Raw genomic sequence first — 269,435 nt, 5'->3', positions numbered from 1 at the left:
GAATATCTCCTTAGGGGTACAGAGGAACATTTCCAGCAACCATCACTCCTGTATCCTAATGCTACATTGTGTCAGATGTGTTGAAAGGTTAATTGGTGATTAGAAAACCCTTGTGCAATTATGTTAGCACATGAATAACCCCAAACATTTGAATGGTAGTGTAACTAAAAAGGCATTTTCTTGAATAAATACAGTGGAGGCAAGAAATATATTCATTTCAGACTCCTGAAAGCAGCAGAATGGGTGATATGCTGCTTTTCAGGACACAACACAATGAACACACATTTTTATCCCTATGTGACGTCTGCAGTGCCATTAAAAACACTAAGAAGGGTGTTGATGTCTGTGCAGACAGCATCACCAGTCTGACCATTCACTTCTGCACCCTGCTCTCCGCCATTAGCCGAATTATTGAGTCCCATAAAAGACAATGTCTATTTATGTGTCTGTCTTTCACCCTTTTACAGTGCGCCTCTCACAGCCTATCTAGTCTGGGGCTTATTGAGATGTATAGGATGACACAGCTGTTATCACACTAAAGCTGCCACTGCATCAGCCGGACTGCCATTGATCCGAGTTTGGGATTTTCAGAAGAGCACATAAATTACAAACTCCACACACCACACAGACACATGATGCCACCATATTATGTGGTCTGAAATCCATATCTGTGCTCCAGCATGAATGTGTGTATATCTGGGAGGTGTGCGACACTCATCTCAGTTTGCCCTCAGAGGTAAACTCTGTAATCCCCACAGGAGTGAACAGAAAGATCCTACAACATGCATTTGCTGGATTTGAACTCTGTTGTATGTGCAAGCCCGACATGGGGTTTAGCGATGGAAAATAGAGTAATTCTGCCTTCTCCCTTCTTCAACCTCAAACCAGAGAGCGGCAAACACAACAGATTAGAGACGGCCCGGCCCAACCAGGCTTATCTTGTTAGCTGGTGATATTTGAGTCAATTACATCTGTCAGGATGCATGACAGGAGTTGAACAGCTGTAAAGGTTCAGTTAGAGGCTGGTTATGTAAGCCTTGCATCAAAGCGGACATGACTAAAGCAGTCTGCCGTCTTTAGATTAATCATAAAGGATATTTAGTGCTCATTGCAACTTGGATCGTATTTATGTATGTTTTATTTAAATAGCTGTCAATCCCACTGGCAATAATAATTTACTCAGCGAGCTAAAGAGGAGTATGAACATCACCTCTACTCATCATCACACAAAAACATCAGGCAGTCTCAGAGTGTCACACATGAGTGCAAAGATGAACGAAATCAGCTTCACAGGAAAAAAGGAGAGCTGTAATCTATGACAAAGATCCATTTTAGGGGGGAAGTATGTTCTCATGTTAAATTTAATGTTCATTATCCTAAACATGAAGTCATGAGTCATTTAAGCTTTTCAAACAGAAATGGTTTTATATAAGCAAGTATTACCATTTTCTCAAATGGCAAATGTACAAATTCTTCACATGAGGCTCAAGCTTTACACAGTAGGAAGCTCCATAAACGACTTACATTGTGTTTTCCACTAGGCAGAAGAGAACGTTTGACTTCATTGCACCAGTTCTTCAATGTAACAGTCAAGTATTGATTAAACAATAAAAACAAACAAAAACAAAAAACAAAAACAAAGCAAGACTGTGTTTTATAGACATTCAAAAATAGCAACAAAAAAAAATCTTATTACTAAAAAAAAAAAACTAAATATGAGATCGTAGTCTTGAAATTATTGAGAAAAATTCTGCACTAGCATTTTTTCTATCTTGGCTGTCAAGTTAACTGCACATTCCTTTCACCCACATTTCTTGTTCTATTAGACTAATTCACTGCAAGTTTCACCGCACTACACGCACTACATGCGTTCCAAAACAACTGGGATCAGTTTTATCCTCAAACCAAACCAGCCTGTTATGTACAGTCACAGTTGTAGCTGTATTATCTGCTGTAAATATACTTGTTGTGAAGCAGTTTAGCCTGTAGACGTCTGGGGTTTTACTAAAATACAAGTCCCAATCTTTAGATGGGATAAGCCATCATCCTAATGACCACCTGCAAAAAGCCTCATCTTCAGTCCTTATCTGTGACATCGTTCAATACTTTGATTGTTCGCGACAGTGAAAGTGTTAATAATGTGCAAACCAACTAACATGAAGTACAGCAACAAGTAGAACAACAAGAAAGTAGTTTCCTCATCCTGTTTAAACTTCTATGGCTGCAGGTGCCTGGGTTTTGCCAAAGTGACCTATACCTAATGGAATGAGTGTGTGTTTTGGCATTTGCAATGCATATATGTATAATGGTCCTACAACTATTATCTTAGAGACATTGTTAGTTATACATGTGAGGTTGGCCTGGTTTGTAAAGGAGTGCAGGTTAAACAGGTGCAGCAATAGAACTGGATGGATTGAACAGTAATTTCTACAACTGTAGAAAATGTTGGGGGCAAATTAGAGTCTTTTGAGCTTATGAATAGCCTCTGATGACTCCTTTTTTTGAATAACCTATGCATGCTGATCGAAGCTTAGCGTATTGTCCAGTGTGAGTCCAAGGTATTTCAAACTTTAAACTATGTTAACTGTTTCTTTATTCATGAGAATGGAGTCCTGGGGGTGAAAGTGTCCCTATGACTGTTTTCTGAAGATAGTTCAACTTACATGGTTAAGGGTGCAATGGTGTTACAAAGGTCCAGAGCAGAATGGTAATCTGTGAGAACAAGAATGGCAGGGTTATCAGTGTATTTTAGATAAGTGAGTAAGCGGTGGTGCAGTCATTGTTTTACAGCACACAACCCCGCAGAGCAGAGCTGGCGGGGAGTAGAGTCGATGTCATTGTGCCTACCTGAACTGCATGCTGCCTGTCACTGAGGAAACTGTGCGGTAGATGGTTCAGATGGGAGTTGGGAGCAGTTGAATTGGTGTACCTCCCTCTGGATGGTGTTGAAAGCAGAGCTGAGGCCCACAAAGACGACCCTGGCAACGATGCCTGGAGCCTACAGGTGCCGGAGGAGGAAAAGCAGCGGGCAGGTCGCAGCGTCCTCTGTGCCCCTCTTGGGGCTGTCGGCAAATTGGGGGTGGTTCAGTTGTTGGTTGACAATTGGCAGGATGACGTGTAGCAGGAGCTTCTCCAGGCACTTCATTATCGTGGCTATGAGGACAATGGGGCAGTAATGATTGAATTCTGTGAGCTGGGGCTTTTTGCACACCGGGAATATTGTGCATAATGCGGGGGACTATGGAGACAATACAGATATTACACATGCTGTGGCGAAAACTGTGAAGATCCCATAAACAGAAACTATCTTCCCTGAGAAAAATGCATCTCTAGCCATGCTGCACATCATTCTCAGCAAATTCGCCAATCCTCAGCGAGGAAACAAGCACATTGTGGGAAACACGTATACATCAAAGCTTCATGACAAATTCACGGAGGAAAAGGGAATTAATCATCCTCCAGCCTGTTTGTGTGGTGATGGACTCACACTACTCACAGATCACACAGCCTCCCATGTTGGCCCACCATCCATCATCACTATTGCACCACTGCTCAGTGTAGGAGCACATGGGCAGCAGTGGTAAACACACTCGTAAACAGAGGTGCTTGCTCATTTGGTTTGGTGGAAATCCAATGTGGATTTCGAGGCTGATGTATTTTGCACTGGCGCTGCTCATTGAGACACTGAATCATATCAGGTTCATTATTTCCTGTAGATGACACCACTGGGCCAGCATCTCATTTTCTAATACAAGGACTGCAGGATTTTTTTTTCTGTTTTGTTTTCTCTGGCCAGACAGTCCTTGAACTTCTTGCGGTGATGTTGAGTCTGCTCCTGTGCATGTGTGTGTGTGTGTGTGTGTGTTTATGTGTGTGTACCAGTGTGCTTTTATTTGCCTTTTCCAAGTGCTTCTTGCTGCTGTCGAACAGTGTGGCAAACTCTGATGTGTGCATCTCGGTGTCAGATATGAGGCCCTATTGCTGACTTATTAATGCTTCTCTGACACTGCTAGAGGTGTGAGAGAAAGCAAGAACGTACACATAAATAATTGAAGGTTGCAACACCATACACTCGTACAGATAAAATGATATAAAAGCAACGACTAAAACTCTACAAAATCCAGGAAAAAAATATGTTTCTTTGCATTGAATACATTTATGTTTTGAAGCTTACATCAGCTAAAATATAAATAGAAAGTTAAATAGTTGGATTATCGCAGCATTAAAACTGGAAACAGGAGAAAACAGCCTGTCTCAAGGTAATAAAATGTATCTGCCAGCACCTCCTGGAGTCCAGAGGGCTGTACTATGAAGCGAGATTAGCGGGTTGGCGAGGTATGTTGAGCCCAAATTCAGAATTTTCAGTATGATGAACATGGCTCTCTTACAACCTGCTCGATCACCATGGCAACTTGTGCTGTAACCGATTCTCAGCTGAGGGAAATTGTATTTGTGAACCTGTTGAGCCTTATGGTACGAATGTCCCTGAATGAAACCATGCAGTTACAATATCACACACTGTATGAATCACGTTGCCATGGAAACCCAACATGTGTTAAGCTGGTGATGCAGAATTCGCATAAACATGTTTCTACACTCAACAAAAATATAAACGCAACACTTTTATTTTTGCTCCCATTTTTTATGAGATGAACTCAAAGATCTAAAACTTTTTCCACATACACAATATCACCATTTCTCTCAAATATTGTTCACAAATCTGTCTAAATCTGTGATAGTGAGCACTTCTCCTTTGCTGAGATAATCCACCCCACCTCACAGGTGTGCCATATCAAGATGCTGATTAGACACCATGATTAGTGCACAGACGTGCCTTAGACTGCCCTCAGAAAATGTTTAAGAGCATATGGAGTGTTTATCAGCATGTGTGGAGGGTTTATAAAGCCTTAAAATATATATAAATAAGAAAATAAAATATGGTCGCTACTTCACCTATCGAGAAAGATTTCTAGATTCCACTAGATTTCTGCCAGCACCATTCATTACTACAGCTTCCTTCATTACTCCAACTTTCATACATTTTACTGTTGGCATTGCTGATTTCACTTAAATTTAATGTATGTTCATAAAAGATGGATTAGTTATTGCAACAAAATCCCCCACTGGCACACAGATTTCATAGCTGAAAGAGCACGGCCTTTTCTGCCAAAACTAAATGTATAATAATTTGCTATTCACAGTTGATGCCTTTATAAAAGTATCTCAGACTGAACTTGGCTGATGTGTATGCAGTCATAAACATTTTTCTCTCTGTGGATGTATGTGTGTGTATTAGCCTCACATCAGCATAAAGTGGAATTTGTACATGTGCACAGTTCTAGACGGATGAACTACTTTGCCAGCATGACACTATTGGTTGTGTGGGTTTTTCTGTTTAACAAAGCAATTCCTTCAAAAATAGACTTTGAAAAAAGATGCAGCAGGCTCCTGGCATTTACACAGACGTGTTTCCTTAGTTACCAGTTTGCTATTGTCTCAAGTAATCCACCATAAAAAATACAATAAATTATATATTGGGAGATTATAATAATCAGGCTTTGTTGACACTGTGTCAGAGAGATGTTGATTGAGTTCAAAGTTTTGAGGTTGTAGTTTGGGCTTCGGTTTTATTCTCCTGCACAATGGAAGGATTTTTTTTCTAGAATCTAATCAAATGAGCAGAAAGGTTAGAATGAGCTTTATAGTGAACTTTACATTTCAGAGTTAACAATATATGGTGAGACAAGTTGACTCTGAGTAAAGCATAAACTCCTTTAACTGGAATTGCTCGAGAAAAACATCCTTATAGACCTGTCACACTTTTCAGTCAGTTGAAAAGTGACTATTTCAGTCTGAAAGAAGTCTTTGTAAGTATAGGTCTCATTTTGGCATGTGGAAATTTTTTAAAAATTTCGTTCTTGTGCTTTTTTGTTTGTTTGTTTATATATTGGTGTTCTGAGTGATCCTACAAATGATGATTTCAAGCCAGTGTCTCTATTGTTATCTGCTCGATACTTTCATTACTGATTTGGCCAGTCATGCCAGTAAATTTGGAATGGTTTTTATGACCCCTAGAAGATGAGTACTTGTGAGTTTGGTTGCCATCTCACGTTTATCTAGCATCCAACATCAGGTCAAAGCATCCACAGTGCGACAGCTAATTTCATTTCACCCAGGCAGATTGTGTTTTAGTGAGCAAGCTCATGCAGTCAGCGCGTCCTCAGAGGGATTATTTAGTTGCAACTGCTTTCAAAGTGTCTCAAAAACAAAAATAACAGAAGCGATAAGAGTAACATCCACCTGAATACGACAGAATCATCATAATTCGATACATCACAAACTCAATTTTCTTTACTTTTGTCACTCCAAGCAAATCTATTTTTATTTGCTCCATTTGTTCTCATGCGAGAGTTGAAGTTTACTTTTTTAAAATATGTCTCTTCAGGAAAATGTCTTCCACAGCTGCTGTTTATGCAGTCAGCCGCATTCCTCAGCCGTTTCTCACTGCTCTTATCTGTTGCATCACTCTCGAGCTGTCACTGCAGGCACGCATAGCCCAGCATGTAACATACGGCGAGATGATTATTAATTACCATGCCTCCTGCTTAGCAAACCACTCTACTGCTCATAGAAACACACAAAAGCGCATCCACATACAGTCACAGAAAAAATAATTAGACCACCCTTGTTTTCTTCAATTTCTTGTTCATTTTAATGTCTGGTACCACTAAAGGTATATTGCCTGAAGAACAGAATGAACACAACCAAAAATGCAGCTGATTACATAACACTTCATGTCTTATTTGACATGCTTAAGCTTCATTGTATTCTCAGAGTATATAAGAGGCTATTTCATGTCATAAGCAGCACTGCACATGCAAAGTCCTAGAGTGGTTTTCTGCTAACATTCAAGCATCTCAGAAGTTGTCAGCTCTCACAGAATGCTGAAAACAAAAGAATTATGCGAAGTCACAAAGGCAGCCATCTTGGCACTGCTGGAAACAGGTATGAGTGAGCGACAGGTAGCAAAAAAAACTGAAAATCTCCAAGCCAGTCGTTCATTGCACCAAGACAAAACAAGCCAAACATGGTACTACCAAATTGCTGGCTGGTCGCAGCAGGAAACATCTTTCTACCCCACAAGATGACCGTCACTCATCCGCTCCTGTGTCAGGAATCATCATCACACCTCCATTGACCTTAAAATGAGTGGGCAGTGTCGAGAAATGTGACTTGTTCGGCAAGGACAGTTGGAAACTGACTTCTTGAAGGTGGTCTGAAGTCACACAGGGCACAGAAGAAGCCCTTCATCAAGGAAAGGCAGAGGAAAGCTCGGTTACTCTTTGCTGGGATCACAAGGACTGGAGTGTTGATGATTGGGCTAAGGCTCTCTTCAGTGATGAATCCATTTTCAGTTGATGCTCACTATAGCCAACTTACTGGTTAGGAGGAAGCCTGGAGAAGCTACAAACCAGAGTGTTTTGCAGTAAAGCATGGGGGTGGATCTGTGACGATCTGGGTTGTTTCAGTATGGGTGGAACAGGGCAAATGCACTTTTGTGAAGGGTGAATGAACCAGGTTATGTATAGGGCTGTTCTTAAAAACAGCCTTCTTCCATCAGCTGGAAAACTCTCTCCTGCCTCCAATGACTGGATTTTCCAACAAGACAATGCCCTTTGCCACACAGCACGGTCAGTTAAAGCCTGGATGGAGAACCAGAACACTGGAACCATGCTTTGGCCTGCTCAATCACCACATCTAAATCCGGTTGAAAACCTGTGGAAAATCATCAAACACAAAATGGAGAACCACAAGTCCAAAACCAAAACAAATCTGTTTGAATTTGTGCAACAGGAATGGGCTGCTGTGACAGCAGAACATTGTCAGAAGCTGGTGGAGAGCATGGCAAGACGCATGGCTGCAGTCATCAAAAACAATGGTTATGCGATCAAGTACTAACTCCTGTGTGCGTCATGTGACTAAAACAGACAGAAAACATGGTATGCCTAAAAGCACAGTTTTTGGCAGTACAATGCCATAGCTATTGATGGAAGAACATAAGTGATTTTGGTTATTAAGAAAACCATGGAAAATGTTTAGATATCAGCTCTTAAATTGAACTCTTGTGAGCTATTTTTGTTGTTTTCATTATATTTGTCCAAACAAATGTACCCTTAGTTGTACCAGTGAGGCTGGCAGAGGTGTTGCAAAGTTTAATCCCGACATACAGTTGCTGCAACAGACAAGCTAGTTTCTGATCTTGGTTGTCAATAAAGCAGATCAGGGGATAAACCTGTCTTCTCCATAAAGACATCACTCTGCTGTTGCCCAGGGGAGAGCCTGTGCATCCGTGACCAGAATAAGCAACATGCAGATACAGTCAGTGAATGACCCGCAGCCACGTTATTGCAAATATCTTCCAGTGACCCTGATTTTCACATCCGTCCCACTTCACGCATCAATGGGAGAACAAAAGCTCTTCTGTTCCGAGATTCATTACAACATCTTCGAACAGCAGTGCACACAGAAAAGGTTAAGACAGGCAAATATTCACAAGAATACTTTAAAAAGTTGAATAACTGATTTTTCAGTGGAGTCAATAAAGTCGACTGCTTGTATTTTGCAGGAAATCGAGCATGTAAACGCCATAATATCAACTCTGCTGTTCTCCTTCATCCGTACATAAGAGAAGACGAGCGGAGATGAGATGACACGCGGTGACATGGAGAAACAACTGTGAAATGAAAAGAGGAAGACGGGTGCATGAATTTTATTTGACTTTTTAAGGAACTGTCCATTGAATGGAATGGAAAGAGCTCTCTGCAACTGAATCCATCAACTGCACAGGGGCGTTTTTTTTTCATACCGTTTTAACCAACAGGAGTGAAGCTATGAGAGAAAGCAGAGAGAAGGAGGGAGAGAGTGTAGATCCGAGCATATAGATTACTATTCTGTGTCACTCTCATCTCTCCATGACCAAATCTATTTCCTCAAAGGAGCCTGGAAAAGCTTTTAGCTGGTGCTTGAAAATGTACAGCACAAAAGACACAGTCATGCTGTGATCGAAGGTCATGCTATAAAGTGTCATGTGGAGAGCCGAGTCTTTGTAAGGCGCTCTCAACCCACTGCTCCACCACCGAGACCTTTCCACCTTTCAGCCCTTTTTCTCTCCCATAAGGCTGCAATTGCTCGGCAGCCACACTGATAGTATTGCATCAGTGACACGGGCTGCAACTCTACCTTGAACTTGTCTATGCTTCAAGTGGTTTAGGTGAAAAAAAACAAACCTGTGTCGGGCCATCAAAGCAATGACAAAATGTTTCAGTTTACCTGAAATGTTTGAAGTGCTTTTAAGTGCTGAAAAAGTCACAAGAAGTAGCCACTTCTATCTGTAAAGATATAGAGATAAATACAATGCAAAAAAGGTGTTTTTGGGCAACTAGTAAGTAGTTCTTGTGTTTTCAGTCCATTCTTCTGTTTAAAATCAAATAAATTTACTCCTGTGTTTACGAAACTTACACATGAGAACATTAGCACATTACATTTTTAAAAGCCTTTGGTATCTATGCAATAACTCCTTTAAAATTCATTGGTTTGCTGACATTTTTGTTTCCAACTTAGATCATAGACCGTGGATCGAAAAGTGGAATAATTTCACCAAATACACCTACTTTATTCCAGCAGACTTTCGCTGCATATGCAAAACCACCACAGACATCTGATTCAAATAGCTATTGTAAAGTAACAAAAGCTTAACCGAGGTAGTTTTCCTCATTAATGGGAACAACCGGAGCAGCAAGTGTTATTCTCAGGTACTCCAAACAGCCTTTTCAGCAATTTTTCTTTGACAACCCTATAGAGCTAAAAGAAAAACATATAACCTTGTATGCATGCAAGCTTAAGCACACAGACACACAATCTTCCAGGAAAAGGTGGAACTCATGGGAAATCACAGCAGGAGGAGAGAGGAGGTAAAGTCATTCAGACTGATTCAAAGCAAAGCAATCAGCCAAGTGTAGACATATGGACTGATCTGTATTGCACACAGACAGGCTAACAGGGCACTCTCAAGGTCTCATTATGGAAACAGAGCAGAAGAGCAGAACAGGAAGATCACAGCAGATAAAGTGCTGCTGTTTGAAATGTTGGTTCATTTGAAATGGTGTCAGCACGGTTCAGTTCAGTAAGGGCATTCAATTAATTTTAAGCGAGGTCAGTTTGATTTAATTTGTTTACTCATTTGAATTCCGTTGGAATCCAGTGGATTAAAAGTTTTACTTAGCGGTCAAGTTCTCAAATCCCTGAACATCTGAATCTGCAGTGGTATTACAGTACTCAGACACTTTCAGCACAGATATCTGAACATTTTCAGTCAGAAAAACATGTGCAGTTGATGACAGAACTTCAGCAAAGTTCAGTAAAATCCTTATTTATACTTATATTTCGTGAAATGAACATTTTCTTCATGTTTGAGCCTATCATCCATGCAATTCGAGATATTTTTCAGATGTCTTCTTAAGTACAGACTTTTAAAAATCCCTTCTATGTGTATTCATGCTGATGTAAGAATCTGGGAAGCGATAATATCACATCTCAGTTCGTGCACTCCCATTCTTGTTCTGTGTAATGTGCATGTGCATGCCGGATATATACCGCTGTTTTTATTCTAGGTTGAGACTAGCAATTACAAATACATTCCTGCACCACCTTACCAGTATGTAAAAGCCTGCGCCTCTGCTGTGAGTGATATTTGTTTACTTGGTTCACAGCATCTGCAATTTAAAGTCTGCCACCAGCGATGAAATGACAGTCTTCTCTGGTATTTAAGGTATCGCTGATGTAGACTGGCCCTGTAGGCTTGTTGGAGGATTTGTTTGGAGACATTTTGTTCAATTGTGTTTGTGTTAACAGATTTGTTTTTTTATTATTTTTAAACTGAGGGGAAAATATCCATCTCAAAAAATGTCCATATTAGTATAGACAAGACCTGAGTGTCTCTGAGTCGCCATGCACAATAACTGTAAATTAAATGCAGTCATCATTAATGCTCCTGCGGCATTAAGAAATCTACTGTATTACTCTGTGACCACTGGTTGACATCAGTTATGGAACATGTCACCTTCAGAGGACATGTAATTTGGTACCGTATTTTGCCTGCTTCCATCAAATCCATCGTGCTCTGCAGAGGCTTTTTCCCCTTCATGTGCCACAGTCGCTCTGTCAGATCACAGTGTCTTTGCACATTGACAGCAGAAGGGCTGGTGTCACGACAACATGCAGCAGAAGGTCGTGTAATTGTTTGCTTGTTGCTGGACAACACGGACATGTATTCTCCTCTTGTCCGCTCTGTTCATCAGAGGAAAGTTATGTAAAGACGTTGCAAATGGGCAAACTTTCAGGAAGGAATTAATAATAACATTGCTGATAACATTCCTGAGGTACACTTTGTTCATTTATAATGATCTGTGGTCATTAACTGTGTAATTTACTCACCTCTTTTCTCTCTGAATTCAGTGCAGGTTATGTATCCTGATAACCATGAATGATGACTCTCAGATTTTTAATCAAGTGCTACGATGACTTTGACATTTTAACTCTTGAGTAAAGTGTCTCCACAGATATCAGTCAATCCTAACTTCACACCTATTAGATAGATTTCCATGAAATTTGGTGCAGATATTCATATTAGCTTCAGAGTAAGTTGAATTTACCTTGGTGATGCCTTAACTTTTTATTCTTAGCACCACCATTACATCAAACTTTTTATTTGACCAAAACTTTTATTTAGACCTGAAAAAAATCCCCTCAACTAGCTACACTCAGTCAGTCAACTGCATCTGACGGAATCAGTGACATGAATAAAGTTCTTCATCCAGCTCCCTCTGTCCAGCATTGCAGTGAAAAGTTCTTTGCATTCCACATCAGTGTCTTCTTCTAGCACTTTCCTTAATGTTACACTAGGCCTGCCAGCCCTTCTGATAGTATCAGGTTTCCATAACAGTACTCGACCAGCTCCTTCATTGTGTCTCACCACATGTCCATCCAGGGCTAGTCTATGGTGCCTAATGATGGTTGCTAAACGTACACACGTGGACAAAATTGTTGGTACCCCTCAGTTAAAGAAGGAAAAACCCACAATTCTCACTGAAATCACTTGAAACTCACAAAAGTAACAATAAATAAAAATTTATTGAAAATTAAATAATCAAAATCAGCCATCACTTTTGAATTGTTGATTAACATAATTATTTAAAAAAACAAACTAATGAAATAGGGCTGGACAAAAATGATGGTACCCATAACTTAATATTTTGTTGCACAACCTTTTGAGGCAATCACTGCAATTAAACGATTTCTGTATTTGTCAATGAGCGTTCTGCAGCTGTCAACAGGTATTTTGGCCCACTCCTCATGAGCAAACAGCTCCAGTTGTCTCAGGTTTGATGGGTGTCTTCTCCAAATGGCATGTTTCAGCTCCTTCCACATATGTTCAATGGGATTCAGATCTGGGCTCATAGAAGGCCACTTTAGAATAGTCCAACGCTTTTCTCTCAGCCATTCTTGGGTGTTTTTGGCTGTGTGTTTTGGATCGTTGTCCTGTTGGAAGACCCATGACCTGCGACTGAGACCAAGCTTTCTGACACTAGGCAGCACATTTCTCTCCAGAATGCCTTGATAGTCTTCAGATTTCATCGTACCTTGCACACTTTCAAGACACCCTGTGCCAGATGCAGCAAAGCAGCCCCAAAACATTACTGAGCCTCCTCCATGTTTCACCGTAGGGACAGTGTTCTTTTCTTCGTATGCTTGGTTTTTGAGTCTATGAACATAGAGTTGATGTGCCTTACCAAAAAGCTCCAGTTTGGTCTCATCTGTCCAAAGGACATTCTCCCAGAAGCTTTGTGGCTTGTCAACATGCATTTTTGCAAATTCCAGTCTGGCTTTTTTATGAGTTTTTTTCAGCAGTGGTGTCCTCCTTGGTCGTCTCCCATGAAGTCCACTTTGGCTCAAACAACGACGAATGGTGCGATCTGACACTGATGTACCTTGGCCTTGGAGTTCACCTTTAATTTCTTTGGAGGTTGCTCTGGGCTCTTTGGATACAATTCCAACGATCCGTCTCTTCAATTTGTCATCAATTTTCCTCTTGCGGCCACGTCCAGGGAGGTTGGCTACTGTCCCGTGGGTCTTGAACTTCTGAATAATATGAGCCACTGTTGTCACAGGAACTTCAAGCTGTTTAGAGATGGTCTTATAGCCTTTACCTTTAAGATGTTTGTCTATAATTTTTTTTCGGATGTCCTGGGACAATTCTCTCCTTCGCTTTCTGTTGTCCATGTTCAGTGTGGTACACACCTTTTCACTAAACAGCAGGGTGACTACTTGTCTCCCTTTAAATAGGCAGACTGACTGATTATGAGTTTGGAAACACCTGTGATGTCAATTAAATGACACACCTGAGTTAATCATGTCACTCTGGTCAAATAGTTTTCAATCTTTTATAGAGGTACCATCATTTTTGTCCAGGCCTGTTTCATTAGTTTGTTTTTTTAAATAATTATGTTAATCAACAATTCAAAAGTAATGGCTGTTTTTGATTATTTAATTTTCAATAAATTTTTATTTATTGTTACTTTTGTGAGTTTCAAGTGATTTCAGTGAGAATTGTGGGTTTTTCCTTCTTTAACTGAGGGGTACCAACAATTTTGTCCACGTGTGCAGATGTGAGCCATATAGCGATTTGTTGGTAAGGTGCGATTTCCAGGAGATACTTTGTACCATCCGTAGGATTCTGGTATAAGTCCCATCAATTCTTTTTGAGAGAAACTTCATTAGTGATCAGGAGTCGGATCCATAGAGCAAGATGGATTCCTCTGACGCTTTGAATACTTTGGTTGCCGTTTGAATTGGAGATATCCACATTTTTGACAGAGTGCAATGCTCCCCAAGATGTACCAATTTTTGTTTCTAGGTCGTGCTGTGTTGGTGTAGCCTCTAAGATATAGGAAATCATCAACTTTTTTAATTTCTGTCCCATCTAGTGCATGTAATGTCTCCTCAGATGTTGGGTTAGGGTGCATGAACACACTGGACTCTTCGTTCAGGAAAAGTCCAATCTGTCGTCTTTCTCACTTTACCCGATGCAGAGAGTCTTCTGCTTTGCTGAGAGTGTTTTCCAGGAGGGTGATGTCATCTGCGAATGCAAGTTCTGGGAGGACTTCTTCGGGATGTCTTCTACTTTGACGACGTTTTAGGGTCAGACCATCGGAGAGCGGGATTGCATTCCTCAGTGCATAGTCTAAGCAGATGATGAATAGGAAAGGTGCTAGAGGGTCTCCTTGGAGTACTCCGGTGTCTATGGAGAAGAAATCTGGAGTCAGACTCAAAGACTCCTGAGCTATACTCAAAATTAATTTGCAAACTGTTGCATGCTAACACACTTGTTGTTGAACACAGTAGATATTATACCTTTAAAACATTAGCTGATCGCATTTAACTCAGAATTTAATTCAAAGTTCCTGATCACAGCCTGACAGAAATTACTTCATTTTCATTCAGGAGGTAACGTCCCAGATATCACATCTTATTCGCCGGCCAGGCGAGCTTCACTACTGAAAGATTATACAATAAATTCAGAGCAGTGGCAAAGAAATCAGGAGCTGATTAATATATTTATCATTTTCTTTAACTCATCCCTCAAAAAACATGTTTTCTGATATGAGGTGCTTCAGGGTTGTTTACAATAACATCAGCCCGAGTAACACATGATGACCTCATCAGTCCCACCAGCACCTCTGTCAGTAAATCAAACAGCACGCTTTATCGAACAAATGAGAACATGGCATGTGTTGTTGGAGTCGGCCCATTCATTTCCCCTTGCAGAGGAAAGAAACAGCAGATAAAACTGTCAAGGCACAGACGGACCAAACCATTTAGCTGCTTCATCTGTGCCGCAGCAACACGATCACACAGTCCTGATTGAGATTCTGATGACCTGTCTCTTCTAATCCAACATAGTTCCATAACGCTCTGCTAATGCAATATTTGTTAACTGTGGGCGCCTGTGACTTGGTCAATTTACCTCACTTTTGGCTTGTTTGTCAATGTAAAGTTTCCCTGGCTCGTCTCTGAAGAAAATGACAGCTGTGTCATAATCAGATCAGCAGCATTATCATTCAGTATGTGTGGCTGTAAATAATTGTGGTAACATTTAGCGAAAGGTCTCCACGCTTAGCTCAATTAAGGAAAATGTTGATTGTTGAGTAGAAATCTAATGATGACAAAATGGTGTAATAGCTGAAAGAAGGCTCTTGGAAAGAGATATTTATGCACCATATAGGGTTTAGGAGAGTGAGTGAATGCTTCTCAATCTTAAATTCAGAGGCTTATATTTTGCAGCTCGGCTTGGTTGACCATATTATCTTGGCGGAGCGGGGGATTTTACTTCTGCAAAGCTCTCTAAAGGGCCAAATGAAATAGACAGCAAGCATTCACAGAATTATGAAAAGGTTTCTCATGTTTTGGCCCTTTGTACAGCACTAGCTTACATATCTCAACCAACAACACAGGAGTGAGGCTGGATACCGAGCTTAAAGTATTGAAAATAATGTACTGCGGGGATTACACTGTTGAAGACATTGCTTTCAAGTGGAAAATATACACAGTGAGCTTGGAAGGGTCTTAAAACCTTAGTCAAGTTATGTTGGCACACACTATATTAAGAAGAAAGAAAGAAAGAAAGAAAGAAAGAAAGAAAGAAAGAAAGAAAGAAAGAAAGAAAGAAAGAAAGAAAGAAAGAAAGAAAGAAAGAAAGAAAGAAAGAAAGAAAGAAAGAAAGAAAGAAAGAAAGAAAGAAAGAAAGAAAGAAAGAACTCAGGCCATACAGGCAGCATTGATTTCTGAATATTTGAATGCTCACACAAGTCTTCTTCATGTTCAGTTTTGTAAAAAATATTTACTCCCTCGAAAGTTTTCCCCTTTTTGGCTTTTCAACATTTATTCATAGTTGATATATTTGTCTTTTTTGACAAGAATGCACGATAATGTAAAACAAGTAATTACCCAAACAGATTACAGTGCGTAGTTGGACTACAGTAAAATCCATTCTTAAGAAGTCAAAGGAATATGACACATGTACAGTGATCACACAGGAAAGAGATTACTGAGGGAGGCCACCAAGACACCTGTGTATCTCAGTAGCTGAGATATAAGAGACCATGCATACAACTGTTACCAGTCAAAGGTTTATGGAAGAATGGCAGAGAGTGTTCAACAAAGCTCATTTTAAATCTGGACCAAAGTTCACCAGAAGGCATGTGTGACATTCTAAAGTCAAGTGAGAGAAAATTCTTCAGTCTGAGAAGATATTTTTACTTCAGTAACTTTTCTACAGAGTTATGTTAAGTGTTCTTTTGTCTTCATAGTGTAGTTATATCCAGAAGCACTGATTCACTGACCGGCCCTTCCAGATGCAGGTGTCGTTTATACTGCAATCACATGAGACACATTCAGATGATCTCCAGCTCATAACTGTGTGACTTCTAACATCAATTGTCATTTTAAAAGGGGCGAATAATTATGCAATTATTTATTTTACATTTTATATTTTTAATTCATTGATAGGATTTTGTAGAAATCAGTTGCCACTTTGACATGAAAGGGAATTTTTGTCAATTTTCCAGTCCAAAACTTAAATTGACCTTGACTCAGTGTTGAAAAGCAAATAAACAGGGGAATTTCCCACAATGTGGGTACTTTTCATTGGCATTCGACCATATGTAACAGATTCATCATTACTCTACATATTTATGAGCTCATGTTTGCTATATTGTACATTCTTTTTTTTTCTTTTGTAAGTGAGAAACAGTCAGAGATGAAGTAGTAGATGTAAATTTGTTTTCAGTGCGAATGCTGTGTGTTGTGATGCAGATTCTTTCTCAATATATCTCACCCTGCCATCCATCTAAATGATTAATACACTGATGGATGCCCAGAGAGCGAGGAGGTGACGGCTACTACGTCCTAATAAGACAACATGTGAAAATTACCACCTACATGCAGGCAGACATAAAGGGAAAAACTGAGGTACAATTTATGCAAACAAACGTAAACAGAAATCACCTTTCACTCTAAGTTCATTAACATGAAGAGAACCTATAGATGGTGATGCAACGAGCCATTGCTTCTGCATTTTCTGTTCTGCTCAATTTCATCGACTGTTTCATTACTCTGCATCCCCAATTGTTTTTCTACCTCGGTCTCTATGCCTCTCTCTTTACTATTCCTCTCTGTCTCTCTGGATTTGGAGTGTGTAGGATGTGTACGCAGCTCTAACCTGTCAGTCTACTGTGTTGGCAAAGACCTGAAAATTGAATAGGTGGTATTCGATAGGGTGATTAGAAGGAGTGTGCGTGCCACAGTGTTTCTTATTTGTGCTGGATAACTTCTTTCCTTCCAAACCAACCGTATGTGCTTCATATGTTGTATGTACACTGTTGAAGGCTCAAGGGGAAGTATAAGTACGTACTCACAAATCCCTTTGTTATGTTGGCAAATAACATGCCACCAGAATAAGCAGCTTACCAGGAAGAGTTGACTCAACATGCAGTAAGTATACTGACAGTCAATAGAAACTTTGAGGTAGAAATGTATGCAGAATTCTACTTGTAGGGGGATTGTAATTATTCATTGTGGATTTACTGATGATCTAGTGCCCTGGTAGTTGAGATAATGATGAGTTGTCATTTTGTCATGATTCATTGCACATGGGTTGGCCACTTTGCAAAAGTGAACCAAATACACACCAAGCAATACTCAGTGAGTATCTGCACAATTTGAGAATGGGTTTTGAAGGCCTATATAAAGGCCCAAAAAAGGCCACCATTGTTAGTCCAGTGAACAGCATCATGCCGCGTCTATCACATGAACAACGTCTCTGGGCACTGGGTATGGTGGAGGCCGGTTTGAGCTACAGTGATGTAGCCAGGCGTATGGGCTGTTCCCAACCCACAATCAGAAGCCTGGTCCAAAGCATGCGCCGACGGATTGCTGCCTGCATCGAAGCAAATGGAGGCCATACTCGGTATTGACTGTTGTGACTTTGTGTTTGGCAGGTGACGTTTTCTTTTGTGAAATTCTTTATTTTGAAATCATTCTTGAAACTTTAGATTTTTGTTTCTGTATGCCAATATGCTAAACAAATGATTCTTATGAAGAAAATCCAGTTTCGGGCTTCAAAATAAAAATTATGTTGAAAAATATGGTCTCAAAGTTTTTAATGACTGTCAGTGTACAAATTTAAACCTACAGTGTGCTTTCGTCAAGACAATTTTTTTTTTGTTAGTTTTTTTAATCTACTGAGGGACACTGAAACCTGACGGCATCTGTTCCTCTTTGTCTATGAATCAGCTCCACTAACATCTGATTGGTTGTAATCAGTAGCACTATACTACACATGGAGGCATGAATCATTTTTCCATCTTGGCACTGATGTAATGAGATTGTACCTGTTTCTGATAGCTGCAAGCTACAGTGCTGACAGTGAAAATCAAGCATGCTCCCGTTCAAGAAAGACTCCTTCTGTCAGTCCAGCGAGGGGGATAAATCAAAAGCGTTTCTAAATTTAGTTCTGACATAGAATTAGCGAGACGTTTTGTAGTAGAAAGCAATGGGCTGGTGGTTACTAAGCAACTGGTGCTAGGCAACCTTGTTGGTAAGCATTGATTGTGCTTTAGGGGAAGTTGGGGGCTGATTGAGGGTGGAGTGTCTTCAAAGCTGAAAAAAAAAAACATCTCTTGTTGCTTTGAATAATCTGGGTGTTTGCAGATGCTTTCCAGGGAAAATTGGGTAGATGTGAAGGGCTTGGATTTCATGTTGAGCTCCAAATAGCTGTTTTCCTTGAAGTTGTGATAGAACATAGTGTCTCTGAATGAAATCAGCTCTCCAAACAGACACAAGAGTAATGACTGACTTGCCATGTTCAACTGAATAAGAGTCTTTGATAATGGAATTCGTCATCATATGCTGTGGAACTGATAATGTCATCAATTACCAGCCCATTTCTTAAGTGGAGATGGACTCTATTGCATACTAATGAGAGCGTGTGTTCTGCAGCATATGCATTGTGTGCTTGTCTGAATAAGTCTATATTTGAACAATCCCTCAAGAAGCCAGTTGGAAATGAAACCTCTGATTTGTGTGAGTTGTGAAGATGATTGATAAAAAAAAAAAAGACAGTGAGTGAGTGAGTGAGCTCTGTCTTCTCTCAGATGAGAGTTTGCATCCTCCTTATATCAGACGAGGTTTCTTCATGCTTGCTTATATAGATCTGGATGTAACATCACTGCAAGTGTGTGAAAGATAGATGAGAAAATCCACAGTCCAAGCAAAGGCACATAGACAAGAGCCGTCCACTCTGAAATGTCGCCACAGCGAGTAAGGAATGGTTCAAGAACATTATTGCTACATTCATGAATAATACAGAGCATTAGCAAGCAGACACGACAGGCCAATTTTATTCCTATTAAAAATTCACATTTCTGTGAGAAGGTCATATATATGTTGAGACGTAATGCTATTTGAGACTGACACCATGGCTAGCTGAGGCTGTACAACAGGGACTGTAGATTCAGTGGAATTCATTTTCAGACAGCCGAAATTGTATCACAATACAAGCACAAGTGCACACACGAGTAGATGGACACACTGCATTATACTCCACCCAGGGCAAAGTACTTTGAACATTTGGCTTCAGAGCACACATACACTAAAAAAAACACCCGGAAAGCAAACATCTAACCATTAGCCTGATGTTGCCGTTCAGCAGACGCATCTCGATGTTTACAGTGGGTTTGTATCTTTACTTTTTCCTTTTTAGGACGCATTCTGTTGGTATGACCTCCAAATGGATGGCTGCTGCCAGCACAAGAGGCCAACAGCACACCACCTGGATGCCATCTGTTATTCTTAAAGTGGCTAAATGTGAATAGGCGCACATCCCTGGTGTTTGTAAAGCTTTGGATGTCAGCTTTGATCAATATTGTTCTTCATTCATCAGTAAGAGGCAAAGAAAGAGAGAGACAAAGACAGAAAGAGAGAGACAAAGACAGAAAGAGAGAGATGATGTACGGCGGCTGTGCATCTGACAAGATTTCTAATGGTCTATTTTAGAAGGTAATTGGAAAATAAAAAGGATATGGTCAGAACTACAATGTGAAAAAAAAAAACTGTGAATGGAGGCATTTGTTTTATCAGAAACCTTTGAGTTGCTGCACAATATGTGAGTGCAGTATTTCCGTGTTAGATTTGTGTGCTACTTTGTCCAAGAAGAGTCATTACAGTGAGATTAGCCTCTCATCTCTTGTGAAATGGGCTGTTTCCAGTATGGTAGCCAACACACACTGGTGATTTAGGAGGTTAAGGATCTGGCTGTTAGCAACACAAAGGTCAAAAGGCATTTTTTCTTTGAGATGAGTGCATGAGACAACACATAAGCATGCACTGCAATGCTAGTGTGGTTTTCCTCTATAGATGACTGGGCCAGTTTTTCCAACAGTTTGAAACTGAAATCCCTATCCATATAGCTATCTATCCATAAATAAGGGACAGATTACAATGAAATTTAGTACAGTCATGGTCCTCCCACTATGACTCTGTGACTGACTGATCCCTCTAAAATTATAAGAGTCACATTTTTGGGTTTTCATGACATATCTTGACAAGCACTGCATGAAATACACATATTCATTGTGAAACCTAACCTGTACTGGTGTCAACCTCTGGTGCTGAAAAACTGATTCAAGTGCCAAAAATTGCAGTTCCTTAAATGACCACTTGAGACTGTCAAAAGTGAGTCAGTCCCCTTTAGACCCCAATATTAAAATCACCAATTCTGCAACAGAAAAAAAAAACATGGTTATAGTCTTGTACAAAAAACAGATTTGGTCTCTTTGGCTTTTTTAAAAAATAATTACAGCTGTGCAGTGGGTCATTTAATATATGACAAACCAGTTCAAATTGAGTTAAGACTCAAAGTCATGCATATTTAGGGGAATGGTAACTTTAAGTGACAAGTCAGTGCTATTAAAGGGCAGTCCTTACACCTCTTGCCCATTTCTGGATTAGTCAAAAATAGGAAGGAGTCCAAAACTTCCAAGATAGCGACAGGGAAAGCAGCGACCTAAGCTTCAAATCTGCTGTTCAGAAAATATCTGGGTGATGTGACGGAGGGCTAATATATGGTACTGCACAGTCGCCTGCCCCTCATAATGCTGAAATAAGATGGTGAACATAGCGAACACTGTGTACATGTTAAAAATCAACATGTTAGGATTGTTCTGCCAGGCACAATATGCTAGCATTTACAATCACAGAGCCTTAAGATAACCTAATCTTATTAAAACTACCAACACAAACATTACTTGATCAAAGCTGGAAAAATCAATACAGTCATTTGATAAATGGACTGCCATTGTTGCACAACTTATGACGCATCAATAAGTAATTAGAAAGCCTGAATCCCTCTTTTTAAAAGTACATTCAAGGAAAAGTCAGCCATTTCAATCTCTCTGTAACTAAAATGTTCATCATTGTAAAGGCTTGTTTTGTCACAACAAAAACTCCTTCCTTGCTCCCCTTCACATGAGCAATAACAGCATCTGCTGTTGTTGCATTCCTTTTCTGTAACTTAAGATTTGAATGATACATTTTGTGAATGCTTTGTGACAGTTGGGTTGGCATCACCAATTAGAAAACAGATAAATAGATAAATTAACTGATCAGCCAGAACATTAAAACCACTGACAGGTGAAGTGAATAACATAACTTTTCTGACTCTTCCACTTGGTGGTTTATCATGTGTGCATTAAGTATTACACAAAAGCAAATATTAAAAAGAAATGCAAATAAAGACAGCACAAAAGCCTAAATCTACAACTAGAAATTTAGCTCGGTGGTTTGTGTTTTCACCGTGATCTATGTTAAAAAAAAGAACAATTGCTGTTTATTCGGTTAGAAAAGATTAAACTGGCTACATCTTACGCCGATAAAAGATGCTTTCCGAAACATCATTCATAATTCATACCTCCGCAAAAATTGCCTCACCCAGGAGGTACAGGTAAACCTTTTTCCGCGCAGTCCCAACATAAACAAAACTAACTTTGAACCGCACAGATTTGCCAACATCAAAGCCATTCTTTCTCATCGCACTGAAATGATGACAATACACCTACTTACCATCCCTCAGTGATGCATGTGATTTATTTCTGCTGTTTCCCATTCAGAGCTGTGCGATTGCAATTCAAAAAGCCACTGTTTGTGTTTGTGAAAAAAAAAAAAGAGATTCCAAAGCTTAACAGAATGCTATCCATCCTCATTAGAGTGATGGGAAGCTCACTCATTTTCTTGCCGCTACACGCTGCTTTTTTCGTTCTGCCTGTTAAAACAGCTCCCACTGCACAGCTCGCAACACGATCCACTGAAATACGTCTTACAAATACAATGAAGAAATCAAACTAATGGTCCATGTTTTTTTTTTACCCTTTTGACTAAAGCAGGAATTATGCTATTAAAAACATCTAGGAAAAATTAACACTTCAAGAATTAAGCAGCTGATGATACCAACAAAAGCATTCGTCAATCAAGAAAAGACAACCAACAAATATCTCACCTCACACACACACACACACACACACACACACACACACACACACACACACACTATCTACCATTATACATAGACAAATCTGTTGTTGTATGTATAGAGAGAGATCAACAGTACATACCAGTAGGTCATTACGTCATATAACAGTACTATAGCATATTTCTTTCTCACAAATGTGCCTCAACATACACAGCACCATTCTACTTTAAATAAACTGATATAAAGTGAATGTAAGTCTGTGTGATCATATGTCTTCCTAATGTAAAGGTAAATTTGAGTTTTGCCCTTCAGATGACCTTCATTCTTCATGGGAATGTTCCTGACAGGATGGTGCCGTCACTAGTATGCTACAGTTGTAATCTATCAAATCCTCTCATAGTATACCTGTGTATTAAATTCGAGCTTTACTCTTATCCTCCGATCGGATTAATGACCACAAGTCTACAAAGGGGATATCATGTCACGGAGCAACCTGGACCGTGGACGTACTCCACAATGTTATGTCTTCTTTGGACGGTAGATTGTTACCTGTAATGTATTACTCATTATTTAAAGAATGCAGATGATTAATAGTCTCATCAGAAATGATCCTATTTTGATGGCTAATATCTTCATTAATATTCTGTAATGAGTTTTACTTTCATGCCAGCAGTCACTGTGTCATTGAGGGTGTCACATTTTTCAAAAGGTTTCTTTCTCATTTTGGAATGGGGCTCTCGCTCTGACCCCCTTGTATCATATTTAATTATCTTTCTCCTCTCAATCTAGCAACACTCACAGACAATGGTAAGATGAATGCATGCTCACTACACACTGAGGTTTACTGCATTGTATGACCGTCTGCAGCATCCCTCTCGAGGTTCGTAAGAGTAAAGCAAACTTAATTGGAGCCGGAACTTTTGTCTAAAACATGCAAGTGAGTAAACAAGGCGGTGTATCATTAACCTTCATTCTCCTGAGAATTTAGTCAAAGGGCTTAAACATAAACATGATCCACTGGATAATTACGTGCAAGAAGCAGTCACTGCTTTTACCATGCTTGACGATGATTAATATCTCCTGTTTCTAATGTACTGTATTGTGTTGATGATACATCGATTGTGCTCACATCTTTTCTCCTCTGACAGATTTTGTCTTGACATCATCAGTGACTGCAGCATGGGAGCTAAATCGGTTGTACCTGCCTTTTATGCTTTGTGCAGTTATCGTATCTTTATTGCCTCCGTGACCTGATATTTCTACCTGAAATTAATCACTGTCAAGACAAAAGCGGTTTACCAAACACCCAAGGTCAGAAGTCTCTAATCTCTTCTTAAATCTTTTAGCTCCCATGTGGGGTACCGGGAAAATGTTGCAGGTTCGGATATATTGTTCAAAATTTGGTGAGCTGCAGAAAATGTGGATGTAAATGGAAATTATGAGTCCACAAGTCGGTGTCACAGGAAAAGGAGGCTGGACCGCACATCCCAAAGAAGCTTAATCATGTCAAGTTAATTAGTTAGCAAGCTAATCTTACCCAAATGGAAACAATGGCTTCTTATAATGATACTGATATCTGAAGACCCTCAGCACCGCCCTCCAGGTTCCTGAGGGAGACACAGTTGGTGACATCCAATTTTTCATGTCTACTGCAATAGTAGCTTAAAAATTCAGACCCTGTTCGTCCATATATAGTCTTCTCTGTCCCGCACTTCATTAACCATTGATAATCCTGGTCAATGATGATTTTTGTAGTTGACTCTGAATTAGCTTTAGTCAGAGTCTTTTTACAAAAATATACATTTTTAATTAAATTGCAGTTGTCAGAGTGTGGTCTTTGCTACTAAAAAACGACAGACATCTTAGTCCAGTTTTTACTAACTTTAATCCTATATTCAGGGTGCATTTAAAACGTGTTTGTCATCCTTTACTGTGTTCTTCTTTGTTGTATCAGACGAAAAGGCAGCATTTAAAACTGAACATGAACTCTGATTTATGCTTGACTGTCCATGTCAAATGCAGTCACACAACAGACCGAGTCTCCCCAGTAAATCCGGCTGTTGCTTCCAGAATTGCTGTTTGAACAGAACCGTTTGCTCTTTGTCCTTGCTTCCTCTTCAGCTTCTGACCGCTCTGAATTGTTTGAAGAAAGGATTGAATCACCTTGTCACTAACGCCTCTGTTCTTTGTCTGGCTTTAGTTTTAGATAAGCAGCTGAAATGTCAACATTACCGCGGTAATATTTTAATTTAGTCGGCATCTGAATAAAGATTTAGTTGGCAGACAGCCCCAATTAATGCGAGTCTCATTCCAGCTAATATCAACAGGAATTATGGCTGTAACACAACGTTACCTCAGCTTATCTTACTTTCAAATAAAAAATCAGCGCTGGCTTGTGTGTGTTCATAAGTCTTTTGCCTTATTTCTTCTGTGTTAGCAAACAAATTTCAGACTTAACATTTGAAATCGAGACTTCGTTTGTTGGGTCGAGCAGATGAATCAGTTTTCTAAAGAGCAGAATTCTCACTCCTTTACCAGGGACATGTGGTTGCTGAATGATAATTTGCATTAAAAACTGTTGTTGATTTGGCCATTCCTTCATTTTTCACATTTAGTTTGTATTTGCTGACTCCAACTATGTTCATTACACTGTTGCGGCTCCTTCAAATAACATTTAAACTTGGTTAGATATCTGCCCGAAAAAGTCTTTTTAGGAATATGATGTAACTTTTTGAAATGGGCTGCGGAGATTTTTTATTTTTAAAAAGGTGGTGGTTCGTTGTTTTTGTTGTTGCCGTAATGGTTATCCTTTTTGCATGTGGGGATCAGGGAATGTTACTTTGACCAGTGCTGGCTCAGCTCTTGACTCTGCACCGTAGGGACTGCTGCTTTCTGCTTCACCAGTGACTCATCAGTCAAAAAATGAGAGTGACACGTGCCTTTTGCAGGATTTGGGATGCAGGGGGAGGGTTGAGTCAAGGAAGTGAGCTGGAGGAGAAAAAAAAAAGAGAGAGATATAAATCCCTGAAAAGCCTAGAAAATGAAAAAAAAAAAAGGAAGAAGAGACAAGGGGAGGAAGAGGAGGAGGTAAACAAGAGAGGGAAAGACATAAAAAATGAGGAGGTTAACAAGGGATAACTTAATGTCAAGGAAAGGTCGAAGGGAAAATGGAAAGGGGAAAGGAGATGGGGATGAAAACAAAGAGAAGTGAAGCTAGAAAAAAACCGAAGCAAAAAAAATTTATTTGAGAATAAGGGCAGCTTGGAACGTCAGCTTTGACAACACACACGGTAGTCCTCCTGGCATACAGTCTGTCTGATTGACAGGTTGGTATCTTCAGTGCTACAGAATTTGAAAATTGTAACATTTCCGGTGTGCAAGATGATTCTTCCTGTCTGGCCAGCTGGTTTACTACAAGTAGGGTCATATTTCTGAAATGCAGAGTGATCTGATTAACTTACGTAAAAAGGCAGGAAGGAAAATCAAAGTAAGAAATGAAAAGAGAAAGCAAAGGAAAATGAAGAATGAACGGCTGGTTGTCCTGTCCTACTACAGACTTCACATTTTTCTTTCCACACATAAAATTACTCTTTTGACTTCTTAAGCAAATCATTAATCCGCAAAAGTGTGTCTCCAATTAAACTTAACTGCCCATTTCTAAAGTGATAGGAGTTAATTCAGTTTGAAATGAGCAACCAGCAGGAAGCTGTGAATCCACCTCAAGACAACACTTCTGTGTATTATGGACTGTCCCCTCAGCAGGCCGAAGGCTGGTTTGTCAGACTTGGTTTTCACATTCAGTATATTTTATCTTTCCCTCTCATTATACCTGACTCTGACACACTCTGGTTCCCCTGTTTCCTTCTCACACACACAGCAAGACCACCACACAGTGAACCGCACAGGCAATTCAACGGATTCAATGTTAACAGCAGACTCATCCTGCAGCCTGAGCTCATCGCTCAAGTGCCAAAATTCATTTCCATTGATTTTCACAGTGCCACACTCAAAACGTTCTCTACTTTGTGAGGGAAGGAAGCAGAAATGTATGCACAACCAGCATAAGACAACCTGTCTTTTTGGATTTTTTGAAAATACACCAAAGGAAATGTAAGAGAAAGGAATGGAATACACAGGACAGAACTTTACATTTCCGGTGGATTGGATTGCAAATGAACACAATCTGTGACTGTGAAAACTTCCCCACATTGGCCAGTAGATCAGAGTTAATCAGCTACCAATCTGTGACCTTGTGACATTTGTTTTCTACAGACCTTAATCTTAAACTGTCTTTAAACTCTCTGTTGGTGTTTGTGAAGAAGCTTAAGGATCCTGTGGAAGGTTTGGTAAATGAGGCTTCAACACTCACTCTTTATATGCGCTCAGACCACCTATGCTTCACCTGCCAGTTTCTTACACTTGACTCTCTTCTTTTCCTCTATTAAGTCCTTCAGTCATGTAGAACCAACTGAGTGCCTGCTTCACACTCGCCAACTGCGTATCACGCGCAAGTGAGAAGCTAAGCTGATTCCCATAGTGGGTCATCAGCTGTCTTCTTTAAAGGCTGTGCTGATTGCTCCCGCTGATCCTAATGCAAATACCATTTGCTATCAACTTTAACCCTTAATCATGCCACCAGCGATAAAGACTGTCCTCTAGGTCTTTGAGCCACGAGGGTCTTACAGCACATGTCTGACATGCTAGTGTCTTATAAGTCCATTTCTGACTCCTTTTCCATTAATCTGATGGCATCTGAACGCGTCAGCTTCATGCCTGAATGAGCTCCCTGGTCATCTGCTCACGTGGCAATCCCAGATCCAGCCTAGCAACATTTACCAACCGCTTTCAACACGGCACAAGTCTGAACTGCATGCAGTCACATTAGATTACAAAGTATTGATTGTCCAATCTTCCACATACAGAAAATATGACACACCGTGGCTCTGTCCATCATTGTTGTGGGTATGTACGACTGGAACTGTGAACATTAACGTAAATATTGTGGATTGAAAATGCTATGAAGTGGTCAATATCCATGAACCATAGGGATTTAATAACACAGTTAGCTCATTGATTAAGATGGCTTTTAAATTAATGTGAAGGTGCCTGACTTGGCTGCTTTTATTACTTTTTAGAGGCCTTACACAAGTAATTAATGCATAATTTCATTACTGCGGCACAAAAACAAATATCTTGCACTTTCACTGCTGTGATTTTGTGTGTATGGAATTTGCTCTCAGGTCTCAGCACCTCTTGAATTAATACTTTCACCGACCAACTCATTAATTTGCAGTCTTTTTGCAACATAAACTAAAGTTGACATTTTGCACTTTCCTTCTCCTCACTTACGCTTTGCAGAAATACCCAAACCAGCGTGAATACTCTTTGATTGTGGATAGCGGTGTTCGGCTTCAAATCATCACATACTGGTACATTTCTCCGTTCCTGGCTGATTTTCTTTTTCAGGCTGTTGGCTAGTTCTAATCCTGTCTCTTTGCTGTAGCAGTAAACAAGCAATGCATTATGCTTATGGGATGCTGCTTATACCTCTGTTTCCCATTTGAACGTGAATAAAAGTAGCCATCAGTCAGGAGACATCAGACAAAACAGAGATCAGAAGTAGCAAGAGGGAAAGAAAAAGAAACCCTTTCACAATGTTATTTTTTTCCCCCTTTCTCTCTCTCTATCTCGAGGGATTTCATTCACTGCTTAGTTTGAGATTATTATCAAGCACTACTCATGGTTTATACATGGAAGTTACAGTGTTCCAGTTCTATTGTGCACTTACAGGTGTTTGTACATGGTGTGCATGTGTGTGCGTGTTATTAGGACGTGTCAACATGTTGTCTTACTTGAATGACAGTGTCTGTTACACACCTGATCACCTTCTCACTGTTTTCCTTGTCGGCTAGGATTCAGATGACACCAATGCCAGGGGAGTGTCTGGTAAGCTTCTGGCTGGTCATCTCATCAGTAACTGAAACTCTGATAGTAATGAGTTATTCCCTCAGTTGCTTAGAGTTTGATCCGTACCAGTGTCAGTTCACTTGTAATCCAACGCGCTGTGAATCTATGGTGTAGACTGACTTCATTTTGGTTACCTGGAAATATCCAGCACCAGACTGACCACACATCTACAGTAGACACATTTAACGAGGACTTGTTATGCCAGGAAGCAGGTCTCTGGCAGTGTCCAAAGTTGATGCATCATAAGCCTTGCTCCAGATATACTTTGTTTTCATGGATGGCATCATTACGGAGCGCTCGTTGCCATTTACAACACCACATAAACACTGCCTTAGTCCAGACATCAAAGTAAGTGAGAGGAGGCCCCATTGTGCCTCCATAGGCCCTGTTCAGATACAGAGACAAGCTGCCAAATAAAACATTTAAAAATCTAGGTCACTGGCACACATGAATATCTTATGCAGCTCTTTTATGCAGGAGAGTGACACAGTGATTTGAAGAGGGGGAGAGATGTTACACGCCTCTGCATAGCACAGCCTGATTTCCCATTTCTGCTACGTATTCACAAGGCAGAGATATCTCCTTCCTCTCATTTAAACAGTATTTGTATGAGCATAATGTTTGCCGACATCAATATACATCGAATATTATGCCCGAGGGACATTACATCAGATGTCCATCACAGCCAGATGCTCTAAATATATCCTTGTTAAAAACTCATCCATGATCTTGATGGAAAAAGAAGATTTAAATTGGTACTGCAGCTTTAATCAATTAGTCATCCAGTCAGGAAACAGTTGCTAACAACCCTTAGGGCAGATTTAAAATGGTAATGTTGTTTACCTGGCAATCAATCATTTGTGAGTGGAGCCAGGGCCAATCTGTTAAGGTTGATCCTTTCTGCTAACCTCTGAGACTCGCTCAACGCCATCATTCACTGCTGGGGATGAACAGTGCGGATCAGGCTTTAGTAGATGATTACGTTTCCCTCCAACTGAGCCCTTGTGTTTGGTTGGAGCACACATAGGGTGCCCTCTCCATCGTGTGTGTTAAAAATCTTTTCACCCAAATACAAGGCATTAAATTGCTTTTGTTTGAAAGCAGTGAATGCAACCTTTGCAGTCAGTAGATTTAAATGGAAGATCTGGGCCGCACATGTAAAATGAGAATCAAAGCAGTAACTCAGTAAATTCCAAAGGGTCTTGTGTTAGGTCATGTATTTCAGTGTATCCCTCTGTGTATGGTTTTGGAAACAGAAATAAATCTAATCTCCATAAAAGTCCATTTCAACTCCAAGCACACTTGGAAAGCACTGTTGTTTTAGGCTAGACACAACGAAGCATAAATTTAGTAGAAAGCTAGTTGGCTCCTGATCATCTTCGCTACAAAACAGTAAATGAACCACACTTTTATTGTTGCTTGCTACCTTTGTAGACACTCACTTTCCCTTCACTCACATAAAGGCAATGCACTGATCTAAAATTTCACTGCATTGCTAATGGAGATTCCGGCATATGTATTACGGAGAGTCAGAAACAAAAATCATGAACCCTCTGGCACTTGACCTCTCCCCTCTCAACCATCCTACACATCTATGTATACAGTGTGTCATATTCATCATCCAATGAGATTTACTCACTGATCTAAAATAGAAATGTCATTCCAGTTCCTCCTATAGTAAAAAAAAAAAAGAACATTGTATTTTATTGCCTCATAAAACCACAGTGATAGGCTTAGTTGGCATTTTACAGCTACCGTCTTAATAAAGTGTGGGAGGACGGGGCTGGCCTTAAAGATAATGTAGTCCACCTTTTCTTTGATCTTGCAGGGTGGGGGACAGAAGTGGGCTGAACACCACCACTCCAACTCAGCTTTATGGTAATGTGATTACCACCTTAAAGGCACATCGCAACATGTTTTTATTTATTTGTGTATGCAAACACGGCAGACTGTGGGCGTGAGCATCAGCGCAGAACTATGCCGCTCGTTTAACAGACGTATGCAGTCTTTTCATCCCGCGTGATAAACCTCGCACCAAAGTTACAAGTTATTACACTTCCTGTACTAGTCATCACTGTCTTCTGCATATGAAGTCATTCGGCATGCCCTTTTGTCTTTTGCACTCCCTCTGCTGTGTTTTCAATGTCTCTGCATGCATCAATGTCAGCCGCCCTCCCTACTGGCTTGTGATTTATGAATCCTGTGCTGGTCTGTCATTACTGCCTCCAGAAGGGAGCATTGATGGACCAATATGTCGAGTCTGTCACCAGGAGAATCGCCTCATGTCCACAAACATCATGAATATTCTTTTGACAACCTGTGGCCCGCAGATTCTCCGATTTAGATGATGCAAGATGATACATTAAGATGGCACAACAGATTCTGGGTGACTTAATTTTGCTGGTAGATGTTTTTTTATTTTGCAGAGAGCCATGTTTTATAGGAAATATCTCTGTCATAGCCCTTCTTTCATTCTCAATTTATCTTTAGGTCCACATAGCGCACTGCTCGGCTTGCATCATACACCCTTCTGTTTGCTGTTCAATCACTCAGAAAGCAAGGCAAACCTGGTGGGAATTTGTGTTCCATAAACATAGGTACTTTTTTTTTTTTACACTTCTTTTGCCGGTGTGTCTCGATCTCAGCCATCATCCCCAGAGCAGCGGGCATTAGGACAAAAGGGCAACATGTGCTCTAAAAATACAACGAGCTCTATCAGTCTCTGGTGCTTCTTCAATAACACGGACCCAGGGTGTTATACAGTGTAATTATCACAGGGCTCCAGGGCAGAGATCTAGACTGTAACCAGCACAGGTCATGTTTTGATAGGTACATTATATCTATCTGTCTGTCTGTCTGTTTGTCTAGCTATCTATCTTTTTATGTACATAATACTTATTTTCTATATGAAATTGCCTCTCTGAAGTCAGTACACTCTTTTCGGAGAGCTTTATTTTGTTTACTTACTCACAGACTTCCCAGTCCAAAGAAGAAAAACTCTCCTTTTCTCTCTTTGTATTTGTGTACCTCTGTGTATACTTATGTCCACTCATCTTCCAGACTTGCTTATCCTCACATGAACTGAAACTTTCCAGTAGAAAAGCGACGATTTCTGAGAGCAGCATCTGCACACACCCTTTGTTCCTCTCTTTTGTGTGTGTGAGCAACTCGTAGTAAGTCCCAAGGATATGCACGAAAAGATTGACTGTATGCACACCACTGGCGCTCACCTTCACAAACTATTTCGTTGCGAGGAAAGCCTCAGTCCACCTGAGATCTTCTCATAAATGGAGGTCTGTCTTTTTTTAAATATTGATTGGGAAAATGTTGCTGCCTTTATGTTGCTTATTATTTTACCAGGCAACCTGAGGCTACCTGGCTGGCGGTAACCAAACCCACACTTGCCCAGGAGAACCCAGCACCACCAGCACGGATAAAATATTCAACAGCTCACCAAACCCTGGCACGAACTGGAAAAGAGAGAGATAGCCGTAGGTCTGATGTCATCTCATGGCCTCACATTCACATGCATGCACGCACATTGCAAAAAGCGTTGCAAACACACACACACACACACACACACACACACACACTCGTCTGTCACCACTTCGACATAAACAAACTTGGTCAGTATTTAATGTCCTCTTCTCTCCCAGGCTGGTATCAGCTGTCACTCAGAGATAATGTCTCAGATGTTTCCATACCTCTCCTTTTCTTCATGCATTCAGCACACTGAGGCAGATACAATGGCTCAGGAGATGGAACCAATGATATCCCGGCTGCCCTATTCAAGCCTCTGTCCTCCTCTCAAAGACTCGATTATGTGTAACCCTACGCCCAGATAAACACCACAACCTGGGCCCCATTCTCGGCTGCCTCAGACAACCTAGAAAACTGAACTGCTATTCATCTGCAGGCTTATGTGTGCCTCTCAACCCAACCACCAACCAGTGGTGGCACTGGGGGAGATGGTGTAATTGATCTGTCAAAACTCTCATACCACAGGGCTGTATTTGAGATGTTCCGTCTCCGTCGCTCTCAGCAGCGCGGCCCTTGATCAGGGATCAGGCCTGCTATTATATGTAACAGTGGAGATAGCATTGCTCAAAATGCTCCGTTGTGTCCTTGACAGCCAAAGCAAGTGGACTTCTTCGAAAGCAATGTTTTTGAAGAGGGATTTTCTGCTTGTAGACACGGTCAATGCCTCTTTTATTTCCCAGCAGCAGTGAGCGAGGAGGGACCGGCAAGACAAAGGCACTAATCAAAATGTTTATCGTTTGATCAAAGGCAAGCCATATACAGCTTATTCGAGTAGTCCATTTTCACGTATTTGTAATATATAGTGCACTATCCAGACATTACAACTTACATAAAAGTGTTGTGTTTATCTAGAAAAACAGTTTGAGTGCTGAGTAATGACTGGTGATGGCACAGCATGAAATATGTGAATACAGATGTATGCAATTTAGAATCTACACATGAAGCAATGGAGAGAAGAAAGGCATCATTCAAATGCAGCACTCAATAAAATAAATACAAGTATTCATTACATAATCACAAAATCAGTCCTCATTTTACTTTTTTCTTACTTTCACAGAAAGCCAGTGTCCACAAGGATATTTTTTAGCCAAATACACAACATTACCTCTGCAGTTTCATACCATGACAAGCCTGTTTTCCTATTTTAGTTATTTCATCTTACACCGAGGCCAACACATTTATCATTTCTGAAATTTTTTTCCCCTTTCAGAAAGGATCATCTGAAGAAATTCTCAGTGAACTGATGGGATCAGCAGAATATCCACATGAAGCTGATTGGCAGCAGTCCTGCACACCTCCGGAACACCGGCACACTCTGAGGCTGTTAAAGCTAATGTAGATCTATAGATGGTGGAGATAAACAAAAGCTGATATTAGGTGCAGCTAATTGATTCCTTATCGGTCTTTTTATTTTATCAGATGGCACTGGCATTTGAACTTCTTCATCTCTTCCCATCTCAGTTCAACCGCCGGGCTCATCTCACACTGTTTGGCTTCAATCTTTTGGCCCAAGATACAAGTTTCCTGGGAATCATAGTTAATATTCAAATCACTTCATTTCTATGTGAGTTTTTTTCATCCTCACAGGACCTCTCACTTGCCCGTTCAGCTTTCTGAACAGATAAAAGCCCTGGGAATGTTTATGGCATAAAATGATTTCAGAGTTGAGGTGCTGAATAGAATTGGCGGTGACGTCAGTGATAGCTATCGTGCTATTTCTCCTTTTTCACGCAATTTCTCCACTTTGACTAGTCTCTGTTGTGGTTTCATCTTCTTTTTCTTCCATTTAAACACTAATGTAAACACAATACCAAAGTAAAATAAGATAAAACATTTAGATATTTCTTATAATGAACAATTTTGCTCTGCCCTCCATAACCTAAAGCAATTACCTCACATTTTCAAAAAGGTTTGGCCAAATGTGGGTATTCAGTATGGGAGAGAGAGAGAAAAAACAGGCAGATTGCTGAATAAGTAGACATAAAAGTAGCTCTAAACTGAGGCTCAGTTATTATTTGCCTGTTTAGATTCCTCGCAGTGCAAATAGAGGAAAATACACTCAAAACATGCATGAGTGGAAAGAGCAAAGAAGACAGGGAAATAGAATTCAAAATTGGCCAATATTAAATTAACAGATTTACTGAAGTAGTATTTCATTCTTAAGCTTTCTTTTTTTGCTTTTTTTTTTCTTCAGTTTCATTTCATGGATGCACTTCCTTTTTTTTTTTTTTCAACATTTAATTCTAAGTCATAGTCGTATTTTGACCACTGACGCTTTTATGGTTTAATGTAACTTTTGAACACTATTTTCAACATGTTCCTGCCTCTGCGAGCAGATTGTCCACGATCGCCTGCACCGAGCCAGGAGTTGGTTGGAATGTTGTAGAAACGCATGAACCTAGAACCTGATAATTAAAGTACAAACAATAACAACAACAAAAAATCACATCAGCTACTTTCTCCAGGGTATAAATATCTGTTTTTAATTCACTGAAATTATAATATCAGAACTAACACACTTAACTTCCCTAATATTTCATCATCTGGGCACACTGTCTTCAAAATACTGAAAGGATTCATATAAAAGTAAACACAACAAGTCAGTTGATTAGATAGTTAAATTATATTTCACTGAACTCTGTGTTGTGTTTTGATGCTTCTAAGAGTCAAATGCAAATTTAACAGCGTTTAACTTAACCTGCTCTGTTTCAGAAGCCGATGTTTCTTTGTGCATCGAGTGAGCATATGATTTTGTTACTAACAATATTTTTCTTACTTATGCTACGTGTCTACTAGATGCGTTTTCCTGCATGTAAACGCGCCGCATCTGAAAATCGCCTGCTTGGTGGGTGTGTACTTTATCCTGCGTGCCTCCGATTGGACAAACGCGTTGACTCGGGACCTGTCTGCTCTTGGATTTCAAGCCGGACAAACGTTGCAGCAAACTTTCTCTTTTATTACGAAAGTAGCTCAGCGAAAAGTATTTCTGAAAGCATTTGAGGTGAGAAACAACCTGTGCAGCTGCTGAATCTGTCCTCGTTTAGTGTAAGCATCTGACGAATGTTTCGAGATGCGTTGGACCCTCGCACACCGCATTAAATTTGCATAAAGTAAAAATTTAGTCTACTTTATGCAAATGCACTGCGACCTGCTCCGAAGAGACACACCAGATTGCAACTCGAAACGCACCGCAACTGGACCAGCATGCAATGCAGAGCGTTTCACATAGGCAATGAATGGGATGCGGGAAATTGCCGGATCCAGTGCGCATGTACTTTTATTGAACCGTTTGGGGTTTTTCTGGTTGATTCTTTTTCCCAATTTTTCATCACAGAGGAGATGAAAGTGTATAAAAAGTGTTTCATAGAGTAGAATAAGATAATATGAGAGGCCATACATGATTTCAACAAAAGCTAAAGCTACACTGAACAAAAAGACAATCAATCTTTCAAAACAGTCCGTTTATGAACAGCATGTTAAAATACTCACGTACATCCCAGAAGCAGAATTGCAATGCATAGGCGCATGCAGCTGAGCCTCCCATCGCCTAGGTGATGCTGTTTATTTTCAACCCACTTACTGGCATCAAAAATAATTAAACACAGGGCAGGTTCAATGAGCTCTTCCCATCTGCCTGTGGAGAGCAATGACACGTTTAATATCCTGCTCATCCTAGTATAGCAGATGTACAGCTCCGCCACACGTACCAGCTGCCACGGAGAGCGGGGCACTCAGCCAATCAGAGGAGGAGATCTATTTTACAGAAACACCAGTGTAAATAAAACATTGTAAAAACTTGCTCCCCAAATGAATAACCTGCTTTCTAAAAGACGACAAAAAGCAGCAAAAAGTAAACCGTCACGAGACGTCAGACGCCAGTGAAAGTGTAGCCTTCATTCAGGGTGATGAAGTGATTTAATATCCAGTGTCTGGGTCGCTCCATTCGCTGGTGCCAGGAACAATTACCTTCATCAATAAATGATAAATGCCAGAACAGAAGAGAGGTTATTTCTCCACCGAGGAGTTGGATCCGAGTGCTGATTTATGCCGGACTTTCGCTCGTGTGCTCACAGTGACAGGTGGGAAGGCAGAGATTGAGACATTGGAGAGATGGAAAAAGTATTCACTTGGAATAACAATCACTAAGAAATGGTGATCACTCACAGTAGCATTAGAATGTTGATGAATCCAAGTGAAATCAAATTCTACTTAGCTACCTTAAACTTATAAGGCGCTTTTCCACTAGCACTTACTTGGCTCGACTCGACTCAGTTTAGGCCGTTTTCCATTAGAATTGAGCATCACATCATTGTGGGTGGAGTCATAAAACAGTCGCCGTTCTTGAACATGGTCTCGAATAATGCAGCGGTGGAGTCGAGGCCACTCTCCCTCCTGCTGCTCGTCAGTCGATGCTCGTAAATGGCGTCCATTTGGCTAAATCACTTTCAACATCTTCGATTTGACCCACTCTGGCCGTTGTGGTCCTTGATGGACTGATAGTCACTTTTGAGCTTTTTCAACTTCTCCCGACACTGCTTCACTGTTCTACTGTATCCGTGGGCGGTCCTCCGCTCGGTGACCTCCAGCTCCCTCTGTATTCTTTGGTCAGCCACCAAAGACAGAATAGTCTTGACCTCTTCATTTGCCCACAGTACAGGTCTCATGTGTCGTCGCTCCCTTTCCAATTAGTGGCCTTCACTCTGCAGACGTCACATTATCTGCTCGACTCAGCTCACTTGGGAACCTGGCCGAGAAGGTACTAAAATAGTACCTGATATCAGGTACTATGTACCAATGGAAAACCTCACAAACCGAGTATGGTTGAGCCGAGTAGGTCCTAGTGGAAAAGCATCATTAGGTGTCAACATGTTGATATAATTAGCTCATTAAAAGTTTTGAATTTTCTGGGTGGTTGAGTCATGTTTGAACTACTAGTATTCAGACTTACAGTAAAACATGATAATTTGCAGTAATGCAAGAGAGGAACATTAGCACTTGCAGCACTGCAGATGATTTCAGTCTTTGGAACCAATAGTTAGACGAATGTCGTTGGACTGTATCACATACAGATTGTACCTGCTCAGTGACTGGATTCATTTCTACTCCTCCTGAGGCCGACAAGACTGTACAATAATTGTTTCAGCCCTGCTTGGTTGTATGGGAGGTGCAGTTTGGCACTGTGATGGCTGGGAGCTCACTTCAGCAATTAGTGTGTGCAGTCAATGCGGCAGCGGCAGCAGTGAGGTACAAGTATACCCTGTCACTGAATATAGATGTGCGAGGGACCACAGCAAGCACAAAATAGCATCGTTATGATCAACACTGCTACAGTCTATATATTTATATACCTCTCCACACTTGAGTGCACGACTAAATGGTGGTGCTTTGGTTCAGCAGTAACTCGGGTAATTACTTTAACGCGGAGTTAGATAGAAGAAAAGAGCAGCAATCACAGCAGCAGCTTCAGGGCTGCGTGGTGATTCAAATTCATGAGCTTGATAATAGAGCAAAACATCTGCAGATTCCAATGAAATATGCTACCACGTTTTTCATGCCCTCAACATCGGCCGACATCATCCACACACTGCAGGAGGATACTAACGCACCTAAACGCCAACAGGTTTACCCTACAGAGTTGTAACAGAGAAAATGCAATAACTTTGACAAAAAGGGCTACAATTTGTATCACACACACACACGGGATGCACCTTGCTGCCGCTTGTTTCCACCAACCCCATCGTTCTGTGGGAGCAGCCGCCGACAACCTATATAGAGTTATTTGTCATTTCAATCCATAACATGTCCCAGTACATCTCATCTCGCACCGTCTGCCGGTTAATGAGAACTGTCAGCTCTGCGTTCGCTCAGTGCACATATCTTATTCTCGTTCATATACAACTTACACTGCATGCACACAGACAAGAGCCACACGACTGCACACCGACACACACACAGAAAAATATCAACTTCTTTGTCCTGACTAACTTTTCAGACCTGTAAGTCACACAACCCAGGAGTCTGTCGCTGCTTTATCACCTCGGTGTGTATTGTCATGGCTGAATTTCTGCTACACTGACACTGGAAAATTAAACTTGACGTACTTTAATATTTGATAAAGCTTGCTTACTACTCTGCTGGTTGACTTGTGCTCTAGCTGGAAGCAAGTAGTTTGATGAAAAACGTACTTTTCTTCTTCTCGAGCTGTAAATCAACCTAAGGACTGTCATTTGCTTTTATTGACCAAGACCATTTTCCTTCTGTTTCATTAATTTTAAATGAGGCTTTATTCACTTTAGAGTATGCTTTGGGACCCATGTTTTATATTGTTTCCAACACCTTCATATTCCAACACATTTCAGTACATATTAGTCACTTTTAAAGTCAGCTAGAGACACTTGCAGCACTGTATTTCCCAAACTACTTTTGTTTCACATCCAGCGTACCTGTGTGAGATATTGGATGGTCATTTTGTGCCATTGCCTAAGCCTGCAGATCGATTGAGAGGACAGTTGAGCTTTACAGGTATTGGATGCGAGGTGAATGACCCTCACTCAAAAGTGCCTGCCATGCAGCTTTCCCCTGCAGTTCCATTTTCAAAACCATTCACATAACACACTTGTCAACTCAATGTCTCCCTCATCACACATATGCTAGTATGGTGCAATATTTTTTCGCGTTTCCCCCCCCCTCTCACTGAGGGTGTTAAGTTTTCCAGCCCATGATGAACCACATCACCGCCCCACAGGAGCAAATCATCACTGACAACTGTATGCGGTTTGTGGTAATCAGAGAGCATACGGTCAGTGGAGGCAAAATTAGCGCATATCCAAACACATAAACAAGCTAATATTCAGTGATGTAACACTAATTATTGCCTTGGACTGAAAAATTGAAACTTTGAAAGCTGTTTTGGTCCGGGTATCGGACCATATGTGCTGTCCAAGCAATTAGGCAGCAGTGTTGGCCTTTTATCAATATAAAGCTGCCTTGAGCTGACATTGAGGATATGCCAGTGCTGAGACTCACTCATAAATCTGAATATCTATTTAATGGGACATTGAACTTTGGTGAATTTGAGAGTTACTGTTGTTCACTATGCTGGCAGGCTGAATATAGTGCTGTGAATAAAGACAAAGATGCACCCACACACAGTCATGTTCCCATTATTTCACCCTAATCATATCTACTGCTTGCCTGAACTCAATCCTTCCCTTAACTAAACCTAAAATTTTAGACTAAAATTCAATCATTTAGGTTGGGAGGATTTGTTGTTGGTGGCTCAGTGGTTAGCACCATCGCCTTGCTAGAAGATCATCGGTTCGCATCCAAGTCTGGGCCTGGGATCTTTCTGCATGGAGTGTACATGTTCTCCCTGTGCATGCATCGGTTTTCTCCAGGTACTACGAGTTGCCAGGTTAATTGGTGATTCTAAATTGTCCGTAGGTGTGAATGTGAGTGTGCTGGTTTGTCTCTCTATGTATAGCCCTGTGATAGACTGGTGAGCTGTCTTGGGTGTCCCCTGCCTTCGCCCTAAGTCAGCTGGAATAGGCTCCATTCCCCCTGTACCCCGAATGAAGATTAAGTGGTGTATAGATAATGGATGGCTGGATTTGCTATTTGTCCCAAAAAGGGGTAACAGTTCCCAGTATGTGACTGTAAACAGATTTATGTCCCCACAACATGAGTAATACTATTACACACACAGCACTCTTGAGCTTCTCATTATATTTTCTATTAAGCAAAGGAAACAAAGACAGCCCGTTGATAGAGTTCGCTAAAAATCGTGCTGGAAAATAACTCGCTGCATTTGCTCAAGTGCTGCACTCAAGTACAAATTTCAGGTTCTTGTGCTTTACTTGTGGCTCCATTATACCACTTCATACTTCACCTCACTACATTTCAGGAGAACATTTTACACTTTCTTTACTCCGCTACATTCAGCTGTAGCAGCAGTGTCTGGTTGGTGCCTCCTGTTACATTTCAGATACGAGTTATTAGCACTCCAGCCTCAGAGTGATTTCCCCACAGACTTCGAGGGAGTTTCATTTAAATAATTGTTTTAAGACCAAATATATTACATTATTCAGTATTTCACAGAGGAAAGAGAAGATCAGAGAAAAGTCCAATTATCCCTCCACCCATAGCATTTATCTTTCGATACACAGTCCAGTTAGTTCTCATTTACTGCAGAATTTGTACTTTCACTTTTGATACTTTAAAGCATTTATAATTGATAGCTTTATTAAAACAATGCATCAAATGTGAAAACAATAAGAAACATTTTAAGAAGCTTTATAGCTTATTGTCTGAGCTAGTCGTGACTTTGCTGTTTTTTGTTCACTCTGATTGTTCTCATAGCAGTGTTTTAAGCCAAAGCATGCAGCTATACTCACTTTTTAAAAAAAAAATAAACAAAAAACTGCTGTACACTACCTGCTCAGCACCAAACAGCAGAAAGACACAGTCAGCAGCTATCTGATGAATGTAGTGGAACATTTAGGAGCTGAAGAGACAGAATTTATTTTCCCCCTGCTAATAATCAACCTAAAATGCACACTTTCAATTCGGGTGATTATGGAGATTAGTGTATGGATGGATTTCTCATGTGGTTTTCATTACATGCATCTAATTTCATGCAACAAACCTTTACCACCACCACCACCACCACCACCACCACCACCACTACACACACACACACACACACACACACACACACACACACCCCACACTCTTAGTTATTTTTCATTCTGCATTCTTTCTAAATAACTAGCTTTAAATAAAACAATGACATATTCAGAAGAAGATGATGCAGTTGATCCAGTGCTGATCATGATTTAATTTCCCCATGGTCTAAGTCAGAGTCCTCAGAGACTGCTTTCAAAGACAACCACACTGAGCTGTTTACACGTCACTGAAATGGGTTTCATTAGCAGACGTAATGCTGCTGGAAAGACTACTTGTCATTCCCGTGGTGCCGGACTGATATCTGTCACAGTGCTCTGTGAATATTCGCAAGCAATGGTATGGACCTTTAAGACAAGTTTTACAGCCAGCAGTCCTGGCAGTGAAAGAAAATATCTCACTCCATCTTCATCCCCAGTGCTTGATTATTATCAAAGGGACAATTAAGTATTGTGTGGCATGTAGGACACGCAAGTTTAAAGTTCAGAAGGTTCACAACTTCTTTTTTTTTTGTAACTGTGTGCATAGAGATTGAAGATAGAAGGTCGAGTTTTCACAATAACACAATAGTTTAACCACAATAGTCTCAAAAAAAAAGGAAAAAGCAGCTTCATTATGTGCAAGTATGCACTGCTGCAGCTTAACATATGAGGACTTATTTTCCAATTTGCTCCATTTTACAAAGACACACATGAAATGCATTTCATTAATTCGTCATTCTGTGTGGGTGTTCTGTGCAGGCTTTGGCCTCACACAATAAATAGGAGAGTGAAGGGGGACAAATTCAATTTCACCTCTCTTTTACCTATACACTTACAGAGAAACGAGGACGCACATAACAAAAGAGGTCTGCTGAATTAAATAAAAAGAACATGAAAAAAACACGTCCCATTTTATTAGCTTTCCATGCAACTGCAATACATGGGGAGACGTGGCCACGCACACGACGAAAAACACAGACGAGTGCATGATTCAGGTAAAGAACCAATGAGCAGATGAATGATACTGGGATGAAGAATACATATACCTGGGTTTGAAGAATAACAACAAAACCAATTTTGGGGTTTATCCTCAGTGAAACTTTGACGGACGAAGACAGATCATGTCGCCCCTAGTTTTTGACTTGCATTGTGTGGCCCAGCAAGCCTGATGATCATGTTTGGATGTGATGCAGGTATTGCCAGATTGTCTTCCCTAGAAGAAGAAAAGAATCAGTCGGTTTACATTCAAGTGGCTACACTGGACCCGCAATAGGATGTCTGGTGACATTAGCAATATATACATGTACTGACAAAGAGATCGGGGTAGATGGTTGGTTAACAAAACATCAGAGTTAACACAAAACCACTGTACATGTCATGTTTCCTAAAGAGAGTCGTTGTGGGTTTTTATTTACCATGAACAGGATCATTCTTTGACATTAGCCACACAGTCTGTACATATAACCCTGATGACAATTGTCCCCTGATCCACAATGTCTCCCAAACCTTAATCAAGTGATTATTAGAACCCCCAAACCAAGACGAAGACTCAACCTTCCAACCTTCTTGTTTGCCCAAACCAAATCTATTTATACTACACTACTGGCACAGAATCTTCTTCAAAACATTTGGTAATTATTGAAATTAACTTTTGTTGCTCCTTTCTCAACAATATGAGTTAACATTACTTGCTGTTATTCGTTTTATGTGCTGTTTAAACAAGAAATTAGAAGCAGACAGTTGCTACAGAGATGTACAATAAATTAAGACCAGTGTGTACATTTTGACATAATTATGAAAATGGGGTTCAAATAGGCAAGTTCTGTACTAAAATCTTCTGGGAGAACAAAGGAAAAGCAGACAGGCAATTTGCACTGAGGATCTATTTTGATCAATGTCTGTGAATATCATTTTAAAGTCAGTTAATTCAAAAGCTAAGAATGTTGAAAGAAAGTCCTCTGGGAACTTTAATCATGACCACCTGACAGTGACAGTACAAATAGAAGCTGTTGTTGATGGTAAGACAAAACCAGCCCGACGCCTTACCTGAACCAGAGTGATTCATTTCGAGCAATGTAGCTGTAGGACATTCTTTGTGAAGTTTACTAAGCAAACAGGATCGATTTAGGACTTACTGAATTTGTTCATGAATCATATTTTGCAGCAAGGAAATGAATGCACAGAGACCCAAGGACATCACTGGAAATATTATGAGGAGATTATTATATGGGGCTTAGCATACTGTAGTTTGCTTGTCTGAGGTTCATGGTCCACACACAATCATTCACAATGTGTCAGATTGCCAGATTATAATTACATCTGCTGAATATACTACTTCCCTTCAGCACCCTGAGGAATATCTGGTGCTTTATCACTGGGAAACACACACTGCAGTAACAAGAAATGCTTACAAAAAGACTGTTGAAATGCTGGTTGGTCAGGAAGAGTGGAACACTTACTATTTGTCTGTTCCTCTGGGTGTGCACTAACTATGCTATTTACTGTTTGAAAAAGTAACGTTGCCCAGATGCTGAGGCCTGCAGAGCATCTTTGTCATTTATCCAATGTTAGATTGAGTCTCTGTGAGGCTGTATTCTACAGAATGAATGGGGTATAATGACAACATCCTTAAACAGCAACTATCATCTATAAATGGACTAATGGAGATTCTCAACATTTTGATAACTGTGGCAGAACTGGCGCATCATTCACATCAAGTGCTGTAATTTTTCCCCCTGGTATTTTCTCTGTCATTACTAAAGCCCCTCTCCACTATCGTGATGTATTTCTGCAGAGAGAGTCAGTTTCTCCTTGCACTCAGATCTGTATTCCTAAATGGTCTTTTCACTTTAATATTCACCAAACATTTTGAATATACCATGAGACTTGTGCTGCAGCTCGACTGCTCTAATTGCAGAGATATAATGTTCTTCATAAGATTTATGAGCTATTAATCTGTTCATTCGGAATGATTCATGAGTCTCAGAGTTGGGAGACATATGATTAGAGTTAATCATTTGTCATGGCTGCCGGAGACATAAGGCTCTGAGCTACTGATATTTCATCCAAACTGCAGTGATGGTGGATCCCATCCACAACATTCTCATTTTTACATCTTGAACATGTGAAATCATGAAAAGTGGCACCTGTGAAACTAATACATGCTTGTTGTACTACTTTTACTTTATATTTTGCCCCTACTAGCACACACAACCCTCACACTCACTCACTGAAAAGCGCATTATAGTGCACATTGTTCAGTGGAATGAAATAACATGGGATGCAAGGAGGGAAGTCTGCAAGCTGTCCGAGTGCAGGATCCAAAAGCATGTCACACAAGGTTTGCAAAAATCAAGCTTTGCCTACAGAAGGTCCAGTAAGGACAAGGTTGTGCAAAACCAGACAAGCAAACAAGCACAAAGGAAACTTTCAGAGACAGAACCCAGAATAACAGGCAAGGTCCAAGAAACACACAGAGAAAAAAGAACACAGAGACACGTGAAGCTCACAGACAACGTGGCAAATGAGTAGTGGTGACAAAAAGTACAGCCATGGCCATAAGTTTGGACACAAGTACCATGACGCTTGTGAATCTTAGAAAATACCACAAAATTGTCACTTACAATACAGTACACAACTCCTGAGAACTATATTAAGTCTCATATTTAAAAAAAACATCAAAAGAGTTTGGTGTCATTTTGTTATTCTTACCAAATTCGGTTGTGAAAGTACTGCATTTTTTGGTTCTTTTCTTCTAATATTATGTTTTGGGAACAAAGTTGTTCCAATTGTTGGAATTTATTGATAATATTATATCCCTTGTTGATTTGTTGACTAATTAAACTGGTGCTGTCAAAAAATATTAGTTATGTTCTGTAATAGACATCAAAACAGACAAAGTAAGTCATGCTGTGTCCAAACTTATGGCCATGGCTGTATATATATATATCATACAGGGGATGATAAGCACAGTGGAAACGGGCAAGGAGAGGGGCAGAGAAGCTCAGGTGAGGCAGCAGGTGAGCAAACAGGGCAGGAAGGAGTGGCGAGGCATGAGTGAATCATGGGAGCACAAAACCCAGACAGACCAAGACAAAAATCCAAAATAGAGCAAGCTCTGGCAAAAGAGGGAAAGCCTTTGAGCTACTTTACACAGACACTCAAGTCTGTTGTTGAACTCGCATGCAGTCTACACTATCAGTCAAAAGTCTGGACACACCTTCTCATTTAATGTTTTTTCTTTGAATTGTAGATTCTCACTGAAGGCATCAAAAGTATGAATGAACACACATGGGACAAGAAAAGTACTCAGAGAATGCAGTACTCTGCCAAGGCTGCTCATTCCTTGTATCACTTTCGAAGGCTGAAATCTTTTTTAAAAAATTTGTAGAACCAGACTATAAGCTGCATCACTGCCAATCTATAATCACTTAGTCCTTGTGACATTTCTGACCTTCCCTGACAATTTCATCCAAATGGATTCGTTTTTGAGTCATGTTGCTAACAAACAGACAAACAGACAAACCAACGCCAATCGTCACCTAACTCCACCGAGGCTCCACCTCCTTGGTGGAGTAATTATGCCGTGTGAAAAAAAAAGTGTAAAATCAGGCAAAAGCTGTTGTATATTTTCAGATTCTTCAAATTGGCCACTCTTTGCTTTGATTACTGCTTTGCACACTCTTAGCAGACCCACTGCAGCGCCCCCCCCCCCCCCCCCCCCATTCTTGTCTCTGCCACTCTACTATGCTATTTAAGAAAGCAACAAAAAGCCAAAAAAAATAACTTTAAAAAAATTATATACATACATTGCTCAGATAAGTTAGGATAGCATAAGTTAAGCTAAGACAAGACAAATTAAAATAAAATACCCAGTTGGTTATCGTTAAGGAACTACAGAGGTCATGGTTAGAAGAAACGGTAGCTGTCTGTAGGAAATTTCAAGCCAACAGCAGTTTTCCACATCAAAGCTCAGCATTTCGTTGACCATCTGACCTCTTCCCTTTGAGAAATGTGTGAATCTATATCAGCATCTATCTACACCCTCTTTTGCTCCCAACAGACAAGTGTCACAAATCGCAATCCTCCCGATGCCGGAGGGATTTGTCTCAGGAATTTATCCATACACTATGTTGTTTTTATGCATTTGCTGAAATGATGGACCCTGCTGTTTTTCCTGGGAGGGCGGTCATCTCTGCTACAGGCCTGCAGTCAGACCGCTCATTATAATGTAACTTGCTGCTGCTGTTGTCCATATAGTATTTGTTGTTGTTGTGTGTTTTTTTTTAAAAACACCTCCATCCTCGACCAGCCAGACCTTTGAGCAAGGAGTCTATAAGTCATTATCAGTTGTCACTCCTCGCTGTACTGCATCTGGTATTTCCTTGAGAAGAATGATGAGATCAGAATCTAGAAACCACAAATCAATGCATAGTCGACAATCACGTGATAATCAATGCAACATAACTTGGCTGACTGAACGAGACAGTCTACTTAAGTCTCTCTAACAAAGGCAATCCATTTAACTGGACAACACTCTGCCCAAGACTCTGGAGAATGGGCAAAATAAAAACAAACTGATCTATTTCTTTAAATTTGTAAGATGAGGACTTGGCATTGATGGAGGACTATACCCTCTGTGCACACATATAATTTTAGACTATGGCCTAGGTTACCATCACAGTATTTGGTTTTCATGCTTCAAGAAGAAACCAGGGCCCCAAAGCATCTCTGCAAACTGAAACAAATCTTGTTGTTCCGATTGGGTGAGTTAAGTGATTTAAAATCTACTGCATTAAAGGGGTAAATTTAGCTCGCACTATTCAGTCTAAAAGTGAGCCTCTTATGCTGCAAATAAAGCAAAAATGTCATTTTATACTGCAGTACATTCCCAGTGTGATAGAGTGCAGGTGCCGAGGATGATTTAAAAAAAAAAAAAGGATACTGTTTTGGTTGAGATCTCCGCTGAGGGTTGATATGGCTGAACAACTTCTATCTGCTTTGACCTGAGCTGACCAAAGTGTGAACCTCTGCTGCTTTCATTCCTTCTTCTGTCAGCCAGTAAGAGCTTCTATCACATTCTACTAAACCCCTTTATCTTACAGTGTAATCCTCTGACACACAGGGGCTTACACACACATACACTGACTGCTCTACTTTATACTGTATTTTTGACTAAAGCACCATCTGGCCGAGTTCGAATTTTTGGTCTTTTTTCAGTCATCACGGCCAACTGCATGAATTACTTTTCTGTGTGGTCCTGACCTGTACGAATGCACGCTTGTTAATGGTGCTTCACTCAAGCATTTCCGACAATGTTGACAATAGGTCGCACCATTTGTGACTTCGTAGTGTTTTTGCCACATTTGGCCTCACATTTAGCATGTGCTTACACTTACAGCTTCTGTGTTTATTCAGCTGGAGTAAGTGCATCTGGTGTTCGCTGTGTTAAAGATCATCACCAGGCATTTAGCTGTTTGTTCACAGATGATATAACACATTCTATACCGGTATGGATCACAGCGACTCAAATGTCAAATGCACAGTTTAGGTATGTTGCACAGCTAGGAGCCATCAGATGACAAAATTAAAGAACAAATTTACTTGCACATTCTGTATTTGCTCTTCCCTGCTGTTAGGCTTTATGCAGGAAAAAAAAAGCCAGACAGCAGAAATAAACAATTCAGCAGCATCCGACATAATTCCACTTGCTGAGATAAGGACTGCTCATTTAGTTCACAAAAGAACACACAATACAATCAATATTCGAGCTCCTGATTTACTTCCTTTACTTCTGATGAGGGGGGAATAAAAGCCAGTTGGGTTTCATTTTATTAGGATTTCTCAATGCTTCCGCCGGCTCAAAATCAGGAGATTTGAATGCATCAAATAGTCTGCCATGTTTGAATAGTATGAAAAGTAATCTATCCAAATCCAATGTTTGGTTTGTGGTTAATACTGGAGCTTAGGCGAGGGTTTGGAGAGGAGAGGAGAGGATTTTAAAGAAAGTATTCACATCTGAAACTCACCGTCAGTAGGCCTGCATCCTATCCGGTGGACAAAAGTGTCTGCTTCACTTATAATTGATCCAAAGGTTACAATTGTAGTTGATAGTTCAAACTAAGATGAGCTTTCACACCGTAACAAGACCGTCCACACCGCTGTTCAAAGCTGCCTTCTCTCATCACCCCCAAAACGCTACCGCAAATGAACTTTCAACAGTTGTTCTTGCCTCACCAAAACAGAGAATTTTTAACTGAATAAATCTGTCAGAGCATTGTTGGATCAAACACACAAGCTGAAAGAACCATAAATAATTTTCAGAAACACTCCTTCGCATCCCATCAGTGTTCATATCGCTGCAGCGTTTCCTTCTGGCAGTTTGCTAACTAACACTGACTGTGCAAGGTTGGTGTGAGTGCTGGTTCTCTGGTGGTTACAACGGGTTACCTTTGTGTAGACTGAATAGAACATCTGTGATCTAATAATATCCCTTCTACCATGCATATTTTATGTGTTTTTACAGCTATTTCTCAAATCTGCTTTGGTGAGTCATTTAGTCGTACATTTGGATGTCACTACATACCTTGGCAAATCAGGTTCCATTTCCTGCTCAAATTACTGCTCATGTTTAATTCACGGTCGATACATACATTCTAATTTGACCCTACTCAATTATTAAACTAAAGGATGATAAATGATGAGAGAAACATTAGTTCTCCGACTTAATCATATCAAAGAGTTGAATGCAGAATGTAAACTGTACATTTAGCCACAATAATACCTGTGACATATTGCTCCCACTCCAGTATATGTGCCAAGACAGTGATAAATGAATTAAAGAATATCAGTTATACTCTTTGACAATTCAGTGCAGCGAGAGAAGCTGAATTATCAGCCCATCCTTTCTGCCATAGCTGACAAACAGTAAATAATATTGTCATGCTTGCAACCATCATCTTTGACAATGGATGTGCAAAATAGCTCATGAACCAAGTTTGTTTGATGTAAAACTAAACCTATTGTTCTTTGTACCATTCTGCATCCATTAAGTCACTAAAAACTTCAGAGCAATATAGTAACTCAGTAGAGAGGCCTCCTGAACGCTTAAACACAAGTTGGATTTCTCCTCCAACCTGCTGCATTAGGATCATGCTGAGAACTTGGTGCTCACAGATTAGATTACATGCAACTCTGCATACAAATAAGTCATTCTGTGTCTTTTGTTTGCTCTGAAGGCAGCAGAGTTAGTTCCTCTGTGAGCAGAAACTTTGCCCTGTAGACCCAGAGTAACCTCTTCGGTTTAGCCCTTCCTTTCAGTGGTCGACATCAAAATGATGCGTAGGATGCCAATAACAGGTGTCAACAACTAGTGAGTGTCAAGGAGGGTAGAGGCTCTAATCGTGGCATCAGCTGAGTGTTTTTCACGTATGTAGACCGTGGATGGGGCGAAGGGACCGCCTGCAGTAAATGCATGACGTTAGCTGTAGGATCCAAATTCAGGGTTGTCAAATGAAGAAGAGATTTTTGCCAATCTCCCAGGAGCACAGACAGACAGCAAAAAGCCCCGAGGTTGTTAGCTGTCTTTGCTGACTGTGCTGGCGGGCAGATTAGGTCTCCAGCTTCCTGACCAACGAACCGAGCCAGGGAAAAATGAATAGCTAATTGCTGAAGAATTACACGAGAAAGTGGTTCACTCTACCGATATTACATCAGCAACACTGGATATTGGAGCCCACATCAACAACATTTCAGCCAAATTCCCATCTCACCTCTGCATAGTTCAGGTTTTAAAAGTGTTTCAGAGCTGGTAGAAAATGCACCAATTCAGACTCCTGACAATCGAGCTGATATCCAGCAGCATTAATGACTCTCAGCTTTGGGAAAGAGTGGAAATGGTATGAACACAGCAGGTACCTCAAACCAGAAAGAGCTCAGCAGGTTGTGCATTTCCAGCTGCTCCAACAACCCTTGAGACTCATGTATGACACCAAGATGCTCTAAGTATCGCTCATGGAAATTGACAAGAGCGATCAGACCGTGTCACATTAAAGCCATCCTTGAATAGGCTGCCATCGTACTCAGTGAAAGTCTGAGGTGGTGAAACAAAACTGAGACCTGCCAGCAAACAGCCTTATGTAATTTGTAAAAGCCACATGCTGAAATGCTACAGCAACGGCTGGCTTCCACCAGGAAATGCTTAATTATCTTGGCATGTCTTTGTGTGTGCTGTACAAAAATATCCTAATGACATGCGCAGATGATAAAAGACGTGTAGTGTGATCAGAGTAATCATACAGAAGGATGTATTTCTTTAGGTATTATTTAATGGCAGTGGATTAATGATACAAGTACAAATGTAATTACCCTGTCAGACCTTAATGAAGGAAATACAAAGACTCGGGTGTATTCACTGACAGACTTAATTTGTTTTACAGTCATTAATACAATGCCTTAGAAACACAGTATTTTATTCCACAGATTATTGTATCGTATTGAAGATGCTTGTTCAGTAAATGATGAAGCAATCTTATTTTCCTCTGTTATTGCATTAAGGCACTGCAACTCCCAACTGATGTGGACTCACAGGGAAGCAAAATGGAACAAGCTTCGCCATTAGCAGTCTCCTGCGGTGCATTTCATGTTCCTTTGGTTGCCTATGATGCTTAATCCTGTTTTAATTTGAAACCACTTCTTTAAAAGTCTTGTGCTGATCTCATGTGCATGTAGCAGCGTTTGCCTTACGGTAAGTCATCACTTTCGGTGAAGCAATAACGCCGCTGCTCCTGCTGCTGACGTAATGGAATAGTCCCTTACCTCAACTTTTTTCCACTTGCTCACCCACATTTATGTGTTGATGCTCACCGATTTATAGTCATTTCCTGAATGGGATTTTCTGCCAGTATCCATGGAGCAGATGACAACAACAACAACGATAATAATATGCCATTGAACAGACAGAAGCCATCTGGTAGCCCGTTGCTAAATGGCATTTGATGAACAGTTGGTCCAGGCTGGAAGTGGGCCCATTCGCTAATATGGGCTCATACAGTGAACATGTGGACAGCCAGTGTAACATGTACCTGCAGTCGATCTCTGTGTAAAGTCATAATCGTTGCTACTCTGGCCATGAATCTCAATCAGAGGACTCAGGCACTATTGCACACTTTAACTAGTGCAGTATGTATAAAGGTGGCTAGATAATGGCATAATGAATCACAGAGAAGTGGTAACGATGATGAAAATTATGATGACAGTAAAGACAATGATGAAGATGATGAGGATGGGGACGACAGCACACGTTTATAGAATGAATCACACGCTAGCCCATTAAATATGGTTCTCACTTGAGACATGCTTTTGAATGATTGGATCTAATTTGTTTTTGGAGGTGAAAACAAATCAGCGTAGCCTCTGAAAAGAGTAGACAAAAATGGGTCGCAGTCACAAGGGAAATCACTGACCTGACCATTGCTCACATCCAGTGTGCACAAAAACGACGGTGAGCTGCTTCACTTGTTGATGTGTGCGTGGTCTTGTTTGTGCTAAATGGGTTGTTGCAGCATCAAAAGCAGCATATGGAGAGGGACGGGCGGAGTTGCAAGAAACATGGAGTGGCCGCAAGCGGAGGTAAAATGGATAAGTTAGGGAAAGAGGGAGCCAAATTCTATTTACCACTTTTAAGCAAAAGGCCGAATTGTTCTCTCTAATTTCCGATTGTATATATTCTGCCTCAGCATTTACTACTTCTCTTTCTTCTATGGAAATGACTTGTTGGAAGTTACAGTGCAGAGCAGCTTAGATCTATCAAGGGACATTCTGATAGTTGTGTGCCTTGTAGGTATAATTTGGGTATCATGGTGAGTTTGTTCCAGTCTGGGTGAAATGATGATGACATTTTGGGGGACAGAAACATGCAGTGTCTTCCCTTCTGATCCAAACGCTGCTGGTCATTTACAATACAGGTATATTAAAAATATTCAGCTCTACAGCCATTATGGCAGACACTGATAAAAGAACATGACTAATTTAGGTTGCTTCAATTACTACCGCACAACTGAATTAAGTTGATCCAAATCAACGAGTAATATTAGTAATCCTGGTTTAAGTTTGAAGTACTCGACTCATCTGATAACTCTCAAATGAGTAGTGCAGAAATTTAATTTAAAGAAAAGTTTACTTGAAGTTTCCAGTTTTTGCATCTTAAATATTTACTTTGTCGGGACATAAAATGGAAAGGATGACTTTGTTATTAAGATGAATATTGTTTTCTTTTCTTCACTCTGAAATCCTACTTGAGGAAATCAGTGGTTGAGTTGCATCTGAAAAATCAGGAGGAATAGTGGACTTAGGAACTAGTCAGCTGACTTTTTGAAATTAGAATACCAGTTTAGAGGGACAAGGTCCAGTTTCAAGTTGATAGAATGCACAAAGGTAAACTGCCTTCAACACAGCAGAAAGATAAGAGAGCTTTCTTCAAAACTGTACCTAACTTAAACTAAAGGCCAAATTCACTTTATACTGTGGATGTCTTATGCTGTATTTAAGTACAGAGGTGTTTTTTGTGGCAAAAGGTGAATAAGTGCCACAGTCACCATCTTAGGATATTGTGTTAGTATGCTAAAAAATCCCAAAAAAACACAGAACACAAAGTAGATGGCAATGTCACTGGCTTTGAAGGTACTGGGTGACTCTATGGCTATATGAATGCCTGTGAGTGAGAATAGCTATGGTTTTCACTGCATCAAGTTTTCGTGCAGAGTCACAGTTCACATCAAGTTCACCCTCTCCTCATCAAATTAATTTACCTCTATCACTCTCTGCACAGTTTGCCAGCTGTGTTGCTCTCATTCATCTCACTTTCTTTAGAAATGGCTATTATGGGTATTTTGTCTTTTTTTTTTTTGTAGGTTTCAGTCGCAACTATAAGTATGACTATAGGTGTAACGAAACGAAACCAAAACAGGGCCACAAACACAATTCCGAGTGAATTCATAATGACACATTTTTCCCCCTCTGTTCCTCCATAGCTGCACTGAGCTGAGAACGCAGAAGTGAAATCTAATGATCAAATCTGTAGGGACACAACAGACAGGTTATAAAAAGCAGGTCAATTCTGATATAAAATTCTCCTCCATGCGCTGTATACTAATCAGAGTTATGCGTTATGATAATCAGATGTAGAATGGTTTATATCTAATTCTTTGTGACAACGGTAACAGATTCCCTGGTGTTTGAGCGAAGTCTTTACACCAGAGGAAGTGTCGTCAGTAGCAGGATGATCCCTTTGTCTTTTAGGAAGTGCTATTGTAACACATCTAGGTAAATTTACTAATCCAAAATCTCATGAGCTGTTTGATCTTTGGGTGAACACCTATCTCTCTATTGTGATTTATGCTGCTGGAGTGTGATGATGAGAGCGGATGCAGGCAGGGTAAGATTGATGGGGTTTTATGTTTCACACGCAGTCATGGTACATATTGTAGAAAGTCACACAGCTGGCTAGAAGGCAATGGAGGAGTAAGTGGCCACTGAAAGCACAATGAAATCAGGAACTGAATTAATAAATGAAATTTTAGAATTCCGCTGAGAAGTCTGGAAAAAAACCTGACATGTGCCTGAGAGGGTAAAGTATGCAGGAAAAAAAAGACTTCTGCTTTTGAGATTCGTCAGTTCATTTCAAGTGGATTCAGTCATTTTCCCATTTAACTCAAAATTAAATCCTATGCACAGGCACACACACTCTTACAAAAATATGAACATGTATGAATTTAAAATCAATTACAAGGGGGTTTTATGTTAAATATATAATTTTGCATCAACTGTAGAATGCAAGCACAATTCAAGCAATCACACTGTGATGTACTTCCTAAATACTCATCAAGGCAGACAGCTGATCTAATTGCATATCGTTGTAAATGCGTATCATGGCTACTTATTGATTAATCTTTCTTGCACCGACAGTTGCTTAATTAATTCACCACACTGCTACACTCATCCTTCAGAGCCCTATTACTGAGACCTGAAAGCTGAGGATAAATATGAAACGCAGATCACCGGAACCTTCTGAAACAGCTTATTGATGGAATATAAAGTTTCAGATAATAAGCTTTGAGCATATTGACCCTTTACTAGGACTCTGACTGCCACTTGACCTCTGAGGCAAAGTGCCTTCTACAAGATGAACAGAGGCTGGCAACCCACATACACTTGAGCAAAAATACATGCTGCAGTGTTGGCCTCGCTCTGTGGAGAACACTCCACTGTCATTGTATCCATCCATGTTTCTCTACAATATTTCTGACCTACTGTAACATCAGGGTCTGAGTGAGCAAGCACGGGCTGCCAGATCGCTTTGTGGGAACACATCACTGCCATTATTTTCTACTTAACTGTATCCTCATTTTCCATTCCTACTGCAGAGTACAGTACATGTTGAAGTTGGGGCTAAAAGAGTTTATGAGTAGGTAGCTGGAGTTATATAAACATCTTCACCAGGGATCTGGTTTTCTGTCTGCTTCTTATTTGCACAAATGATGAGAATAGTACATACCAGCTTTATATTCATGCAGTGAATACCACAGCAAAATGATGGCAGGGGATAACTTAAAGGTTCATTCCCCACCTGGTATACATACCATAACTGATGCTCATGCTAACTTCGTCCTTCAATTCTAGAGATACTCAAGCACAACAGCATATATTGGGGAGAGTCTGCTACAGCTTTCCACATAAACGCGAAATTTTTCTCTGTCCCATAACACTTCACCTGATAATCCGCAACTGCATTTAGCTTTCTGAGTTTCTAAGGAAACTCCCTCTTTAAAAGCATTGGGAATTCCGGTGCCGCTGGCAGGAATGGATGTGCCTCTTTGAGCTCCCTGTGGTAAACTCCAGCAGCTTCTATATTCTGCATCCCACAAGAATAATGCGATTTGCAGAGACTCTTTACCAACTGATGCATGTAAAATTGGATATAAATTACATGTATCATCTGTCCTTGATGACAATAAGGAACACAATTCAAGACCCTTACCCACACTGATAATACTGAGTAAAACCTCACAGTCTTTACCATTCCAGAAATGAAAAGTTAATGAATTAAGATTGATTTCAACTGACCAACATGGGTTAAATGCTCCATTGATCCCTTCACCATTCCTGGGACATAGGCAGAGACTTTGGACTAAGAATCCACTCATACTCAATACCCCCACTATATTAGAAGAGGCCAACTCTGGACTAAAGGGAACCTTACTATATATCATAATACCTTTGCTAATTTTCAATAGTAGCATCAAAACTACAATCTTCCAACAAATAATTTTTAAACTCATTCAAATGTGACCTCATAAACAACTATCTTGATCATTAAAAGAACATTTACTACCTGAAATAAGGAGTGGATTGATACTGTATCTGCAGTGTTGCAGAATCTCTTTGATTAAGCACAAACTTCAATTTCCACCAAACACAGCCTAATTTCTTTAAGTATATGACAAAGGACATACATATGCTCCCTTCATGTTACACAAATTCAACAATAATATGAGAATCAGTTTTATTGTTGTGATTATTTATTGTTATTATATTGACATCTCACCTGAGTACTAGAAAAGTACAAAGTACTCGATGATTTGTACCAAATTTCTTTGCACTCAATTTCCTCTGCAAGAGTCTCTGCTGTTGTTTTGAGGCTCCCCTCGAGCTGAAGACAACTTCCTGTGGCCATTAAATACATTTTTACAATGCTCATGTGTTTATCATTGCTGCTGAGGCCTGGATTACTTTTTGTTTGCACTAATGTACACAACCTTTCTGGTCGCAAATGAAAGCAGTTTATTGATGCTTTGCCATTAATGAAATATGATGGCTGACATTTAACACTATGGATTTATTGGGATTCCCTGACTTCATTGTTATATGAGTGTGCACCTTTCAATGCATACACCTGCTCTGGAATTATTTTTTAATTACGTTTTTCTTTCATCTTATAATAATTGCATTGACTTGGTGAGGGGAGCTGACACTGGGCTGAGAATTGTTCTCTCTTTACTGTTACTATCCAATTTTGATCTCGTTCTCACATGCAGTTTTTTTTTTGAGGATATGTTATTTTAAATCAGTAAGCTGCATTAGAATTTTTAATTGTTAACCAAAATGTGTCCCCTTTTGTGAGCTGTGAATATCTTCCGAGAAAGACTGTCTGAAAACATGTCGCCTCATTCCTTAATTTCCAATCTCTCAATATTCTTTTTTTTATTTTCATTGTGGTCACTCTGAACAGTTGTATATTTGCGTCTTGATGTGGACAGCATGTCATAAGAACTAGTTATTTTCTGATACTATACTCTAAGGCTGAACTGATTCTCATCGTAAGTAAGGTAAGATTTTTGTTTGGTTTCTCAGTGCTCTTCCCTCAAAGAAGGAAAAAAAAATCACAGGCCATTTTCTCCTTGCTATATTCCCAATCTCAGACCTCTTCCCTACAATCATTCTTTTTGGGCCAATTCTCCTCTTGTGGCTGACAGTATTGGGCCAGCTGAGTGGTGTGAGACCTGGGACAGGCTGCATTGTGACAGATAGGACTCCCACTTTTCTAATATTCAACTGCGGGCGACACCTGCTCAGGCTATGCTTAATGGAAAACCTGTGTTTTGTCAGCAAACTGACCCCTCACGTGTCTGAAAAAGAATGAATACTCCAACACTACGCTTTGAAATTACACCCAGATGACATCAGTTGCCTGGATGCAAGACACCCTAGGGCCACGGTTGCCATACCCTTCTGACTCACTCCTGGTGTTCACACATCAGTGTAAAAAACATAAAAACCAGAAACAGATCAGTGTCCAGGAGGGTTGAATATTCACTCAGGCCTCATTGACCATGATGAAAGCTGTAGCGTACACAGTGCATAAATTATGTAATACTTTCTGTTCCATATTTCAAATAGTACTGAAGATGGCTGGCAATTGCAGGACGGGGCTTGCACAAATTTGAGTAAGTTCTCAGTGGTGAATAAGGCTTTTCTGATCTGATCAAAAGAGAAAACATATTTAATATATTATGTTTTAGATGCCCTGAACAAAAATGTGAACATGCATATAAATGGTGTTTTTCTGACTTAAAGAAAGAGTTAAAAATATCATGTGCATGCTCATTCAAAAGGGTTAAATTTAACCATGGGTGCACAAAAACGTACTGAGATATTCATCTGGTGACAAATTTTCAAAGAGTTAGTCCACAGCCAGGTCAGTTGTGCCTTGAAAGGACATTGATCAGATAATGTGACTAGTACAAAGACAATCCTTTGAACAGGGACTATAAAGGTGCCTTACAACGCAGAATTTTTCAAATGACACAATGCCACAACTGACGAAAACAGGCTGCTGGCACGCTAGATGTCGGTATGTCAGTTAGGGTTGTAGCCAGTCTCAAATGTATTAGATAGCTAAAAAATTGGATCTGTCATATGACAATCCGGAACATGCTGCTCTGGATAGATTTGTCCGACAACGTGATGCTGTCCCCAAAATGTCTGTCAACTTTGCCAAGTGTGACAACACTCCAAAAGCCAGCAATCTCATTAACTGAAAGCATAGCATATGTGTGACTTGTTACTGACTTGTGATTTCTGGTCCGTGGCCCCACTCTCGACCTGCCAATATTCAATTTCCAATATAGTGCATGCTTGATCGTTTCATGACCTCAGTTCTGTTGTGGAGATGTGATGTGTTGGAATTACAAATGCTGATTCGTCCGTGTTACAAAAGATGGAACGAATTTAGTTAAATATTGCACACTGCATTTATATGTTTGTTCAACATAATTTCTTAAGCTGTCAAGGGTTGATTTAATGAATCCCTTTTCATTCACAATTTAAATGGCCACATTTTTGTTCCAGTGGGCTCCGTTTTAAGTGTTTCTCTCACAGAAGCTTTTGATGAGGTGCAACCCTGGAGCATGATTTAAAAGAGTTCTCAATCAATGTTGCATTGGCTCATCTGGACCCCAAACACATCCACACATCAAGCTTTTAGCATTCCTTTTCTGAACTGCAGGATCATATTGAGCACAGACCACACAGAGACTACATTAGAGGGTCTTGTTAAAGAATAAAATATCCACTCTTCAAAGTGAATCAGGTATTGTGATCTCTGCTGAACCAATCTGGAGCCGATTCTCATTTGTGATTTTTCTCGAATCATTGTCTGTAGCAACACTTGTCTGACTAAACTGGCCTAAAGGAGAAAGAGTAAAGAAACACAGACGATTTTGTTCTTGCATAGGCCTTCTAAACTGATACATCTTAATGTATCAGTACATGTGTTTTGTATTCAGCTTTGTAGCATAAGAGTCTGCAATCCCGCTTTGGCAGAACAGTGGTCTGTGTTTTCAGGTAACAGCAGCACTACTTCCACCTGTCCTGATCTGGAAGTCACAAAAAACCTGCATCAGCTATGCTTTAAATGGTACATGCTGACTTCAAGCATACTCATCCTGGCATCCAGAACCCCCCAGACAGTGGATTATTTTCAGCACTTCCCTCTTGTAGTGCACCTTTGCAATAAGAGTGATGTTTGGGTGCTGATTTTTTGCTTGCTTCATTCTCCAATGGGATCATAGAACTACAGTTGTACTATGTAACTTTTATTCTTATTTGAAGGTTTTTATTTCTTTATCTTTTTAATGGAAACAGGACTATCATTCAGGGGTCATATAAAAATAAACTTTTCAAAAAATGTACATTCTTCAGTTACTTTAAACACTAACCTGTTTGTCAGATTATACAGTACGGTTTACAAAATTAAAAGTATGAGCATATTTTTGTAAGTTTTCCTTTGACTGATTATTCAAAAAGGCTGCACATCTAGATCTTGAATCCCACCATGGTAACTGTTCATGTATTATCTGGCGGAAAGGTGCAGACTTTCAGAGCATGAGAAAGGAGAGAAACAAGAGAAGGACATCAGTCTAATTTAGTGTCATTTTATGATAAGAAACTCATTTTTCAATGCACCGTAGTGTTTCATAAAGCTCCTGCGACCAGAGTGTGTGAAATGTTAGGACACTGATAAACAATGGTCTGCCATTCAGATTAAATTCAAAAGATCGGTCACAATGGGATCCACAGATTAAGCCCTTAAAGGACCAGCATTGCTTGATGTTGTACAATACTGCTGATGAGCCATGGGGAAGAAAGTGATGTATTTTTACAGGCATAAAAAAGGGGAATTTACTTACAGAAAAGTAAAAAAAAAGTAAAGTTTGGAACCTATATTAAAAACAACAAGTAAGTAAGCGAACATTTTACCATTAAATGTCTATGTTAAAGCTGAGATCAACTTCAAAGCTGTTTTGCTGGCTTGTCACTCTAATTGCCACTTTATCTAAATGGATCTCCTGACAGACTTGGAAAATGTCAGTTACCCCCACATTTAATTAGTTTTAACAAGAATACTGAGGGGAATCAAGTTTAATTAACTCAGACGAATTATTCCAATGACTAGAGCTAATTTATAGTTCACATAGCGATATTATTTAGCTGTTGTTGTGTTGTTTACTGTATGTGCCGGCCTGTTATGAAATGTGTTTATTGCAGTTGGTATGAAGCCGACTGAAGTTGACATTTGTGCATTATGCTGTAAATTCCTGTGGATTATTTTATGATAATGTGCAAAGACCACACACGACACTGGTAATGTATAATTACACAGCGTAATCATCTACTTATTTATGCTGGGGTGTAGCAAAAAAGACAAGTGAGTAGCCCTGATCACCCGGCGTCTCACCAGTTAAAACTGAGACGCCTTCTGGATATCTAATCTGATGTCATGCGGAGTGGTGCTTTGGAATGAAGTCATTTCTTAGTGTGTTAGTGTCCTTATGACTCATCAACAGCGTGGAGCATCTTGCTCACAATCTCACACACTGAAATTTGACCTCACTGGTCTCTGCACGCACTGAGTTCATCTTCAGTTCTTCTGCAATAGTCTGGAGAGACTACACTGTGTGATTATCATAATTGTCCTGACCTCATCATGCACCGCCCGCAGCAGCAGAACAAAGATTTCAAACATTACTCCAAGTGTGTGTGTTTTGTGCTGTGCATATGAATCCACACGTGGCACAGCCTTAGGTGCTCGTTCTGCAGTGGCGTCACTCTGTTTGCCTCAGGTGTCTTTCTGTAGGCCAGAATGGGCTGCATGTGTGTGTGTTGTCTCCTGAGAGCGACAACAGCAGGGACAGTACCAGGGCAGAGGAGCGTGGTGCTATAGAGTGTGATGTAAGTGCATAGTGCTGTCCAGGACCTGAAGCACTGTATTATAAAAGGCCATGCGTGTGTCTTCAAAGGTCTTTTCCTACATTTTGGCAAAGATTTACTGATTAGTAATATACAGTATATAGAATGCTATTTTTTTTACCTTAAAAGTATGAATAAATGAAACTGTGATTTTTTAAAGGTAATTCTGTGAAGTGCATTAATGTCAAAAATCCCACATCAATTGCAAAATCAAGTCCATATGCAGTATAGATAATATAGAGTAGGTTAAACACAAAATAGTCAATACAGCTCATGGCATTTCCTTTTATAGGCAGTTAGTCAACACCAAAAACAACAGTTTGTGCAATTATACCTGCGCAGCTGTGAAAATGTTGCCAGATCCAACTGAGAGTCAACAGTCTAATCTGCAGTTCTGTGAAACGAGTGTCAAATTTCTATTTCTTTCTTCATTTCAGACTTGAGGCAGACATAGAGCTTGACGGTGTTAAAGATTTGCCCCGCTATAGTTCTTTTTAAATTGTGTACAGATCAGGAATTTTGATGACTGATGTTTGGATTTAAATTCTTTTGTCGTTTCTGAAATTTTATTGGTTTTGTGCTTTTTTTAAAATTATAACTGTTTCATATTTTCAAAGACTTATTGCTAAAGTTGTCAAGCTCCCCTGTCCGTGGATGTCAGCGGAACATTACTTCTTTCAATCTCCTATCTGGTCTGTGTGTGAGAGTCCTCTTTCCTCTGTTGTGACTCCTGTCCATGTCCTCATGTCATTCCAGCTGCCTCTTGAGTTACCACTTGACTATCCTCAGCAATAATGAACACATAAAACCGGAGAGAAAATGAAGCATGAAAGCCGAACATTTAATCTGCATGAAATACACCTGGGAAACTGGGTAAGAACAGCAGTGGTTGAGTCAGACTTTAAACCCTGTGAGGGAATTAACACATGTATATTTAAATTCTCAAGTCTAAACCCACTGTCATCTCATTATGATACTTAAAATACCATTGACCTAATTTGAATGGACACACTTCTGGGAAACATTGAAGTTTTAAGCCCTTAATCTTTCCTAAATCCCCTTCATTATAATGGTGTATGTATATACAGTTTGCACTGCTTTATCTGTGATGATAAAGCACTATGGTATGATGTCTTTGAGCGTAAACGCCTTTCTCTGTCCCCCTTTGGCTGTGATTAGTTTACTCTCCTTTAGACCTTCAGACAAAAACTTCATTAGACTTTAATTTTTGACCAGGGCTCTGTTAGGTACAGCCAAGGATGGTGCTGCTGCCTCGGGGGGATTACAGACAGTATAAAGTCCTAGCACAGTGAACTGAGCCCAGAAGAACCCAGAGGGACCGGGTGCAATCCTCCCCAGTATAAATGATAATGGTGAAATCTCCAGGGGAAGGGATGGAATTTCAACATGATCAACCACCTAAGTCTATGGGCCAGTGAAACCGACACCAAAGCATGAGGCACAGGTCCAGTCAGATGGAAAAACATGTCTTTCACCTTGAGAGTTGACGAGATGGGACAGAGTAAAACTTTCCTTTCTAATAATGCTGCTGCAGTATAACTCGGCTGCAGTACACAGACTCTCTGCTCAGCACAGACATTTTCTATTCCTGTAACGCATACAGTACATGAGCTTTTTATGAATTACATATTTCAAGATCTATTACAAAAGCACCAGAGGGAGGAAAGTGTAGACCTGATAAAAAAATAAATAAATTCTCTCACTTACTAAATTTCTGCTGAAGTAAAACTTTGTTGAGTCAAATCCTCCGCTTTAACTTAAGTTATAATTGGATTTGCACTTGTCTGCTGGCCAGAACTTTGACTCATTTGGCTTGCTTGCTGTCCAAGCATTCAGTTGTGTCGTGAGCATCCCAAGGAGTGTTGATGAGCTTGTGTATGGGTAGTATGATGGCATCTCACACTGAGAAAGTTCACGGTAGGGCTGGGCGATAAATCGAATGAATTCGATTAATTCGCATTTTTAAAACCTGACGATTTTAAAATTTGCCAAATCATAAAATCGAGGCGAGCTTAAATATATAACAATACAGATACTTCTTCTGCCTTGCACTGGCGTTTGCTTCCGCCTCTCATCTCCTTCCGCCAAAACCCCGTCATAGCGGACAACAGCAGACGCAGAGTTGGTCACAAGAAAAGGGCCTCATGTTGCGTCGATTATATGGAAATGGTTCGGCCTTTGACAAGACTGACACAGAGCAAACTACAGTCATGTGCAAGGTTTGCAAAAGTACTGTGAAAACGAAGAGTAGCAGCACAACTAACCTCTTTCAGCACCTCCGGCAGAGGCATCCTAAAGAATGGGAAAAGTGCTCACAGCTACAGGAGTGCGGCATGGCTAGCACTAGCCATAGCAAACAGACAGCAAAGAAACAGCAAAAATCGATTAAAATCGTAATCGTCCAAGATGACAAAAAAAAAAAAATTTTTAAAAATCGAGATTTTATTTTTTGGCCGTATCGCCCAGCCCTAGTTCAGGGTTTGAACTATCTGGTCAGCTGGGGGATTTCTTTACGTGGTTTGCCTCTTCTCCCTGTGTCTACAAGGATTTTCGAAAGGTGCTCCAGCTTTCCATGAATGTTAGGTTAGTTGTTGATTCTAAATTAGATGCAGGAGCGTGAATAACTATCTTTCTTTTATGGTTGCCTTGGAATAGACTGGCGACCTCACCAAGGTGTAACCCACTTGTCACCCAATATCATCTGGGAGACCATGCAGTATGAAGGTATTTCAGGTGCAAAATGTTTGAGTAACATCGAATTTGTAGTTGTGTACATTGAATTTGTATGTGTATCAGCAAATCTGATTTCCCACACTCGATGAGTTGTGTACTTGTAAAATAATTTCTTGTATGTGTCGATTTTTTTTCTTCCTACAAATACAACACAAAAATACACATTCACAAAATCGTAATTGCAGGTGCACAAATCATATTCACAGGTGCACAAATCCTTCTCTACAAGTCACATATTTCAACACTGACACACTCACATTTTGCACCTATTGTTGCAGCACACTAAGTGCAAAACATACTTGTGTACCTGTATTGTACGAAGTGAAGTTGAAGTGAGAATTTGAATATGTGCAAATCTGAATGTGAACTTGTGCAATAAGTATGTGAAATAATTTACCACGAAAATAGCAGTGTCTTCTAACACACGAACACAAATTGCTACTTACAACCACTCGAATCCTGCCCACGAGTCACACATTCTGTTTTCTACAGGTGCAAATCAGAAATCGTACTTCCGGTCCCGCTGAGATATTTGGTGCAAAACTACAAAACGAGCCGATCTGTGTATAAATTCTATGCTCTGAGATTGACAGACTTTTCGGCCAGTCAGAGAGATGCTTTGCCCGCCTAGCCAATCAGAGGTTACTGTTCCATCCGAGGTCGCTTTACCGACTTCCGGGTGTGGAATTTCACGATGGAGAGGGTGTAGGCTTTGATTTCAATATACCAAGAGGAATGGATAAGTTATTTGAGTCATTTGGAAATGCGCATTATAGAGAATAGAGCAGACCAGCCATCCAAAACAAGAACTCCCTACACAATTTAATATTACGAAATGGATATAATCTAGCACAGTGCTTAAACCCAGTATATGTCTGAAATGACCGGAAAAATTCCTGGCAGCAGAGGCAAATGTAAATGTGTGATATTTTCTTTATCAATGAGTGTTCACTTGATATGAAACAGAACATTGCCAAGGGACACCAAAGGAATTTCTCTGGTAAGTCATGAATATTTCATTTTGGTTAGCCATTTAGATTGAATATCTAATTAAATCTCCCCGTCCCTGGGGGAATATACACAATGATTCTGCAATTAATTTGATACTTAAAGGCAATGAGCTGATAATCTAAGAACACACCCACTGAAAGCGCTTATGATCAACACTCATCCTTGTATATTTACATTGAGAGACCCGTGAAGATTCTATGTTTGAAAGAAAAAAGCTACAGTAGACGCCTTGATGAAACATTCATGTGACGGCAGTGATGAATAAAACATACAGGAGCGATCCACCGGTCAAGCAAGCAGTAAATGTGAGTATTGCTATGTGTCACTGGATGTAAATATTGTTAAGCCAGTGACTTTTTGCTGCTTCTCTCAGACTAGTATAGATGTCTGAACTGGTGGCAGGGAGAAGAAACACAGCAGCTCTTGTTGTCTGTGGGAGAAACTAACCTGTACTGTTATTCTTTGTGACAAGGCTCAGACTGCATCCATTCACCACAGCACTACAATTTCAGTAAATGATATATATTTACACTATAGAGTATATACAGTATATATACAGTACAGACAATGGTAATGAAATAGAGGCTTAAAGGAAGAAGATGGACAGACAGTGATAGATGATATGCTCAGGATTAGAAAAACAAATTACGACTTTATGTCTTGAACACATCAGAGTTGTGCAACAACATAAATATTGAAATAAGTGGGCACCAGGCACAGTAATGTTTTTTTTTTTAAACAAACTGAAAAATAATGTACTGAGACATGACAAAATGCCTTCCTTTATTTACTTATTAAGTAGTTTATGAGTAATGACTGCTGCCATTTCAAAGCGCTTCACTATAGGAAGCTAACACTTAATAAGACATCTTCAAGGTTCAGTTTACATCTAAAGAAGCCCTCTTTGTTTTTATTTTTGAGGGCATACTGTGTCTGTACACAAAATGTTACACTATATGTGCACGTGCTGTATGGGTTCCACCCTTATTGACGCTGAAATACTGCACTATTTATGTGCATCCAGCTGGTTTATTTTGTGTGCGCTTTGACAGATAGCCTTTACTGTCTCAGAGGGAGATTTGTTTTCACAGGTCTTTCCACAGAAAAGAAACAGATAACCATGCTACAGCATGATAACAGTATCTCCCCAACTCCAACTTGTGCACATAAATGGAAATGACTGGCACAATCCAGTGTGCATTTCTTACTATGTGTCTCTGTGATGTTCTGATGTTTGTGGGATTTGACCACACACTTCAACAAACACACATTTGTCCTACATATATATTACCTATATATTTGGAACATGGTGGGTGTAATTTTGCCTGCGGTTTGGAAATTTGCTAGTGAATATTCAGACAGATGACACCCTTGACCCCCATGGTGAGGGAATCTGGTGGCTTTATTATACTGTGGGGGACACTGTGCTGGTATGACTTGGGTTAAACTGTCTCATTGATGCAAAGGGTCACTGCAGATCAATGCAAAGTAGTTCTGGATGATCCCCTTTGTCCTCTGATAACCATTTTTGATCTAACTGGAGTGGTCTCTTCCAGGAGGACAATGCCTTCATCTATAAGGTATGACGAGTCACTGAATGGTTTGAGGAGTATGAAAATGATGCACGTCACATGCTATTACCTTCGCAGTCACCAGAGATTATGGACTGTGAGTATGACAGCACTGTCCGCCACCATCAGCAAAACACAAAATGAGGGAACATCTATCAAAAGAATGGTGATCCATCCCTCTAGTGATCCAGAGATTTGGACAATCAATGCAAAGGTGCAATGAAGATTTTTCTGGTAACATGTAGCAGTTCAACACCTTGCTAAAACATTTTCTGACTTTGTCACTCATCCACAGATAAATGTCTATATCTACAAACAACTTACTTAATATGTATTTCACTTCACTCATTACTAACTTTATCTCAGGACATATGCACCAGAGCAAGTTTTCTTCTGAGTGAGAGATAGAGAGAAAAGACAAATCTATATCTTATAATATCTTGATGACTGTGCTGCTCGATATCTGTATGAAATGACAGTATGATAACAGCTTGGGCTACTATGTTAACCAGCAGTCATTAACAAAATACTGGGCTTCAGTTGAAACTCTTCATTTTATTATCACTACATCATCTGACAAAATGAAGAAAAATACCAGTAAGTGACAGCAGCTGTGCTGTTAGATCAGCCATATTGGCATTTTAAAATGAGCAATGACAGATAAACTTGGAGGAATACAGGGTCTGTTAAACAACCCTGAAGCATATTAGAAATATCCAGCAGGCACTGAAATGGCAACAGAGGCCTGAGTGAGCTGGACATCAACTGGAACTCCATGCAGTCGCATACTGCAGGAGAGGAGATAAGAGTCGGCAGTCATGCTCGCAGCTTTGTAGGGTTGTTTACTTAGCCTCAGCTTTGAGCTAAATGCTAACATCAGCAAGCTAACATGTTTATCATCTATACTGGCTACCAAGGTTAATGTCACTTGTTGCACTGTTAATTAGTTTAGTCACTTTAATTGCAATGAAGACACGTTTGAGAATCATACTGCTTACAAAAAAAAGTATCATGATACCCAGTACCATCACAATGATCACTATGACCTTAAGAGTGGCATTTTTTTTGAACAGTTGTGTCTCAAACTACAAGAAGAGTGCCACTCTACACTCTGATGACATCCACAAGTCTCTTATAGCATAATTTCAGAGCATTCGGCCTCTTTGTTCATGAACCGTGACTAATGCTCAATATTCATGTGAGAAGGAGAACGGAGTGATCAATGTGGCTCAAGGCTTTGAAGGGAGCAAAGCAGCAGTCTCTCGTCTCTGTCTCTCTCTCTGTCTCTCTCTCTCTCTCTCTGTTTCCCCTTTCAGCCCTCCTCCATTTATCACGCCTTTATAAGTAAAGACCACAAGAGTGCATGAATATTCTCTCTCACACACACAAGCGCAGCATGATGCAATGTATTTCAGTGTTGTGTTTCTATGGATTTGAGGGATGTGTCTAACTTTGAGTAACTGTGTTTAGCAAGAGACTGTTTCACATGGAGCCATAACACTCTGGAAAGGTATGGGATATGACCTACATGCAATTATGGTTAACTCAGTGTAGAGAAGATTGCATTAATTATAAGCCAGGGTGTACACTGATTTGTAAGCAGGAAAATTGTAGGAACATACCGTATGCCCCCTTTATTTTCTATCACACATCTGCGTCTCTCATTCCCATGCTGCATATTAGATTTGTGGTCTTGTTTGCTAAAATGAGGGCACTCTGTCCCCGATTGTGGCCAATTGCAGGATCTCCAATGAATCCTCATATTTTCAGGTGAACCACTGACACTCATACCTACTCTGTGAGGATTACCTCTGATCCTTTACTAAAAGTGCTGCTGGAGGTGAATGCTCCGTGATTGTTGCGTCATTTTCCTGGGAATGGTGCTGGAAAGAGAGACTCGGTTTGCTGCAAGAGTAGTCACAATAATGTTATCCATAAGCTCCCTAAAACGCACCAAAAAGATGAAAAAACAGCAACTTACATCTCAAGCAGCCTCAGATTTCCAAATAATCCCTCAGCTGGTGAAGGATTTTAACAACGTATAGTTTAACACAGGAGAATGTGTTCAAATGAAGCAATTGTATAAAATGCAAAACAGTGTATGAACAAATATAGATTATACTTTTGCAATTGAAAAGGGGTTCCAATGTGTTATGGCCTCTTTATACGGGCATTAAAAAGTCTTTGCCTGTCATTACAGTGTTGTGAGAATGGTATAAAAATTCACAAATAGAGTACTAAATCACAAACCAGACATTCAATAGGGATTGCCTTCACTACAAAAGTCCATCAAAAAGTTAGGAGGGAGGGTATCACTGTCTTAAAATAGGCTTTGGTGGGAAAATATGTGTGGGGATAAAAAAACAGCAAAAATAGCTCATTCATCGAGTTGGATCACATGGTGAAGGAGGGGGAAATGTTATAACCTGCTTTGAGAAAGAAGAACCAGAGGAGACTCCTGTGAGGATAAAATCCAAGCATTAACTTTTAAAACTGGGTATCATGAGAATCATGGGTCTCCAGAGTTACAGGGACTGGTAGGACTGGTGTTGATGCAGCCCATGAATAAGAAATTAGGCCTGAATGTCCACTGGGAAGCTTGGTGCTATCCCACAGAGTTAAGCGGGTCTGAGCCCTAGTGAGGTTTGTCTCATTCATCATTAACTGCAGCTTAGGGTGAATGACGGCAGGGAGACCAGAGACATGAAGGGAAGTGGGAAAGGGAAGGTGACAGATGAAGGAAGAACTGGAGGAGGAATATTGAGAGGTTTGTGGAAATCAGATCTGACTGAGAGAGAATGAGGATGTGGAGGATAAAAAAGAAAAACATCAAGGAATGAACAAAGACTTAAAAGGAAATCATGAATTAAAAAAGATGGGAAGCCAAAGGATGAACGAGGAGATGTCAGAGACATCTACAAACACAGAATCTCATCCACAGTAACATCCCCTTTAGTGAATGATGACACAATGACATAGCTAGATCCTGTCTTTACTGAGTAGGAGAACAAGGTCATGAAGAGGTCAAGTGTCACATCTTTATCCAGGTCAACAGGGTCAAGAGGTACTCTAGGTAAAGCAGAAAAACCTCATGTGGTGACACAGAACCTGTGATAAGGGACTACAAGCAGACAATGAGTTGTTTAAAAGCCCTTGAAAATATGAACATTAGTACTATTCTTTAACATTTCGTGTCCATTACTTCATGTGCAACAATAGCCAAAGTTCGGAGACCAATGTCTGAGGTATTATGAGTGCTCAGCCTCACCAGAAAGGATAAAGATTGTTCTTGAATTATTTTTCAAAATAGTCTCACTTGAACTTGGTCCATTGATGTTCAAGCTTTGCTATCCCTTCGTGAAAGAAGGTCACATCTTGAACTTCCAAATAGCATGGACGACTTAATCATCACTTTGAAAATGGCCAGACAGCGCAGTTGAGTAAGGTGCATGGGGCAACAGCTCAAAGTTACATTGGCTGCTTCTATCACCTGTGCTGTGTAGCTCAAAGCTTTAATCTCTTTTTCTGTATGATGACTTTAAACATTTGAGTTTTTGTGGACATTGATATCAGACTTTATAATGTACTTATGGCCCAAAACGGGATTTACGTCCCCTTTTTTCCCATTTGAGGCCAGTGAGTAAGAATTTTCTGAAGTACCCTCGTATTTATTGAGAGTTGAACACTCAAAACTTCATCTTATTGCTTTTACAGTACTTTGTGTCTTGTATTTGACCAACGGTAAGCTAAAACCAAGCAACCCACTATAGTTACTGGATATGGGTTCGAAAGTTGCAAGATCCAGACCGGTGCACAGACGTATACAAACATGTTTTTGTCCCTTTGAGTCAAGCCCAGTGCAAACCAGTAAAAAGAGCACAGACAAAATAAAATAAGCAGAACACAGTGCTTCAGTGGCTCACGTTAAATCACAGTAAGATGCTAATTCAGGGTTTTACATGGCTTTGAGGGGTCAGAAGTTCAGACAGCTGGCTTAATCAACTATTTAAACAAGACTTTTAATTCCTTAATGTATTTTTTTCTCACTCAAAATCTTGAATCGTGAACTGTGGATTACACTGTTTGGAAACAAATATTTCTTAATACCATTTGAGTAGTCTGTCAGTCTGTATTTAAGTGAAGGGTTCATCTGAAATGGAATAACAAGCTGTCAGCAGCCACCTGCTGTGGACTAACATGCTTGGTCAGTCTGTGTTCAGCTGTAGCTTGTGAAGCTCAAACATTGTCTCCTCTTCTCTCACTGTCTCTGTCCATGTCTTTTCTCCGTCTCTCTGTTTCAACACACATATTTGAAATTAGTTTTTAAATATGATGATGATATGCGGCTATATTAGGGCAAAATATGTTGGGGAGATGACATTAATAGATGGCACCATGAATGTTGATCGACATACATGAGCACAGGCTGAGTCCAATTCTCCATAAACTCGGCAGAAGAAAAATATTCCAATAAGAATCAAAGCACACTGCCAAAAATCACACAAGAGTTTCAAAAGAAGAAGAAGAAGTGAAAAATGACTTGACCAAGTGTGTCACCAGAGTTGAATCCAATAAAACACCTTTGGGGTATTTTACAGAGTAAGGTGGAGCCTGACCATTTTACATTGCAAAAAGGACTAATTCTTTCATTAAAAATAAAGGTGAATATACAGATTATCTACAGTGAAAAGATTTGAATTTCAGTAATGAAAGACGCACTCACTTTTATTGCTTTGAGTTTCAACTATGAGGTCTGGATTTTTTAATATAGTCAATGTAAATTGTTAGTTTTTAATTTGACAAAAGAGCAAATACCCTACTGTTCAAACTAAAAGTAACAATTTCTGTAAGGTGGCAGAATTTTAAATCATTTCTCTTTATGCTGTATGAATAAGAACCAGCACTTGAACCAATAGCAAAGTTGCAGAGAAAAATGATTTACACTATATGTAAATGTCCAACAGGGGATTTCTAATATGTGGTCCCACTGTACAACATGAGGATTGTTTGTGCAGGTGTTCATACTTCAGGAGAATGCATTCAGTTTCAACATTTCCTCCACTTCAAAGGAGAGATGCATCCAAATGCGTGTTTGTGTGTGTCCTTATGTGCCTCACTGTGGTAGAAGAACATTGATGCATTGTTTGAGAGTGCCTTGCCTTTGATGTTGCAGTGTAGGAGTGTGTCTACTCTGCAGTTAAAGGAAAATCAACTGATTATTAATCAACGTAGAACGTTCTAATGATTTGGACCGAGACTCTAATCACACTGTCCTCATTGACTTTGATCATTTTTTTCCCCACTGCAGTCAGAGCACCGTAGAAACTCAGTGGAGCAGACATGTTTAAGAGGAACTGATGAAAACCAGATCAGATGTTTCCTTCACTCTCAGTCCTGTCTAAACTAGCGGAGGTAGTGGGCTTTGTTGGTAATGATTTTTTGTTTTATCAAATAAGGAAGTGGATCAGGTGCATTTTGTAATTATTTGTGACAGGGTGATAATGCACGAACAAACACATACAAACAAAGACACAGGCACATAGACAGACACACAAACCCACACGTGTGCACACATGCACGCACACTAATGTCTCCAACAGGTCAAGACACAGCTGTTTCATGGTCTGTGGTCCATTTGAGTTTCCAAAATACATATCCCACAAATAGATTACCATCAGTGTCAGTGATTCTGAGCATTTCGTGCAAAATATCTAAATTTTTGGAGAAGGAGGCAGAGTCAAATAAGTATCCAGAGCGCCTGTCATTATCATCATCATCAGTTTCCATCCAAGTAGTCAGTATGTAAGGCTGGGTGACACATCTTAATCAGTGGCATAATGAATGGATCATAAGCCCTTGTGAATTTCAGCCTTGGACTGACAGAAGTGATCAATGACTACATATCACACCATCTCGTTAGGCTCGGTCTGGCTTGCCAAAAAAGAAGGCATCTTCCTGTAGCATCCAATGCAGGTAATGCTATTGGTCTGGCCATCATTACCATTTCCTTCCCCATTGGCAATGCTCATGAGGAACACTGCTGTCAAACTTCTGAAGTAACCAAAATAAAGCAAGAGAAACATTGTAGATAAACATACCATATGTCAGGTGCAAGAGACAACAAGGTCTCTGCATGCTCAATTTTGTATTGTAACATCTCTGAATTTATTGTTAATGCAATACTTTGGCTACGCTGCAGTATTTTTACTAAAAATAGGGGTCTCTAGAAGTACACGTAGGAGAATTATCCCTTGTGTCCCTCCATCACACAACTAATGTGGTGAAGCACTGAATCAGCAAACAGCATAAATTCAAGGATGCTTGGTCACAATGTTGAATCTTTTTTGATGCCTGTCTGAGTTATGGTAATAAGGCTTCAGAAGAGCTTCTTGAATGCACTGCTCTGCTCTCTCTTTTCAGATTTTGGACCAGAAGTGCATTTTCAGCAAGAAAACAATGACAGCCCGGCAAACCAAACCATATGCCACAGAGTAAATGAGATTACATCTCATTATAAATGGATTCATCTGCTTTGAATACAGTCCAGTTCTCCCCGCCTTGGGACTTTCAATTACCAAATTACTGAGGGCCACTGAGCGAACAGTACCACCGACATATGAGGGGCTTTTTAAACTCTGATTCACATGTTCCATTTTCTTTATTTGCACTCTTTTTTTGTGTGTGCATGGGATAATGGATTATCAAAAAGGGTACTGCGACTGCAAATTATCCCTCTGCTTCTGTTCCATTTCATTAAATGCTTTATCTAGAGTTGTAATATTCATTTCACTGGTCAATTGGATATTTAATGCATTTATATGAAGTTTTGAATTATACAATGGGTCTAATCAATTCTAGAACAGATGTTAGCTGAGGTTGCCTGTCAGTCAGAAAAAGAAATGAATGAACTGAATCTCTGATAAGCTCATAGCTAATTGCTCACATGCTGATAAATAATAAAAATGGCAATTTTGCATTAAGTTGAAAGGATTAACAGATGCCACAGAGTGATGCAAATTCCATCTGGATAGCACAGAGGAGCAAAATATAGAAATCTTAATTTCCAATTGTGAATGTTTTGAATTCAGGTCATTAATATGTCAAGGCTGACCCAAGTAAAATATACAACTGCACTCTCCCCTTCTATCCAGTTGCTGGTATTTAGAAGCTTGGTTTCATCCTCTTGGTTTGACCCAAAGTCACCTCAACAGACACCTTCAAATGATGCTTTTCTCAGTGCTGGACTGTGAACAAGGCTTTTTGTTGGTGCAATCAGGGTGAAGCCGGACAAAGAAGACAAACAAGTGGAGAGAAAATCACTGCTTAAAATTGAGGGAGGACTGACACACCACAAAGAGGATGAGAGGAAACAGGATGAGAGGAAATAAGACAGTGATGAGGATGACAAGAAGGAAGAAAAACTTTGAGAAGAGGAAGGACAGGTTCAGGGATAACGTAACTTTCTTCTCCAAGCCTATTTTATTGCAGTACTTACATAGTGATTTACACCAGCAGGATGCTGTTAACTCCTGTTCATGAAGAGAATGTCAGTAAAAAAAATCTAAAGACTCTCTGTGTAAAACTGGATTTTCGAGTTCAGCTGATAAGCTAATATGAGGCCTCTGCAATGTGATTTAGACTAATTAAATGGACCAAAGTCTTTTAGTGTAAAACTTCCTTTTCCCTTTTTGTGTCTCAGTGTCTGCTTGCTCAGCTATGGACAGTAATGGAAAGAAGGAATTTTATACGAATTAAACTTTGGAAGTTACCCATTTGAATTAATGAAATTGGACTGCTGAAGCCCTGCATTCGGTTTTGTAAAACTTTGGAATGCAATTTTATCCAGAATAAGGTTCATTATTCATAAGGCGGATTTTATTCCCCATCTTACATAGAAATGACTTTATGAAAGGATCTCTTTGTGGACAGAATCAACAGGAGAAACAATAAAAACAACAAAAATGAACTCAGGTGAGTTTACGCGAGTACTGCTTCAAGACAGACTGAAAATCAAAATGTGAACACATCCTCTAGGCAGAAAAAATAGAGGGTCAAAGACTTGAGGTATGCAAGTGAATGTGAGTGCTTCATATTAGGAAATTGGTGTACACCCTCCAGCCATTTAGTCTCTTGGGAAACTCTTGCTTAACAATACCAATTTCTCCTTTTTAGTTCAGCTAATGAATTAATGAAAATCACCACCAGTCATGTTTATTCTTCTTGCCCCTGAAACTAATTTAGATGCATCCTGCTTTTTATCTATCCACTGCAGCCACTTTTCAGTTTTTGCTAGGTGATTATCTATACCAAGATTGATGCATTCTGTTCACATAGCGCCTCTTTATTGCCGATAATCAAAATAAGTCATATGAGAGCAGGGCAGCCTGAGCTTGTACACTAGCTGAGCCAGAGGTAGTTTACTCTGTTCTCTTAATTAGACCCCTCTAAATCCCCAACGCTCCTGTCGGCAAAGTTTGACAGAACCTGCTCTAATTGCGAACATGCAGAGATGTGATAAAGTATGTTTGCTGTAGGATAAGGGGATTAGGATGCACTCCATGCACAGATCAGAACCTTGGGGATGTGCAGTAGGAATGGCAAGAAATATGTATGAGGAAGTCACCACAGAGAGAGATGCGTGCACAGGTGCGTTAAGTAATGCAGCATCAATAGGATATTGAACAAGGTGTCTCTGATGAGATTGGTGAAATCTTCCTATTGCCTTGAACACTGAATTCATGAACAGATTTCCAGAATAACAGATTTGCAGAAACTCATTTAAAACAGATAGTTTCTTGCCTTCCTCCGATGCCTCCTCATGCCCTTGAATGATGGCCCCAACCTCAGATTAATCACAGTATCAGGTCCAAAGGGTTTAAGTAGTTTAACACCATGTTTGAGGTTACTGCAACTTTCTGTAAGTAGAGCAATTCATAAATTTCCCAAAGCTATTCCATATTACCATGGCCAGAGGAGAAAGCCACATTAAAAGTAAGCCAGTATTCATTTTCCCTCAGGCATGAAGGAGGGCTACAAATAGCAGCAATCCCCAATGAACTGCAGTGACCTAGACACACCTGAGACAGCCCTCAGCCAATCAGCAGACAGGACACATGTCACACATGGCCATAGATGGCTAGACACAAAGAAAAATGGGCCACATGCCACAGTGCAGCAATCCTGTTCATTCATATCTATCTATCTATATATCTGAGCAATGCTTTCACTTTGTCAAGAAAATGTCAAGATAGGTACAGTGAGTTCATATCATCAGAGAGGCTATGGAGGAATTTGATTGATGGATTTTGACATTGACATTGTCCTCTCCATTAAAGTGTAAAAATTACTCCGAATCCTTAGACTAAAATAGAATCCGTCTCCTAGGCCAGCATTTCCACTTGAATTCCTCATATTGGCTGTAATGTGTTCATCAGTCCACAGATCACTCATGGCAGGGTTATGTTCCGCCATATTAGCTATGTATAGAAAATAACGAGTAATGCATATGCAGAGGGAGAAAAGCAATCTCAAAGCACTGCATGAAAAAAAGAAACTGTACTGTGTGCATTAGTACAACCACACAAGCACACTTGAATAATTCATTTACGTCCACTTGATACACACGTTCTCATATATAAGCACGTACGAAAGTCTTTGCACATGTAAACAGTGTTTTATGTACGTCCACATTATTCATAACGCTCATGCGCTGCATGCAGTAAGTTCAGACACAAACATAGTTACTGCATGAGCCTTGGCCTGTTCCCCGTCTTCCCATCTCAAAGTGACAGTGTGATCAGTGCCAAGTCTCTCACCTACCATCACTTCAGACCATTACTCTGTCTGCTTGTGTCCTTAACAGTCATCAGTATCTCTCCTCTACTACCAAAGGACAGCCAGGACTCCCTGAGTTACATCTGATCTTGTCAAAGTCTCTCCCCGAATTGCCAAACCAAGTGAGTAGCTAAAGCCACAGTGGCAGTAGATCGTCTTACACCCGAGCCCTTTTTATCAAAACTCTTCCGTGTGCTCAATTTGTTGCATGTCTTGTGTCATCTTTCAATATGAGACATTGGTTGTGGGCAAGCTATTTCCATTTCTTTCCTTTGTGTCTTCCAGGAAAGACATGAAGATGGGAAATGGAAGGGAGAATGTCAGACGTAAAGGTGTGATAACAGCATGTGTTGACCCTCAGGTCTAGGAAGGGGTGACTGGAAACATTAGAAAACGCACAGTGAACGTGAAGTACACAAAACTGGAAAAATTACTTTTTTTATCAGCCAGTCATCTCCTTGTCAAATGTGCCCTCCCCTGGTTTGAAGAGATAAGGCAGATGGGTTGTTCAACGTGTAAAAGACATCGCCAATATGTCTCACTTATTGAAGAATGAACTGTGGTCTTCTGAATAATATTGATAAGGGTAAAGCCTTTCCACTGCATAAATTATCAGTATTCTCTAATATGGTCTTCTGTTTTACATTTTTCCTGCAGGATTTGCGTTCTGTTCTCCTTCCCTTGATGACTTTGTTACTAAAAGACCAGGAGGCAGCAACTGTTCCACCAGACAGACCTGCCCTGATTAGTGCTGTGCACCCTTATTAACCTTCAGTGATTACTTCTCATCATTACCATTAGGATGCAGTGGAGTTCCAAGTACTTAAGTAATCATCCAAGAAGATTCTCAACTCCTAAAACAAATGAAAAAGCAGACAACTACCCTTGAAAAGCGATTGGTTTAATTAGGCAAAATAGCAAGTTGCTGTTTTGCGTTTCATAAGACTTAACGACTATCTGGAATGTCAAAAATGTCAGAACCAAAGGCATATATCCTGCTTTTTTGATGGATTTTCTCTGCTGATATGTGGTATGTTTGAATGTTGCGTAACTAGATGTACAGTAGCCACTGGGATGAGCGGTGAACACTCTATTAATCTCACTTACAGACATTAGAGATGAGTCACAAAGACTGGGAAAGGAGACAAATGAAGACACAATTTTCTTTTCACCTTGGTCCCACCAGAAGTTTTGTGTTGCAGAAATGAATAAGTCCTATCCTGGTGTGCCCACTTGTGTGATTTTTTGCTGAAAATGATGGCAACAGTCTAAATATCGTGACTGTTTTGAAACTTTACAGATAAACTGGCCAATACAGAGGTATTTTAGAAAGAGTGGTTCCAGAAAGTTAGAGTTGAACACTAGCACGATTTTTTTTTCCAAATGTAAAATAATGATTGCTCATACATTTTTACTCACTGCCAAAAATGTTTGCTTCTTTTGCGTCAGCAGAATAAGCAAACTAGCGGAAGAAAGAGACAAGACAAGAGTTCTAGAGAGAGGACGAGAACAGGCTACTTAGACCAAGAAACTTGCGCATTAAAATAGCTGTCACAAATTCAATAACTCTCAATGTGAGTTGTATGTATATACAGTAGTATGCATTATAAAAGGCTTGACAGATTAACAGTACATCATAAAGCAGATTTTATTTGGCATACAACATAATTTACTTATCCTGAAGCATTAATTTATATTTAGATCTAAAGGCTACTGGGATCTGTTTAAGAGGTAGCTTATCATAAACATTTGCTGTGTTGAGAGATTTAACATATTGGATGTATTTTTCATTTACAACAAGAAATGTCCATACTGAATTGTATGGTAATCCATCAAATAGTTGTACACACGTGGACAAAATTGTTGGTACCCCTCAGTTAAAGAAGGAAAAACCCACAATTCTCACTGAAATCACTTGAAACTCACAAAAGTAACAATAAATAAAAATTTATTGAAAATTAAATAATCAAAATCAGCCATCACTTTTGAATTGTTGATTAACATAATTATTTAAAAAAACAAACTAATGAAATAGGGCTGGACAAAAATGATGGTACCCATAACTTAATATTTTGTTGCACAACCTTTTGAGGCAATCACTGCAATTAAACGATTTCTGTATTTGTCAATGAGCGTTCTGCAGCTGTCAACAGGTATTTTGGCCCACTCCTCATGAGCAAACAGCTCCAGTTGTCTCAGGTTTGATGGGTGTCTTCTCCAAATGGCATGTTTCAGCTCCTTCCACATATGTTCAATGGGATTCAGATCTGGGCTCATAGAAGGCCACTTTAGAATAGTCCAACGCTTTTCTCTCAGCCATTCTTGGGTGTTTTTGGCTGTGTGTTTTGGATCGTTGTCCTGTTGGAAGACCCATGACCTGCGACTGAGACCAAGCTTTCTGACACTAGGCAGCACATTTCTCTCCAAAATGCCTTGATAGTCTTCAGATTTCATTGTACCTTGCACACTTTCAAGACACCCTGTGCCAGATGCAGCAAAGCAGCCCCAAAACATTACTGAGCCTCCTCCATGTTTCACCGTAGGGACAGTGTTCTTTTCTTCGTATGCTTGGTTTTTGAGTCTATGAACATAGAGTTGATGTGCCTTACCAAAAAGCTCCAGTTTGGTCTCATCTGTCCAAAGGACATTCTCCCAGAAGCTTTGTGGCTTGTCAACATGCATTTTTGCAAATTCCAGTCTCGCTTTTTTATGAGTTTTTTTCAGCAGTGGTGTCCTCCTTGGTCGTCTCCCATGAAGTCCACTTTGGCTCAAACAACGACGAATGGTGCAATCTGACACTGATGTACCTTGGCCTTGGAGTTCACCTTTAATTTCTTTGGAGGTTGCTCTGGGCTCTTTGGATACAATTCGAACGATCCGTCTCTTCAATTTGTCATCAATTTTCCTCTTGCGGCCACGTCCAGGGAGGTTGGCTACTGTCCCGTGGGTCTTGAACTTCTGAATAATATGAGCCACTGTTGTCACAGGAACTTCAAGCTGTTTAGAGATGGTCTTATAGCCTTTACCTTTAAGATGTTTGTCTATAATTTTTTTTCGGATGTCCTGGGACAATTCTCTCCTTCGCTTTCTGTTGTCCATGTTCAGTGTGGTACACACCTTTTCACCAAACAGCAGGGTGACTACTTGTCTCCCTTTAAATAGGCAGACTGACTGATTATGAGTTTGGAAGCACCTGTGATGTCAATTAAATGACACACCTGAGTTAATCATGTCACTCTGGTCAAATAGTTTTCAATCTTTTATAGAGGTACCATCATTTTTGTCCAGGCCTGTTTCATTAGTTTGTTTTTTAAATAATTATGTTAATCAACAATTCAAAAGTAATGGCTGTTTTTGATTATTTAATTTTCAATAAATTTTTATTTATTGTTACTTTTGTGAGTTTCAAGTGATTTCAGTGAGAATTGTGGGTTTTTCCTTCTTTAACTGAGGGGTACCAACAATTTTGTCCACGTGTGTATTAGATCAACAGTGCCATCTCAGGAGCCACACAGCTGGAATGGCTTCAAATTAACAATCTAAAATACTGCTAGTGGTCACTTCACAGGTTTACAAGTTGTTTATCTATCAAATATTTACACAATCTAGACGTACTGATTACACAAAAGTCTAAGTCAGACCTTTTGTGTTGTGCCAGCGCCACTTATAGCTACAAAGCCTGTTTTGATTCAAATATACCTTTGCCATATTGGCCCCATCAAAGCATTTGAATGATCTGTGAAATGTGTTTAGATTAAAGGTAGAAAAATCATCTTGTGTATTTCATTCCTGACCTTGTAAAGTAAAGTATGCTGTTGTACGGAAGTGTGCGTTTGTGTGTTGTACTGAAAACTACACTCATTGTGTGTCCTTTTGGCTCCTTCTTCAGAACGGACTGTGACTGATTAAGGGAAAAGTGTGTCTGTTTAATGTACAGCAAAGGTGGTGGCAGAGCTGTGACACGCACTTGGTAGTGTGATTATAATCGCCAGTGACAGACACGATCCTGAACAATATCCGCTGTAATAAAGCGATGATATTCACTCCCAGGAAATGTCTGAGGGTATAATTAAAGTGCATTCTGAGACAGTGACTCTGTTCCTGCAATAAGACAAATGTATCTGTCAATTCTTTTATGAAACATAAATTCTTGCATTTTTGTGACTGCTGATTTAGACTGATTAGGAGGCACTTGCCAAATACTGAACCATGGAATTGAATTCCCCAATGGGTAGTTTAGAGTACATGAGACATTCAAGTTAAGTTTGCATACAAGGTCCAACTTATTCAGTCAAGGATTTTTATTAATGACTTGCCAGTTGTGTGTAGATCCCTCCTCCAAGGTGATGTAAAGGTGGATTTTCTCATCCAGCTGAAGGGGAAACATTCGCTTCTACAGCTCTGATGTGAACATGGCTTGTATGGTTGGTTGCCTTTGAATCAAAGGTCATGTTCTCACACGTGATGAGGACTTGCCTGTCTCCCATTCAGTATCTATCAATCGCAACTAAGAGCGAAGAAACCAGATTTAGACTTGGGGCATGCTGGAGCACTACATCTCCTCCGTTGTAGCAGCACCTGCCAGAAGTCTGACAAGAATTCTGTTGAAAAGGAGATCTTATCTGAGCTATCTGACCTGTTGCCCCTGATCTGCATAAGCTTTGAGACAAGCTGTAGATGGATGAACTCATGTAGTTTTTTAGTACATGTAGTATGTGGTCAAAAGGCAATTTCTTCCTTAAGGTACTAAGGCAGAAAAACAGCCAGTGAGACCCTTAATGTTCTCACCGAAGCAAGGGGCCATACTGATAATGTATTTTAAATTATGTTCTGAATTCATTATGCATCATAATGCATTCATTAAATTCTCATTGGATAGCATGTAATGCTCTGTGAGCAAGACTGCAAAATCAATTAAGTCAACTGCATTTTGTGATATCTTTTATGATAAAAAAAATTCTCTTTGCACCTGTACAAACTGTCAGATAAAACCGAACCACAGCAATGAAGACATTACAATCACAGACAACAGTGTGCCACAATAACCTTACCAACAATCAAGAATTAAGTACAACAACACGCAAGTGACACACATGATATCAAGGTATGTGTCCACAGGATCCGTCCATTTCTCCCATCCCATTCACTGTCATGTAAAACGCCCTGCGACGCATTCTACTTTCACTGTGATGCGTTTCAAGCTACATTGTGGAGCATCACACCAAAGTTGCCTGCACTTCATGTGCATAAAGTAGCGTTCATAATAACTACAGACAGTTCAAAATACCAAGCACTAAAGCATAGAGTTAAAATATTTCACACAAATGAGCAATAAAAAATAACCACTGTATATCCATCCACTTCAAACTGTCAAAGCTTCCGGATAAAGTATAATCGCTCTAATCCTCTACTGTAAATGAAACCTGTGGTTAAATCCCATGACAGTTTTTCATCAATTACTGTCCCTGGTATTTATATTCATTTAAAGCTTCAACAAAGTCACCATTAATAATTCACTGTGTCTCTTCCAGCTCATTGTAAAATATAAGATAATTTCCTTCATTTTCTTGGTATGTAAGAAAACTAGCATGACCGTAATTAGCAAACTCATCCACTTTTTTCATCATCTGTGATCAATCACTGAAGCACAAAGCAAATTTAAAAAAAAACAAAACATATATATTACAGTCCTGAGGCACTGATAGAGAACATTATGTTACCAGCCATTGTGTTTATCAACAAGAGATTAGGCTGTAATTAATATTTTGGAACGGGGGATACAAAAACTTGTTTCTTTCAAAGGTTATTAAACTGGCAACTTTAAAATGAGTAACTTCCCTGAGGACCGGTTTATCAGTATTAACTGGCAGCTAAAATTAAAAACCACTGTGAAGTAAGTTGACATAGATGATATCTGGGTTTGAACACATAAGTTTTTAGACATATTTTGCAGTGCCTTTGCGAGATACTAGGCTAAAATATAATACAGCCATTAGTGAATATACTGAGAATGGTGGGTTTGTGTCGAGTGCGTGCTGCTGCTAGATTTTCTGTGAGGAGTGTATGTCTAGAATATCAACAACCTCTTTACACCTCTGATTGCTCTGCCCTGAGGAGCAGAGTGATGAAAGGGAAAATGGGAGGGGGTTCATGGCTTCTCTCCCAGCATGCCCTCGCCAGGCTGAAAATGATCCTCCAACCTGTTTGCTCATTGGAAAGTCAGAGTTGGCTATTCTGTAAGCATAGCCATGAGCCAGGTGGAGCTACTGTAAGTCCAAATTGCTAGTACAACTCCAGTGGATCGATTTTGATTTTTACCATAACAAATCTTCAGCTAATAGTCACCCTACTTGAATGACAAGTGGAATTTCAACTGTGCTTATCGCTGGTTCCCCGACGTGAGCTTGATGACATGCAGTCAAGTCAAAAGTCAGCTTACGGCAGTAGACCGACATGCTCTGGTAACACTGCTCCCCTGGTCTCAGTTAGGGCATCAGTAGACAAAAGCTCAACATTTTACAGGGTTGAAATGTGTGAGGATCTGCTGTCTTAGTCTCTTTGTGTGCTGGACACGGGCCAGGACCACAAGTATAACCTCTCATGTGCCACTGACTGCCTTCCTGAACAGTAGACAGAGGGGATGCCAAGTCAGTGTTTGGCACATCAAGAATAACTCAACCACACTCAGAGACTAAATCCTTCAAGGAAGATTTCAGATCCCTAATGGGGATTAGACAAACTAAGAAGGCAGGTTGTGGAGAAATTCATGGCTAATTGAGCCCAACAGTGCCATAAAAAAACAAACAAAAAAAACAAATGCACAACAAGGGAAATGCCAGAACAAAAGTCTCAGATTTTACTCATGTGAATAAAATGCATGTAATGGATGCTGTGTGTGTGAATGTGTGTGACAGTGCATGTGTGACAGTGTGTGCATGTGTTTACGGCAGGTAGCTTGCAACGGACCTAGAAATTACAATGTCTCTCAATGGTTGCAGCTCTGCATTAATGTGCTTCTACTTATTTTCATCACTCTCTCCCTCTCTCTCTCTGACAAGCACACCATTTTCTGGATTTGCTCGTAAGATATCAAATTAATGCAATTATTATTATTGCTACTATTGGTGATGAAAACAAACTACTAAGCACAAGCATAGACAGACAAATGAATTTAACGTTCAACCATGGTATCCACCTTGTAAACAAAAAACAGAATCCTATTGAATTGAAATGTTACCAAAGAGGAACTCTTGCTGTCAGAAATCTACAGATCAAAACATATAACTATAAACAATTGCAAAATAAAGAAATGAAAAGTACAGACAGCTGTGTCATCGAAGCAGAGCTGGACTGTGAAATCTTATCTTGAAATCTTGTCTCTCGTGACATCCGAGCAACCTTCTTCGATTGTTGTGAGATTCATGCTGAGGTCTCATCTGAACAATGCTCCAACTCAAAACCTGACCTATAAATTAGGTCAGCAGATAATTGCCTCTAAGCTAATCCTATCAGCATTTCTGATCACAGGTTAGAACTTTTGAAATCAACTAATTGCTTCATTTCAAGTGTCTGTTGTACAAGAGAGCAAATTCATCAGTTTCAAAATCACAACTTCCTTTAATAATTAGCTCTGAGAGCCAGTGCTTGAAGCAAAAACTCACTTGAAGCTAGGCACTATAATGGAAAACATAAAACAAGTGAAGCAACTTCAGCTCTAGAAACCACCTTCTAAGAGTGGAATTTACTACCTAAGGACATCTTCAGCAGCAGCAGTAGCTCACACTAATGGCTCTAAAAGTGCATCAAAATAAAACAAGATAAGCACTCAGTGAGCGCAGTACTCCGCCAAGGCTGCTCAGGCATTGTATGATTTTCCATGGATAAGTCCCGATGAGTCTGCAGCAATAGATTGGTAGTAGGACCACAATGATGTGACTGTCAGCTGATGTAGGTTCACTTGTTGCCATAGTTACTGTGCTGCTACCTCACAACAATACACAAATCCAGACTACAAACTGAATCACTGTCAAAATTTAATCAGGTGGTCCTTGTGTCATTTCTGACCACCCCTGAAAATTTCATCCAAATCTGTTAATCTGTTTGGGGCTGCACATTAGAGTAGTGGTTAGCACTTTCGCCTTGCAGCGAGAGGCCAGAAGATCCCTGGTTTGCATCCCGGCTTTCCAGGGATCTTTCTGCATGGAGTTTGCATGTTCTCCCTGTGCATGCGTGGGTTTTCTCCGGGTACTCCGGCTTCCTCCCACAGTCCAAAAATATGCTGAGGTTAATTAATTACTCTAAATTGTCCGTAGGTGTGAATGTGAGTGTGATTGTTTGTCTGTATATGTAGCCCTGCGACAGACTGGCGACCTGTCCAGGGTGTCCCCTGCCTTCCCAAGTCAGCTGGGATAGGCTCCAGCCGCTGCCCCGCCCCCTCCCCAGAACAATTATGTACGAGTTCAGGCATCCCACTTGATGCTACTCAGTTAATGAAGTCTCTGCATTGCATCCAAGAGCACCATCGCAGCTCTGCCTTCAAAAACCAGTTGAGAGATGTGGGACAGAGAGGAGGACAGTAGTGATGGAAGTTCGGCTCTTTTCAGAGAGCTTTTGGCACTGCTTCCAAAGAAAAGCCAGTTCTTTCGGCTCCCAAACGGCTCCTAATTTATTATTGTTTGTAGCCTCATATTTTAGCCTAACCAGACAAATATGAATCATTTGTGTTTTGACAAACTCTTTTGCATTCAGTGTTTTTATGAGAAGCCTTATAATTGACTCATTTTGTGCATTTGTTTTGTTACAAAAACAGGCATCCTTACTTTTGTTTAATATTTCAATAAAACTTTTTTGCACAAAAATAAATGAACAAAACTCTGCACATGATGAAGAGGAAACATCAGCTCTACCTGATGGGAGGAGGAGGAGCTGCTGACGCTATAATGTCTATAAGTATCTAATTGGTAGTTTGAAATAAAGGAGCTGCTGCTGCTGGTGTGTGTGTGTGTGTGTGTGTGTGTGTGTGTGTGTGTGTGTGTGTGTGTGTGTGTGTGTGTGTGTGTGTGTGTGTGTGTGTGTGTGTGTGTGTTCTTGTACTTGCTACATGGTGAGTACCATTTTCTGCATTTAACTATCAAAGTGAGGACATTTTGGCCGGTCCTCACTTTGAAACAGCCATGTTTGAGGGTGAAGACTTGTTTTTAGAGAACAGGTATGAATTGAGGTTTGGTTAGGGTTAGGGTAAGGATTAAGTTTCGGCAATCAGTTGTGATGGTTAAGGTTAGGATAAGGCTCTAGGAAATGCATTACGCCTATGGATGTCCTCACTAAGATAGAAGTACAAACATGTGTGTGTGTGTGTGTGTGTGTGTGTGTGTGTGTGTGTGTGTGTGTGTGTGTGTGTGTGTGTGTGTGTGTGTGCGCGCGCGCACGTTTGACTGCACGCGCACATATATGAGAACCTGACCTGGCCTTGGTTCATGAGGCCGGAGTATACCCACTAGAAAAACTAGACTACACCACTGCTTTTAGCATATTCAGTAGGCATATTACGACATTAATTAATTCAACTAAACTCACCAGTGCAATGAACTGTCACGCTGGCCGGACCATGGCGACAGGCTCGGCGTTTTCGCTGAATGGCATGTATCCTCACTCACGTTAATAACGAAGTTTAGCTCTCATGGCCGATTCAGCTCCTTTGACCTTAACCGGAGCACCTGACCAGAGGACAGTCAGGAGGCGGGCTGAAGCCTCTGATTGGCCAAAATGTGAACTCCTTTGCTTATTGGCCCTTTGTCACGCTCATTACAGAAACTTTTAAATATGACAATATATTGTCACATGCGCAATATTAAATAATATTTAATAAGAGCCTATTTTTGCTTAACATCAATAAAGATATTTATTTATTCATTTTATCTTTGCTCTAACCTCTGGGCTACAATCATGTCATATCTCCAGGACTATTGCATCTTCTTCAACTTCTATCATGTAAGTCATGAAAATAAAATATTGTTAGCATCTATAGGTTCATGTTATCTCTTCATGTCTAACAGAGAGAGCAATTTCCAGCAGTGGTTGGCGAGCCCAGTCCAGAAGATGCCAAATCAGGATGCTGGTAGACCCGCTGTGAATTAACGAACCCTCCTATTTTCACAGTCTACCTTGAATGCAGTAGTATTGGATTGTACGCACACCTACAGCTCTGGAAACAGACAACCTACTCGCTTCTCTTCATATCAACTCCACAGTGGAGTGGAAACGAGAGGAGTGAGTCTTTCAAAGACTTTGAGAAATACTCAGATTTCCCTTTCTTTTATTGTTCCTCTAAGCACACACAGCTTATGTGGCATCATTTACATATTGATATGCATCATTACCTGAACTCTATTTGTCTAATGCATATTACAGTTCATTGTATATACAGTTAAAATTCTAAGTTTGTCTTGTGTTTTTGTTTCTCTATGGTTGTCTTCTCTCGTGTCCCATCCGTTCTAAAGTGTTCTGAATCTAGTCCACTATTTCCTTCACTCTGCACTCATCGGTACCAGTCCTGCTTACATAATATTATACAGCTGGTGGTGGGTTGCTGTCATGTGACAGACAGAGAGAATATGAAGAGAATGTTGCTAAAAAGCGATTTAGGTGTGTGCCAAAAGATAGACAATAAAATCGAAAATCTTTACAGGGGTGCTCAAGATTATTTTGCTGTGCTATGGATGGGTGTATGCGGTAGCCTTGAGGTGGCCATCAGCATTCAAGAGTCAGAAGAGGTATCAAGGTAACAGCAGTGAGCGAGATCAGGGAAGGAAATTAATGTCAGCTTTTCTATCGGTAAACTGAGCTTATTAGATCAGAGCTGTTTGCTCTTTGGAGGTCACCAGGGACCCTTCAAGTCACGTCTTTTCACAGAGGTGGTTAAGATACCAATCCAAACAAATTACATAAAGCTGGCTGGGAACAACATTACCTGCTTAGATTCCTCCTGTATTCACATGTAGGATGAAGCACACACGAAAATAAAACACTGCACAAATGCTGGAGCACAGGGCTTTCCAAAATAGCGATCAATATACCAATTGAGTACGTGGCTATTTACGCAATATGCACATGATCCTGTATACTGTATATTGATAATCAGCCTGATGCAGAAGTTCAGTGCCTGTGTGTTTGTATAAACAACTTATTGATGATTTATATCGATGGCTGGATTTCTGAACTTTGTAAAATTAGATCATAATCAGTTCTGACATTCTTTTCTTAATGTGAGCAAGCAAAAATATATGGGTAATACTAAAAATCTACCTACTATCAACTCTGAAGCTCAGTACTGATTGATAATAATTTAATTGATCTGAAATGTAAAGAATTTGGCAAGATTGTTAAACAGGATATAATGTGAATGCTAGTTACATAGTAATGTGTTATATTCAGGTATGAGAGTGGTATCTCCTCAGAAAAATCAAGGAAATAAAAAAGAATATACAGGAGGGCTTCATAACTTTTATAACTGCTTCACTGGCTGTCAGGTGGTAAACAAATAATGTGTTTCACTAATTGGGATGCTTTTCCACTGATATCATCACTTGTCTCCTGTAGCACAACTGTTAAACGAATGTGTTTACTCACCTAATCCTCAAAGTTTTGCTGCTGAAACATAGCTAGTTTGTTTCTTGAGGCACTGCAGGGCAGCAAGGATTTAGAATTTTAATGTCAGTGTAGTGTCTTCAGATAATTACAGAGGGCAGCTGACCATGAAATTCAACCCACCTTGTTATTCAGTGACATTTGAATTATTGGAATCGCTCACAGACTCATCAGTTGAAAAGGGCATTCTCCATGCAGAATGTGTCTATGTGTTTAGGTGTTTTAACGACGATGTGTGTGTGTGTGTGTGTGTGTGTGTGTGTGTGTGTGTGTGTGTGTGTGTGTGTGTGTGTGTGTGTGTGTGTGTGTGTGTGTGTGTGTGTGTGTGTGTGTGTTTTCCTGAACCTTACTTCTTGTGACAGCCAGTTTGAGTTTAAAAAGTGGGGATATTTTTCACAAGGTGAGGTCATTTTGGCCATTTTGTATTTTACAAAGGGGCCGGTTTACGGTCAGGAACGTAATTAAGTGCTTCTAAGGACAGCTACACAAGGGCACAAAGGCATAAGCAAGGGCGTCTGTGTTTGTGTGGCGTGTGAATGTGTACAGCTGTATGTCTAAATAATAATCACTAGCAATTTGTCATTTTTAAACAAGGGTCTATAAAACTCACAGGGTGACTTTATGCTTAGTATAATATAGTGTGTGTGGATGTATTCATTTTTCATGTTGCTGACATGTATATCCATGACTATAATGAGATAACAAGATGATTCGCTGTCTGCATGTAAGCTGTGAGGCCCGACCCTATTGATATTCTGGTAGCCTATATGTATTAGAGGCATGGGATCCCCGTTGGCTCAGTTATCACTGTATATTGTTGCGCAAAACAGTGACTAATGTGGGGACACAGACATTGACACTGAGTCTGAATAAATTCTTCTTCTAGCTTTCATAGACGCTAGCATTCAGAATTTTACTGCTCACGTTAGGCATAACTGACACATTCCCGTAAAGCATTGAAAATCACAGAAATGCTACTTCATGGTATTGTTTGTTGTAAAAGACAGACGATAGGCTGCCTGAGTGTGACAGTTTATAGAAATTTACTTACTATATGTGCTACACCTGCTTATTTTCAGAGCAGACAATGATTGTGCAGAGACTTTTTCCACTGGAGACCTTTTTGTTTGAGTAAAGCTACATGTAAAGATGAATACCAGACTCTGCAGATGCACAGGCCCCCAGAAAATAATGCAAACAGAAAATATCAAGGACTGAGATATACTGCAACTCAGAGTCTTCAGGATGAAGAGATACAGCAAAAATAATATAGCATGTCCTTTTTACTGCAGCTTTTTGACTGGAATAAATATGTCAGGTTTGTTGGAGCTCATGCTCTTCATTATCATCATGTCTGCTTTATACTGTATAGTATTTCTGGATGGCGCCTCTAGAGTTGAAGTCCTCATGGATCCCTTTAGTTATAGGAAACCAGGGCCAAAACCAAATATAATCAGAGTAATCGAGCTGTGTTGGGTATTGTTTTTTTTTGTCACAAGTCTCGGCTCTGTGTGTCAACATATCAAGTGATAGTATAGATCCAAATGGATCTGAGGATATTTAGAATAAATTTTGATTATGCAGGATAATATGGGAGAAAATATTTTTCAAAACCAGTACTCAATGTAAAATGTTTACGCTATTAAAAGATAGTTGTGTTGTGTTTAGGAATTAGTTTCACAGATACTCAATTCTTCAGAAAATCATTACCTTCTTTCTCAGTTGGGCAAACAAAGTTTTACTGGAACAGATTTTGAATTTTTTTTTGCGCTTCAGAGACTAATAGAAATAATTAAAAGTCCCAATTAGTCTCTGAAGCGCAAAAAAAATTGCTGTTTTGTTTTTGTTACTGCAGCTGCTTGTTAGTAGAAGTAGTGTGCCCTTTATTTTTGGTTCTGTTTGGGTCAGTCGACTGGGAAAAGATGCAATTATTCTTGATTCTATCAGCAGCTATTAATCCACATCTGGTTTGGCTGAGTTTTGCACAGGTCTGTCTTGGATCGGATCAAACATTTTGAACCTGTGAAGACAAAGGAGTGGGATCCACAATTTAAGGGCGGTACACAAAAAAATTCCAGGAGGAATTTTCAAGTTGTAATTGCTATTTGTATAGTACAACAGGTGATAAATCTGTCTGAATGAGCCAAAAAAAGTGGGGGAATATATGAGTTATATCAAATTATAAATGGCATTAACCAATGTGCTGTGCATTAGAGACGAGCAACAGCAAGACGATGTGCACAAAGCACAGGATTAGATAAAGACTCATAACAAGCATCTGTAGAACAAAATAAAATAAAATCTACAATTTTTTAAAAAAACAGGGCAAAACAGGATAACAACTTGGAAAATCAAATTGTAAAATAAAACCAGCATAGAACACTAAAATATTTAGACCATTAAGAACAACAAAAAGCAACTGGGAACATGCACTTCTTGAGATTTTTCCTAAAAATGTCGATGGAGAAGGAATATTTGATTACACGAGCAAGGCTATTTGAAAGCTTTGGAGGTGCCACTGCAAAGGCACAATTTCCTCACGAGCCTTGATCCTGGAACAGCAGCTGCTCTGAGGATCCAAGAGGCCTGGAGGCAGAGCAGGGTCAGAGAAGGTCTGAAGTGTATCTAGGTGCCAACCCATGCATGGCTTTACAATAAATACAAAAAGTATTCATCTCATGGACATTGTTGTGTTTTTTCTTCGTTTGCTTGTTTGTTTTTTGTTTGTTGTGCTTTTTTGCCAAGAATTTTCATGTCAAAGCGAATAAAGATTTCTTCAAAGACTGATAATATAAAAATTGTCTAGGGTAGGCTGTTCTCAAAAACTGAGTGAAAGTGCAAGAAAGTGACTAGAGAGGGAGGCCACAAAGACACCCATGACTCTTCTGAAGGAGTTACAAGATTCATTGGCCGAGATGGGAAAGACTGTGCATACATCAGAATCAGAATCAGATTTAATGGCCAAGTACATACACAACATACAAGGAATTTGGTTTTGGCTTTTGGTGTCACCCTAGGAATTAGGAAAAGAATAATAAAAAACTACTGAAAGAAGTAAAGGAAAATAATTGTAGTGATAAAAATAAACATAACACAACATATACAGATATTTAAAGGCTACAAAGGAATATATAAACACAGTAGTGCAAAATGATAACTGCTAGAGCAATAATACAGTGCAAAAGACTGAGAATGCTGTTCTTAGTACAAAAAGTATTATTCATATCCATTAATAAATTGAATACTGTACAGGTGTGGAGGAATGGCGCAGATGTTTATTAGGCTGATGGCAGTGGGGAAGAAGTTGTTCTTGTGTCTGGAGATTTTTGAGGCTACAAAGCTCTGTAGCACCTGCTGGAGGGGAGGGGGGAAAACAGTTCATGTTTGGGGTGAGCGGGGTCTCTGATGATGTTTCCTGCCCTCTTCCTGGCTCTAGTGTTGAACTGCTGCTGGATAGAGGGCAGGGGGGCTCCATTGATGTTCTCTGCAGTTCCATACTGTGCGCTGTTGTCTGTTTCTGTCCTGCAGTGTGGCTGCTCCAAACCACACAGTGACAGAGGTGCATAGGACAGATTCGATGGCTGCAGTTTAGAACTGGATCAACAGCTAATGTAGCAGGCCGTGTCTCTTCAGCTGTCGTAGGAAATAGGCTCTGCTGAGCCTTTTTTTTGATAAAGCGGATGTTGTCTCCAACTTCAGGTCCTGAGAGACTGTAGTCCCCAGGAGGTTGAAGGAAGCTCCTGGGGACTGTGATCTCTCAGGCCCTGAAGTGGGAGACGAACATCCGCTCCATCCTAAAAGAGATCGTTACCAATTGTTGCCAGGGTTCTTCACCCGTCAAAGATTTATGGGAAACTGGCAGAGAAAGTCACTGCTGAAAAAGCTCGTCACATAGAAGACTCTAAAGTCAAATGGAAGATGGTTCTTTGGTCAGATGACTCCAAAGTTGTGCTTTTTGGTCATTATGCTAGATTGAAGATTTAGCAAACATCAAGCACCGTATATTGTCACGAATGCACCATCCGCACCGTAAAGCATGGTGGTGACAGCATCATGGCAAGAGGATGCTTATCGGCAGCAGGCCCTAGAGGGCTTGTGAAGGTAGAAGGTAAAATAAATGCAATAAAGTATAGAGAAGCACAACCTGATGCAGTCTGTAAAAGAACTATGATTTATTTACCAGCAAGAAGCAGAAATGGTTTAAAGACAACAAGGTGAATGTTCTGGAGTGAATGAGTCAGAGCTTGCATCTCAGTTCAATGAAGAGTTTGTGGGTGGACTGTTCACTCACAATCCCTGTGCAACCTGACAGTTTTGCAAAGAAGACTGGGGTAAAATTGCAGTGTTCAGATGCACAAGGCCGATTGAGACACACACAGGCTTAATACTGCAACTGTGGCCAAAGGTGTGACTACTCAGTACTGACATGAAGGGGGCGAATACTCATTCCATTTATTTTGCATTTTATATTTTTTAGGAATCTGACATTATGTTGTATTAATCGGTTTTCACTGTGACATGAAAGAGTTTTTTCATTACATTCTTCTACAGAAAAAAGGTAAACGTATACTGACCACGATTCAGTGTTGAAAAGCAATAAATGAAAAAAAAAACTTCTAATGGGAGTTAATGCTTCTTTTATGAGCACTGTATAAACAAATTAAAGAATCTTAGAATTGATTCTTGTATTAATGGAGTGGGAAATCTTAGCTACGCCCCTGCTGGCTGAAGTCTGTGGATAACTCAGCTGGTTGCCTTTGATATGAGGAAATAGGATTGGTTCAGCAATGCACGCATGATGTGTGAATTTGAGGAGAGGAAACGCCATTTGTACCTCATTGCGCACGGTGCTGACTCCTGATCCAGGTTTCCTGTAAATGCAGTTTTGGTTCACAATCTGCCCTGCGCAGAGAGAGAGAGAGAGAGAGAGAGAGAGAGAGCGAGAGGAAGGGAGAGAGAGGAAGGGAGAGAGAGAGAGAGAGAGAGAGAGAGAGAGAGAGCGCTCCTCCTCCTCTTCTGTCTCTTCCCACCACTCATCCCGAAAAAAGCCAAGGTAAGACGGTCCTCACGGCGGAGTTCTGTCATGTCACCCTTCGCATAATGGAAACTGAATTAAAACAGCTGTTGGTACGTCCGTCACCGGCACTTTTACGCGTTCGTATCAGCGTCCATCTGATGTGATTCCCCTCATCGCCGAATAACTTCTTCTTTCCTGCAATGTTTTTTCTTTTTTCATTTCCAGACAGAAATAACCAAAGCTACGACTTGTAACTGAACTGCACAGGAAAGAAGGTCGTGTTTCTTTTGGATGGAGAGTTTCGAATCGGTGAGTTGTGTCCAAATCAACTGTGTTCAACACGAAGCTGCTAATATCATATTGTTGTTGTATTTTTTCTAGTTATTAACCTGTACCGCCTTTGCTTTCTTTTCCCTCCTCCGTACACGGATTAGGCAGCCAATTTGCCTTTAAAAAGGATTCAAAATGCTTGCTCAGAATTGGGATAGTCGCGCTTTTGATCGGAAAATCAAACTAGTTTCATTAATCTTCTGCACAATAACGATGCGTGTGCTGTTCTACTTGGAACTCAACAGGTTTTGAATTTCCTGCATCCCTCTATGTAAAAACAAAGAGTTCTCTATAAAAAAAAAAAGACGCATAATTGAGTCTGTAATGCTGTTGCTTTTCATGCTTGCCTTCAGTTTTGAACCTGTAAGACGCAGTGAACTGTGGTTCTGAGAAAGCTGCTTCTTAACAGTAACTCAATAGAGGGGGAAGTGAGGAATATAGCCTTGAAGTTATTATAAGGAACATGATGCTTATAGGAAATACACTATGTCCCTGTAATCACATTAAAGCTCACTACATCAGACAGAAATGCATTTTATATAGTGTACCGTAAAGGTTTCTCACCCAAGTGTAAATCCTGTTACCGTTAAAGATGCTCTCAGCTATCTGAGCTGATCTGCCTTTTTAGAATAAGAGTTGTACAGTTCATTTTGTCATCCAACTTTTTTTTGCCCCCCCCCCCCCATCCCCACCCACCCCCCCATCCCCACCCACCCCCCCATAGCCTGGACATTAAATTACCTCCTCCTTTTTTTCTGTTTTATCACGATCTCACTCCTGTGCTTCCTGTCCTTATGAACTCCCTCCCTCTCTTCCCTTTCAGATGGTGAATGAGCTGAAGTCAAGCTGGTTGTGAAGGTGCTGGACTTGTTCCCCCCTACGCCCCAAGCCGGACACAGCATGGCGGCGGGAGTAGCGGCATGGCTTCCCTTTGCCCGGGCGGCAGCGATCGGCTGGATGCCCGTGGCCAATTTGCCCATGCCCGTGGCGCCCACTGAAAAGAACAAGAGGCAGGATGAGCTGATCATTCTTAATGTCAGTGGACGTCGATTCCAGACCTGGAGGAACACGCTGGACCGCTACCCAGACACACTGCTGGGCAGCTCAGAGAAGGAGTTCTTCTACAATGAGGAGACCAAAGAGTACTTCTTCGACCGGGACCCTGATGTGTTCCGAAGCGTGCTCAACTTCTACCGCACAGGCAAGCTCCACTATCCACGCTACGAGTGCATCTCCTCTTACGATGAGGAGCTGGCTTTCTTTGGCATTGTCCCAGAGATCATTGGTGACTGCTGCTACGAAGAGTACAAGGACAGGAAGAGGGAGAATGCAGAGCGACTGATGGATGACCAGGAGGACAACAAGGATGCTAAGCTGCCCAACATGACCTTCAGGGAGACCATGTGGCGGGCTTTCGAGAACCCTCACACTTCCACCATGGCCCTTGTCTTCTACTATGTTACTGGCTTCTTCATTGCCGTCTCTGTCATCACCAACGTGGTAGAGACGGTGCCCTGTGGCTCGGCGCCCAACCAGAAAGAAGTGCCATGTGGCGAGCGCTACACCGTGGCCTTTTTCTGCATGGACACGGCCTGTGTCATGATCTTCACCGTGGAGTACCTGATGCGCTTGTTTGCTGCGCCCAGCCGCTACCGCTTCATGAGATCCGTCATGAGCATCATCGATGTGGTGGCCATCTTGCCCTACTACATCGGCCTGGTGATGACTGACAATGAGGACGTGAGCGGCGCTTTCGTGACCCTCCGTGTTTTCCGTGTGTTCCGTATCTTTAAGTTCTCCCGTCACTCACAGGGCCTGCGCATCCTGGGCTACACGCTGAAGAGCTGTGCCTCGGAGCTGGGCTTCTTGCTCTTCTCCCTCACTATGGCCATAATTATCTTTGCTACCGTCATGTTCTACGCAGAGAAGGGTTCAAGCTCCAGCAAATTCACCAGCATCCCAGCCTCCTTCTGGTACACCATCGTTACTATGACAACGCTCGGGTAAGAGCAGAGCAGACACCTCTTTTATCTGGTTGTGTGTGCTGTGTGTGCGAGTGCAAGCTTGTGTATGTGTGTGCAAATTTGTTTGTATATGCCTATTTGCAGTTGGGTCTGTTGTGTGAGTAAATGTTTGACTGTGATTTCGCTTGAAATGTGTGTCTGACTTCATGGCCCAAAAACCTACAACTGCTTGAGGAGTCAGTGCCAGTCTTTCCAAGATATCCTTTACAAACTTTACGCATAATGATTAGAAACGACAGAGAAAGGGCACTTTTCAGTACTGTCCCCACTGTGTTTTCACTGACGGTATTCTTCTGGGGGAAGAGCAGCCATCAAGATGTTCTCTCTCAGTAATGACTGTGCCATTGCTCGTCCTTTATACATCACCGATAAGAGGGAGAGAGAGAGTGAGATGTAGAGAAAAGGGGAAAGTTGAAAGCATCCTAGTGAAACAAAACATTAGATAGGAAATGGAGAAATAGATTATACCATTACTTCCCTCCCTAACTTGCCCTGTGGTTAGCAGCAATGCACTTTCAGAATGAACTGAAACGGTGACTTCGCATGTTGAGAGCCTTCCTTCTCCACTCTTTGTAAGTTATTAGTTGCTGGCCTTGAATTGCCTTGTGGTACAAAGGCTCTAATGCAGCACACCAGAATGTTCTCTATTTTAAGAGGTGAGCCACTGGTTCAGTTATTAGCATTTAGGTAACGGGCTGAGAAAATTATTGTTATTAATACACAATTTTAAAAGGCATACATGTTTCTTTTATATGCTGAATGCCTAATTAACCTGGTGCTGTTGTATCTTTTTTACAAAGTTAAGTGGCTTTGATTGAGTTTTTCACAATAAACATGGGGAGAATTTTGACACATTGATTTATTTTACCCGCTGGCCTGTTTTTCTACTTTTTTATGTAATCATGTTTTCATTTTATGGCAGCGGGGGGAACCGCACATCCGTCATTAATTTCACAGTGTACACACCACACATACACACAGAGTTATGCGATGCGGCACTATTAGGCCTAATGGTAAAGTGTTTTATGAGTGTCCCCTGTTGTGGATGTGTGAGTCAGACTGAAAGGCTGACAAATTGCAGCATCCTGCTAAATGTCAGAGTCATGGTGGCCATAAATGGCTCTGAGCTCATTGCAGTGACACACTTGGCACCCTGTCATTGTACCCTGCCATTCACAACCTGCCCAGAAGATCTGGTGGTGTGCTGATATTTGATTCTGGATCGGTTGTTTGGTCTGCAGACAGACAAATAGCCACTGAACTGTGGAAGACACAACGACATCCTCTGCTCTGTTGTTTGTTAATTTTCTTGACATGCCGCAGCTTGTGTTGCTTTTCCATCTGGGGCCCGTACTCTCTCACTGTACCTGTCCTTGTCCCACCTGAGAGCTAAAGAAGTCTCCTGTTGCATTTACAGTAGAACTGTAAACGCAACAGGAACTTAGACTTTCATTGCTTAATCTTTGAGACAAGCATATGCTCCTGGCAGGATCAACCAGGTAGCCCAGACGGGACAAGCGTGCGGTGCACGCCCGAGCATAGAGCTGCATGGCGGCGCCCGGTCGGGACCGGGGCCATGAAGCGTGGCTGTGCTGGGGTGAACGGACAGACGGTGTGGCTTGGAGAAATGACTGAGTCGTCCGGAGAGTAGAACTGAAATGCGTGCATGTATTTGTGTGTGTGTGTTTGTGTGTTAGGAGAGGGGTAGTTGTTGAGCTTGGCCTCATCAATAACGCAGGGGCCAGAAGTGGGTGTCAGAGTGACTAATGATGTGGCGCACTGCATTTGCTGACTAATGTAAACCTGCCTGACATTCTGGTCTCTGCTCACAGTTTACATCATAAACACACACACACACACACACACACACACACACATATATATATATATATATATATATATATATATATATATATATATATATATACATATATATATATATATACACACACACACACAACAGGATGGTTTTCCCAACAATTCAGTGTGAAGTAAGGAGATGTTTTGTTACCAGCCCTGTTTTCATGTGAATGATTTAGCTATTCAAATTAAGGCTTCTAACTTTTGAGTTAAAGTTGTTGATCAGATTATGGGCATATTGTTATATGCAGATGATGTAGTTGTGCTTGAATTTGCAGTGCTTGAGTATGCTGAACACTGTCGAGGAATAGTGCTAGAAATTAGAGACTAGTAGTAAATCGAGACCAAACACAGAGACTACATTTCAGGAGAAAATCATTGAAGAGAAGTTCAGCCATTTTTAATTCTGGTCCAATAGTGCTGTCATATCCTGACCAGTATAAATATCTTGGTTTGACAGAAGTAGTATGTTCCATATGTTTAGAGAAACATGGTCTGTTGATATTTGGTATAAACCAAAACTATGAACTTATTGTCTTCTACAGAATCGATACAGTGTGGAACTTCATGTGAAGTGTAATAGAAACATGCAGGAACATTACCATTAGTCTCAGAGACTGTGAGGTTTAATGCTACTCCAGAGAAGGACAGACTTTTTTTGCTGTGTAATTTAGGTGAAGTTGAGAATTAGGTTTATTTTGTGCTGTGCTGTCCTGTATGCAATGATATAAGGGAGGTACTTTTCAGTAAAATGTCCTCCATTTATGTTGATTTCTTTTGGTTGGGCCATCGTGAAAAAACTTTTTCTTTGCAGAATGTCTTTGTCAGGCTTTGGATAGAAGGCAACATATTTTGTTTGAGAACTGAGCAGTAGAATAGTGCATGTTTTGGATGTATTGCTGAAGTGCTAGTTAGTATATTGATGTCTTGTAAACCTATGAGGGTTGGGTTCACTTGTCTGCAAGACATGAAAATAAAGAAATCAATCAATAATATATATATATATATATATATATATATATATATATATATATATATATATATATATATATATATATATACTCGTATCTGCATGCACAGCTGCACTAGAAAACTATCCCATTGTCTCATCTGCTCATCTACTTAAGTATCATGAAAGCCACTTCCCACAGACAATTTTTGCCTTCACTTCTTCTCCTTCCATCTAGGTGCCTCAGGGCTGATAGTTGCGCTCTGGAGTGTCTCCTTTTTGTTCTTTTCAGAGAGACACTCATATCATCTGCACTCTCATGTTTAATTTACTTCTACCTTGTGAGCTTTCGTCCCTGTGCTTCTGCTAAGAAATACTGTTTGTCTGTGTTTTGACTATTTTTTTGTATGTATCGTAGTGCAAGGACACACTGAAACAACGGTGCCTTACCTGTGGCACTCAGTGCATGGCTTTTTGCCTGCTGTGGCTTTTTGAGTGTTTTGTTTATCTGACAATAATCCGGCCTCAATCAGAATCCATAATCCCCCTTCAACAATGGGCAACGAAATACCAGGTGAATAGCTTTTTGAAGTGCAGCTCTGCTCCTTCTGCCTGAAAATGCACGTTTATTTAATGACAACCTTATATCAGACAAAAAGAGAAAGGGAAGAGTGGGACAAAATGAGAAAAGACACAATCAGGCACTGTTTTTTTGTGCGTGACTTTTCAATTATATCAAAGCAGACCGCTGCAGGACAAAATTACAGGGGACCGACTTTGGTATAAACTAGCTTTAACACAAACAAGATAAGACTCTAAAATCCTCAAACGCACACAGAAAAGGGCTGGTCCTTATTATCAACTGGACAAAAAGAGGTTTAACCAACTACCATCCTGAGCCCTGCACTCACTCTGCAGCCTGGCTAAAAAGCTTATCTGAAATCTGGCAAATGAGGCACGCATGCAGGCAGGCAAGCAGGCAAGCACACAGTGGTGAGGCTTTAACTAAATCAGAGACATTTAGGCAATAGGACCTGTGAGGGATTTTGTTCTCCAGGTTGTTAAACAAATTGATTTTGACCTTTGTGTGATAATAACTTTGAACATTTGTCATAGTCTGTTTGGTTGAACCTGTGTTATGAACTGGAGGACGCAGAGTGTATCTGTGTGTTTGTGCAAGACAGGCAGCAACTGCTAAAGCTCAGCTTGTCATTACGGCTTTATCCAGACTTCATGTAGCTCACATCTTTATTCACACTGTGAAACAGACAAACGGAGCCTAGGTGAGCACTTGCAGTCCTCTGCCAAGGCCAATGCTCTGTCTTTCAATTTTAAACAAAGTATTCCAGATCTGCTCCAAAATTTAATGAATTCTTGCTTTGGCCGTGCTCCACTTCCCTACAATGTTTCATGAAATTCATCAGGCTAGTTTTTGTGTAATCTTACCGACAGTCAAGCATACAGATGGATGAATAGGCAGCACTGAAAATATAACTCTGTTTGCAAGAAAATGTAATTGTTCTAGTGTGATTGCACCACAGGAGATAGGTCGGTAACTTTATATAATTTGTTTCATCTTTAATTTATGTCCTTAGTCATAGTGATTGTTTTAGATAGTATTCTGTTTATGTTAAGCTGTAGGGCTTATGTTTTATTCAGTCTAACATGTTCTTACAATTGAACTGATAAGTACAATATGAAATTTTTAGTACACTATAAAAATCCAGAAAAGAGGCAATTAAAAATTCAACATTTGTGTCTTAAGTTTTGGATATTTTGGTTCTAGCAAAGAGTCAGTAAGTTGAATATTTTATGTTATAAATGACTTCACAGTGTTTTTTTTTTTGTCCACAGTGACAATATGCTCATTTAAATACTAATTCAATCACATAAGAGTGTGATGCTCTCCCGCCTTTATCTTATCAAACTTTTTCACTGCCTGCACCACTTGGGAAAGTCATTTTCTCCACATAGATAACAGAATGGGCATTATCTAATCAACAGAAGGTGATAAATTGCTAGTTTTATTGTGTATTTAACTATAATTATTTTCTTCTTAAAATGCCCCTTAGCTGATTTTCAGGTCTTATTTTATCTAATGAAGGGGGACGTGTGAAAATCTGCTGTTTTGATTCCCACTGGTGCTTTGAATCTCTGGAGCTTATCCCACAGATCTCTCTCAGCTGTTTGCCTCATGTAATAGAAATGGGGTTCCAGGTGTTGTAGAAATCGCTTCCCACTTGCTGTCATCAGCCGGCTGGTGAGACTATGACAGACAGAAGTAGCCAAGCCAGGACGAGTGCCATAGTAAGATACTGTAGATTGCGCATGTACTGTTAGTGGAATCAGACGCTGATATTTACACTGTTAGCCTGTGATGTGGTTAAAGATCTTTGAATATCTGCCCACATCTCGAGTTTGATCTGGAATTAATGTGCTTTGGATGTTGTGCTCATTGATGGCTGTTTCCTGGAGTTGGAGAAATGGTTGATTAGTACTTAGTGGCCTGGATACCAGATTTGTCTATCTTCATGCAGATGGGCGACAAGGGAGGGAAAAACTAAATAAAGTGTCTTTTTAAAGTTTTGTTCCCATCATGTGCCTCCAGAACAGCTTCAGTGCTCTTTAGTATTACTTTATCAAGTCTCTGGAACCCTGCTGGAGGGATGAACATCATTCTTCCAAAAGACAGTCCATTTGGTGTTTTGAGGATAGTGGTGAAGAGCGCTACTAAAGATATTGTGTTCAGTTTGGGTTCAAATATGATGATTTCTCCTGCCATAGCATATAAATGACATAATTCTACTGATTAACAATAATCCTCATGTAATATTAGTGAGGACTTTGTCATTCCATCCAATTAGAAATGATTCCTCATAGGATAAAGGTGATCACTTGGAGCAACTTTGCATTGATTTTGTGGTGACCCTTCACTCAGAGCAGACAAATGAACTCAAACCATACCAGCAAAATGCCCCCCACAGCATAAAAGAGCCAGTGGATCCCCTCACTGGAGGGGTCAATGGTTCAGCTTTTTGCTTTAATTTGTCAGTTTGCTCGCCACACATCAGTGAAAACACTGACGGGAAATTAGCACTCAGTTCACGGCAAATCAACAAAAATATCATCCGACATACACAGTTTCTGCCTGATTGAACAAAATGAAGCCTAATGATCAGTCGCATTATCAGGTTGAGGCCGTAATTGGCTTTTCCTCACTCGTGTTTTATGTGTTTTTGTTTCATGTATAATGAAAATTGTGTTTGTTGTCTTTTTGCTATAATTGTGTTGTGCCTCAGCTTTACGATTTGCATTTTCAGGGCCATTGTTGTGTTTTAGCAAAGCTTTTGCATGTTTAAATTCAGGAAACCTTCCAAATTTGCATAATAGAGTTTAATTTAATGTTGTTTTTTTTTGCTGAGGTCCATTTTATTTGCATTTTTTGTCTTGTAATCAAATTACATGACAGTGGTTTGATACAGTGAACAGTGTTTTTTTGCTGGATCAAAAAACAAATAGTTCTAGTTCTATTTGGGAAAACAACAGCAAAAAAAAAAAACATGTCAAATTTACTCTGTACATCTTGTCATCCTTGTGGACTTGTCAGGCTGTTTCAATTGATGAAGCATGAATAAATGCTGCAGTGTTTGGTTCTGTTGTAGTCATTAGCATAGCTATGCCTGTGTGATTAATATCCTTATCAAAGACTAGCTCCTTTTGATCAGCACGCCTCGAGGATCAATGTGCTGCTCTCTGTCTCCCAGACAACCACATGAGACCTCTGAAGCATTATAGTTTGCTGTGGTGCAGCTGTCTCATGTGTATGTGGTGGATGTATATGGAAGGAGGGGAGGTGGCGGAGACTCTGGACATTGGGTGCCAGCTTTTGTTTGTTCGTGCCAATAAATATGGGTGTGAGGCCTTGTTTGTGTGCATTTATAAACTAAGCGTGTGCCTCCGTGATCTTTCACGTGTCATTGTCACCGAGCTCTGATTTATAGGGCATTTATTTTGGAGCCAACGGCTTGTGCAAAACAATGATCAATGCAGATGAGCGAGTATTGATTTGGGCAGCAGAGAGAAATGTGGCAGCCATCGTCAGTGCTACTAATTAGAATGGTTGACGAGAGTATGACTGAAAGACGGCACCCTAAGTGTGATGTCACAGACCCTTTGTTTCGGATTTATGAGAGCAGTTAAGGAAGTAATTTGTCCGCAGTGATTTAGGTCCAGGTCTTTTTGTAACCTTTTCTTTTTCAGGTCAAGATCAGTGGTGAGCTGATGTGCACTCGGTGACTTTTCAGAATTTGCATAATGACAGGATATCATTAGGGCAAAATGTGAATATGCAGCAGGGGTTTAGAGTGTAAATAATTCATGCTTTTATACCATGGCTACTTGAAACTGACATGTCAGAAAAATGGGATGAGACCATTCAGCTTTCTGGCTGTGTAGATTAGATCAAATTCAACTTTTTTTTCATGGCACAGAGTACAGTTATTAAGACAACGAAATGCAGTTGAGCATTTCACCAGAAGTGCAGAAGCGGCAGTAAAGTGCATTATATACGGTATCAGTATACAGACGATGTTGCAAGGATATAGAATCTATCTGCATAAACGTATGTTAAAAAGCACACAGTCTTCTCTGTATGTACAGTGAGTTCACTCCAGTGCATACACCGAACCAAATCAAGTTGTTTTTTTTTATCCCTTCAGTATCTTAATGTCTTAATTCAATCAAGATTAATTATTCATAAAAATACTAGAAGTGATTACCATGGATTTTCGAGGGATTTATTCATGGGCATGATATATGAGGAGATATTTCAGGCAACATTTACATTTAAATACACAGTGTTTGACAGGCACTAGTATCTGGAGCTGTACTCCTCAGTATAATCCAGACAGCTTCATCGCTTCAAAGCAATCGGATCATCCCAGAGTAAAGTGCAAAGATGTCTTATGAACTAATCATCTCAGACTAATTGTATAAATAACACATAGCAGCCAGCAGTGTGTCTTTACAGTTAAATAATTTCAAATGCACAATTAACTTTGAAGTGCTTGTTAGTTTCATTAGCGACCCACACTACAGCGGCAAAAACCACTATTTATCACAGTAGGTAAAACAAAGCACGAAGCAGGTAATTAGCACTCAGTTTACACTTGCCATTAACATACAATCTGTGTCTGGATATCCTGTATGGATAAGGAAAGACACAAACACCAGATGTTAATGCTAAGATCCAGTCCCAGCAACAAGTCCAAGTTGAGGTATTAGCTCCTTCTCTTCACCTATGGATGAATAGAGCACATTAACATTAATGGACAGAAGGTCATGGGTCACAGATTTAATTTCCTTGCAGTATTCTCCAGAGGCTTTATCTGTGATCATTGCACACTGTCGTATTTCTAACACTAGTGAACTTCTTCTTTTTTTTCCAATAGTAAACAGTCAGTAAAGCTATGGCAGAATTGGCTTTTGGCAGGAATCCAGCTAAGTCTGCAAACTTTAAATAACTGGCAACTGGAAAGACTTACAGTTATTATATCAGGGATTGTCATGAATAATGGATTAATTACTTCTCCTTACATGCCCTGACAGTGTTGAATTGTAGACTTCCAATTTTTTCTCTTGTTCCTGACAAGAATAAAAGCCAAAATTCAGTCTGTAATCTTTACTTCTTGTTGACTTGAAAGCAAAAATGGCATGAATACATTTAAAAGCTTCGGTTACATCAGCAGTCACCTTTGGCCTTTGGATTGGTTCGATGCAACACTGACCTCAATTTGAACTCACTGATATCGAAATAATTAAATGGAGACACACAAACATGTATCAGAGAGCTCTGGCTAAACTTTGACCCACCAGCTGTTATTCTCCCTCAGTTTGTGTGTCCTCATGCTCCCTCCTTTCTACCTCAGGCGGCCTTTCAGACTAAAGGGACTCATGGACACAATGCGCTCTGTGTTGCTGCCTCTCACCCGACTCTCTGACCCCTTTTCCCTTTCCACTGATAATCAAGAAGAAGCAGCAAAAAACACATATCTCAAAATAGACATGCATCCATTTTCACCCCTCTCATCCCAGTCCCCATCGCCCCACCTGGTGTTGCTCTTGGGACGGCGTCATCGGTCAGCATGTATGTTTGCTCCCAACTGAATATTGACACTTGGATGAAATTTGTTGCATGCATTCATTGGTTCTACTGTAAATGATGGATCTCATTGACTGGATACCCCATTTGCATCACACAAAATCCTCAAATAAAGTCAGTAAATTCCTCTCACAGAAGTGCAACTTTCTGAAAGAATAACACCTGCCTTATTTCTCAATATTACAGTACAACTATACACCAGCTCACATTGAATGTTGCATCACCGCCTCAAAACAGGAATATAACAGTTTGAAAGCTGACAATGTACAACCAAATGTCAAGTTTTTCTTTTTCCCTACCAGTTGGTATGGATCAAAGAATACTGTCCTCTACGTGTCCTCTTTCATCCATGTAGTTGCTTTGTTTTCTGGTATCTTGTGATCATTTTTACAGTCGATCAGCTTCTCGACTTTTCTCCTTTCATTCCTTCTTCTCTTTTACCACTTCTCTCTCATTCTGTAACCCTGTCTCTAAATTCTTTTTCTTGTTTTCCTCTGAACTGATGTGTATCGGTTAAGCTGTGTGTGTGCGCATGCCAACACTGAAAGAATATTTCCAGTGTCTTTGGTGTGTTTCTTCCCTATCGTGAAGATGTGCTGTGTGTGTTTAGCATGTTCTGTCCTGCAACTCGGTGTACCTTACTCTAACAATTACGTGCGTCCACATTTAGCTTTACATCCATGGCTGCTGAATTGTGATTGCACTGGGCTTGTTATAAAGGCAGGGTAAAAATCAAAAGTCATTTTCCAGGTCTGTGCTTCCTAAGTACACAGCAATAACTCACAGTATTGTCATGTTTCTGCCCATGCTAGTGAATGTAAGCTACAACTGCCTCAATTACCGAGAGGGACACTGCGTCCACTGTAATGTACCGGAGCATGGAGGAAGAAATACACACTGAGTGTTTAACCCTGTGGGGTCTTTTCAGTCACTATTTATTATGGCATGAGACATTCAGGATATATATTCAAACAGCTCAGGTTTGTGCTGGAAAATATCAATTACTTTCATGTACCTTATAAACAGTAATGGGAAAAAATGGACCCTGCAGGGTTAAATTTAGCGTCTCAACCTCAGTAAATAACAGAACAGTGTGAAATGGTAAATAGCCATTTTAGAGTTGTTCGCTTCTGAGTCCTCTAGAGACTCCTTTAGTGTGATGACAACAGTTGCAACTAGACAAGCCCTCAGTAGATGGCAGAACCACGCCATCTACTGGCTGCCACTGTGCAGCCCCTACCGTCACACATGTAGCTTTCAATTTTGATCATCCTACATATATCCCTTCCTACTTGATCTGCTGACCTCTAACTCCACAACTGAGCAGGGGACCTTAGACTGATCTTCAGTGCCAAGTTTGATTATCCTGACTTCAGCACTTGCAGAGATATCTGACCGGACATACCCACCCACATACATACATACATACATACTTACCCAGCCAGCCAGCCACATACCGAAGCGAATGCAGTATTCAAGATAAGATATGTCCAAAGACCTGAGTGAAATTCAGACTAAATCACAAATTTCATCAGCGTCAGCTATTTGAATCAAGATGTTGTTTATACATAATATTTTAGATAGCTTAATGCAGATTGGGCTTTCTTGTTTTATATGAATGATACTGGAATACAACCACATTTATGTTTGAATGAGAGCCCTGCATGCTCGATTGCAAGCAGGAGCTTTAACATTTTACAATACATACATATACTAAAGGTCTGCAGCCCTGCCAGTAGCTTTGTGGTACTCTACTTGAGCCTAATGCTAACTTCAGCATGGTGACATTTAATAATCACTAGATAAAAAAGGTAGTGTCTACAGATACGGACCCATACCCGTAGCCTGTGGCCTACGGATACGGCACTTTCCGTTTGCCAGACAGATACGGACCCATACGCGAGTCTCGCGAGTCAAGAATCTGCTAACCACTGCAAACTGTTGAAAGGTAAGCAAAGGTTAAGGTTAGGGTTAGTGTTAGGGTCAGGTTTAGGGTCCGTACCTGTAGTACCGATGCTACGGGTCCGTACCTCCAGCGTCTACTGGGAGTCACGTGACCAGATCTCACGTATCTGATTGGCAAATGGAAAGTACAGGTCCGTACCTCTAGCAACTACCATAAAAAAAAGCACAGCCAAGCCTGATGGGAATATAATTATTTTTGCAGATATTTGTTAACAAAACCAATTTTTTTCTGAATGAACCCAATGATGATGTGCAAAAAATAATGTCCATACATGTAATAAGTGTCAATTTGATTTTTTATTCACATTTTCAACTGGCCGGCTGACTACAAAACCTACAGTGTAGCTGCCACACTGCTAGCAAGATTTTTTTTTAGTCGCAATGACTGAACTGGTATAGTGTAAGCAGCTTCCAAAGATGTTGAATCCATGGGCTTCTGTATCCTTTTCTCATTCTTGATTGATTTAAAGTCTGTATTTTTTTTTTACAGCATATGAAAATTGATCCAAGAACCTCGAAAGAAATCAGCAAACTCCCAGTAAACTGCATATGAAGAATAAATAAGACTAGTGTATATACATCAAAAAGAAGCAATGTGCAAGTTAGCGGGGTTGTTACCTGCTGCTTGTATTTTAGTGTTTGAGGTCACATAAGTCAATGCTGTTCCCCAGTCTGCCTCACAAAATCTGAAATGATTCCTTTCAGCTCGGCTGGATCCTCGCTCAGGCTCCCCTTTCTTGTTGTGGGTATGTATTTTATTTCTCTTTTCATGCAGAGATCTGGATGGTTGCCCATTTTTTGAAAAGCGATATCGAGCGCCAAGCCTTTCAAGCTTTTGCAAAAACGCATTTACCTGGCCACCTGTCAGCCAGGGGGGGAGGGAGAGGTTTTGTTGTTGCCCAATGTGACTGTGAAGGGTAATTTACAGGGAGGGTCTTTCAGTAGGGTATTTCAAGCATGTACTTTGTTTTACCAGCCCCTTTCATCATTGACGTGCCATGCATGCAAATGGCGCCCTGTCATAGGACACTGTGTCCTGGCTAACTTAATCTTGACTAACTGGACAAAAGTGATTGGAGTGATGCTCAAGGTATTGAAGCAAGAAAAGTGTACGTCAGACGTGTGAACATTTCATTATAGAAGCTGTCTCTCGCTCACTTTCTCCCTTCCTCCTTCCCTCCCTGTCTCTCTTTCACTGTCTGTCACAGCTGATTGCCTTCAGCTATGGTCCTTCCAAGCCTACTACACTTGTGCCCACTCCAATTCAATTACCAGCAGGCTCTCAGTGAGGAGCCTGAAAATGAGTCGGTGATTATCAGTTTCCAGGGTGTTTAGCAGCATCCTGGACAGCTGATGGCTGCTGCCCACACCAAGCCCTGAAACTCTTCTAATCATTTCCTGCAACATTCAGCCTTTTGTTTGTGATGTGAGAGGGATGGACTTGTTTGTGCAAACTCCTGTTTAGACTTTTTGCCAGTTTTTAGCCGTGCTGCTAGCGACGCTGCTCTAGTGATTGCCGTGGCTTTGGTCCAAGCTGAAATACTCATTTGATGGATTCCCATTCATGGTTTATGGTTCCCAGAGGATGAGTTGCGATCACTTTGTTGATCCCTTAACTTTTCATATTGCTCAAAAACTACAGAAGTCATCACATCCCAGTCAGCCTCAGCTCCTTTGACATATTTATTGCCAATTAATAAATAGAGAAGCTGAATTGAGATGATGAACATGGTAAACACTGCTCCTGCCTGACATCAGGTTAGCAAACAAGGCACCGATTGTGCACCAGAATCTGCTGAAGTAATTCCAAAAATAACACGAGATTGCAATGCTAATTTGTATTTTTCTTTTATCTACTTTTAAGAAATAAATCACTGCCTCAGAGTGCATCCACTTTCAAACTCCTGCACGGTTTCATTTCACTGCATTGTATAAATAAGGGCTGATTTAAGAGCCCAATTACACCATCAGTTAGTACAGCATTGTCGCTGGCGTTTTATTGGAGTGGCCCTTGATTTAGTTGTCTGTGAGCAAACACCTGAATGTAAACAATTATGGATTAGACAGTATTGTGTCCACTGGGCAGACACACTCATCACTGAGTGGATAATGGTGGCCGAGTTGAATGTGAGTGATAGTTCTCCATATATGTAGGCCACGTTATAGAAATAAATCGCCTCTCATTTCCCTGTAGAGAATGTGATAAACGTGGTCTGAATGACTCTGAATAATCTTCCCACATTCGCAGCCAGGCTTTTGAACAGGTAGACATCATTGTTCCATTTCTTTTTTGAGCTCTCACTCTTGCACTGACATATATGCATTCGCTGACACACACACACACACACACACACACACACACACACACACACACACACACACACACACACACACAGTCTTTCTCTCTCTCTCTGTGTCTTCCCGTGTCTATGTCTTTCTGGTCGTACTGTAATTCATAAACTGTGTTCTGTGCTGATTATCCAGGGTGACAAAAGCAATTGTTCTGCTACACTAAATCTGTGGGGATTAATGCTTGTCTCTGGAGCTGTTCCCTCTGCTTTAGTGTATGTGTCGTCAATGTGTCTGTGTGGTGTGTGTAAGTTGTCTTCTCTCGCCTCCCCTCCACCCTGTCAGGCTTCACTGAGGATGATCTTACTGGATTTCTTGTCATGACATTTGATTTGGTGCAGTTCATTAAAAAAACTGTGTATTTGTTTTCTCTACCCCGTGTTGTCATTCTCATGTCATGGATGCAGGATGTGCCCTTCACATAAAATCAAGTGTTTTTTTTTCTTTCATCCAGATGTCTTTGGGGGATTACTCATGCTGAGGGATTAATTCTAGCATGTACCATCTAACAGCACCAAGTGCTACGAAGAGCATAAAAGTCAAGTCATGGACTAACACCATTAATAGATTTCAGTAAGCCTTTTTCCCCTCAAAGGTTGACTGGTGGCAATATTAATTCAATTTCCAAAACCCTCTTGTGAGTAACCCCGTCTTCTACCTCTGTGATCTGTGAGAAGCAAGGCCATGGTCCACTGCCGCTCAATAAGAAGTCTCCTCGAAGGATTTTCATGAGCCTCATTTCACAGGAGACAATCTGCATTATGTTTTAATCTTATTAGCATTGAATTAACACCACATCAATGACCTGTTCAAAATGGAGAGCTTCTGAGTCCATCCGCTTCCCAGCTATGATATACAAAGCAGATTTAGAATCACTTCCAAGGAAAAGGAATCATGGAAGCTATCATTTACTGTGAGTAACACGTCACGCTGAATGCGCTAAAGGAAACCACTTTTAGGAGGAGATGGCCTGTAACCTTGGTATCGAATGCAAGAACAATACACTTCAATCTTACACATGAGGGACAACTGAACATGTGCAACGTGAGTAAATTGATTTTGTTTCTCTGCGGAGGCTTCGTTGATAGGACATAACCTCAGCATGCAGCCAGATGCAGGGTGTAATATAGGAGAGGTTTATCCTTCATATTGAATGCTGTTAAATACACATAGCATGGGCCATTAGAGTGTGAGGAAAAGGTGCACAACATTCACTCTCTGATCAAAAGTAATTTGTACATAAAGGAGACATATTTGTTGAAGGACACATGATGTCATAGTTTGAATTAAACCACCTGATGTTTCATTGAGAATCAAATCTGCTAAAGTGTCTGCTCACAAAATTAAAACCTAATTTTAGCTTCTTCATCCTGGTATCTTTTAAAAAATAATGTGCCATAAATCATTTCAGTTTAGATGTCATTTGTAAAGATGAATAACAAAAAAATGTAATTTTCGTGTTGAAACGCAGAGAATCGCAATTGGCTGTGTTATCTTAAATCCTATCTTGCTTTATCGGTCAGCTCTCTTATCTCTGTCCCTTCTCTTTTTTAACACATTGCGCCTCATCTCTTTTACTCTCTCCACTGCTTTCTCTCTCTGCCTCTCATTTTTTTTCTTTCCTCTCTGCCTACAAAGTAATATCGATATTGTGGAAGAGATTCTTTTGATTTCATTTTTTCAAAAGCGGGCTACCTTCTTATCAAGTTGTGCATTGCAGGGCCTTATAGTTCATGAGAAGCTTGCATATACTCTGTACTCTTCTTTTTATTTATTTAATTTTTTGCTTTTTTTTCCCTCCCCCTCTCTGTAACACACACACAATGACTTTGAACCTGCAGTGCTGCAGTGTACAGGCATCCACTCAAACTGGGCTTTATTACAATTAAGTTGTCGGGGTTTGTGCTCCATGCTCAATAGCCTTTGGCGTGTGCAGACGCACAGCAGGGGAATCTCATCTCCCCAGCATGTTTGTGAGGTGAAAGAGGAAGTTATCTGCAGCTCATTATTAATATTACAAAAGCAAACGACGAGGAGGAGTGGGATGAAGCATAAGGACAAATAAAGCCCATTGGTTTGATCTTCACTTCTGTGAAACGCATAACACACAAATACATGGGAACAACTGGTGTGCAACCTAATCGCATTTCACAGAGGGTTGTCACATTTCAGAGAGAATGCTTGGTAATGAGTGGAAAAACACTCAGCAGAGGCTGTGCTGCAATAAAGTTAATATAGAAATTTCCCTCTGCTGCTCTGGTAGAATGAAAATTAAGTGTATGTCTTAATGAAGGGTCTCACTACTAATAACACAGTAGGGAAAGGAAATAGTACGCCTATGGTAACTTTGAACCTCTGTTAGACTTTAAGGCAGTTTAAGTGGTACGACAGGCAGATTTTATTATTCTGTAGGTCAATGCAAAAAGAATTTAATATACGAAAAGCTGAATTTAGTCAGTCACTGCCAAACTGTGACAAGATGATAACTAGATTTATCTGTCTGAGGCTATTAAGGGACTGCTGGACCGAACACGGGTCATGTGACCAATGGAAAAAGTCCAACTACTACTGCTGCTACCCCTACTACTGCAGCCATTATGACCTTTAGCTTACTAAAAACATAAATAATGCAGGGCTTTACCATTAATCGGACAAATTAAATAATCGACCCAGGATCGCTCAAGTCTGATAAATGACTTCCTTTACTTGTGCAGTCAGACTACGTTTACCACCCCGGAGCTGCCTCACCTTCAACAACGAGTCAAAGTCTGTAATTGTAGCAAACAACCAGTCATTGTCAATTCACAGACTACCATTACTGTGCACACGCCCACACAGATGCTGCACACCTCCTAGCTGGCAGGTTTAACCATGACTTACAGAGCCTGATACAGCACTGCCATTGAAAAAGTCCCCTGTGGGCCAAAAAGTATTTTCCCTACAATCAAACATATATTATAAAAGCGACATCTGGAAAGTTGTTGACTGGACACCTTAAACTTATTTACTGAAGTATCAAGAGATAATATTATTTATTTTTCATTTTGGCCCCAGTTAAACAGAGGACTTAACCAATGATGTTAATGTGAAAATTCCACTCCTGGACCAGAGTATAGATTTTGCAAAAAGAAAAAAAAAAAACACTGAAAAGAGCTGGCTTAAAGCAAAGTGTTACTCCTAATGTATTTAACACTCATTAAATATTGTCACAAAAGCAAATGTAATCCTCATATTGATATTGGGTGATATCGTCCAGCCCTAAAGTAACTGAATACAGTAGATGTAATAGATTCTGCTATCTGTGGACTTGAACTTCTAACAACAGACCAGCTATAAAATCTACCAGCAGACTGTTTTATCCAACTCATCTTTATCTTTCTATGCTTGAATTGGTCGCCTAAAAAGTTTGATCCATTTCTCATCAGAAGGAAATTTTGAGTCAAGTAACACACTATAAATATAAATTATTAAATTAGGAATAAACATCGAGTATAAACATCCTTTGCCGTGGTTTGTTTCATGCAGATTGCGTAGCTTCTTGAAATTTGAGGGGGGAAAAAAACTCTAAAAATTGCAGTAGAAGTTGAAAAGAACATGCAACTATTCAGTTTCTGCATTTATAAAAACACAAACCTTAGTGTCTTCTCACTGCATGACAAAAAATAAATATTCCATCATCCCTTTATTTACAGTCCGTGCAACACTCTGTCTCCCTCTTCTGTGACAGACACTTTGCATTCTAAGTGAGTCGTCTGCATGACTTAAACGCCATCGCTGTCCTGGGGGATTTATCTGCGTAATCCAGGTTCCTATCCACTCACATTACCAATGTGCCTAATCAGTGTTGGATGGTGATGATAGCGCCGGCCTAATGGGGGGATATAGATCAGGCGTCGGGTGATGGATGTTGTGGTCAAGTGCTCTGGATCATAATGAATGTTCTCAGGCCAGGTGGAGCAGGTTGGCAGCAGGTGGCTGCGAGTGGAGCAACAGCTTTCCAATAGTTCCCCTTAACTGGGCACACTGTGACCAGACACAGCTCTGGATGCTGCCCCTACCACATGTCCACAAGCTCCACTCTATTCAAGATTTGACAGACTACATGTGCTTCTAACCCAAACGCTCCAAAGTATACTGTCAAGTAATAAGACCATGTGGGGCCTGGCTGAGAGACAAAAGACAAGGATGGATGCCGAATCCTGATTTCAAATGGGTTCCAAGGACCAGAGGATCGATAAATTCTGATGTTATCGGTTCTTTTATTGCAGCTGGAGACATTAGGACAGTCGATCTCACACATTTTATCTCACCAACTCTGTTTCTAATTTATCCATTATACATTTTCACTGTTCCCAATCCCAAGAGTTTTGTCTTTGTCACATACTGCAGCACACATACAGTCAGGTTCATAAATATTTGGACATTACACAAGCAGGGACTGAAGCCAGCAGCAGTAGATTCCTGGCAGACATTACCAGAGACGAAACCCAACATCTGGTGATGTCTATGGGTTCCATACTTCGGGCTGTCATTGACCGCAAAGAATTTGCAACCAAATGTTAAAAGTGACAATTCGATTTCTGAATAGGTGAGTTTGTCCAATTACTTATGGTCCCTTAAAAAGGTGGAGGGCACATATAAAATGTGTTGTAATTTGTACACCGTTTACCTGATTTGGATGTAAACACCCTCAAATTAAAGCTGAAAGTCTGCACTTTAAGCACATCTGGATTGTTTCTTTTCCAATCCATTGCGGTGGTGTACAGAGCCGAAATGTTGAAAATCGTGTCAACATCCAAATATTTATGGACCTGACTGCACACAGCCTGCTCTTAGTAACACTATTGGAGAAAAGTAAATGTTGAAAAATGTGGTTACACTGATTTTGGACCAGTTCTGACAATGCAACAGATCTGTATTTCATATAAGGACGAAAACTAGATCGATGTGTCAGAACATCCAGCAAAGGTCATCACATACAGGCATGGAACTGCACAGTCTTCTAGTGCTTTGCTCACCTTGAGCCGTGTTTATGTAGCAGCCCACACACACAGTGTTAACTAAGTTATATGGATTATTGATTACTAGTAACCGTTATCCAGCTGATTGTTTAGATACAGGTGTGTTTTTATAAATTCAACCTGAAACGGCCAGAGTTTCAGTTCCAGAGTGTTCATATCAGGCTAGATTTATTGATTCAGGTTCCTGCAGGCAAACTGTGTCTCGCCTTATTTTGCAGCTACCTGGATATTGCTGTTGGCATCAGAAGAAGAAGAACTCAAAAGTTTTCTAATAAGTAGAACTATCAATACCAGAAAAAAGCCCTGCCTATATTTGTTGATCTAAAAGTGAAGAATGAAAGGGAAAATGCAATTAATAAATACTAATTCTGATCTTAATTTGTTTTTGCTTTTATAAAAAAGAGCAATAAGAAGCCGTAAGAGTGCTGTTAAAGTACCAAATCGATAAGCAGCATCGGTTTGTTAAATTCTTAATGACACCAATCCCTACACATAACACAGCTCCAGAAGTGTGAAGACAATGTTCCCATGTTGGTTGTTCTCTCACTGTACCGTAGGGGAGCTGTGACTTTTCAACACATGCAGATGAGGCCTGTGCTGCTATAATTAGCAGAGGCTGGATTGTTGAATTGCATTTCAACTTTGCCTTCTTTGTTACTCGTTTCTCTGGTATTTGCAAATAGCTTCCACTTTCCTCCCAGCATTTGAAAATGTTGGTCTTGTTTTCTTGCTTTGCAGTTCATCATTAGTGAGTCAGACCAATGTGCCCTTGTGTTTAAAAAAAGAAAAAAGAGGAGGCAAAGTGTGTTGAGAAACCAATACTCGCCTAGATGAGGGTAAGGGTGCAGTTCATTGGCTGTCAAATCAGGAGAGAGATGCCGAAGCAGAGAGGCAAAAGATGGTCAGAGAGCAAACTAAAGTATTTAAAGGCGATCGAGCAGTGATAGAAAAGTGTGTGTGTGTGTGTGTGTGTGTGTGTGTGTGTGTGTCTTTGTGTGTGTCTTTGTGTGTGTGCTGTGTGTGTGTGTCATTTCCCTGTAGAGCAGCTCTTGCCCATAAATTTGGCCTGTGCTCCAGTCTCCAGCCGTGAGGTCATTGATGTGTGTTCTATACAGAAAGCATGCTGGGAAACGGTAACAGATTTGAGCCAGACCCCATGGACAAGCATACTGATACCCAGAACCTGGCCAAATGTTTTTAGAAATTCACAGATGGCTGCTGTTGAGGGTTTACCAATTCAAGTCTGTATACTGTAAGCGTATGTTTGTGTACATGTGTTTCTGTGCACGTGTGCATGTATTTATTCTATATGCACGTGTCTGCATACAAAGAAAGTAAAATGAGCAGAGTCAAAGTGGTATCTACTGCAGATTCCACAGGATTTTGGTCGTTTTAAAATAGGAAATAAAGCAGACTTTGAAGCTGAGACTCCACAGTGTGCAGAGGCGTGTTGGCCTAACTAGTCAAATTGTTTGCATGCCATCACAGACTATCAGATAGTCTGTGTTTGTCCTAAAATATCAGCTGATATTTGTGCTGCCTAACAGAAAAATGCTTCTTTTTGCTCTCGATTTTATTGCATTTCTTTGCATCTTCTTCTTTATTCTTAGTCAAAGTAAAACAGCTTGTAAATCATCACCTGTGTATGTTATTCTGTGACTGCAGCTATTGTTGTTCTAGTCCAAGATTTGGTTAGTGCTATTTTTAGTTTCCCTGGTCATGATTGCCCCCTAATCTTCATGTGTCCCCTGCGGGTGTGGAGACTAAATAGATGAACAAAACAAGACTGCAGTGATTATATTAGAAGACTGCAACTCAGCCAGAGCCCAGCTAGACCTGAGGCTGTTGACATAAGCAGTAGAGACCGAGGCCAATATTCTTATGCATACTGACAACTTACACTTAAAGTATAAATATTGCAACCTTTAATCACACTAGCAGCCTGGAATGGCAATGCTGGTCTATCAAGCAGTATCAAGGGCACTTTGACCAAGAGGAAACTATATTTATTTAGCTGAAAACCCACTGACAGATTTAAAAGCCTTGTTATCCATAGAAAATTGTCCAAATCACACAATTTACTGTAACTACAAACTGTAAAAACTGAAATTATCATCATTATTAACTTTACGAGGGTCATTGCACGACTCATCTGAATCATCTCTGATGTACCGTTTAGTTGAAAAACTTAACCAAAAGCTTAAAATCATGATATTTTCATTGGAATCCCTTTTTCAACATGTTTCATTTAAAAATCCTCCAATAATAAGTCATTTGCACCTATCAGATTCCGAAAAAAAGAGAAAAAAAAGACTATTTCATGCTTTTTAAAAAACATTTTTGTAACATAGATAAGCAAAGAAACTCAACTGTTTGTTATATTCATTTTTGAAATCTTTCTTCTTGTAGCCATGTGCTGTTTCCATAGAGACTGCAGTTAAAAAATGAGCTCACAGTGTGTAAAAAAAAAATGCTAGTTTTCCTCTGGAGCCATCATAAGGTCAAAATGTCATTATGTTCAACTGTGGTTCGTAATTACATACATGCAAAACTGCAACATTCACTTCATTGCCAGCCGTCCTTTATGTTCACATTGCGTACACTGTGATGCACAGCAAACATGTTAGGATTGTCAGTGTGAGCATGTTAGCACTGAGCTCAAAGTGCCGCTGTCTTTTTGTCCTGTTACTGATTTGAATATAAAAATTTGATCAGACATTAGTGGCAGTGCAGACTTCTACAGTACTCTTGTCTGAATAATTCTGTCACTGCCACTCACATTCAGTTTAGTTGTTTGTGCATGACCCCCTCCAGAGAATGATTCAAAAAGACAGAGACAGAAAGGGACAAGAAACGGTCTCCATCGGAGACAGATGCAATTATGATTAGAGCAAAGTCAGAGGACGGCACAATTCATCAGGCCATTTATGAGAGGATCATCAGATAAATGCTTTAGTAAGTGGAGACCAGTCACAGCACGGGGTGATTGATGTGATAGCCATATAATCCAATAAGTGGTTGTGGCCCCTGCAATGCAGCATTACAAACAAAGATGTATCGCACACCAGGAAGTCACATTTAGAAGTGTTTGGTAATTTGGCCACAGTAGATCTGACTTTCTCTGCACCATCACTCATATTAGAGTCGTACCTCTGAGCCTATTTATTGTGTTTAGGGTGGTGCTTGAGGAATTGTCTGTATCTGTTACTGTTGGGCTGTTTTGATATTGCTGCGCAATTGGGATTCATTGATTGATGTCACTTAATCCATGTCTGATGTGTGTGTGAATGTGAAGCTCGGCGTCTTTTCTTCCAAAGCCCAATCATTTTGGGATTAACTAGTGATTGAATGGCTTTATGAATATAATCCTGATTTGATTTCATCATGATAGGAATTTTTTTTCTTTCTGCTGTTTCCACTGCGCGCTCAATTTAATTTCGGCGCATTCAATTTGCTTGGTTTTATGGAGGCTTTCGGCACCTTTGCTGAAGGGGGGCTGGTGCCGGTGGATATTGGGGGCAATGGTTATCCTCAGTCACTCATCTGAAAAATGGACTGTTATGTGATTATAATTAATTACGTGAGTTGCAGTGGTTTTATCTACAGAGTTATTCAATTTAATGATAGCACACAAAGTAAAGATATCACTGCTGGGACTGGAATGTGAAAATACTGCGAATCAGGGTATCATAGTGTGCCAAAGTCTCTCTTACTCTGTGGTTTGAACACCTATTGGCATATATCACACATTCAGGCTAAAAATAGAAACCATCCACACTCTCATCATCAGCCCCTCCCTCTCTGCCACCTTCCCTGCCTCCTATTATCTCCCCTTTCTCAACACATCCCTCTCCTTCTGTCTCTTTCCCACCCCCGTCACAGTCGTACAACACAACGCTCGCATATGCCAGTGCAGAATATGTACATTGTGTATTCTAGCGGCCATTGGTTGGATGCGTGCGAGTTGAAAAACGCACTTGAAGATGAGGCGTGAGCGTTTTTTTAAGTGTCACATTTTTAAGCATGTCATCTGCTGCTCGACTGTTTGTGTTTCCGTGGTAACCCTAGGCTGTAAATGAGAATTATGCGTTGAGTATATAATTATAACACATGCACATATTCAGAGCTGCAGCAGCAGAGATTCCCACCTAAGAGGATCAGTGCTACAGTGTTAAGATCCTTCTCCTCCATTTTCTCTCTGTACTAATCCCAGTTTTGCTGCAAAAGTGTGTCTCCATCTGTTTTGTTGTCACTGGATGTCATTCTCCCTTGACTCACTCCCGCTTTCTCCCTCTTGTAACCGCAGCTGTATGTGTTTAATTACTGAGGCGACCTGATAAAATAGTGTTGCAAGAGTTGCTTTCTCTCTCTCTTTGTGCCACCCCTTTCCCCTTCCACGAGCAAAGACAAATCAATCAAACTATTCCTCATTCTGCACAGCACATTTGGTTAGTGCACAGTGACTCACTTTGTGTGCCCCCCCCCCCCTTGTCTACATCAGACACCTGTTGTGGCAGTAATTGTACAGTGCGACTGTTTATCACGATCAAGTTGTCATCCGTGTGACGGCGCCTTCGTGATCCACTGGCAGGAATCAGCTGTTCCCCCAAATAGCTTTTGACTTTCGCATGGTCAACTTGCCAGCTTTTGGGGGAGGTTCGGGCCGGTGCAAGCGTGAAACAAATTGGACATCCAGCTCTTGGCCCGCTGGTTCTGAGCTTCCAATTCGTTTTCTTTGTATCTTTGTCTTGTGCCTTCCTCTCCCCTCTGTCTTTATAAAGAAGTGTATGCGTGTGTTTATATGTGTGAATGCCTCCCCACAGGCTCCTCGCTGCTGATGATTGCACTGGCCATTTCCCTCTGAGGCTCTCCCTGGATGACAAATTCACACATCCGTTATCAGCCTCCTCTTTTCCACAAAATCAATAGTCCCGCCTCAGTTTTCTCTGCATATATGGGAGGGTGCTGCTGCAGTGTCTTTTCAGTGCATGTATGCAGTGTTGTGGAAACCCACAGCCAGTCAAAAATGTGCAGAAAAACATGTAAACCCTAAAGCGAAACTATATAGCATTTGCAGAAGACCGGTCACTGGCCACAAGTCACAATGACACTAATGGTAAATGCTAGTAAATCTGGTGTAACAGGAGCACATATAGAGAACAGCCAGTGGAATCAGTTGTGGCAGTTATGCAAAAGATGCTGTGTAAATTTTTTTTTGGCTAATGAACTTGCTGCCTCTCTCTGTGCTACCTGAGAATTTTAGAAATTATTTTAAGATTTTACTGCTTGTTTTTAAAGCCTTGAATGGCACATGAGCTACTTATTCCTCATGAACGCAGCCTGAGATCCACTGGCAGGGCCTTTCTAAAGATTCTGAAGTCTCATTTGGTCATTAAAGGTGGCCAAGCCTTCGCAGTTCAGGTGCGCAAGCTCTGGAACACCAGTGTCTTCTTTTAAATCACTTCCTAAAACTTCCTTTTATTGTTTTGCCTTGTCTTAACTGCTGCTTTTATTGATATTTTTACTGTGTTCTTACAGTGTCTTAATGTTTTTAATTTTTATTGTTTCATCTGATTTGTTTTACTGTAAAGCGCTTTGTAACTGTGCGTTTTGAATGGTGCTATACAAATAAAGTTATTACTATTCTTGTTTTTTTATTTAAAACCCCTGTATGCATTTACTTGTTATGATGTTAGCAGAGCAATGTGTTATTTCTTATTTACAGCTCCACAGTTAAATGCGCCAAGCCATAAAATGGCAATTCGGCTGTCAGAGGCTCCACAGCCTGCAGTCCAATATCTGACCACTGCCATGTCTAAATAACCCACCAGTCAGAGGAAAAACGACTTTTTTGTCTCTGTGTTATTATTTTATAGATGTGGAATAATGGAGGGATTTGAGAATGGAGAACAGTTGGGAAATAATTACGTAGTGGAAAAGGGTATATACGAACATTAAAGATGCACAGGACAATGACGGAATGCCATTGTTGCTGAAAGCAGAAGACAGGCATGGAGATACCTCCAACATATATATAAAGAATGAATGGCAGCATGAAACGTTCATCTATCATTGCTGTGTCTCTGATTCTTACTGTACTGCCATCATCTATTATTCATCAGCACAGAGGACCGGAATGACAGACATGATGAGTGTACTGTTGGTGAAAGAAGGAGGCAGTTGTGCACAATACTGTGCACACACACTAAACACGACCTTGAAAGCTGAATACAGTACCATGTTTGAACATGGTACTGTTTGGTGCAATGTTTTTCTCATATAAATGCACTGGCTGCATGTTTTTTTCTTCTCTGCAGTGATGAATAGAGCAAAACACCAGTGAAAAGAAAGCATTTAAGATTAATATGGCCCATTAGAGATGAGTCTAATTGAACTCAAACTATTTAGTGAAGTCATTGCTCTTCAAGACTTTCCAAAGAAGAAAAAAGCGCAATTGGTCAGTAATGTTTCGCATGTCCTTTGCTCATTGTGGAGATGTGATGCATACCGGCTTTGTTACAATTTAAATCAGCCCCTTCCTCTTTTTCCTATGTCACCCAGTTCTCCTGGCAGGAATAATTAACTTCACACCAATGATATTAAGGAACACAGAAACAATGTGCAGAAGCTGAGTCGCTCAGTATGAGCATTAACTTCATAATATGTAACCAAAATCTGATTAGTACTAATATGCATTCATTTTCAAGCATGTGTAGTAAAGTAAAGCCATACTGATCCCAGCTGTGTAAAGCAATTACCCTTTGACTTGATGGTTGGAAACGCACCTTAAAATGAAAGAAAAGAATCATTTACTCTAACTTAGAGAAACCGTGGCGTTCACATTCACATTATGTGTGTAGTTCCAGGTCAGGGGCAGTGGTTTTGTAACAGTGGTAGGTGGCTCAATAGAGAAAAAGACTGATGATAAGCACTCTTAAACAACGCCCACCCAATTCTGCCACCAACACTGCTGCGACCTCATAGCATGCTTTGGAGCACTTGTGACGCTGCATGGGTGCTACATCAACTATTTCATCTTCCCTTCTCCCTTTGACTCCACCGCATGTCCTCGTCACTCACCGGTTCTCATTCCAGCTTTCTGTCGTCCCCTAGATCTGTCATTCTGCACTCTGAGACCTGTTCACTTATCCTCCGACTCTTTTCGCATCGTCTTTTCCCCCTCGCCTCACTTTCCTCCCTGTGTGCTAGCACTCGCTTGTGTATTTTCACCAAAAATGCAACTGGGGTCGAAGGCCTCTCTGTCAGGAAAGGGGTGTAGGAAATGGCAAGGAGGAGAAAGATGAAGGGGCAGACAGGATTAGACAAGGCTGTATAATGACCTAGAGACAGGCCGTGTAATCAGTCTGTCTGTCTTTTACCGCCACTGGTGCTCTGGGTACCTTGTGGGGTCACGAGAACAGTGTTTGATTGGTACAAGGTTGTCACGGCGCAGTCATTTGGAGGGGCAGCGTTGGCAGAGGAGTAGCTGCAGGCAACCTGCTGACAGAATCTTCCAGACTGATGAGGGCTGACTTTCACCTCCTTGACCCCTTTCCATGAGCCCTTGTCCCGACGAAACAGGCGGGAGGCAGGAAGAGCTATTTTTGGTGACCGGGTTGTCTCCATTGTTGAAAAGACGCAATAAATGAAATGATGAGTGGAAAATTGTAAAGAGCAATGACTGTGGAATTGGGAGGACGTGGTAGAAAACAGCAGCAAAGATGCTCAAAACGTTTGCAATGTTTCTAGCTTTGTCGTATCGTCACATATTTAAAGGCGCTTTCTCGCCCCACTACATTAAAGAGCATAGAACAGAAATCCATGTGTTGCGTTGCGGTGTAACAAACCATGTTGCACATCCTGAACAGGCATGTACATTTGACTCAGTGAATTACTCATAAGCTCAGTTGCCACTTCTTACTCATAAGCAGCAGACAGCTATATATACTGGACGTTAGAGTATTATAGCTCTGTGTTCCTCTCTCTCCCCTCTCTCTCAGTTCTTGGACATGAAAGATGCAGAGTGTCGTAGGTGGGAGAGTTGTGTAAGTGAGGAGGCGCAGAAAGAGATGGTAGGTCAAGTAGCCCTGATTATGTAAAAAGAGTCAGAGAGGGTTGGAAACACATGCTACTGTACCTTTGGAGAGATGAGATTATGGGAAGATCGCACTTAGTGGGGCACTCCTTATTCGTTGATTGAGTAAGCGAGATCTGTCATTTGTGTTTTTTTCCATCAAAAGTTTTCATTCGGTCTCCAGCTATCGTGTTTTAACTTTATTTTCCCCTTTGAAATGTCTTCCTACTGTGCATACATGAGTCCCATCTTTCCTCTCTGCAGGTCTCGTCCCTTTGAAAGCTGCTTCATTTAGTTTCTCTTTTAGAGGAGTTCATGTGAAGAAGATGGCTTGGCTGAGCCCTGAGGTGGAGGCCGTCTGAACATCAGCACTGACAGCAGTTCACCCCTCAGGGACCATAAGATGGACATACAGACGAGCTTCCTGACTCGCACACACACACTGACACACACTGCAGTTCATCACCCTGTATCATTTCATTTTACATCTGACATCAAGATTTATCACTTGGCTTTGCTCATTTCTCCTTCATTTTAACACTTTTTTGAACACATAGCAATCACTCCCTCTAGAGATTGAGGCTATCAATCTTCCCCCCCAAAAAACATCAAGTTTGGTAAGACAGTTAAACACATTCTGCATTCTATTAAGTCTTTCAAACAGGCTGAGATGTATTTGTAAATTGAGCCGGTGCAATCTGGAACGAAAACAATGAAGCAAAGATGTTGCTTGCAATAAGCATGTTTGTTTCTTCATTAGTCCATCATGCTTGCCATTTTAATTGATAAAAAGAAGTCTCCCTGGGAGCCTGAGATAATTTTTAGCATGTTCCGGCATTACATGCATCTATGAATTTATAGACATGTGTGCTTTCAAGAAAGAGTCAGATTTTTCCTTGATGATCGCCTACACGTACTGTTCTGTATGTCCCCGGTACAAGAGCAAAAGCCCCGTACATACGTAACTGCCACTTCTCATGACTATTTCCACATCCGTTTATTCATTGCTCCCCTGTGGCGTTCTGCCCTGCTGAGAGCGCAGATATGGAGTGTAAAGGAAATGGAATTACCACACTCAAAAATCTGCGCCTTTATTTTCCTCCCACATCAATGAACACCAGACATCTGATCTGAGAGGGGAATTAGCCTATATAACGGAAATGGGATCTATATTCACGATAGATGGATGTGTGCATGTGTGTGTGAGAGAGAGCATTAGCGTTTGTGTTACTTTTGTGTATATGTGGGCATGAGTCTTAGTCAGACTCTGAGTGGGAAGTTGCAGGTGTTTGTGTGTGTATGTGTTAATAGAGGGCGGTAGGGGAAAGTATGAGATGTTAGCTTACATGCCTGTGGCTAACCCACCTTATTCATGACTTTCATCCAGTGCTTAAAAGAGTACCCCAACTGAACTGAGTGGAGGGAAGAGGAGAAGAATGAACAAAAGTAACATAAAAACGACTAGAAAAGCACTCCACCAAGGCTGTTCATTCTCTCATATGGCATTTTCAGAAATGCAGCATTTTTTTTTTTTAAATGCAGCATTGGTTTATTAGTTATTGATGATCAGAAATCATGGCAATATAGAATGTGGCCATTTAATATAGATGTATCCGCAAACAAATAGATCTTGCGCTGAGCACAGGCGTGTGTTATGCGTGTGTACATTGTGAAGGGATACCGAATCGAGTGCCCTTCACTACCATTCAAAAGTTTGGGGTCACCCAGGCAATTTCACATTTTCCATGAAAACTCACACTTTTATTCATGCGCTAACAATTGCATAAGGGTTTTCTAATCATCAGGTAGCATTCAACACCATTAGCTAGCACAATGTGACCATTACAACACAGGATTGATGGCTGCTGGAAATGTTCCTCTGTACCTGTGTGTAGATATTCCATTAAGAAATCAATCCTTTCCAGCTAGAATAGTCATTTGCTGCATTAACAATGTCTAGGCTGTATTTCTGATTAATTTAATGTTATGTTTAATGTTTATGTTTAATGTGTATTGTCCTTTCAAAAAAATAAGAGAACATCTCTACGTGACCCCAAACTTTTGAACAGTGGTGTAAATATGTAGTGGGTGGCAGGGACTAGGAAATGCTCCTACAATTTAATCAGTTGTTCCTTATATCATTTCTTACGGATATGTCCCGATACGGCCGCAGTGGCCAATTTGTAGTAGTAGTACTTTGTAGTGTAGTTCCTTATTATCATAGTTACAGTGATGCTGTACCGCTATCTTGCAATGATACAAAAAATTTTAACAAATCTGTGGATCCAGACAACAAGCTGCATCACAGCCAAAATCTAGTCAGTTGGTCTTTGTGTCATTTCTGGTCTTCCCTGAAAATTTCATCCAAATCCGTTAGTCCGTTTTGGAGTAAAGTTGCTAACAGACAAACAGACAGACAAACCAAGGCCGATCATCACATACCTCTGCCATGTTCCTTGGCGACGTAACAAATACAAATGAAGAAACATGGAAAGTAGGAAGATAAAGTGGTATGGAAAGTGGAGGGAAAGCAGTTTCCAGGTGACTAATTGATCAGTAAAGACGGAAATGTTGATGGGTAACTGTTTGATTGATTGTGAATTGTCCAGTCGGGCTCAAAAGGTTAAGGGGAACAGACAAATGGGGTGGGAGAGTTGGGGATGAGATGAAAAGAAGGGACCAACTGTGATTTCCCAGGAGGGATGGAGCTGGAAAATGAAGACGAGATTATGGATGGAGCTGGCAGTAAAAGGAGAATGAGAAGACTTAATTAAATGCCTTTTGGTTGAAAATATCATAGCTGTTAACCAAAGGGGAAGCTGGTATAGCATTACCTGTGACCTTCAGCATCTAAGCCAGGTTTTGACCCATAACTTGACATTCTCAGCTCTACAATGGCAAATAAATTCTGCTGTATATTATTCTTTAATATTGAAAATCTTGTAAAATACTCCGGTTCCTGGAGTTTGTAAAGAACAATTTGAAATTCTGGGAAATGTTTTTCTTGCTGAGAGTTTGTATGTAGGATTATTACAACTCCCATATCTGTCTCTTAAAGCCAGGAGACAGTTAGCCTAGAAACAAGGGAAAACAGCAAGTCAGGCTTTGTCCTGGACTAGAATAGTCGTGCCTGTTAGGGAGGGTGGATAACCTGGCCGAAGGATCATATTACAATGGGGCAGAATCACGACCCACAATCTGTATCACAATTTTCCCCACAGATTTAGTTTAAACTCCTGTTCTCACATTGATAGTTGTGCATATAGCTGACTGTCAAGTCAAGGTACAAGTTACAAATCTCTGGGCTTATCCTCTGACTTTGCTCTGAAAATTAAGTGGTGACTCCATCTCAACTGTTTTTTCATTTACAGCATTGGTCTCCTCATTGCCATTCTTCGTCCGCCATGACACATTCTCTTTACAAATTAATTTGCACCACCAAGATGCGTAGTCCATTAAATGCATCGTTCCCATCGTGTCACAACGAATCACTCTTGCTTAGTTCACGTGCAGTGGGAAATTTTGGACTGATGACAGATTGTCAGATTGCTCACTCCCTACTTACTAGCACTTCTCAAACTCACTGATTAACAAGTTCAGTCTTAGTTGTTTGACTTCCAGGCACTGTGACTTCCAGTTTAGCCATTATCACAATCTCTATGCTAAGCTAAAAAAAGATATCTTGTAGCCATTGTATCGATCATCAAACCTGTCTTCAAGCAACAAAACTGAATAACTTGGGTTCCCAAAATGTGTCTCTAAATTGCTTTTTTTTGTCTTACCGACTGTCCAAAACCAAAGCCTCTCTGCGTAGAACAATTTAAAAAAAAAGAAAAATGAGAAAATTCTCACTTCAGCATTTCTGCTTGACAAATTATCTAATTAAAAATGCCTAGCTTGTCAAAATATTTGCTGCATCAATTACTTGACTAATAGTTTCAGCACTAATATAAACTGTAGGAGTAGAAACAAGATACAATTTAAATTCAATTAATAAATGAGTGTCAGATGATGACTGACAGCATAGTAAGATACTAGAGTAATAACTGCTAAATGTTTATTTTGGAGGAAGGATGCAGTGGAAAAACATGCCTTAAGTCTCATGCCACGCTTGAAATGAGTAATTACAAATCACTCCATGTGCCTTCCTCTCTGTCCTCTTGTCTTCAGATGGATGAATGGCATGCCTTGGGTTGAGAGTAGTAAGTTAGCTAGCAGCTGGGGCCTGTAATGACAGAACTGAGTTAGCCTCAGGAGCACACTCGCTAAGGTCTCGCTAACCTTGGAGCAACTGGAAAAAGCCTCATTCGTCTGCCAGAAACCTCCAGCAAATCCAGACCCGCTGTGAATCATTAATGGCAACTCATCTGATTCACGTGCCGTCAACGAGACTCAGAACTTCATCTAAACTCATTTTTAAAACGCCGTCAGGCATACGTCTAGAATACCAAGCACACATGCTCTGTACTTGACCTTGTGTGAAGCCTGCCACATCTGCAGCTCCATCTTTCTCCAGGGAGCCTTCAAAAGGTTTACTCGGTTCTTTTTTCTTTTTGTGCTAGTAAGCTCATAATGCCATCATATCAACTTTGGACATTTCTGATATTTAAACATGATGCTTTAGTTTAATCTAGTGAGAGAAGGAAAGAACCAACACAGATTAACATGTGAGCCAAAAGCCAAAGAGTTGCAGTAGATGTAGACATGAGAGAGATGCATAAGAAGGCAGGCAGGGAGGAACAAGTGATGTGGATGGATGGAATCTGAGTCCAGCTTTCCATTCTCTTCCCAGTGGAAAACAGTGAGGAGGTGTCCAAGGCTGCTTGATCTTAGATTAGATGACTGTGCTCTCGCAGTGGGCTCCCTGGCATAGCACAGCACTCCACACATGCTCGCACACCCACATAGCACACACGAACACACACAGAATTCCATTACTTTAATCAAGATCTGCCCAAAATACAAATGAAGCATTATTAAAGCAAAATTTCTCCTTTTAGCCACACAAATTGGCACCTTTTATTTGATATGTGCTATTGGAACAGCTATAGTGTGGAGAGGTTTAACAGTTTAATCATTTTAGAGGCTTATTTAATAGGCGGCAATTCTTTCGTCTTAACACAAGGTTATTTTTAGTTTCAGACTACTTCCCGTCGCTAAGGTAGAGCACATTATCTTTCATGTGTGCGGTCTTTCGGCTACAGCGTGTTAAACTAATGTTTCAGCACCAGGTTCAGTAATCATTTGAGCCATCTTGGCTTTGTCCTCTCGCTGATCGGTATGGGTGGTTCTGGCAAGCATTTCTGCAGCAGATGGACAGCAGACCTGATATTGTCCTGGGAGGTCTGAACCGCTGACTTTTAACGGTGGGGTTCATGAGAGGGGAGGATTGGATCACCCCAGGAGGGAGTCAGGGCAAAACAGGAGAGGCTAGTCTCACGCTAAGACACATAATGAACCAGGTGGAGGTGCCTATCTCTGAGGTCCGAAGGTGCAGGTGCAATAAGGAAGGATGAGAAGATGGAGGGAAATAACAAGCCAAGGAAACAGGCAGGAGGTTGGACACTAGTGATGGAAAGTAAAAGTGAAAATTAACATGGCTCCTGCATGTTGTCAACATGGATGGCGAGGTGAAAGGAGCTGGCTTACTTTGCATATATCTAACCGCATGTCATGACTTTCATCTTTTTACCTGCCTATCAGTCTCTACATATCTTTTGTTCTTTTTTTTGTGTACATTTGTGTATGGATATGAATATGTGAGAAACGTGAAAACAAAAGCTTTGACTCACGGATGTTTATAACGGATGATGTTTATAACTCTCACCCTAGGTGATGCTTCATCACCATATTTTCTCTTATTCCAAAGGCTGAGTACATAAGTTAGCCCGACACCACTTCGGATCTGTGTTGTTTACTGTTTACTTATTTACAGCCTGAAGCAGAGATGGAAAGGTTGTGTAAGTCAAGACCTTTTCCCTCATCGCGCAATGCTTCTTTTCATCTTCAATAACTGTTTACTTATGTTGCTTGTCAGACCTGATGTTCAATCCGCCAGATCTTTGTCTGATGGAAATATGAAACTGTTTGAAATCCCAGGGAGTTACAAAAGATGGAAAGAGAGGGAGGCAGAGAAAGCAAAGGGATTGAACAGGAGGGAGGGAGTGAGAGGGAAGCCTTGCGAAGCGCACGCTGTCAAAGACTAATGTTGGGCCAGTGATGTGGGGTAATCTGTCAGCGCTAACAGATTGTGTGATAGGGTAAATAGGGCTTGTTGTGGTGGCTGGCTGGCTGGCTGGCCGTCTGCATCTTTCTTTCGCTCTTCGCTCTCTTTGGTATTCACGGCCTGTGGAATAATGAAAATGATGAATTATCCAGGATCTCTCGCCCGTGGTTGTGGGTCGCAGCGTAGCAGCTGGACAGGACCATCTCTCTCGCTTGCGCACACAGTAAAGTTCACCCACACACACATAAAGCCGACAAATTAACCCTGCAGCCACAGGGTTTTAATGGAGTGCTTTTGACACATTTGGGATTTTTATCTTTTGCTTTTGTCCAATTGGTGTTCTGGGGTTTTTGGGTATGCAAGCGTGTTCGTCCATGCTTGTTTGCATGTGGGTGCACTCTTTCCTTCATTTAATGGCCTCTACTTTAAGATTCAGACCATAAAACCCTCTGCCCCCTGTTTTGTGTTTCATCAGTTGAAGATGTTTTGTTAAAGTGAAGAACACGGGAGAACATTAAGCTCATTCATGTGGCTCTGCATGTCCCTGACCTCCGCTGCTAAAAGTGGTAAAAAGGAGCAAGATGTGTGATGAACAACTGTCATTCTGAACAGAATATTTTCCATTTGAAACAGGTCATGTTTTGGGCTTTCAAGCTCTTTTGTACTTTGCTGCAATTTGTATGAGGTCATTTTGTGACGAAGAATGCCTCATCCTTTCTTTCATTATGTTGTTCACGAAGTGTTTCAGCCCTGCTGAGAGAAGTCATTACTGCTCTCCAACGATTGAATGAAAATAGTGGTATATGAGGTAAAATGCTTTGGTTGCCGATAAGGTGATATTGCATGAATTATTATTTTCATAGCTCAGTGTTTAGTCGAATGAGAGGTAATCCTACATTACATGTCCTTGAAATTTATGTTTTCATCAAGTGAAATACCATTTTCATATCTTAAAATAGCATAGTTGTCATGAGGAAATTTCTTTCACTCTTTTTTCTGGCTGACATTGTCACTAACTTGTTTTCTTTTACCTAGGTCATTTGTGCATTATAAAAATGAAGAAAATATTCCCTAGTAGACTTTATGCTGCACTCCTACATCTTGATATTCTCATCTGCCGTCAGATTGTTTCAGTAACGTTTACACAAATTCATCTCTCTCCCCTCACCCCAACTGGTCCAGGCAGATGGCTAACGTCCCTGATCACGTCCTGCTAAAAGGAAGGGGTTTTTTTTCTTTCCCTAATGTCAAGTACTTGCAAAAAATTGTCGAATTTCTCTCTATAATATTGTTAAGTCCTCACCTTACTTCTATAAAGTGCCCTGAGATTGATGTATGTTTTGAACTGGCACCATATACTTGAAATTTAATTGAATTCAGTCGAATAGAAAACGGCACATAGATCACAAACAGCAGAAGCCATCAGTGGAATGATCCAGTTAAGCTGACTCTGGGAGTTGTTTTGCCTGCCCTTGGGCTTTAGTTGAAAGGATTCACAAAACAACTGGTACCAAGAGACAACACAAGACGAGGGATTTCCAGTTTAGAATGTCTCATGTAGTTTCTGCTTGTGGGGAAATATGGCTCACTTTAGCAACTCTCTAACTGTAGAATAACTGTAGAAGGCATTGCCCTGCTTTAATAGGTTGAATATTGATTACATAAGAGAGGGTGTACAACTTCAACAACTTGGGTTCTTGTCTCCCCTCATTCCTCATTATGCATGTAGGTGCACATTATGAGCAGGATAAATATTCTTCCCATAAGACCAGAGGATGAAAATATGACTTTTTACTGCAAGCAATAATGAAGCTCTTGAATAAAACACTGAATTAAAGGATTAAAAGTCAGACAAAGACAAGATTCTTTAAGAACAAATGCCATTACAGAAGCAAGAAAGTGCTATATTTGATACATTTTGCCTCATGACAGGGAAGAAGGGAAGTTGTTAAACTTGTTAAAACAGTCAAAGTAGGGATATAATCCACCTAGTGATCAATTAGAGTCTGCAAGAGTAAAAATCTGAACAATAAAATACCAATGCCATTAGCTTCAGACTGCTAGTTAAAGCTTGCTTTGCTCTAAACTGATTGTAGAAAAATACTTCAGTGTGAAAACAACAGTATGTAATGGATAGTGTCTATTGCAAGATGGAATAATTGGAGGGTAATGTCCCATTTTTACCATGGTCACTTGCTGGCAATGCGATATACAGTTACATTTAAAGCATTGTTTGTTCGTTTACTCCATAATGAGCAGAGGTTTGATTAAGATTTATATGTCACATTTCTAAATGAAATCCTTTCTGCTGCTTATGTCGCTTGGCAACATCTAAATAAATTAAAAAAGGGAAAGAAGTTGGTATTGAGAGAGTAAAACATTTTACACCATGCACACTTTATTCACAATCAATACATACTAATTCTAATAGAAATGGAAACTGCACACGTCCAATACAATATTAGTAAATGTCTTTCCAGTGGACGTAAATTCACTAAAAGTTAATCCAAATCTACCATCCAATGAAGATCTCTTTACTTGCAATTATTTAACAATGTGATGTGAGTCATGATTTTTATTGGGAATGGTCTTTATTTATTACTTTTTGAGAAACACATACAAAAATGTGATTTTTGCTTTGGAATGTACCAAACCAGCGTTCTCCCTCACGTCCGGAGAACATGATTTATAGGCCGACACATCACCGCAGCACCGCAGTGCTTCATTTGTAATAGTATGTTGTGAAAAAAATTGCAACCCCTGCAACTTAGATATTGCCCTTGGTCATAGTGCAGTTTAGATAATATTTCAATAATTGCTCGGCCCAAGCAGGCTATTTCATCTGAGTCTCCTTCATGACATACTGAAATATAACCAGTAAAACTGCTCAGAGTAGCACTGCTCTTCAAGCTCTCGACCCTGCCATCAGCTGAAGTGTTGCTGTTTGAAATTTGTCTTGCACACTCTGACTTTCCTCTATTTTTACGTGCCCCCTATACTTGCTACTATGCTATAAACAGGCAGTCACACATGCACACCATCCCACACCATCTCTTCCCCATGACACCTTTTTTTTCACATTGCCATATAAATCCACCTTGTGTTTGTTCTATCTTTATCGACTGCACATTTGTCCGTTTTCTTTTCTTCTGTTATGAAGCCGTTCGTATCTCTTTCAAACATGACTACATTTGTCATTTCACATTAAAATGTAGTAAATCTAAATTCTCAGCTGCGGCTTCTCCGTGATAATTCTGCCTCAGCACGGTTCACAAATGAAGTGTTACACTTTTGAGGAATATTTGCTCATTACGGTAACCCACGGGTCAAATAACAGAATCATACTTGTAAATAAAAAAAGCATCAATATTGCTAAATGCTCATGCACGGACGTTGATAAATTACTCTAGGGGAGTAGGAGTTGGTTGAAGTATTTTTGTTGGGCTGATTTATTTTGCAGCTCTGAGCAGATTGCCTGTTTAATTGTGATTCAACAGAAGTCACAATTCAGCACTTTTAGCCAGGGAACAGTCCTTGCTTGGGTGGAAGTGTGTCATGTGGGGAGGGTGTTCAGAGAATCAGGAATAGGCATCTCCCGTCATCCCAGGGCAATTTATCACTGTGCCTCTGCCTCGAATGTGAGCATAGCTAAACAGGAGGTCTTGATGGCGGCTGCATTTTTAATATTTGAGTCAATCAATAAAAAAGGCTGCTTTACTTAATAGCTTTGGCCCCGAAGGCTGCTTGGCCCTGTTTAGGTTACTTTCCGCTTTCTTGTGTAAACATAAATTAGCTGTAATTGAACAAACAGTCACATTTGCACGGCTGAATGCGTGCTACTGCGCACTGTATGTCAGCCAGCCCTGACTCAGTGATCAACACACTCTTCTCCCTCTCACTGCCGATCTCACTCTCACTTCCTCTCTTACTGTCATCATTTCATACCTCTGCCTCACTGATCTGCATCTCTCTTTCATCAGAATTAATTAGGCATTTTAGTTAATTACCTGCCTGCTTTAGCATAATGGCAGCACCCCCATACATTTGTATCGTGGAAACCAAGACTGCCGTCATTAACCTCCAGTCTCTTTGTCGCAGTCACTCCATCGCTCCTCAACTGATTCTCTCTGCAGCACTCATCCACCTTCAGTACATTGCTGCTCTGTGCTCACCTGTCGGCTTTTGTTTTACTTTTTGAATATTTTATCTTTTCTCTCCTTGTTTTGTACCGAAGGGCAGCGTCCCACTTGACTTAGCTTGGACAAAACCACACTGTTACTTGTTTCTCCTTCTCTACCACCATCGCTTTTTTTTGTATGTATTGAGTCTTGGTCTGTGTTAATGAGGCCTCTTGCTTACTTAACATTCTCATATTTACTTTCCTATTTTTACTAGGCACATCCCTGCTGCATTAATTGCTTAAAAACACCGAATCCCTCCTTCGCGGGTTATTAACATGGCCGAAATTGTGCTAGTGTGACTCTCACTCCGGGAGGCCAGCCCTTATTTTTGATTATAGTTAAACAATTTTTGCACTCCTGCTGCATGTTGTGACTCTTCATTATGTGTGTCTGTTGCTTGCTGCCTAGATTTCACTTTATGTGTCTCCGTAAGTGCCCACTGTTGTCAGTATTACACAGGGTCGGCCATAGTCAGGTGTGTGTGTGTATGTGTAATTATCAGTGCGAAGAGCTTGTCTCCATTCATTTTTAATGAGCAATGAGGCTGTGTTGCCTCCATTAATAGAGAATTAGACCGTCCATCAGCCACCATGGTGCATGAAAGCCTTGTTCTCTGCATTTGGGGTGTGGACTGTACTGCGAGAGGTGGTTAATGGTGCGCTGACAAAAGCTCAAAGAGCTGAAGATGGACAGAACGAAGCAAGGAGGGAGAGGAGAACGAGGGAAGGATGGGAAGAGTGAGGACGGCAGGGACGACACAAGGGAGCCCTTCAGCACTCACAACACTGTCAGTGTGAGGCAATGAGGCTTAACTACAAGTGCTGGGGGTTTCAGTGGGATTCATTAGCATGAGACTGTTGTGTAGAATTTGATAGTGTTATAGCAACACATCTGTCCATGCGTCTGTGTGTGTCTGTGAGATAAAGGAGACCAAAACAGTGGTATTATTTTCATAGATTTGTAGCTACTGAGTGCCACGACAATTTCCCACCGAGGGATCTGATGATATTTGATATCTTTAAAGGTTTACCAGACTAAGATACACAAGGAGTCAAATAATCACACCAACTGTTAATTAACTCCGGTTTTGTCATGCTGCCTAAACCGTTTTTATAGAGGTGAGCACACTTGAGATGTTGGCAGTCATCACTCATTCCAAAGAAAGCCTGGGGCCATGTCAAATCATTTCAAAGCTCTAGTAGAGTACTTTTATATATACAGAATACAACAGAAGTGAGCACACCCCTGTTAGGTGTCACTTTAAAGTCAAATGATCCAAAATTCTATCACCTCTCAATAATTGTATATATTGAAAATACAGGCTCCAAATAATTTTAATGCAGCAAAAGTAAATACAACTGATCGCTGACACACTAGCAAACCTTCATTACTGAGATTCAGATCTTCCATTTTTTTCCATATCCGCCTTGATTTTTGATGACAGACTCATTTCTCCCCAGCATGGAGGACTCCATCTGGAAAAATGTTCTGTCATTCTTCAGAGAAAGTTATTTGGGATTTTTTCAGTTGATCTTCACTGGGGAGGTTAAGATGATCTGTTGGATAAAAGAACAAACTTTAAACCAGGTCATCCTTCAAAGTGTTCTCTTCTGTACAAACTGTGATTTTGGGGAGTGTGTTTTAGATTGTCATCATGCTGGAATCATACTCTTGGGGTGAGGAGTCATTTTATCAGCCGGTATTTTGGTATAGCCACAAGCATTCATTGCCTCATCTATAAATCTCATCTTCCCAACACATTTTGCACTCATACAGCCCTCATATCATCACATTCCCATCTCTGTTCTTCACTGTTGGGACTATGCACTCACTGTGTATCACACCAAACATGTTGGACCCCATCTGAGCTTAGCAAATCATCATGGTCTATTTTGACCAAGAATGTTCTCTTCTTTTCATGACTTTCAGCACAACTGAATCTTACAGTTTTGTACTGAACAGCAAGTAAGTGTATTTCACTTGGATGCCATTCATAGAGGCTGACATTTTACACTGTCCTTCACACTGTCTGAGCTGTCACAAGAACTCTGATTTTCCATTGGCAACACCTGTGCCAGGCCTGAATCACATTGTGCATCTGTATTTAGAGCTTGATTGTGTGAGTAGTGCGTTGTCCATGATGTGATTTTAGGGCTGTGGCACTGATTTTGTGTTGCTATGGTTCATTCTATAACCCCTGATTACTGTTGCAATTGTGTTCACACTGATTTTTAATTGGGTAGTCATCTTCCTGTGTCCTTTCCCATCTTTGTAAAGTTTCATAATAAGTATTTTTCAGCTCTCCTGGTAATTTGTAGTCCAATGGAACCATGATGCAGACATGCAGATAGACACAGCCCATTAGACTAACTTAGAATCAGATTTACACTCAGTTTGGTTCTTGCAATTAGAGGTTTTCCACCTTGTGTGTCATTGATTACAAGGGTATTCCTTTTTTGTTGCATTCTACTTTGGGTACTGTATTTCATTAGAGCCTTTCTGATATCTTTTATGTGATTTTTTGTAATCAGGGGATACTCTACTTATCAGCCTTGAGTCAAGTATTTATTGAAAGGAGACACAATTTTCAATCATTTGACATAAAAGTAAAATTGCACAGACATGTACTCACTTCTATATTATAAATGAATGTCCGTTATACTATATGACAATATGCAATACCGAAAAAGCCCATCAGCACCAGGTAAATGTTTCTGTATTTCACATCTGATGCACTGCTCGTCATGTTTTACATCATCCAGTAATGACTGGTTTGCCATAGCTAAAGAGGGAACCAGCCATAGAGATGGAGAAAGGGTAGGCTATGGCTGTGGCTGGATATGAGGAAATGACAACAGCAACAAATAGCAAAAAAAAACAAAACAAAAAAAACAAAACAGGAAGTGACAGTGTTTGTGTAATTGCTGTCACTGTCAGAAAGAAGAGGCAAACGTTGCAAACAGTTGATTGAGTGACAGAGAATGAATCTGCCGCCACTTTGAGACTAGATTATTTTATCTGAGATTTACTACTTTTTGTTAAACTAGCATTCTCATAGAATGAGTATCTTTGGCTTTTGGACTGCTGGGAGGGGCAGTTTTCCCTCTGATGTTTTCTGGACCACATAGTTAACCAATTAATTGGGGGAATTAGATTTTCTAGTAGATAGTAGATTTAACCATAATCAAAATAATTAAGCTGTAGCCCTAAATGTCAACACATCCCAATTTGTCACCATGTTGAAGAGAGAAATGCTCATAGCCAAAACCTGTAGTGCTTATTATGGTTTGTGTGTGTGTGTGTGTGTGTGTGTGTGTGTGTGTGTGTGTGTGTGTGTGTGTGTGTGTGTGTGTGTGTGTGTGTGTGTGTGTGTGTGTGTGTGTGTGTGTGTCAGCCAACCAAATATCTGGACTGTCTGGCGCTGTGCCCTGTCTAAGCTCTGCTGTTCCTCCCTTGAGTGAAATATTTAAGAGAGGAAGCAATTTATTACCATAATATTGAATCATGTCCCTTCTTATGGTCAGTAATGAAAAATGAATAGTTTTTCTGTGAAACTCCTTCAGGAGATAGTGCCCCAGCAGCTTGCCAGCCATTATACACATGCACACGCACACTCTGTTTCCTGAGAGACCGGCCCAACTGCTATACCATCATTCATTCGTAAGGGAATGGAGGAAATCACATCAACAGACTGATTAGTCAGGCTTCCTTCTTTCTGATATTGATAATTTAACCTGCATTAACCCATCCTCTGGGCATTCTCCGTGATCAGTGTTGTCGGTGTTATGAGGTTGACACCGGATCTTCACCGGGCTCTATCTCGGTGTTGCTGCTGTCTGTGATGGGTACGGAGGAACCATTGAACCCTCACCTCAATTTCCAGGGAAATGACAATGACAAAGATGGTATGTTGCACTGGCAGGAGGGCCAAAAGCTGCGTAACACTTTGGTAATCTCTGATTCTCACTACAGTGGAACAGCAGGTGGCATGCAGGCTGCCCTGCTGCTGCCTGCTGTAATGTATGCAACATCGCTCTTCCTGTCACAGAAGGAAACAGGATTTTATCATGGGCATGTTGCAAGGCAGTAACATGTATTTGGAATTCATTGTTTCTGATGTCTATGCGAAAAGCTCTAATATACACTACTATTCAAAAGTTTTGGGTCACTTAGAAATGTCCTTAGTTATGAAGGAACCATTGTTTTTTCAGTGAAGATAACATAAATTTAATCAGAAATCCAGTCTAGACATTGCTAGTGTGGTAAATGACTATTCTAGCTGGAAACAGCTGATTTTTAATGGAATAGCTACATAGGGTTACAGAGGAACATTTCCAGCAACCATCACTCCTGTGTTCTAATGCTACATTGGGTTTAGCTAATGGTGCTGAAAGGCTAATTGATGATTAGAAAACCCTTGTGCAGTTATGTTAGCACATGAATAAAAGTGTGAGTTTTCATGGAAAACATGAAATTGCCTGTGTGACCCCCATCTTTTAAATGGTAGTGTTATATCTTTTGTCAGACTGCACTTTGTGACACATTGCTGAGTGTCTTCATAATCGGTCTCTGGAGTATGTTTCATTTGGTCTGCTTCATCCAAGTGTTTACCCGCATAACTGCATTTTCTAATGCCTCCCAAGAGATAGCGTTGCATTGATTTGTATACTAGTGTCGTATCGGTATGTGTAAGCAGGGATGTAACGCTATGTGTTTTTGTACAGCACGGTTCAATACGTGATGATGCTACAACAAAAATTCCATCATCAGCCCTGTCTTCAGTGGCGACTAAAAAATTAAAAAAACAGAACGGTAGTGTTACTTTGTGCAGTTTTAAAGATGGAATTATATTACAGGATTTAATTTAATTTAGCTTCATTATGAATATATTGCAATTGTCTTAATGAAAATGTAAATGTATTTGTTTTATACTTGAGCCCTAACAAATCAGATTTGTGTTATTGACATTTTACAGCATTTAAGTGCCTGAACTGTTACAGCAAGATTTACGATCTATTATGCATTTTAAAACATTTTAATTATTCAAAAATAAATTTAAAAAAAGAAAAGTTCACGCTGGTCTTTGAATTTTGTCTGCTGCTGCACCCAGTTGTGTACGTCCAGAGTGTGATTTCGTATGTGTGGGAATGTAAGGCTCCTCTGTGCCAATGTGAAACTGTCACATAAGTCCCTGTGGAATATCCATTCCTGCACTCTTTGCATACACGCTAATTACAAGCAGCTGAGACCACTGAAGACAACCACAACATGCTGATGCACTGAGATCAGATGATACACACAAACATACACCGAGGCTTACACAGACCTTACATAAGACGTGGTCCTTTTATGGATAGCAAGAGATTTCAGTTTCACGATTTATTCATTTGGGAACAGAAATTAACACTATGTGACCCTGACTTTCCAAAAACATTTTTAAAGAATTTGAAAATCCAACTCGGATTGTTTTTCTGGTTTACCCTCTGCACTCGCGTTTTTCCTCTTGAGGATTTCCTTTCAAAGAGGATTTGGGGCTTAAACATGCACAAATGATCTCGGAATGTATTTTTAGGCAAACTGCTTTATGTCAGTGGATTGCCTTTTACCATGTTTGTCATGCATGTAGGCGCAATGACACGTGTCGCGCACCCTCGTCTCTTTAGGCAGCCACATACACCAGCTCACTCTCCTGTGGTCGAACACAGACAGATCAATAACAGCTCTTAAAAGAGTTCTATATAGAAACAAATCATTAGCTCAAATGGCTCATAGCGGCATCAGCACCAAGCGAGTCTGCAGCATTCAACCTGAGAACTAATGTGCATGACATTATGCTTGAGGATACGAGTGCATTAATGTTTGGTGAAACTGATGGAGATTTTTAAGCTCTGTGGCGCAGAAAGGAGCCTATCATACCAGGGCATGGTTTCATAATCTTAGGATGCATTTTGGTTGTGTCTCCTTTTTGTGTGTGTGTGTGTGTGTGTGTGTGTGTGTGTGTGTGTGTGTGTGTGTGTGTGTGTGTGTGTGTGTGTGTGTGTGTGTGTGTGTGTGGGAACTATTGTTCACTTGCAACAATGTTCTCATTTACAGCCTTTCCCTTTCTTGGTAAATTAACTGCTTTACTCTGACCCAGAAAGTCTCTCAGCCCAAAGATGCTACAGTGGGCGAGAAAAATACATGTCTATGGGTGACTGTGTGTTTGTGTACGTGCATGTGTGTGTGTGTGTGTGTGTGTGTCCTCCATGCTCCACTGACTTACATTAGAGTCCAGTCTTTCTGAGTGCCCACATTAGCTGGCACAGAGAGCGATCTGGCCCAGCTAATACAGTAGCACAGTGGTTACCTGGAGGCCACAAATGAACACAACAGCACCGCCTCTTCTAGCCTGGTGTGGCTTTTTAGAGATGACATGCTTCATAATAGTCTGCCTGGAATGTATTTATTTGTTGAGAGATCCAAAAGAGGACAGAGAGAGCCTGAGAAAGAGAGATATAGTCACAAGTAAAGCATTTTTGAAAAGTCCAATACACCACTACATGTATGGTAGTAGTTTAAATATCAGCACAGTATGATTTGTTTCTACTGTGGTAGAAGATAATTCCTCATAGTGTACAAACAGGTATGTTAAGGTATGTATTGCAGTGGACAGTCCGCCCACAGTTTATTCAAAAAAACTGTTGTTTTCTGTTAAAATACTGCTTCTGCCTCAGGCTCAACACTAGGCATATTTTGAAAATATGCCAACGTGTATTTTGAAGTACATCAGATTGGCAGTTTCATTTAATTCAAGTCTATTCCAAATGCCTTCCCTTGCATACAACCGAGCTACACTGCTCATACTAGCTGCTGGGTTTGTGAACAAAGATTACAGAGAAAAATCCACAGAAGAACATGCAGTACTGTGTGAACTTTCCAAGTGCTAAAAGTAAAGTGAGGATGCTTTCAAAAATAAAGCACTCCTTGCAAAGCACAGTAAACAGAAAAAGAAAATCTAATTATTACTAGGTGTGACCACACGCTGCCTCTCAAACAGCACTAGTTCTTCTCGCTACGCTTGCGCAGAGGTTGTCCAGCTAGTTGACAGGTAGGTTGCTCCAAGCGTCTTAGAGAACTTACAGTTCCGTGGTGCTCTTGTGGATTTAGGTTTGGTTTCAGCTGTCTCTTCATGTTCTCTGAGACTGACTGTGATGTTCAGATCAGGGCTCTGGGGATGTAGAAAAGCCTGCTGCAGGACTGCTTGTTGTTCTTTTCTGGGTGTATGTTTGGCATTGTTGTGCTGCAGCAGGATGACTTTGGAACTTCTCTGATGGTACTGCATGATGGGCAACAACACAAACATCTTTAATGCTTAAAACCTTTGTGTAGTACTGCATTTCCATGCAGACTTTTCTCCCTTCTGGCTTAGTGACTTATTGATCCTTAAGGTGCAAATGTATTGACCTCAACTTGGTAAAGTATTGATTTGCTTCAGGGGACCTACAATGAAATTAGTGAGTTTGAGCTGTCCCTACCACATCGTAGCAAAGATCTGCTCTTAACATGTTGGGGAGGCTGTGGACCACAGAGGCCCCGCGTTCCCTCAGATCAACTTTGACGGAATAGCATGTGCAAATATCAATCAGGGGTTATTGGGCTTCTCGTGATAATGAGAATTCTTCTGTTTAGCCCTGAGTACAGAAGGTAATGAAATGCCGTAAAGCACATTTGTCTTTCTTTGTGTGTTTGTTTGTTTTAGGTTTATCGGGACTGCATGCAGTGCTGTGTAAGAGAAGAGTAAATGAAGTTATAACTTTCTGTTTTCAATGCAGTATCATTATGTTGAAGGTGTGCAATGTGGATGAGGATAATAAATAACGATGTCAGAGGGGTTGAAGTTACAGAAAGAATTTGCAGAAAGATAAAACCGACAGCTGCGATGAAAAAATAACGTGAACACAACACAGTCCACACAAAAGGTGAATATGTACAGAAATGACAAATGACACAGATACACCAAGATACACACTCTAGACTTGGTGGAAAAGTCAGGCATATTCAGTTGAACTTCAGGGGGGAAAAAAACACTTTCCTGATCTTGCACACACTACAATATTGCATTTGATCTAAATGCAGGGATCGAAGGTGTCAATGACACGCAGCAGCAGATATGAGGGACACTAGGGCTTATTGAGTCTCTGTTAGCTGCAAACATGCAGGTGCACAAAAGAAAAGAATTTCTCAGCCACTCAATAAAGCTATTTTTGTTTGTCCATTTTGATTACAAATCTTGTTTTCCAAATGGTCCAGTAAGTGAGTGAGCAAACATGCACAACACTCGCGCAACTGGCAGCGTACGCACGCACACAGCCGTACACAGATTCTCTGATTCAGCTGAGCCATTTCTGAAACCTGGACTAATATTTGTATGGATTATTGGCCTTTGTGCTTATCGGCTGCACCATATTGCTGGACTAAAACCCTATTACCAGCCTATTGAATGAGAAAAAAGGTTTTCGACGAGCACACATAGTCACGCGCTCACAAGCCGGTTTCACAAAGACACACAATCATTTGTTCGACATGCAACAAAAGCGCACATTTTAAAGCTGAAATGCGCCGCCACATGGTACCAACAAGAAAAGGTCTTAGCAAAGCTAGCCAAAACTTGGTGGCAGGTTCTGCCTCATTCACTCCGAAAGCTGCTGTAATATTTGCTTGTGTGTTTTTATTTATTTTTTCCCCTCAAGGGAAAATACACAAATGCAGTTGAAAATGTTGCCGGTTATGGATGGAGGCAGCCTTGGTACTTTTTCTTTTCAACAATTTGGACGTGTAAAAACATTATGCGATATGTTTTTAAAGCATCCACAGCTTCACAAAGCTCTTGCTCCTTCTCTACTCTCTCTTTATTCCTTCTTACCGTGATCTCATCTGGTCTGGTCTGGCTCCTCTATCGATCAGCTGTCCTCCACTCTGTTGTGTACATGTGTCTTGGGCTGACTTCACTCCCTGAATTCTGCATGCTTTTAGCACCCTGCGCACACATACAAGGGAGGGGGAGACGGTTAGGTACGGGAGGAAGAGAGAGGAGGGAAATGTTGAAGTGTTACCGCTGGGCTTCAGTGAGTAATGACTGGTCTTATTGCTGGCAAATCAGGTAGATTCTCCTGAGACAGAGATGAACAACCACTGTGTCCCCTCCTTAACTTAAGCAGCATTCTCTTGTCTGCTCAGTCCACTGTTCCTCTTTGTTGCTGACAGAAGGATATAGAAGACTTATTCCACTCTATTTTTTTTTTGCTCTCCCTTCTTCAGAGCTACCTCCCCATCATCCTTATAATGTTGTTTCATAGCTCTCGAACTTGGATTCCTTGCCCATCCCTCATGCTGCGGCAACAAGAGTTCCCATAGCAACTTTCCTAGAGATAGAAAAAAGGCTCCTACAGGGACAAGGACAGGCAAAAATTACATAAAGCAACAACAATCAGCAAATGCTAAATATGGCTAATTCACTCTGAAAGACAGGAGGTTTCTGTTTTGGCTCTGCCAGTACAGTATGTAATAGACCTGTCGCCAAACCTCTCACAGAGTTTGTGTTCCAGTGTCAACGGAAAGTGACAGATATGTTTTTTAGTGTAGGAGATTGGTGCTCGGTGTCAGAGTGAGCTATAAGTGGCTGGGTATTGACATCATACCGGGTGCCAAGTCTGTCTGTGTGTTCATTCCTCTTCCTGGCAGCTAATGAAAAAAACCTGTTTTTGATATGTCACTTTCACTCCCTCCCGGTACACATATAGCGGGGATTATATGGAGACGTGACTGACAAGTGTGTGTATACGAGGGTCTGTGTGTCTGCATGTGTGGGAGAGAGACAAGAAGAGTTGACAAGAGGGAGAGTGATGGAGAGAGGAGAGACTCGACAAGACGACAAGAGGGAACAGGAGGAGCAGGAGGAGAGCACATAAATTGGTGGCAAGTGTTCAAACATCAGGCACATCCAGCAGAAAACACAGAGAGACATTCAGTAGGTCTCCATGTTCAAATGTCAGGCCCCGGGTTATTTATAGCCACTCTAATTAAACCATGCACTGTGCCTCTCCTGCTGTCTCTCTTTCTGTTTCTCCCTCTAATTCTCTCATGACCCTCTTTCTCACCCTTTGGTCCTCCCATTTCTATCTTTCTCCTATTCAAATAATTTTCCCTCTCACACTCCTCTTTCTCTCACTTCTCCCCCCTCCAATCTCAAGTTTCAACCCGGCTATCCTCCACAGGCCAGTCATTAGTGTGGAAATCCTATAAATCCCGTTTGATTGTGATCCTCCACTGTCTTTTATGGATGTCTTATGATAAACACAGAAGCACTTAATCTGCTGAGATTAAACTCTGTCTCGCCCTGTCAGCCCGGTGACAGGAACACACACAAACACACACTCGCGCACATATCATTTTAAGTCTTGATTGTCAGCTGGCCTACTCTTGGGAAAACGGTTGCCATGGCAACTCCAGATGTAGCATCTGAGGGTCTTGTTGCTGTGTATTTCCAGCTCCATGCTTCCTTCCCATGTGACACTCTGCCCCCTCTATCCAACAAAGCACAGTCACACAGGAGGAGCCTTAACCCAGATTACGCATCTACATCTAATTAAGCATCCATTACTTTATGTTTCCCCTGCTATTCTGTGTGTATATATTCCTGCATTCATATGTATAGGGAAATGCATGCATGTTAGCCACATAAGTCCATGTGTCTAATACACCACAAGAGCTTAACAGCATGTGTCTGATGATGAGGTGGCTATTGCTGTATTAATCTCAGCAAGGGTCAGAGACCTTTGACCCGTCAAATTCTGACATCTTCTCTGCTGTCATCAATTGCCTTCTTCCCTTCCTCATCTCTCCCCGGAAGTTACACAACAAACACGGAACTTCGGAGGTCAGATAACCCTGACCTTCCTGTGGCAGCTCTCTCTCAAAGCATAAATCTAATTATAAAATGTGCTCACCACTGTACATCTTACCACAGAGTATCCTATTATGTATTGTTAAGGCATGAATTTGCACCAAAAAAAAAAAAAAACCCACATAATATAAAGGTGCTATATTACTCTAGATTTATTGGAGCTGCAGTGAAGTCCATTCCTCACTTTTATCATCTCGAATCAGTCACAGAAGATTGTGCAGAATTGGTAGCTGCCTTAACTCATCACGCTGTGAGCGACGCTGTTAAAAGCTTCCAGTTTCTTGCAATATGATGAGAGCAAATCATGCAGCAGCACTGGCATTTACTGTGAAACAGTTGAAGCTGTTGGATTTGCAGCAAAGCCTACAAAGGCTGACTCTTAAAAACATCTTTGAATGGGAATTTGTGCGTCATATTGCATTGCTTTACTGAACATACTTATTACACATAAAAAAATCAGCTGTTCTTTACACACCGTGTCATTTTCTGATGCAGACAACTGGCCCATGAACTACATGTTCCACCAAATATTATGATTAAAGGTAAACCCACTTTTTTAGTCTGGCTTTTGACTGATTTGATGCATTGTATTTATTATTTATTTATTTCTAATCTAGAATTCTAAATATATGGAATAAAACTCTGAATATATGGAATAAAAGTCTGAAAATATGGCATGAAACTTGGAATGTATATAATGAAAGTCTACATATATGGAACGAAACCTTGAATGTATATAATGAAAGTCTGAATATATGGAATGAAAGTCTAAATGTATATAATGAAACTCTGAATATATAATGAAACTGAATATATGGAATGAAACTCTGAATATATGGAATGAAAGCGTGAATATATAGAATTTATGTGTTATATACTGTAGTGCTTCCTTGGTTCCTCAGTTTCTCAGTCACTGCGTTTTAGAGTCCTTTACTAGACTTTGGGGGTAAGGATGGGGTTGTTTGCGCTGCTTTAGTGCATTTTTAATTTTTGTAAAGCACTTTGTGGTGCATTTTTGTTTGTATGAAAAGTGCCATATAAATACTGACTTTTTGCTATACTATCCACCTCATCCTCCTTCTATAGGCAATGTTTGCTGTCTGTGTGAACACTACCGTCATCATACCGATTGTAACTGTATATATTCCTATAATAGGCTAGAAATAGTTTCTGCAATGCTAAATGTTCATACAGTCTTTTGTTGGCGTAGATGGGTATTTTGGTACGTGCAACTGTGTGTGTGTGCATGTGGCTGTTGCTATTTATAGACTTCATCATCCATATATGGTTCGTCTTCTCCGCATGGATGGAGGGGAAAAGCTGTAATTACCAACCCGGGTGTAAAAATAGAATAGCTGTTTGAACACACGCATGTACGTTTTGTGTGTGCATGTATTTGTGAGCGTGCGCGTGGAAGTGGGAGGGTGTGCTGTGATGAGGCATCCAGTCTCAGCATCCATATGCCAGTCTATGTGTCTCCGGTGTCCAGCGTGTGAGATCCAGCCTACTCGGACCAATTAAAACCCTGTTGCAGTGACACTTGCACATCAGGCAGGGGGATTGTAAATAAGACGCTCATGTTGCCGTTGTCCTCTCATCTCCGAGTAGCTGAGCTGCCTTGTTTACAGTGAAATCTGTGGAGCGGCTTTCCACTCATGGTCTCTTTGTGCCCAGCCACCACATTACAATAACTTGCTTGGAAATAAAGTATTCTCTAATGGAGCCGCTGACAAATACTGCAATTAGCCCAATCCAGAGGGAGCAGTAGCTCTCTATGCATCTTCAGTAATACCCCAGTGGAGGCAGGAAATAGCCTGACTCCATTTCTATTATCACTTAGCTTTGCATACAAGGCATTCTACAACCTCCTTTCTGTCCAAAAAACGGCTTCTCATGGTACACAGGGCTCATTACCGGGGTTCAGAGCCAGCCTGAGTCGTACTCCGTCACAGAGAAATGCATTTCAGTGACACACCATCACAGTCATCAGCAAAGCCATCTAAGCCGCTGCTCACAGTTGTCGGGGCTGGAGGCTGTTTCATATTCAGAGTCAGAGTCAATCAAAGGATCAGTAAGTCGGTAATTATAAATGAGTCTGGACGCTTTCACACCCACTAGCAGGTATTAGCCATCGGCAGGCAGAGCGCGTCTGCTACATTAATGGACACTATTTGGCAATGCCACACTGTGTCAGCCCGTGCCAGCTGTGGCTTTTTAGGAGGGGATGCGTGAGAAATGAGAGGTGGAAGTGAGAAGGTGAAAAGAGATTACTTTTTTGCTGAGGGGCAACATGTTCTGAACTAATCCTAAATGGTCTCCTATTGGATTATGTTTATATATATGTTAGCACACGGCCTCCTTTATGCTCACTTTAGGCTCACTTTTTGTGTCCTCTGACTCACCGCTGTTGCTGCCATAGAAATGAAAATGATGAGTGAGCGCCGTAAGAGATTTTTTTAACATTAGCACTCCATGTGGCAAATTTCTTGTGACACGTTGGCAGCTGTATGTAAAATCTCTGACCAGACAGCCATCATCACTGATTTTAGTTTTTTTCTTGCCATTTCTTCGTATCTGTCTTCCACTCTCAGCTTAAAGTCTAACGCCACTGAAGTCGCCACACCATTTATTGGCATCTCAGTCTGTGTCGCCTCTATTGAACAGATAACTTTGTTTTTCACGTTTAAAAATAATGACTTATGACTGGCTTATACCGTATGTGACCACGCAGAGGGGGACGCGATGAAAGGCGGAAGACTGATACAGCTCAGCGCTTCAGGGGTTTGGGGGCCAGGAGAGAAACCTCCAAAGTGACAAACAGAGACACCGTGAATGGGCATCAATCTGTCCTGATAAAGACAATGAGATTCATGGAAATTCAGCTGCTCTATTAGTTTTTAGAATGGGAAAGGTTGCCAAAGGAGATGGGGTGGTGACTCATGTGAGACGCTAATAATCCCTAGGTGACTTTAAATACAGTATGGCAGGGCGCCAGATGATACTTTAGACAGTTACCATTACTTTATGGTGATTTACAGCCACTTTACCTTTCAAAGCATAAATAATGTTATTTGAGCTAGATGTAGTATGTAAAACAGCCTTCTTAAAATGTTAAACATGATATATTTCAGTGCAAACCCAACCGGGGCCAACTGAGGTCTCTCTGTATGGAGTTTTTAATTTCATGTTGGTGTCCTGTGGGTAATAACTGCCCAATCTTAGCTCCTGTTGGGCAGTTATTATCTCCTTTTGCCACTGCTCTGGTGCATGATTTATTTCTTGTGTGATGTGTTTTCACGCTGTAAATCATCAAGGAATTCATACAGGAAAATATGCGAGCAGAGACACAGTCCTGGCACATGCCCAGAGAGATTATGAACTGGTTCTCGAGTGCCAGAGAGCAGCTGGCGGTGGATTTTTATAAATTCGGAATATTTAAATACAGGAGATATATTCGGAACAGTTATTTACTTCCCATAGAGAGTATAGATTATTGTGTTTATTACCCTCAGTTTCTCAGCATTCAGTACTCTTTAACCCTTGGATGCATGGCCAACCAATACCTACACTCTTCCATGGGTGGGGTCAAAAATGACCCCAACTGAAATCAATGCATTTTTGCAATAAACTTGAGACATTTCTTTCATGTTGGTTAGACATTATATATTTTGTTCAACAAAAGAGTATTTTCAGTTTTGATATGTTCTTTCTTCACTTTTAATTCAAATTTTATCACATAACAATCACTGAAATGGTATCAAAACATGTTTAATCTTCCTCCGTATTTTAAAACAGACAGAGGAACACATAAAGGAGGTTGATTTCCAGGCAGCCTGACATCTCCAGGTGAACAATAGTCTGAGTCCTCTACATCTGAGATGTCATCTCCTGAGTCAATGCCTCCAATAGGCTCTTCATCCCATCCATCCATGATCATTTTTAGGGCAACGTCCACAGGGATCCTAGCTGGCCTCCTAGCAGCCATGTTGCCTTAGTTTGAAAAGAAAAGGAAAAAAACATGAGAAAAGACACTGTTTGAATGCACAAAACTATAAATCATTCGTAGCTTTGTAAGTAAATACACACACACACACTTATTACACAGTATGTTAGCTCACAGGATTGTTAGGTAAAAGTATTGTTAGCTAACACAAACACACACACACTAACCCATTAGGTAGCCTATTATATGATCATTGATTATTCAATGGTGTATTTGTGTGTGTGTGAGAGTGTGTGTGTTTGTGTTAGCTAACAATACCTTAGCTATCAATCCTGTTAGCTAAGATACTGTGTAATAACAGTGCAACAACAGTGTATGAGTGTATGTGTATGCGTGCGTGCGTGTGTGTGTGTATGTGTGTGTGTGAGAGATTGTGTTAGCTAACAATACTGTTTGCTAATAATAATGTTAGCTAACAGTATTGCTAGCTAACCACAAACTAGGCAAATTTCACAGATATTCACATAAAATTCACATATTCTGTCAATGAAAAATAAGTTCATAAATGGAGATAATACTTACATGTATAATGCTGTGCAAAAATGACCTCCTAGGTGGTGGAACTGCTGACATCAGTTGTATGAGGGACAGTAAATGTTTATTTACACTCACAGTTGCCAAGAACCAATGTTAAGTGAAATATCCCATTGGAAATACTTGGGGTCATTTTTGACCCCGCCCATGGAAGAGTGGGGTACTGATACAAAAACTGAATTTTTTTAAAATTAATGAAAAAATGAATAAAAATGCAAATGGCATCATGTCACAAACATGTTTTATGAGGAATACCTGGAATATGAAAATATCAAAACTTTTAATCTTAAAGATATTAAGGAATAACAACCTCTGGGGTCAATTTTGACCCCACCTATGCATCCTAGGGTTAAGACGCCCTCTGGCAAAAATCCAGATTTTTACCTTGTCAACTTTTCCACGGTACTTTTTATGTACCTGAAGACATATAAGCAAAATAAGCAGTCAGTGCCACAGCTGAGCATGTCCACCTTGAAACTCCAGCTACCAAAACACAAATTCAAACTTCACACCTAGCAAGCCCAAGGAACCAATCCCAGTCAACTTGTAGCACGGGACTCTACACCTTGGTTTCAAGCCGGAAACTGATTCTGAAGCACAATGATGAGATGTAGAGGTACATCTAAGCCATTTTAAGGCAGGAAGGGGTCATTGTCATGAAAAAAAAGTTTGTAAATATTGAAGAATGATACACAGAGATGAGTTTTTAGGGGTTAAATCACAGATCAGAGAGGGATGTCATTATACTTTTACTGTATTTTTACTTTATTTACTTTTTATTATTGCTTTAATTGCTTTATTTTTCTCATTTAATTGTGGCAAATAAACATTGTTCTAGACAAATAAGCAATGCAGTAGAGCAGCAGTTCATTCACCTCACACAGAGGGGGGTAATATATCGACAAACGTTAGTGGGAACGGCCTGAAACCAGAGTTAAAGACATTAGTGAAAAAGTAGATAACTCTGACGTCAGTCACATCCTGAACCCCTGTTCTTTGAACTTCAAATCCAGGATTTGTTTTAGAAAGGTTTTTAGATCATTGCCTATTGTTGTCTTCTCACCACTACAGTTATTTTACCAGCTCAACTCTATATTGATTTATTGAACTGCATTTCATATATAATGACTTCAGGGAAATTAATTTTGGCTTCGGTAGCTTAAAATACTTTTACCTTGGCAAGTTTTTTATTATTACTTTATTGGTCTTTTTCTGGGGCCTTCATACAGTTTTAGTTTTATTGCTTAGTCTCTATGATTAAATTGTGCCCCCCCCCAATCTGTCTGATCAGCCCCTTCTGTGTTGCATTAAAATACAAGGAAAAGACAAAAAAGCCATCTTTACCTGGCATGGGATTTGGCTGATAACAGAAAATGAGAGAGAGAGAGAGAGAGAGAGAGAGAGAGAGAGAGAGAGAGAGAGAGAGAGAGAGAGAGAGAGAGAGAGAGAGAGAGAGAGAGAGAGAGAGAGAGAGAGAGAGAGAGAGAGAGAGAGAGAGAGAGAGAGAGAGAGAGAGAGAGAGAGAGAGAGAGAGAGAGAGAGAGGTTCACATATTACTGGGTTATGTAATCTCCAGAAGAGCGCTTTTGTTTGTGTTAGTTTTGCATGCATGCAGTGCCATGGATCAAACAGACATACAGAGCCTAATTGGGTTCGGAGAGGAATTGTGTGTTTGTGTGCGTGTTTCTCTCTCTCTCTCTCTGTTTCACTTTTCATACGTTGCTCAATTCAGTTCAAATGGCTTCATTGTCATTACCGCATTTAGATGAAGTATTGCCAAAGAACGGCATGAATACTGACATTAATTTACTTTTCATACTCTGCTCCTGTTGCATAATTCATGACTACACTTTTCACAGCACAACAGAGAAACTGATTTTCTCTGTGCCGCTATCATGGTGTAGATCTTAATAATGAAATCATTTTATACTGTTGAACACACTGAACAGATAGTCTATAGCACAGAAGTCAAGAGCCTGGCTTTGCAAAACAATTATTAATCCAAAGACTTCTAGACACACGCCACTGTGAGCAATGAAGGCATGAAGATTATTTTACATGAATTGCAGCCGTGAACTTTTTTTTGAGTGCGAAAACTTTCACAGAATTGAAATTGCCTGAGCCGCACAATCCACAGTAAACACTAGGACTTAATTGGGTTTGTTGTTTATTTCTCAACATTGTTTGCTTGTTGCTAAATTAACTGGGTTTTATTAAGCAAAGGAGGACATATTTTTTTCTGCTGTTTGTCAGTCATTTAACACCCACGGGGAAAAAATGTAGATCCCAAAGGAAAACAAAAACAATCAGAACTTTTTCTTTGCTCGATATTATCTTAGTTAAAGTTGTTTTCTTTGCAAATCTAGTGGCTTTGGCAGTCAATCTGTCTCCGACTTTATTCAAGGCTAAATTATTGGATCCCCATTAAAATGTTATGCTAACTTTGAGCATTCTTTGACCTTGCTATCATCTTTACAGTAAGGTTGTGATTTGGGATTTTGAATAAGATGTTTTAACGTACAGGATCCAGTACATCCTGTGAACGCGTGATCGGATTGGGTCCTGGGGAGCTTGGAGGTCGGGTCAACAGCTTGGGTTCTTTGTTGTGTTAGCTGAGCTGAGTTCCTGAGTCCTGCTGGGGAGGCTGCTGCCATCTGGGAGAGCTGTTACCATGAGGGGATGTGCTTAGTTTGGAACAATGTGTAGGCGGATGATACTTGTGAAAAAACATCCACATGGTTTTCCAGCAGAACTTTGCATTCTAATGAGATGAGCGAGGTCATTCGCTTCACCTGTCAAGTGGTTTTAATGTTCTGGCTGATCAGCGTATATTGTTGTACACTACAGGCCAAAAGTTTGGAAGCAAGATCAAATATGTCCTAAAAAAGATCATAGTTTCATTAGTATACTTTGCAACAAAATAAACACGATTATTTTATTAAAAAGGCCCTCATCAGAATACATATTTGTATCTGTACTCTTATTTCTTGTTTCTTTTTGTTTGTTTTTGTCTTTCTAGTCATTTCTGTGGTACTTAGAGATATGGACACAGCTGAGATTTATTGGGATTTTTGTATGCAATCTGTCAAAAGCCAAAGAGTTGAAGTGAGTAATGCAAACTGTGATTTGTTTTTTACTCTTGCAAATCTTTGCAACTCTAAAACTAAACACTTTTTTCTTTTGTTGACATTTATTCAGCAACTACCTGTAAACAATACATTAACAAAATCTGATCGTGCAGTAAATACATCCTAAAATCCATAGAATTCATACTCCATTATTATTTTCACATTTTTTAGAAAGACATTGTGAACAGAAACTTGAAGTTGCTTCCAAACTTTTGGCCTGTAAAGTCTTTGTCATGAAGTTTGGTTGATAGTTTTCCTTACTCAAAATATCTGTTAACTATTGAACTAATTGAATTTTGTATTAACTGTCAATTACAAAATGTAAGTGTACGAAGATACTGAGCATTTTCTGTGTTTGACAAAAGCATGTTGACACTGAGGCACCACAGGAACAACTTCACAGAGCCACTAGTGTGGGCGATGGCTCTTTGACAAAATAGTAGCTCAAATGCTAATGTTGTATTCTTAATGTGACAAAAATCTACGGAACAGTTTTCTTCCCCTTCTCTGGGATCAGGTCAGGGTGGTAGCAGGCTAAGCAGAGCATTCCAGACATCCCTCTCCCCAGCAATGATTTCCAGCTTCTCCTGGGGGACCTCAAGGCGTTTCCAAGCCAGAGGCGATATGTAATCCCTTCATTGAATTCTGGGTCTACTCTGGGGTCTCCTTCCAGCTGGGCATACCCAGAAAATCCCCAAAGGAAGCCACCATGGAGGCATCCTAATCAGTTGCCTCAATCACTTCAGCTCCACTCCGAGCTCCCTCCAGATGTCTGAGCTCCTCACTCTATATCTAAGGCTGAGCCCAGCCCCTCTACGGAGGAAACCAGATTTAGATACATGTATTTGCAGTCTTAGTCTTTCGTTATATTATGGATTATTTAGTCATTACACAATGTTTAATGATCACGGCTGAGAGTTGGAATGTAGATTAATTGGTAAATTGGGAGCTTGGCTGTCCAACTCAGCTCCTTTTCTACATTCACAAAACAAAAAAAAAATGTATTTATTTTATATTTATTTAGTGATTTTATTGACTTTACTCTGGGGTCATGTCCCAGTTGCACATACCCAGAAAATCCCCAAAGGAAGCCACCATGGAGGCATCCTAATCAGCTGCTTCAGCCCCTTCAGCTGGAGCAGCGACATCACTACATTGGCTAAAAAATATTACAGAATTTCTAACACAAAATGTGTGGCTCTGCAAACTCTGAAAGCAGCCCATTGTCTTTAAACAAGGGTTAAGACCCTTCTGCAAAAACACATTACTATGAAAAAAGAGCCATCCTTGGTGATAAAAACAAAATACAGACAGGCTTTGAGATGTGACTGGTGATTCCCATGAGATGACATGTCAGTTTTCTCACACAATTCCAGTACAAGCATACACATATCTAAATCCTCATACAAACCAAGGTCAGCCTGCACTGGTCTCTCCCATCTTTAGTTAATGCAGGTGGAAGACATATAGAAAATGATGCGATGGGGCAAGAGGAAAACTGACAGTGATTCAGAGACACACAGACAAAGAAAGCTGTGCAGGAATGTGGACCACTGAGGAGCAAGAGCATTGAGTGGCCGCAGGCTGCTGCCCCACACTCAGCAGGAGTGGAGGATAGAGGTGCGTTTGCAGTCGTCTCGCGAGGAGAGATGAATGCATTATTTAACAAAAATTTGACAGCAGTATGGACTCCAGTCTCCAACTAAGGAGCGGAGGAACAGCTTGGCATTTCTTCGTTTTAGTACAATTTGACACTTTAGCAGCATAGAACAGTTGTTTACACAAGTATTCCGGTTGACAGAATATAACTTTAAGACGAGACTATCAATATAAAACAGTAAATGTGTTATGTGTTACATTTTATAATTACTGCAGCAACACATTATACTGAAACGTCTGCCCAACAATCACAATATGCTCAAACACTCTCAAGATCTAGGCTCCTGAACTTAAGAGTAAAACACAGAATGACAGTTTAGACAATCGTGTACTTCCAGCTTTGCAACAGTTTGAACACTTTCCTGTTATGACACGATAATTTCCCCTTGAAATGGTTCAGTGCACAGAATTTTCCTCCATTCCACTGAACTGCCATGAGATTTATTAAAAACAGACTGCAAGCTAGGCTTCATTCCCAAATTCAATGACAGATCTCACTCGTACTCGTCACTCGAGCTGAAACAATTACTCGATTGCTGGATCAATACCAACTGAATCTGCAACCATTTTGATTAAAAATTAACTTCATAAGAAATTTTTAAAGCAAAAATGCCAACAAGAAAAGCCCTCAGAGGGCACAGTACACCGCCAAAGCTGCTCAGTCGTATGATTTTCGACAGGTGAAATCTTTCAACAATTTGTGGTCTGCAGCGGTTGATTTCTAGTAGGACCACAATCATGTGATCATCAGCAGGCAGCTGAGGTAGCGTTGACTTGTAGTGATAGTTACAGTAACACCGTGCCGCTATCCCACAATGATATGGAAATCTCTAACAAAACCGTGGATCAAGACTATAAGCTGCATCACTGACAAAATCCAATCAGTTGGTCCTTATGTCTTTTCTGACATTCCCTGAAAATTTAATCCAAATCCTTTAGTCCGTTTTTGAGTAATGCTGCGAACAGACAAACAAACAGACAGACGGATAAACCAACACCAATCGTCACATAACTCTGCCGCGTTCCTTGGTGGAAAGCAACTGTAGTGGTTCCACCTTCAAATGAGGGGTTGACGGACGATTTATTGGCCTGAGTGTCAGAGCCGATATTCCGCATTTTTCCGATCATCGTTATTGCTAATTTAATTTCCTTTCATATGATTCCAAATTAAATAAATTAACTTAGTAACTGAGCATAATTTTTCCACCAAGCTTTTCATTTTCACTGCAAATTTAATCAGTTCCAAATTGATGTTTTCGTATTATATCAGTATTGCCAATGCATAATCAAAAGAACACTGTTGGATTAATAGAAAATGAAAACAACTGTTCCTTGCAGCTTAGTCTTGCTTAGCCAGACCATTCCCTAGAACATAATAGTCTGGCTAACAGTTGTCGTGGGTAGAGCTAAGCAAAGAATGCAGCTTCGGTGTTCCCTTGAAATAGTGACGCGTGGAATTGTTTCTGGTGGAACATTTGCATGCAGGAAGACTAGCATTGCGGTTAAAACAGATGATCTAGCGAATTTTGGCAAAACTTGAAATTTTCAACATGGTCGGTTGTTGCTTGTAGGTTGTTGTTTCCAATCGTGAAGAAAACAGTAAGATAGCAGATAAACCGACTGAAATGATCAGTGGTTTTTACCTGCATCTTACATCTGCAGAGTCAGACTATTTGCTGCCCTACTCACCACTGGATGATAGGATAATGGCAAAAACCACAATTAATTGTTTACTTTGGAACCATCATACTTTTAGGAGGGATTTCGGGCAATACTCAGTCATAATCCCACAGATGGTAGCTTCACATTTGTTCCTCAGTCAAGCACAAGGGTGAAATGAACCTGTCACATGATGATCCAAACCCAGCTCACATTCCCTGCTTTACATCTACGAATGTAAAAGTAAGAGATGCACTGGATTTACAGCACAAGATGAAATGAGAGGCTCATTTTAAAGGTAGAATCTGAAACAATAGCCATTTTTGTTGGCTTATCTTGTTGAAGACAAAATCATAATTGAAAATGAAATTTGTGTAATTGCCCAACCCTGCTAGCCATTAACTGTGGCTAATTTACCCTTGCAGCTAGATTCCAAAATCTTGCCAAAAGCCAACAAGTATAGCAGCTTATTAATGTCACTACACATGCAATGAGGACTGTTTGCGATTACAAATGTCTTTGTGCAGGTGTCTACGCATATTCCTAAAAACACACACGCTCACACTCATGTCACTTTTTGAGCTCTTACAGGAAGTGTTTGTAAGTGCATGCATATGACATAACTGTGTAGCTTTAGATGAATGCTGTTATCTCAATGAAAAATCCCACTGGGGGCATATGCTTTGTGAGATCTAAGGGCATTGTGGGTTAACCGTCTGTAGACTAAAAGGCTAAAAATAGCTCGCAGCACAGAGGTGCGACTCCACGGGCACACTGAAAAGAGGTCAGTGTGTTTGCACCTCTCCTGGTGTGAGCATCATGTGTCTGCAAGGCTGTGTTATGGCCTTTTCCGTGCACCTGTTTGTAGTACTGTGCAAGCTCAGCACCAGGCCGTGCGTCTGTGTTTCCAGGTTTGCATCTGTGCAATCCAATTTGTAATACAAACAGCATGTTTGACCTTGCTGTCTCCCTGAATCATCTCTCCCTCCCAGCCTTTCTAATGTAAGAGTAACTCTAACTGGAAAAAGGCTGAGAGGAGCCACAAAGTAAGATTACTGTAATTTAACAGTTTTTAACCCTCCGAAGCGAGAGCTGAGGGAAGAGCTCCGAATCTCCACCGCTGCTTCTTCACAGGGAAGGTGAGATAAAAAGGAATAGGTGATTACAGGTGTTCTATTTAGGGAGAGGACAAAAGGGAGGGGAACAAGAAAGAAAGGAAAAATGAATGGCAGAGAGGGAGCGAGAGAGAAAGAGAGGTATCAGTAGTGAGACGAGCAGGAATTCTCTTTGTTCCCACTTCAAAGGCCACTCACAGTCATCTGGAGCCTTTCAGTCATGGCTCATTTGAGATATCATGCATGAATATAAAAGCATGACTTTGCTCTGTGAATATAGGGTCTCGTACAGAAGTGGAGTTGTGACAGAGGATGTGAAGGAAGTAACGCAGTTGTTCAAGCGATAATGAGTCATAAGGAAGTGAGAAGTGGAGATGTAAATGGCGGCAGCAGCGTGCCAACGTTGCAGGTGTCTCATTTTCTTAGCTGGATGCAGTGAGCGTTGCTGTTAGTGCGCGTATAGGCGGCGGCCACAGGTAGTAGCGGAATACAATGTGCTTTTCAGCAGCAGGCCTCCTGGGGACAAAGCCATCTCCACAGGGGGGTTTAATGCTCACATTCCTAACACAAGAAAAGGTCCCCACAGGTGGAATCCCTGAAGTTCACCTGTTATCTCATTCCCTGCAGGGCCCCAGAGCTTTCCCTTGACTTCTTAGGGCACCGTGTCTGTTATAGCTTTTTCTCTTTGTACTTTGCTACAGACATGGAACCTGTAACATAGCTGGGTTCATTCCATCCGATAACACGTGGCCTTTTAACCATATCGGTCTCTGTTAAAGAAAAGTTCCATCTTGGCTCATTCAGACATGACTGGACTCCACAGATAGACGTTACACTGGCCGTCTGGTATATAGGAACAGGCGGCGCAGCAAGTTTATTCATGAGGCAGGTGATTGTTTACTGCAAGAGTTCCTGAGCTGTCTTTGTTGTTTCATCATTGTCACAGAATGTCCATTAATTGTACCATCACACCAATATGCAGCCATTTAACAAGCACTGTAGCTCGCAAGTGTCTCTTTTCTATATTAGGTCTGAAGATTCATATCGATCTTGTGCTCAGTTTACATGCAACATCATATTTATCGATCTGGAGCACAACTTTTCGGGCAAACTAACTGCTTTTGCTGTAGAACTGTCATATGGGAAATCTCACTAGGATGTATGCTGGCAGATTGCAAGGGAAACTCATAGAAAAATGGACATGGCTCCCTATGAAATAAACATCCACAGCTGGTATAATGTTTCTAGTATGCCTTACTCAAACACTTACTCAGTCCAGTAGTCCACATGGCTGTCTGCTGGCAGAGCTGAAACTTTTTAAAACTTTTCTATTTTAGATTTTCTTTATGGTGATGGCATAAAGGGTAAGACCTTTGATACAATGCATGGCAAGGGTCCAAGTTAAAATGGACGCTGCAGAAATGAGAGGCTTTGTGCGCCTTAGCCTTTAGGAGCTATGAGACATCAGCACTAGATCACTTCTCTTTGATGGTAAGCCATAATCCTGAGCCCTTGTTCTCAGTGGGATAAGATGAATCTGAGTCTCCCTTCCACTGCAATTCTTTTCTTCGCTCATTTTTATTTCTGTCTTGCCCCTTTCAATTTGTCCTCAGCGCTGCGTCTTCTGTGTGTGTATATGCACATATGAAATAGCATACAGGCCGTTGTTTCATTACGCAAACATTTCATTCTGCGCATTTCATGTTAGGTTCATGTTCTGCCATAATAGCTGTGAGGCAACACACAGAGCTTTAGCTGTAACAATAGAGAGAGAAGAATGCCCCGGGCCATGATTTGGAGCCGAACCTCTCTCTCAACAGGGGGGGAAGAAAAACTGGGATGAATTATTCACCGCATTTCATCTGTTCTGTGGCACGTCAGGTGCTACAAATTGTGTTGTAAATGTTTAAGCCTAGTGGATCATGTCAGATGCAGTGTGAGCATACGAAGGAGGCAAATTATTCAAAAAGGCGTGTTAATAGGATTAGGAAAAAGTTTCTGTTTCTGCCGGTAACAGATAGGATTTGTATCTTTAATATTTACCTTCTACAAAAAGAATGATAGTTATTTAATTTGATTGGCTTTGAAAACTTGTTTGCTACACAAAATCAGGACTACCTGTTTATTTTATCACCGTTAGTCTAAACTGATTGTGATTTACATATTAAATGCTAAATTATAATAGTCACCCAGATTTTGATGCTGTATTATGATTGCCTGTAATTATATTATCATTTTTTCCTACAAGCAAATTGTGTTGTTTCTCAGTGAAATTAAAAAAATGTGAGACCAAGGTGCTATCATCATCACCATGTACACCCATGTGGCTTCTTGGTCTAAATGTAGTACTCACAGGTGATGTCATCCTCATTAGGACGCATGCTCTTGCTCCCACACACACCGCTCACCACTGTGTTTGAATAGAATAATGGAAGAATACTCTGCAGTTGTATTGTTAGAGGCTTTACTCATCTAGGTACAATGATTTGCTTTATTCCTAACCTTCTATTCATATGCCCCCGACCGAAAACTGTCTTACTGGTTATGAAGATGTCTCTGTGTAGCACTTTTTATACTCGGAGACGAATTATCACAATAATAATGTGCATTCATTGTTCGGTGTGCAGTTTTCTGCTGCAGCTGAGCCATCTGTGTCTTTTGATGTGCTTGTGTTTCCTTCTCTTTAATTTCCTGCTTTGTCTGTTCGCTTTCACTCAGCCGCAAGCCTACATACACCCTACACACACCTCCCAACAGCCCCTTGAGCTCCACATGAAACACCACACTACTGCTCTGCAGCCAGCCGGTGCCTGCTGCTTTGGAGTTCAAGCAGCAGGCTGACAGTCAGCAAAGCCTTACAAGGCTATTCTCAGCTGCCGCTGTTGTTACTGCTGATGACCCACTAGACCTGTTCTGTGGTATACTGATGCGGTTCGATATGCAGCGTGGGCCGTGTAGGAGTCACAACACTTGTTTAAACACTCACTCGCTCTGGCTCACTGGAACTCACCGTGCATGCTGAATTTAGCTCTCTAGCTCTGTCTTTTACTGCCTTCACACTGCGTAACTGCTCCTTTTCCTGCTGCATTGCATTTTTCAGTGTTGCTTACATTCAGTCTCACTATGTCACTTGCTTTGTCTTTTTATCTTGCTTTACGTTCTGCTCTATTTGTTCTGTGCTCTTTGTTCTTTATGCACTTTCCTCTGTAGTTCTCTTATTTCTCTTATTAGCGCCTAACAGAAATTCATTCTAATATTTATGTTAGGTTATAGTTACAGACTTGTGCCCTAAATTTTTATCTCTACATTCCATCTAGTTGTTTCAGGAATGATATCATTTCTTCCATTTCTCCAGTAAAGCGGTAAAAAAATCTGTCTTCTTAAAAAAAGCCTCATGGGAGTGATAAATAATTCTTTAGTTTGTATGTCTTAACACTACAAAAGGCTCTGCAGAGACGAGTATGGCCACCACAGCCCCAAGCAAGTCGATGCCTAAAACCATGCTGGAGGGAGATGCAGGTTGAAGGCAGAGCAGATTAAATGAGCCAGGAGTCATCGGAGCCCCAAGGACACCACATTTTGCCTCAATTAATTGTGTTTGTCAGCACATGAAAGTCCAAGGTCCCCACACCAGCAGTAAGATGAGAGGACAGAGACGTCTGGTTTGGCTCGCTAGTGCCATCCCCTCCTGGGTTTTACTCTCCTTTTTCATTTCCCGAGGCGTCTCAGCCACTGTCCTGAAGCTCCAGGTTCACACAGCCACCCTGCAACTGATGATTTTAAAGAAAGTTTGCACCACTTGCTGATTTAGGGGTTAATTTAAAACAAACTTTAATGCTCTCAGTAAGTTGATTACATTTCAGTCAATTACGGGCGTTTTTGGAACAAGGCTTGAATGCTGTGTAATGGAACACAGCTTTTGGCTGCAAGGGACCTGAGGGGCTCTGGGTTATTGTGAATGTAATTGTGTGGAACTAAACAATGGGGCATCATCCACACACGCACACAGCCTTTGGTTAGCCCAATGCAGGCTCCACAGATGCATTTGTGAGTCCGTGTGTGTGTCTTCATGCCTGCTTGGCAGGTTTTCTTGGCATGTAGATGGAGCTGGCCTTTCAGGACAAATCATTCTCAAGCAGACATGGTCAGAAGGTTGCAAGCAGGGGGAGAGTAGGTAGACTGTGTGATTCTTTGCAGTCTTTTTGGCTGAATGACAGAAGAAGTAGCTGCCATTTTTGGCTAAGGTTAATGTTTTGAATAGAATGAAGTGTAACATCTAATTTGGCTCTTGTAAAGGTCAGCGCACACAGTTTGACTTCCGAGCATAACGTGCTTTTGGCCATCTCCACTGTGAGCCCTTAGTCTTGCTTTTTGGAGGGGTTATTTGGGCCATTGCAGTAAAACCCAATTTGACAATGCAGTGAAATATCAGTCTTGACATCTTTAACGTGACAGATGAGAGAAAGCAAGGAGTTTACCACGTGTGAACTAAATGCAAGGATGCTAATTGCAGATCTAAGTCAAATTTTTCCCCCCAGCCATGTTGCAAAGACGCTAACTAAGCTTGAGTATTTGGCCAAAGGCTGTTTCTGTGCTACAGGCTTACACACGTGGCTTGTGTATGCAGTACATGCATGCACACAAACACGCACACAAACTCTAAACACATACACACACATACAAAAAGGATGAAGCCTGATGCTTGTCAAACGATAAGACGGGGTTGTAAGGAAATGGGATAATCGTGATGCATTTGAACACTCACGAAATATTCGACTGCAAATGTTTATCATGAAAAATGTATTGTCCACCGGTACTTTCTCCATAATCCTGTTTGTTGTTCTGTAGCTTGTGGCCAGTTTATTATTTTAGATTCAGTGCTTTGCCCATGAACACTGGAGCGTTTTGTTTCTTTGACATTTTTCACCATGGAGAGGCTAACAGTCACATCTTCATCTAAATGTTGAGCTGAAACCTCCTGTGAGAGGCATGTTATTGGTAAAGAAAAATTATGGTTTCGTTCATCTGTCTTTCACGATTTTGCACGCTCAGGTGAGTGTGCCAAAACAGGATTTTAAACGAATATTTTTGCTCTCTGTTGACACCAATTAGTTAGCAGAACATTCAGTAAGTGGAAAGCGAGAAATAATTCAGTTGATCTGGGTCCCCTTAGGTTAGCTGGAAATCTCCTCAGAGCGTTTCTCTTAAGGTTAACAAGGATGGCCCTTAGCAGTTGCTTCTGGGGATTGGAACAGTGTGCACGCAGACAGACTATAGAGCAGAGCATAGTAGAGTTTCAATGCAGCCACTGAAAAAGCTCCCTGCTGCTTTCAGTTCTCTCCCAGCGCAGAGATATAAACGTACAGCAGCAGCAGATTTAGTGTGTTTTCCACCCTCTTATAGTTTTTGTCCTCAGACAGACATGATTCCAGAGGCAGGCCGCGGTGATGTGTATCTGGAAGTGTTTTTTATGTGTGTGTGCAGTCAGGTCTTACTGTTGTATATTCCTTCCCCGGCAGTGCTGAAATGTTTTGACAGAGTGACTGGCCTCAACATACACAGCTCAGTGGAAGGAATGTGAGGCCGTGAATGTCTAACTGCAGTGTAGCTCCGTACGCCTGTGTGACTGCCTGAATCTGCAAATGTGTATATGCAAGTGGCAAGCGTGTCTGTGTGTGGGGGGGTTTCTGTTTGTGCATCTTTCTTCTGCCACTGTGCATATGCTGACACAGAGGGACCAGACCTGCTGCAAGCATGGATGGCACTAAAAATAACACGATGTTTCTCTCCATATTAGTGTTGATGAGGGTTTCTGGAAAGGTGCAAAAGTGGGTGTGAAGAACAGATGCTGCCTTGACCGTGTCACATGTTCAGGGGCATTTTCATTCCTTGAATATACTTTGACAAGAGAGGTTCATTTTGTCATTTTCTTTCTTTTCCTAAACAAAATGATCTTCCATTACCCACATATATTTGCGTGCTCTGTCCACATGAACACATTGTTTGCATCTTCAATTGATTATTCAGCTGGTTTGACTAAACTTAAGCAGCCTCTTTGTGGAGACATTTGTATGGATGGGGAGGATGGTGAATGGAAATGTAAAAAATGAAGTAAAAGATGAAGAACAACACCAGATATAGAGGAGAAAATGTGTTCATTCTAAGTTGGTCAAGGGGAGTATGAGCTGGTGAGAGGGAAAGGATTGGATGGCGGGCCATCTGCTTGGGTGCATAAACAGCGATGATGGGAGCAAAAGGCTGGAATAGCCAGCTTGAGAGGGCAAAGGGCAGGGCAGAGCACATCTGCACATGCTTCAGATACAGGTGTGTTAAGACATGTAACTTCTTCTGGGAGTATTTGAGCAGGCATGAGAGAATACAAGACGGTTACAGATGAGGAGGTGAAAAGAAGCTTAGTCCATGTACTCTCTGTCAGCTGAGTTATTGCAGGGAGAAAGCATATGTGCAAATGTATGTCATTTCAACCCCTGAACTGACAGTGTTTTATCCCTGCAGTGTTTCTGTAACTCAGAAGATTCCCTTTCTCTTCTTGGCTCTCCATCCTCACTGCAAAGTATCAAACCGATCCATATAAAAAGTGCTAGATGGCAAAGTGCTTTAAAAAAAACAACCTAAAACCCTAACCTGTCCACCGAGAAGTGTCAGATCCTATACAGTGATACACTATACAGGAACACAGTGGACTGTGTCTGGCTTTTTGAGCGTGTGTGTGTTTGGACGGAAGCCAAACAGGGATCCTAGCCAAAGAAGGAAGAGTTTAATACAGAGCACGTCTTAAAGGGAGTGTGAGGGAGCAGCTCATCTGCCCACAGAGAGTGGCAGAGGTTAATGCAATCCCTTTAAGTGGACATAGAGCCAGTTAAGAGGCAATCAGGAGAGCAAGAGACGAAATAAGTCATCTCTTGGAACCCATATAAGCCTTTTGTTTATTCCATAATTAACTGACAAACATTCTGCATAAAATTTTCCACTACTAAATATGTCTTCCTCGATAGTTTTAAAAGTGCTCTAGTATTTATGAGACGTTTTATGTAGAAGCCCGAAATGTATGTCTGTGGCCTGTCTGTTTTGTTTTTTAAACTTCACAGATGTAATTGCTATGCACACTGTGATTCAAGGGCTCCTAACATCCATATCTTTCCTGATTAATCTTCTCACAGTGAAGAATATCACAGTGTCATGTTACTGGCCACTGCTTTTGGGTGCTGCAGGAATAACAAAACTATGCAAAAGTTAATTCTGCTGCATAATTTGGAATTTGGTGAATGTAGTTTGCGTATACGCGCACACATGCGGAAGGAAGGTTGCATGCAGCACAACCTGATAGATCGGCGCTATACAGCATTAGAGATGGCTGTCTGATGGATTAGTATCAGTGGCAATAGCACTGATGTGTGGAAATGATTTGCGATGCCTGGATTCCCCCATCTTCCATCCTTCCCAGCTCATCCCATTACAACTCAAAGACTTAAATCATCCACATGTTCTGGTTAACGTACGGCTGAATGAGTGAGTGTGTGTGTGTGTGTGTGTGTGTGTGTGTGTGTGTGTGTGTGTGTGTGTGTGTGTGTGTGTGTGTGTGTGTGTGTGTGTGTGTGTGTGTGTAATACATATATATTTGCATGCTTTGCGCGTCTTCATGCACTTGTGTAAACATCACAGGATGCGCCAGCAGGTGTAGTGCACCACAAATTCATATTTGAAAGCTTATTTCTGTCAAAGACAGCATGTTTCCTTGCTCCCTCATTCATCACCATGGTTACTAATTGGCTTATGGGGCATGTTAACAAGCTGTCCTCTTCATATTGGCCCATGCATCTTGATGTGGAATGCATTGCTTTTTCTGTGCTGTGGGTTAATCCCCAGCAGTCCTACAGAGTCGCTCTTTTTCCAGCCACTCTTCCTTTGAAGGTTATTTTTATGTTTGACCTTGAGGAAAAACTGACCTTTGTGAAATTAAAATTTAATAGTGCCTGCGTGTAGCCTGCTCTCTTTTCTGCACTTCCACCCACCCGCTGCTCACTCTCTCTCTCTCTCTCTCACACACACACTCCCAGATCAGTCAAGACACAATCAGACAGAATCAATACATGAAACGTAAGAGAAGCTGAGCTGAAACACCCTCTCCTGTCTGTGCCACACTACATCAGAAGACCTCACCTGACAGTCTGCACAGTGTTTTGACAGGCAATAGCTGTTTTACTCTATTTATTTTGTTTTTTCAAAAATAACACACTACTCTATCCTTAAGACGGAGGATTATCTGGTGAGTTCTTTTCATGTAATCTGATTTAGAATTAATCCTTCGAAGTTGCTAATGGTTGTTTCCGACAGGGCGCTAGTTAACTCTGCGCTGTGCTGTATCCACCGTTGTCGCGACACAGATACTGTAACACAAAACCAGTCCTCATTACACTTCGGGATACATGACCAGCTAATTCTCCCATCAAGACCTAACCTGGCAACCCGACACTTCGCCCGCACCCACCTGACTACGTGCTTCTGATGACAGTGCTGCTGTGACCTGCACTGTTAAAGACCAAATAGCTGTGCACAATTCGCACATTAACCTACATCTCCATTCTGACTCGATAACAAGGGCCGGTCATTGAAGGGTAGAGTTGCAGTGTGGGATGAATCATGCCTGGATATAGGCTTACAGAAGGAGCTGGGATGTAACTTGGCCCAACACTAGAGGGCCAGCATTTCAGTTCAAATTTAGCAAGGGGGAAAATGCCAGGGATGAATTAGTGATGTGTTGGAAAGCTCCGAAGGATCTGGGAGTGGAAACTGGTAGATAAATAATGCCTACAACAACACAGTAAACATTGCGTGTAGGTAGATCCATGTGTGTATGGGTGGGTGGGTGCACTGGAGGCGTGGGAGCTCAGTATGTGCTGTATAGTGCATACTTGTGAAACTGCACAGCATATATTTACAGTGACACTCGACAGCTTATTTCTTGCACCCACACGGCCAAACAAAAACACCTACATGCACACGTCCCCCACCTGTCTGTGCTGCCTTGTTCGGCTCTCTTTCCTGTTGTGAGTCATCTGCCCAGTTGGAGCGCGCACACATTCAGGGGGAAATGCACATACACACAGGTGACAAATTCCAATAAAGCTCAGAGCAGTTTTCCAGTGTGTGTGCACAGACTGACATTTGGTCTGTGCCCTGGGGGCTTTTGCACATCCTTTTCCACCCCAGCAAAGAGGCCTGTCACTGGACCTCCTCTCTCCCGCAGGTAGCCTCCCTGGAGCTCACCTGTTATCTCCCTGCCTCCTGTGCCTGAAGCTTTCCCTTGACTGCCTAGGGTGCTCCCTCTGTTGAATCGCACGTACACACACACACACACACGCCAAACACACATGCCAGTCTCGCCAGGCAGTGAAATAGGACAGGAGGCTGGGCTGGAGACACCTCTCCTGAGTCTCGGCGATGCCCTAGTTTCTGCTGCAGCCTACTTTTTTCCACTAACACTAGCATCCAGACAGCTACCTTCATCCACAAACACCGATCCATGCTGACAGACAGGCTGTTGGATCGCCACATTTAGTTTGGGATAATGTTGCTACTTATGCACTCTTTTGAGTCTTGCATTTAGTATTACGGGTGTAACAGTATACACATTTCGAGCAAAAATTGTTGAAAACTCACCTCAAAATTCTTCATTTCTCCCTCATAGTTATGGCGAACACAGTCCAAGCAGAGTTTGAAGGTCCTCCGTTATCTTATTGTTGCTGCTGTTCGGGAATGCTTCAGCTTCTGAGTTACTACAACAACAGAGAAAGACAGGTGGATCAGTGAAAGCTTTATGCCGTCATCACTGAACTGCGATCTCATATGTAGCTCATTGTATATCGAACGGCAGCACACTGTAAGCATCAATGGCACACGATTAAAAAAAAAAAAAAAAGAGTACTATGCAAACCCAGCTCCCCGTGGCATTTAAACAGCCTGTTGCTAACATTTCAGACTGGGCCAAAGCAATAACAAACGCTAGAGGTGTTTTTATAGCAGTGGATATGCGACAATACACTGTTGTCGGGAACACAGGGTTTAAACAAACACTGAATGCAATTGTGCAAATAATACCAAGCCTTTATAAACACAGAACTTATCCAATGCATCTGTTGCTGTTCTTTTTACCAATCTAGTGCTGCTAAAATGTTACCTGATGTTAATAGTGCAGTTCAAAAAACTGCTTTCCTAAATACGGCAATTAGAAGAATAATTTATGCATTTTATTTGAGGGGATATTTGTGATACATGGTGCTAGCATGAAGCAGAAAGCTGCTGATGGGAATACTGTACAGTTTAAGCACAGCTATATTTGATCTCTTTATTTAATTTTCTTAGATTTTTTTAGAGAATATATAGTTTGGTTAAGCCAGTATTGACAGATTTTTTCCCCCCAAAAACACAGCCATAATCTGTTCTGTAAAGCAGCGTTTTATTTTTTTTAAATGGAGAGAAAAAGGCCTTTTAAAGTTATGCATTTCTTGTTTTCACTGTGCCAAAATGTATCAAAGAGCACACCTATTTATTATGTATAAAGGCATTTGAGTGAGCAGTCATTAGGTTCAGTTTTACTACGCTTCCGTTACAGGGACGAGTGTGTCACGTTGAGATGACATGTTGTTATCTCTGACACTCTGACCAGACAGCGCATTGACCAGCCCAAAGCAGATTTGGAGGCCCCAGCCAGCTCTAGTTAGCTGCATTGACTGCCTCTCCGTCAGACTTGGTCATAGATCAGTTCAGTCGATGCTGTCGTTGTGCCGGACACTGATGAGAAGAGCCATGTTGACCATGTTCACAGTCAATAAGTCAGGCAGCGTAAAACAGTATGTGATAAGCCCGGCCTGTAGTGAGCCAATATTCTTGGCCTCAGATAAACAATCTGACAGAGACATCTTTGATTCAAGGAGGGATGAGCAGCAAATTGTGTGTATCAACTCCTGCTCTGCCCTGAATTTACTTCCAGTGATGGAGTGAGATCGACCCTTGTTGGATATTCTTCTGTTGTGTGAAGTGAAATATATTTTTAACAGCAAAGTGTGGTTTCGAGGTTCAGAGCACAAAAAAGAAAAGTGCCTACTGAAGTTGTTGCTCTCAGAAACTAGTCAAGCACATTTGAATCAAATGGGTTGAAAGCTCAACTCTGATCAGTTAGATTAGAGCTAAATGCTAACCGTGCAGGCCCTGCTACCACAAATGTTTTTTGCTACCACTAATGGGTAATGTAGCCCTGCTCTAATGTAACCTGCCGCTGATGTTAATGTAACCCTTTTAACCGCAGTGACACCGTACTCTGTATGCTGCTCAGCGTTGCAGCACTCACGAGGTCCCCATGACAACAGGGAACATCAAAGAACTGCGAATAAGAGCTGGCTTTGGTATTGAAATGGAGAACGGATGAGAAAGTAATGTGTTTTTAGGGTGAGACACTCCAAATTATTGGAGAGGAAGATTTCACAGGGATGCAAAGACAAGGAAAAAGGCACAGCCAGAAACCCTGTACAGTCCATTTTATTCCATCATTTATTTCCTCTTCTCTCACACCGAACCACTTTTAATTGCTTGGATATTTAACAGTTTAATCAGAAAGGCACGCGAGCTACAGTATGGGGTGAGTAGCATGCAGAATGACTTCACGTGTGAGAAGTCATTCACATGGGAGCACAGGCACCAACAGTTGACCAGAGCTTAATTAATTACCCTATTCTTTTGGGAAAAAGTTCAATAGTTGAATAATTTAGTCAAGTCAATCATTCTAGACCTGTTGCACCACCAGGGCCTCTCAGAGGACTTTTTGTATTGACTTTGTTGGCACATTTGGCCACTTATTGACATCTCAGCTTTGAATTAGGCTGTAAAACTCTGAGAGTGGTTTTCCAGTAGAGGACTGAAGCAGAAAAATGTTAAAAACAATTGTAAATTAGGAAAAATAAATGTGTTGACTGAGAGCTACAAAGATGGTGCTGTGTTGAAGGACTCATATGTATGTATGTTAAAGAGGTTTTCCTTCAATTTAAGATGTATATCAATGTTGCTATTGATAGTTTTAACAAAATGCAAAACTAAAACATGAACTTTTGTAAAGAAATATAGAAACTAATATTCCAAAGTAAGCCTCAATTTGTTTTCTGTCATTTAAAAACCAAAAAGCAATCTTTAGGTCGACAGAGAGCAGGAGAGGTGTTTGTAAATGCAAACTGTAAAGGAACCAAGATGTAAGAAATTAAAAACTGACAGTAACTAAATAGGGAATGCACATATAAAATTTGCTGGAATCCCTGCATCGTTCACCTGATTTGGATGTGAAGACCCTCACATTAAAGCTGAAAGTCTGCACTTAATAAAGCACCGTGTGACTGTTTCATTTCAAACCCACTGCGGTGGCGTACAGAGCCGAAATGCTGAAAGTCGTGTCGTGTTGTCCAAATATTTATGGACCTGAATGTATGTGCACACACGCCCAAAACTCACATAAAAGCACAAAAATGATCCAAGCACTCACAAAAACACACATCCAATCACACAAAACCTCAACCGCAAACACAAACACACAGGCAGGCTCTGCGACAGACGGAAATGGTCTGAGCAAGTTAAACAAACTGCAATCACCACGGCCTGAATGAGAGGCAGAGTGTATCCGACGTCCTGAAATGTGCTTTACTCTTCTCTCTCCCCGTTTTTTCTATCAATTTATCTCTCCTCCTCCTCCTCCTCCTCCTCCTCCTCCTCCTCCTGTCTCATTTGGTGTGCATCTCTGCCTGGGTCACCCTTGAATTCTACCCTCCCTTTTGTTTCCTCCTCGCTACAGCCTCTTCTTCCTCATTTGCATTTCCCTCCCTTCCCTTCCTTTAATGTATTTTTTATCTTGTGTTTCTGTTCCTCCCTCCCTTTGAACCAGGTGTGAAATCTGCGCGGGGACCAGACAGTCGGTCACCTTGTTGTTATGACTGTGGGCTCACTGCAGAGCGGAGGTGACCCCTGAACTCCCCTGGCCGTGACCTTTCTCTTTCTTTCCTTTCAGAGCCGGCCTTATCTCGCCACACAGCGTCGCTTCTTTTCATCTGTCAACATCAGTACAAGAAGGGGTGAAGCAGGGGAAGGCCACAGAAGGGGTCAAGTGAGCTGGGATCATGTTCTAAACAGGGAAAAAAAGCTAAAAGAAGCAGGTGAAGCACATTAAAATTAGCTCAGTGAAGAAGAGAGAGGAAATATAACACTTCTAAATGGGGATGTATGGTAATATAAGCCGGATGTAAAATAATAAAATCAAATCTTCTACGAAAAAGTCGTTATTTTGGTGCATGTTTTTATTGAGGTATAAATAAACAACCCCAGCTATCACTGAATGTTAAAGTAAATTATAAAGCAAAAAGAAAATCTCTGCAATAGAACAGGTGCGTCCAATCTTGTTTTACAATCAGGTTCAGAAATATTATCTCAATATTTTACCCGTATGATCTCTGAGACGATGACAACCTCACCTGTTCACTCCCTGTCTGGCTCATTATTATGATTGGTAGCTCAATAAAACAGAACAAGTGCAAGTGAAGCCGCGACCACACACTGAAATTATGCACACTGAGCATCTCGTGCCTACCGTTGCTTTGAGCTTAGTGCTAACACGGTCGCAGTGACGACGCTGATACGCTGATGTTCAACATGTTCACCGTCGTACAGTTGAGCTGTACTTACGCTGTTTTGCACTTAACATGTTGTAAGTGCAGCTCAGGCTGATAAGAACGTCACTTGTTTTGAAGATACTCCGCGTTGCGTGGGGGCGATCAGTCATAGTCCGCCATCTAATAAATTCTTGGGACTCCTGGACTTAGTAATTGCTGTGTCATTCCTTTTTTGTTCTTTGCCCACCTCTTTCCTTAAATTGCAGACTGTAATGTCACGCACTATTGGACACACATAACAGTGGAGTTGTACTGGCTGCCTCGCCGGCCCTGTGAGTTTTGAACACCCGGTGAAAGATGTGTCACGTATGTGCCTAAAATCCTATTTTGTTGCTGTCTGGCATCCAATGAAAGAGATCAATCTCTGAATTCCAACATTTCTCAGGAGATTGATGTTTCAGCCGAGCACAGTTAGCTCTCTTTTGAGGCCTAATTGAACCACATATCAAGGTAATTGTGCCTCAGCTCCACAGCCTCTCTCTTCCTCGCCGCTGCCACACAGGCGCTCTGTTCGGTGTACTTAGATAGGTAGATAGATGAGCTCCTTTTTCAATTATCAACAGACATTACTGGTTTTATCCATACAGCCACTCATATCAGCCCTCAGAGGCTTTAAAGTATTTTAGCGCTTGTAGAGATATGCCTATTATCGGGAGTGTGTACATAACCACACACACACATGTGCGTGCACACACACACACACACACACACACACACTACCATATTCCATTGATATGTATGCGCTACACAAATGTGTTAATGGCAGTACTATTTTTTGTGAATTAGGCAGTATGCAGGCAGGCAGTAGTGCAAGCTTTGGGGACTCATCTTATCTCAAATGTAATTCATATTTAAATGTTGTTATGCTCCTTCTCTTCTGGTAATTGTGTTTGCACTTCCTGGTTACTCTTGGAAGTGGATTCACTGAAGCGTTCTGTTGATAGCAGTCTGCTATCCGCTAATTACAAAGACAGGCATATACACATGCACAGCCGCACACGCTCATGCATACACACATGCTCGCACACAAATGAGCAAAGCTTGTAACAGGCTCCCTGGCTATTATTCACCGACATCCTGGCAAGTAAGTGTACTCACACCGCTTAATAGGACTCTTCCAGAAAAACGCTGTCGGTAATATTGCATGGAGATTTCTGATGCAATATTGAGAAGCTTGGAGGGGATCTGCTGCTCACAGTTGCAATAGGGTGATGTATGAACGGAGCTCCAGTGGGGGAAGCAAATAACAGCTACCAGTTTGAGTTAAAACCACCTGTTAATCAGTGTACATAACTCCATAATATATTCCTTTTTTATACTTAACCCTGAAGAGGAAACAAGCTACAAGCACAGCGCTGACTTATTTTCACTGATATGGTTTTCCTATTAATCCAGCAGATACAGAGCAACATAAACATTTTCAAACACCTGATGAAGTCCAATATTCACCATCATTACAGCTCAGTCTCTCTTCTCCACTGACTCCTGCACAAGATTTCTCTCATTTCCAAATGAGCCATTATTTTCAGCTTATAGAAACTATCTGGCAAACAGCCTGCCCAGTGACAGATGGCGGCTGCCTGTTGGTTGTTGCTGGGCAGGTAGCATAGAGAGAGTTTTTAGAGTTTTTTTTTTTCCTTTTTGCTGGAAACAGCTGTGGTCAGTAAGGCACCGATGAGAACAGCGAGAGTGAGCCAAGACAGTAAAGTTATTGGCAGTAAGAACAAAGAGCTGAAAGACTCAAAACTCCATCGAGTCGAGGAGAATTCTCTGCAGGTTCATTACTCCATGTTTCCAGCTTTCACACCAGACAAATTAGTTACACGGACCCTAAAAGTGAGGTTTTATTTGCTGATTACAAGGTGAAGGGTTTATTTGTTTTTTGGGAAATCACCATCTCCAATGGAATTAGCAAGAAGCAGTTTAAGCCTGGCATCAACATTGTGAAGGCTGCTGGTGCAAAAAAATAAGCTGCACAACGGCATAGTGTATTATATAATGATAGATTTTCTGAGAATAATCCACATGCATGATGTGGCTATAAGACACCAAACACAAAGGATTTTTTTTCTGTGAAATTTGCCTCCTCACAGCATGTAAAGAGCCAGTTTTTGCATTTTGGGTTTGTTCACTTTAGTGCTATATAAACATTTTGTGCATGTAAAAGGTCTGCAAACTTTTGACCAAAGAGTAGTTCTCTCCAAAAAAACAAAACACTGATCCTTACCATTTTGTTTGAAGTCAAGGCGTTCTTTCCATTACTTGCAGACATCATCATGTGCCACATTTGCACAACACCTGCCAAGCAGCTTGTTTTGGGACACCCTCAAACAAAGATAAGCACCTGTCTCATAGATCACTATTATTTCCTTGTTAGAGTTGCCTCTGATTGGGCAATGTCTGCCAGCTGACCAATCAGAGCAGACTGGGCTTTTCAGGAATGGAGCCTTAAAGAGATAGGAGCTAAAACAGAGCAGTTTTAGTGACAGAAGTGCTGTGATGATCTAGTGAGAGAATAATGATGCATCAAAGCTTGTAAATGTGACATCCAAAAATACATTTAAAAATCTGTAAATGTGAATAATATGAGTTCTTTAATGACCTCATGTCTTACCATGAGTTATCCTGATTGTACCTTGTCCACTCACTAAAGATGAGCCATACTTACTTCAGGGTAAATAAACTAATATTCTGATAAGCTAATGCCCGGTGATGACCAAAGTCATTCAGTGGTTCATTTGATGGTGATGTGATGCTACATTAGAGCAGTTATAGCTATGTGGGACATCTAACCAATCAGAAATCAAGCCTTCTCTTTGGCTGTGGTAAAAATAACGGAAATGAAATAAACAGTGAAAAAGTCACTGGTGGGATGAACCTCTGCAAAGTGTCAAAGTTAGTCCGTTCCAAGTCATAATGTAGCAAACTGGGTGTGTGTTACAGAGAAATGGTGGCAATCCCTCAGCGTGATTCAGTGTAAGATTGGTTGTGAAGTGAGTGATGATAATGACCTTTCCTCTGCTTGCAGTGCAGTGCGAGAGTAATTCCCTTCACTTTATCAATTTATCTGTGTGTTTCTTTCTCCCACTCCCTTCTCATCACTTGAAAAATGTAAATGAGGAAATAACCTATATGCCAGCCTCACAGTGAACCCACCCTGAAGGCTAAGAGATTGGATTTTGCCATAAGCTCTCCGTTTCTTGTGTGTGAATGAATAAAACAACACTGACCATTGCAATGTAGTATATATGTGAAGAGGTATTGTAGATGGTTTTTTTCTGGTGTAATCCAGCTAAATACTATGTAATGGCATTTTGATTTCATTCGCCCTGAGGCTAAAAATTGACATTTTGTTGGAACGAATCTAATACTGTCAAGCACAGTTGTTATTTGTTTTATTTTCAATAAAACATGCTCCGGCACCAAACACTCCTGGCATACAGAAAAACAAAAAAGCCCTTTCTATTGTGTACTCAGACTTTTCTAACTGTTTTATGGTGCGACATAAACTGTAAACCAGATATTGCGAAGGAAATGTTGTAGTTAGATGTCCCACATGTGAGCAATTGGAAGTGGAGCTGCATCGTTGTCACAGGATGTCCCTATTTTCACATAGTAAACGTAGAAGAAAGCCCTTCACATTACAGTAATACAATGGTTCATTTCAGCCTCGCAGTGTCTCCCAGACAACGATGACCCACCGACAGTACAACCACTGAGTTACTTTAGCTTTTTAATCCTGTATATAACAGGAGATGCTTAACAAGAGGTGAATGACAGTATATGCAGTCAAGAAGCCATAAGAGAGGCTATAATGGCAGCTCCAAGGTGCATTTTTTGCCATTTTCATAGATCAGGTCTTAGATTTCAGCTGTTGGTGCTGTTTTCACCTTTCGTAATGCTTTACCTTACCTCATATCTTTCATAATACAATGGAGTTTCTATTATGCGGTTCTTCAAAACAAGGTCACTGCTGCAATTAACCTGCCATTCAAAGAGCAGTTTTTCACATAAGGGCTGTTGTATTTTACCCTGAATTCCAGCTTTGTGAGTTTATTTGCCCTCTATTCACACACTCCCCTTTCATTTTACCTGAATGTAACCCCTCCTGTGACGTGGCATTTTGTAAAAACAGGAGATGCCCTTTTTTCTCCCCTTAAATAAAACCTCCTTGTCCTCAGACAGAACAACTACTCTGAACCTTCTTGACTTTCTTAATAGGCCGGTTGTTAAGCAGTCAATTTCCTTAGTTAGTCAAGCCCCATAAATCAGGATCACAATCAGAGTTCATGTCTGTGTTGAGCTGTCACAGGGGAGAGGTGAGATTATTATAGACCCGGTGTATCTGATTAACCCGCATTAAGACATTTTTGAAGCACGTTTAACCAAACATATCCGACCTTTTGCATATTAGCGCTGACACTATCTGGATCTTGATCTTTTTGTCGACTCATTGCTCTCTCAGCTGTTTCCTTATCTTTTCTCTCTACCCATCCGTCTCGCTACCTGTTGTTCCTCCCCCTCCTTATTTCTTGCTTTCCTGCGGTGACATTTGTGGGAGTGATTATAGATGGTTGTCCCATCCCTGAAGAGCCATGTGTCATCAGAGTTACTTCCATCTGAGTGACTGGCCATGAAATGTCAGATGAGAGTACAGATGGATGGATGGTTGAGGGTTAGAAGCCTGGAGAGACAATCTTTCACTCTGCTGAGCCCAAAAGAGCTAAGCTTCATTGGCCTGTGACAGGATTCCCAATAGAAATGGAAGTCTACTACCGCTTATGGATATTTTTATGAAGCATCATCAGTTATTGCCACTGTTGTAACACATGCATTTTCCATAGTGAAGGCTAGCTGCAAATGTTAACTGTAAAATCTGGTGAACTTTTTCCTGTATATTCAGAATTAATATAACACCTTTGAATACATCAGAGGAAGTAGTACTAAATGTTGCTCATGTTATACGTCACATGTTTGAGTTTGGTGCAGGATTGACGTGGACTGAAAGATATTTGCTTTTGTTTGGACTGCTATTATATCATAATTATATGATGTGCAAAGCAAAGAGTTGCAGAAAATGTTTATGGCAAGATACCTCCAGTACAGTATTCTTTTGGACAGTTTAGTTAATATTTGTGCAATACTTGGTCCAACCTGAATGGAGTAGCTGTAGTCTAAACTGTCACTGAAATAGAAAATGCTTTTTTAAGATGCATTTTCACATTGAGTTTTCCCACAAAATGACTTAAGTAATGTTTAATTCAATCTTGTTTTGTTAGATTTCCCCATTGGAAACCCATTTTGTCCCCCTTTGGTTGTTGCAACAGTAGAATAATACATTCAGCATGTGATTTTGTTTACATTTGTCATATCCTGATATGCTCAGTCTCCAAGCCCAAGTTATTGCTGCCTTCATCAAGTTATTAAGGCTTTACATGTGGACCACAAACTGTAGAAATTCTAAGCATCATGGGCGTAGCTTACAAGGAAAGTTTAACAAATATAGGCTTTTAATCTAAACAGAGTTAAAAATCATGATCTGCTGTAGGAACTATAGTAGCTCTCCGTGGTGCTGAAAACTGGCTATCCTTAATGCAAGAAAACTTTTTCACTCTTTCATTTTTAAAATTTTGTTTATTTAATTGGTTCGCTTTTCAGAAAAAAAAACAAGATGCTTGGTGAAACCTCAGTCAATAATGAGTAATATACATCAAGTTGTGTCCACAAGATAAAAGAAACGTGTCAAGTACGCCAGAAAGCGAGGACTAAACTATTGTGTGCACACTTTTCTGGCTCAGCAGGTTGAGCAGCTATTCATCCATCAAAGAGCTAGTGGTTCAAATTTCCATTCTTGTCCATATGTCACATTCCTGAGAGTGATTAGAGCCCAAATTGCTCAGTGAAATATACAGCTGAGTGAAGCTTCGACCCGTGTCACCGACATATACTGCTGAGTGCATGTCAGCCTGCAGTGACATGCATCAAGATGCTGCCTGTGTGTGGCCTTGCAGAGTTAGCATGTTGGTTCCTTGACCCATGTCACATGACGCCAGTGTGTGTCGTGCTTTATGTGCTTCCTCAAAGTAATTGTGCTATTACAACAATTTATTCAGCCTCAGTGTTTCATAAACATTTGATCAACAATGTGATGCCAAGGGGCAAATAGTATAATATTTTATTACTATCTACTGTGATTATTTTCTTGATTAGTCATTTTGTCTGTAAAATGCCACAAAATAGTGAAAACTGTTAATTATAATTTGTTAAAGCCCAAGAGGATGTCTTTGAAGAACAATCCAAAGCTCTAAGTTATTCAGTGTACAGTCACATAATGACAAAGAAAAGTTGCAAAGCCTCTCGATCAAAACTCTTACTAGAAAGTGACTCAGTATAATAGACAGTATAGTCAGTTGGCTAATAGTTGAGCCATTTTACCTCCAAATGATTCCAATATATGCATGTTATTTGTAGTGTCAACCTGATACATCATTTTAGATATTATTTAAGTAAGGGTTAGGGTTAATCCACATCCCTTGATGCCGTCTCTATTATTATTATGGGTCAACCACAATGTCGTTGTTTTTTTTCCAGGAATGGTAGTGATTAGTAGTAATCAAAGATGCCGATAACCACTATTTGGAACTGATACACATTTTGCAGTAATGAAAATGCTAATGTCAAAAGTAGAACACAAACTACTAAAAAGTGCCTCTGCCTATTTATGTTTCACTTAATTAAAAAAGAGTTTCCCCACATTTCTCATTCAGTGCTCCATTTAAATTCACATAGCCACAGAATGGTGGATGGAACAGACCCAAAGCAGCACCTTTTTAAATGATGTTAGTGGAAATATATTTGTGAAAAATGCCTAATATATGATGCTAATATATGATGATAACATGATTCATGTCGTTTACTTCATGCTTTTCAGCTCTCCTTGATAATTAGTGATATTGGTGATGATGTTTGTCATATGTTTCATCTCTCTTTACAGAAATATATAATTTCATATTCCATCTCTTGCTGTAAATGTGTCTATACCTACCCACAACTGATCACACACAATGGACACACAAACCTGCTCGCTTACACTAAATGCAATACCTTCTCTGGTAGGTTATTTCAACCCTCTAGGGGGTCAATCCACCACAAGGGATTGGGGTCCAAACAGAATCATTTAGGATATATCTGAAGGGAACTGAGGAAAATTGCCGAGGAATCGCATGGGAGTTGGTCTGTAAATGGAAACCCAACCCTCAACACTCTGTAAGCCGCTCTCTTGCCTTTCTTTTTCTCTCCTGATCGCCCTCTCTATTCCTGTTGTAAAGACAGTAAGAATAATGCTATGAACCTGCTGCATCAGTAAATATTCGTCTTATCTATGCGGAGTTCAGATCAGTGAAGCTTGTTGTGCAGATGGCCTTTTAGTGCAGCCGAATGACAAAAACGTCCTGCCACTAGAATCAGATCTCCCATTCATATTATTTGTATAAACATTGTTTGTATAATGCTATCTCTTCATTATTGTCCTCCGTTGTTTTGTATTATGCCATATGGCTCGAGTTTATCAGCGGGTGAGCTGTGCTTCCCTGACGTGACATGACATGACCTGCAATCATCACAAATCTGTGTGTCTGTCAGCCTCCACAGCATCTCCGATAAGCCCATCCATCACACGTACGGTACATACAAGAGCACTCAGGCACCCCACCCCCCACCCCCCCGAATCCACCCTTCCTACACTTTATTAATACGGCCCACAGAGACCTCACCCTGCTACGATGGGATGTGACAGCCCTGACCGACAGCTGACCTGTCCACCTGAACAGGCCATTTTCAAGCCTGTGAGGGATCGGCATGGCAAAAAGCCCCTCATTTTTGTGTGTTTGTGTGGTATGAGCAGAAGGGGAGTGGAGAGCTGGGGCTGACTGAGAGATAATGGGAATAAAAAACAAAAACTCAGGCTGCACTGCATCTGCTGAGGAAATATCTCTCCCTCAAGCACACCTCCTCTCGCTGTTTATCCATCTTCTTTCTTTCTGAGAGGCATTTACCTCCACCGAGTTCCAAACCTTCAGCATCATCTTGCACAGTCAGAAACAGGCCCCGGCATTTGGAGGGGAAGAAATTACGTCTGACCTCACTTATCACGTAAGCACACATTCATACTGGCACCCTCACATCACGTATTACAGCCCCTTCTTTCTTTTATGTGTGCTTTATTTCTGCGCCGTATAAAATGGTTCAGAAATGGTATCATCAGAGAGGGGCCAGCTTGACTAAATGGGAGAGGCAAATTGACTGTAGTATTAGGAGAGAAGGGCCTCTATCAGGAAATCGGATAGGATCCCATTAAAGAAAGCTTGCAGATGAATATGATTAGCTTTTCATTCCTCCTAATGGAAACATCTTTTGAAGAGGGGAGGAGATGAAATGTTTTGTAGTGATAGGGCCTTTGTACCACTGATGGGATTGTTATTGCCTAATTTGGGTGGAAAGGCCATTAAAGTTCTTGGAAGGGACGATGAATGTTCGCTGTAAGTATACTCTCAGTTATGGCTGTGGACCAGTGGTTCACCGTGTGTGGGCAGAGCCGTACTTTGCTGATGCAAAAACCGCCCTCTGCTTAAATGGCTTCATATTGGGCTTGTTTTTGCAGGAATTTAAGACTAATGAGTATGAGGTTTCATCTCCTGTCTCATCTCCCTCTGCAAAATAAACTGAATGGGTTTTTCGTGTGTGTCTTGCCATTAATGTGTGTTTGCACCAGTCTGTGTTTTTACTATCTCCAGCCGACTGTGACAGAAGTGCTTCATTAGATTATAAAGCAACTATCACGAGCGCAACTTCTTAAGCAGATTATTGTTCATTTATGGAGGGCCTCTCGGGCACTGTTACCAAGTCCTCAAATAACAACCAGTGCTTTTGTGTGTGATATGTCAAAGTGGATCAGTCTGATAAGTGCTATTCAGCTACTCAATACATTTGGGATATTTACTGTGGATGTTCTTCTAAAATATTGACGGGGTTCTTTGAGATAACTTAAAACATGCTATTTAACTTAGCAGTAGATGTATTGAAATATTCTATTTTTCTGTCATTTTATTATACTTTAATATAATATTTATGTTTTGTAACTGTACACATGCAGACTGATTGTGTGAACGTATTCATGTCTATCGGCACTAACAAGGTGATTGGCAACATCTGCACTCTGCCAAGTCTATAGGAGCCTGTAATTTACTAAATGCATTCAGCGGCCAATGTTTTTCAATACTTGTGTTGTTAATATGCATGTGAGTCTTTCAGCAAATGGCAGTCAGTCTTGATAAGAGACCAGTAAAATGAGAAAATAAAAATAAAGACTATTTCCAGAAACAAAATATACAAAACCACAAGGGGGCAAAAATGTGTGATATGTGGTTTTCCTTTTATTTATATAGAGATGTTGGCAATGTTCCATTACAAATAAAGTTGAGTTGTACTGTGAGAATATAAATATAGATACAAGTGAGATTTTTTAATGTACCTAAAGTGTACTTAGAAGTAAAAGTACTCAATGCGCAAAAAAGTAGTAGATGATTATTTTTTCTGAGAAGCATCCACTCTTGCACCAAAACTTTAAAAAGCTACATTGGTTGACAGTGCAAAATGCGTTTATTTACACATACACACACAAAAAGGCAAATTTGTAAGATGCAGTTAGGATTTGTATGCAATCATTTAAACTCCTAAACTGTATATACAGATGGTTTGAAGCTCAGTGTGGTGGCTCTAGCTCTTCTCCATCTTGTCATCGCCTGACTCTGTGTAAATACTGGCTGATTAGAAATAATCAAAGAGGTGAAGCATAAGAGTAGCTGAGGCCATGCAAACAGCTCTTGGTCATGTGACAGTAATCACCTGTCAGTCAAAACGGCCATACCCTTGATGCTTTAATATAAGTTAAACATGTGTGTTGTATAAAAATTGACCGCCCGTACAGTTTCCATGAACAGGGAAATTAGCAGTAGAGCCACAACTTTTTAGCGTTGGGCTTTAAACATGACTACTTCTGCTGTAAAGATGGACACTTTAATATGGCAGTCTATAGGGACTGACTCACTTATGAGTCAACCTCGAGTGGCGATTTGAAGAACTGCAGTTTTTTGGCGAAACTATGCTGTACTTGATTTGAGAATAGAATAGAATAGAATTTGACTGTCATTGTTAAACGACAACCAAAGGCAGTTCAGCAGCTCTTTGGATTAGTAGCAACAGAGTATAAAGTCATGACAAAAATAAAATCATGACAAAAAAAAATACAACAAAGATACAATAAAATTTCAAAACAAGTAGTTTTGTTTCGTGAGCTGAAGCAGATGGCAGCTGAAAGTGGTTGAAAACAACAACAGAGAATCACAACTGAAACTGAAACTAATCAGTGACTTAAAATGCAATACAATAGAAAAGGAACATTTTTTATCCAAAAGAAAGTGCCCATACGGCATTTCAAGCCCAGTCTCCTGGATGAAAGTTCTGTGTTTGGTTAAGACCACCACCATATGTCCTAATGCTGACTACAGGCCAGCAGAAAACCAAAAAAGCCCCAAAAATGCAGGCATCTCAAAATGCTGCACTGGATAATAGTACTTAGCATTGTCATAATGTAGCTGGCTGTGTTGGAGTTATTTTATCCATTTTAGATACTGTACTGTTTGGCAGTTTCATTAGCAAGTAAAGTTATTTGGAACTATAGCTTCCAAGCAAAAGTAGTAGAATGGAACTATGAAGCAACACGAAAGGAAAATGCTCATGCCAGTGCCACAGAACTGCTTTTGAGTTATTATACCGTTGATACTTGTATATGCAAAACTCAGTTTTCAGTATAAATCACTTTGGAAGTGTACAGTACTTAAGCATGAGTTTGCATCTAGTATACCATATGTGTATGTGTGTGTGATTCTATTAGTGCACAACAGGAGCTTTATGTCTCTGTAATTCCACCTGTCTGTGATGCATTCACTCTACAGCTCACAGGGAGAACCATATCTCTCAGTTTTCACTGTTTCTGACATGTTGCATTGCTTTCTACAAGGGTTAATGTGATGAGACAGAGAAGAGACAGATTCCCTTGCAATATTTTGCTGCTGTCTTTCTGGTTTTGCTTCTGCGACTTGACTTTCAGTCTCTCAGCGCAAGCCGCAGAGTTTTCATGAATCATTGTCTCATTTGTCTGTGTACCCAAGAAAGTCTGTCATACGAACTCGTCAACATATGTTCTGCTTTTGCTTTGCCACTGGCTACGTTGAGGCTGTTTTATAATAAACATGAATAAAGGATGAATATCAAGGAGAAGCTGTTGGAGGGAAGTTTTGAGGGTGAAGGCACACAGAGGAATTTGTCCATTCCACAGTCTTTACATAATGATATATAATGCTAAATTCTTAAATACTATATGCTTCAGGTCCAATAAATTCAGTCGCATTTCTTGTTTAGCTGGAAAACAAGAACAAATTACCTGCTCTTTTTACTCATGAATAAGAAATGTGCACCATTAGAAATAAAGGTTGCTTTTCCAACTTAACTTGTGTTCTTTCAGCTTTTGGATATCTGCTCCTCTGTCTTCTGTCTTCTCCTTCCACTGCCCATTCCTGCAGCATGGTGTCTTCCTTGGAGACAAAAAAGGGGATTTAATAAAGTTATTGTAATTGTGTTGTCTGTCTTTGAACTCGAGACGAAATTGCTTTTGACTTGCAAATATTTCAGATTGAATTGGGCTAAATGACTTTTGGGAAATGTCCCTGGCATTCACAATGTCCTCCTCTTTCTCCTCTGTAAAGGTTAATAGTATCTGCTCTCAGTGAGTTAGTCAATGAACCTTGCTGTTCCATTCTGTGACAGAGGAGGTTTGGTTGGAAGCTCTCCCTTTGTCTCTTGAGGTGGTTCAGAGTCAGCAGGTCACATTTTTTTCAGATAAGATGGATTTATACAGCCTGAAAAACAAGATGAAAGCCATATACAGAAAGGCTGAATGGGATGCAAATTGAAATGGTCGGTACAGTAAGATGTGAGTGTGTGACTGCCAGTCATGACTTCAAAGTTGAGATACAACAGAAAGATTTCATTCCATGCATAAGGTGTTGTACTAAATGTACTCCCTCTTTCTCTCTGTCACCCATGACAGGTACGGAGACATGGTTCCTAAGACGATCGCAGGGAAAATCTTTGGTTCGATCTGCTCTCTGAGTGGGGTGCTGGTAATTGCCCTGCCTGTCCCTGTCATCGTGTCCAACTTTAGCCGCATCTATCACCAGAATCAGAGAGCAGACAAGCGGCGGGCGCAGAAGGTACAGGTGAATACAGTTTAATATCTCTTCAACTGGGCCTCAGAGGGTTGGACCTCCAGACCTCCAGCCCAAACGGGACGTCTCTCTTGCTGAGAGGAGGGGACTCCACAGGGTTCAGGTCCTCACAGAGATTAATGTGTGTATAATGTACACTGACTTTTTGTATATTCACACTGACAGTAGACACATGGTACCTACCGTGTCCAGTGAGTATTGCCTCACTCTATTGAACCATCCGCCCTAAAACCTAAACACTCACCTTCCAGACTAATATGTGCCCTTAGTAGCTGTGCTTCTCCCCCTTAAAAAATGTAAGAGAACAACTTAAATCAGCTACGCAACACATTCAGATTTTTTCTATCGCAACTGATAAATCCGTTAGTAAAAATACAGGAATAACAATTTGATGTTTTAATTTGAACAAACAATAAAAAAGGTTACAGAATTATTGGGGTTTGGAGGTACTGACAACTGCGTCAAAACATCACTCCCTGCATATTTTAATGCTACAAGCTGTTGTGCTTTACAGGAGTTTCATGTTTAAAGTTTGTGGTCTTATCAGCAGACTTAGTTTTTTGCTAATGTTGGTCCATGCCGAGAGCAGGACACACACTGTGGGTTGTGTTCCCTCTTTGTAATATCCATCCATCCATCCATTATCTATACCGCTTAATCTTCATTAGGATCGCAGCGGGGCTGGAACCTATCTCAGCTGACTTGGGGCGAAGGCAGGGGTCACCCTGGACAGGTCACCAGTCTGTCACAGTAAGACAGAGCGAGACAAACAGTCACTCTCACATTCACACCTACGGGCAATTTAGAATGATCAGTTAACCTCAGCATGTTTTTGGACTGTGTGAAGAAGTCCGAGTACCCAGAGAAAACCCACACATGCACAGGGAGAACATGCAAATTCCATGCAGAAAGATCCCAGGAAGGCTGGGACACGAACCAGGGATCTTCTTGCTGCAAGTGCTAACCACCATGACACTGTGCAGCCTCTTGCTGACCAAGGCCACCTGCTGATTCCTTCTCTGAATTGTTCTCATCAGATATCTGGGACTGTAGTCATGGGGCATGTGTAACTCTGAAATCCTGTTGGTCACCCTTGTGGCCCACCAAATCACTGGAACTCCAATATCTCAAAGTCAGAGTAAATGCAACTACTATGTACCATTGCAAGTGAACACAGCATTAAATAACATGACAGCTATGTATAGCAGCAGCCAGTCAGCTGTGCGGTCTGTCCAATAGCATCACATAGAAGTAACAAAAAGGACCAGGCATCCCCAAAATCACAAACCTCCTTTCACACATGTTGAGTTTTGCATGAGCTGAAATTCGGTTTGTCGCTTCCAGCTGTTTGTAGGAGTCTTTTTCTCAGAGTTTATTAATTATTCATGTGGGCATCTCCAAAGCAAGAGACTTGCTGCATTAATGCATGTGAGACAACAGCAGTAGCATCATTAATTACTTAGAATTATTAAAGATCCCTGACATGAGACAGAATTGATCAGGATATAGTTGCAAATGACAGTGCAAACTTTTCTTAACATCAGGCAGGTCAGTGGTCACAGTTTGTCATCTACACTTAAATCATTTGTAACACAGTTGAGCCCTGAGCTCCATCAGTGCTGGATTCTATTTTTCTGCAAAATCTGTTTACTGAAGTCGGAATATTTTTTTCTGTCATATCAAGTCTTTTTATCAGGAAGGGTTTTTTTGTGTTTGTCACGGCAGCAGTGTTACGGATGTGTTATCAAACGTGACTTCTAATCATTAAAGTAACGACCAAAACATAGCAACAGGCAGCATAGTAACAGTGGAAACACACTGTATTGTGCTAAAATGTGTTTAGTTACTGTGGTTAGATGAATTATCATCACACATAGACAGACTTTCTGGTGTTAAAATCATAAATAAGCTGTGGATCTCTTACCTCTGGGGGAACTTTTTCCCCTCAAATACACAGCAGCTTCTCTTCCCCTGGGCTATTTTGAAGGACGCTCACTCAAGCAGCCATAATCCTAAGCACATCAGATCATTAGTGACTTTAAATGTAAAATAACAAAACCACAGCAGGTGATCAGTTTAGTCTCATATTGGCATAGGATAGTTTTTTAAGTAGCCAGTGTGTAACAAAAGCATTACAGAATTACCTTTCAATATTTTCCACAGGGGTGAGAGATTGTTTTAAAACTGTTTTTAAGTTATGATTAAAGACTTTTTAAATAAATCATCAACTAATACTTTCAACTGTATATGTCTATGTCTTAATGGGAACAAGTTTCAGGCTGCTGGGTTGTTAAAAAAAAAATCCCCTGGCAGATGTTATCCACCAGCAGGGCACTGTCTTGTAGCTACTTAATTAATCAAGGAAACCCTCCAATGGACCACACACCTTATGGAAAACCCAGTGGGGTGGAGGGAACTCCGCGAGTAGTTATTAATGGATTACCTACGTTTATAAATGCATTATTGCAAAGGGATTTTCCACCACCTGGCAGCAAAAATCCCACACAATAGTAAGTGATTTATTGATGTTAAGAAAACCCTGATAGCAGCAGCTTATCAAAAAATTAATAAATTATCAGAAAATGACCCTCTGAATTGAACTATTGAATGGACATTTGGTTGGTTGTGTATCAAAAGCTGCTAATCAGATCAGATCAATCCACACCGGTACAATCCTAAAGGCACACATTATTTCACTTTGTCTGTATTTGAATTGTCAATATTAATGTTGCAGAGAAAAACAATTGCTTCACCATAAAATTTTCCAAGGTTTCTGTTACAGCATTGAACTTTTTCCTCTTCCCCTTAGATATCCATGACCCATGATGAACTAAAAACTCTTAATATAATGTGAAATATCTGATTCCCCCAAACCAAAGTATCCCTTTAAATTCACACGTTAAATGTTATCATTGCTTTAATCTAAAAACTCAAGCTTGAATCTTAAAATAGCCTATCAAAGCAGTGAATACCAGCAATTTGCCCTCTCAACATGGATAGTTTTCCTTGTTGGTCCGTCCTTGTGAGATTTTATCCTTGTAAGTGTAGCAATAAAAACACACACAGTCACAGATTTGTAATGGGATTATGGAAAACTTGCGCTTAAACGGTGGAAGGTTTAAAGATCCTGTCTTGCTTCGGGTAAACAACCCGGCCTTTTGACCTTTAAAGAATCACGTTGTGCTGTGTCCATGAGCCAAACTGGGTAGCAGCATCAGCTGGCTCACATACAAACCCGGGTTGGTAATCATTGTTTGAGGGCAAGCCTGACAGTTTTTCGTTCTCCTGAGATAGTGTGTTTGTTTGGAGCTGGCAGACATGCAGACACTGACACATATTTTCAGAGTCCATTCCTCTCTCTCATCACTGTCATTCACACCTCTCCTGCCGAGGCTTTTTTCACTCCCTCGGCTTATTTCTTACACCGCGCTTCCCTCTTCTCTGCTCCTCTGCTTCCATCCATTACCACAATCCCTCCCTCCCCTTCCTCCTTTTCTCTCTCGACCCTCCCTCTGTGATTAATGCCTTCCATCTCGGCACATGTACTCCTGTTGTAGTCCTGCAACTGTGGCCTGACCGCTGCCCAGCCTTAACTAACCGTAACCTCGTCTGCCAAGCAAGACTCTGGTTTAACACGGCCAAGTGTGCAGGGCCGAAATGGGACAAGGAGGAGAAATTATGGATACAGAAAACAAGTTGAAATGTGCACACAGATGAAAGGGAAGAGGAGCGGCGACGAGGAAGGCCATCGGGAAGGAGCGAGCGAGGGAGGCGGGGAGGGGAGCGTAGAAAAGGGGGTAGAGCTGGAGGCGATGTGTGTCCTAATGCTGTGTTCTTTCCTGAAATAGCTATCACCCAGATGAGGTGCTGGCTGGAAGGAAGGTGTTTGTCTGTCTGCTTGTGTGTGCATCTGTACGAGGGAGAATTCCCGTCCGCATCCGTGTTTCTGTTACGTGCTGCTCCATCCACCGCTCTTCCTGTCGCTTTCGGCCTGACCTTGATCCGTCTCACCTTCCCGTGTGTGTCCCTGAGCTGCAGTGTGGTGCAGCGTCCCAAACGTTGCTCGGCACCACACCCACACCTCTACAAGCACCCACCGTCGTAGCATGACAGTGCTGTTCTCATTAAGTAGCACTAAATGACTCCCTCAGGCACTTGAATGTCTCTTTGGCTTGCCTGCGGTGAGGTCAGCGATTTGCTCGAGCACCCGTATATCCAGTGGATTGGTTTTCTCCTTTTCATAACAGCATGACTAAAACGTCTTATCATTGCCTTCATAATCGTATTCCACCTGGATGCTTTGATCCTTGAGAGACTTATTACTATGGCAAATCAAGGTCTGAGTGCCAAGGATGATGATAGATTCGCAAATGTGATATTTTGGAGCATTTAGAAGACGCAATCTCCACCATCTCTGTCTTTAATTAGCCCCCGGGATTAAGTGTCACTACACATTTAAGCTTGTGTTCCTAAAACCAGTGAAGTATGTCTTGAATTACATATTATCTTTAGGAGTAGATGTTAAGGAAATGATTTGATTTCATATTCCCAGCTGGTTGTTATCTGAAACTGCCTTTCCTTTCTGCCTTGCGGTGTTATATATATATCGATTTGTCTTTTTATCTTTCAGTTGGTCGGTCCACCACTTTGGTCCGGATTGAAATATTTCAAAAGGAGAATTTATATCAGATGGATGGCCATGAAATGTCATTCAAAGCATTCATGTTTACACTACATGGCCCTGAGGGTGATATTTGCGGCTCTGAGCTGTATATCTTGGCAATCGTAAGAATGATTGCTCTGGAATTTCCTGCAGATATTTAAAGTCCACAGTGGATAAATCCTAATACATTTACTGATCCTCTATCACCGTAATAAGGTTTAAATGTTAACTGACAAACGTTTAGGTTTATGGCCACGTACACGTAGAACTAAAGACATTCCCATCAGCTTTGTGTTTAGCGCTAATTAGCAAATGTTAACATTAAAAAGAAAAAAGCTTCGATTACACGATGAGCTTGTCACATTACCCGCTAAGCGTCAACATGTTAGCTTTGTCAGTGGAGCATATCAGCATCTTGACGTTAGCAATTACCTCAAAGCACCTCTATGCCTAAGTGCAGACGCAGAGTGCCTGCCAGTGCGGCTGCAGACACTTTACAACCTGAAATGGATTTTACTAACCTTTTTAACAACTGCTGCTGACACGCAATCAGTATATTACATGTTACATCGTGCTAATTTATTGCTATTTGACTGTCACACTGTAAGGATTGCCACTATGATAGGACCATTATCACTGGATGGTCCACTCTTTGACAACTATGATGGTTAATGGCCCACCCGAGCCATGAATTGCTCAGGCGTGCCATATACTTCAATACCCCATTACTACCCTCTATATAACGTGTAGTTTTCGTTAATGCTCGATAACTTAAATGACATATGACCCTCTCCGCCGTTAAAGCGCAATTGTCACTGGTCATTTACCATAGCAAAACGTCATTTGCTCCGCATTTATTGCCACCGTTTCCCAGAAAACTCATCCGTCCCCATGTCTTAGAATAAGGCTGTTTAACTGAGAGTAAAATAGGATAACCATTCGCAGCGCTTAAGCGACGACAGGAGAGCCAATGGGAGTGGCATTGGAGGGGACAGGGAGGAGCAATTATTGAGGTACTGAGGAGAGGAAGCACGGTATTAGTCCCCCAACATTTCTCCTGCTCCTGTCTTCACCCCCCTTTCCTTTTTTTCCCTCCTTCCATGCTTCTCTCCCCATTTCCCACCCACTATCCACATCCATCTTCATTCAGGTCTAATTGTTAGCTGTTCTGGGGTCCCATTACAATTAGCCATCCATCTGGGCGGCGGTAGAAAGACAGCAGCTGATCTATCACGCTGCTCAATGGAAAGTTACATGAGTGGGCCACCGGTTGCTGTATGTGGCAAGAGGGAACGCACAGCTGAGACACAGACATACATTATATTCTCTATTCTCCCTCCCTGTAGTCTTTAATGTCCCTGCTTTTGTTCTGCGATGAACTGAGCTCCGACTGCAAGTCTGTGCCCCATAAAATGATCTGAAACAAAGAGTCCAATCTGCAGTGGTTACTTCAGTTGCCCCTGGGGGATTATTTGCAAAGAGGTAATAATATCCTCCCGTACCTGAAAGAGGGATTTAAATTGGGGAATCAGAACGGACAAGTGACACAGAATGATTAAAAAAAGAGTAGAGTGGGAATTAATATGAGCTTAAATGTTTCAATGTACTCGTGTTTTTTTCCTGGATCTGTAGTTTTAGGAATATTATGTCCCTGAATTCACTTAAATGGATTTAAACCACGTGTAGTATAGTTTGTTTTTAAATCCGCTAGTTTCTTCTTGCTTCGTTTTAGTTTTTATTATTTAAAAATGTTTAGTTTTGATTAGGTTTTTCATTAGTTTCAATATCAGTTTATGTATCTAGTTTTTTTCTTTTGACATGGCATTAAGCAAGATTTAAGAAGCCAAGAATAGGTATTAGGATACAGGAAACCTATGGAGGAAGCAACTGACATCCTAGTTTCAACAAATGCTCCAAATTCTCCTCATGCTTATTTGGTTGACAAATGACCAAATTGGACCATTGTTGAAGACAGTTCTTGCTTATTTTTGTTTTATTTTAGTCAGTACTGTTGGTGCTTGCATTATTATTGCAGTTTTTGTTTTTTGTAAAGTCTAGTTTATGTTTTATTTTTAGTCAGCTAGGATGTTTTTTGCACCTACATTAGGTTTGTAATTTCTCTTTAGTTAACTATGATAATCTTGACTTGAACGTAGTTTCCCATAATAAGCTAAGAAACGACAACAACAAAAAACACCTTTATCAAACACACAACAACTGTGTCTCACAAAAATCACAATCCTATACAGCTAAAGTGCATCCTTATGTACATTTTGGAAAAAACTAAATTATTAGTTCCAGAAGTTGAAGTGATAACATCACAGTTTGAATAATCCAGAGTCCGAGTCAGAGGGTGGAAGCAAAAGTCAACTTTCACCCAGAAAACTTACATCTCATGGCGGACCATTACTCTTAGGCTTCAGTTTCATTTAACATATTGTTTGATTTGGTTGAGGCACAAAACTACTCGGTTAGGTTTAGGAAAATATTGCTGTTTGGATTATAATACAACAGCTTTATGACTAGATGGAAGCTTCCCTCCACTTTCTGCCTTGTGACGAGTCTTGCTTTATCAAATATGTGATTGGTTGGCTTAAAAGAAGCGACAGTAACGCAATAAAACAAACAGCAAAGACATGTTGATTGAAAGTTCATTTGTGATACGACACAAATGTAATCAGAGAAAAAAGTTTTTCCTCGAAATGTAACTAAGAATGCAGTCAAGCTGCATGTAAGGCCATAGCCGAAAGACAAAATTTAATGTCTAGAAAATGTGGCTTTTCTACAAGAATCAGTCATATGAACTCATTAAATCTGACACATTTGCTATAATTCATGAGGATTAGGGCCATTGACCATTTTTTGTCTTTAAAATCTTGTGTTATTCACAAACTACAGATATCTGTAATATATAGATAGTTCTCTTCTTTCTTCTGGTTATAAAAGATTGTTTTCATCATAAAACCTAGTCTGAATGAATGTAAAGTTAAATAAAATATGATACTATAATCCAAAAGAATAAAAGCTGTCTTTATTCAGCTCACATCTTCTTTAGATTTTGTGTTTTTGTTGTGTGTTTTGAAATAGATATACAGGCCGTTGTCTGTCCTTCTTTATAGCACTGACAGTATGACATCACTTAATAAACAGAGAGATAAATCACTGAGAGCTTCGCTTTTTGAAGCGATTTTTTATTATCTAACAGATCTCTTTATTTCTGTCACAACACAACACTGCTCTAATGACATGCTGTTGGCAGGTTTAATATTTTCCAATTACTTTGGCTCTCTGATAGACTACATCTATTGACACAATTAAATTAATTGTGTTTTTATCTGCTGAATTTTGACAGCAGCAATTAAAATTCTACTGTGCAACGCTCTCCTTTTAACTCTTTTCTTGCAGTATTTTGGTAAATGACATTTACCTGCAAACAGTGAGGACAGACAGCCTTTTATGGCACTTTAGATGCTTTGGAAAAAGCTAATAACTAAATCTCACAAGTGCACTTATGAGCACTCTTACTTATTCATCAAGTCGAAACAAATGATTTACAAGTTTCTGCAGTTAAGGGGGTCTGATGAATTTGACTAGGAACACTCATACGAATAAACCTCACAGAAAAAAATTAAGAGATTTAATTGCATTGTCTTCATTTTTTTTTTTTTTTTTACCAGAATGAAATTCTTTTTGACAAACAGTCATTTTCTCTATGACAGTCTCATCTAAGCAAAGAACTAAGGTATGCTTGTCTTGATATTTATACAAATTTCTTCCATTATTTTAAATGATATTGCATTATTTCCAAATCACAAAACTGCCCACTAGCATTCCCCCACCAAGAAAAAAAAATGTTACTGCATATTGTCAAGTGAAAATGTGAGTTTTCTTTTGACAAAAAAGTTTAATAGTAGATCCAGCCTCAGGTGCACAGCAGCATAATCTGTACATATCTTTCACTGTTTGTTTCCCTGTTGTTGTTCCTGCTTCTGTGAAATTTCAGTTGCCATCTTTCTCTCCGCCTTGTCTCTTTTTTTCACTTTGACTGGAAATATGTGTCTAGTTCAGTCGGTTGCTGTGTTCAAACTTAGTGAATAGTAAAATTACTGAGCGTTCCAGTTCATGAGCATTATGCTGGCTGGAGGCTGACCTGGCAGAAGCAAAAACACAAAAACAAGTCCTCCTCCCCTCCTCTTCCTGCCTCCTGCTCAGTCTCGGTCCCTTTGCTCTAAATCATCCCCCCATTGTTTCTAGCCCTCCGTCAGAAGGTTGAAGTCAAAAGGTGGAGATGACTTCTGGCTAAGAGTGCTTTGCCCTTCTAGACAATCAATAAAGTTGTCTGCACGTTGCAAGAAGGCAGACCAAAAACAGAGAGACGGGGGGATGTTGATGGGGGGACTTCGGTGATTTGGGAGGTCAAGGGTTTTGCTATGAATTATGTCCATTGTCAAAACTAAAAAAAAAAGGAAAGAAAAGAAAAGCAGCGACATCGCAGCAGCTTGCAGAGCAAAGCCATACCTTTCTCCACAGAGGCGAGGTAATCCAGGCTTAGCAGAGGTATTTTATCTCTTAGTGGTGTTAGTCTGAGGTTAAGTTCTCTTTGCTACAGGTGTCTGTGGGCCAGAGGTGTCAGAGGACTTGATTTGCTCAGAATCAATAGTTTTTTGCCATTGCCCAGTGTTTTCTTTCACCAAACTCTCAGATGGATGTTTTCTTTCTATGTGTGTGTTTGTGTGTATGTGTGTGTGTGTTATCATACATCAACATACCTCAGAAGAAGTAACCGACTTTTTTCCTTGTGGCAGAAATGTCAGTATGTATAAAAGCAACCTCTTCAGATGAGTGGCAGCTGCAAAACAAGATGAGATTCTTCCACAGTTATTTGCGTTTGTGCGTTCGTGTGTGAGTGCGTGTGCGTGCACGTGCGTGTGCGCGTGCTCGTTCATCAGATGGTCTCCTCTTTCACTTGTTTGGTTCCGAGGCAGGCCTGAGGCAGAACCTAATCTGGTCTCATAGCTCGATTGCTCCACTTTTCACTCAGCCAAATCCTACACAGGCAGTCTAGCAAGGGCTGTAACTCACAAGGTGGCATGAATTTTTTAACTTCCACTTTCAACTAAAAGATGAACTTCTAACAAAACTTCCTGGCAGTGCTCTGTGGAGTATGGGAGCTGAGTGGATATGTAGCGTTTTTTTAATCATTTGAGGATATGCCAGGTTAGATCCCTCAGCTGGCAGCAAATTGTGTTGAAATTAAGCATTTTTTGCCGACTTGCAGCTATGTAAGCTATAATCTTTAAAGTGTCATTGATGCTAAATTGTGGCTCCATAGCAGGAAGAAGGGAAACAAAGAAGAGATGAGGGAAAAAAAAGGTGTTTGGATCAGTTTATTGGCCGCTGGGTTTAGGAAAACATCTGTATAGTTTCAGGCAGCGGGATTCAGTGTCAGTATTCTGATTGGTTGGGAGGTGTTACAATATTTTGGATTTTTGAAAACTGCAGTTTTTCTGAGTTTGATGGTTTTAAAGCCAAACTGGGAGCAAATTGTGTTTTTACATGCACATATCTTTTTGATTATAAACCATATTTGTATGAAGCTGTAAGATTTTTTTAGAGAGCGTTACGCCAACTTTGAACAACAACTTTAGCTTTTCAGACAACTGCACCTGCACCTGAGCTACTTTAAAATGGCACCAAATCGACACTGACCAAGTAAAAGTTGCCTGCTGAGGTCTATCTGCAGGCCAGTTAGCGGGTTAAATTGCATGTAAATTTGAGTCTGCTTATAAGCTGGTGTGGTCCTCGCTCTTTAGTCCTACTGCTAATCACAAACTGTCTATCAATGGCTTATCAACGACAACTACAAGGTTATTGACTTTGTCTCTTGGTCCCCAGCTGGTGCACAGTCTGCCATCTGATGTCAGTCAAATCCAGACGCTGACATGGCCCTCCAGCCAGTAACGAAGAAAATAATTACTTCTGATTTTTCCTCAGAAATGTGTGTTTCCTGATGTACTAATAAAAAATAGTAACGACACATGCAGACACTGAATTACTCGTGACAGTAAAGTGGGATTTCAGTGGGACTTTAACAATGCAGTAATGTTTTTATGGGACAGAGTCTCCCCCATGTATTATGTAATTAGACCCTCATTTGTTTACCAGGGGAATGCTGGGTTTTAAAATAGCGGTAAGGGACCTAATATTTCAATGTACAGTACTTTAGAGCAACCACACCACCAGATTTGCATCGAAAGTTATGGATTTTAATTTTGTAATAAATACCACATGCTCAATCATCTTCCAAGGCAGCTTGCAGGATCATCTACTGAGAAGTTTTATATTTGTCTTTTGTAGTGCAGCTGAGTGCCTCGGCTGTCATTCTGTGTTCTCCGTGTGTGCGTTTGCGTGTCTAAACATGGACGTAAAGTACATGATGTTATCTCTGTGTAAGGAAATGAACAGCTGATTCGATATTTTTGGCTGCTTAACCTTCCTCATGCTGATCAGCATATATGTAGGTGCTAATGAAATCCCTCCGCCCATGGACTCCTTCCACTCCTCCGTGTTCTCAGTGATGCTTCAGGAGCAATTCAGGCTCAATCTGTCGTGCCGCGACTCTGCCTGAAAACACAGATGGGACTTCGGCACAAGTGCCCTGGTCCCAGAGGCCTCGGGAATCTATCAGAGAGCTGCAGAAGTAGATTCAATCTAGCAGGACATGTTCTTAACATCCCCTCCATTACCTCTGCGCTGCCTGGCAACCAGTGCCACAGTCCTGGGCTCCTGTTTGCATGGTGACCCCAGAGAGATGATCCCATTGGCTGAGCACACTTCCAGAACATAAAGAAGGGTTATTCCAGAGGCCTGTGGGAATGCTGTGCCAGCACAAATGTACATAGAGTGCGAGGCCACAAAGAGAGCGAGGAGAACTCGTCAAGGAGAGCAGGAGGGAGTATCAGGAGGTGGAAAAGATAATGATGCTGATAATGATACAACTTAAAGGGAGTTGTGCTATAGATACTATAGCGCAGAGTGCTTGCTTTGCCTGTGTGTGTACATGTGTGCTCTTGTTTATCTCCCCTGCCTCACCTTAGATTATGAAATCACAGCATGAGCAATGTGCAGGTCAACAAACATTAACGTGTTTTAAATGAAGCTCAAGTGGGGGGACGAGCTTGAATTACCATTCATTACCATACTCTCACTGAGTCAGGTATCCCTGCTGGTGCTCTACAGTATATGGTTTTCATGAATATGTATGGGAATGTGCCTATGAAGACGAGGCGTGCATGCATAAGCATATGGAGATAAGCAAACATACATCCACACACTGAATTAACCCCCCGCTCACACTCAGCGGCGCATGAGGCCCCTCCCGACGAGCTCTCCGTCTGCTCATCATCTACACAGCTCACATTATTCTTCCACCAATTTCTCCTCAATGAATCCATCATTCGGTTTTAGAATGCAGAGAGGAAAGCAACAAGAAAACACACACTTTGTAGCTGCGCTGAGCTTGACACCCAACTCTTGACTTTGATGGGGAAATGGCAGCCTTTGAGAAGTGAGTGACTCCGATAGCACTATCCTTTAAAAGCAGTTGTCTTGGTAACAGAGACTTATTGAGACCTACATTTTTACATAGACCTGTGTATACAAACTAATGTGCACTCAGACATGTTTTCACCCACACGTTAGTGCCAGGCGTATAGTAAAAACGTTTACATTCATTCCGCTGTGTCAAAGCTACTTATTTCAAAAATGTACTCCAAGGACCAGAGTGTATCTGTTCCTCCTTGTATTCCTTTTTTTCTTCTCTATCATTTCTGTTGCTGACTGCCTCATACATAAGATGTTTGACAGCATGAGGGAAAAATCGAAAAAAAGAGAGAGACGGAGAGCTGGACTGTACTGTAATCGTGATGTACAGGGTCTGATGACTAAGGATGCATATGAGCCAACACTAGCATAGTGGCTCAGGAGTAAAGAAGCAGAGCACTATGGGAATAGACACATACTTGATTTATTTTGCTAGACAAAACTGCAGCACAGAAACAGCCTGAATAAAGTGAATTCCGTGTTTTAAATACAGAATGACTCTTAGCTGCTTAATTCATACAGGATTTACCTGATCTACTCCTAGCTGCCACTCTAAGTGATTTTAAAACCAAGGAATGTGTTATCGTGTAGTCAACATAAATCATTCATAAGTATCACTGGAGATCAGAGTGAATTTATCACAGGAGATCAGACTGAATGCTTTAGTAGCCCATGCTTGATTTGATCTATAAGATCACAACTAAAATATCAAGCTCGCAAAAGTGCTGAAGCTCAAATCAGTCGGATGTCAGGATGACACCTAATCATTCTGACATAGGATGTGGAATAAGAACTTGCTAACAGGTGGTTTCTGTGGTCTCTTGCTCTTTGCAGAAAGCCCGCTTGGCCAGGATACGAATATCCAAGACTGGAAGCTCCAGTGCCTTCCTTCACAGCAAGCGCAATGGCCTGTTCAACGAAGCTCTAGAGCTCACGGTAAGATCTGTCTCAGATGCACAGAAACCACAGTGCACAATATTATGGTCTGGTCACAGAATACCCAACCCCATAGGACACAATTACTGTTGTAGAGTTTTTTTAAAATGACGACACAGAGAGACTGACCTCTGTGGTAACTTTGTTGTTAGGTGCAGGCCTTGCTTGTCTATCCTTTAATTATCCCAACATCCCATCAGGGCAGCTCACTGCGATCTCGTTCGATAAGCGGCACTTATAATGTGAGCATCTCTGAGCCCAGCTGCCCAGCTGAGGAACAGGCTTCAGGCAATGCAACAAGAAAAGTAAACACAACTCAAGGATGTTCCTTGCTTCACCAAAAATGTTGCGGTTCACAAGCACTATAGCGGCCCGGGGCTGACACAGCACAAAAACAAGTGCTTCCTCCACCCTCTCACTCACTCTCTGTGTGTCTCTATTGCTTTATCTCTCTTCAGTAGCAATGGTGCGGACAAAATCAAAATGGCACCAGTAATACACAAGCTATGACTGAACAATGCGTCAAATTTATAATAATGTCTTTAAAAACAATGCACTGTGACAAAGGACTGCTGTGTTTTCTGTAGTAATGTATAAAGTGTGCACACCACTGTTTAATATCACTTAAAATTATTCAAAATTGTAATAATTGCATTTTTTTCTAAAATGACAAGTAGCATATTTCCTCACATGAACAATCAAAAGCAAATAATAAGGGAAGACTATATTATAAATACAGACCCCAAAGTAGAAAAGAAATACAACTAAAGTGAATACATTTGTGATCATTGACACACAAGTGAGAAAAACTGTGATCACAATGAAATTAAATAAAATATAAATGTAATTTCCAGTCACCTTAATTGCATGGACAAGGTGATAAAAGGGTCTATGAACACCAGAGCTTCCCAATTTGGGATCTATACGTTTGTTCTAATTGCATGTCTGCATCATAGATAAGAGTCACCAATGGAACCTAAAAATGTCATTTTCAGACTTCACAAAGACGGAAGAGGATACAGGAAGATCAGTGACTAACTTAAAATCTGTGAAAACATAGCTACAGGAGCATAATCAGGACGTATACTACAAGTTCTAGTGCCACTAATCAGCTGCAAGCCTCAAAGTGATGCCAAGGATATACACTGTAGCGCTAATAAACAGACTGACAAGTGCTTGAGACTTTTCAAAGGGTTCATCAGTGGAAATCTGACATTCTGTTACAGCTCAGACAATATGAAGGTCATGATGTCAACCTTAAAAGACAAAATGCAGGAAAACAACTTTTGGTCATTTTTTTGGCACAAAGCTGCAGAATTACAATGAATTAAGCAAGAAAAGCACTCAGAGAGCACAGTAGTCCACCAAGGCTGCTCAGTCATTGCATGATTTCCAACAGATAAGTCCCGATAAGTCCACAGCAGTGGATTCATAGCAGGATCGCAATCATGTGATCGTCAGCAGGCCGCTAATGTAGCATTCACTTGTTGTCATAGTTACAGCGACGGCGTGCCGCGATCTCACAATGATACAAAAATCTTTAACAAATCCGTGGATCCAGCCTATGAACCACATCACTGCCAGAATCTAAACAGGTGACTTTCTGACCTTCACTGAAAATTTCATCCAAATCCGTTTGTCCGTTTTTGAGTAATGTTGCGCACAGATAAACAGACAAACGTACGCAGATCATCACAAAACTCCACTGCGTTCCTTGGCTTAGTAATAAATACATGAAAAGAATCCTGATGAATATTGGGAGCACATTCTTTGGTCAGATGAGCTCAAGAAAATTGTGTTTGTCTCACATTGGGTCCATTACATTTGCCATGAATTACCACAATGAATGAATGTCCCAACAGTGTAGCACAGGGTTGAAAGTGTGTTCATATGGGGCTGCATGAGTGGAAAAGTTCTTAGAGAAATGGAATATATAGATTACACCATAAATACCTGTGGATTTACTAAAACACTGGCTGACGATATGAGTGCTACTCAGTAGCAGCTCAGCAGAAGAAGAATATGTCCGCATGATAACGATCCAAAGCACACAGGCAAAATCACACAGGACTTTCTAAAGAAGAAAAAAGTGAAAACCGTGACCTGGCCAAGTATGTGACCCAACACTTTATAGGGAAAGGGAGACAACACATCTCTTTCAGCAATGAAGCAGTGTGTGAAAACGTGCAGAACATCTCTTCCATATATATATCCTAATGGATTTTCTTTTATTTAAGATTTTTTTCAGTGCAGAGCGTGCACTGCTCCATGAAGAACACCAGGTCCAATTTTAAAGTTAATCACCAGCGCAAAAATAAGTAATTAAACTGTCCGATAACATCAAAAACACATCAGAAAATGTTTTCTTCCCTTTTCTATATTGTGCAACTTCAGCTCAAAACTAATTAAGTCAGCGTTATCAGTGGTAAGACTTTTTCACTTCTTTGCATAGATACAGCCATTTAAATTCATGAGCCATTCACCTGTGCAGTCCTCTCAGAAAAACGTGGCTTTCATTCATTTTTTTAAATCAATTTTTCATGTTGGATAAGATTAATTGTACCAGCTCAGGCTCGGACTAGTCTGCTGATGTCCGAAGTCCACAGTTCAGGGCCTAGAATTTGAAAATAAATGCAGGCTCAGTAAAATGTTAATTGCTGTCAAACGTAGGTTTAATTGTGAGGCAGCTATTTACCCGCTCCAACCTGTCCTCCAATTCATACGACCGCATCGGTCGTTTGCACCGTGCACCGGAATACGACCTATGCGGTCGTATGAACGATGTGGTCGTTTTTGGTTTGAGGACAGGCTCATTTACCAACAGTATGTACAGCGCCATGCAGAGCGACACAGCGTGTTTCGTCACTCTGCAGATCAAGCTGTTTCCACTCTACAGTATGGTGGCCACCTGGGTGGTGAGCCATAGCCGCCTCCAGACAGACTGCTTATACGCGCTTGCAGCCGTATGTATAGAGAGGGACAGAAATAAGTCAGCCTAAACACCTGTGTTTTACTGCTGCGTTAGGTACAGATAAGCAGCGTGAACACAGGTGAGCAGTCGTGTCTAGAGGAAAACCGAGTCGTCAGAGCGGGAATTTACCCTCTCAGCAAAGAAGTCTCTGCTTACAACACCCGCCACCCGCTTAACAAACAGAAAATTGCTACTACAAATCTTCCAAACATGGCATTTCACTTGCCTTTCGGCGGTGCTGTGGAGCATGCAGGATGAGGGCAGTACTTTCTGGCTTTGTTTTTTTATATATATATAAACAGCTCAACCACAGATTCTACTGGGAAAGACTGATGCAACCCATTGAAAGTCTATATGTGAAACACGGCCGTAATTCTGACAAGAGCAATGATGGTATTCTGCAGTATACTGAAGAGATCTTTCCAGGCTCAGGCTAAAGCTATTATGCAGAAATTTTTTTTTCCAATAATGCAAAGTAATCTGTGCTGTCAGTGCAGTAACTCTTCCAAAACCTCAATTAGATGTAAGATACATAGAAATACAGAAGTTCTAAATCCTTACATACATTAAGTCGGCATCTCTTCTTTTACATATTACCTTAGAAATAATTTACATGAAGCCAAAAAACAAAAGCCTTGTCGTATTATATAATGATGTGATCTTACTGATGTTTTCTACAAACTAACTCTCTCACTCTCTCAAGGTGCCACAGAACAACTTGAACTTCTAAAACAATCTAAATGAAAAATAAGCAAATGAACTGCTGAGTATTGACAATCAAATGTCATGTTAGATATTTTTGCAGCTTCCTTTACTTTGTTAGAGGATCTGTGAGCCTCCCGAGCAGTCGATAGTCCACTTATTGTCTGACTCACCTCCTCACTGCCTATAAATGAGTTTTGTGTCCAAACCACCACAGAACTAGAAATAGCACCCACTTGTTCGCGCAAAGATACACACACAAACAAACACACAAACAGGCCACAGCATAAAAAACAGGAAATATGGAAAACAAGTCATTAACAAGTTGCCTCTAGCGAGCCTTTGCAGTAACAGAGATGGAGGCTAAATGTCACAATGGAAATTTTTATATGAATTGTATATACTGTATATCCATTAAGTCAGAGTTTTGCTAGAAGTCTCCCTTCTAGCACAGATCAATGCACTGGCTCCACTGATGTTAGCAGACATGCCTCTCAGGGTCAGAATAGTAATGTCCTCCGTGTCTGACTGGCATTACTGCAGCCCTGATGGCTGCCTGTTCTCAATGCTGACCTATGAACGCTAGTAAAACTCCATGTCTGTTCTCCTTTTGTCTCCTTCTCCAACTCAAGCAACTTCCATACAAGATGAACCTTTCAGATCAGGTACTGAGACAGCAGTTGGCCGCACACCTCCAACATCTGATTAGTGTCTTCCTAAAGGAGAACGTTGCGTAGCATTCATTTTCCGGGTGTATGTTTGTGTCTGTGTGTGTGTGTGTGTGTGTGTGTGTTTCAGAACTCCACTGAGGACGAGCAGCGTTTAAGCAAGTCTACCTCTCTATTAGAGAGCCAGCACCACCACCTGCTGCACTGTCTGGAGAAAACCACTGTGAGTTGCACACATACTCAAGCTTTATATCTTCTTCTTATTTTAACTGTATATCTGTGATAACCTTTGTTTATCCTGAGGCACAAGGAAAAGATCAATGGATTAGATTCTAAAACTGTAATTCAATATCAATATAGAGCCCAGAATTGCGCAGTCATCCAGACATTTCTCCGTAGCTGTGGCTCATTAGGTGAAAATAGCTGACAGCCAGGCATAATGTGTATGGATCTACAGTATTTTTATGTCCGCGCACAAGTAATGCTCGATGTAGCGTGATGTCCAGTACACTGCATTTCCCTTATGATACACGCTTGCCTGCCCGCATGCGATACAGACACACTGTCTGTCTGAGCCTCGCACAACTCAGAGGATGACGAATGAAAGCATGTATCATGGGCTAATGCACACGCACCCAAACTCTCATTATTCACCGTACATAAAACGTACCACATGAAGGATGTTTGGGATGCTCAAGGGGAGCCGTAAAGAGCTGGGAAGACAACACTGACATATTATCACCTTTTGAAGGTGATACCATCTGGCCAACATCAGCAAACAGAGGCCAATTTACACATTTACACAGAAGCGCGATATTAATTCACTTGAAGTTGTATTTGCGCTATTTTGCTCTCCACCAAGTCTTGAGGGAAATTCTTTCGAGCTACTTAACGCTCACTTTAACTTCCTTTCAACTGCTAAATTAGTCTGTCTGCTGTATGCAAACTGCTGCATGCTGTGTCTGAAAACAATGCTGATGAAAGCAGTGAGCGTGAACCAGAACAGCAAAGTTTCCAAAGCTAAAACACTGAACTCAGTCTGCTCTGTAGAGCCGACTGGAACTGCAGTGATAATTCTATGTGAGTTCATCGCTCTGAGTGATTCCTGTCATGAACAACTGGTTGTGTGATATATTGTTAATATAGAAATATTGATTATATCTGCTTTAAGGAAGTGAAAATTATTCTGAACTACAACACAGTACAATGTGGACACACAGCACCATGCGCACCTACATAAAAAAGCAATCACACATTCTGAGAGGAGTTATTGATCCCAGCGAAGAAGCAGAGAACGACAGGATATAGCAAGCCATATACAATACATGCTCATAAATACGAATGCTGTAAATGTCACTTCTTTGCTGCAACTCTCTCTCCTTCTTCCTTCCTTTCCATTGTTTTTGTTTTCTAGAACCATGAGTTTGTGGATGAGCAGTATTACCAGCAGAGCTACCTGGAGGCGGGGCTGCAGAATTACCCCTCTCGAAGCCCCTCGCTCTCCAGCCAGGACGGTGTGACGGGGACGTGCTGCACCCGCCGGAGCAAGAAGCATCACACCCCTTTACCGAACGCCAGTGCCCCAGCACACATGCAGCCTTTGACACACACGCACACACACCAACAAGGCTTGCAGGAGCTCAGTACCATCCACATCCAGCCGCTCAGCACCAGGTAAGATGACAATCCCCAAAGCACACGGCATAAAGATTGTGTGCAGCGGTGGCAAAAGGTTAATATTCCAGCATTGAGAATATTTTAGGATACGATATACAGTCATGGAAAAAATTTGTAGAAACCATTGTTTTCTTCAATTTGTTATTCATTTGTTTGGACAAATTGTACTGCCAAAAACTGTGCTTTTAGTCATTCCGTGTTTTCTTTTCTGTCTGTTTCAGTCACATGACACACACAGGAGTTAGTACTTGATCGCATAACCATTGTTTTTGATGATTGCAGCCATGCGTCTTGCCATGCTCTCCACCAGCTTCTGACAATGTTCTGCTGTCACAGCAGCCCATTCCTGTTACACAAATTCAAAGACATTTGCTCTGTTTTTGGGCTTGTGATTCTCCATTTTACATTGGATGATTTTCCACAGGTTTTCAGTTGGATTTAGATGTGGTGATTGAGCAGGCCAATCCTAACCCTAACCCTAACCCTAAGTTATGGTTCCAATGTTCTGGTTCTAAATCCAGGCTTTAATTGACCTCGCCGTGTAGCAAGGGGCATTGTCTTGTTGGAAAATCCAGTCGTTGGAGGGAGGAAAGAGTTTTCCCATTGATGGAAGAAGAGTAGTCCTGTAAATGACTGGGTTCATTCGCCCTTCACACAATTGCAGTTGCCCTGTTCCACCCATACTGAAACAACCCCAGATCGTCACAGATCCACTCCCATGTTTTACTGTAGGGGCAAAACAATCTGGTTTGTAGCTTCTCCAGGCTTCCTCCTAACCAGTAAGTTGGGTATAGTGGGCATCAACTGAAAATTGGATTCATCACTGAAGAGAACCTTAGTCCAATCATCAACAGTCCAATCCTTGTGATCCCAGCAAAGAGTAACCGAGCTTTCCTCTGCCTTTCCTTTATGAAGGTCTTCTTCCATGCCCTGTGTGACTTCAGACCAGCTTCAAGAAGTCAGTTTCCAACTGTCCATAGCAAACAAGTCACATTTCTCGACAGTGCCCACTCATTTTAAAGTCCCTGGAGGTCTGATGATGATTCCTGACACAGGAACGGATGAGTGCACGGTCATCTTGTGGGGTACAAAGACGTTTCCTGTTGTGACCAGCTGGCAATTTGGTAGTACCATGTGGGGCTTGTTGTTTCTCAGTGTAATGAATGGCTGTCTTGGAGATCTTCAGTTTATTCACGACCTGTCGCTCACTCATACCTGTTTCCAGCAGTGCCAAGATGGCTGCCTTTGTGGCTTCACATAATTCTTTTGTTTTCGGCATTATGTGAGAGCTGACAACTTCTGAGTTGTGCTACAGCTTGAATGTAAGCAGGAAACCACTCTAGGCCTTTGTATGTGCAGTGCTGCTGATGACATGAAATGGCCTTAAGCTTAAGCATGTTAAATAGGACATCAAGTATTATGTAAGCATTTTTTGTTGTATTCATTATATTCTTCAGGTAATATACTTTTAGTGGTACCAGGCATAAAAATGAGCAAGAAATTGAAGAAAACAAAGGTGGTCTAGTAAGTTTTTCCATGACTGTATTTTATAATTTGTAAACTTCGGAATATTAGGTCACGGTTACTTCATAAACAAAAACAAATGTAATTGTTTTTAGAAAGTGTATTTTATTTCTACACTTCAATTGTGATATTCAGAAACAAGTAGGCAGAATATAGTTATCATTCACCAACTCTATTTTTTTTCACACAATGTTCTCTCGCCTTTGGCAGTGTGCTTTTATAATCTGTTCTGGCAGGGGAACATCCTAGACAGTACCTTCTAACCAGATTCACTGTTAGGCCTAATGGCTGGCAATTAACAACTTTCAACCATCCACTACCATTAGCCTAATTACGCTCCATGTAACTAACAACAACTGACAACGAGGTGCTAATTTACTCTCACTTACTCCCAATAACATTTAGTCATCTGTGAGTCTGACAAAAGGAATTTTGCCCGGATCAGGACATTTGTTTTGAGACATTTATTCTGTAACAACTTTGGACCAGTAAGACTTAAAAGCTAACTTGAAAGAAGACACCCACAATGCATTGGCTGCTTTACAAATGCTTCTAATTAAAGATGGAGTATGTAATCCTTGTCCAAAACACTCTTTGTCCAATGCAGTGAAAAGTCCAATAGCTGTTTGTTCTTTGTGTTTTCACACACAGTCCTCGCTGTCAACGGATAACAAAGTGACTGGGATCGATCCATGCAACCCCATCCTAATGTGTCCTGTGCATGCTCCCAATCATTTTCAGATTTCAGAAAACAAAGAGTGATATGAGTATCCCACTGGAGTTGTATTTCTGTCCACCTGACAAATGTATGTTGAATATTTATGCTCAAGTTTCTCCACCAGTCACTATTTAATCTGACTTTATGTTTTGTGCTAGAGAAGTCTGCAACCACTTCATGAGCTGCTGACAGCTGTGCAGATATTGTTGGTTTCACACTATAAAGAGTCTGTCTGTGGCCTGTCTGTTTGTTATTAGTGCTCATTGTTTGAACTCTGTCAGTTCTCCTTTCATCTAATTCTAATTTGGAGGAGAAAGTGTAAAACCTTGGGGATTGTTGACCAATTCACACTAACGGTGATTTCATTCAAACACAGGATTTTCCAGGGTTTGTTCATTTTGAAAGGGGTCTAAGGTCACAGCTATCGTTGCTAGAGTCACCTCAAAGGAAAGAGGAGGATTTCTCATTACCTTTTTCTTCAGCTACAGTCGAAGTTATTTCGAACCTTCAGAAAACCCATCTCCCTAAAGCTCTGTTCTATCTGTGAGCGAAATATTTCTCCATTTCTCCGGGATTACCCTAATCCTTGACTTTTTTCTTTCATTTATTCCTACAGCCGCTCCAGTCTGAACATGCGCGTAGATGAGCCAGCACCTCTGAACTGCCAGAGCAGCCAGATCACCACAGCAATCATCAGCATTCCCACGCCACCTGTGACGACTCCCGAGGGCGACGCTCACCTGCCCGCAGGCCCCACCCACCAAAATGTCGTGAAGGTGTCCGCACTGTGAAGACTAGAGTGCAGGCGCAGAAAGACAGATAAAAGTCTCATCAAGACAGACTGAGGGACAGAGGAGGACTGAGAATGATGGAGGAGAAGGAGTCCTAGTCTGGCCCTGGTGGAGCCTGCCCTCTGCTGGTCATGTACTGTAAAGACATGGACTCCCTGTACAAACGGAGGATGGCTTTTAGATACAGTAACTTCATGTTAGCGGTCGGCATACATATTTGTGTGCGTGTGAGTGAAACAGTGGGGAAGATGTGTGAGGACCTATTTTAGATAAGGAGGCGAGTGAGTGTGTGCCACCCAAGTGTCAGAGATGAATTCCCAGAGTAAGTCATGTTTCATTGTGCACAATGCACCTTTTTTATGATTTACGCTTCAGTTTGACTCTTTTTTTAAAGCAGGAGATATAAGGGAACAGGTGGAAAGGGAAAGAAAAAACACACACACACAATCAAACCTTTCCACCCCTCCCACCCGCCCCAATGACTCAAATCTTGTCCTTTTGTGTTGTGTCATTTTACCTGTTGATAGGTCAATATGCCACAATTCCTTTTCAGGTCCAATATTATTCCACGTGAGTAAAAATTCTTTAAAAGACGAAATGCGGTAGGTGTCTTTGATGGCGTTACCAATGAGTTTCGTATTTGTGAATGAGTGCATGTGAACTTTTGCTAGAGGAGTTGTGATGTTTCAGATAGGAGGTGTGTGTGTGTGTGAGTGCGCACGAATGTGTATATCTCTCTCAGTTGATTGAAAACTTGTGTTTCAATTCTCCTGGAAGTCTCTACGGCTCCGTATATGGTATATTTGACTAGCTGCCACTCTGATGGGTTTTTTGCACACATTTCTGTCCAAAATTCTCAGCTACAAGGCTTTTACACAATATGTGCCTGTTTTGCTGGAGTAAAAAGAGATTTATTTGTTTTTGTAGTTTTCTGAATTTCCCCCCGTTCTTTTCCCTTTTGGCTAGCCCGACGGACCTCAAATAACTCAATTTCTCTTACAACGAAACCAAAACAAAAAAAAATCAAACAAAAAAAAAAACATTTTGAATTCAAACCACCACAATTAAAAGCACAAGACGTTCGCTGAGAATTTCTGACACAAATCTGTCCCAAGCCCAGGATCTTTGTGAATATTGTTAATAGAATATTTTGTAATATTTGACCATCGTTTGGCAGAACCAGTGAAGCTGTCCTCTTGTTCTCTCTCTCTTTCCCTCACTCTGTCTCTTCTCTCTCTCTACATTTTTCTCTCTCTTGTTGTTGTCCTGTTGTATCCCTACCTCCTGTGTGAACAACAGTATGCTTTCAGTAGTCTTTATAGTTGTCAACGTTTTTTCTTCCCCAAACTCAGCGGGCATTTTTCAAAAGTTGTTGAGTATGTGTACTCTATGTGGTTAGGAAACTTGGTGTTTGTACTTTTTGTCCTCCTTGGTGTTTCAAAGGATTTTTACTTACTTTATCTTCTGGAGAATTTCAAGCAGGGAGGTCTGTTGTAACAGTGACCACAGAGACACGGAGGACGCTGGATGAACCATCCACAGATCTCCGTCAACAAAAACGTGCTGTTCCATATGTTCTCTCGACTCTAAGATCAATATATTATATATATATAAATATATATCTTCAGTATTTCTTCTCATCATATCCCATCAAAGCTGACCTTTTCAACTATGGACGAGGACCTTCTAGCTCTGCTAAGCTCCAATCTGACGCTGCTCTGTTGGCTTTTTTCATCATTTTGGGTTCAGCTTCCTGAGAGACGGTTAGGTCTGTCTTTAGGTGGGTGATACTGCTGGAGTTTCACCAAAGCAGAGAAGAGCAGCCTCAGTCGTAGGAGACTAACCGCCCACTTCTGCTCCGAGTAGATGAAATAAAATGGTGATCAAGAGCACACAGACTGGGCTAGAGGTGCACCAGTTTCAGCCAACAGCATATTTCAAAAGCAATACTGGAATTGGTCTAATATTACATCTGCCCACATGTAGCTGATGTGTTTTCCTGTAGAAGTAGACTATTTAAAACTGTTACACTAGCAGCAAATGTATCACGGTCAGTTAAAAATGTGTATTTAATTAGCTTGAGGTGGAGACATCTTAAAAGCATAACCAGTTTTACATATGCATTTGTACTAAGATTTAGAGAAAAAAGACATATCATTACATCAGGCAACAGGTGGAATTATTCAGCATATTGGTACCATATCAGCACATCGCTACATCTTAGGGTCTGTAGGACTCGTGGTTTAGTTCTCTCTGATCCTGAGGTTAGTCCCAACCCAAAGGAAGCCAAAACTATTCTACAGAGTTGGAACAAGATGTGTTTTACCTCTGATATTCCTAGTAGTGATCTCGTACTATTGCTGGTAATTTAGTACTGTACACAGTGACAACAACTGCCTAGATCCAGTATTAGTGTTTAGTCAAACTGTGCTCAAACTTACATGAAATTTAAAAAACAAAAGAAAAGAAAACAAGCACAGACAGACAGAGCTTTTTAAGTGTGTTTTAAAAAGTGGGGTTAAAGACACTGACTTCGTATTTACAGCATAAAGTCCGACATTTAGAATCTATTGAAGTCTACAAGAGGAGCATGACGTAGGTAACGGCAGAGGTGAGGCTCCCTGTATTTTGTTGCTGAGGACAGTGATTAAACGTGGTTAATTTCCTGCTTCCCTGTTTTGAAAACAGGTTGTTTTGTGTCAAGCTGCACTTTAAAATGACACGGTTTGAAATATTATGTAAGCATATATTCCGCTCAAAGTGTCAAAGGATGGCATTTTTATTTACAAACAGCAAAAACAGGTCTGTGGTTGTGTTTGTCTCTCTCTTTCTCTGTTATGTACTCTCCTTTGATTGTCTTTTTTCTGGGCTCAGTCAGTTTTTTCCTCTCACTCTTTGCTTTGCCCTCCTATGCCACCTGTCGTTGTTGAGACTACTGCTGTGCGTATCTTGTCAGGTGTTGGATATTATTTATGACCTTGTCTTGTGTCCCGACTGTGAAACGCCTGATAAAACATCTATATCTGCCACAAATATACAATCTGTGAGGCTGTCTTCTTCACCCGCCTTGTACTAACTCATACGGTAGCAGCTCCTACATATACTGAGCTTCAGAGGGTAGATTCAGCTCCCAAAGTGCAGTCCTTTGTGAAGGCTTGCATGTTCACATCCAAATAGTGAACCTTCAGCCTCATGGTTTTGGGGGACACCCTGGGATGGAGGACAAGATCTTGCTGAGTTCAGTTCGAAACTGCCTGGTGACAAAAGTGTAAATGAGGGGATCCACTGCAGCCTGTACGAAGGTCAGAACCACCGCTGATGTCTCCAGCTCCATCTGTAACTGCAGTGCAGGAGAGAGCGCAGACTAGTGAAACGCTGGACCAAAATTAGTGAGAATTTGTTCTGAGGTTTCATTTTTGGATTAATTATTCAGCTGAGGGGAGAAAAAATGGCTGAAAATAATCAGAATTTCCAGGTGGCACCTTTATGTTGCCCAAACCCAAAAAGATTAAAATGAAATCAGACAAAAAGTGGATACTGTTCCCAGCAAATGGAATAACTTCTCTTGATAAGCTGCTAAATTCGTTTGCTAAATTGTGATAAAAACTCTGTCGGCTGAGGTCTCATTTGGAATGGTGTCTTTATTTATTTATTTTTTATTTTAAATTAAGAGTTCATATTACAATCTCTACAACTTATTAAATATGCATTACAGTCCTGCGTTACAGTTTTTTGTGGGGTTTTTTTTGCACATGTTAATATGAGGACAAAAACGACTTGCACACTCACTCTGTCCGGCCACGAGATGACATTCATGAGCAGAATAACCACCATGGGCACCCAGAAAAGCGTGAACGCAATGATAATGTACCCAAAGCGCTGGGCCAGCTTCCCCTCCATCTGTTTCTTGCCGCGCTCCTTGGCTCCGGGGGTCAAGAGGCAAACTGCCCCTACGATCTCCGGGGGTCTGGCCGCGGCGACGCCCGCACAGGGAGCGCCCGCTTCGGCCACCAGCAGCATCGTCCGGCGGAGAGGCAGCGGCCTGAGGGGCAGAGACCTGCTGGAGCCCCGCGGAGCTGTCCGAGGTGCTGAAGAAGGGACGCTCAGCCAGGCCCACACATGCTCCGCCACTGTGGGCCTCAGCTGGACCCCGCGGTTGAACACTTTCTTCCGGTGCTGCCTCACAACTTTGAAGATCCGCACGTAGTGGACGACGATCACGGTCAAAGAGAGTCCCCACACCGGCACCAACACGTAGGGCCCGAACGGATCCGTGTGGCGCTGGTCGGCCTCGCCGCCGCTGCCCCCGATGTGCGGGCGGCAGAGCATGTAGAAAAGCGCCTTTTTGGAGAGAGTCAAAGAGATTATGGCTAAAATGAGGCCGCACGCCCAGATGGAGGTAATCCAGAGACGCACCCTCGCTTTCCTTCTCTCGGTTTGAAAAGGGAAGGCGATGGCTTGGAAGCGCTCCACGCTGATGCTGACCAGAGTGAGCAGCTGGACGCAGCTGCACAGGGCGTAGGTGAACTGCTGCAGGGCGCACACGGACACCTGGCTGTCCTTCCCCTGGCACAGGAAAGAGAAGAGCAGCAGCGGAGTATCCACGGCGCACTTCAGCAGGTCACTGGCGGCCAAGCTGACCAGCAGGGCGTTGTTACAGTTCTGCAGACTCTTGGTTCTGAACACAACCCAGCAGACCCACAAGTTGCCGGGCAAACCCAAAACTAAAGACAGGGTGAGGACCGTGCAGTTGAAGATAAGAAACGCAGGGAAATGGATCGTGTCGGTGTGGTTGTGCCAAGTGGTTTCGTTCTGTAAAGTGTGAACATCCATCATGTCACCTGCATTTTTCTGCATCCTCTAATGTAAAATCTGTCTCCTGGTCAGTGCTGCAGCACAGAGCGAGCATGAACGAGCCTTTGCTGCATGATTTGAGGACACAAACGCTACACATGGTGGAAAAATGTAGCTCAAGTGGGGGCCCCTGGTTCAGACTAATTTTTCAAGGGTGTTTTGGTCTTGTGTGCTGCCCAGTGCTGATTGGGTGAATGGCAGACAGCTTGATTAGACTGTAATCAGGAGCATGTAGAGTTGTCTGACCTTGGTGTGCCCTGCTGGAGAAATTACATACAGTACAGGGTACAGTCTGACTTTTCTCTATACATTAGGTTAGACTGATGGCTGCAAGTGTGTGGCATTCAGTGTAAAACACAGAAAGTCACCCACCTCCATGTGCAAACAACATAGTGACTGGTCATGCACAGAATTTGAGCATTTTGTCTCCTTGCATAGGCTCTACATTAGCAGTGTCCTGCTGTTTTAATATATAAAAAAGAGCTTGTGAGCGAAAGGAAATAATATCTGAAACGCATACTTGATCAGGTAATTTTATTAGAAAAGTAATTGAGACAATATATGCCAAGACTGCATTAAAAAGTACACAAAATTTCAAGTGCCATTTGTTACATGAAGGTGCATTTTTAACAGAGGCCATTCAGACAAGGATTCTGGTTCGGTGAACGTGTTTCTCACTGGGAAACATCATAATTGTAAGTGCTTAATGGAAATTTCAGGAGTTCTTCCATGTAGATGGCGTTCATACGATAAGCTGCCATCCAGTTGTGCGCTGCTCTGTAGTAGCTTTGGTAACCATGCTCATGAAAAGGGGCCATGCATGTGTAGTAATTATTCCAGGCTCGGTAGCAGGCTCTCCAGTAAGTTTCCGCGCCCCACTCCTCCTCCTCCTCTTCCTCTTCTTCCTCCATGTCAATGCCATATTCTTCATCCCGTTCCCTCTTTAGTTCTCTTTTCGTCTTCTCTGAGAGCTTTCTGCGCCGTCTCCCAATCTGTTTTTTCAACTTTTGCAATTCTTCTCTGCGAGTCTCTGCTGGGACCGTCTGGTTGGTTCGGGGGCTTGATTTTATGCTCGGTACGGATTCCCTGCTCTCAGGATGAGACGAAGCTCTCCCACTTGTAGGTATCTGGCCGTATGTTCTGAGTTCAGAAGAAGCAGAAGCTTTGGACCTAGTGGGACCTGCCTTTGGTTTGGGTGCATGTCTAGCTTCAGTCTGAGGCTCAGCTCTGTATTCAGCGCTGTCAATTTGATTTGAGCTTCCTGTTGTCGCTTCATCCTGGCTCTCCTCCACATCAGAAATAGAAGAACTGGACACCAACCTTTGAGATGACAAGTTAGATTTCCATCGTTCACTATTCTGTGCTACCTTTTGGGCTCCGTCATCATTAAGCGTGATTGATTCCCGATGCTCGTTCTGATCACTGGGGCCTCCATCCTCTCGGCCTCTGAACTCCCTGATGACCTCCACTGACCTCCCCAACCCGGTGGTAATGAAGCTATGGAAGTCCCACTCAGCCTCCTCAAAGGTCATAAACTTTGACCGTTGTTTCTTGAATGAGCTGAGAGGAGGGATCTTCGGCAGAGCGTCTTGCAGCTCCTTCCGAGTTGGCGTCGCTCGAGGAGGACTCTGCGGGAAACCGTCCTCTGCTGAAGATATCTTTCTGCGACTCTCTTCACCGTGTCCTCCTTGTCTCTGTGCTGCTTGGTTTTTTTGTGGCTTTCTTTGACTGCTGTGCTCTACAGCTTTATTCCTGACAGAGTGAGACTGAGAGGCTTCAGTCTTTGTGCGCCTCTTCTTCTCTGTTCTGGAGAACAGCTGGGATACGTCGCCTGAAGTGGAGGCCTCAGCGCAGACATCCCAGTCACATGGCTCATCCATTAACCCGGGCTCTATGGTGGCTGAAAGGACAGCAGATAGACGAGACTGGAATTACTTTTCATATTGACCAACAAAGGCTGCAGATGCGAACAGGAAAGTTAAGCGTGCTGCACACAGACATGTGAACGGGACTCACACGGCAGCGCAGACAAACTAAGGTCACATTTTTGAGCGATGGCCATCATCTTGTTCTCCTCCTCTCCATGGCAACAGTAGGTCACAGCCAGCCCCTGAGTGCCTGCAAACAAATGATAAAGGAGGTTCTCATAGTTGTGTATCATGCACACACACACACACACGCACAGACAATTTAACAGCGCATGTCAGTTGAGATGAAAGAGTATGTTTGTTAAAGTAAATTACAGTTAAATGCAGATGATTCACAACCTGTTGACCTTGCTGGTTGGGTCAAAGCTGCTAATACCTCGGAGTCGAAAAAGGTAATCTTTATATCGGTGTGCAATGCAGTGAAAAAGAGCCAGACAATCCTCTTTGGTCGAGCAACTCGGGTCTGATTTAGAGCAACAAACTGCAGCAGGTCAAAGTGTTACCCTCTCAGGTCATTTTCGTGAGAAAATTTTGAAAATGAAACCACATCTTAAAAGCATACTCCCTGAAAATGACTGAATGCAGCAAAACAAACATTTTTTCCCCCCTTCTTTCTAAACTGCAAGTTGTAATTGTCCAGATTCTGAGTCAAACTGGAGGGAAAAAACATGCAACTAAAAATAACAAGTTGAGAATGTAGAGGATGGATTCTGCAATCGTGATGCAACTTCAACCCACTAAAATGTCATCAGGCACCTGGGTGATGAAAATGTGGAATATCAAACCACACTGCTTTGGTTAGCTCTGATTGCTGGTTTCTGTTACGAGGAAACAGTGATGAACACTGACCAAAACGTCCGGCCCGTCCAATTCTGTGCATGTAGGTTTCCCAGTCCTGCGGCACGTCCAGGTTTATCACCAAGTTGACTTTCTCTGCGTCGATACCCCTGGAAGTCTAGGGGAGAAAAACAGGAATATTATTGTGCAGAAGCTGATGATAAAATACCTGAATAGCAGCAGATTTATTAAAAGATAAAAACAAGGATGCGTGGTGCCACATGGAAGGTGTGTTTGTGTCTCACCAGATCAGTGGAGATTAACACTCTGCACTGGTACTGCTTCAGTTTGGACATCGCCTCCAGTCTCTGGTCCTGACTCAGTCCTCCTGCACATGTCATCAAACACCACATCATTAAATCTGATCAGATCAACTGTGCTGAGACAGTCAACGCAAAACTGACGGTTTGGTCTTTAACGAAAGCGAAAAACACTCTTTCATAGCAATCACTGCCGGAAGATCACTTAAAATGTGTGTTTTTTTTAAAATAATAATACAACTTTATTTGTATCGCACCTTTAAGAAGAACATTCACAAAATGCTTTGACAGGTAGAACATAAAAATGACAAACATGTACAGAATGGATAGCTAATTAAAAGCTGGTTAAATGGACGACATCACGAAAGGGGGTTAAGAGAGAAGCTGAAAAGAAAATAAAGATAGAAATAGAAGATCAGGAGGTTAGAAAGAGGGACAACAAGCAGTGCAAAACAGCAGAGAGTGATGAAAGAAAAATAAGAGAACTTTACTTGAAGTCGAGTCTATAAAAGTGTCTTTTAAGAAGTGATTTAAAAGAAGTAACTGATTCGGCAAGCCTCATCTCCTCGGGCAGGTCGTTCCAAAGCCAAGGGGCCCTGACAGAGAAGGCCTTGGATTTAAGCCTCGACTTCGGCACAATCAGCAGGGACCCACCCGAGGATCTAAGGCTGTGAATAAGTTATAACCCTAATTTCACATTTTTTGCAAAATATGCTTACATTACTGTTTGTAGACAGAGCCAGACAACCTATTTGTTCATTTCCTATGTTTGTGCTAAGCTTCCTGGCTAGCTAGTTGTCACTTTGTAGTTAATATTATGACATCTATCTGCTAATCTTTGCATCACAGTCTCAAATAGGAAGCAAAACACAGAACTATTTGTTTTTGATTTTATTATTGAGATGATGGAATAAGGTTACGCAAAGTCAAAAATAACAAATAGTGTCCTGATTCCAAAATGACACTTTACCAACTATTAGAAATTAGAAGCAGCCAATTTGCAGTTAGACAAATGAGAAACTTAATGCTAAAAGATAATGTGAGAATCAAGTCAGATATTATCAGTTTATTTTCTCCTGCATGATCTTATCATTAAACAGTTTTTCCACAGAACCTCTCACCTGAGATACAAACAGAAGGTAAGCCTTTGGAGGACAGGACGTCAGCCAGCTGCTGAGCCCTGCAGGAACAATCAGCACAAGAGCATTTCATGTCCATTTTTTCCAAACATATATAACAGATAATATAACCCCTTTCCATAGCTAATGAATTCTTATCAATTCAGCATCGTGCAAAGATTAAATCCACAAGTGAAAAACTGTTTTTCTTGGTCTTAAAGATAATCAACAACATGTATGAAGGACAATAAACATTAGAATGAACGGTTACCTTGTGTGTAAGTTGGAAAATACCAGAGCTTGGTTGAAAGGGATTTTACTGAAAAGCTCTAATAAGTGCTGCACCTTCTCCTCAAAAACCTTGTGCGCTAACGGATGGGATTGCACCAGCTTGTAATACTGCTTCAGACCTGGCAGGGTGGAACACAAAGACAACAAACACAAGATCACTGATTCAAACTGACATAAAAACATCTTTTTTTTTTTCCATCCAGCGTGCTCCTGGTGGGATGTGTTCAGTCACTGATGTGTGTGAAGTTCAAGGCTTGTTTTCTTACCCTCTGATAAAACCATTTATTGTCAGTTTGTACAATATATATAAAGAACAAGTTACAAGCTTCCAAGTAAACAAGGCTTAAATGTGATCCTGTCAAAGAGAAGAGTGGTTTTAATATCAGTGGCTTATGTTAGTCTCTGCTTACAGCCCATCACCTCACATCCTCAAAAAACAACTTCTCACAACATTTCATTATAAACCTTTATTATCACATCCTTCCTCCCTTCTTATGGAGAGTCGGCATTTAAATATGAAAATTGTTTTTGAAAATAGAAAAAAGGTGCTTGGGGTCGTTTACAAATGGCATCGTTACAGTTCACAGCTCCAACATCATTGTTTACAACACTCTCAGCAGTGTCTGCAGCACATGTAGCAGAGTATGTAAAACAGCTGTGAACCACCGAGTAGTTAGTGGTGAAGAGTCAAGTCTTCACGGTAAGTTGCTCGCTCGCTTGTGAAATAGATTTTAGGAAAGTGAACACTCTGATCCTTAAAATTCACCTGTGGATTTGAAAGTTATGTTGTTGTTTTTTTTAACTTCCAAAATTACATAATTGTCTTTTATCGCCAACAGGAAGAACTGTTAGATTTTTCAACTCCACAAATTATCCGTCGGGCTCCACTTTGAAGTGATGCTTTAACCCTTTGATTTAAATTTTGACCTACCAGACCATGAAAAGAGCATCCTACCTTTCAGGCCCATGTCGCTGGGATTGAGTCTAACAAAGGTGGGCTCTCTCATGTAGCGGGTCAGGTGCTGAGCCAAGGATTCTGGGTAGGTGGCAGAGAGTGCGAGCATCTGTTTGTTCACAGGGAGCGAGGAGAAGATCCAGCTGAAGAGGAGCAAGGGGAAGAGTTGATTTTAGCATTTATCGGTTTGTAAGCATCATTTTTATGACGGATCCTCTCGAGGGCTTCAGTCTAAACACCGTGGTTGAATAACAATTTGCACTTCCGACGACAGCCTGCTGCCATAACATGCAGCTCATTAAATATGACTGCAGATGTTCGTGTCTATCTTACTTTATCTGCTCCTGGAAGCTGCCCTCCTCCAGCAGCTTGTCGGCCTCATCCAGAACAAACAGTCTGATGCTGGAGGTTGACAACATGCCCAACTCAATCAGCTGCTTGATGCGACCTGAGCACACAACCGGAAGCATTGTTAGGAAACAAACAACAACGCAGTGATGACAACATGCCCATTAATATATCCCTCTGGCCTCTTACCAGGTGAGCCCACGGCTATGTGACACTTCTTCAGATGAGCTTTGTCTTGGCTCACAGGCCTGCCGCCAATGAAAACATGGCACTCCAGGCCCTCCATGGCACAGCCTATGGCCATCACTACTGAGTGGATCTGCACTGCTATCTCACGTGTAGGAGCCAACACCAGAACCTGAGGGAGGGAAAAGGGTTGTTAATGAAGAAAGACAGGCACCAACAGCCATTTACAGATGCTGGATAGTTCCCAATCTGTGAGGCCTTCGCAGGTAATAAGATTACAATGCACGAGAATGCAGCCAGTTCAACATGACGAGAAGTATTTCTGCTTTGCTAGTTATTGTTCTTCTTCATTTACAGTGCTCCCTCGCCATATCGTAGTTCACTTTTCACAGCCTACTGTATCATATATTTTTAAATTGTATTTGGTATCGAGGATTTTTCACTACATCGTGGGATTTTGCAGTCTATAGGTATTTTTACAGATTTATTACTATGACAAGCTGCATTGAAGCATGACACTAGAAAAAGGATATCTGCTTTATGTGCACACTGTGACTGACAGATGCTTTTATTTTGAAAGACACAAAGAGCAGCATTAGAGAAAATGTGGCAGGAAGTCAAACACACATCTTAAACTAACTAGGCTGACAAAACCACAAAAACACAATAAAACACAAATAACACTGCAACACTAACATAAACCACAATAATGCCATTTAACCCCCCCCCCCCCCCCCCCCAACACCCTGAACTCCCATGATGCATTGCAGCACAACAGTTCAGTCATAGCGACCAGCTCTGCGATCGCTGCATTATTTTAATAATTTTTGCGGTATAATAAGCATTTTCTAGTCTAAAAAATGTAAAACAATGCAATCAGCATCTGGTCTTGACTATTTCACCTAGACACAGCCGCACATCTGGTTTTCAATCAGCCAAAAACAGCATGTCGCCTGTTCAGATCGCTTCACTGGCTTCCAGTTGCTGCCCGCATAAAATTCAAAACTAACACTTGCCTTCAAAACTACAATGAAAACAGCTCCCTCCAACCTGAACTCTCTCATTCAGGTCTACACTCCCTCCTGCTCACTACACTCAGCCAACAAAAAGCGGTTGATACAACCACCACAACAGGGCCGGTCGATAGCTAGACTCTTCTCTTCTGTGGTTCCCCAGTGGTGGAACGAGTTGCCAAACTCTATTCGATCTGCAGAGTCTCTCTCAGTCTTTAAGGAAATTCTAAAAACTCAGCTCTTCACTGAACACCTTGACAGACTTCAAATAAATAAAAAATAAGTCCTCCTACGTCTGCACTGCCTGTAGACACTACAGTCGTATTATGACTCTTAAACTTGTTTTATGGCACTTACTTGAAATGTATATAAAAAATAAAATAAATGTGGTCTGTTGTGGCGGGCCTGGAACGTAACCCTCACAATGGATGAGGGGCCACTGTATGCTTCTGACACTTAGCAACTTAAACTCATCACTTTAAGAGAGAGTGAAGATATATTTCTCCATATTTCACTCATCATTGCGAGTTCCACTTGAGCAAATCCACTCACCTGAGTCGCAGGATTCTCCAGGACCAGAGAGTCGAGGGCTACAGTGCAGAACACGCATGTCTTTCCAGTGCCGGACTTGGCCTGTACAATCAAATCTGAAACAAGAGAAGGACAGTGAGGCCTGCACAGTTACCCAGAATAATCGCAATCACAATTTTGGCATCTGCAATAAATTACACTTGATTGGGTGGTGCTTGATGTCAAGGGTGCCTCACCTGCTGCATCAAATCGAGTGCCTCCTAGTCACAGTTTGACCAATCACACGGGTTTACCTTAAGTACAAAGCGATTACCCACTCGCTGCTTCACAGCTGCTGGCAGGAGCTCTTTCACTGGCAACCTCCAAGTGGAAAGCAGCTACAATTTATCTCGTATGTATCGATTTTTTTTATGTCTATTTGCATCATTGTGGAACCACTTTGGTAAATTTGTATAAAAAAAAGCAGTAAAATGTTCAGTGAATGATTTGCTCTTAGAATCAGAGTGAATAATCATTATGTCAGTAGTAATCAAAGTTAATTCAGTCCCATTACACACAAAAAAAAATAATAAATCTGTGATATTTCAACAGTGTCACATGTTCTCATTGAAGAGTAGCATGGACACCATTTCTGGAAAATTAATTTCATGCTATGAGCAACAAGAAATTAGATTTCATTGGCTGCAAATGTGACACCTCAGTCTTTGCATCAGTAAATCATAAACTACAGTCTGTATACACACAAACATACATTTCATTTTTAATGGAAAAAAAACGATAATTTTCTAGTATTCACATCCAACACTAGTACACAGTTAATCTAGCGGTTCCTCCCCCTGCGACTTTACCCAACAGAACAAGACTCTCTCCATCTGAGATGACGGTCTAGATTAGTGCAGCTGCAACTAATGACATTTTCATCATTGATAACCCTGAAAAATTGGCAGTGCAAATTGATTGTGTCATAAACTGTGAAAAATGATCATTCCAGTTTCCCAGAGTCAAGGTGGCATAATAATACAAACAGATATATTATTTACTATCCTCAGGCAAAAACAAATCCTCATACTGAAGCTGGAATCAGCAAATATTTGGCTTGAAAAGTGACAGAATCATTTTGTAGCGGGTATTAGGAATGCAGGGTGTAGTAGAGTCAGGGGGGCTGGAAACCTTACCCATGATTAGTATTGTTTGTATTTCAGCATGACATTGGAGTAATGGAGCTGTTTTTTCACACTAAATTCCCTCTGATTTTTGAAAAACAGCATTTACTGCGTCTGAAGGTGACTTCAAGCTGTCTGGAAGGATTCCATCACAAATGATGTCAAAGTTTCTATATTCAAACGCTGTTCAGAAACAAGAAATTAGAAAATAGAAACTGCAACGTAAGGAGATATGTCCTATGTGGGCAGAGCAGACGTTCTGGTTTGGAATCTTTTGGCCACATCACATGGAAGCTATTCAGAGGAGGGAAAAGGTACATTATAATGTCAAACATAAGGAAGAAGCAGCACATAAATACACTATGATGTGCATCCTAATTTGGACTGATACATTTTGGGATGACTGGAATAAACGGGCCACATTATATGGAAGCTGCTTGGGGGGGGGGGCATTATTTTAGGCAAAAATCAACTATAGACAAGCAATCGAAGTAAGCGTGTTGCTATATATGAGGCAAATTTGACATGCTTTTTGTATATTATATGGGCAAATCAGCATGAAGGAAGCTACACAAAAGGTCTGGTTGTGTTATTTCAACAGTAATATATAAACAGTCACTCAGGGCCTGGTTCTGGTCTCCTAGAAGCACAATGGTCAGCTGTGACTGATAGATTTGATGTAGTTTTTAATCATACGGCCACACAGGGAGGCACAATGAAGAGCCTGGGGGAAGAAGAGGAGGAGACGCAGTACCATCTGAAAACTGGGATAACGGCGCACATTTTTCAGACAGTCGCTCCATGGAGACATTGATAGTGCTGCACTGACACATGGGAAGCGCCAAAAAAAAATAGCTGAGTGACATATTTTGAAAAGAAGAGCCAGGAAGACGAGTGTTGCTCTTCTCACACCAGCCATGGCGCGAATGCTGCACTGTGAATGCTGTCTCTTATACTTACACCCAGTGTAATTTAGCTGATTTAAATGTAGCTGATTTCATCTGTGACTCTTCATGACCACATGAAACCCCAAAATAAATGACCATTTTTGATAAATACATTTAAATTTAGTCATTCTGCGGTGTCAATGTTCCAGGACCAGAAATAGGAAATGTAGAGGCGAGACTATTCAGAGAAAAGCTTTTCAAATCAGCTGTTTAGAAACATGTTCATCCATCAATTTAACTAATATGTCAACGCAAACACACACCTTAACACTCTGTCTACATTTCCTAGGAACTCCTCACGGGAACCACAGCTTCCAGGCAACATGTTATACCTTATATAGGATTACTGTCATTCTCACAAACAGTCACAACATTGCTTCAATCATATAAAGAATCTCTCTGACAGTTAGTATATAAACCTTCCTGAGAGCAAGGACCAACTGTTAGACTGTGGATGAGGCTCTTGATCAGATCTTTGATCATAACACCGGAGAGAAGGACAAGAAGTAACTGACGGTACATTAGAAGATAAAAGATGCAAAGTGAAAGTCACAGAATATTATACCAATTAGGGGTTTTAGTACTGAACTGCAATCCCCATACACTCACACACAAACACAAAGTTCTCATGCGGGTGCCAATACAGCCAACGTACACAATCGCATGCGACATTCACCACTGCATTAAAACCAGCTCGACAGTGGATCTTCAGCCACGACACATGCACACCACTGTGCACTGGAGCTCCAACAACCAACCAAATCTGTCAGCTAATAATTTGATTTTCCTACTGATTCAGCATTTTGAGTCATTTTTTAAGCAATAAAAAAACAAGGTCGCAGATTCCAGCTTGTTAAATGTGAATATTTTCTGATTTCTTTACTCCTCCATGACAGTAAATTGAATATCTCATGTCGGAGCTTTGGGAAACATTAATTGACATTTTTCACCAATACTTGTCATTGTTGGAGACCAAGCTGTGAAGGAAAATTACTCAATTACTCTCTTTTCTACTGTATTTTCTTACAGCTGATGGATGGATGGATGGATGGATCCTTTATTGATCCCACAGCAGGGAAATTTTCAGTGTTACAGCAGAAAATACAAAAACACTGTACACAAAAAGAAGTTAGCTGACATCATTGGCCTTCCGACAGGCAGATGCTGTAGGAGGAAGATATGCCAGGACTCTCTGCTGTGGTCAAGGTTAGATAATATTGTCTATTCTGATGTGATGAAGCAGATGAGTTGTCTCTATATTGGTCTGAAGTCTAAATCTGACCCCTCTCTCCCAACTATAATATATACCCGAAGATCAGAGAGAATCCTTCAGAACTGATGCTTGCATGTATGGCTGCTCCTCACTTGCAACCTAAATCATCTGAGTCTCCAGTGTGTCGCTCTGTGTCTGCTTCTTCACCTTCTCTAACCTTGCTGAACTTCCACAACAGACATTAAGCAAACCAAGCAACTAACTGATTAATCCAGAAAATGTAGTGGTTAGTTGTAGCACCACTGTGCACGATGGCAGCGTCACCATTAGTTCTTTCTTCTTGTTACTCATCAACCAGACATCCATGCAACAGATCCACAGAACTGTTCTCTACCAGCCACTTGCACAACATCAACAAATTCAATAACATATAGCCACAAGGAGAAAAATCAAACATGTAAGTTAGGTCAATATTTCAAACTTTTAGCCATAACACTGCAGCCAGAAGAGTGAACCCCTGGCAGGCAGGCAGATAGCAACCGGTCTTCTCTTCAGCTCATGCACAGATACTAATACAGCTTTTATTACACACTTCATAGCTTCATAAGTCAGACAGAAACACATTGGAAGTTTGTCCTTCAGAGGGCAACAGGAGATTTTCATTGAAGTTGCAACACGCATGTCTTAAGAGAAAAGCCTTAGCACTTGTTTTGAGGAGCTTCACAACGTTTCTGTTGCAAATCCACCTTAAGCAACCTGTTTGTGATGCTTCATCCACTCACCGAGTCCGCAGCGGCCCAGCGGGATCGCCTTCAGCTGGATCGGGGAAGGTTTCTGGAAGCCCGCGGCGGACAGACCGTCCAGCACCGCCGGAGACAGCAGCAGGGAGCCGAAGTCGATACCCTCCGACAGAAGCACATCGTCGGTCCGCTTTCGCGTTTCGATGTCGTGGGCTGCCTTCCTCATGGCGGCGGCCATATTTGCTGGAATGTTTACCGCCGGTGCTGAAACTCAGCCGGTTTAAAAGCCCGCAGAGCGGCAGCAGATCTACACATGTGCTGCCCCCAAGTGGCCTGGAGGGGAATTACCCTGTCAAGATTGTCAGGCTTTGCATCTTGTTTTTCTTCCTAAAGTTATTTAACCCTCACGTTGTCCTGTGGGTCAAAATTGACCGGTTTTAAAGTTTGAAAATGTGGAAATAATATATGTTTTCACAGTGAAAATTTTAATTTCCATATTTTCAATATTTTTTGGGAAATCATTAAACATTTTTTTGATTAAAAAAGAAATGTTAAAAATATTTCTTGAGAACATTCACAAACAAATGACCAAAATCCAGCAAATTTAGCTGGAATTTGGTAGATTTTTTTTGTGAATGTTCTTAAAGAAAATATTAGAAGTTTTACTGATATATATGTAATCACTTTAGATATTTTTTTAAGGATTCTTTTTTTGGAAGATTTTTACTCATTTTTTTTGAAAATATTTCTAAGATTTTTTTTGCCAAATTTGGGGGATTCTTTTAAAATAAAACTTTTAAGGGAAGCTTTTGAGGAATCATTGAAACTTTCTTCCTGAAGGTTTTGCAAATTTTCAGAAATTTGGGGAATTTTTTTGCTGAATTTTTTGATTTTTTTTCAGAGAAGGAAATAATATTTTTGGTTAAATTAAGATAACAGGAGGGTTGAGTTGAAAAACAATTCCTCTTTTCTTTTAAAAAATAAAATAAAGAAAAGTAAAAGCTTGCCATCTGGCTAACTTCATCAACTTGGAAATGAGTTGCTGATATTTCTGTATGGATTCTTCAGAGCTCTTTAAAGCAAATTGCCAAATGAGATTGTCTTTGCAGCATCTGTGATAAATGTCTCTCATGATTTGAGACTGACTTTCTCCTTTAATTTTTTTTCAAAGCATGCAATCAAAATCAAAAATATCAGATTGATATTGATAGATTAGCAATAAATGCATTATTGACCACATTTCATTTGGTCTGCAGGCGCATAGTCTGAGCTGGATGTGTATCCATGCATTGCTTGGCTGTCTAGTAAAGCCAGTCCAAAAGCAGTGCCTGTTCAAATTGTGCTGCAGAGAATCAGCGTTAAATCTCTAAATATTTCAGTGTATTCAAAAATGTGTGATATAAGCAAGCTAAAATCCTCCTTATATGCTCTTACCCAGCAGCAGCACATTTACTTATAAAGCTAAAACCCATATTGTGTTATTGAGTCTTTGCTTCATTACTCACAGGCAGCTGTAAACCCTGCAATCATAGAAAGTGCAGTCTTAAGGGGATATTAAACAGAATTATTGCCTTCACAATCCGGATCTACGGATTTAGTTTCCAAGAATTAAAAGTCATCCAGAGCCCCTCTCCTCTTACTGGGCTTATTAAGAGGGTCCTATCTCCATCTGTTCTCTCAATTTGAACATGAACATCAAACATGCAGCACCTGCAGAGAAGAAGTTCAAGTTGTTATTGTTAGATTTTTATTTAGTTTTATATTTTTTTTAACCTGCTGCTGTTATCTCTGTTGATATTTTGGACATTTTAGAGTTTTTACCTGTGGATTAACACTTTTTAAAAATATATATATACTAGGGAGTAGTTTGTGGCATCAGCAATCAGTTGCAAACTTTCATCCATCTCAGCGATATGAAGAGTGCCACCCTGAATGGAAACTCCTCGTCGTCTGACAGCTCAGTCAGCACAGAGATCCTGTCTCGGACTGGTTACACAAAACTGGCCATTATCATGGGTGTGTTCTCTGTAGCGGGGATCATCCTCAACGTCCTGGTCATCGTGGTGACGGTGAGACACAGAAAACTAAGGCAGCCACTCAGCTATGCCCTGGTTAACCTCGCCATATGTGACCTGGGCTGTGCTCTGTTTGGAGGCCTGCCCACCACAGTCACCAATGCAATGGGATACTTCAGCCTGGGACATGTGGGCTGTGTGTTGGAGGGCTTTGCCGTTGCCTTTTTTGGTGGGTCTACTTTTCTATCACAGTGTTACTTGTACTACAGTTTGGCAAGATTTCATTTGCACAGTGGTAGAAGGCATATTCAGAGCTGCAGAACAGGAATATGTTCCTTTACTGATAAACGTCCTGCAATCCAAATCCATAATAAAAAGTTTTTACATTTTATCTTCCTATGTTAGATTTTTGATACCAATGAGTCAATGCCTATGCTGCCTTTTGGGATTGTAACTGTGTTCAAAGAGAACTACTTGCAGCTTCTTTATACACACAGTTCAGCCATAAACATTATGACCATCTGTGCTGGTGACACTGGTGTGGTATTTGGGAGTAACTTCTGCAAGCAACTAAGATAAATAAAGACGAAAAACAATTTGTGATAATTTGAAGACCTTTCCTTTTATTTCTTGTCTCACTGACAGAGATTGTTTTTTTTCTTTACGGCATCAGAAGTCAAAAAGGCTGCAAGTAGCTGCTGGTTTGCGCTTTAAATAATGCGTTGTATCTTTTATTTTTACACAAATCTCTTTGTTTTATGTATAATTGGAATCTGAATAGTCAGGAGTAACTATCAGGTTAACATTGTGGAGGAGTTTTTCCTCTGAAATGTAGTGTTGAAGTGGCATAAAATGGAAACACTCAGGTAAAGTACAATTATCTCATTGCTGCACTCGAATACTTTTCTTGAATAAATTCATTTTGTTGTTTTCCACTTCATAATTTGTACATCACTAATTGGCACAAAGCTGAATTAAAGGGAAGCATTCACGTAGCCTTAATTTATTCTTTCCTTTCTCATAGGTATAACAAGCCTATGTACAATAGGAGTCATTTCTGTTGAGCGCTATGTAGTGGTGTGTTATCCGATGGGTGCTGTCCTGTTCCAGACCAGGTACGCCAATGTCTCACTAAGCAGCATCATAGAGAGTTAATGAAAATCAAAACTTTGTTGCTTGACCAGCATGTGAGACACCTACTCTGTCATCGTCAGGCATGCAGTTGCTGGAGTGGTACTGGCCTGGGTCTGGTCATTTGTGTGGAACACTCCGCCTCTGTTTGGTTGGGGAAGTTATGAGTTAGAGGGCGTCAGAACTTCCTGTGCTCCAAACTGGTACAGCAAAGATGTCGGGAACATGTCCTACATCATCATATACTTCATCCTTTGTTTTGCCTTGCCCTTCTCCATCATCATGGTGTCCTACTCACGACTGTTAAGGACCCTCCACCAGGTGAGCAACGAAGAAGCTGGACTTGTAAATGTATCGACTCTAATGATACGATAATGATGTCTTTTTGCTTTATTTCTGTAGGTGACCAAGCTGCAGGTATCTGAGGCTGGAAGCACAAATCGTGTGGAGGTGCAAGTGGCCCGCATGGTGGTGGTGATGGTGTTGGCCTTCCTAGTTACCTGGCTGCCATATGCCGCAATGGCTCTTACTGTCACCATAGACTCCAGTGTACATGTTGACCCTGTCGTCGCTACTATACCTGTTTACTTTGCTAAAAGTAGCACCGTCTACAACCCCATCATATACATTTTCATGAACAGACAGGTAATCTTTCATTAAGTATGTTTATATTCACACACACAGAAAACAAATTCAGGGACATATAGTCATAAAAACTAACCAAAATCATGTGTTTGTGTGTGTTTCCAGTTTCGAGGCTACGCTATTCCTGCTGTTCTGTGTGGATGGAATCCGTGGGCCGCAGACCCTCAAATATCTGAGGTTGAGACCTCTGTTGCCTCTGTCAGTAAGAGCCTAAGAGGCTCGCATCAAGAATCTTTACAAGAATAAATATAATTTTTAAAAATGCTGTGTATACACTACTGTTCAAAAGGCTGGGATCACTTAGAATTGTCCATTGTGTTAGGTAATCGTGTTGAAAGGCTAATTGATGATTAGAAAACCCTTGTGCAATTATGTTAGTACATGAATAAAAGTGCGGAAAACATGAAACTGCCTGGGTGAACAGTAGTGTGCATATACCCTTGATCTTATTCCTGAAGCAGCTCCACATTATCTATTCTACTTTAGAATATTAGTCAGTCTCTGCAATGTATTGCAAGGAGAGAATATTCTCACAAATTTAAACAAAATATCTGTCAGACATGGATAGGATCAGAGACTTTTTTCATCCCGAGCAGTCACCTAGCACAGCTGCTGAAAGCACCTGTAAAAAAAAAAAAAAAAAGTATGACAGAAGCTGTTATCTCCTCATGGGTTCAAACTGCATCTTTTTTTTGCTGTCAAAACTTTTCATGTATTCTGACAGTAACACAACTCGTTTGTCTTGTTCTGCGTCACTGATATTTATTGCTTTTGACCTCCTAATAAGAAGTCGCAAGGTGTCAGTATTTCAATTTTTGCATATTAAAAGTTTAAATTCACGCAGGTTGTTATGCGAATTTAAAACTCATGAAGCAACACAACAGTTCATTCCAAGCTTCTCTAGAGCGAGCAAAATAATCTCCTTACTTCTTCTAGTCAGTGGCTGGATTACTGGGGTTAAGAAGCTTACATGTAGTATAGTGTAAGCTATAAGGGAAAATACAATAACTTAGCTGAAAGAGCCTAAATTAAATTTCGAGATGCAATGACTCTGAAGACTATAGCTTAGCTTTTTTTTGTGAAAGATTTTACAGGTACGTCGAATACCACTGTCTAGGTTAAGCACAGAATTAACTGTAAAATTTTGCTCAATTGTAAAAAATGTTTTGCCACAAACTACTACAAGCAATATGCATTCAGAAGATCTATGACAAGAAAAAAGTAACTAGATGATTTATTTTTTATTATTATTTTTTATTAGGTGTACAAATCCTTTTTGCTTCTTAAGGTCTGTCCTCAAACATGGTATACACCCCTCACACACCAGCAGACCTTTGTCACCTTTATGGCTTTCATTGATAAAAAGCAAAAAAATAATAAAATTTAAAAAAAAAAAATCAGTGTTTTATACTCCTTTGCAACATGATACTTCATTCCAGCCTTTTGGATCCAGCATGTTTAACAGCAAACAAAGAAGAAAGAAAATTTTCAAAAACAACTAAAAAAAAAAAAAAAAAAAAAAAACGGTCATTATTTTTGTCAAGTCTCACAGTTTGATCGTTCACAGTCACCTTCCTAAATAAACACAAATGCAATCATACTCATCCTATTACCATGGCTTTTTATTGATTACAGAAATATTGCTATGACTTTCATCAAAGAAAAAAGCAAAAAGAAAAAAAGCCAGAATGTGAATAGCTGTATCAAACCTGTACACTTTTATATATACACAGAGTGAGGGATCATCTATGTACATGCTACATACTGTCACACTCTGGGGAAATAAGTAGTCCTTCTGACAGGCACAGACGTGGGGTCACTTCTCCCTTTCCTGAATCCATTTTGGGGGGAAAGATGCAGAAATGAGCCGAGGTCAGTGCCTGAGGTACAGGAAACTCCAAACTACGCTCACAGGCCGTCTCATAGATACAGTACATGTTGACATGTCAGCTGATCAGTGTGTGAAACAGTTGTGTGCTTGAACACCTGGTGCTTGGAGGACTGACTTTGGTCTTGTTGTTTCTGGCAGCCTGTTATTATCAACAGCATGAAACAACAGTGTGTCTGAGTGCTTTGAGATGCATCATAGCCTGGTTAGACAGGCTACAGAACAGTTTCTACTGTAGTACACACCCAGAGGATGAGTCTGATTTGTCATACAAACTATCTGGTCCCAGTGCTGCGAGCACATCACACCATTGCTGACCAGTGTGTTGTCATGTTCTTTAAGGTACAGTCTCTAGATGTTGATGCGTTTGGTGTATAAAAATCATGTGATAAGGTCATGTCCCATGCAAACTTCAAAGGAGGTATTCCTTTTCCCAGCAGCAGCTATTTCACATACCAATTAAAAACATCTGTGTTTAATACGGAAACATGCTGAAAGAGATGACGAGAAAGGACACGGGTAAGGTAGTATCTTAAGAGCGATGTTATGGTCAAATTAACAGAGAATGGACGACACAGCAGACTGACAGGTTGATGCAGAGAAATCTTTCTTCGCCTTCGCGTACAGTTTAAACCAGCAAAAGGTTTCAGGCCACATGCTCCACAGGGGAGACACACATCTGTACCTCGCGGCATCCACATAACGACACTAGCAATAAGTCCTGAGCTCAAGGAATGTGCAACACGTCCCCAGCCAGTCACCTACTGTAAAGACTGAGAACAGCATCCTGGAATTATCATTGCTTCTGACAAGTAAAATATATGATCATATATACAGATTTAGAAAAAAAAAAAGAGTAAAAAATAAATGCACACGGACTCAGGGGAGGAGAGCGTGGGGCTGCTGAATGATCTACTAATTGTCTAAAGAGGTAAAATCAGGTGCAAAGAGAACAGTTCAACATCAACACCTGCACATCAGACAACGGATCAAGACAACTTCTGAGTCAAGGCAAAAGAGGAAGGGGGTGTCTAAGAATAAGCAGGTGAGGATTTGTACACTTCCTTTACCTCTCTCTCCTTCAATGTTGTCCTTCTTGTGTACTGAAACAGGAGCCGCTTGCAGTGTAGTGTTCTTTACAGCATATGAGGATGTGACAAATGTAATTAATGTCTACTACTGGTATGTGGATTGCAGAGTGTTTTCAATTCCAGAGCGGTGAAGTGCGCAACACGTCTGTCCATTTTCCATGGTTAGTGAGATGTTGCTTTTTTTCTTTTGGTCTGTCATTTTGATTCTTCGCCACTCTGATATCTCTATCGTGTACTTGACATCCTACTTTGCTCGAGTGACAGATGAGGTAATGACAGCCACCCTGACCTCTACTGGACAATAAGGTGCAAAAGTTTATCTTTGTAAACTCCAATGTTACACACACTCGTAACTTTCAAGTGAACCATCAGTCTGTCTGTGTGTGTTTAAGAGAGAAAGGTAGACAGAATGAAAGAGCAAGAGAGAAAGAGAGATTTTGTGTCTGTTGTTTTGTTTCGTAGAGATCATGTAGTAAAGGGTCAAGAGGATAGGCAAGGGTTTAGAGTTGAGGTGCAATTTTTAGAGTTTGGATTCAGGCTTAGGTGTGTCATGAAAAAGCAGAGTTCTACAGCTCATCAGTCTCTTTATGTACATCAACAAAAAGGGGGGGAAAAAAAACACAAAAGAGAGCGACAGGGTTCCACGTCTCTTTCTTTGCCTTAGATTTGTGTCCACTTCCTCCTCACAGCCCACTGATACAGCAAGTTCTGTTTGAAATCCGAGTCAGCTCACATCCTAAACGCTGCCCTCCACTGGGCAGCGGCGGTAGTAGCAGCAAGGAGAATCGCAGACTCTCCCACTTTTCTTCCAGCATCACGCACATTTTTTTTAAACTTCTTTTTAGTCTTTAGGGTTGAGCTGAGTCGTTATTTTTAAATAGGAATTCTTCAGCCTTAGTTGTGTGTGGTGTAGTTGTCGTTTTGCTATTTGTGTGTGTGTGTTTTTTCTTCAGTATGTGTGTGTATTTATGTGGCAGGGTGTGTCACTCCTTCAGTGTGTGTGTGTGGCAGGGTCAGTGAATGTACGTCTGACAAGACAGCTCCACGTGTCACTGTCCTCCTCATCTCATCGCCCCCGCCAGCACTAAAACAACACACTCTGCCTCCTGCTCTTCCCCTGGGCTGAGAGAGACACAGAGAGAGACAGACAGAGGAAGGAGAGAGAGACATGAGGAAAAAAAATAGTTTGGATTTGATTCGGACACGCAAACATCACCACATATCTGCAAATTTCACACCATGCCAACAGCTCAAAATCTACACCACAGAGCCAAAAACACTGGTCACACATCAGGCTGCAACAATGATAACTTTCACTACTGATTAATTAACCAGCGTTTAAATTCATCAAACAACCAATTTATCATTTGGTTAAGGAAACATTAGAGAAAAAAATGCCTGGATGTGATTATTCACATGTTCAAGAACCCTAAATCATTAAATGGATGAACTGCAAGTAAAGAAAATACAGCAATTTCATATTTTGAGAATCTACAGCCATCAAATGTCCTGCATTTTTCTTGAAAAAAAAATATTAAAATAGGGATCGCTTCATTTTGTGTTTATGGAATAAAGAAGTCATTGTTGCAGCTCTTGACACACAAACATTAGTCTTTTTGGTGCATCCAGTTTAAAACAAAACAACTCCTTTGAAGAGAATGTCCATGAATGCCATAATATTTTGTTAAAACTGTTTTAAAGATGCACTGATCCATTTTTGCATAGAATTACAAACAGTTAATGTTATCTAATTATGGCCCAGACAGGATCCGGAACATGAACTACAAGCATCAAGTTGATCATAAAACAGTTTAGAACTAAACATTATAAGCTTCATAAAGGTACAATTAATTGCTGGACTAATGTATCTGACGACATGTCTTTTGTTTGTCTTTTTTTTAGCGAGGTGTAGCTTGGTGTATTAAATGAGTCATTCCAAAACCACGTCCATTAATCTCCTTCCACTCTCCTAAAAAGAGGCTTTTCACCAGATTTTGGAACCTGGTTGCTAGGATTACCTTCCATTCAGTCTCAAGAGCTTCAGTGACAGCAGATACTGATGTTGGGCATAAAGGACTGGCTGGTTAAATTTATTTTTTTGTTGAAATTTCATTCATGCATACAGGGAAATAGCCATTATTATTATTATTCAATCAATTCCACCAGATTTGTATTCATTGTTGTGAAACACACAAAGTGGAACATTTTACTGAATAAATAACTAAAAAACAAACAATTTACTACTTCTTAAAACCAGAGTAATGTCATGTAGACAAAAAAATAAACAAAAATTCATGGATGGATACTTTTGGCCATATAGTGTGCAGGCATCATTTTGACTGATAAAATAATTACTGCTCACAGTAATTTGTAATACTGTGTGTAATCCCATGTTGCTGAAGCTAAATCATACTTACCAAAAACTGTAACACACAGCTGTAAAACAAACACTCCATGCTAATGCAAAAAAAGCATTTATAACACAAAATCAATCAAGTCCACACAACACAAAACTCCCACTTACAGACTCAACAAAAGGCTACATCTCTCGCTGCAGAAACCTAAATAGGACTGCAAATGAAAATAATCAAATGACTCCCGGTTCTCTCATCACATTGTTTGCTTTTATGAATATAGCATTGCCTTCTTTGATTCCTGAAATGAGCACTGGGAGTGGCTTGCTCTGAGAAAAACAGGATTAGGTAGGTGAAAGCTGAGATGATGCTCGTGGGCACGGGGCTCGAAATGTGAGGGAGGCTAGTGGGAGAAAGAATGGGGATGAAAAATAACAAGAGGCCGAAACAGGTAATGAATGATATGTTGTTTTCTTTCTGGGAATACAAGGAGTGAAGAGAAACGCACTGGCATTTAGTGCAGGTCAGCATGTGTGAGAGTCATACATAAAATATGTTTGCAACAAAGACAAGGTGGCGACAGAGAAGAAAAAAAGGTCAGGTGGCAGCCAAACATAAAAAGAGAAGGTTACCCGAACAGAAGGCAGACAGAGTGAAAGAGACAGTATTTACCAGAACGGTAGAGGCCACTCAGCCAGTGGAAGTGGAGGAGAGATTGTGACTCTGAACCCTGGGATTGGCTGCCTCTCTCTGGAAGTACTGCGAGGGTGCAGAGCCTAGCCTATGGGCCACCGCTTTTTTAGGGTTAAGGAGAAGGGGGGAAGGTTGGGAATATCGAGGTGTTACGGAGGAGTTGGAGTGGGGCACACAAGGGAGATTAGAGAAAGGATTAAGGAAAAGATGAACAGTGCAGAAGAAGAGAGCATGGGCACCAAAGAGAAGGGACAGGTCATCAGAACATGGCAGAACGGCAACAGAAGCAGGAGAGAAGAGACACACACACAGACCGAGACTGTGATAAAGACAGAAACACTGAAGTAAATTGAAGCAAATGCTGAAGGCACATCAGGTATGCACAGTTTATGTAAAGAGGCCCAGAAAAACCTAGAAACTCCCCAAATGGACTTCACTAATCTACGCTATCTAACTGGTAGTCTTTGGGTGTACTACCTAGTTTGTTTTTATCTTGAACAAGTAAAATACAATACTTCAACAGCTGACTATTAATTTGCTACAATTATACCAATACAGTTAATGGTTACCACTGTTGCTGGAGTGACAAAAGCAGGACAGATCTGTTTACTCACTGTGTGGCAAACTTTGAGCACATTCTGGGCCAAGAATACTCAAAAGACCAGGATCTACAGCTATGCTAGCAGCTCTGTAAGTCTGGACTCGAAGCTGAATTAAAGTGTGGCACGTGGCTCTCAATGTAACCATATTTGTTTGCCATCTTTCTTCAGCAGTTATGCATTTCAAGATTTGCTAATTTGCACTAAAATCAAAGTATGGCTCAGGCTGCTGGACATGTCTTTAGTTTTGCAGGTATTCAGTCATGAAGAAAAGCAATTTTGACATGAAGATTGTTTTCAATGAAAAGTCAAGAGATGACCAAAGTTAATTAATTCTGACATGGCATAAAGGTCTGTGTACAAACTGTATGGTAATTTGTTCAGGACTAGCCTGCAATATTAGGTTAGGCTTGTTAAAATAACATGTCAGCATCTTAGGGGTAATTTGCTCAGACGTCAGTGGATTAATAACCTGAAGGCCCGCTATGAGTCTCTCCTCATTTGAGGTTACTGCTCCTATGCATAACCCTGAACGTGCCTTTTAAAGTGTGATTTTTCATGAGTAGTAGGACAAGTTTAGCCTTTTACTCACTTTGCATGCTAAAACTGACACTCCGGCAGAAGTTACAAATGGTACAGGTATTATCTTTGCCATCTTTCCATTGGTGGAACAAAGATACTTCGACAAGATGCACATTTGGTGGGCTGAGTCATAACTTTCACTAGCATGGAATTTATCAGGCAGCTAAGCTCAGGATGGTGCTTAAAGAAAAATCAGAGGATCATCAGCCATTGGTACTCATTTTAAGAGTCTAGGGGAAGAAAATGTATCTAATAATGTCTAAGCTATTTTACTTGGGACCAATGTCAAGGACTCATCAACAAAAAAATGTTCACCCTTTACATAGGGCAGCAGACAGCAGTAACTGATACAGGCATTTAGTGGCATTTTGTAATTAATGCAATAATGACCAAAAGCAGAGGATTAATATTACAACAACATGTATGACATTATGCATTGGGAATCTGTATCTGGTGAAAGCGTGAATCTGGTGACAGATTGGGAAACTGTGACCACACAGCGGCATGAGAGACGACACAAAGTAAACACTTGGAGAGAAAAAGAGTGAGAAGAGGAGGAAGACAGGGAGCGAGTCCTATCCTCTGTCATATTTGTACTACGGAGTCCTAAGTTTCTCTACTGTTCCCCGTCTATTTTTTAACCTGAGAGGACTTACTTGACTCTGGGTAGACAGAGGATCTCTTCCCTGGATCTTTCTGAAGCTGAATGCCTTTTACAGAGAAGATTGATGCGGCTGCAAAAAAAACAAAAGACAGCAGGTGAGATGGGGGTTATGCATTAAATGTGCACATTCAAGGTAAAATATATGTACTCACTGTCAGCCAGTGTTTGAACCTGCTCCCCAAGACTTCTGAAATACGCGTGTCGGAAGGCGTCTTCAGCTGATACGCGCTTCTTGGCCTCAAACTAGAGACAAGTAGACATAGGACTGTTCATGAAATGCATTATGTTTACATAAAAGTTCGCATCATTATCTGTGAACAGCAGTGTTCTTTACCTGTAAGAGCATTGAGAGCAAGTCGTGACCATCGTTGTCTATCCTGTATGACAGAAGGCGAACAAATGAGAGACGTGGTTGAAGGTAAAGTGAGAGAGATGAAGAGCTGAGTGTCACTGAAGTATAATGCTGATCTAAGCTTTGCAGTGTAAGTGTTCCTGCCATTTTAAAAGACAGGGAAATGATTGACTGCATTTCCTCCAGAAAATCAATCCCTTACCTTATCTTATTACATCTAACATCGTCTACGCCCACATGCCTCCATAGCTGGGTGGACTTACAGTCAGATCTACATACCTGGGTGCGTGGTTGACGAGGGGCTCTGCGTGGTAGTGGGGGAAATTGTACGTCTTAAATTCTTCACTGGTGGTGATACCGGGCCAAGTCTCTTCTGTAGGAGTACCTGTTAAAAATACAGAGGATGTGTAACAGATGCATAGCGTACACACACACACACACACAAATATATACAAGCATAAACACCGCACAAGCAAATGCTCCATCTGGATTCCACTGGTGTCTCACCAAGGATGCGGAATATGAGGTGAAGCTCATCCTCCACAGTTGATCCAGGGAAGAGAGGTCTGCCTGTGATCATTTCGTAAAAGATGCAACCCACACCCCTGAACAAAGAACAGAAACAGTGGAATACCAATTAGTGTAAAATGTGACACCTAAAACCAGCAGGCTGTGACTAATGTCATTAACTAAACATGTTGCTTATACAATTTTGTCACCCATGAAGTGACATCAGGTTGTGAAATGACAACACAGCTGCACTGACATGTACTGAGTTTAATAAAGTAATCCATAACTATTCAAAAGCAAGCACAAAGATAAAAGAAAATCTAAACAAAGCAACTGTCTAAACAATTATGGAAAAGGTGTCTGTTTTGATTACATTCTGCTTTGACTAAATCATATTTTAGGTGCAAAGTTCTCCAACGCGTGATCAAAATGCTGCTTTTTCAATGATAGAATAGGCAAATTACCCAACTATGGTTTATATCTAATCAGCCCTACGGACATTTATATCACACGATGTGTAAACAAATAGGAATGTTACACAGGACTCCGAACTTGCTAAATCTTTGCAGCTCAACTTTTATTGTCAATTCTGTCATATGTACAGGACATAGACAGGACTGAAATGCCGTTTCTCTCATACCGCAGTGCAAATGAGGCTCAGACAAAGAAACAAGCAATGCAGTATAATGGATAGTGTAAAAGTGTAGAAAAGAGCAGCACAGTTTTGTTGCAAAGCCTCAGCAGTGACAATTGCAAAAAAAAAAAATGTGTGGGGATTAGGAAGGAGGGCTCAAAAGGTCAGACAAGGGCAGAAAGAAAAAGATAAGCAGTGGTAGCGCTAATGGTTTTCTCTGTAACAGTGTGAATTTGTCGCACATGTGTGTTTTCTCACCACATGTCAATGGGTGTAGAGTACTCAGTGGAGCCCAGCAGAACATCCGGAGGCCGGTACCATAATGTTACCACTTCATTTGAGTAGGTCTTCGTAGGGACAGACTTAGCTCGTGCCAAACCTGAATTCAAACACAGAAAGTGACACTGAATGATGAGAATACTGCAGCATTTTCCAGTGTTTTGGTTCCACAAGTGAACATGAAAGAATATCCTAGCAGAGCTCAGTAACACTTTTCGACATTTAAATCATCAGTGTCATGGTTATATTGTTCTGTCCTGTTTGAAAAATGTGCAGACTGTAACTGTTTTATAATAGCAGATTATGTCTTTTTTTTAAAACTCAGATTCCTATTTTTATCTCACAACACAGAAATCATAAGTAATTCACAAGAAGGAATTCTCTAACACTGGAGGGTAGCAGCATGTCATGTTTCAAGTTTTACCAAAGGAGGGCAGTGTTGGGTGCTCAGCTACTTCAAACTACATTATCTAAGGAGCACTCTGGCCTTTAGGAGTCACTAGTGGGACGTTTAGAGACTCTTCATCTCATGGTACACTTTTGTAAGAAATAATGACAAACACATTCCAGCTTATCATATCAAGAAATAACGTGTCGATAATTTGCAGTTTTAGTTAAATGATGACATACCAAAGTCTGCCAGTTTGAGCTCTCCTTTCTCATTGATGAGCAAATTCTGGGGTTTAAGGTCTCTGTGTAGGACCTTTCTTCTGTGGCAGTACGCAAGACCTCTTAAAAGCTGGAACAAGAAGATCTGCAGAAGAGAGAAGAGGAATGCAGTTTATTGGTACTGCATTCTGTGGCATTATTGCAACATGGTAAACAAAGCACGCTCACACACACATAAAACATATTTTAACTCTCCAGTAATGACGGATGACTCTGAATTACCTTGACATTGTGAACACTCATGATGCTCCCACAGTCATCCATGTATTGCTTCAGATCTTTTTCCTGAAGAAAGAAAGAAAGAAAGAAAGAAAGAAAGAAAGAAAGAAAGAAAGAAAGAAAGAAGCTGAATATAATAGCCCATTTAAAGACGCATACACACACTAAAAACATTTAAATGACACTCACCAGGTACTCAAACACGAGTGTCAGGCACTTGTCAGTGTGGATAATGTCATGGAGAGTGACAATATTGGCGTGCTTCAAGTCTTTCAGCAGAGACACTGGAGGAGGAAGCAGATCAGACGTTGTCAGTCAAACACAGACAAGCGGTGAGAACTAACACAGCTCTCAGTTCACCAACAGCCCAGGGAGCCACAAGGCACATTGTCAAAACTCTACAAGCTTCTTCACAGTAGGTACGCACCACACTGACTTCTGAGTGGTACGCTTCCAAAATGCATGATTTAAACTTGCTGACAGTAGCTCTGTACCTTCTCGGATAGCTGTGCAGGGCGCGCCCTCCTCGTGCTCCAGTCGGATCTCTTTCAGAGCTACCAAGTTGTCTGTTAACTTGCTCCGTCCCTTAAACACTGTAGCATAGGTCCCCTGCAGAAATGGAAAACACGTGAATGCTTTTGTAAGAGAAATCAAAGTGAAAAAGGATGGTATTGGTTGATTTTCTTCATTGACCTCACCTCCCCTAATTTGTCCAGTTTGATGTAGGTCTCAAGTTTTCCAAAGCCGATTTCAGACTACAGAGGACAGAAAGAAGACAGGTGAAGAGGCATTTATTTTTTGGGTACTGGCTGATTGTCGGCAAGACTAGGCCACAGCACTATATTTAAGCAAATTATTTCTTGAATCTATTCCTTCAGGTCAAAGCTGTTCAAATTTCAGTCCTGCTACTTTTGACATCCGGCCTACAACTGCAGGGGTCTGAGTCACCAGGCCTTACTTTACCCTCATTCAACACAATAGTTTTTAGACATACAGTACATACTTTGACTATAGTTAAACTGTCTCCGTAAGAAAATTTGTGCAGAATATCTGCACTTCTACATCAGGAGCACTTCACCAATTTTACAGTTATTAATTATTTGTATGAAACGTACACTGAACACACCGACACGTCAACTCTTGACACTGACATTAAAGGCTCAAGTTGTCTAGGTCATGGTGTGTCATTTAACACCTTGCCTAATCTGAAAAACATAATCCCTCCAGTGTCCTAAGTGTTTCCCTTTCTTTGTCTCTTTAATGCTACAAAGTGATGTCATTGTCAGTTGCACTTATATGCTTTGACCACAGGAAGTCAGTGTAACAAAGGCAACCTAATGTGGCCGCACGGACGTTACATGTTTACTTCTAAACATTTCCACAGACATCCAGCAGGTATACCTCACATCTGTATGAGCAGAGTGAACTCTGACACAATCCTGAATTCAGTTAATAAAGGTTTAGCTCTATAATGTATGCGGCCCCTGGGTTTCAAGGTCATGAATTATAGATGGATGTGGCTATATCAAGCTGTGATACCCACAGGCCTGTCAGGGATTATCCCCCTGTCTGCCACTTTTCTTTACTTACTAGTCTATCTCAGTCAGAGTTGTTTCAGCCCTATTTCACTTGTGTTCATCTCTCTGACCAACACTACCACCCCTCCCATCTCTCGCAATCTTGTGCTAGCCCGTCCCATCATGACGCTCATGTGATTCCCAGTCCAGAGAATGAACTGTTCGTGTGTCCATGAGGGGGAGGGTCTCCAGTGACCAACTTAGCTGATGAAGCATGTGATCTCTTTAAAGGCATGCCTGAAAACCAACATCGGAACGAGCACAGACACAAGATGAAACACACTGAAACAATTTAGTCTGCGCATGGATACACATACATTTCCATTTGCATAATTAATTAAGTCATAGACATAACCTTATTTACATATTTTATATATCGATACATAGTTTTGCAGCTGGAAAACAGGAGTTGGAAAACATTGCAAAAAAAGGAAGAGGGAAAACAACAACATAAACTGAGGACATACACACGTGGACAAAATAGTTGGTACCCCTCAGTTAAAGAAGGAAAAACCCACAATTCTCACTGAAATCACTTGAAACTCACAAAAGTAACAATAAATAAAAATTTATTGAAAATTAAATAATCAAAATCAGCCATCACTTTTGAATTGTTGATTAACATAATTATTTAAAAAAACAAACTAATGAAATAGGGCTGGACAAAAATGATGGTACCCATAACTTAATATTTTGTTGCACAACCTTTTGAGGCAATCACTGCAATTAAACGATTTCTGTATTTGTCAATGAGCGTTCTGCAGCTGTCAACAGGTATTTTGGCCCACTCCTCATGAGCAAACAGCTCCAGTTGTCTCAGGTTTGATGGGTGTCTTCTCCAAATGGCATGTTTCAGCTCCTTCCACATATGTTCAATGGGATTCAGATCTGGGCTCATAGAAGGCCACTTTAGAATAGTCCAACGCTTTTCTCTCAGCCATTCTTGGGTGTTTTTGGCTGTGTGTTTTGGATCGTTGTCCTGTTGGAAGACCCATGACCTGCGACTGAGACCAAGCTTTCTGACACTAGGCAGCACATTTCTCTCCAGAATGCCTTGATAGTCTTCAGATTTCATCGTACCTTGCACACTTTCAAGACACCCTGTGCCAGATGCAGCAAAGCAGCCCCAAAACATTACTGAGCCTCCTCCATGTTTCACCGTAGGGACAGTGTTCTTTTCTTCGTATGCTTGGTTTTTGAGTCTATGAACATAGAGTTGATGTGCCTTACCAAAAAGCTCCAGTTTGGTCTCATCTGTCCAAAGGACATTCTCCCAGAAGCTTTGTGGCTTGTCAACATGCATTTTTGCAAATTCCAGTCTCGCTTTTTTATGAGTTTTTTCAGCAGTGGTGTCCTCCTTGGTCGTCTCCCATGAAGTCCACTTTGGCTCAAACAACGACGAATGGTGCGATCTGACACTGATGTACCTTGGCCTTGGAGTTCACCTTTAATTTCTTTGGAGGTTGCTCTGGGCTCTTTGGATACAATTCCAACGATCCGTCTCTTCAATTTGTCATCAATTTTCCTCTTGCGGCCACGTCCAGGGAGGTTGGCTACTGTCCCGTGGGTCTTGAACTTCTGAATAATATGAGCCACTGTTGTCACAGGAACTTCAAGCTGTTTAGAGATGGTCTTATAGCCTTTACCTTTAAGATGTTTGTCTATAATTTTTTTTCGGATGTCCTGGGACAGTTCTCTCCTTCGCTTTCTGTTGTCCATGTTCAGTGTGGTACACACCTTTTCACCAAACAGCAGGGTGACTACTTGTCTCCCTTTAAATAGGCAGACTGACTGATTATGAGTTTGGAAACACCTGTGATGTCAATTAAATGACACACCTGAGTTAATCATGTCACTCTGGTCAAATAGTTTTCAATCTTTTATAGAGGTACCATCATTTTTGTCCAGGCCTGTTTCATTAGTTTGTTTTTTTAAATAATTATGTTAATCAACAATTCAAAAGTAATGGCTGTTTTTGATTATTTAATTTTCAATAAATTTTTATTTACTGTTACTTTTGTGAGTTTCAAGTGATTTCAGTGAGAATTGTGGGTTTTTCCTTCTTTAACTGAGGGGTACCAACAATTTTGTCCACGTGTGTATATGGAGGGGCATGCACTGTATAATGTATATATCTATGTTAAAATGTAAATACAATCACCCTGTGTACACACAAAAACACGCATATAAACATACTGCATCTATTCATGTGTTTGTGACAGCGGATGTCAGGAGCTGTTGCTGAGCTGTTGCTGCTCTTTTGGCAGAGGGGTCAGCCTCATGAGCAAAACACACACTCATACACAGACATACACACACGTACACGCACAATATTATTACATTATTTCGAAATAATAGAGCTTTATGTATTTATTTTTAGCCTCTTTTTGGTAACACTGGTCATGAAAAGAATTACCTACTCAGTAGAAGCACAGACAGACAAATTGATTTAAATGTTAACCATTTCATCCATCCTGTAAAGAAAACTGAAATTCTATAAAACATACATATCTAAGGTTTAAACATTCTCAAAGAGTAATTCCTGTTGTTGGAAATCAGCAGATGAGAACATCTGACTGTACATAAATAACTGCAAACAATGAAATGGGTTAGGGTTAGGGGTTAGGGGTTAGGGTTAGGTTAACTAGGGTTAGGCTGCTACCAGCTGTGCCATCAAAGCAGGGCTGGACTGTGAAAGACATGAAGGGGCAACATGATGCTATAGATGCTATACAGCTACAACTGAGATGGTTAAGGGAGATGCGATAGTCACGCAGATAGATGAGATAATTGTAGCCCAGAGGTTAGAGCGAAAATAAATGAACAAAAAATATCTTTATTGATGTTAAGCAAAGTAAATAGGCTCCTATTAAACATTATTACTACACATATAAGTTAATATAGTCTCAGATTTAAAAACAGCTTTTGTGATGGTAATGATTTTCACTTAAATAACACCATTCTACTTTAGCGGTACTCAAAGCATTTTAAAATGTGTGGCTCATTCACCCACTCACACATGAAGGGGATCGAACCACCAACCTTGCGATCGAGAGACAACCCACACTACTACCTCAGCCACAGCATGTAAAATCCCAGTTGAATATACTAACAGTATTAGTGACTTGGATGTTGGATTTGTAAAGAGTTTAAGAGATACTGCTGATTAGCAGACATGTTCAGTGATGTCACTGTATTTTAGAGACATTTATTTCATTTTGATGCACTTTTAAAACTATTAGTATGATTTGCTGCAGCTGTTAAGATGTACTTTCCTAGTAAATTCCACTCTTAGATGGTGTTTCTACAGTTAAAGCTACATCAGTGGTTTTATGTTTTCCATTATGTTGGCTAGCTTCAAGTGAGTTTTTTGCTTAAATCATTACCTTAGAACTAATTATTGAAGAAATTGTGATTTTAAAATTGACAAATTATCGATGTTGTACCACAGACACTTGAATTGAAGCAATAAGTTTATTCTACAAGCTCTATACTGTGATCAGAAATGCTGATTAAAGTTTAGAGGACTACCTATGTCATTCTGTTTAATAATCTGTACAGCTCTGTGGGTTGTGAAGCATTGGAAAGAAGGATTCTGCAGATTTGAATGGATGCAGAAGGAACCCTGGAACCGGGGCTGCTGGTCCTGATGAGGAGCGGAAACATGACTCCACCTACAGGCCACTGAGGACTACAAAAAGACACTGAAAACAGCTTTTGCTCATTCAAACAGCTTCAAACTTGGCATTTCACTTGCTTGACCACTCAGCAGTAAACCCGCCAAATTTAAGGTCGATCGGATGAAATGTTGTGAGAAATGATAACAGAAACGTCCACAAACTGTTTCACTGATCAGTGAGACACATGCTTGTATATAACCTTAACAAAAAAACAGGAATTAGTGCATAATCAGAACTAGACAAAAACAGATTGAAATTAGTTTTCAACAGCAACTCTTCTGTTGTTTTTAATGTAGTTAAAGTTTTGTTCAATTTTGTCAAATTCAGAATTTTGTTAAGAAAGGTTTTCTGGTAAATTCATAATTACTTTCTATTTCATTCTCTTCTTTTTAACTATTACATGTGCATGTAATGAAACATATTAGTAATTATTCGGTTCAGGGGTTCAGAGATACAAAGGTTTAGAGGAAGAGGGTTGACCTGTGTTCTCTAGAAGAGCTGAAGGAACCTCTTCATACACACACACATGTTCAAAAACTTAGAAAATACACACGCAATTTGACCGACCCCACTCCAGGAAATGAATCTTGCCCTGCTGAATTGCCCCTGAAACTCAAAAAGTCTCAGATCTTTACATCTAGCACAACTTCAGCTAACGGTGTGCAGCAGTACTCTGTCGGAATAGCTCACAGTCCTTTTCTATTTATGAGTGTTTGAGTGTGTGTGTGTGTGTGTGCGCCTGCGTATGCTTTCGATGGCAACGGGTTCATTTCATTCCCAATGCTCCACTGAGCTTACTCAGCAGAACTAGGTCAGACCAAGTTTTAGTGACAAAATAAAGCAACAAAAAACAAAACAATATGCGTGTGAACGTGTCTGTCTGAACCTGCACAGAAGCTAGACGTACAGATAGATAGACTGCTTTAAGTCTATTACTTCAACCGCATCTCAATTGTTATTATGGTTTCTCCATGTGCTGCCTGTAAGACAGTTTGATGTTGAGAGAGGACGGATTAGGAGTATTGAGTGGGAGAAGGAAAATGACAGTGTTCTGTAAAAAGAAGAGGTGGCAAGAAATGAGAGGTAGGTGGAAAGAAGAGCTCTTTCATTAGCATGATGTTGTCAGTTTTTAGAGGTATAATCAATCAACCAATAAACATCTTGCAAGGTCACCTTTTTAGTGAAAACCTGCTAATAAAAACAGACGTGGTTTGAGACAAAGGACCAGACCATTACTTACCTCAGGTAGGATTTTTTTGTTTGTTTTTATCTTTAACAAAAGAAGTAGTGTGCTCTAATAAAATAACCAAATAGGGGACATAAATCGCTATCTTGTGCATTCAGGTTTATAGTTAAAGTTTACTATTTTGTCACTGTGGTAGTGAAAGGGCCAGAAAAAAAGTGAGCATTACATTACATGATTAAGTGTAGTGCTTTCAGATAAAATGACATCTCGTTCCTCAGCACCATGGAACACTGAATCTCATTTGACTGCTGTGAATAATTGATTATCAATGGGCAACAGCCATGAACGAAAACTGATACTAGCCAGCTTCACTTGCATTACATTGGAAACGATTCAATGATCAAAATGCACGGTTTCAAATGCAAGCATGCGTTATGGGACACTGGACACATGTTCTATGTTACGGTAACAAACGACAAGCACACTGCTAGCCCCAAAGACCTTCCCATCAGCGTACTCAGATACATTTTAGACTTAAATATGTGTGACTGAAGAAGTGGACTCTGTCTTTTGTGACACCACTTATTTCAAATGTCCTAAAAGGTGCTCAAACTGACCTCAGGGGCAGAGATAAAATCAATGAGGAATGCTGTTAAAGTCACAGTCTAATCAGAGCATGTTGAAAGTAGGCCTAAAAAAGAATGTGTGAAACTTGTGCAAATAGTGTACGCCACCGTCAGAACCATACTTCTGCATGGGTACACCCCAACTAAATAAAGAAACAGTATTACCATTCTAATGAAAACAGTCTAGCTATGGTGTAGACACAATAAGCAAAGAGACTTTTTCTTGGCATTATACTGGAATGTAAATACAGACCTGTGTTAGCTTCTCAAGGTGTTTGAATTTGCTCATTTTTAAGCTATTTTAGCTCTTTTTAAATCATGACATCCCATCATTTATGCCCTGAATATTCTCTTTTCATGCCCCCTGTCTTTGTCTCTCTCCTCCTTGCTCTCCAGCTCACTTCAAGGTGTCCTGGGGTGTAATCCTAGTCAGGAGAGGAGTTGCAGCAGATGAGTCTGACACTGCTGCTGAATTATTGATTGATCTATTACATCACATACATACAACAACCCCTAAAGATACACAGCCACACACAGGTGGACAGACCCAAGGAAACATCCTTTACTTATTTACACTGTAAAGACACAAATAATTCCACTGTCTTTCCTCCTTTATCCTTAAACCCAATTCTTTTCCTTTCCCTGTAAATCTCTCTTCAGAGATTCTTTCCTTTCATCTCCGTCAGACTCCTGCAGAAAAGCTGCGTCATTAAACTGCTTCAAGCAGAGAGCTAGAGGCAGGGCACTGGCCCTGTTCAATAATTACGGAAAAAAAAGGTTGATGGAGAGTGCATCCTTTACGCTTTCCCATAGAATATCAAGGCTTTCAGTAATCTTGTTTAAAGTAATGCATCGGAGAGGCAGGCTGAATGTAATTTAAAACAGAGCCTGCATGTAAAGTGGAGTAGAGAGCAAAACAAAGAGCTGTGCACTCTTGGTTTATTCAGTCATGTATGAAGGGAAACTTGAAAATTTAAGTGATGGCAGAAACAAAAGAAAATGTGGAATAAAGTGCGACCAAAATGGAAAGTAAGTGAAAGAGCAGGAGGAGTACTTCAGCAGCAACACAAAGAGAAATAAAGGGACATATTGCATATTCATGAATGTATGCCTATTCTGAATCCATCCAATAGCAAAACTCTCGTCTCTCCCACCCCCACCCAGATTCATACCCATAATGCTCTTGGCCTGGATTCATAATACAGAATTTATCATTCATCCCCCTACTGAGCCATTGTAAGCTATATAGCATAACTCAGTGTGTGTTTAAAAGTAGTCTATGTTTGTGTGGTTGCTGTGTGTCTGTGTCAGATGGTACAATGTCCTTATTCAACCATTTCAGTAGCACACAATGCCACTGAAAGTCCGTACTACTTTTGTTTCCAAACAAAGCGGCATCAAAAAGGGCAGCACACACCCAGCTTAACTGACAGACGTACACAGGCAAGACACTAAGTAGGAACCAACACCGCCAGTTTCAGTGGCTTTGCACATGTATACACAAATGCAAATAGAGACGGAGACCCACTGACCAATGATGCACGTCGAAGCCTACGGCTCATGGGTTTGTCAAAGGGCGGGCTGTTCATGGCAAACTTCTCCAAGTAGCCCTCCGGTAGCCTGATATCAGCTGGGAGAGACAGACGTTTGTTTATGTCCTGAAACAGAAAAAGACAGAGACAAATCTATAAGATTATGAAACTGAAATTATAACCTGTGATCCCATTGCAGTGATTGTTTGTTTGAAGGAATCATTTTCATACATACAAAAATATAGGAAATGCAATAATGCATAAAAACATAAACATACAGGATAATCAGCATCTTTAAAATGTGGTGTGACATTAACTGTTACAATAAAACATTAACAAGCAGATTACAGTATTATCACTATAAACACAACATACAGCACAATCAGCTTTCTCCATCTGTCTCCCAGCAGCCAGTTTGTCAAGAAACAACAGCTTGCTCCAGTCAAGTTTAAACCTTTGGTCTACAGGTGCCATCTGTTGTTGTGAATGACGATGTGAATGATAGCTACATCCGGTAGAGCCGAAAAAAGGTCACATCAAGTGCACTACAAGATGGGACAAATCCCAACAAGTTTCTGGATAGTTCTAAATTAATTTACAGAAAACACTGTTAGCACTGTGAAGGGTTGGTACAACAGTGTTTCCAAGTTCACAAACTCATTTGCAAAACATTTGTGCAAACCAGTTTTTCTTAATAAGCACACTTGGTATTTTGTCTTCTACTCTTCTGCTGCTTGTCGCTAACTGACTGCAGTTGTAGTTAATTTTGATTTCTATGGAGAACTGTGTGATCTATTCAGAAGAAGCATATACTTCCTTACAGACATCCATCCTGCAACTGAACACGTCACCCAGGTGGCTTTTCTGTAAAAGTCACAAAGGCAGTCTTAATACGTCAGACCTAGTTCTATATCAATTTCCACATGGCACAGATCTGAACTGCATTAACGGACTGGCACACACAAATTACAGTACAGTATTGAATCGATTTGGGGAAGGCTTTTGCAGCATATCCACAAGCTGCTAAAAGGAGCTGAAGTTCAGTTTGCTGCTTCCAGCTCTTTGTGGAAGTCTTTCTTTTTCGTATCTGGAGCATCAGACAGCAGCAGAATTCATGCTAGCGTTTCCTAAGAAAGTTCACACAAATGTAACAACTCCAGTAACTTCCAAAATGGTCACACTTTATTATTCCCTTAAATGATAAATTATCCCCAAAATGGAGACAGGATCAGTCTGCATCTAAGGGTAAGTCACACTGTGAATTTCTCCTTTACATATGACAAGTGAGTTGTCACACACAGTCGGCTACAGTGAAATCATTTGCAACATTGCTGCTGTGTCCAGGTTTAGTCTTAAGCTCACAACAGCTGCCAGGAAGTCTTTATTTTAGTGCTGCTAAAGTAACTGTTAGATTAGATTCACACATTTTAATTTTAAGTGTTTCACATAACCTGAATAAATTAGATTATTAGGTTTTTGGACAGTTTGATAAGCTTGCTGTTCGTTAAGATGTAGTCTTTGTTTACTGGTGCTTTATGTCATCTGATGTACTCTGAAATCTCACATCACCATCATCATCATCATCATCACCATCATCATATAACTCTGTCTGCATGGTTTTATTCTACAGATTCTACCATGCAACATACTCCACAACAGCTGGAACAACTTTGACTTTCCAGTCTTGGCCAGGATACAAAGTTGTGACTCTCTATTTCCCACAATGCATTTCTCTCATGTAGAACATGTTCACCGGCAAGCTGTCAATCACACTTTGTTTCCATGGCAGCGGTGGCTGGCTGGCTGGCCCAGTCCCAACAGCCCCACAGTGTGTATCCTTGATGTGAGTGTGTGAAATGATATGTGTATTTACATGTGAGCGCTAGTGGGAGGGTAGATGAAGATGAAAGGTAGAGGGATTTTACGCCCGTAATGGCTTTATCTGCGTTCAGTGGCTAATGTGGTAACACGCAGTATTAAAAATTGTAAAACTGATGGCACTGACACACTAAAACCAACCTGCAAACATAAACGGACACAGGTTAAAAATGTCAACCGATGCTCCGCAAACTGAGAACATATGCTCAAAAATAATACAAAAATAAGCCACAAACACATGCACTGACATGACCTACCGGCTTACACATTTGAAAGCTCCACTTAGTATCTGAATCATAACAGAGCAGAATACAAGAACACACGGCGACACCATTAGGACAATAACGATCATTTTCTAAATGCTTTTCCACAAAACATTTCATATTTTATGCGATTCGTAGTGAAAGTGACAGCTCATGACCAAAACAAAAGACACTCACACAAGTGCACTGTCCATACTCTTTTGCAATACAACAACAATGGACGCAAGTTCACAAAGAAACTGACACTCATGCTTAAATATCAGTAGAGACTGAATAAAGACCCACACATGAATGCACATGTGTGCCCATACTCACAATGCAGAACAGCTCTAGTAGCTCCCTCATTGTCCTCCTTAAACGTATTTTTCTATCCACTCACACACGTGTGCTTTCAACGATGCATGTCTCTGACCTGATACATGACTGCACACACACTGACATAAAGAGAGAAAGAGAGAGGGCTGGCATCGTGGTAGATGTGCCATCCACATGCTCGGAAGGAGGAGGGGGAAAGAAGGAGCAGAGGAGAGAGGAATGGACAGATTCCTGAGGGGAAAAAGGCAGATGGGGGGAAGGGGGGAATGGAGAAGGGGAATGGCTGAGCGAAAACATTGGGGCTTTTTTGTTCTCACCCACCATCATTTTGTCCTCCATCTCTCCTTCACCCTCATCTCTCTTATCAGCTCCTGAGCTCTACTCCTCCAGATCTCCCATTTCTTTGTCATACCAGTAATTATTCCTACATCCATAATTATTTTCTCACCCTAGCATTTTCCTCTCCCACATTGCCCCTCCATCCCTCTCCTCTCTTTCTCTCTGTGGTAAACATGGTCTAAATTAGTCCCTTCCACTTCTCACAGCAGTCAGAGTCAATGCATCCAGAGGCATTTCCCGTAATACTGCTGCACTCATCACTCCGCACCTCCTTCAGACGGATACGCACAGTCTGACTGAGGCAAGAGCACACACTCAGGGAGGTGGTAAAGCAAAGCAACAAACAGCAAATGTCCGTTCACCAATAGCAAAGGTACACTCACGTAGCCGTACCTTCTGAACCACAAAACCTTCCAGCAAGTTTGAAAGGCATTATTTAAAAAAAATATATTTCAAAATTCAAACATTCCTCCACAGTAAAAGCAGGACAAATTGTCATATATTTAACTTTCCGACAGACCATGAACTTCTCTTGTGTGACTTTTGGTTTTGTTTGGAGAATGAATTGAAATAATGATGTTTCATCAAAATCAATTCATGCAACACATCTCGTTTGAAAATTCACCAAAAAATATTTTAAAAACCCCAAAACATTCTGCACACCTCAACATAAGTAAGAAGCCATGACAGCTGTGACCAACAGTCATGTGACAAAAATCTGGGACTGTTGAGCTGAACCGGGCTGAACTGCAGGATGTGCTTACATGGAACATAAATATAGGAGACAAGTATTAAAAACAAATGTATGTATAAATATCAACAGCATGTAGAGTTAGTTTTTTTTCCTCAGTATAGGTAACTTGGGAAAATGTTGTACCATGTTGATTCCAGCTTTTTCAATTTTTTTGAAAATAAGTATTTTCAAAAAATTCAACTTTGACTGTTTCTCTTTATGATTTTTGGCAAAGTGCAGAAGATGCTAGTGAGGGCTACTAGCTACGGCTGAGCTGTTTACATAATGTGCTCGACTTAATATTGCAAAAATAAGCCCACACATGCAGATCAGTCTAGACACAAATTGGCTTATTGCTAGTTATAGCTCAACTGATACTGGCATAGCATACATATATAGGTGTTTAAAATACACATACCATAAACAATCCTGATACTGAACCAACAGATTTCTCTTGAATGGAAAATTGCTGTATTTGGTGGTGACACTGTATGTGATTCACCTCTATCCCAATTTGGCATTTCTTCTCTGCCATTTCTTGTTGTTTATCGGCCAAAGTACACACTGATACCAATATAGCAGCAAGAAGGCAAAGCTGATATATGGCCGGTCTAATTTATCAGCATGCCTCTACAAGCTGACACACTTCATAGTTCTCTATAATTTTCTTTATAATGTGTAAAGAATAGCGAAGGAGTAAATGTTTTTGCAGAGTTTTTGGCATCGCTACTAAATCTCAATGAATAATCCTGTGTACAGGTGTGTTTCCTCTGCAAAGAAGCATGAGTGCAGTACGCTTGGTGTAAAAGCAGGTGTGTTTGTGCGCAGGTGTGTCCCAGCTTCCAGTACCTCATTAGAGATGCGCCGATGGTGGTTGTTCCTCATGCGGACCCTAACTGGACTCTGGACCTCATCAGAGGACGTCCCAGATGCCTGGTCGCTCTCCCCATCTGAACCCATCTTCACATTTTCATGGACGATGCCTATAAAACCCAAACATACAGATTTATGCTCAGACTGTTATTGTGTTCTTAAATTTCATCCAGCCCTCTCTGCGCCACAGTAGAGTCCCAATCCCCAGATGATGGACTGTACCACCAGCCATGGAGGGGTGTTAACTATGTGTGTATAAAATACCACTGGTAAAACGAGGAAGTCAGAGATCAATATTTCCCTGCATGCAACTGGAGCGCTGCCCGTCTCTGCCTGCCACCCCCCACACCTACATCCGCCCCAGAATCCATCTGATTAATGAGTCACAGTGCAGCAGACAGGACTGCCTCCTTCAGTGGTGTGTGAGTCTGTATGTGTGAGTAAATGTGGGGGAAGGGTCTCTGTTTGGCTGTCAGTCTGGGTCATGTACAGCACATACAGTACGTGTGAGCATCTGTGTGTGTGCGACTGATGTTAAAACTTTTCCATGTACGGGGCTGAAAGATGTAAAAGCTCGCTTCTGACATTGGTAATATCTTCCCTTACATCATCTACTGTTCACACTGACTAGAGCAAACCATCAGCAGAAGACAGACAGATAGTGGGGAGATTAGGAGATGGGGGGAGGTTGGTTTTGGTAGGTAGGAGTGATGAAGTGGAAAGAAAAATAAGTCCCCTGAGTGACTGTGATACCTCAGCCGAGGGATGTAACGACTGAGGGCCGGATAGGTAAAGCTATTTATTGTAGTGCACTGTCTACCAGCTGCAGAACAGCTGAGGCTTATTCTAGGCCATTTGTGTGTGTGTCCCTTTCATGTAATTAGGAGTAGGATTTGAGAAAGACAAGCTAGTCTGTGGACTCCGTCTTAGGGTTAAAAGAGAAAAAAAGGAATACAGACACAGTGAGCAGTGCATAAGCAAAATACAGCTACCTATCTTTTCAACACAGCTTTCTTTACATGTTTAATAGCTTGAAATTATATCTCATTTGTTAAGCTAAAATAGCTACTTGGTCTCAATTAGTAAGCAGGAGGACATGGTTTAAAATGAGTTTATGAAGTTACATTGTTTAATGTTAAACATGTAATTATGAAATGAATAATCACAGGAATAAACTGTGAAATGTGAAAGAACTCATTGGTATGACATGTTATTTATTCATTCATACTTATTTTTAAATTTTTTCTGAAGCTTTTATTTTAAAAATCATAGCGTTTAAGCCAATTATAAACATTTTATTCCACTATTTTTTAATGATCGTGGCATTGCAAATCACATGCACAGTGCCATAACCCATTAACCTGAGAAACAATATTAGCAAAGTAATCCTGAATTCTCCCATTAGAAGTTGCAGCTGTAAAATGAAACCGTTCACAGGGTTCTACATACATTTGTCCAAGATTTTACCAACAAATGTACAGGATTCACCATCTGACTTTTCCCAAAATTAAACAAACTCTGCTCTGAAATGTGTTCATTTATTTTTATTATTTTTTACCAGCTTAGCCATTTAGTATTAATATGCTTTCCAAATTTTCAATTTGTTCACCTACTTTCTACTTCATATTTTCTTACTCAGCTTTCTATATTGTAAATGAGGCCTCTGTAAGTCCATGTATTCATATAGGACTATTTATTGACACAAATAGTCAGCTACTTGTATAAATGCGAGCTGAAAAATCCAGCCTGCATCTGCCCAGTGGTCTAGCTGTTGACAAAAGCAGCATATGCTCATTAGCGAAACACAACCCAAACACAACCCATCTGTGAGAAATGCCTAACAAACCACTTCATAATCATTTAAACCTCCACGTCTGATGCACAGCCCGTGGCCTCAAAGCCAGACACAAGGATACAAGGAATGAATGTACTTAGGTAAGAAAACTGAGCAGTCAGTTGTCATATCAGGAATCAACCCTTACAACCCTGATGGTGAAACACTAGACTCATGGTAACTGACACCAGAGCAAGGAGAATTGATCCAGGATATCTACATACTGACAGACACACACACATGACCACACGCTCAGAACAAGTGAGTATCCAGTACTGGTATTATGTCACGCATCTTTCTGAGAGGTCCTGATCTTATCTGTTTGTGTAAACACTCAAGCAGATGTGGGTGGATAAGACAAGACAACCTGGCTTTGGGAGGAAAATTCCACCACCGAGGACCCAAAACAACGTAATACATAGAGTCCATTCATTTGTTTGGTACGTCAACTTCTACAGCACACTTTCTGGCCTTAAAACAAACTCAAAGTCCCCCTCACACATACCCTCTAATCACACAAAACATTTCCTTCCAGCCTCCTGCAGGCTCTGTCTGTTCCATTTCCATAATGTAAGAGCAGACAGAAAATGTCATGAGCTACCACTGCCTCCCTGTATGGAGCCAGGCTGGCCTAGTTAGGGTTGCTGACTCTCTGCTGCTAGTCCATTTGGAAGAGTGAGTGGTCTACTTTCAGGACTATCCTTACCTCACCTAGCTCTGCGTGTGTTCCACTCAGCTGGAAATTCATCTCCAGCAGATGATAACAGAGTCTTAAGAATGATGGAAAAGTCAAAAGAAAAGTCTAAGATTCACTTCATGAGCCCTTCAAAAGGAAGCAGCAATACTGAGATTTCTTGTCATAAGTCCTCACTTGGCAGGTCCAGACACTGAGTTTAGTGGGTTACTCATGAGTGCACTGGTAGAATTAATAGTTACTGTCCACACTAGCACATCCCACTCTTATTACTGTAGGCTTGGGCTTTGAACTGAATCCTTTTGCTTCCCTTTTTTTCTCTACAGACAGGAGTTCTCAAACTCCTTTCAAGCACAGGACAGCATACTGTCTGAATTTGGCCTGAGCAGCAGGAATAGAGATACTGCAGTCATTGTGCTGACAAGCAAATGAATAAAAAATTCAGAAGGAGGACTTCACTTCTCCAAGGAGCTCATGGGATCCCTGTAGATACCGACACACATTGCTCTGGGCTAACACACCGCCTCTTTCATCTTTAAACCAGCGACATAAAAGAAGCAGATTTTGATATTTAATAGGTTTAGATGTTTAAAATTGTAGGATCAGCAGATTCTAAGAGGAAGCTACTTGCATAAAGCCACTTCTTTGCATAGAATAAAGCATCAGTTTCATGTCCCACAGAGTGAAATCATTATATTGAGACATATCGCATGTGGTAAACCAAAGGGAACAATCATCTACTGAGCAATGCTCGCCCTTAATCTAATCTATAAAGTGTTACAAAAATTTGATGAGCATATTCTTGGACGTAGACTTAGATCTGAGAAAATGGAGGATCAGAAAATAGATGAACTTGAGGATATATGATGACAGACTCACCAATACGGTTCCCTGGAGGACGGCATGAGTCCAGCACTCGAAGCATACGGAAAGGTGACAGCCTCAGCGGCGCGTCTCTCTCCCCCATTCTTATCCCTTCTCCCATTCTAGCCTCCCCCATCCTAGAGTCTCCCACCCTGGGAGCACGAGCTGGGCACCCTTGGGGGTTGTCTGACATATCCATTGTTCCACAGGATTCAAAGAGCTGACATTTGAAAGTGCATCTAAAAATTCAAAAATACATTTGACAAAGAGATAAAAAAAAAAAAAAAAAGTCCAGGCCTTTTCAAAAAGTTGAGGCCACTTGAGTTTAGTCTTGGTGTCTAATCAACCCGTCTGGGTGGCACCCAGGCTAGTTGAAGGAGCTGTAGCTGATGAAGGATTCAAGTCTTCTGGGAAAAAAAAAATCAAATCCTCAAGCTCTCGCCGTACCGCCAGAAGAGCCCCTTGCAGCAGAAAACAGGTCTTACATTGCGAGGATAGCGCAGACTGCACAGGCACACTAATCACAATGCAACAACTCCCTCAGCTGCTACTCCACTTTAACACTCTCTCTCTCTTCCTGTGTGTTTTTTTCTGTAGACGGTCCCTCTCTCCACCTCTCCTTCTTTCTCACTCTTTTCCTCTCTGCAGTCACACTCTGCTTGCTGACTAAGGAAGGTCAAACGGCGTGCAGGTAGGAAAATTGCTGCAGAGACAGTCCAGTGCGTGTGAGTGAGCTAAAAAGAACTGTTACAACCTGTCACTCTGAATAACAGGTGTTCCGTCTTCATCTGCATCATCAGAACACAAGCACACAAACATGTGCAAATACTCGCAATATGCTTAACTTACAGTTCCCAGGGAGGAAAACACTTTCAGGTCTCTGGGGTTCAACTATTGGACCCCATTGTCTTCCAGATCTTCCCTTTACCTTCAGTTAGCATCTCATTCGCATTCCAGTTTAGTCTTCTTCTTGATGTTTTTCTCCTTCCCTGTCTGATGTCTTCCCTTTGTCCTTCTTGTTCTTGCACAGTTATTCAGCACACCACTCTATTCAGGCTGTTGTGCTGCTCTCCTCTTTTCCACTCCCCTCTCTCGATTACTCTCTCCTTGCCTCTGGCGCCCCTACCAGAGCTTTCAGTGTCGTTAGTCCTCCTGCTCTCTCCCGCTCCCTCCCTTCACCTTGCTATTACTCCCCTCCCTCTCCTGTGATAGCAGTCTCTCTCTCCCCTCCTCCTTCTGCCTCTATCTCTCCCTGCCTCGTTCCTCCCATCTCTGTCTGGGTCCAGAGATGGTGTTGAATATCAGTGCGATCATCCTGTCTTTCTATTCATGAGACGATGACAACATTTTCTGCCTGATCAGCCTCTGTCTTACACTTCATCTCCTTTGCTACATCCTCATCGCCTTCTCTTTCTCGTGCTCCTTCCCTCCTCACCACTCTCTGCCTCCTTGTCCTTATCACTCTGCAGCGCAAAAAAATGAAAACCCAGAGGCTTCTGAGTGAGGCTTCTGGCATCCTAGCTCCCCTCTCCTCTTCCTCCCTCTGCCCTTCCCCACGGACATGAAGCACAAGCCATTACTCATGTTCAACCCAGGCACTCAAACGCACACATACATGCCACTGCACATGCATTTACTGTTAGTTATCCCTACAAAGACAATTTGCATACAGTCAGTACACAGCTCTGTTTGACACACCTGTACAACATATACACTATGCAAAATTACATTAGCGTTACCTATGAGCAGTCATCCTGGGCAATGTCTTACTGCACTTGTAAACTTTAAATTAAAATCTGGAGTATTGACTGACAAAACCACCAGCATCAAGATCTAGTTTTCTACAACATATAGTGAGACCAACAGGCTTAATTAAAGAAAATGACTTATTTTAATGTTATAATTTTTCCTTTTGCAAACAACACTGAGAGATGCAGCTTAAATTTAAGGCCTCTGGCTTTGTTGCATGTATTATGAAGGTGATTGATGTTTTCTTGGTAATAACCTTTAGTGGGAAGTACATTTACCCAAGTACCATACTGAGTTACAGTTTTGAGGTAATAGTATTTTACTTCAGTATTTCCATTTTGTCACTTTGTACTTGCAGTACATTTCAAAGAGACTGTACTTTTTACTTGACTACATTAATAGACTACATTAATACTAGTTCATTTGAGGGTTGGTGTTTAAATGGCTCACATACATAAAAAGCATGTGACAATAATTTAAAATGTGATACTTTGATATAAAATAAACCAGCTAAAGGCAACTGTAAACACTGCTTACATGTTTATGCATCAATAACAGGCAAATAAACTATATACAAGGGATAGTGGCCAATCTGCATAACAAATGCTTGAAGTACATGTTTATGGTAATATTTGCATTTTTACTGAACGAACATTTTCAGTTTTGAATGCACAACTCTTCTTTTCCGCATGCATCTTTCCCTGCTGGTCTTGTTGATAGTCAGTGGAACAGCTGACCTTGCCATCACAGCAACTAACATCAACAGAAGTGTTTAGAGGACATGAAAGTGTTCCAGAATGTGCATCCAAATGTCAGCAAGATAAAGTCTTAAATGCTACTGTATCTTTCCTCCTTATATTCTCAAGGATTAAAACTCGAAAAAGCTTTTCCACAAATGTTCCGGACCATTGTAACATAAAATCTGACCTCTCCCCTCATGTCAATAACCGGGGTGTCCTGTAAACTTTTACAAACAATACACGCTCATGCAGCGAGACACACACACCCCGCATGTCAACAGTCACGCTCTTAATTGTAAGACTACACACACAAACACACAACCATAACTGGCTCAGTTAGTGTAAATATGCCGGATCACTGGGAAAGTGTAAACTTAACACAACCTGAAAGCATTTTTAATCTAGGTAGGTGTGGAATGCACTGAAATAAATATTTGTCAGGAATATAAGCAGAACTAAACCTATGTGAGATGTATTTCAGATTGCTTTATTTGGGCCCAGAGCTCTATATCTTCAGATAGATTCAAGCAGAGACTAATGGTCATTTACAGTGCAGTGACAGACACGTATTGATGTAGCCTGATGAATCCTTGGGCTTCAGACTGTTTAAAACGTCAAGGACAAAAGCATGCCACTCAGGCCTCCACCCATCACTGTCTAACCGTCTCTTTATATTCACAAGTGCAACTGTATACACTGAAGATTTCTCTCTTGCTTTGCAGTCATCTCCACATAGCTGTTCTCTCCCCTCAAGGTCTCATTCCTCGACGCGTTTTCTTGTCTTGTCGCTCCTGAAACATCTTTATCTGCAAATTTGCTTGGCTACATTTCTTTCCATTTAAAGCATACTGTTTTCACAATCTATAAACCATAAATGCCACATGATGCCTCCAGGACTAGTCTGACAATAAAAATCAAAGTGCATATAACATCCCAGAGGAACACGCACGCATAGAGAAACACAATCACAAGGCAGAGGGCTGGGAGACTTTAGACTGCAGTAATTACCTCTAAACCTTTTATCTGCATCGAAGGAATCTTATTATTCAATTAGTGGGACCAGAGTGCTGCTACTGTAAGCTACCGGCTGTGTGTATGCTGTTCCCAAACATCTCACCCCTACACCTCACCTCTATTGCATATAGCTCTGTAAATCACCAGCATTTGTTAGCAGTGTCTTCCTTAGCCTCAAGCATGAGCCAGTGAAACAGCAAGCCGCCCTAACACACACATAAAAAGCTTATAAGACCAACTACATAAAAGGAGTCCACTCCACTGTTCTTATTAAATCCAACCCGGGAGTGAGCAAATGGATGGCTGAGAGTGTGCGGAGTGAGGGAGAGGGCTACAGCGATTAATGCAGTGTTAGTGCATTACATTAAATCCCTGGCATAGACAAGGTCTCTCATGGTGTACAATGCACAAGGAGAGATAAGGAGGAGGGTCTGAAAAGCTTACCATTTTTAACCTGCACCTCATTTTTGGTTTCATCTGGGGGTTAAATATAGTATTTTGATATATGCAAAGAGAAAGAGGCAGACACTGAGACAGAGGGGAGAAAAGAAGGAGAGGAGACATCTGTGACAGTATCGAAAATAGCAGCCAGCGACGGGTTTTGACTAGAGTAGGCAGCTTTCAGCACAGTTCCTGTTCTCAGTAAAGCAGACAGGAGGTCCAGCTAATCCTCAACAGCGCAACTACAGATATTCACACAGGGAGAGGGAGAGAGAGAGAGAGGTGAGGTGGTGGTGAACAGCGAAAATGAAAAGTGCGTGCTCATCTTTCCTGACTGTAAGTACAGTGTGGTGGGAGTGGGTGTTGGTCCAGTGAGCAACAGATGAATCACAAACCTGTAATATCTTTCACTGTCTGGCTACCAACCAAATGCCTCGAACATATAACCCCGCACACAAGCTCAATTACTCAGATTAATAGTGTATTTAACGGAATGCTCATATGCATAAATAGAGCGAGTTAGAAAAACATGGTGGGAGACTGTGAGAGACAGAGAAAGGGTGGGTAATCTCTTTAGTGCAGCAGGAAGGGGAGATTGCATCATCATGTCGCTCTATTAAAGGGTGCAACGTGCCTCGACTGCTGAGTGGCACACCGTGAGTCAGCGAGACCAACCAGTGGGAAACACACCTCATACGCACACACACAGCAGCAGCACAGAATACCTTTTTAACATTTCAAACTACGCGTTATCAAGATTTTAATAGCAGGGTAGCATCTATTCTAGGTTCTGAGTCAAGCTGTGTCCTTTTGGGGGCTTTTCAAAGCACAGAGGCAGCTGCGGATTTCACAGAATGAAGTCACTCTGCCAGACCAACCAGCAATCTGTGGGCTTAAGCTTTGGTACATGCACATTATTCTACATATCACTGGAATATGTTTATTTCATTACATAGTTTACCACCAGAAGGGCTGAAATGTTTGTCTTTTAATTCTGAAATATTTCACAGAAAGAATATTTTGACCATAATTTTTTCCTAAATTAACAGATTTTTATCAAATCAAATAAGGAATACCGGATTTTCTTAACTAAAATATTGATATAAGCCTTAAAAATTCATGATCTGCTTTCCACATTCCCTGTACAGTACACTGCAAATGACTTTAAAAGTCATTATTAATCTGTGTCAATATGCTCCATAGATAAAACTGTCACTAACTGGGTCAAAGAAAGTGACAAAGAGTTTATGTATGAGATTTGCCAAATTTAAATGAAATTATAACTTAACTAGCATGCAACAATGCAAAGTGGGAAAAAATGTACAAAAAAGGCCTATAGTTCTCAGGTAAAGTACAAAAAGTTTATGATTATACTATAGGTGCCAAAACTAAGAAACTATATCAGCAATAGTACCAAAAATGGGAAGCTATATCCATCCTTATTCTGTATTATCTATTTCTTCCCGGGCAGTACTTATGGTTTAGCCAAATATACTTATCACGTTTCCAGCTCACAGGATTGCAATAAACTGTAAGCTGCTGGTGGAAGACTAGTCTTCCTTTGCTAGAGTTAAATGGATGCAAGGAGTCTCATTGCGGTCTCTCTGCACTTCACTCTGGGGACACACAGCACAAAGCCAATATGACTCCTGAAGGAGCCGTTGTGAAACACTCTCCTACCACTCCGCCTGTTGTTCCCCCTCTTCATCCATACTTTTCATTTCTTCCTCTCTCATGCTCACTCCCTCATAAATCAATCCACCATCACTTTCTAAACTCTATTTCATCCTAAACCCATCTCCAGCATCATCATGTTCAGTTCCTCTCTCTCCATCCATCCTTGACTCTCCCTCCCTCAGTGCGATCTGCCCTACTGCTCCTGATATAAGCCGTTCTGCCACAGTGGGAAATGAGATTACTGGGATCCATATAGCCACAGACCACATTACATAATGCAGACAGAAGGAAAAAGTAATTGTGCGAGCATGTGAGTGTTGTGAGCATGTGCATGTATGTGTGTGTTTGTGTATGTTGGATTAAGGTCATTAGAGATTTAGCCTTTCACGATCATAGTGAGCATTGGCAGGATAGCCAAGTTGTGTCAGTAAATACGGTTTCACTCAGTGAAAGCCCACTTAGATACGCACACACAAGCAGACAGACACATGCATACACACACATCCTTCTTAAAGTAGGTAAAAGTGACATCACTGGCCACTACGTGATTTCAGTGTGCAAGTTTTCCACCCAAAGGTGGCAGTATTGCTCAGATCTAATATCCTGTTCTGGTTGAGAAATACAGTGTCTGTTCAAAAAAAGAAAAAAAAATAGTCGTCACCTGGATTTTACTAAGCAAATAGGTAAGAGCCTTCCATTGGGTAATTACTGCAGTGAATGTTTCAGCTGGCAACAACTTCTTTAACCCTAGTTGATGCAGCGAGGAGTTCTTATTTATTAAACAATTGTGTAGGAAGACATATCCTGTGGTTGTAGAAAGGATGTTCATCTGCCTCAGAAGGGTGAAATTATTGGCCCGTATCAGTCAAAGACAAGAACTAAGGAGATTTCTGAAACGAATAAAATCAGGATAAGAACCATCCAAACCTGGTAGGATAGTGGTGAATCATCATTTTCGAGGAAGAAATGTGGTTGGAACAAACTCTTGGATGATCGTGATCGGAGAGGACTTAAATGTTTGGTGAAATCATATCATAAGAAATCAATAGGACAACTATGTTTAATAGTGAAAGTAAGCGCATTTCCACAAGTGCAATGTGAAGGGAATTCCAGGGCTTAGGACTAAACAGCTATGTAGCCTTAATAAAACCACTGATCAGTGAGGCTAATCAGAAAAAAAGCTTCAATTTGCTATGGAGCATACATATTGGACTCTGGAGCAATGGAAGAAGGTCATGTGATCTGATGAATTCACGTTTACCATGTTCCAAATTGATGGGCACATCACAGTAAGAGGAGAGTAAGTAAGAAGAGAAGCGGATGACAAGCCTGATGATCTGGGGTTGCTGCAGTGGGTCAGGTCTTGGTTCAGCAATGTTATGTGCCCAAAGAATGAGGCCAGCTGACTGCCTGAATATACTGAATGACCAGGTCTCTCCATTAGTTGGATTATGTTCATTTTGTCATTTCTTACTTTAGAATAGCGTTACTTCTAAACCGACAACTAAGTAAGGAAGGTATGGTTTTATCTTGTTGACATGTTTCAACTATGGTCCCCCGGCGGAGGGCGTGACCGATCTGACAGATCTGTCAGACCGGTCACCAGATAAAAAGGACACGTCATCACATGTCGGATGATGCTCTGAAGACGTGTGCAGACGTAATCAAAACATGTCAGGAAGGTTAAACCATACTTTACTTACTTAGTTGTTGGTTTCAAAGTAACGCTATTCTAAGGTCTTCATAGTGGAGTTATTCCTCCTTGATGGCATGGGCATATTCCGTGATGACAATGCCAGGATTCATGGGGCTCACATTGTGAATGAGTGGTTCAAGGAGCATGAGACATCATTTTCAAACATGGATTGGCCTCCACAGAGTCCAGACCTCAGTCCCACTGGGAATCTTTGGGATGTGCTAGAGAAGACTTTGTGCAGCGGTCCGACTCTCCCATCATCAATATAAGATCTTGGAGAAAAATTAATCCAACTCTGGACAGAAATAAAAGCTGTGACACTGCAGAAGCTTATCAAAATGATGCCACAATGAATGTGTGCCATACTCAAAGCTAAAGGCAGTCCAACAAAATAATAGAGTGTGCAACTTTTTTTGGGGGGGACGGGCAGAGTATATTTATATAATACAACTAAATACACTACTGAATAATAACTATTTCTCGATCGATTCAAAGACAGAAAGATACAAAAGAGTTCCATTTACTGAACTGATGACACACATGAGCAGCAGAAAAGTGCAGAAAATGTTAAAACAGAGACAAATGACACAGTCTCAGAATGATACTGAACACAGTGGGATGAGTTTTCCATGTGAGGGAGTGTGTTTGTTTTACTCAGAGGTTTTAGACGTAAGTATTCGTAAAATAGTCCACTTCAAGTCCTGGAATTCTTACTTGAGCAAGTACTTCAGCACACATAGCAAAACGTACACACTGGCCCTGCTGTGTTAGATTCTGTTACTGGATTATTCTGACTTGTATTACTGTTGTTGTTGTGTGCAACAGTTATGTTGTAGCTGGTTCCAGAAAGGGTCATGTATAGGTATAATAAGTACTACATATAGTTGGCTACTTTATAAACAGTGAAAAGATTTTTAAGAGCATACACAGTGGCGTAAAATAAAAAATATTCAGTACCTTGATGTGCTTCTTTGTTGCCTATGGGTGTGTCCAAGTGTCAATGTGTGTGTGTGTTTATGTGTACCCAGAGATCCAGTCCTGTGCAGGCTCAGGAAGGCTCTGTCTCTTTCCAGCCCCCCACCCGGCTCTCTGCGCAGGGCGGTGCGGCCCAGATGACCGGCATACTGACGCAGGAAGGAGGGAGCGCTATGGGAGGCAGGGGGGTGCACAGCGCACACCACCATGGGCTCTGAGATACACAACGCAGACGGACAGCCAGAAAGAGGGGAGAAAATGAAGGGAGAAAAGTAGAGAGCGGCAGAGAATGCAAGAAAGAGCGGGGGCATAAAATTCAGAAGAGCAGCAGATTGACAGAAAACAAAAAGAGGAAGGGTTCAAAACCGGAAAAAACAGAATAAAGGGAAAGCGGAGAAAAGGAGGGTTCAAGAGTTGAGGAATAGCAGAGGAAAGGGAGCAGAAGCAGTAAAATAAAAAGGTGCAAGGTGACAAGAATTGGAAGAGGGAATGGGAGAGAAGGAGAAAAAAGACGACACAAGGTCACACAGAGACCAGACACAGAGAGGCAGTAGAACATGTAGGAACAGTACAATATGTAGCAGTGGTAGATAAAGAGGTAGGGATGCACACAGTTACTGTATTCATGTTAGTAGAGAAAACAGTAGGCACACAGTAATAAAAAGTGGAATAGAAAGTGTATGAGGCATGAGGCATACATAGTGGCAATTATGTTGAGTCACAGACTGATAAAGACTGCTTACGCACAACAGATAGTAAGAAAGATAGACATTAAGACATCAGCAGACGCACTGTAGGAAAGAGGTCACAGAGATATGGGAGCTTCCAAATCTCTGATGGAAGGACTGCATAAATATTTAGCTAACTGTAGTAAAAAAAAAAACAAATGTCCAGTGGTCAGATTTATACTTAAGGATAAACACCTGCTTCTTGGGGTTTTCAAAGCAAAATTCCTCAACCCAAGCCCACATAAATGTGCAGAACAGCCTGTCCGCATGTGTGCATCATCGCCTTCCTTTCACATTCATCTGAATTAATTAATCCTTTTTGTAGAATGTGGGTGGGAGCCCATGTGTCACAACTCCTTTGAAATAATGCCTATTTCCTCCACATTGCACTTTAAATGCCACTGTGATCACCAAGCATTTGAAATTGTTCCCCTAAACTCCTCACACGATTTCCTTCCAGTCTCACCTACAGTAAAACCGCTCTAAGTCCTCCAAGAACACAGTGGAAGAAGAGATATGAGGTCAGCTGCAGCATCAACATTACATTCTCATTAGCACTTTGAAAAATGTGAGAATTATGTTTTACCGCTCTTTTGCACAGTCTGACTAATATTTATAGAGACTTGTGTGTGTGTGTGGGGAGGTGATAAAGCAAGAATGGAAAGGCAAGAGAAGATGGCAATGTAGAGCACTTGTTAAAGTTTAATGTCTCTCTCCTCATCCTCTACATCACTTCCTCCATGGTACTCTGTCTCGCTCACTTGCTGCCTGAGCTCTCTGGAAATGAACTGACACAGCTTGAGCTATTAAAGACAAAAGAGAGTGTCGTAAAAATAGAAGGAAAGACAGAGAGATTGCAGTGAATTAAATTAATCAGGTAGAGGTATGGATGTTGTAGCCCGGGAGCTGGAAAAACAGAACATCATCGCTCCTTGTATCCAGACTACAAAGCAGCTAAGGCAATACGGCAATATTTGATCACTGAGGCTTTTCTTGTTTTCCTCCTGAAGCAGAGGCAACCTCCCTTACTCCATGTTCTGACCTGGTTTCCGCCTGGTGCCAGAAAACAACGCAGACACACACAAAGACAAATCATATACACACAGCGTCTGGGTTTGGAGGGCTCTGATTTTTCCACACTGGAACCTGCAATCCTGGAGGATGCCCAGCAGATGGCAACCAGAATTTCTAAGTGTGACATTGCTTTTCACCCTTTATTTGAGGAGCTAAGACATTTTGCTTGTGTGAATACACAAAATAGCATATTTGAATTCAGACAGCTTTGGGAAGACACATGCATTTCCAGCTTACTTTGCCTTTCAGACTATGATACAAATATCATAGTCTGAAATGTGAAGTAAAGTGTACAGTGAAGTTAGTTGTGATGAAGTTGATGAGGTAAAGATGATGGTGGTTAGGATGGCTCTGGTAGGTGAAAAAAAGCTGAGCATTTGCATGCCTTTACGAGCATATTTGGGAAAAAACATTTTGACCCACATGTTTTTGAAACAAGGACAAATGCTGTTTATGGGATACTTGCAATAAAAACATTTTATGTCAGTTCTAGATCAGTATAAATGAAGGACACACAAGAATGGAGAAGTGCAGTATCTGCTGCCGTACGTTTGCATGAATTATTTACAGCTATCAAGAAAGACTTGCATGTCGACCCTTTCCACCACTTAAGAAAAAAATATGATCTAATGCTTCTTAATGTATTGAAAAAGCCCCAAATGAAGTCGTAAGGTCTTAAACTGCAAGACAATATGAGCAACTGCTCTTCAATAACTGCTCTGGTGTGGTAAAATACTAGCCATAACAGATGCTGAAGTCAAACTAATCACTGTGTGACTCCCAAGAGGGTTATAGAGGTGACACAATTACTCTTCATCATAATGACAACACATGCTGCCTTGCTACATTTTGTCTGTCTGTCTGTCTGTCTGTCTGTGAAGTATATTGATATAATGCGGATGGTGTAGTATGAATTAGTATTACACACACTTTTATTCAATTAAAGGACTATTTAGGTTAGTTTATGAGCTGTGAATTTTCAAATAGGTCCCCTCATGCCTACAATGTGCCTGAATGATGGCATCCACTTCAGTGCTTGTGAATACATGTGTGTAAGAGCATTTGTTCATGTCTCACCGTTGTCTCTGGCTGTGGATGGCTCATCCAGGGCCATCTGCTCTGCGAGTTCAGACAGAGAGTCATCGACGGGCCGAGCGCTGCGTAGAGACATGGACAGCCTACGCTTGATTATCTTCATCCTGTCCATCTTCTCGACCGCACCACTGGGGCCCACGGGCCTAAAGGGGAACCAGCAACAACATCATTACCATCAAAAGCATTACCTGCATCTCCAACATCATAACCGTGGCCATTGTTGTCATTATAGCCATCAACAGCTAGATCCACGCCACCCAGTTAATCTTCATTGTATAGTGAAACTACTGCAGTGCAGCCTCTGCGCATTTTCTGCAGTTCTTTGGGCTCCCAATGATTGTGTTTGCTCACGCAGCGTGTGTTCTCATTGTTATGTATCCCAAGTGCAAACATTGCAAAATAAAAGACAAAGAATGAGAGAGAGACAAATCCAGAGAGGCAGAGAGAAAAAGAGGGAAAGAGAATGACAAAAAAATGTACAAAAAAAAAACATGTAAATGGCTGATAATGCAGCTCCCCAGAGGTTTCAGACAAGAGCACCTTTCCCTGATGAGCTGTGATTGACACACATTTCACTGGCTGTTCCATCAACTGTGCATAATAAATTGATGTTATAAAACGGTTTTCTAACACAAAAAAAAAAAAACAACATGGCATACAAATCATGTTGGGAAACAAGAATAAAGTTCATATGCATAATCCATTTATGGCTCTACAGTGGTCCATTCAACTGTAATGTCCCTGTAACAACAAGTAAACAAGTCAGATGGAAAGTGAGCTTCAGATATTGTACAGTAGAAATGTAACTGCAGGAGAGAGAACTTTCCATCCTCAAAATAAATGTAGGAAGCATATTGTTATTCTAGCAAAGTGTTTGGTATATTCACTGCTGGCCCGACTGTGAGTGTTGTGTGTTTGTGCTTGTATACCTTTTAGCGTCAGTAAGCTTTTAAAGTTATATACTGTTGAGAGTGCCCCTCAGCAGACCTTTAATATCTGGTTGATAAGAGTATGTACAGTATATGTGCCGTTGCGATGTGTGTATTTTAGTGGAAGTCACTTTGTTCATTGTAGCCCTCTACACTCTGCTTCACTGGCCTGAAGGTAGAGGCAGCTATGGTGGAGTATTTCTGTTTCCCACTTCCTGCTCCTTCTATCTAACCCATAAGGGCTCGGGAGCTGACAAGCACGAGCACACACACCGACACACACAAATACACACTGCACCCGCTGCCTTTCTCTTTGTGTCCAACCTTGGAGGCTTCAACAAAAGCCATTCATCCTTTCAGGCCCTCAGTCTTTCAGGCCTATTAGAGACAACCAGTGCTCTGAGGGAATTCAAACATCCACACTAGAGACAACTGGCTTTTTTCACCAGAAGATGTGCCTAGAAGACTATCTATTGCTATGAGCGTTGCCTCTGACAGTTTACATGAGTCCAGTTGGATGTGGTCTGCACCTCAGCTAAATGTGTTTTTCTGACATGAGAAAAAAAAGTTGAAGAAGGAAACAAAAGAGCCAAAGGAAAGCAATTCACATGTATTTCATATCATCCAGCTACATGGATTATCAATTTCCCTCCCCCCTCATTTGCATGTTTTCCCAGACTTCATTAGAGAAGCAGCCAGCTTGGACAAGGAGATTGGGTTCTCTTCATGGTGCCTTGCAGCAATCATCCACAAATTTTCAGGAATAAGAGAGTCGCATAATAAAGTAACAGCTGATATACGATGCTCTGCTTATTACCCAGATAAATACACAGCAATGTTATCACAAACACACACTTGGGCCAGCGTCCAGGCACGCACACACACACACGTAGACACACGTTAATAACTAATTTCACAGTCTACATCTTATCTGTGTTGAATTAACATGAACAGTTTGGAGAATCTCATTTCCCAGAAGGTTATAGAGGGGAATCACTTCAGCATACCACTTCATATTGATATACACTACCAGTCAAAAGTTTGGACATACCTCCTCATTTCATGGTTTTTCTTTATTTTCATGGCTTTACAAGTTCGATTCTCACTGAAGGCATCAAGACTATGAATGAACACATATGGAATTATGTAGTAAACAAAAAGGTTTGAAAAAAGTCACGTTTTATATCTTAGATTCTTCAAAAGATCGACCCTTTGCTTTGATTACTGCTTTACGCACTCTTGACATTCTCTCAATGAGCTTTATGAGGTAGTCACCTGAAATGGTTTTCACTTCACAGGTGTGCTTTGTCAACCTTAATTTGTGGAATTTCTTGCCTTCTTAATGGAGTAGGGACCATCAGTTGTGTTGTGTAGAAGTCAGGTTGGTACATAGTTGACAACCCTGTTTGATAGCTATTAGAATCCATATTATGGCAAGAACCAATCAGCTAAGTAAAGAGAAACGACAGTCCATCGTTACTTCAAGAACTGAAAGTCAGTCAGTCGAGAACATTGTAAAAACTTTGAATGTATCCCAAGTGCAGTCGCAAAAACCATCAATCGCTACGACGAAACTGACTCACATGAGGACCACCCCAGGAAGAGAAGAGCACGAGTCACCTCTGCTGCAGAGGATAAGTTCATTCGAGTCACCACCCTCGTAAATCGCAAGTTAACAGCACCTCAGACCAGAGCTCAGATGAATGCCACACAGAGTTCTAGTAGCAGACACTTCTCTGCATCAACTGTTCAGAGGAGACTGGGCCGATCATACCTTTATGGTTAATAGCTGCTGATAAACCACTACTAAGGAAAAGCAACAAGCAGAAGGGTTTTGTTTGGGCCAAGAAACACAAGAAATGGACCACAGAGCAGTGGAAATCTGTTCTTTGGTTCCACCCATCGTGCCTTTGTGCGAAGCAGAAAAGGTGAACGGATGGTCTCTACATGCATGGTTCCCACCGTGAAGCATGAAGGAGGACACTGTTGGTGCTTTGCTGGTGAAAGTGTTGGGGAATTATTCAAAACTGAAGTCACACTGAACCAGCATGGCTATCACAGCATCCTGCAGTGACATGCCATCCCATCTGGTTTGCGTTTAGTTGGACCATCATTTATTTTTCAACAGGACAATGACCCCAAAGGGCTATTTGACCAAGAAGGAGGGTGAATGAGAGCTGCGTCTGATGACCTTGCCTCCACAGTCACTTGACCTAAAATCAATGGAGATGGTTTGGGATGAGATGGATCACAGAATGAAGGTAAAAGGGCCAACATGTGCTCAGCATCTCCGGGAACTCCCTCAAGACTGTTGGAAAACCATTTCAGGTTACTACCTCATGAAGCTCACCCAGAGAATGCCAAGAGTGTGCAAAGCAGTAATCAAAGCAAAGGGTGGCTATTTTGAAGAATCCAAAACATATAACACATTTTGACCTATTTCACACTGCATAATTTCATATGTGTTCATTCATAGTTTTGATGGCTTCAGTGAGTATATATGCAGCTGACAATAAAGGTTAGATTCTGTGACAAACATCTCCACAAAATAAGCAAACAGCATGCATTTCAAGGAAATGTAATGGACACCATTATTTAAAGCGTCGGTGTAGAAAAAGCCAGGAATACCCACTAATGATTAGCTTGATAAAAAAAAATTGACTTTCTCTTTCATCTGTAATGGATGTCTCCAGCTACAAAAATAAACATTTCTTCCTGACACCTGTATTAAATAGCATTCCATTATTTTATTTTATCCCTATTTTTGTGCTATAATAAAATGTCTGTATGTTTAACTCTTTGCTGCATAACTACAATTTGAGCTTTGTGTATTAAAACGAAGGCCTAAACTGCGTTCAGTGATGTAAAAAAAAAAAGTGTTTAATGAAGAATGAAGTGCTATGAATGTCGACTGGACACTGAGCCTTGTCTGGTGCAGATGGACGTGGCAGTGTGAAGAGCTTCGAAGAGGCACATCAGTGAGTGGGACGAGGCATGTGGCTCCAGGCAACAGCATGTGCAGGCCAAACTCACCAGACACCTGGCAAACCACGAACAACTCGGATACATAACTCCTACTAAATGAAGGGACACACTCCAAATGACAGAGGCTCCACTCACTGCCCGCAACATTCAAAGGCAGTACAAGCACTTCTGTTGTTTTGGCTGTGTTTGAATGCAACACAGTGCATGAATTCACACACATTATAACATGGGCTGTGTAATAAAACAAACAGAAGCGAGCAAAGGTTAGTGGGGTAACTGATAGAAAGGAGTAAAGGAATAACAAGTCACTCTTCTGTCTGTTAGCAGCTGGTGAGCATGTGTTCATGTGTTCCCACATGTTTGGGGTGGTTGCACTGTTGTGGTAGCTTGGAGGTGAGGTGAACTGACACACCCCTGAGGAGGACAGAAGAGGAACACAGTCTGATTTATTCAAGACACACACCATTTGGGTTGCTAGGCTACAGGCCCTGGCTGGAACCGCAGTTTCTGTCTCTGAGGTGAAGCGAAGAAGAAGAAGACAGAAAGAGGCGAAAAGCTGAGAATAAACAATTCACATCTCTCTGTGCTCGCCACTCGTGCACACACACGTAAACACTCCCTCAAACATGCTCATGTCAGCTGCAGAAACTTCCAGCCCTCTAGCTTATGGGACACCACAGAGCACTGCATCATGCAGTCCATGCCAGCTTGGCTCTGGGATTCCTCTTCCAATGATGCCTCTGAATGGAACTGAGGACCAAAGCTTGAGTCTATGTGCCATACACATACATATGTCACACAGTCACATCCAAACAAGGCATACAAATACCTTTTGGGTATCACTTTGTTTCAGACATATTATCTTACAGCCTACGCCTCTCTTTCTTTCCTTTTCATCAAAAACAAACGACCATTATTCTGCCATTCAGTGGCACATATAACTCGCACGCATGCATGCACACACATGCACTGTGGCAAAGTGGAACGGGCACTCAGTGGCACTCCAAACGCTGCTTTCGCGCAGCGGCCTGAGGATGCATGAGTAATGCACAAATCTGCCCAACTACAGGATCCTACACACATCCACACAAAACACATAAATAGATAACCCAAACAACAGTCCATTCTCCTCATAAGCCCAGTGGCTTCGCCTAAGCATCTTGACCATCACTTAACCTAAATCTCCAGAGTAAGATTAAGAGAAAAAAATAATTATGGAAGACGATGAATGAATGAATGACTGAATGTATGAATGAATGAACAGAAGCAAACTTTTTTTTAAAAAAAAGCAAAAATCACACATAGCAAAAAAACAAAACAAAAAAAGGATTTAAAAAAATCTGAAATGCCATTTTCATCCACAAGAGAATAGGGTCTGACCGTCTGACTTATGACTGTTGGCAGATCTGGCTCACAGGGATCACACTGGGTAGAGAAAGATTTGTATAACATAAATTATGTTAATTAAGGACAGTTCTCCAATGTTTATGTGGTGGATTTGAACAAAAATTTCATATAAAAAATCAAACTGCAGTTCAGTACAATGACCTGTGTCCCACAGGTACTTATTAAATAAAACTTAAATAATAGCAGGCTAATACATTACATTACACATGTATTTGGAAATGAGCCTCTCATCTAATAGTAACACCACATCTTTATAAAATTGTGACATAAATCAACAGAAAGTCGGCAAACAATAACAAGTGAATAACTGGAGAGCCAAATTTCATTACTTAGTATCATTTTTAGGATTATTATTATTACCACTGTTATGATTGTTTGTCAGACACTGATGTAGAGAGATTTTAAACTTCAGAGAGGCCTTTTTCTGGGTAAAAAGTAGCCTACATTATTTGACCTCAGAATAGTGTACAGCTGGTGAACAGGCAAAAATAAGGTCATGAGTGCTTCTAAATACTCTTAATTGCAGTGTACAGCAGAAAATACACAGGTAAAGCTTTGGATCATTACTGCTGTGGGATTGTTAGAGAGATTTTTCAGCAGAGGTGCATTGCAAGGGCAAGAGAACTGATGGGATGTTTTTCAATCTGGACATCCCACATTGAGATTGATATAAATAATTTAGCGGCAAATGATACCCCCAACACGCTGCTGAGAAAAGAATTGTTCAAAGACGCGGGTTCCACATTTAACTGTTCAACACATGTAGTGTTCCACGACAGAACCCCGCAGAACCGCAGCACCTGGACTGGCACGTTGGCGGTAGAGCCAAGTGTCCTGCGAATATCCCGTGAAACAACCCGACGTGACCGCGGGCAGGGCGCACGCAAAGTAGGCAAGTGAGCGGATAAACCCCGGGGACGCGAACCGAACACGCCAGCGTTTCGTGTCGGGGCCTGGCTGGTGGAGGTTTCCTCTCTACCTTCCAGGCCTTTTGCGTTTTCGGTCAGTTCCTCTCTCCCCGTGTTTTCCTGACGCAAGTATCCGGGAGGAGGAGAATCAGGCAGGGCAGGGGAAAAGTTGCACAGCCGCCCGGCCGGCGCACAAACTCTGTGGAAATAGCGCCGGGGTTAATCTCCGCCACTGGCTGTTTGGGTTTAAACGGGTTTTGTCGACAGAATAGTTCCGAGATTCCAAATCCACTGCTCTGTTGGGAGTTAAACACGCTCGGACTGTGGTGCTAGTGTGTCGCCATTTATCGTCACTTTAGTGGTCCTAACGCGATTTCATGCAGGGGAATCGTGTCAAAGTGTCCACATTTACGGACGCACATTTTCGCAGCGAAAATAATTACAATGCTTTTGATTTAAAGAAAAACGAGTCCACCTGCAATGTCAGGTGATAGGACGGTCGCCTGTGTGTGATATCCTAACATTGTCAATACGGGATCGAAACCAATGAGTGGTATAAACAACACTGACCTGCTTGTGTTTCTGCTGCAGGAGACTATTGTTCCACTTGTGTATGGGTAATCCGGGCAGCACGCCGGGGATCCACTGCGACAAGTTCCTCCAGTAACTTTGCCGTGAAATACACCAAAATTTTCAGTTAACCCCCGTCGGATGATTCCTACCCCAGCCTCACACTGCCTGCCGCAGTGTCCCGTCGCCTGATCGAGTGCATCGTGGACCCGCAATGACTCATTATTTGTGTGCTAACTTTCGCTCACGAACGGCACCGTCCCATCCGGTGATGATCAGCCATATCGCTGCTGCTGGATCCCAAGTGGAAGCAAGTGGCGTGATCCCGGAAAACACCGCAAGGGGTGTGTGTGTGTGTCGGTGGGAATGTTTTGTGCGTATCAGAGCCTTTAACATCCATCCAACCCCCACCAGCTCCAACAGTCGGTCCAAGTTTCAAAAAAATAAAGGGGGGCGGTCAGATAGATTAATTTCAGGGGGGAACTGTCAGCAGGGAAATTAGCCTTCATTACCCGAAGCCCCATTCAAATCTAAATAAGCACCTCAGAGAAAAAATCCTGGTGAATAATGCATGGGAATTATGGAAATTCTCCAGTATGATCCGCTGCTGGTTTGTTGGCAGCAGCATGGGTGAAAAACACAGTAATTGCCAAGTTCTGTGGTGGGGTTTCAATTCCCACTGATGCACTCACAGGTTGTCTTAACTGTATTAAGTTTAGAGACAAGCATGTGTGTGATGTGGCTGTGTGATCTAACGTTCATATGACTGAGTTTGTGCGCTTTTAAGGAGCAAAATGAGAAAATTATTGCACATTTTTACAAGGGGATCTCCCAGATCCCCCACCAATTACGTCGACAATCACAGATGACACAGCAAACAGACTTGAAGGAGAAGTCTGCTCGCTGGCTTTCATCGCCACCATGTGGTTCGTTTAGCCTCAGATTTCATTCACAGGCCAAATCCATTCACTGGAGCAAAACCAGAAGGACTGCTGCCATAGAAGAGAAGAAAAATTACAATAAAGGAATATCTAAGTGGCACAGTAAGAATTTAACATAACTTAAACAACAACTACCTCACACACTTCACACACACAGATGTCATTCACAGGTCAAGTTAATTCACTTGAGCAAATTCTATTGGGTCTGCTTAACCTTTAGTCCGTGTGCACAGAGCATGCACAGAGGGAGGACATTTTTCAAAACCTGAATGTGTTTAGTAGCCAAGACCAAGTTAGGAAGTTAAAGTTATTGTTTTCCAAACCCTGGAGTCGTTTTTTCTTTGGTTGTTTGGTTGTTTTTCACATTGTTTAACAACTAGGTGTCAGAATGATGCACCTTATTTTCAAGAGGGTCATCAGAAACAAAATACAGAATGTAGGCATAAACAAACAAACACACACAAATGTAACTGATAATAATGATTCAAAGCAAGATCCAAGCAGCACAGTAAGAATTTAATATAACTTCAACTGCAGCTATCTCTCCTAGACACGGAGATTTCATCCACAGGTCATGTTCATTCACTGAAGCAAATCCTTTGTGATTACTTAAGAGCCATTCTGATATCACCATAATCAGTAAGACAAAATAAAAGCTGGGAATGTGTTTGTCTTATTTGGAGAGTAAAATATATAGTAGGACAATATACTGTTCCATGACTACATTTAATTTATAGTTATTTAATAATGTGTGGTCTAAGTTTTCTGAATCAAAATATCCCTCCTCTTTGTAGATGACTACATAAGTGGCACAAATTTTGTAATCATAATCCTACTCACCTGCATTTCAGATGGATTTTTTTCATCCAGTCCGAGTGTTTGACTGTTCTTACTACAGATGAAAATGTTCCACCATGAGTAAATTACAAGATTATAAAACGCAAAAAAGATCAAATC

General features: G+C 40.8%; 5 protein-coding genes across 11 annotated transcripts; 2 read left to right on the top strand and 3 right to left on the bottom strand.

Moving 5' to 3' along the window:
* Positions 1–91,892: 91,892 nt before the first annotated feature.
* kcnd3 (potassium voltage-gated channel, Shal-related subfamily, member 3) lies at positions 91,893–206,166 on the top strand. Of its 2 annotated transcripts, none has more exons than XM_051949159.1 (9): positions 91,893–91,983; positions 92,173–92,256; positions 93,101–94,280; positions 180,017–180,185; positions 193,294–193,395; positions 197,701–197,733; positions 197,867–197,959; positions 199,151–199,410; positions 202,272–206,166. In XM_051949159.1, the coding sequence occupies exons 3-9, from the start codon at positions 93,178–93,180 to the stop codon at positions 202,444–202,446; spliced, it is 1,935 nt and encodes a 644-aa protein (XP_051805119.1). In that variant the 5' UTR covers positions 91,893–91,983; positions 92,173–92,256; positions 93,101–93,177; the 3' UTR covers positions 202,447–206,166. The 2 variants fall into 2 exon arrangements, with proteins under 2 accessions (XP_051805119.1, XP_051805118.1); XM_051949158.1 differs by having other exon boundaries at positions 91,919–92,057.
* LOC110965563 (uncharacterized) lies at positions 204,934–206,890 on the bottom strand. The gene is made up of 2 exons (XM_022214661.2): positions 206,236–206,890; positions 204,934–205,786 (listed from the first exon to the last, which is right to left on the bottom strand). Exons 1-2 carry the CDS (start codon positions 206,773–206,775, stop codon positions 205,637–205,639), a joined length of 690 nt encoding a protein of 229 aa, XP_022070353.2. The 5' UTR covers positions 206,776–206,890; the 3' UTR covers positions 204,934–205,636.
* A 929-nt stretch (positions 206,891–207,819) lies between these two features.
* Positions 207,820–219,104, bottom strand: ddx20 (DEAD (Asp-Glu-Ala-Asp) box polypeptide 20). Its single transcript, XM_022214660.2, has 11 exons — positions 218,873–219,104; positions 214,789–214,883; positions 213,227–213,395; positions 213,023–213,137; positions 212,690–212,832; positions 211,715–211,853; positions 211,447–211,505; positions 210,311–210,393; positions 210,078–210,183; positions 209,317–209,418; positions 207,820–209,200 (listed from the first exon to the last, which is right to left on the bottom strand). The coding sequence occupies exons 1-11, from the start codon at positions 219,066–219,068 to the stop codon at positions 207,975–207,977; spliced, it is 2,433 nt and encodes an 810-aa protein (XP_022070352.2). The 5' UTR covers positions 219,069–219,104; the 3' UTR covers positions 207,820–207,974.
* A 1,306-nt stretch (positions 219,105–220,410) lies between these two features.
* Positions 220,411–224,045, top strand: parapinopsina (parapinopsin a). The gene is given in 4 exon segments (XM_051949163.1): positions 220,411–221,074; positions 221,870–221,960; positions 222,060–222,621; positions 222,727–224,045. Coding segments are annotated over 4 exon segments (1,125 nt in total). The 5' UTR covers positions 220,411–220,743; the 3' UTR covers positions 222,868–224,045.
* A 180-nt stretch (positions 224,046–224,225) lies between these two features.
* LOC110965566 (cyclin-dependent kinase 17-like) lies at positions 224,226–268,086 on the bottom strand. Of its 6 annotated transcripts, XM_022214665.2 has the most exons (18): positions 267,538–268,086; positions 260,721–260,881; positions 257,891–258,055; positions 246,134–246,267; positions 241,757–241,882; positions 233,854–233,910; positions 233,650–233,764; positions 233,345–233,439; positions 233,159–233,221; positions 232,898–233,021; positions 232,247–232,367; positions 231,352–231,449; positions 231,124–231,229; positions 230,827–230,869; positions 230,645–230,735; positions 230,485–230,562; positions 228,627–228,748; positions 224,226–226,722 (listed from the first exon to the last, which is right to left on the bottom strand). In XM_022214665.2, exons 2-17 carry the CDS (start codon positions 260,848–260,850, stop codon positions 228,645–228,647), a joined length of 1,650 nt encoding a protein of 549 aa, XP_022070357.2. In that variant the 5' UTR covers positions 260,851–260,881; positions 267,538–268,086; the 3' UTR covers positions 224,226–226,722; positions 228,627–228,644. The 6 variants fall into 6 exon arrangements, with proteins under 6 accessions (XP_022070357.2, XP_051805120.1, XP_022070358.2 ...); XM_051949160.1 differs by having other exon boundaries at positions 224,226–228,748; XM_022214666.2 differs by lacking the exon at positions 228,627–228,748 and having other exon boundaries at positions 267,538–268,083.
* Between the last annotated feature and the right edge of the window lie 1,349 nt (positions 268,087–269,435).

Source organism: Acanthochromis polyacanthus, chromosome 6 (genome assembly GCF_021347895.1).
Source record: "Acanthochromis polyacanthus isolate Apoly-LR-REF ecotype Palm Island chromosome 6, KAUST_Apoly_ChrSc, whole genome shotgun sequence".
NCBI lineage: Eukaryota > Metazoa > Chordata > Actinopteri > Pomacentridae > Acanthochromis > Acanthochromis polyacanthus.
Note: the sequence above shows the minus strand (reverse complement) of the source record. Positions and strands in the feature narration are given on the sequence as shown.

Excerpts from the sequence above, each read along its gene's own strand:
- kcnd3 (XM_051949159.1), top strand. The coding sequence starts at position 93,178 with ATGGCGGCGGGAGTAGCGGCATGGCTTCCCTTTGCCCGGGCGGCAGCG. Across the intron at positions 94,281-180,016 it reads GTTACTATGACAACGCTCGG|GTACGGAGACATGGTTCCTA; the intron begins GTAAGAGCAGAG and ends CACCCATGACAG. Across the intron at positions 193,396-197,700 it reads ACGAAGCTCTAGAGCTCACG|CAACTTCCATACAAGATGAA; the intron begins GTAAGATCTGTC and ends CTCCAACTCAAG.
- LOC110965563 (XM_022214661.2), bottom strand. The coding sequence starts at position 206,775 with ATGCTCTGCCGCCCGCACATCGGGGGCAGCGGCGGCGAGGCCGACCAG. Across the intron at positions 205,787-206,235 it reads TCATCTCGTGGCCGGACAGA|TTACAGATGGAGCTGGAGAC; the intron begins GTGAGTGTGCAA and ends CCTGCACTGCAG.
- ddx20 (XM_022214660.2), bottom strand. The coding sequence starts at position 219,068 with ATGGCCGCCGCCATGAGGAAGGCAGCCCACGACATCGAAACGCGAAAG. Across the intron at positions 210,394-211,446 it reads ACCTTCTGTTTGTATCTCAG|GAGGACTGAGTCAGGACCAG; the intron begins GTGAGAGGTTCT and ends TGACATGTGCAG. Across the intron at positions 210,184-210,310 it reads TGTTAATCTCCACTGATCTG|ACTTCCAGGGGTATCGACGC; the intron begins GTGAGACACAAA and ends TTTCTCCCCTAG.
- LOC110965566 (XM_051949160.1), bottom strand. The coding sequence starts at position 260,850 with ATGGACAGGATGAAGATAATCAAGCGTAGGCTGTCCATGTCTCTACGC. Across the intron at positions 258,056-260,720 it reads ATCCACAGCCAGAGACAACG|AGCCCATGGTGGTGTGCGCT; the intron begins GTGAGACATGAA and ends TGTGTATCTCAG. Across the intron at positions 233,765-233,853 it reads AACTGGACAAATTAGGGGAG|GGGACCTATGCTACAGTGTT; the intron begins GTGAGGTCAATG and ends CCATTTCTGCAG.